Consider the following 288,358-nt stretch of genomic DNA (forward strand, 5'->3'; position numbering starts at 1 on the left):
CATCCTCTACTGATGACTCAAAGTTAAGTGAAGCTCCTTGGCTGGGTCTGAAAACCTCTGCCAGCAAACAGCACAATGATCCCCCATCTCACCTATCGTGGGGGAATGCTTCTCTTCCTGGATGGATAAATGCACATCCTTCACCTTCCTTGCAACCTACTCTCACTTTCACTCTCAGCATGAAGAACTTTCAGGCCCTCCTCTGGGATGCCTCCCGCAACCTTCTCCCACTTACCCACCCAGTGTTGAACCACAGATAGCAAAGTTGAGAACCATGTTATCAAACTCTGAGAAACCAAATGGGTAAAACCAAATCATCACTGAAAACCAAAGCAGACCCCAAGATATTAGTGTAATGTTTGTGTTATTTTTAGTATAATTATAAATGTTCGGCTACTGGTTCACTCAGACATGGCATACCAATCTAATACTCCCATTTATACAATAAAAGCTCACAATAAATGGCAAACAACTTACAAGAGAGGCAGTCAAAAATCCAAATGTATTTAAAAGAAGAAAGTTAATCCCGGAGAGGTTGTGAGTTAGGGTAGGGGAAGTTAGGCAAATAGGGGAATTGCATTCCATTCCCCTAGGATTGTGGAGTTCCATGCATGGATTTTTGGTGTTGGAGATTCTGTTTCCATAGTGTTTATTTTTTTTTGCTTTCCTGATTTCGTACAAATATGCCCTTTTCATTCTTGCCAAGGTTGTTTCTTTTGGTGGGGTAGGATTGGTCACTGTGCTAAGAGAGGCATCAGCTTCACCTCACTGATTATCCCCAAAAAGGGTGAAACACGTGTATGGGGTTGCTGGTGGTACTCTCGTTCAGATTGGAATTGCCATTGTATTTCGGTGCTGGACTGCCCCTGGGCAGGACAAAGACTGATATGCAAATGGATATTTCCCATCTGTGAAAGGCACAGTGGGTAAAAGCAGTGGCTGCGAACTCTCAAGTGGTTAATAACCACTGAACAGGTTATCATGTCTGTTCTTGCGAGAGAGGGGCGCCCGCTACCTTTGTTAAACTATTTTTTAAGGAACCTGGGATTGATAACCCTAGGTCTCCTGGGGGCAACCAGACGTGGTCTCCCTCTCACTGTGCTTAGAGAGGCATCAGCTTCACCTCACTGATGATCCCCAACAAGGGTGAAACACGTGTATGGGGTTGCTGGTGGTACTCTCGTTCAGATTGGAATTGCCATTGTATTTCGGTGCTGGACTGCCCCTGGGCAGGACAAAGACTGATATGCAAATGGATATTTCCCATCTGTGAAAGGCACAGTGGGTAAAAGCAGTGGCTGCGAACTCTCAAGTGGTTAATAACCACTGAACAGGTTATCATGTCTGTTCTTGCGAGAGAGGGGCGCCCGCTACCTTTGTTAAACAACATAATGTATACCACTAAATGTATCAGTGTGCTGAAATAATGTATGTATACTGTAGTACTATATACCAAATCTAATCTGAATGCAAAGAGTGATTATTACTGAATTATTTTCATTTTGGCGGTAAGAAAATACCGCTAGGCCCCAAATCTATACAAAATACCCTACAGTGATCAGCCCAGATGAGAGGGCGAGGCGGTATTGGGGACACTTTATTTGATGTGCAGAATAGTGTGTCTAGGGTGTGTCCTGCAATATTGGTTGAGTGGTAAATTAGTTGTGTTAGACCAAGAGCTTGCAGATTGTCGGTGAGGGAGAAGGTCATGGGGTTTTCAGGAACATCAAAGCCACTTGGCCTATACATAAGGAAGCTGTGGGTGATGGACGGGCTGAGGTGGAACTTAGCGACAATAGATTCACATTTAGTATTGCATGGTAGATTCTTGGTGGATATAATTAAAAGGTGTAATATGTGGAGGATGGCTCGACCCCCCCCCCGCTTAGCTGGGCTGTTGTGTACAAGCAGGGAGTAGCTGGGAGTGAAGGCCTCATGTGTGATGGGGATGAAATCATTGGTGAATCAGATTTGAGTTATGAATATGAAGTCTGGGTTTTCAGTGGTTATGAGGTCAAAGATGGTGAGTTCATTTTTGCCGACAGATCTGGCGTTGAATATGCAGGATAGTGTGAGAGAATTCTGCTGAATTGTCATCATCAGGAGTGGTATTGGGGTGGGCGTGGTGAGGAGGGCAGCAGGGATGTCTTAGTGCATGGAGGGAAGTTAAGAAGGAGGGAGATTTAGAGGGATATTGATCTGAGAAGGGTGTTTTGGAGGAGGTGAAATGGGCTGGGACAGGGGCACAAGAAAGTGGGAGAGGGTTGAGATGTTTGCTGACGGGGCTGTGTTGACCAGGACAGCTTGTGATGCACTGAGGGAGGGGGAGTGTGTGTTAGGTGTCCAAGGGGATGGGTCAGAGGGCAGTGAAGCAGTATCTGTGGGGCAGCACAACAGTACTATGGTTAGGGGTGAAGGTGAGTTCAGCAGGAGATGGTGTTTATAGTGTGAAATGTACACTGGGGTGTCAAGATAGGGTTTGAGGGGGTTGCATGCCAGCGAGCTGCCCGAGCTGCCTTATTCCTGTGTGGGTGAGGGGAGTGGGGGGAGCAGTCGGGAGTAGAGTTGGACAGGTGGGGTGAGTTGTGGGAGGTCTGGGCTGGTGAATATTGAAGGGGTTCTGGAGAGTGGCATGCCTGTGAGCTGCCTGAGTCTTCTATAGAATTGTGTAGTCTTAGCTGTGTGTGGGGTTGGGGGGCTGCTGAGAGAGAGGAGACATTTAGAGAAGGAGAGGGGAGTGGAGATGGGTGTGGTACATCTTGGGCTGGCATGGCATGTCGAGGAGATAAAGCTACAGTACTAGAATCAACTTTGCACAGCACTGGAGAGACTCTCGGATTTAACTTTGGCACAGCAAGGAAAAAATACCTAGTATACACTTTGGTAGAGCAAATGAAACCACTTGGGTTTAAGTTTGGCACAGTAATGGAACATGTTCTAGAATCAACTTAGGCACAGCAGTGTAACACACCTAAATGTAACTTTGCCACAGTGAGGGAAAACACTCAGATTCAACTATGTTGAAGCAGTTGAAAACCACCTAGATTTTACTTATAGTTGATCAATGTGAAAACACCCAAATTCAAATTAGGCAGCTATTTAGATTTGCCACAGCAATGGAATGACACTCAGATTCAACTGGGTAGAAGTAGTTCAAACCACCTAGATTTGACTTCGGCACTGCAAAAGAAACACCTAAATTGACCTTTGGTAGAGCTGGGGGAAATGCCTTGATCTAACTTTGGAAACAGCAAAGGAAAACACTCAGATTTGACTTTGCCACACGGGGCACACTCATTGGCACAGCAATGGACACACTAAGATTTCCCTTTGGCACTGCTATAGAAACACCTAGATTTAACTTTGGGAGGGCAAAGGGGAAATGTCCTGGATCTAACGTTGGCAAAAGCAAAGGACAACATTCAGATTTGACATTGGCTTAGCAATGGACACACTAAGATTTCCCTTTGGCACTGCTATAGAAACACCTAGATTTAACTTTGGTAGAGCAAAGGGGAAATTGCCTAGGTCTAACTTTGGAAACAACATAGGAGAACAGTCATATTTGACTTTGGCCCATCATTTGACACACTCAGATTTAACTTTGACACTGCAATGGACTTTGTCACTGTAATAGGAACTCTCAGATGTAATGGATATGGCTAACTTATACAAATAAGACTAAGGGCCTCATTACATGGATGGCGTTAGGGATTTACCGGTACTGGTAAAATACCGGTACCGGTAAATCCCTACCGCCTTACTACGAGGTCCCTTAGTGGGTTGGAGGATTTAACGCCTGCTTTTTGCAAAATTGCGGTGCCGTAATTAGCGCCTTCCCCATTCCCATAGAGCCCTATGGGGCAGAAATGGGAATGGGGAAGGGCAATGGCGGAAGGGGGATTTACCGCCCCTCCAACCTTAAATCCCCTTTCCGCCAAGGCAGTGCCGGTATTTTACCGGCATGAGCCATGGCGCTAGTAGCGCCATGGCTCACCGCCTTCCGTGTAATGAGGCTCTTTGTGGCTGCCTTGCACAGTTAGGCTAAATGTAAACGAATGCTTCTTCACACAATCATGCTAAACGCAAAGCACAGCCACCTTACACAATATGATGAATGCAAGATATGGTTGACTAATGCGGTTGGGCTGAAAGCAAGGTATGGCCAACTTACACAATCAGGCTGAACGTAAAATAAGACCACCCTACGTGATTGGCTGAGAACAAACTATAACTACCATATACAATTTAGGCTAACTGTATGTAGGTATACGATATAAGGGGTATGCAGTGATTTTAACAAAAGAAAATAACAAATGCAATGATAATGAAAACATTTAGAGAAAATATGTATATGCATATGGAGGTAAAGGGTAAAAAGATGTGGGGGGTTCAGGGTGGGGTTGGAAGCGTGGGCAAAGGTGGTTTTCGCGGGACAGGCGCTCCAATTAAAAAAAATTACATTTTAAAAAAGTTTTTCAAGATTCATCTTATCTACAAACTGTTCAAATATGGTGTCAATCAGATTATTTTTTCCAATGCACCAATTAATTTGAATGTTTTACATTTAAGGTAATTCTATGGTATGCAATTGCAGCAGTTTGTTTTGTTGTGATTTTTGGGTGATAGGATTCAGGGAAGGAAATATATATATATTTTTTATTTTGAAAGACATCTATACAATGGAAGAGGCACAAGAGGAAAGGGCAAACAGTCTTATTATGAGTTAGGCAGCAAGTGGTAGAATTGGCGGTAACTGAGCTTAAAAAAAAACCCATTGGGTGAAATGGACTCAAAAAGGGGAATTACACCATCACCACCACTTGTAATCAGGCAGAAAAACGCAGGATGAGAAATCTAATCAGATTGTGTTTCTCCATACACGCTAAAAAAATTGATTACGTGGCCAGAAGTATAACTTCAATAATGGGAATTGGCACCTGATCTTTGGTATACTGAAGGCCAAAAACAGTAAAAAGAATTTGCGCTGTTATCACACTTTTCTGTCTGACAACGTGGCTATTAATCCTATCTCTGAGGATATCTGGGGTAAGCACATTTCTAATGTATGTTGTGTTCAAACTTCGTTTGTCCCTATTAATGATGATAGAATATATGATCATTCTAGCCTTCTACATCACCTTGATAATGAAGATGTGAGGCTTGCTATTGCTCACTCTAAGGCTACACGGGCACCTGACCTGGATAGCATTCTTAATATTTATTAAAAAAAACAACTTGAAATTCTGGTTGCAGTTTCTATTTTGCCTGTTTATTTCAATCATATGCCATGGGGCCTCATTACAAGTAGGGCGGTAAGGGATAACGGGCGTCGGTAAGGAGACTGGTGCCGGTAATCCCTTACCGCCCTACTACAAGGTCCCTTAGCGGATCCCTTCCTTAACACCTGGTCTGACCAGGTGTTAAGAACATACGCCGGCCCGTTATTTGCACCCTCCCCATTCCCATTGAGCCCTATAGGGGCTCACATGGGAATGGGGAATGGTTTGGTAAATGGGGACTTACCGGTCCCTCCAAGGTCGGAATGGACCGGGAAGTCCCCATTGTACCAAACCGGAGTCGGTACTGGTATGGGAGGCAGTCATGGTGCAAATAGCGCCATGACTACCACTGTACTCGGAATGAGGCCCATGGTGTTATTCCTGCCAGTTGGAGAGATTTTATTTTAACACTGGTCTTTAAACGGAATTCTCGGACACGGACAGAGCCTACAAACTACAGATTATTGGTGATGATTGATTCCTCTTGGAAAAACATTTTTCCGATTTTGTTTGGCAAAGTTGTATCCTCGGCAGTGACAGTTAACATTGAAACCTCAACAAACCGGGGTCAGATAGGGCTCCAACTTGATATTTCATATATGGACTATGCAATATCTAATCGCATCTACCCTGTGCAACCTGGATAGTTTTTTTGTATTTGTGCTACACTGATTATTTCACTGGATTTGATTGTGTTTCACGTAGTTTTTGGGAGAAAGTTTGTAACTGGGGCATTGATCCAGCCTTTTTACATGTTTGTTATTTATGAACACTGACAGTACTCTCACTATAAGTCTGGAGCAAGATGGTTGTCTTACTAAACTTTTTAGCACCAATAGTGGCTTGAAGCAAGGGTGTGTTCTAGCACCCTTGCTTTATAACCTAAATGTGGCTGACACGGATAAATGGTGACCGAGTTAATTGTAGTCTGGCAGCATCCATCGATGCAAGGCATTAGCATGACAAACAGAAGAGTAGCAATATACCTTCCTCCCACATTCACAATGCTTACAGTGTGCATGCATTGCCCAAAAATAGGTCATGGTTAGGAAATAGGTTGCAGACCTGCCAGCTTGAGAATGTTAAAATGCAAATTCATGGAAAGGAAGAAACATTTGAAATCCTGGCAAATGTCTTGAGAAGGACCGCACACACTCTCAATACATCGGATTGCATGACGGTAGAAACAAATAACTTCTCTTATCTTCTTGCTTGGTATTTCAAGCACATTGACAGTTCAATTTGAATGTTTATTTGCTCAGATTCTGGGTAAGCCAAGTATTGTAAACATTCTTGTATAAGTAGCCTTTTTCATCTCAAAACAGAGTCAATCCTGTTGCCAGGATGGTCGGTTTTCATTTGGACGGACATTCTGACAGATCCTTTAGTTTTAGTTTGAGATAAGGAAACCCCTATCAGAGATAGGAATAGTGAGGGTTTCTTTTACATCGATAATTGTCTATAGCAACAAAACAAAAACATAATTAATGTCCAGTGATATGTTGTGTTGCCTTTTATTGCATATAAGCATTCATACCAACACAAGTTTGTCTGTTGTTGCTTCAGCAGTTTTGACACTTCTAAATTGCCCGACAACTAATGTCCCCTCGCTCAGTTGGGGATGTTCAGTTCCTGCAAACTTGCTGGTGTCAGTAACTCACAGAGTAATACATAGAGCCAAAGTACTGAAAAGAAGAGATGCCATAGGTTTAGTGTTAATGTTCACTTAATCAGTGCTCTTCTGTGACTCTTGAAGTGGACACTTCCCAGTGGGCCAGTACGGATTTCTTCAACTTGTGATTGTGTACATAGCATAATTGTTTGGCACAACACATTTCTGTCTCGCATGGTGGACTGAAATGTGGGGACATAATCATTGCCATGCCAATCATCTAATCTACCATTTGGCAGTGGGTGATATGAAACATCAACACACGGTTGATGATAGGGGCAAAGCAAGGGACAGGCATAGTCTGAGAAATCGATAAGGAGAAGTAATTAAAGAGATTGGCAACTAACACACAGCCAAATTCTCACCCAAGATGTCTGTCCACTACATCATCACTTGCTTCAGTTGATTACTGTGGTCAATTCCTCTATAGTGGATTCTATCAAATATTTTAAATGTTTCTGTGGGAAAATTTACTTAGTCTGGGCCTCCTATATTTTCTGGAAGATAAAGAAAATGGGAAAAAGTTCACTAATCAGTAGTTGCCCACTGGTTCACATGGCCATGTTAAAGAGGACTTTCCGCCATGTGTTCAGTCAGACTACTATTTTTTTTTAAGTGTTCCTACTGATTATTTTAGTTTTTGTGTTGCCAATCCTTTTACAAATGTGCTAGTCATGGAAAGTTGGAAGGTGTATTCCAGACTACATCAGAGACGGGGCCTCCAAGGGATGCCCTGTTGTAATTTCTAGAACCACAGTTTTTCTAAATTTAACATTGTACTTTTTGGATAAAAGTAGTAATTCATTTCAAGGTATAAAAATAAGCTCCAAGGTATCCATAAGGCCTGGTGGTGTTTTGGTTAACTTGAATAAAAAAGCTGTATGTGGTTTTGTGTAGGGTAATTCAGTTATGCATTGCCAAGCCCAATTGATGTCATTTTATTCAACTGGTTTTCTAGTGAACCTGCAACTGCCAAAGCTTTTGTGTACCTCTAAGTTTCACCTGCAACAAGCTGTGGAACCAGCCCTGGGTGCCTCTGTTGTTCTCTCCTAGAAGTGTTGCTAGGGGTGGCTGAGGGTGCTATAGCCCCAGGTCTTTTGGTTGTAGCCCCGGATAGAAGCTCAGGGGTTACAACCAAAAAGGTTAGCTAGCCCCTAGTCCTGACAGTCCCAAAATGAGTGTGGCCCCAGATATTTTCCAGACCTAGCAACACCCCTGTCTCCTGGGAAGGCTTGGCATCTTCCTTGGAGGATAGGACATTGCCAAAGGGGTAAATGTGTACCAGTGCTTCAAAGTGTGAACCAGTGCTTCAAAGGAGGTTCTGCCATCACAACAGGGAGGTGACACCAGGGAAATCATGACTCTAGTCTATTTGATCAGGCAGACAAGGGAAAGGGGAAGCATAGAGTAGTTTTGCCAAATGAAGTATTCCCACCATCTTAAAAATGAATGTATAGGCCATACTTTCCTTGCCCCCTCCCAATTCCATGCAGACAAGGTACTCTTGAAGGCAGCATCAGGAAACAAACACCTTCAAAACAAGTGGGAGCTAAACATAGAATGCACCTTTTAAGCTCATATTGTAAAAGCCATCATTCACAACGATATAGTATGGATGGTAATTATTGTCAATTTTTGTTAGTACTCTAGTGGAAAATAAATGCCACTTGATTCCAGTGGATTCATGAACACTTTTTATTAGTTAAAGCAGTAACCAAAACAAATGACAAGCTGCATCATCAGACTTCAGTGCAAGTGAACCCCCCCTCCCTTCTCAGTCCAGGTATCCTTTATTCCCTGGAATAAATGGGGGCCAATGGAAGGGGGTGATCTTAATCTTTGGAACGGTCACATATATGCATTTTATTGCTGACTGAGACAAAGCCCTTCTTGTACATTGTTTTGATGCCAGCTGCATTCAGCAGTGCATGTTAGTGTTATCAGTAAGCGTTTTTTTTTACATTGTGGGGGGTTTCAACCCTGAACTCCTGTGTTCCACCCAAAGCCCATGATGAAATAGAGTCAGACGCTGCCTTTGCATCCACCTGCACCCCCCACTTCAGACTCTACCACCGTCTCTGCTCTCAGCAGCCTCCAATTTGCCATCACCAATACCTTTGACATTCTTGCCCCAGTCAAAAGGATCCACCTGAAACCTGTTTCCAAATGTTACACCTGCAGGCCTGAAACAAAAGTGAAAGCGGCGGAACAGAAGTGGCAAACCTCAGGCTCACCCTCTGACAAACTGGCCTGGCTCCTGGTCCAAAGGCGTTACAGACTCTCCATCCGTGTCCAAAAAAGTGCCCACATTCAGGAATGGGTAGCTGGTGCTTCCAACAACATAATCTGCAGGGAACTAGCCAACCCATCCGCAGTCTCCTCCTCCCCTCTGCCTTCCCAGGCCCTCTGCAATGCACTAGCCACACACTTGACCACTAAATCTCAGGACATCCTGAACACCATTGCTATGCCCATGCCAAACCCATCCTTAACTACTGTGCCTCCCTTGGCCCCTCCATTAAGGTCTCTTGTCTGCTCCAATAAGGTCTCTTCCAAACAGGTTTTCCTTTGTTCCTTGAGAACCATCGAGGACAGCATTGGTTCTCTTGCACCCACACTCGCTGATTTCTGCAACCACTCTTTTGCCACTGGATCTTTCCCCCTCCCTAAAGCACTCCCTTGTGTGCCCCCTCCTGAAAAACCATTCATCAGACCCTACCTGTACAGCCAACTATTACCCTATTTCTACAAACCCCTTCCTGGGTTAACTGCTAGAGAAGCTGGCCTTTGCTCAATTTACTTCACACACTGAATTTGTTGGTATTCTCCACAACCATCAATCTGGATTCCGAACATCCAGAGGCACGGAAATTGCTCTCCTGAACACCCATGAAGAACTGCGTGCATCTCAGGACTGCATCTCGCCAGCTGTCCTCATCATACTTAATCCCTCCTCTGCCCTTGACATGGTCAACCATTCCATCCTCATAAAAAGGCTCCACGATACCCTTGGTATCTCCGATCGGGCACTGGACTGGCTGACCTCTTTCCTAACTGACCATTCATCCCAAGATCGTTGGCTCCTTCTCACCTACTTCCTTCTCCGCCTGCTGGGTCCCCCAGAGCTCTAACGTCTCCCCCTGGCTCTGCTGGCACACCTCATCTCGCCCTTATCCTCCAACTTCCAGTGTTACTCAGACAACTTGCAACTCGTCTTCAAACCTCTTGCTGACCCTCTAGCACCATTCATCATCCCTGACTGCCTATCTACCATCCTGTCCTGGTGAACTTCCAACAATCTCTGCCTCAATGCCAGCAAAACTGAGATCCTTCACTTTGGGACCCGTGCTCCCTCTTTCTTCCCCTCACTCTGGCCTTCCTCTATGGGCTCCCCCCCGCTCCTTCAACTGAAGCCAGAAACCTTGGAATCATCTTCGACTCCTCTCTCTGATTCCTCTCCCACACTCAGGATATTGTCAAGAAGTCCCACTTTCGCCTCTTTCTTCTCAAAGCCTCTTCTTGAATCTATCTTCCTCCACTATGCAACCCCACAAGCTAATCCAGAATAGGGCAGCAAGACTTATCCTTGGCCTTAAGCCTAGGGACTGCATCTCTCCTGCCCTAAAAAGTCTTCAGTGTCACCAAGTTGCTGCATGGATCACATTGAAATCACTCTGCATCATCCACAAGGATGTCTGAGGACAGGAACCACGCTATCTGCAACTCTCGCTTACTAAATACTCTCCTTCTATGCCTCTATGTTCCTCTGGCACCAACTCTTTGTCTGTAAAGTGTTTCACTAAACAGAGGACAGGGGCCTGATCTCTTTCCTCAGAAGGCTCCCTCTTATGGAATAGCCTCCCCCTTCCTCTACTTCTTGAGCATGACTTCCTCAAATTCCAGAAGCTCCTCAAGACTTTCCTCTTCACCTCCTCCTTCTCTTCTTCCCTCCTCTGCTAAATCTTACAGTTGCTGTGATTGATGGCCAGAGACCTTATGTATCCTTGGGTCCTGACTTCCCACACCTTCTGCCTCTGCCTGCACACAGCACTTGCCTTGGCACTTACCGGTCTTCACCACTGTAGGCCTGCACGTACCCATTTATGTATTTGTATTTTTTGCACATGATAGCTCCCTAGCCCTTCCTACTATGGGCACTTACTCCTGCGGCTCACTCACGAGAACAGGCACCCCAGCACTTACCCCCCTCTCCCTCTTCCCCTCTCCTCTCTCTGCACTCACACGCTGTGAATGCTCACAAGGCCTAGTAGGTTTTTCTTTATCTTCCAGTGTAGTAATTGTTTTCTATCCTATGTTCCCTCTATGTTGCCCTGTGGGCACTTTGAAGCACAATATATTTGTTGTATAAGTGCCTAATAAATTCCCAATAAATAAATAAAATCTTGTAAAGGTTGTGATGCCTTTGTTTAGAGATGCCATCTTACCAGGGTTTCCACATTTTCATCTTTGTCGCTTCCTACTTGACTTATCTCTCGGTTGGTTATTTCTTGGGGAACTCTGTAGTGGTGATATTAATACTGTTATAACAGGGTACTGGAAATTTTAAAGCCCTGAAGAAAGATTGAATGTCTAAATACTGAATACGAACTGCATATCTTGAGATCAAGCATTTATCTCTGGGTTTGAGCAATCATTGATCAAATATTACCTAACATCCTGATCATATTGTTTTCAAATTCTGTCTTCAAACTCTCCACTTGTATCACTGCAGGGCAAATGAAAACATTTAGTATATCACCACAGTTCCTATGTACAGGCCATACACAACAGATTCCACAGATCATTGTCTACGTTAATACATGCACAGTATCATTATTAAAACCAGTTGACTCAATACAATTCTAAAATGTTATATTATTGACAATATCAATTTAGCTCTTACATTCCGCAGAATGCCAGATATCCCTAGGTCTCCTTTGATATTTACCAATATACGTGCCATGTGTGTAGATGCTGGTTCAAAGCAGTCTCCCAGTTAGTGTGAAAATTGACCTATTAGCCAACATTTCCATTCTTGTAGGTGGAATCGGCCTGTGCTGCACTCGCTTATTATAGACGTTGGCCTGATTTACAAAACATTTTGCACAAAAGTGCAATTCATGTCGCCAAAAATACTAAGGTTGATTCACAGATTTTCCATAACGCTCGCTTCAGAATATGAGATAGGGAGGAACATGCAAAAGTTCTAATTAAAAATGGAAAATAGTGAATAACATGGCCGTGCTAGGGATGCACTGTGCAAACCTACACACATGCCCCGACATGTGGCAACCTAACCTTATTCACAGAATACATTGTGACTATGTGCTAACTTGAAACAGCCAAAATGTCACTGTAAGCAATGAACAGGTGGAAACTATGAATGCAACGTGTGATCATAATGAATATTACTATAACTGCACTAGGAAACCTCAAAGTAAAAACACATTAATGGCTGATCATGCATTGCTTGCACTTGTACTACGACAGAGGAGAAGGAGGATGAACTCCGGAATAATCTACAGCCACACCATCATTATTGGGATGCCTGATAAGGAGGTGTATCTCACATACCGGTCCCTCCCACTTGTCATCCGTGACCTGATCAGGGAATGGGTGAATGACCTGGCATCACCCACTATGTGCTCACAGGCAGCACCACCAAATGTCAGAGTGATATCTGCCCTTCACTTCCTAGTCAGTGGCCCATTCCAGTGCACCAAAGTCCTGTTTGGAGGCATTTCCCAGCCCACCCAATCACGGTGCCTCTACCAGGTGTTGTGCTGCATCGTTGTATGAATGCATAGGCACATAGACATGATTGCATTCCCGAAGCAGGGCACAGAGTGGCCAATGACTTCCATGCAGTTGCCCAATTCCCCAGGGTCCTTGGAGCCATTGACTGCACCCATATTGAGCTGCTATCCCCAGAGTGACAGAGCACATGTATCACAATCAGAAACATTGGCATTACATCAATGTCTATGTCATCTATGATGCCAAGGTACAAATAATGCATGTGAATTCCCATTTCCCTGGATATATGTATGACAGCTACATCTTTTGTCATTCCCGAATCCAGCAGGATCTGGAATCTGCAACTTTTGACCATGTGTGGCTCATTGGTGAGTTTCACCCTACACACAAAAACAAACACACACACAAGAGGTCATATGCTAGACATACACCTACCTAATGACATTAAATTGAAGCAATGTACAATTATTTTTTTTGCAGGGACAATGGGCCTCATTAGGAGTTCGGCGGTAGCTAACGCCGAACTAGCTACCGGCACCGGCACCCGCAAATGGGCCATAACCGGCCGATTATGAGTTGAATCGGTCTGTAGTTGCCCATTCACGGGTGCCGGTGCGGGCGGGTTCCCGATCCCCATTCTGCCCATATCAGCGGTGCCGGTGCATTCACAAGTTCTGCTCGCGGGTGCCGCTCTGCACGCCTGGTCTGACCAGGCATGCAGAGTGGCACCCACAAGCAGCACTCGTAATGTGGCGGTACGGTAACAATGGTGCCGGTAGCACTACCAACGCTGTTGTCACTGTACCACCACATTCGTAATGAGGCCCAATGCCTTCCTGTGGGATACCCTCATTACTGCGCAGTCACGCACTGCACAGCCAAATATGTTGCATTTATTAGGCCGCATTTTGCAACATATATGTGTGGGGGTGGGATAGTGTAATTATAAATGTGGGGGAGTGGGGCTGCTGGCGTCTCCCCCCACGTATACATGCAGGCAAGTGGGATCAATGAAAAATATAAGTCAGCATTTTCGGCTGCACAGTCTTTGAGTCCCAGTAATCACATAGATCCCCTATGCGCTATAACCATTCCTGTTGACACCCATCAGGAATCCTGCCAACCCAGGTGAAGCCCGCTACAGCGCAGCATACATTGCCACTTGGGGAATAGTGGAGCACACATTCTGCGAGCCCAAGTCACGCTTCTACTCCCTTGATGGCTCTGGTGGCATATTGCTATGTGCAGGAGTGGTTGTGCCCTAATTACAGGTACCACCTATACCCTTATCAGGACACAGGTTGCAGGGTCAGTATGGCAACAACTATGTTGTTCAAAACTACTGTACATAAATGACATATGTGTTGAACACGCATATTAAAACTACATCCTTGATGAACTTCAATGATGAAATCAGGAAAGTCCAGCTTGCCCAACACCCTGAGAATGCCATCCGGGAATGGCAAAGAGTGTGCGCTCCATAACATCGAATTAACAAAAGCATACACCAGCACACACATTACAACACTACACTGGCCTCAACACATCACCACCCAAAAACAACGCATGGAAAATATGTTGTGTAACTTTACCAAGCCCAGATGTGCTGAAAGTTAGCTCCTGCTTGGTGAAGATGATACAAACTCGGCAGTGTACACACAGCCTTACTTCTACTTCCTCGCTATTGCGCTGCTCAGTATCATGGAGTGGCTGATATTGTTATTGATATTTTATTTATATCACACTCGTACACATGTGTTTCAGAGCGCGACAAGGCAAGGGAGTACAAAAAAAACAAAAGAAACAAAGATCTTACTAGGCCAGTGACATTGAGCGCGCGCAAGTGCATGGGATGGGGGAAGGGGAAAGTGCCAGGGAGGAGGGGTTTAATCGTTCTGGTTAACTAGACGACCTGTGTGGAGGAGCTCACACCTTTGCCAAATGGCAATCCCCTACAGCCTCTTCCCTAGGGGACGACAACTCAGAAGAACCACATCAAAGAACCCTGCCTGTTTTTGCCTTGCCCTGAGCTGTCTTTTGTGTAGCAAACATTTCAGGACATGGGGCAGATATACTTACTTAAAAATGTGCACATTTAACACATACTTATTGACTTCATTGTTTGGGGACTGTCCAATTCCACCCCCGCCAAACAGAGTTCCTGTGACTGGCAGCATGCAACATGCACCTTGACTACTACCACCTGCAATCCCCCTGCTGGAAACCTACACCCATTATGAGGACTCCAACTTCCATCTACAGTGTCCCACCTCCCAGTATGAAGACCCCCATGCAGCCTTGCATCATCTCGCTAATGTACAAGTACCACAGACCCTTCAGAACATAGAGATGTGGTTGCGTGGCCCAGAGTGAATGTCATGTAGCCCAGGACCAAAAACCTGTTGGTGCTACTGGGAGTCATTAGTCAAGAATGTTAATATGAATGATCCTGCGTTATCTTCCCTGCCTTGTACTCCTGATGAACACCAGACAAATGGCCACTTTGCCTGGCCAGGAGTGGGCATGTTCCTGAAGGGCACAAGTATAAGCATGCCAATGAGTGCAACACATGAGCATGCCTGGGATAAGACTGAGTAATCCCCCTGCCTGCTAAACAAAATATTCAGAATAGCAGAAAATCAGTGACTGTGGACAAAGATTGACAGCAACACTTCATCTAAACCGAAGGTAGTAACCTCACAGACACATTAGCATGCAACTCATGGGAACTGAATGGAGTCCACACATTGCCCACCCTCTCACATGTCAACGTGCATACTCCTGTGTACTCACACAACAAATGTATGATGCTGCTCACAGGCAAAGTGAGTCTGAGAGCAAAGCAAGTGTGGGACATACTTTGACAATGTGAACAACTAACACAATGGAACCTGTTGACCATAGGCCACTGTTGAATTTGGAGGCTGGTTAAAATACCTTTGGTTTGGAAGGTCTACTCTCCTGTTCCCCTTGTTGACTGACTCCCCTCTAACACTAACAACCCTCACTGTTTTAAACTACACACACACACATAAACCATGCAATGCATGATGATCTATTAGTACAAAGACACACAGAGAACCATGAAAAAGATCATTACATCAACAATATTTAATCAAACATACAGAAACAGCCAAAACACCCACAATCCACGACACTATCCCTGTATCACCACTTCGTAAGGGCAAACACACCATATTTTGCAATGCAAAGTAAATAATAAAAACACATTTGCACACATTAACCATTTACACTGGACATGCGTGCATGAAAAACACTGGTATTGCAAAAGGCCCTGCCACTTTCCCAGTAACATCCACCCCTGTTTCCTCACAAATTATCATTTTGGGGGGCACATTATAATGCAAGAAAGGGCCCATACAAGATCGCTGACAATACTGTTAACAGAAGGCCATGTGCCATGCTGTGAGAGCAGTGTTAAGTCCACAAAAGAATGGTGTCCAGCAACTACATTGCCCATTCAAGGAAAGAGAACAGATCATAATCCATTGCATGTGGGCACATAACAACCTTAGTGCACAAATGGACACGACCAGATACTTGCTGACAAACTACATTTCTGCATGTTATGTGCAGGGCTATCTTCAAATGGTTCCAATCCAACACTCCTAACCTGCATCTGTCATTACAAATGGATTACAGCAGACCACAGACTGCATCTGTCACCTGTGCAGTCCTGGAAGGACACATTTTCGTTCTCATGACCAAAATGTTGACATGGAACTGCTTGGATCCCTCCTTCCTTCACACACTATCCACATCCAAAAATATTCATATGAAATGCACCTACACTTTAAGATATTGCTCGCTGAAGACTTCCACAGGCCCAAACTTTGGCTCACATTGATCCTATTGCAAATGCCAATTGCTTACCTGAAGCTGAACCCCTCCAAGATACAATTACAACAGCTGGCCAACATCACCAAACACCTTGACGTTCACTCCAGGCTCTCACTATGAAAATCGAGGGCTCCACTACCCAGCTGCTCACCTTTGCAAAATATATATCAAAAACCGAAAAACACAAACACTTAGGGCCTCATTACACGGAAGGCGGGAAGGGTTAACGGTCACCGGTAATGCTACCGGTGACCGTTAACCCTTACCGCCTTACTATGAGTTCCCTTTGCGGGACCCGACTTTAACGGCTGGTTTTACCAGCCGTTAAAGTAGGGTGCCGCAAAGGGACCTTGAAGCTAATTACGGTACCGCAATTTGCGGTACCGTAATTAGCGCCTTCCCCATTCCCATTATGCCCTATGGGGGCAAAAATGGGAATGGGGAAGTGCCTTGGTGAATGGGGAATTACCACCCCTGCTCACCTTGCAGTAGGGCGGTAATTCCACCATCCACCAAGGCGGACACGGTAAAATACGGGTGGCAACCATGGCACTAATAGCGCCATGGTTACCGCCTACCGTGTAATGAGGCCCTTACTCTGAATGGCATGTAGGGTCTTGATGATTTTGGACATTATCCATGTGATGTACACACAAACCATTAAGCCAAAAACGGTTGCCACTGAGTTAGTGAAAAAATGGACCCTGAGAAGTATTACCAATTGTAATATGCAGATTATGATTTACCTCTTTGTTTGCTTGTGTGAATTTAAATATATAGGAAAGAAGAAAAGTGCCGTAAATAGGTGGATCACCAAGCATAAGAACTATTTATAAAATTATTTACCAACTGCTTTTCTTGAAAAAACATTTTGCAGAAAAGAAACACATCCCAGAACATTTTAATTGGGGTGTTTTACCACACAAACAAGATTGCTGATTGGAAAAAGGGAGACAATTGTTGACTGGGGGGTGACATTGACAATCCTATTTAATGCAATATTAATTACTATTGACAGTCCTATTAAATGCAGTATTAATTACTAACTCCATCCCAGACATATGGAGTACTGCAATTATTATACCAATATTTGAAAAGGGCAACAGAGGTTGCCCTAAAACATACAGACCCATCTCCTTGTTAAATACCAGTTTCATGATATTTGGAAGGAGTCTTTTGAATTTCCTGTAAAACTAGGTTAAGGGCAGCTGCATGCTATTACCAATACAATTGGGTTTTTGCCCCTTTCTAGGAATGATGGGACAAGGACTACATCTGTACTTAGTGGCGACCCATTCCCTATTCATGAAGAAGGAACCAACATAGTGGAATTTATGGACCTAAGAAAGGTTTTTGATAGAGGCAAATTATGTCAAGTACTTAGGAGCTACAGCTACCCTAAATATTTGCTGCATGTACTGGTGGCAATTCACACTAAAAACGAGGCATGTGTTATTAGTGTGAAGTGGCAGAGAAGGGCATTGGACCCCACTGATTCCCTGTATACTCTGGAGTAAGATAAGGGTGAATATTTGTGCCAATGCTCTTCTCAATCTATATTAATGATCTCCATCACAAATTATTAGATTGTAAAGTTGCTGCTCCAAAGATAGGAAGAAAAGCAGTACCAGTCCTAGCATATGTGGACGATAAAGTGTTAATCGCCCGGACCTCTAATGCTGTCCGAATTTTAATCACAAGATACATTAAATTTATGGACGCCTTGGATCTAAATTTAAATACAGCTAAATCAGCAGTCCTGGTTTCCATGCAGTGTAAGAGGAAGCTAAACGTCCCAAAAATGTAGAGTAGAGGAAAACCAATTTTCCTCCAGTGTCACATCGTGAGAAGCATGACTGGAGCAATTGACAGGCGGAATTTTCCAATTCATGATGAAAAGTAAATCACTATTGCTTAATGTAATCAAGAAAATCTTCGTGGTACAAACTAAAGCAGCAAAAAAATATAGTGTTGCAGTGTGGAGTTGTCATAACTTTAAAGCAGTACAAATTGAAGAAAATAACTTCCTCAAATGATTCCTACCAAAATCGGCACCTAATTATGCAGTGCATTTTAGCTGGGCCTAAATTTGGTTCAAGATGTGTTAAATCGAGAACCCGTATTACACTGGTTGCGTATATGGGCGAATCCCCATGCCACACTAATGCAATTCTTAATTGGGAACATGTGCCAGAAAAAAGGGTTGGATACAATCCTGTGGCTAAAACATATAAAACGTATGCTCCATAAAATTAACACAGATTTGTATTATGATAATATGTTAGAGCTCACTATACAAGAGGCAAACACTTAGAACATCCAATTAAGTATTGTGTGTGCGATCAACGTGAGTCTGTGGACATCTGTAAACCACCTAATCAAAGATATATGATCATAGCATTCGTACAAAATACAGAAACATTTGCTCTGGAACAATTTGAAAGCACAAAGAACCCCCCCTGTAACAAGAGCCTGCTTTAATTGTCTATTATTGATTGAGGTACAGACAAATCGCTTGGTTCAGCACAAAAAGGTTGTCCAATGTGTGAAGCAGAAGTTGAAGACTTATCTAATGTCTTATTTTTTTGCCCTGCATATTCTCAGATCAGACAAAGCTAAATGGTGCCAGTGTTTAAAAACAAAAGATTTGAACAATATCATCCAGCCATCTACTATTTGTTATCAGTCGAGACCCCAATAATAATATTGGTACCTATATTGTTTATACGTAGAGTATAGAAAATGTGTGGCTGACACTTGGAAGAGCCTTGTCTATACCAACGGTCCTGCACAAGGATTTTTTTTTTCTCGCATTGCTGATAGAAGGTGAGCAGAGTCACGTTCTGGTTATCTAGTCTATTGTTTGGACTTCTAATATAAAAAAAAAATATTGGTGAGTGCCATACGTCGCTATGTTTTTCACGGTTTAGGAATAGTGAGCCCGTGTAACAGGGTCTATATTAGATGCATTTGAAAATGAGGATTTGTAGCAGGTATACAGAGGGAATAACTGTCCCTATAATTTATTTAGATGACATATTCCTTAATTACATGCAGGCGCTCACATCAAAAACAACGAAACACTACACACAATCACAATCACCATATGCAGGAGGCGAGACAAAGGAGAACACGAGAGTGAACGTGAAGAGAAACTAAATCCTGCCTCTGTCAAACAACTGTTTTTTTCCAAGCTTTTCTGAACTGGGCGAGTGACGGCAACTGCCTGATTGAGTGAGGAAGATCATTCCAGACCCTTGGCACCCACACATCAAAACTCAAGCCTCCAAAGCTCTTAAGTTTGAAGTGTGGCTGGGTCAAAAGATCCTTACTGTTTGACCATAACATTTGCCTGTGTGGCAGTTGCCTAATTCGCCAAAGAGATAACCTGGGGCCTCACCTGCAAGGCATTTATAAACTAAGCAAGATGCCTTAAAATGGATCCTCTGGTGAACGGGAAGGCAGCGTAGCTTCCTGGTTGAGTCAGAGACATGATCGCTGTGTCCAATACCGCAGACAGCTCTGACTGCCCCATTCTGAATGGTCTGCAGCCTTTTCACATTGACTTGTGAGGTGCCCACTAACAGCCCCTTTCAGTAGTCCAGCCTCGTGTTAATTGTGGCTGTGGCTATCGTGGTCCTGTTTCCGTCTGACAAGTAGGGTTGTATCTGCCATAACATTTGCGTCATAAAAGTACAGCTGGAACTGACAAGTGGCACATGTTTGTTAAAATTTTGGTTGGAATCAAAGACAACCCCCAGTGTTTTGACCTGCTTGGAGACCTGTATTCTGGTGCATCCAATTATGAATGCCTCATACTGGGGGTCTTTGTTCTTCAATTTTGCCACATTTTGCTTTTTAGACAAAAGCCCCCTCTCTTCCACAAAGGCCTCGTACTGAGTACAAGCGACCTTGTCTATAACTTTTAACAAGAAAGGGAATGTTGTTATGGGGTGGTAATTGAGGGGTTTATTGGAATGTAAACCCTCCTTCTTTAGCAGAGGGTTGATGCAAACTTCCTTAATATAATCAGGAACCATCCCCTCATGAAAAGATTGGTTGATGAACCATTTAATTGGTGACACAAGGATAGGAAAGTATTCCTTGAATAAAAAGGCTGGGAATGGGATTGTGGTTATGGCAACAAAACCAATTATTGAAAAATAAACAATAGAAATGGGAAAGACATCAGCCACTGTGGAAGACAGAGGGCCTCATTACGAGGTTGGCGGTCCCGTAATAACGGAGCCGGTAAGGCAATACTGGCCTCCAATACCGGTCCATTGTATTACGACCCTAGACGCCGGTCCAACTGGCATTGACAAGGACCCGCTATGGCCGTGCACCACTGTGCCAGCATGCGGGTGCGAGCGCGGTTGGCGTGCCCGTAATACCGGCATCCCGCAACAAAGAGGACACCACGAGTTGCACGGACATGAACATACCGGCATCGAGATGCCGGTAAGAAGGGCCACCATGATGCCGGCAATACCGCCCGTTAACAGTAAACTGCTGTGTAACCAAGTGCCACAGGTGCACACAATCAGCACAAGTGGAGGCAATGGATTCAGGGCCAGCACAAAAGGAGCACACCCACACACCATACCCCTTTCCAAACAAAAATGCTACCACTTGCACTTGCCATACTGGGGCTGGAGGACATGCCTGCACTGCTACTCCTTGAGCAGTCAGTACAACAGGCAACACAGAGGAGGTGCAGGAGGAGAAGGATGGTGGGACTGGCCCAGCAACTCCCACCAGTGCAGGTAGTTGTTCCCCGCAGACAGCCATCAATTCCACGTATAAGGGCCAATCCATTTGACTTAACCCCAGCACAGATCCACACCATGTACCGGCTGGACAGGGACACCATCACCAACATAGTGAAATTAATACAGGAAGACTTGGTCAGCCTCATTTACATCCGCACAGCCATCCCCCCTCTGCTGAAGGTGGCATCTGTGTTCCACTACCTGGCCACAGGCACTTACCAACACACAGTGGGCCCAATGCATGGCATGTCGCAATCATGCTTCTCTGTTGTGTTAAACCAAGTGCTGGATGCACTACTGGAGCACGCAAGTGCCTACATATCCCTACCACGGACAACACAGGACAACACAGGAGGCAAATGCCACCAAAACAGCATTCCATGCACTAGCAGGCATGCCCAATATAATTGGCGCCCTCGACTGCACCCACGTAGAGTTGGTATTCCCACATGCTGTAGAGGTGGTGTACCGCAATCAGAAACTATATCACTCCATCAATGTGCATATGGTGTGTGATGCCAGTCAGATAATAACACATTGCTGTGCCAGATACCCAGGATCCACACATGATGCCATGGTGCTGCGGAACTCCTCACTACCCTGCTACATGGAAGGAGATGTCGTACAGAGTGGATGGCTGTTGGGTGAGTCTGCCCCCTGGGCCATGGGAGGAGGGGGATGGGGGAGCTACATGCATATGCAAGGGGAATGCCCTCTGGGCCATGGGAGGAGGGGGATGGGGGCTACATGCATATGCAAGAGTGATGCCCTCTGTGCCATGGGAGAACGGGGATGGGGGCTACATGCATATGCAAGGGGAATGCCCTCTGGGCCATGGGAGGAGAGGGATGGGGAGGCTACATGCATATGCAAGGGGAATGCCCTCTGGGCCATGGGAGGAGAGGGATGAAAGTATCTTGAGTAACCCGCTGCCACACAGCCCTCACATGTGCGTACATAATTGCCCTAGTCAAAATGCATAGGGGGCCTGGTGTTTGAAATGTCTAGGACCCTAGGTCATGTATGTCACCTAAGGCTCGCACCATGGATTGGCATGCACTGTACAGGGCTGATAGTCATGTGGATGTGGCTGCCATTGACGGGATAGTGCATATGAACTGGATAGATGTATAGGCTGAGCACACATGGCAACTGAGCATTATACTTACACATACCTCTTTCTGCTCCCATGTAGGTGATGCTGGATATCCACTGAAGGCATGGCTACTCACCCCTGTCAGGAATCCGTGGAACAGGCACAAGGAGGACTTCAATTGTGCACATACACGCACGGGTGTGGTCATTGAGCAGATGTTTGGCCTTTTGAAGGCACGGTTCAGCTGCATCAGCAGGTCAGGAGGGGCACTCGTATATGAGCCTGAGAAGGTGGGCAAGATCATCATGGTATGTGCAATGCTGCATAACATGTGCATCCGCCGGAACGTACCCCTGCCACCTTACATGGAGCTGCCACCACCTGGTGAAGTAGGAGAGGATGGAGTAGATGTAGGACATAGGCCAGCACGTGATACACTTGAGGGTCGCGCAGTGCGGCAATTGGTCATAGACCAATCATTCTGATGTACTTGGATGCAGAGGGTGCCATGTATTGGGAACTGTGGGCACTGGGTGTGTGGGCATAAGGGCACAGTCACTATGAAGCAATAAATGGACAAACAACAAATTAGCAATGTCCACTCATGTTTTGTACACAACAGGTGTATTAGTGAGATTTTTCAACAACATGATTCAACAATCCCTTCCCCCAACACCCCTCCCCCTGCCCCCCATGCACCCGCACGCCACCCCTCACCCCCCAACATCCCCCAACACCCCCAGTACTACACCCACCACCCCCCTCCACCCTACCCCTAACACCCAAAGTCAACAATGGCACAGCATGTGTCTGCATGTATTCATAAAGAGATTCTGCAGGGTGGCCCTGCTACTGTGGAGCCCCCTTCGGAGGTGGGGGGTTGGATATCTGAGTGTCGTGCACTTCGCAGGGACCTGCGCATGGGGCTGGTCTGCCTCGAACTCGCTGGCGTGGTCGATGTGGATGAGCCAGATGGTTATGACCACAAAGCCGGCGTTTGCCGCTGCTCCATGCTGTCAGCAATCCTGTTGAGGATCTGTCCCAAGGCATTGAAGCCATTGCGCACTTGCTGTGCACTTGGGTTGATGGCCTGGATTACGGCCGCAGTGCTGTCATGGATGACACGGCATGCTTTCTCCCCTTCAGCAAGGTACTACTTCACATAGCCTTGCATCTCCTCCTGCCGGCCCTCCATCCTGGACAGACGTCCCTCAAGGTCCCGTGTCGCAGTGTGGATGGTGGTTGGTGGGTTATGTGGTGGTACTGCATGCAAAATGGGGCTGTGCAATGCCAGAGACCACTGACCATGGCTGCCCTGTTCGGATGAATCCCGGTGAGGTGTGTCCTGTGGGGTGGCCTGCGGGCTTGGTGTTAGACCTACAGGCTCTGAGTGGACTAGTCCTGCATTGCCGTCATTGTCTGGGTCAGCTTCATCGTCAATACTATGCTGTGCCAATGTAGCCATCTCACCAATTGTGCTTGCAGCAGAAGACTGTGTGCCATCATCCATGCCATATGTGTCCTCGGCCTGTGTCGATTGTGTGTCCAGTGGTGCAGGGGCAGGTGTCTGCTCGTCCTGTGTGGCTTGCAGTGTGGCTGGTAGGGCACTGGTTGCTGCCCGCTTGCCGCTTGGCCCATCCTTGGTCCACTTGATGTAGCTGGCCCGCTGCCATCACCTTGCCTCCTTGCCCTTTTGGCTGGTGTTTTGCATTGTGCACTTCCCTGTGCACTTCCCTGTGCTTCATCGCTGTCTGCATCCGTACCTGTGGGGGACAGAGAGTGGCAGGGCGTCTGTGATGGTGGTGCTTGCATCATGCATGCGTTTGTCTGTGTGCAGGTTGCGCCATGTGATCATTTGCATGCCTGGCTCTGTAGCGAACTGGGTACATGCAAGATTGGGGGGTGCTGTTTGTAATCGTGCAGGTGTTCACATGTACCCCATGGTGGCTACGGTTGGGCCTTGATGTGTTGGGAGTGACATGCTGTGTGACACATACAGGTAATTTGTGTGTCGGGTGTGTATTCCTGTATGGGGGCAGCATGCATTGGGATGTGATAGTGGTGGGCCCAGCATCTGTATATGGATATGTGTAGGTATGCATGATGGGCCATGTATTGGCTGGCGTTGCTGTCACATTTGGAGGTCAATGGTGATGATTAGTTGTTGTGTGTTTGTAGGGACGCTCATCTTCATCTGCCGATGTTGGCACGCCACACTCAGCTCCACCGATTCCTTCAATACACTCCACTTATATGACTGAGATGCAAGTCTGTTCCCATCTGGCCAATTTCACTGGTGAGTGAGGCCCTCCACCTGTTGCCAGCCTCTGGCTCCGATTGGCCAACAAGATGTTGCGTACTCTCAGCCTGATGTCATCCCATCTTTTTTTGCAATCGCGCACTGTGCTTGCGGTGGTGCCGACTGCACTTACTTTCCGGGCAACTTCTTCCCAGATGGCCTTCTTCTTCAGCTAGGCTGGACGCCTGAGGTTGCTGCAGAACACCACATCAGCATTCGCCACTAGGGTGTCAGCTAACATATTCAGCTCCTCATCCTTGAACCTTGGTTTACGCAGGCGGGCAGTGCCTTTCTGGGTAGACTTCAACATTTTGTCCATGGAATTCTGGTGATGAAGGTCTTGTATGTGGAGGATGGCAATGGATTGTGTTTTTCAAGATGGCCGCCTATGCATTTCCCATTCCGGCGCGATGACGTTACTTCCGGGTCCGGTAATTACGGGCCCGTCCTTAGCACTGTGTTAATACCGGTACCGCTATTTTGGGGTTGCAGAGGCCGGATCTGTTATGTGCGCATTCATTGATGCCGCTATATGGATGGTTGAGGTTCATTACCGGTACGCCGGTATGGCCGTTACCAGCATGCAGGGGTGTGCGTGCTCACACACTCTTATTCACCTGCTGTTAGCGGGTTCGGGCCAATACGGACATGTTATTAACGGCATGCCGTTAATGGCTGCTTTTTAGCGCCAAACTCGTAATGAGGCCCAGAATGTTTTAAAAGAATAAAACTTATCCCCTGATGAAAATCCAAGCATTGTGTGTGACAGAGGGACAGAAACAATCAGTAGTCTGTGACTTTTGATTTTGTGATTGTACATGCTTTTGTGCCTACTACTAAGTTTTCCCATTGGTCTTTAACTGTAGGATATTTTCTGTAGTGATGTATGATGTAATTTAGATTTATTTTGTGTATAAAGATTGGTCGTGCGTCTGTATTTTTTTTTAAATTAAATAATGAACTACATATGTTGATTATCATTTGTATTCTAAATAATGTGTTTGTATTGTTTTATAAGACATATTTTTCTTGTATGCTTGCATTTAAGGTTAATTTGTATCTAACGAGCTTTACTAATCAGGTTTGGACTTTAGGCACCATAGTGTGAACTGTAAATTAGTACATTTTGAGCTGTTTTTTTTTTACTACAGTTTTGTAACTGGTATTCCTTAATATAAATATGCAAAGTCACTTGATTTAATTATCGGCATACACCTTCAAACAGCACATATTATGAAGACACAAAATGCTTGTTATCAACTGTAGACCCTGCAGAAAATCAAACCCTTCAGTCCACAAAAGATCTAGCATCTGCTGTCCAAGCCATGGTCCCCTCCCACCTGGGCAGTGCCAATGCCTTTCTGTAAGCACATCTGATGGCTACCCTGCCGCCCCTCCAATGTGTTCTCAATGCAGCTGCAACAATCACCAAAGGACTCTGCAAATTAGACCACATCACCCTAACACTCATGGAGCTGCTCTGGCTCCCACTGCAAGCCTATATCATCTTGAAATCCTGCTGTATCATCCACAATGCTGTCTCCCTGAAGTCACCAAGCTACCCCACTTACAAACTGTGTAGCTCTTGAGGCCTACAACATACTAGATGTTAGGACATTAGCAGGCTTCTTCTCAGCCGTTGCACGAAGGAAAGGACCAGAAGAATCTGCCTAAAGCCAAACATTGAATTCTCCTCCTCATCATCATTAGACTCAACCCCACACTGTTACAGATCAGTCATGAGATGATGACCCTCCTCTTCAACACCTCCCCCCACTCACCACCCTACATGAGACTGTGTTAGCAGCTCCCCTTTTCACCTCCCCTGGTTGTCTGTGCATCACTTGATGAGACTAGGGCCCTCATTAGAAGGTTGCCAGTAGGCCACAGTAGTACCCGTGGCTACCGGCAATCTCGGCTTACTGTTCCCACTGCCCAATCTACCAGTAATACCGGGATACTTAGGGTGGTGGTGGAACAGTAATTTCCAATTCCCGTGGAGGCCTATAGGACTCCACAGGAATGGGATGATTGAAGCACCAGCACTGTTGTTAATGGTACCAGTTCTTCAATGATTTGTCTGCCGGTAGGGGCTAGAACTACTGGCAGGTCAGGCCTGCTGATAGTTCACAGCCCCTATTGGCAGACTCGGAGTGAGCCAGTCTAAAGAAGGTGCCCGTAGCATTGTTATCGCCACCTTATTTCCAGATAGGCTCATTTGTAATGAGGATCCAGATCTCTCCTTCCCTCCCTGTCAGCTCACTGCTTACGTATGTCTCTGCTACCCTCAATGTGCACACCGCTCTTTGGTTGCAAAGCACTCAATAGCTTTCCTGAAATGGGGTGGCCCCTCATGAAATATCCACACATCTCATCAATAATATGGAAGTCAAACCCAAAGTAATCTCCCTTGTTTCCATAAGAAGCCACACAGCTGCCACATTACACTGATCTACAGAAATACATATGGTTGCAGTGATGCTGGAAATACTTTTTGGAGGGACTGGGCCTCCTAGACCTTGTCCTACTGCTTTTCTGTGTGTGTTTTCTGTATGTTTTCTGCCACTGAGGTCCAGCCTGGACCTCTGGCAGTGCAGCTCTTCATTTTTCCTTTTAGTGAACAACACCCATGGGATACCCTTCTGACACCCACATACCCCTTATGTGTGTGTTTTGGGCATCTGTGTGTTGTCCCTAGAGAAGGGTATGGGCTGGTGGCAGCTACATGGCGACTTGGAAGTAGCTCTGACTGTCCTTCATTTTTGTGACACCCAGACCTTGCCATAGGGATCAATGGATCACTGAAGAAAGGCAAGATGGTCACTGTAGCCTCTTGGTTTCTATTGATTTTACATGTTGTTTCCCAAAGTCCTGGGAAGCCCTAACTCTGTTTCTTTCTTCCGGACTGGCTATTGGGTGGAAAGACCATATATGGTTCTGGGGCTGCCTCTTATCAGACTAACTGGAGCCTTCCCAGGTATTGTGTGTTGTGTGTACACCCTTGGGGTGAGACCTGTATGAATGGAATGTGAAGTCAAATCACATCCTGTGTTGTGGGTGTCTGGTTTTGATGTGTGTGACACAATCCCTGGGCCAGCCCCGACTGAAACTAGAGTGAATGAAGTGTAGTGGTCTGCAAGGCTGGGTGCTTACTCCAATCCACAGTTTGTTTTCTGGGTGTCTGATTTGAGTGAATGGCCAGAATGCCTGTGTGCCAGATTGGCTGCCTGCCTGCATGAATTCACCCATGAATGATTGGCTGCCTGAGTCTGGTTCAGCCTTGGTGAATGGGGAACAAATGTGTATAACTAGGGACTTCTCACTCACCAATTTGTTCAGTAGCTGAAGTGGAAACCAAAGCAAGAAGAAGCTGTTCCCTTGAAGCCCAGCTGGAGGAAGAGGTCTGCTGCTGCATTTTCTTCATGAAATCCAAAAGCTGATGTGTTCCACCAAGGACTGATCCGAAAAGAGAACCTGGATAGGAGACATCTTCCCGAGCTACGAGGGACTATCGTGCACCTGCCACTCTTCATCAGAAGTACTCTGGAAACTAGTTCTGTGTGCCTGTAATCCGGAGAAGGGGTCTTTGTGAGTCTAGAAGAGAAGTGCTTGGACATCTTTAGTGAAAGAAGTCCAGTTGTGTCACCCATGGTCCAGAAGAGTGTTTGTGACTGCTGGAAACCAGATAGCTGTCTACCGCCCAGAAGAGAGGGTACACTGGCATAGTGCTGCTTGACACCCAGAGCTGCGATTGTTCCACCTGATCAAAGAATCCAATTTCCCACTGACAGAGATGATATCATAACTTTGATACTGAAGACCAGTAATGATTGAGCACCTGGGGCGGACTGGTTGACAAACGCTATGCTAAAAAAATAGCCTGGTTCTAGGGTACTTTTCTTTGTGAATTATTTGGCTACATGAAAAAGGTTAGAAAATACTGTTTTCTTGGAAATCTGTCATAGTGGTGCCCATTTTCAAGAAGGGCGATAGGTCTGATCCTAAAAATGATAGGCCTATCGCTCTCCTTGACGCATCAGGAAAAATATTTACCACTTTGATTTTTAAAGAATTTTCCAAATGGGTTGTAGAATCCAGCCATTACGACCCATAAAATCAGGGTCTGCAAAAGATGTGGGCACAGTTCTCATTGTGTTCTTGATTAACATTCTAACATTCTGAAGACACATATGTTCAAAAATAAATCTAAGGTGTACCTGGCATTTATAGACCTGGCCAAAGCCTTTCACTCCCTTGAAAGGAACCATGTTTGTGATAAGCTAAAAAACTGGGTATGTCCAGTGGATCTTTTGGGGGCCATATGGACCCTACATATAGGGACAAAAAATAAGACTGAACATATGAGGGGTCAGTTCTCTGGTCCAATTAAAACAAGAAAAAGATTTTAAACAGGGCTGTCCATTAGCGCTGGCCTTGTTTGATCGGCTCATTTCAGTTGGAGGAAGGCCATGAGTTTTCCATCGAGTATTAACTGTAACATTTTAGATCACCTGCTGTATGCAGAGGATTTAGTCCTAATAGTTCAAGCACAAGGTGGGCTGCAGAATGACAGCCCTAGAGAAGCCATACTGCAAGCAAAAGTAAAAAATCTGGGAGCCTCAGGATGGGTTTTATTGAAAAAATATGGTGGATTTTTGCATTCCCCTGCATCTCCTTCTATCATATGAAGATCAACCCTATATTAACCTATGGTGCAGAGGCCTTTTTTGCTCCCCCTGGAAAACTATGACCGATTCTCGAGGGCACCTTTTGGAAAAGGAACCTCAATATCCCAAAGTGTGATCCAAATCAATTCTTAAGATTAGAGCTTGGCCTAATTTCATTGTATGGATGGTTGTATGGAAAAGTCTGGCTTTATATCGTAAAGATACATTGGCCAAACGAATGATAGGTTTTGATATGATAAAAGGGGTCATTCCAAAAGAGTACATTTTGGTTCAGTGTGAGAGAGTCTGCTGTGCAACTTTTGTAAAACTGAGCACTTCCGAAGAGATTTTATTCTTAAATTCAGAAGCTGTAAAACATAAATTATGGAGGCACGATTGGATAGATATATATTCACAGAGGCAACATTATAAGTGCATGCCCAATCCCATCCAGTTAGTATACAAAACAACACTCTTCCTTAAATATGTGTCTAGGTTTCCTAATAGTTATTATCATACTAAGTATATGACATTTTGTTTAAATCTCTATCCTTCTAGGGAAGTGTTACCAGAACGAAATTGCCGTGGCAATGTGATACCACTTGCAGACTCTATAAAATCAAATATGTTAAAGAAACTCTTTAACACCTCTTATTGTCCTGTTCCACACTGACATAATTAAGCTCAACATTTCTGGGGACTTTTTTTGCAAATCAAGTTCATTATCAGCAGATGAGTGGTGGTTCATTTTTATGTGTGGCGAGCGGCCGTCTTTAACTTTCTGAAGGAAGTGTTTGAACTGTTTGAATCTTTGGTTACATTTAAATGAATTGGGGAGGAGGGGAATCTTAAACAGTGTTTTTCTTCTCTTTTATGATCATTCGTATTTATTTATGTTGTATTTATGTTGTATTTGTTTTAAACTGTACTCATGGTGAAAGGTTTAATTTAAGCCATCCACCATTAAAAAGAATCCTTAAAAGAAATCCCAGATATGACATCTGACCGCTTTTTCCCGCCAAAGAAGACACCAGTTTGCTATGTGCAGAGAAAGTTCCGCCAGTGGTTCCCATATGCAAAAGATGTCCTGAGGGTACAGCCTTGATGATGGTCTGGTGTCCCATCCAGTGTTCAAGTCCAGGTCACCAGAAGCCATCTTCAGGTCCATTCTGCGGCTGCAGCACAGAAGATCCAAAAGTCGGTGAACTGTCAAATCCTGAAACCGACGCCTACTTCTGCCACTGAACCCGTCGTCAATGAAAGGCATCCAAGGTCCCCAAGGGTCTTAACTCCTTCAGATGACCTTTTCGGAGTCCACAGCAAGTTTCACCTTCATGGCACATCCACAGCCGGAGTAACAACCCGCCATCGGAGACTCCAGGAAGATGCTGCCTTTCCGACACTGTCTTTGACATCTGAGCGACTCCTTCTTGCAAAGGGGGTCCATCTTCAAGGGGTCCCGTCGAGTGACGCCAATAATCTCAACCACTCTCCCTGCCAAGAGACAAAAGGTACTGTGATGAGGAAGATCATCTTCCAACCTCAGGAAAAATCCAGGGGTCCCAGATTTGTCGTGGATCCTGCTCTCCCGTGGCATCAAAGGTATTTTGGCGTAGTGGAACCTATAAAAGAAAAGCAGAGAATTATTGAACGTATGTGTACTGGGCTGTAATAAACAAGGTTGCCTAGGTGCAGATATCCTCACACAGTATCACTATTTAAGTCTAACGATACTATACTGATTATGTTATGAAACTAACCTGCCTTTCTTCCTTGATCTATGCAGTTTCATCTGACTCAGTAATTCATATGCTTTTTAAAGACTTGTAGCAGTTGGTGCTTTTTGTATGAATCTATGTAGTGTGTGGTACCACATAGCGTTTATATCATATTGCCATTATCTGAATAGAACTGGCAAAGTACAAAGTGTCATTACTTATGTTTATACATTTTGCTGAACGTTATTTGATATAAAGAAGATGTGTTATCACCTAACAAAGTGTGTGGACATTCCTTTGTGGGGCTTGCAAACTCACTGTACTTAAGAACCAGCCTGCACCACCTCCTGAGAGCTCAAGCCTTGGTTGCTTGTCGAAGCTACCATATAGAGAACCTTGGTTTGGGTGCTATGTGCCTCTGTCCCAACCATATAGAGGGCAGAAGTGAAGATACCCACCCCCGATCTTTACAGTAGCCTTCTTCATCTACACATTCCCTGCAAAGGGCACCTGGATAGTGGTCAAAATCACATATTTTGCTGCATGCATCAGGCTGATTCCCTGGAATTGCTTCTGAGAAAAAGGGTATACAGTGCCTCCATGCCATGTAATTTATGAGGAAATTGCATACTAGCATAAACTCACTGAAGTGAACGTTATTCAACATCCACAGAATAATCTAGTATTACAACAACCTGCACCAACAACAGTACCTTAGCCACATCATGAGGAGACACAAAGAAAAAAACATGTTGCAAAAGTGTACACAAAAACATAAAGCCAATGAACATGGGAAACAGTACACACAATCACCTATAATGCTGTAGGACAACTCCTTTGATTGGTAACAGTGGCCATCCCGAGAATGAACATACCTAAAGCAGATATCCACACCCCTATGAGTACCAAATCAGTGCACTCTTTGTAACTTAATGTCAACTGCTAGGCAAAGGCATGACATTGGAAATCCTTCACTTTATGTACAGCTGGTGTTTTAGGAATCCTTCACCACCTCCACCAAACACTGCCCTTCCTGAATAATTCTAGGAGGTCTGCGTCCAACAGAGGGAATAGGGCGTAAGAGTGGACTGAGAGCACATAATTGTGTCTAACAAATAGAAAATCGAATACCGATTGTTGGTTAAACCCAGTGTTTACATAGATGCATGACCCTGTAGAAATCCAAATCACAATGTCAGTTTATGTCACTGAATGAAAAAATAAAAAAATTAAAAATCCCTAATGATACAACTGCACATTCCAACACCCATTTGCCCCACTGGGCTAGGGACCAACCCTGCTCACTCATTAAGTGAAAAGGTCAATCTTGGACAAAAATAATAAATGTAAATCCTGTAGATCTTGAAGATCATGAGGGTGAAAGAAGGGGACAATTCCATAAAATGAAACATCAAGGATGATATGCAGTGGATGGGTGGGCACAAGAAGGATGTGGCCAATGGCAGCAGTTTGATTTTCACTGTGATCACCCATCCTTTGGACTATCCTGAACTTGGTCACCCAGACCCCACATGGCCAATGCCTGGTACTCATTGGCCAGTGCCATTCAGGACATGGAGACAGGCATCATTGCCCCAAAAGCAGCCATGTACTGGTAGAAATAGTGTCATAGGGACAACATACCATTGTGCATGCTGTCCTTCAAAGCGAACATCTGCATGTTAACGGTTTCCCTCAAGTTGACCATTTCATGGCAGAAGTGTCCCTTGAGTCCAACATTTTCTCATGCAGAGATTGCCTCAAGGCTTGGACCACCCCTATAGGGCAACCATTAGGCCAGAATGAATTCACAGATGGCCGACCTCAATAGCTGCAGGTCAATTCTCTTCTCTCAAAAGTTGCATTTCAGTCGGAGCACAGAATTAGAGGAAATCACATCAGTGGCCATCTGATGGAAGTCCCAAGATGTCCCCTGCATGTTCTCAGTCTGCCTTATGTGTTCCTGCTGCACCTCATCCTCGCACTACATGTGTGTGGCAGGCAGACAGCCTAGATGGGTGCGCAGCCTACCCATGCAGGAGGTCCAAGGCCAGCCCTGTCTCAGCGAGCACACTTTAAGTGGGTGCCATCCCACACCTGACCCAATTGCATCACCCACTGTCATAGCATCCATGATGAGAGAAGGCAACAGTGCTGACAGGGAAGCTAGTAATGATGCAGAGGTCCCTGCTGACAAGTACAATGTCTTCTGGCTCTCCTACTGTGAATATTCAAACTCAAGGAACTGAAGTAGTGCCAGTTGATACAGGACACTGAGCGCAGGCCTAGCTACTAAGTCTGTGAGGAATCCCTCAACATCTGACTCACCACCATCACCAGATGAAGAGTCATCAGGACTGCTGATGATGGCCTAGAAGCAGGGCAAATTCTCAGCAGCTACTGCCTGTGCTGGTGGAGGGTCTAGGATCTTCCTCATCCACTGCCTCTACACCTGAAAGATGACTGACATTCAGATGCCTATACAGTCTTCCATGTATGAAACAAATTAAATTCATACACCCGCAATGGACCTGCTGCACATACATCTGAAGACCCTTCTGGACACTCCTAACTTTCCCATATGAGCATCTCGCCCCGTCTTGACACATTTTGAGTGAGATACATGTGGTTTGTTGATGATGTCCACCTTAGTGTAATTTCAGACGAAACCTTGCCCTCTCTCAGGGAGCACAAAGTCAGTGGGTGCCATCCCACACCTGGCCAATGGCATCACCCATGTATGCTCCAAGATGAGAGATGGCAACAGTACTTGCTGGGATGTAAGCAAGGATGCAGTGCTCCCAGCCAACAAGTACAACGTATCCTAGCTTTCTTCCTCTGAATATGTAGCCTCAAGGAACAGGAAGAGTTCCAGTTTATCCGGGATACTGAGCACAGGCCCAGCAAATATGTCCGTGAAGAATCCCTCGACATTGCAATAACTCAGGGGCAACGTGCTAGCTTTGGAAGCAAGACGACGCAGAGCAACACAGTTTGGATCTCTGGGTCCGAGCTTAGAAACCTCTGGGTAGGAAGTGCATTATAAATAGCCAATTACAATTACCACCATCATAAGATGAAGAGTCATCAAGACTGCTGATGATGATGGCCTGGAAGCAGAGCAGATCCTCAGCAGCTAATGCCTGTGCTGGCGGAGGGTCCAGGATCTTCCTCATGCCTCTACACCTGCAAGATGTCATTTTAGATATGTTACAGGTGCATAGGTGATGGTAATAGAAAGGCACAGAAGTATGACAAGAGAGAAGGTAGTAGAACAGCAGGACAGAAAGACTTAAAGTAACAGACGTAGACACAGTGAAAGACCAGGTGAATGCATAGTGGATGTGAGAAGTGCATCAGGCACAGGAAGATGTAGTAAAAGTACAAAATAAGGATCTGAGAGAACAAATAAAGCCCAAGAGGGAGGCTATAAGGACATGGAAGTGGTGGAGGAGGATCTGACAGTATACTTTGGGAGAGAAGCTGAGACGTAAAGCCACGGCAGGCAGAGACATAGAGGGGAGGTTCTCCTGATGGTATTCCTCACTTTTGCCAAATGTCAATTTGCCAATGTATTATCACCTTTTTTTCCTAAATCACTACCAAACATGCAGCATGTAATGTACCCTTATTGTGAAGATCATGCAAACCATGCATTTTTTCTTTTTGGCACAAAATATGAAATTCAAGGACACACACTGAATTCAAAAGCCAATGGGGGTCATTCCGAGGTTGGTGCTAAGGGAAAACACGATGCCGGTAAAGGAATACCGGCATCGATTACTGCTACGGGATATTCTGACCTACCAGACCGCTATTAACTGCATCGTAAAGTACAGAGCCGTTAATAACAGTCTGGGCGTGCGCACGCGACTGTAAGGATATTTGGCGTGTTACAGCACAGAGTATAGCACTACTGCACAGGTATTTTTTTTTGATGCAGCACCACCACATGGGTGTGGTGCATTGCTATATGTGTTGCCAGAGTAACATGGACATATAAGTAAAGACAGGCTATTCAGTCAAAAACGATTTTTACATATAATATGCAAATCTATTTTTACAGTTAAAAGCACACATGTGCACATTCAAAATGCACACTATTTTTCACCTGAAATGCCTATGTTGCAAGAGACACATTTGAAAATTAATAACTAACCTTATTAATAACTAACCTGACTAATAAAACTTCATTTAACATAACCCACTAATAAAAATGTGTCTCCACTGCAGAATTAGGCCTACTCTGAAAGTGAACTTTTAAACGCACATTCATTTTTTTCTCTGCTGCTCTGTCCACATAACTACAGGAAGCAAAGAGCTCGAAGGAACAGGAAATCGAGATCTTGCAGAGCTGGGAAAATGATCTGTTTCCTGGCTGAGGCATTCCTGCTGCAAAAGCTGAGAGTTCCAGGCAATAACCCCGGTTTGAGAACGGCAGACGCTTGTTCTCACTGGGGTTGATTTTCAAGGGAGCCAAATTCAGAAAGAGAATAGCCGAAGAAAACTTAGGCTGAACAGATAAGGTAATTATAGAAGCGAGTGGGAGCTGTGCGAAAGTGTGCGAAACTGTTCAGGCAGTGTATTCAAGGGAGTCTCAGTCTCTTATCCGCATATTTAATGTTACCAATTGAATATATTCTCGCAGCTCTCTGTTCATTTTATCACAAATAATGTTGTACCATTTCATTTATTTCTGTAAAAAAAGTTAAACTGTGTTTAAAAGAAATTTCTATAATACAAAAATATTTGAAAACAGATAGCTAGTGTGTATTATTTCTCTCTTTCATTTTGCATGGGAAAAAGTTTAAACGTGGGTAGATTTTTAAACAGTGCAATTGTCATTTTAAAACAGATGTGTGCATGATTCTATTCAGTATGGACAGTTGTGAGTGACTGTTTGTAGCATAGCCTGTTGGAGGTACATGAGTCAACGGGAAGAGAGACTCTCTGGACATAGTTCCCTACCGTATATAAGGTAGTGGAAATTACCACAAAAATACCACAATAGCCCATGGTGTCACACAACACTAACACTGAAAATGTGGTATCCCTAAAATGTAGGCCTGAGGTCTCTCTAGTGATCAAGAACAATCTAGATAAAAAACAAGGGATGTTGGATATTGGGGCCACAAATAAACCAACCACTATACCAGCCAACCACGCAAACTACCGCGCATACCATCTAAATAGGTCTGAATTCTGAAATAATGCAATGTATTATTGTCATGTGTGACCCAATATGAATACAGAGAGTGATTATTGCTAAAGGTATTTTGGCGGTAAGAAAATACTGCAAAGCCCCAAATATCCACAAAATACCTACCGTTAAATGCCCTGAGCAGTGTTCCAAACTGCCACAGGTGCACACAATCAACATAGGTGGAGGCAATGGAGTCTGGCCCAGTACAAAAGGAGCACACCCACACACCGCACCCCCTCCCACACCAAGATGATTCCAATAGTAGTAGCATTACTGGAGCTGGAGGACTTGCTTGCATTGCCACAACATCAACAACAACAACAACAGCCACCACCACAGAGGAGACGCAGGAGGAGAAGGAGGGTGAGACAGGCCCAGCATGCCCCACCAGTGCAGCCACCGTTACCATGCCGGCAGCCCCAATCCCTCGCATCAGAGCCAGTCCTTTCAACCTAACCCCAGAGCAGATCCACACCCTGTACCGTATGGACCGAGACACCCTCACCACCATAGTGGACCTGATACAAGACAACATAGTGAGCCTCATTGAAATACGCACCGCCATCCCCCCTCTACTGAAGGTAGTGTCTGTGCTCCACTTCCTTGCAACAGGCACCTACCAGCACACAGTGGGGCACATGCATGGCATATCTCAACCCTTTTTTCCCGGATACTGAATCAAGTGCTGGAGGCTCTCCCAAGCACACAAGGGACTACATATCCCTACCACAGACTCCCCAGGAGATATTTGATACAAAAGTTGCTTTGCATGCACTGACAGGCATGCCAAATTGTGTAGGTGCCCTCGACTGCACCCACATGGAGTTGGTGGTCCAGCATGCCATGGAGGTGGTGTACCGCAACCGCAAGCAATACCACTCCATCAATGTGAAGATGGTATGCGACGCCAGCAAGATCATCACACATTGTTGTGCCAGATATCTAGGATCGACTCAAGACTCTTTCGTCCTGCGGAACTCCACGCTACCACGCTTCATGGAGCGACAGGCTGGGCGACGTGCCTGGCTGCTTGGTAAGTAGCAGGACTGGTACATGGCATTGAAAAGGGGGGAGAGATGCACACACCACCATGCTGCCAATGTTGATGTGACTTCACGATGTGCACATCACCAAACATTGTGCCCGAAACCATCACAAACCGTACAAGACACACAAATCCCATATGAATGAAGTGAGGTCGACACCTATCACAACATGACTAACAGGAAACCACCCCACATCCCACAACACGTGCACCACCCATCAGCGACCCTCACCCTCTGTAACGACATCCTGCACCATGCAGTGCATATGCACCATGTTGCTGTCTCCAGCATATCACCACACAGGACAAGCATCCCTGGGAGTGCATCAAACTGAACCTAATAGGGAATCCACTGTCCGGCACAGGGCCGTCACACTCACAGGAGTGCTGCATGTCACCATGGGAATGACCATTGCTGATTGCCCAATATTGCAGACTACTGCCAACGCTCCCCCTAAGTAAATCTCACAGGACACAACACCTCACTAATTTGACACTAACACAGCTGTATGCCTACACGATGCATGTGCAACAAAACAGCAGTGCACACCATGTATCATCTTGAAGATGCAACCCACACCATTAGACCATGGCACAGGACACATGGAGGGACAGAAAATGGCGTCAATGCATCCAGGGACATGTGCATGTAGGCAACGATAAATTGCTGGCATGTGTGACTAGTACAGCTGTCCCTCATGATTCCCCTGATATTTACCTTCATTTTCACTCATGCAGGTGATAGTGGCTATCCCTTGAAGCCGTGTAAGTGACAAAAACCTCCACCACACTCACCCCCCTCTCCCTCCCCCACAACTCCCCCACACACCCTCCCCCCTCCCCCACAACTCTCCCACACACCCTCCCCCCTGCACCTACCCCCACAACTTCCCCACACACCCTCACCCACCTCCCCCTCCCCCCATAACTCCCCCACACAAATCCCATTGAGTCCCCGAAGCCTACATGAGGCTGCCATAACATTCACTCGGCACTCCCTGAGCCAGTGAGTGGCATGTCCCGTCAGCGCTGCGCATGGACCGACCTGCGGAGCGGGATCATTTGGGTGGAATTGCAGGATGACGGTGTGGCCTCATGCTGAGGTTGTGGGCGGGATGACCTGCCTCCAAGGCATCCACGATGCGCCATAGCACCTGCCTGAGAGCCGAGACCTCCTCGCAGAGATGGCTGGTGTTGTCCGTAATGGACCGGCCTAGTGCAGCTAACTCTGTACGCCACTCCTCTCTGGCCTGACGCTTGTCCTGTACAAACTCACAAATTAGTGCAGTGAGCAGTCCGCTGCAGTCCTGCGGGTGCCCCTGTGAATGTGCTGGGAACCTGGCTGTCATGCCCAGCCTGCTCATCCTCCCCAACGCTGAAAACTGGACTGGGATGTCCCTGGGTGTGGTCATGGCCGGAATTCTCTGGGGTGGTGGCGTTCCCGGTATCGATCGTTGACACTTGGGAGGATGCACTTTGGGTTGGGGTATGGACCACATCCATAATATCTTCCTCCATGGTGCCCCAGATGTCCTCCTGGCTGTCATTCACTGTCAGGGGTGCCGTGGCTGCCACCTCCCCAGCCACACTAGACTCCTCCGAATGGGGTGTCTCACAGGTGTCTCCAGGCAGGACAGTGGTGGGGGTGGTAGTGGTGCTGTGCCCTCCACGGCCTTGGTGGTACAGGTGCAATGTGTACCTGCGGTGGCTTGTTTGCTGGGACACAGCGCCCACTGGCTTGTCCCCTGGAGGTTGAGGACTGGTTGCTGTCCTCCAGGGACCTATTCCTGGGTGTGGCCTGCGCAGGGGTGGTGTCCTGCTCATCACTGTCATGGTCACTGCCTGTGGGGGTGGAAGAGAGGGACGGCATGAGTGATGTTTTGATAGACATCATACATACATTGGGACAATTGCTCATCCACACAATTGTGGGTAATAGGCATTTGTGTTGGGAAGGGCACGTCATTTCATACATGGGTGGTTAATGCAGGCATATGTCGGTGTCACTCATGTTGGGCAGAAAAAGTGCTGTCTGACATGCATACTATTTTGGTCATGCACGCTGTGTGCCTCGTGGAATTTCCTACTTTGTGTGGTATGTGTCATGTACGATATTGCCTTGCAGCAGGCATCAGCATGTGTCTCTGATGCTTCGGCCTACTTTCCAGGGAGTGTGTGTGTGTGTGTGGCCGACCATAGAGTGACTCTTTGTACTGACATTGGCGTTGACTTTCATCAGATTTGGCTAGCAGTGTTTACTTTGGACACTCACTTCCATAGCCAGATGTAGTGGCGCCACACTCCATCTCACCTACTCCTTTGATGGATTCCATCCCAATCATGCTTGCGCATGTGTCCTCCCACGGGGTGAGCTTTATGGGTGAACTAGGTCCTCCTCCAGTTTCCATGGCCTGGCTGTGATTGACGGATAATATGTTGCACACCCTTAGGCGCAGGTCGCCCCATCGCTTACAGCAGTCTTTCACTGTGCAGGGTGTGTTGCCCATTGCACTAACCTTCTGGGCAACAAGTGCCCAGATCTCTTTTTTACGTAGCACTGCCTCTCTCCCCATGTTGCTGGAGAAGACTGTGCCTGCATGCTTGTGCAAAGTGTCCACAAGCATCTGTAGATTGACCTGATTAAATCTTTCCTTTCTGGACCGGGCAGAGCCCTTCTTCAGGGCCTTCGGCATTCTTGTCTTGTAGGAGGAAGTTTTCTGACGATCAGCAGTGTCCAGATGTCCTGCTTGCTGAGGATGGCAATGGATTCTGTTTTTAAAGATGGCCACCGTGCTCCTTCCCATTCCTGTGCAATGATGCTATTTCTGGTTCCGCTTATTAGTGGTGACCGGAAATAGAGGTGTCCGCTATTTACAATCGCCACTAATGACGCATTGAACTATGTCGGTAGTGTGATCTGCGCTTAGCTTGATGCCGGTGAGGGCTTTTTGGGAGCATTTTGCGGCATGGCGCTAGGTACCTTACCGGCATGGCGCAAAGCTTGTGCCCCCGAAGTCGTAATAGTCCTCTATTAGTGGACTGGTGCCAGCACGGACACGCTATTTGCGCCATGCCGGTAAAGGACGTTACTTACCTCCAAACTTGGAATGAGGGCCAATGACTGCTCTCTGGTGCCTTCAACATTGCATTGCCTCATTGTCATTTTTGAACATAGTAATAGGTGTGTTGTACAGTGATCATTGTCCAGTCACGCCCATTACTGCAAGATCATACATGTCAACTCATGTGACATGGAACATGTGCCACACGTGCCCATGTCATACTATGAGCTACTTTGTTGCCAATTGAGAATGTGGATAGCATGGACCCTTTGAAAGGTGTATGCTGATTGCAGGAACAGCATATCACAGACTGTGTTTGGTTGAATAGCTGTGACTCATCAACATTAAATTAATGCTAATATTGTGACCTGTACATTGTGTATTCAATTATTTCAGATGTGGCTGAATGTACTGCCCATCCTCCGATACACAAACAAGTGAACCTTCCACATGTGGCAAACCCAGGAACAATGAACTGAGTATGTGGGCTCACTTGAGGGTCTGCATCAGGGCACTTATATGAGGTGTATCCTACTGTATATCGTGGCTGGGCTGCTCTAGCAGCCACCCCGATTATTAGCAGAGTACACTTGCACCCCTCAGAAACTCTCAGCCACAAGAACGGAAGACACAGCCATGAAAGAAAGTTATTGTTGTTTATTAGCAAATAAACATAACAAGGATCACACCAGAAAAAAAAAGGTTCACCTAGAACTCTCAGCTTCTAAACAGACCCTGGACCTTTCCATCCCAAACAACTACAGGCCTATCACCACGATGCCTTTCCTTCTTCAAATACTCGATAAGGTAGAGTACTTGCAAATTCAGTATTGCCTTGAGGCTAACCATCTCCTAGGCACCCACCAATCCAGCTTAGGCCACAACATGGCACGGAAATGGCACGTATCGATTTGAAAACCCAAATCGATGAGCTCATGGACAAAGGGAAAACTGCCATGCTACTTCTCAACTTATCGTCTGCCTTCGACCTGGTGGACCACGAATTTCTGTACAAACACCTGGCCTCAGCAGCTCACTTCTCAAGCAACACAATATCATGGGTCCAATCCTTCTTAAACAACAGAACGATCGGCATCTGCAGGCCCTATCCAGACCACATGTGGTGTTCCACAAGGATCTTGTGTATCGCCCACCATGTATAATATATTTACAAAGCCGCTGTTTGACAAATTGGACAGGCTGGGTGTCACCTACACTAACTATACAGATGACACCCAGATCCTGATCCCCCTTTCGGGCAATTACTGCAAGGACACGGCTTTGGTAAATAAACATCCTCATTCAGGTATGGATGGCATCCCATGGCATCTGGCTGAATGATGACAAAGCAAAGATCCTGATTCTTGGATCAGCTGCCAAATTGAAAAAACTAAATTCCAACTATTCTGCCTTTAGCATAGACAGGAATACAATGAAGGTAGTTAAAGAAGTGAAAACCTTAGGCCGTTACCTCGATTTCACATTAGCCTTAAGTAAACAGGTAAATACCATGGCATCATCTTCAGCATATATGTACAAGCTTATCAGGGCATGTAGGCCATTTCTATCCAAAAACAGCTGTATCATCCTAGCTAACGCTCTAATACTCTCAAACTTGGATTACTGTAATGCCCTCTACATAGGTGCCAACAATTATATCCTAGACAAAATCCTCATTTTACAGAATAATGCGTTAAGAACTGCCTTGAACATACCCTATATAGAACATGTTTCACAAATCAGAAGAGAACACCATTGGCTAAAGATAAATGACAGAATCTTGCTCAAAACAGTGTCCCTTACTTTTAAGTACCTAAACAACGCTGCACCCCCATACCTATGGGAGAGCATTGTTAGGAAAACTTCCACCCGCCGCACCAGAGCGGTTAATTCCTTTTGTCTAAATATTCTGAGTTTCAAGCTAAACAAATCTGGAGGAAACAGATTCCCAGTGAAAGCTGCCCAGTCCTGGAACGCACTACCTCTATCACTCAGAACTGACCAATCCTACCTCATCTTCAGACTTAATACCTTGAACTGGCTGCACTCAAATGACATGATCACTCTTGCAGCACTGAATATGTTGTTTATTTTTCCACTCTGCTTCATGCCACTTATGATATAATTTCTACTGTATTCCTGTTTGTATTATTCCTGAATGCCTATGTAACCTGTATTACTATATAACCTAAGCTTTAAGTATTCTTGTACTCTTCGTGCCCAGTTACCTAAGGATTCAGTGTGCTATACAAATCAATATACAAACAAACAAACAAACACACAAAGTGTGGTGTTCCGTGGTTGCTGGAGGAGCCTGATTGCTGCTATATTCTGCTGTGAGGTCTCAGACTATTTAACAGGCACATTGCGTGGTGCGGAAGTGTGGAAGTGCAGAAAGTATGGTTTGCTGTGGTTCGTCATGACCTATAGCAAAAAAGATCTTATATCATAGACGGGGCCTGACAGTATTTGGAGCTGGTAGTCTGCTAAGTAAAATCTTATTCCAATGACTCCTTGCTCAAAGAGGTTGGTCCATGGTATAATTAACCATGGCCTCTACCCGGGTAACCAAATATAACTTATGGAGTAAATTGAATGTCCCCCATAGTATGTATCCACCTGACATGCTAGGGAGAGTTTGGGCACCCTCCTACAGTACAAACCTCACCCAAGAAGAATTCTGGCCATGTGGTAGCTACAGAGTACACCAATAGTGGATCTTGGCCCATAAATGTGTTTCAGGCTGAAACATCAGTAAACAAAAAAAATCCCACTCCAGTTGAATAAGAGTTAGATTCGATCATTTACATGAATCCTTTGTGAGCATGTGTCTGGTGAACCAACAAGGCAACAAACAAATAAACAATGTGTTTCAAAGAAAACAAACACACATTTCAAAACTAATATGAACAAAAACAGATCTTCAAGGAAATTCTTCTGGGCTTCATCACTGACTAATGAAATCATTGACTTAAACACCCAATCACAACCGAAGGAGAGAGTTCAATCTTCCAAGGTTCCTATAAAAGCTACAAAAAACAAAGGTAAGGCCAACTCACAAAATAAATGCACACATTTCTGTCTCTGAGATAACCAAAGAAAGATGTCAGCGGGTTCACTGGAGGAACCTGCTTCTGTTTTTTCCAGGAAGAAATAGCTGTTTTGGCTGAGCCATAAGCTAATGTCTTATTTTCTGCTTTTAACAATCTAGAGTCAAAGAATGATTGCCCTTCCAAAACTATTGGTTTGACTAATTTTACGAGCAACTCGATTTGTATGCAGGACAAGTTCTGGAAAGCCATTCAGTTTGTACTTCAATGGACCTGTCATGTAGTGGGGGGTTGCTGGTATTACTGGCACCAGTAATACTGGCTTATTTTTGCCAGTGGGGTACCTGACTTACCTCCAGCTCTTGGCTGGAGGTAAATAAGGCCACCCCACTGGCAAACTTGTACTCTGACAGTACGTAAACATGCTGGTAAATGGAATTACTGGCATGTTAATTCTCGACCAGCAGGGTTATAATGAGTCCCTAACGTTTCTACAATAGTATTTGTTGGGAAAGATGAATTGACCCAATTACCAAAGAGTCAAGAACAGTCTTGGGGATCAAAATTTAGCTACAAAACTTTCCCAAATCTAGCTTGAAATGTCTAAAAGTGTTTTACTGGAACAGTTGTGGGTTTAATAGCATCATAAATCTTGGTAACCTTTCCTCATCGCCTTTTCTTAAAGGCTCTGATATTATATTTTTCAGGAGACAATGTTTCTGCATTCTTTCCACATAGAGGAGTACAATGTGTTGTCTAAATTAACACAGAGAAGCCCAAACAGTCAGCCAAGTGGAGGTCTTATGATTACTATTCATCTAAAACTACAATTGGCTCTCACACCTATTGATATGCCCAATGACGGCGTATTAGTAGCAAAGGCCAAGAGAGAAGACAAGATGATATGAATGACATTTTAATAATCAATATTTACTGTAATCCTGTTTGTTCCAACAGCAAATTAATGTTCAATGATCTAAGTGGAATTTTAAAGAATTGGTTTGGGGAAAGCCACCAGGATAACATTATTATAGTAGGAGACTTCAACTTCTTTTGTGCTTTTGACTATAACCCATGGAAGAGAGTGCCTACAGTTCTCATGAGAAATCCAGGCTTTCCACTCGGAGGATAGGAGGTTTATGGTTTGAATTTATGGTCTCATATGGTTTCAAGCTTCTTTTGCCACTTTATCAATGTACCGAGTGGAAGACCATAGGTTGGAGGAGAGGTAAAGCATCAGCATGGATTGACCATTTTGTTCTTTCTTCTACTATGCATAACAAGATTACCCATCAAGTCTGAAATGTACTAATTTTAGCAATCATGCCGTTCTCACTTTTCAGCTAGACTTTTATTCTCCGCCTCATTGGCAGAATTGAATTACTACAACAGGGGACAAAGGGAATTTTCTATTTCTGAAAAAAGTACAAAATAACTTCAAGACGCTATTGCCGCCGTGCCTTTTGCAAGGCAGGAACAATTGCTTAAAATAAATATTTTCAATGAGATGTTACTCCTGTTTGGTGAAGATATCTGGCAAAGTAGTCTGCTCAGTCTTCAAACACAAATACAACCCTTTGATTGTTGAGGCTAAAAGGGAACAAGGGGCTAACATTATGGGCCTCATTACACGGTAGGCGGTAAGGGTTTACCGGTACCAGTATTTACCAGTACCGGTAAATCCTTACGGCCTTACTACGAGGTCCCTTTGCGGGTTGGAGAATTTAACGCCTGCTTTTTGCAGGCGTTAAAAACCAACCCGCAAAGGGACCAGGGAGCTAATTACGGTACCGCAATTTACGCTGCCGTAATTAGCACCTTCCCCATTCCCATTATGCCCTATGGGGCAAAAATGGGAATGGGGAAGGGCATTGGGGGAAGGGGAAATTACCGCCCCACCAACCTTGGAAAAGGGCGGTAATTCCCCTTTCCACCAATGCGGTGCCGGTATTTTACCAGCATGGACCAAGGTGCTAATAGCACCTTGGTCTACCGCCGTCTGTGTAATGAGGCCCTATATGTCTTAATAGAATATCTACTCACACAATGTAGTTTTTATAAGCTTACTAAGAAACAAAGTTGCTAGACCTTTAGGAATTATTGAAAAAGCCTGAGAAATTAATTGTTCATTGGGGATGGAGAAAAGATCCTTTAATGTTTAAATGGGAAAGCGTGTCTTCTTCATGGGGCATTACAAACAGTACTATTTCCACACATGTGTACATAGACACACATTCCATTGATGAAGAGGTATGGGTAGCCCATTTTAATCGAATGTATGCCCTGCTAGAGTTTCATGTGTTGCTGGATAAAGTGTATAGACACAATCTTACTGGATGGGAAGGCAGCTTTTCTGAGGAAGATATATTGAACGACATTTTAAAAATATAGTCATCTTAAGAACTGGTCCCTGATCAGTTGATGCCTATTCCGTTACCATTGAATGCCAAATTGTCGTCTGGGATCCTGGAGAAACAATTCAATGATATTGTAGCAAGGTATATCATTCCTGATTCATGGCATCTCTCTTACACATTCCTGTTGTTCAACAAAGATGATATAAGCAATCCCGCCAACTATAACCTATAGCAATACTGGATGCTTCCAGCAAGGTATTTGCTGCTCTTGTCCTGAAAGAATTTGATTTGTGGGTAAATGAATTTTCCCTCATCCCGAAGTTTCAAATGGGTTTTTGCAGAAGATTGGCCACCTTGCTCAATGGCACTGTTCTAATGCATATTCAAGCATTGTCTCAAGCAAGTTTCCCTAAAAACATTTAGAAAGCAAGTATGGACATGACCAATGCGTTTGGCAGGATACATCGGGAAAGCCTTTGGTCAAAATGGAAACAAGGAGGTATTCCCAAGGGTTTGCTTAAGCTAATTATGTTGCTTTATGAAAATACTATAATGAAGGTGAGACTTAACAAAGAAGGGTTGTTAAATCGAGTCATAAAAACGCACTCTGGCCTTAGGCAAGGCTGGATCTTGGCTCTGATGCTTCTCAATTTGTACATTGCTGATATAGACAATTTCTGGGATGGTTTAAATTGTTTTCCAATTAAAGTAGGTACTACCCCTTTCACTGGCTTACTTTTTGGATGATTTATTGTTTTTTTTTTTACCTGACTGCACTTGGCATGTAAAGGAAACCCAATGCCTGTGCAATTAATGCAGATCAGATCAATGAAACCAAATCCAAAATATTAACTTTCTCAAGTAAGAGAGTTCCAAAACCCTTGTATTGGTCAGTTGGAGAACCAGGATAGAGTGTGGATACCCTTCTCCGCCTAATTTCAAAATGTTCAATTTCCCTTAACGCAAATTGATTGCACAGACACGGAGAGCAAAGCTTAGGCCTTCGATTGCTCAACTTCAGTGCTTATTTGCGAGATTATGCAATTACCTTCTTCTTGCTGTGTTAAAATATTATTCAACAAACATTTTTCCTGCTCTGATGTATGGTCTAGACATTTGTCTTGTTTGATCTAGTTCCACTTCTTAACTCATTAGAGGGCTCAGTTTGGTCATCATTTCCTAATTGTGCTATAAGACATGAACTTGGCTTGACATATCTCCAAACATAGGTCCATTGGAAGAAAAAAATGATCAATGTTTCCTAAACTCGTTAATCTAAAAAGAAAACTCATTTCTGGTGATCTAAATCAGGTGATGAATGACAAATTAGGGGCTGATTTTGCCCGCAAATCCCCATTTGGTAAACAGGGATTTGTGGGCAGAATGGCGCACAAATCCCTATTTTTCAGTGCACAAATTCCATGAATCAGCTCCTTAATGCCTTATTTAATGAATTTTCCAAAAGATCAGGAAAAGCTCTTATAGGAAATAGGTTTTGATGCCATGGAATTATCTGGTAGCCTGGCTCAGACAAAGAGGACCTCTATGAATAGGATTGGAGGCTCTATAGACTAGAGCAACTAAATTCATATTTCTTGTATTCGAAGTATGCTAATTATTTTAGGAAACGTGAGGCTACAACAAAATATTTAAAACTTGTTCGCTGTACTATGGCAACGAGAAGTCAATAAAGTGCCAACTCTGCAGTGCCTGGGGCCTAGGATGGGTTAAGCAAAAGAGAACACAAATGTGTACACTTTGTTGGCTTGATGCTATAAATGAATCACTGAAATATCTTGTCATTAACTGTCCAGGAATCTTAAATCTTAGACCAGCCTTTTTTAAGCGGTTTTCTGATTTTAATTTCATTCACGCGGGTCTACGATTATGGTCTAGATTTATGGGGGGTGAACACATCTCCTTGCTACTTGCGTTGGTCAGATTTTTAAAATGTATGTATGAGTTGATTGCGTTCTGAAAAGTTTTCTAGCAAATTTTGATATTAGATCTTAAACTGTATTTGTGGTCTCATGTGTTTAATGCAATGTACTGAATGCATAGCTTATTAATCTAAAATGTATCGATATATTTTAAGAAAAGAAACTGTGAATTGATTTGTGTAAATTTTAATTTTAAAACCAAATCACAATAAAGAAAACAAAAAAATGTGCACATTTTACCGCTACGCTGACACTGAGCTTCCGGACTGGGGAACTCACACCACAACCACCACATTGGGGTTCATTACAAGCATGCCAGTCTGTTTACAGACCGGCATACTACAGGTCAGCCTGCCAGAGCTGCCAGGCCCGACATGTCTGACCCTGCCAGGCACAGCGGCCAAGGTAGGCAGACAGTCACAGAAGCACCTGAACTGTTATTAACGGTGTTGGTGCTTTCGTGGTCCCAGGAAATCATTACGGGTCCGGTGCGGTTACTGCCAGACCCCTGTAATGAGGCCCATTGCCCTTGGAATGGAACACATGGGTTCACTGGTGCCCTTCTTCATGAATAAATAAATGTGTACAACCAATAGCAGCCATTCCCTTCTGCAGCTGTGTCCCACAACTGGCTGTGCCTCCAGCCAACTGCAACACAACCTGCACCTCCTTCATGGACTGAACAACCTCACAACTCTCCTGTGCTTCTTTCACATGATCTCCACCCTTTGCACTTACAGCTGAGTGGTGCACCCCTCCACCTCTGTAGACATGTATTATTTCTCGCAAAAGAATGTACTGGGCTTACAGTGACAGCTAGTCCGTTGGGCGACTCGTTCAGCATTAGTTGAAAGTGAAATATGGTAGTAACCAAATATTGGGTGGGGACTGGAATAACCCCTCTGTTTCTTGTCGGTATCAATATGTCGCTAGTCACTGGACCGACGGTGAGCCACAGGAAAACCCGTCAGAAATAAATAAACTAGTATTCCAAGGCATGCAAAGAGATCCAGGACAAAAGCGCCTTGATAGCAACATGAATTTTAATTCCAACTATGATGAGATAAATGCCCTCTAATTACACGTGTTTCGGCCCCTAACGGCCTTTTTCAAATTAGGGCTGGTGTGATCAAAACTGGTGCAAGATTAAATAAACAACACCAATGTATTACATCATACACATTCAAGGCAAAGATATAAAAGCAAAACAGTAAACACATTTTCAATATCATGGTATAAGTACAACAATATGATTGTGTAATTGCCAGATCACAAAAGTTCAATGTTCAGTTGCAAAAAGAAAACACAAAAAAAAAGATAATAATATTGGTTATGTGGGGAGAGGTAAAGTGGAGAGACATACAAACAAAACAAGAGACAAAAGAAAATTAATGCATAATTCTCGGTTGTCTTGTCCAAAAAGTGTACAATTAGAAACCACGGCTAATTCTTGTCAAAAACGTACCCACACCGGGGGTCATTGACTTCTCATTCAGGAATAGTATATTGGGTCATATCCCATCCATATCTATATAATTCCCGGAGAAAGATATAAAATTCTCTTTAGGATTCTAGTTATTAAACTTCAAGACATTGCACTCAATATTGTTACGCTCAAAAAATGACATGTCTTTGTGCCTGTTATATTATAATAGTAATGTAAACGCTGCATTGCTCCTCCATTTTGTAAGGTGCAATGTTGCATTCTGATTAGTTTCCTCGTAAAGAGTAGTGCGCTAAAAGGTACGTTTAACTACATGTGGTTTATGTTTGACAAAATGTGCTCTCAATATTGTTATTCTTAAATTTGCATTTCAATGCGCATGTCCATTATATAAGATCTAATGCTGAGCTCTTGTTAGTCTCCATAATCCATGCTGTAAGTAGCCATAGATTAAACTGGGCGAAATAATACCAACACGGTATTCTACCTTCAAAGCATGATATTTCAGTTTAATTCAGTCGCAATTATGCGTCTCATCCAAAACTAAACTCTCATTATCTAACATCTGCCCATTACATGTCCCCACATCTTTAAACACCCTATTGTGAGAACACTGGTATGCCTTGACAGTAAAAGCCACTTACTCAAAAGGAACAGAAATCTCTCGCGTCGGCTGCACTCATTCAGTCGAGCACCATCTTGGAACTTAATTTAAAGGTTCCCATGGCTACCCAATGCCAACGTTACTGCTTCGCCCTGTTGCTTGGCAACAGGCATGCGAGCAATCTAAACTGCATGTTCTGATTGCGGTTGCCTAAATTAACTCATTTAGTTACTCGTTTGATTGTTACCATATACCGCTTAGCCCCATTACTTAGCGTGTAAATATAAGTTAATTATTCTATTTATCTTGGTCTGAATTAACTCATTTAATCATTAGGGAAGTGAAATTACCGAATATGTCAATAATTACCTCCTCCAAACTGCTGTTGTGCTTCAAAATATAGGTGGTGCTATTTCATAGTTACTGTAAAATTACCTTAATCGTGTAGGTACACTGGATAGTGCATGGTAACACAGACATTATCCAATTAAAGAACGAGGTCTCAGAATCCTTATCTTCCCCAACTTTACCAATGATGATGATGCTGACTTAGCGGAAGCGTGGGAGGCTAATTTAAGTAATAGTTCTATGAAAATTATGGAATTATTAATAGAGCATTCATCAAGGGAACACAAGCGGGCGATAGAAGGGATTGAGACCATCAAGAAAGAAACAAAAGAGATGAAATCGAACGAAGAGACTAAATTAAAGAATTATGAAAAAATGTACGATATACAACAAATATATCAAGATGAAGTCAAAATCAGGAAACTAAGAAAAGCTATAGGGATGAACGTGATTATAAGGAAGACAGAGTTTACACCTTCCAACCTAAATATGATAATTCAATGAAATCATCATCAAGAAATTCCACACCCAATACATCATCTGCCAGTTCGGAAGCAGATTCAGAACCGGAAACAGCAGATACAGCAGCATCACAACAGGATAAAGGTTTTATGAATCAAATCAAAAGATACAAAAAGGGTAATAGAACCCAACCACAACAAAACATGGTCCGTTTTCAATTATCACCAAAGGTGAATACACCAATTTCATCACAAGGAGAAGAGGAAGGAGGAGGGGAAGCAAGTGGCGGAGGACAAGAGAATATAGCGGAAAACAAAAGGCTAACGAGGGCAACCTCGAAAGAATTCAACAAGCCCAAATAAGTAGAGATTTGGTATTGAATCTTTCTTCAAGACCGATCTCAGAAGATGAGAGGAAATTATTTAATAAAGGATTGTCTTTTGCACCGACACAAAAACTCAATGATATCAACATACATATTGACTTGTTCAAGTTTGTACGCAAACTAAGATTACATTTTTTTTGTTGCAACTAAGGTATCGGGAAATTATGTACCCAAAGAAATTAAAATGCGCAGGAGTGAGCTCACGATACAAGACATAGAGGATACCTTCATTTTAAAATCATTAACAGAAGATGAAAACTTTGAGATGCATAATCTACTTTATGAACTAAAAGTCAAACCAGATCTTTTGAGTATTAAGGAATTAAAAACTAAATCAAAATGTAATCCACAATTGTCATCGGATAGTGTGATAGATACCTTTTACAAAGTGGTCACACAAGATCTTTATGAACTATCTGCTCACAAGGATTACATTTCAAAACAACACTACAATGATAACCTCACCAAAGGAGAAGTTTAGCCCTTAGATCTCTGTCTGAAGACACCACAATTGTTATCAAAGAGGCCGACAATGGCGGAAACATCGTGATTAATGACAGGGAGGATTACCTGTGTATGGCCATGAACCATTTATCATCTCCTGGATGTTACAGAGAAATAAATGCATCAGATTGACAAACAATTCTTATACAAATTGAAGAAGCAATTACTAGTTGGTACAGAAAGGGTCTTATAACGGACGAGGAGTGCTCCTACTTTATAATACATAATCCTTTAACGCCAACAATGTACTATACTTAGTGGTATCGGGTGGGTTTCAGAGAACTTATCGGAATATTTGGATGAAATTCTGAAACCACGAGCGAGTCAAGTCAAATCTTACTTACGGGACTCTTCCAACCTAATTCAGCTACTTCAAACATTTGTTTGGCAGAAATCTTTCTTACTAACGACACTTGATGTTAAAGCATTGTATACGTCCATACAACACAAATGGGCAATAGCATCTATCGACTATACTTTCAAAAACGACTTCGCATCATACTATGGACAAATAGAAATGGTGAAAGAAATGCTTCAGATAACTTTGGACTCGAATGTATTCACTTTCAACAATTGCCTTTTTCAACAACGGAAGGGAGTAGCCATGGGGACCAAGTATGCCCCTTCATTAGCAAACATCTTTATGGGAATGTTGGAGGATCATATAGTATATCAAGACACAGCATTCAGAGATCATGTCAAACTTTGGACCCGCTATATTGATGATATCTTCCTAGTTTGGGATGGGTCTACAATAGCACTACAAGAATTCACAGAAAGACTTAATCACAATCGATTTGAGATTGAATTTACAGGAGAATCGAATGCTGATGCTATCAACTTTTTAGATCTCACCATCTATGTTAAGGAGGATCACCTGGAAACTAAAACATTTCACAAGCCCACGGAAGTGAATTCGGTGTTACATGCACACAGTTGTCATCAACGCACCACCATCCATAACATCCCCTATGGCGAATATATTCACGCAAGAAGGAACTGTCAAGGTGATCAAGGGTTCAAACAAGAATGGAATCTGTTGAGGAGTAGATTTAAGCATAAAGGTTACCCTAATAAGAATCTACAGAAGGCTTTTGAAAGAACTAAGAACTTGCGACAAGAGGATACACTGATTACCAGAAAAACCTACAGAAGATAAACAAACAAAACTTATGTTTGTAACTCAATATAATAAAGATCACCAACTAATCAGAAAAACCTTAAAAAAACACTGGTACTTATTACAATCAGAGGAACATTTGACCAAATGTATTGATGGGAGTCCGAACATTATTTTCAAGAAAGCAAAGACCCTTAAATCTACTATCTGCCTATCCATGTTACCAGATACAACAATAAATAAAGAAACAAACTGGCTGAACAAAATGGAACCATGCTTCAGGAAATGTGGCTTCTGCACAATGTGCAAATTTGCAGGAGACAAAATCAAAAGCCTGGAGGGCCATAATGGAAAAACATTTTTGATTAAACAAATGATTCATTGCAGATCATTGGCAAAAGAATTGCCAGTTGGACAATAAGGCGGACATACAGTTTGTTGGCTTAAAACATGTCACTTTGAACAAGAGGGGAGGAGATTGTGTATGCGCATTATGCCAAGCAGAAGCTAAAATTATTGGTTTCTTTAATGCAACGGTACTCGGGTTAAATCTCGACACAGAAATGGTGTCATTTTTATAATGACTTGAATGCACTTAACTTCATTTATGTGGTTGAAACTAGTTGGATATGTGATTTCAGATTTGTGGTGGTATAGGCATTGGCAGATATAATTTTTGGCATAGTTTGAATGGAACTTACTGTCTTAACCATTGCAACGGTACTCATTAATAATAACGGTATGCACTAATATGCTCTCTTTTTCCTAAAACATGTTTTCGTTACAGTTCTTTAATTGGATAATATTTACTAGATCCATTTTATATTAACCAGAAACACAATGTCTGTGTTACTACGCACTATCCAGTGTACCTACACGATTAAGGTAATTATACAGTAACTATGAAATAGCACCACCTATATTTAGAAGCAAAACAACAGTTTGGAGGAGGTAATTATTGACATATTCGGTAATTTCACTTCCCTAATGATTAAATTAGTTAATTCAGGCCAAGATAAACAGAATAATTAACGTATAGATACACGCTAATTAATGGGGCTAAGCGGTATATTGTAATGATCAAATGAGTAACTAAATGAGTTAATTTAGGCAACCGCAATCAGAACATGCAGTTTAGATTGCTCGCACGGCTGTTGCCAAGCAACAGGGCGAAGCGGTAACGTTGGCGTCGGGTAGCCATGGGAACCTTTAAATTAGGTTCCAAGATGGCGCTCGACTGAACGAGTGCAGCCGACGTGAGAGATTTCTGTTCCTTTTGAGTAAGTGGCTTTTACTGTCAAGGCATACCAGTGTTCTCACAATAGGGTGTTTAAAGATGTGGGGACATGTAATGGGCAGATGTTAGATAATGAGAGTTTCGTTTTGGATGAGACGCATAATTGCGACTGAATTAAACTGAAATATCATGTATGGAAGGTAGAATACCGCGTTGGTATTATTTCGCCCACTTTAGTCTATGGCTACTTACAGCCTGGATTATGGAGTCTAACAAGAGTGTACCATTAGATCTTATATAATGGACATGCGCATTGAAATGCAAATTTAAGAATAACAATATTGGGAGCACATGTTGTCAAACATAAACCACATGTAGTTAAACGTACCTTTTAGCGCACTACTCTTTATGAGGAAACTAATCAGAATGCAACATTGCACCTTACAAAATGGAGGAGCAATGCAGCGTTTGCATTACTATTATAATATAACAGGCACAAAGACACGTAATTTTTTGAGCGTAACAATATTGAGTGCAATCTCTTGAAGTTTAATAACTAGGATCCTAAAGAGAATTTTATTTCTTTCTCTCTGGAATTATATAGATACGGATGGGATTTGACCCAATTTACTATTCCTGAATGAGAAGTCAATGACCCCCGGTGTGGGTACGTTTTTGACAAGAATTAGCCATGGTTTCTAATTGTACACTATTTGGATAGGACAACCGAGACTAATGCATTAATTTTCTTTTGTCTCTTATTTTGTTTGTATGTCTCTCCACTTTACCTCTCCCCACATAACCAATATTATTATCTTTTTTTGTGTGTTTTCTTTTTGCAACTGAACAATGAACTTTTGTGATCTGGCAATTACACTATCATATTGTTGTACTTATACCATGATATTGAAAATGTGTTTACTGTTTTGCTTTTATATCTTTGCCTTGAGTGTGTATGATGTAATACATTTGTGTTGTTTATTTAATCTTCCACCAGTTTTGATCACACCAGCCCTAATTTGAAAAAGGGCGTTAGGGGCCGAAATACGTGTAATTAGAGGGCATTTATATCATCATCGTTGAAATTAAAATTCATGTTGCAATCAAGGCGCTTTTGTCCTGGATCTCTTTGCATGCCTTGGCATACTAGTTTTATGTATTATTTCTCTCTGTCCCCTCAGCCGCACTCCTTTTAGGTCACCCCAAATGGAGCACAGAGAGGAGTCAGTTCCACAGAGGGGTTGGAAGTCCAATTGGGCTGGGTCGAGGAGTCTATTTGCTTCTGTGAAGAGGCTGAGTTACTTATATGCTGCACAGTCAATTAGTTTAGCAATGAGGCAGGTGTTGGATATTAGGTGGTATCTTGATCGGGACAGAGGGTCGAGGCTAGGTTTTTTGAGAAGCTGTTTGACATGGGAGGTTTTGAAAGCCTCAAGGATGATGCCAGATGAGAGGGAATTATTTACGATGGAGCGTGCAATGCTGCCAGCACAAGTGGAGGTAAGGATCTTTTTTAGAAGGGGTGGTGGGAAAGAATCTCCAGGCGAGCCAGCGGGTCAGCTAAGTGCTAGTAGGTTGCACAAATTGGCTGGGGTAATAGGTGTGATCGATGTTGGGAGGGCAAGTAAGAGTTTAGGTTTGAGGGTGGTCCAGGTGTCGATGACGGGACCCAAGCTAGTTTTGTGGTGATGGTATGGTGTCTTTCAAGCACAATGTTATGAAAGTGGTTGAAAAGTGATTTGCAGAGAGCTTGTGAGTTCGGGGGGGGGGGGGGTTAGGCAACATGGCGAATTTCATTTAAATTTCATTTAAAAGTGGTGTCACAAATAATCCTTCGATTCACCCCAGACTATCTGCTCTATAAAAATATCAACCAAACAGGTGTTTCCTGTTCATCTAGAACTATAAAAGACAACATTGCCTCTCTTGCTCCCTCGTATGCTGAGGTATGCAACTATTTATTTTGCCACTGGCTCCTTTCCATCACCCCTCAAGCACTCCCTTGTGCACCCCCTCCTAAAAAAGACATCTGCATCCCCTACCTGCATGGCTAACTACTGCCCTTTCGCCGCTAACCCTTTCTTGGTCAAACTCTTGGAAAAGCTGATCATCTCCCAACTAATACATCACACTGAATCTGTTGTTTGTCTCCAAGACCACCAGTCTGGCTTTATCGCAGTCAGAGGCACAGACACTGCTCTTCTGAACACCCGTGATGACTTGCTCTCTAATCCATAATCCAACTCTCCCACTGTGCTCATCCTCCTTAATCTATCCTCTATTGTTAACACAGTCAATCACTCCACTCTCATAAATTGGCTTTGTGATACTCTAAGCATCACTGACCAGGCACTGGATTGGTTGACCTCCTTCCTCTTTAAACAGCCCTCACAAGTTCAATTGGGCCCGTTCCTCTCCTCTATTTTGCTCTCCACCTGTGGTGTCCACCAGGGATCTATCCTCTTGCCATGGCTCTTCAACATCTACCTTGGCCTTCTTGCTTATCTGATCTCCACCTTCTCCCCTCATTTTCAATGCTATGCTGATGAGACATAGCTCTCCTTTAAGCTCCCCTCCTCTTCATCCTCTCCTTACTCTCTCATTCCCGACTCTCTGACTGCTATTCGGGCATGGTGTGCCTCTAATGACCTCTGCCTTAATGCCAGTAAAACTGAGATCCTTCTCATTGGGACACATGCCCCTTCCATCCCTCCTACTCTCTGACTGCCTTCCTTGGGCCTCCTTCCCTCACCTTCTTGTGAGGCAAAAAAAACCTGAATATCTTATTTTACTCTTCTCATACCACATCAATGGTGGTTGTGTTGTGTGCCTATTTGGACCTGGCTGGGGAAGGGTGGGGTGGGGGCGTGTGCTGGGTGTGGTGGGCTCAATGGTGTTTGTGTTGTGTGCCTATGTGGACGTTGCTGAGGGGGTGGTGTGCTGGGTGTGCTGGGTGTGGTGGGCTCAATGGTGGTTGTGTTGTGTGCCTATGTGGACCTGGCTGGGGGGTGAGGGTGTGCTGGGTGTGGTGGGTTCAATGGTGGTTGTGTTGTGTGCCTATGTGGACCTGGCTGTGGGGGGCGGGGGGCTTGCTGGTCTTCCTTCATTCACTCTCGTGTCTTTGCACTCTGTGTACTTACCCGCATCGCCGGGTGTGTGTACACAAACCTCAGCTCCTCCAACACCCTCAATTCCTTTCAGGTCCATGATGCTGCTTCATCTCTCCTCCCATGTCCGCATTTTCAGTGGGGAATGTAGTCCCCCTCCTGTTGCATTGCAGTGCTGCATGTGTGCTACCAGCAGGTTCCTGACCCACAGTCAGAGATCGTCCCACCACTTGTGACAGTCCTTCACCATGCGCACTTTCACAACAACTGCTGTGCACTTCTGTGCAGCCTCTGAGCAGGTCGCCTTTCATGTATGCTGTGCGCTGCGCCTGTGATCTGCACTGAACAGCAGTGCCACATTGTCCATAATGTGCTCCACGAGCACTCTCAGTTCCGCCTCACTGAAGCGGGGTTTGCACTGGCGGGGTGGTTGGAATCCTTGATGTCATCTCAGTTGTTGTTAGTCAGCAGTCACCGGAGCTGTAGGTTTTGTGGTTACTGAGGATTGCAGTGGATTGTGCTTTAAGTAATGGCTGCCGGTCTCCTTCCGGTTTTCGCGATCACAGTGTTTCCGGCACCGTTATTTCCGTATCTGGTGGAACGTGGCGGAAACAGATATACTCCTACCATTGTACCCGGTGTATCCGTCTCCGTGGGTGTTTGCGTTACGGTGGTGACACCGTGTCCACAAACGTCTGGGCCGTGCGACCGACAAACTGTAATCACACCTTACTTCTGCATACTTGCGGTCACAGAAACGGTGTCACCACCTTCACAGTACAACTGTGTTCTGGACCCTCTAACTTGTAATGAGGGCCAATGTCCCCAGAGCCCCGGTTCTCTCTAGGTTTGATTACTGCAACAGCCTCTTTCGTATTCTGTCTCTTTCCGCCCTGTTCAACTAATTCAGAATAGGACTGCAAGACTTCCTTGGCCTCAAGCCCACAGACTGCATCTCTCCAGCCCTAAAATCTCTTCACTGGCTCCCGGTGGCTATACAGATCAATTTCAAGACCTCTGCATCATCCATAAGCCTTTAGGGGCTTGGGACCACACTACATACAACTCTCTCTCTCCCTAAGTACCTTCTTGCTAGAACTCTCTGGTCTTTTACCTCTAACTCTCTTGAAGTCAGACGCTTCACTAAGCAGAAAGTGGGGGGTAGATCTCTTTCTTCAGCAGGTACTTCCCTCTTGAATGATCTTCCTGCCCCTCTCTGTCTTGAGCCGGATCTCCTTAAATTCAGGAAGCTTCTCAAGACCTTCCTTTTCTTCTCTTCCTTCGCCCACCCCGTACCCCTCGCCTGCTAGTTCCACCTGTCTCTATGCATGGTTGCCTGTATTCCTCATGCGCCATATTGGGGCAGGCTTTCCTTTAACCAGCCCCCCCCCCCTTACACTTTCAGCACTTGCTCTCAGGTACCTTTCCAGACTAGTCTGGTCCACATCCCCTTCCTCACACTAGTTGACCCCTATTCCCTTCCTGAGCGCTTGCCCTTCTGGCCTAACTTAGCACTTCACCAGCCTCTGTCCACCTCCTCCCTTGCACTTCTTCCTCCTCCCCCTCTTTCCTACTTCCTTTCATTGCACTTGCACGTCTGAATGTCACAAAGCCTAGTAGGACTGTTCACTGTGTTTCTACCCTATATCCCCCCCTTTGTCTCTTGTCACCTTGAAACACTTTTTGATGTATAGGTTCATGCAAATGGTAAATACATAAATAAATAAATACATTACCCTTGGATGTTGTGGATTTCCCTGTATGTTTTTTGGAGCTGGAGTTTCTGTTTCTGTATATTTTATTTTGGGCATTTTTGATTGCGATAGTAACTCAGACAGTCCATCAGTGGGAATGTGTGCAGTTCTGTAACTTCATTAACAGAAAGGGGCTCAATTTTGGTCAGTGGCACAAAGTGATTGGAAGACATAAAAGCCTTGAGTGAGACTTTAATGCCTTTCGATCATGCTACACTTTTATGCATTTGTATGGCGGAGGGGGGCAGGAGGGTTGAATGCAACTTGAATTTCCACCACCACCCTTCCTCTCTGACCTACAAATAATCCAGCATTTTCACGGGCATGGACTTTCATGCCGGCGCAAATGCTGGAAATCCTTATGGGGTCTGCCAGATTTATTCACTGGCATAACAGAGGTGGACCCTAATAGGAATCCAATGACATGCTCCCTGCCATGTTCGCATGGCCGGCAGCATGTAGAATTACAATGAATCCCTGCTTGACATGCAAGCATATTGTGCAGGGTTTCATTGTAATTGCGAACACTGCTTAAAATGCTTGCATGGTAAGCAGAGTTCACAATTGAAATTAAACCCTGCCTGACATACAAGCATATTGGACATTGTTTAGGTAATTGCGAGATCTGCATGCCATTCGAGTATGGTAAGTTGCACTCACATTTAAAAGTAAACACATTGCGAGCATGCAGGCATTGTTTACTCATTTTGCACAGTGAAGTAGAAAAGTGCAGGGTAAAAGGTGGCATACATGTGTGCATGTTGGCTTTAGCCCTGCATTTTTGCACTCTGCCATGCAAATGATGAAAATGTGCTGGGGGGAGCCACCTGCGTGTATGTCAACTGTTTAAAATGATCTCTTAATTATGTGAGAATGTCCCACACCTTCTTCCTTGTGACTTCCATATCTATGTTTATTAAGTAACAATGCTACTAGGAAGGTTTTGAGGACTATTTTACACTCACACAACACGATTTATTGAACACTTATTGAACATAGTATGATTTAACACCCCATTCAACAGCATGGGTATCCTTGAGACAATGTGACATGATTTTGCAGTTGCATTGTAGAGTATTACACTCAACATATGTCCCACCACCTACATCATCCACAGATTAGTGAAAAAACAAGTGCACACTTCATTTAGTAGCTTCCAATTATTGGTTGTGAAGATGCACGCGTGGTGAATTTCCTCTCATGGCTCAATGTTTAAGATAATGCCATACCGGCAAGTTGCAGATTTCATCAATGTTCGACAGTGTTGCTCAGAACATAGACCTAAATGCACATTTGTGTATACACACCCTGTAGCCTTACTCTTCCAGAACCTCACACAATGGGCCTTATTACAAGGAGGGCGGTAAGGGGTTAACGGCGCTGGTAAAGGTGCCGGAGCCGTTAAACCCTTACCGCCCCATAACGAGGTCCGCTCGCTGGACCCGCTCAGGACGCATGGTTTTACAGACGTCCTTAGCGGGTCCCGCGAGCGGCCCAGCATGCTAACAACGGGCCCGTCATTAACGGGCCCATTGTTAGCATGCTCCCCATTCCCATTGAGCCCTATGTGGGCTCAATGGGAATGGGGATGGACCGGGTCTGGGTTTCCTGAATGGGGAATTACCGGGCCCTCCAAGATCGGAATGGCCCGGTATTTCCCCATTCAGGGAACCCGGACATGTAGTCCCTTCTCCCTTTCCATAGTGGCCATTGAGATAAGCTTTTAAAAAAGTAAACATACAAAATGGCCTCCAGGGAACGGGGAGAAGGGTCTGCATTATGGGCCTCTTTTGTGCAGAATTTGTTATTAAGAATCCAGTATGTTGTCCTCACTCTTAATAAATATAATTTGCCCTATTTTTTAATCCTTATATAAGGACAAATGTGCTTTAAAATTCACTACTTGAACCCATGTTTTATTGTACGAGAACCTCAGACCCTAGTTACATTGCTTCGATTGTTCAAATGATGTAATATAGGCCAATTTGAAAAACAATTCCAGAGCCATTTTTGGTTCCCAGACCACCTTGGAATAATGAACACAACAAACTGTCAATGGTTCGTCTCTCTTAAAAGAACAGCTGAGACCAGTATGCCTTGAACTATATTTGCAAATAACAGAGATGCCCCATATATTTGTTTAGTTGGGACAGCTTAGATGAAGATAGATACATGTATGTAATAGGATTCCATTGTTGGAGTTTCTTAATGTGGACTCCTTGTCGGAGATCCTCTTAAATGATTCCAATAGATTAAAACGTAATGTGCACCATGGCACATGCTCTTCCAGGCAACATGTGGTTTGTGTTGTGAACTCATATGTTGGATTTGCATCTGAAAATCAATCAATCTTTGATTTACTTTTGCAAATAGCTGATATGTTTATTATTATTAATACTATTATTATTATTATTACTATTATTATGAAAATGCTTTGTCCAAGCGCTGTACAATAATTAATTATATGGTAAAATATATGATTGGATAATGATTTAGAAAGAAGAAAAGGAGGTAGAACCAAGAGAACAAAATCAAGATGAAAACAAGAAAGGAAAACAAGCGTTCAGTGTGAATGAGCAGCACAGAAGAAAGTTAATAAATCTCTGCAGAGAACTAAAGGTCTGTGGTCCACACGTGCAGTACAACCGTAAGGGAGAGATAAACCGAGAGATGATAGCTGGTAAACTCTAAGGAACTCATTTTCATTTGAGCCATATCGTGAATGGTGATGAAAGAAACCTGAAGTAAGGCTTTAACGCCTTCCATTCATTCACCACATGGCTCATGTTTAAGCATTAGTTCGGTCGAGAGTGGGGGTGGAACGCAACTTGCTTTTCCGCAGCCTCCTTCATCTCCACAATTCAAATACTCCAGCATCTCCGCCGGCATGAAGCAGGCAGGTCCCATAGGGATCCATTGAATATGGTCACGAACATGCGAGCATGCCAGGCAGCATTTACTTACTTTGCACTGCAGAGTGCAAATGGGAAGGGCAAGGTGATGCAAACACTATTGTACACAGCCTTGTGCGCTTTACATTTTCACTGTGGAGTGCAAATGATCCAAAAGTGGCGGCAGGTAGCCACTTACGCTGTAGTGTTAACGTAAAGGTTCCTTGCAGTCAAACTAAATTTATATAGAAAATGAGCCTCCCCCCCACAGTGTGCATGCTGTGTAATGTTTCATGGCATGGGATGACTGATAAAAGTGCCTGGTGATATAGCAGCAGCCTATGGATCGGAGAGGTCAATAGGACAGTATTTAAAGGTGTCTTCGTTGGATAACCCCCTCTTTGAATTTCATCTTCTCTAACCAATACACTGTGAAGGATATTTCATCTTTTAAAGGGGTAGTCCAGCTAAAAATGTTATTTAAAAAATAGATAGGCAACATTAAAAAAAAAAAATACTAGCAATTTTTTTTTTAAAACTTCCTATGTAAAATTTTGAGCTATTCAAGCTCAAAATTCGCAAAAGCAAGCACATGGGCGCATCCATTTTGTGAAATGGATGCCCGCCTGTGCTGGCTTTTGCTTTTGCGGCACTAATGAAGGAAAAGCCAGCCAGCTGTAGTAAACAAAAGCTACCGCTGGGTGGCTTTTCCTTCATTGGTGCTGTATGCGGAGGACGGGGACCGGAGACCAGAGCAGGAAAGCTGCAGCTGAATCTCGGTAAGTGCTATTTATTTTTTTTTTAAAATAAGCACTAGCTGCATTTTTTTTCTAAGTTTTCCGGGCTGGAGGAGCCCAGAAAACTTAGAAATAAAAACGCAGCTTTAAAAACATTGTATTTATGTTTGCGGTCGCTTTTGAAGCTACCGCACACATAAATACAACGTTATTGTGTTTGAAAACGCTGTGGTTTTTCTTTCCAAGTTTCTCAGGCTCCTCCGGCTCGGAGGAGCCTGAGAAACTCGGAAAGAAAAACTTCAGCGTTTTCAAACACAACCGCGTTGTGTTTCTGCCTGCTGTGGCTATCACTTTGGGTCTCCGGTGCTCCCCCAGGGAGCCTATCTATTTTTTAAATAAAATTTTTAGCCGGACTACCCCTTTAAGCATACACATTGGTCTCTTTGTGCCTGATTTACAAAAGCATTTTATAATGGGAAAACACTTTGTGAATTGGGACCTATGTCTTTCTAGAATGTGTGGTCTTTCTTTTTTAAATAATTTCAAACTTTTTTGTCCAATGATTGGAATTTGGTTAAGGACGGAGACGGAGCAACCCAATCTCTGTGGTACAAAGCTGAGGAAATGGGCAGCCTAAGCAGGGGTCAAATTCTAAAAATAAAAGAGGGGACACTCATTCATATACCAATTGAATCTGGTGTCACCAGAAATTGGCATATCAAAGTGCCCTCTGAAAAAAGTGGGGGGCTCCATCTGCCCGCGTGTGACATGGGTGTGGCTTGAGCCCTGAGTAGTTTCAGCCATAGTTGCAGCGTTCAGTGTCCACTGTTCTTTGCACTGCCCCTTGTTGTCCCTGACACAGGTTCGCAGAGATGCTGCCTCTCAGTAGTGATAGAAACACTGATGGACGTGGACACATTTAAGGATTTCCCACATGAGAAAGTTAATTCCGATTTTATACCCACACCAGAGGCAAAAAACTCAACACCATATTTGGAATGCGTGTAGAAAGGTAGATTCCGTGTACATATATTTATATATGTTCCTCCCACATCAAACCCCATAAAAAATACAGGCATTTGAATTCACATTGCACTAGAAGCCAAAGTAAGCGCTGCAATAAAGTCAAACAAAAGAGGTGATGACTGGAAGGTTTACAATTAATCTTAACCTCTGGCATTGCTCTGGGAAAGCCTCCAGACCATCCGTCTTCGCCTGCCGAACCATTACAAAAGGTGAAAGACCATATGCAAATCAGGCTTGGTCCCACCCCATAAGACAAGTAAGGGAGCCTGAGTGTGGAAAATGTAGGTTTTGGTACATTATTTGTGTGTCAACTGCAAATTCTGACTAAGTCTGCCTGTCAATGTCTCCGCATTTGATGTGTGGGATGGATTGTCGGAATCTTTGTTCGAAAACATGTGCTTGGCTGTCTGAGGTGTGCGTATTTCTCTCCTGAATAACTCCCGTCTGTATTGTGACAGCTTTGCTGCAGTGCTTCGCCATATTCATTCCAGCATCCAGACAAACCTTGAAAGTGGCATTTTGAGGCTCTGCCTAGATAGGGAAACACTGTACTCTGCGAAATGGCACATATTAAATGTGCATGAGGTTGGCATTTCAGAATGAGACAACAAAATGTTACTGCAGTAGTAGGCTGGTGGATCAATCCTTTGAAACAAATAGAGACTATTAAAAAAAAGATAAGTTGAAATAATAATACATTGATATTCCAGGCATACCACTGCACCACAGTTTGTAGACTACAACGATGGGAATACGAGTTTTAGGCAATACCCAACCTGTAAAGAAAAAGCTTAAAACGAAGCATGAAAAGAAATATCAAATATGAACCATTCTGCTTGTTGAGTTTCTGAATCGATTTTATATGCAAGATGACACCATCAAAATATGAGGTTAATATTATGAATCCGCTTCCTAAGATATTCACGAGTTGTTAATAATATTACTATATTGGTGGACACCGAGATGAGTACCAATTGGACTTGAATTGTTCATGACTGAAGCTGGATATGTAAATACTAAAAGCAGGACAGAGACATTGAGCATATGGAAAAGCAGGCTTCAATTAATCGCGATTGTAGAGAAATTAACAGTACGTTTATGAACTGGAGTGCATGTATACAGTCGCAGAGTCCCTGCTCAGCAAACGAATGTTGCTGAATTTCTTTCAACTTGTTCGTCAACCTCTGATTAATATAGAAGTAAACGAAAGGTTTTTCTTTTTCACCTGTGTTGAGCAATTGTGCTGGGCCCTGGGATCCTAAACCTATACTGGGTTGTGGCTCTCCCAGGAGAGTGCTCGTGCTCCCTGTTGGAAGTGCACATTTTGCTCCAGCGATGTATGTGCCTGATTGGGGTTGCGACTCCCGTGTGACTGCTTGTGCACCCTGAAGTGTTGAAGTGTGGCTGCAGACAAGGCCATTTCATCTGGGGCATGGCATTGGGACATCTACCAGTTCTTCACATCCAGGCCTGCTCTTGTGTAACATTATGTCAAGTTATGAGGCGAGGACACTCCCCAGAGGCAGCCTGCCTCGACAGCAAGGGTTGTTGGCTCTCCTAACTGAGATTGTTGTGGATGGCTCCACCATGAGTTTGGCCCGAGGCAAAGTATCTGGCTTGAGTTCCTCGACATGTACTTTGGGGGAACTGGCAGATCGTGCTAAGAAATCCACACCCATTTATTTGGCTGGCCTCGCCATTCACAAGATCATTAAGACAGTATGACCAGCTGCCAACTCCGATGCAGCTGCGGTCACTGGGCTGAAACAGTATTTTGCCCTTATGGTGAATTCAGACTATGAGGAATTTGTCATGAGGTTGACCACGCAGAAGGCCAGTGAGAGTCTGGATGCTTTATATGGGTGCCTGCGCCAACCGCGTCCACGTGTGCATGGGCCAATGAAGATGAGGAGTTGAGGTAACAAATCATTCAGGGCTGCCTATCAGTCAAGATGAGGCAGCAGATCATCTATGAGTCTCGCATCACTTTGGCGCGCATTCTGGAGATTGGTCGCTCAAACAAACTGGTGGATGTGAGGGTGTCCAAGATGGAATCAGCCCTCAAGTCGAGAAAGCTGGTAGATGTGTGTGGTGGGCAAGCAGCCTGCCGGGAGAGCCGGTAGGAAACCAGGTTGGCATATGAAGGAGTCTTGGCCTGGTCTTAGTCTTGCATGCCCTCAGTGTGGCTATCACTGACATCATGCAAGCAAATGCCCAACCAAGGGACACACACATGGTCGGTGTGGCAATCATTTTGCATGTGTGTGCAGAGGGTCAGCACCTGCCACTCATTCGAGGGGAAACGATCGAGGGGTGCTGTTCCAGAAGTGGTTTTCCCAGGTGGTGACTGTCGAGCTGGAGGTGTGTGATGGTGAAACTCCTCTGTTTGAAGAGGACAAGGAAGATGTATTTTTCATATCAATTGTAACAACCAGTGGTGGTAAGACAAAGCACCAACCAAGGTGTATGGTGAAATTGCCACATGTTCATCCAGAAATGTGATGACTGAGACTCACTATAAGGCTCTGCATCAGCCTCTACTACTACAGGACACCATTGTGCACATTGGGGGCAAGTCCCTGCTGCCATTGGGCTTGTTATGTGGTGTCAGTCCAGCATGAGGAGGACTCGATCAGAGCATGTTTCTTTGTGTCAAAGGTCAGAGAACAAACCTTACTGGGATGTGTAGAGGTGGAGGCGCTCAAACTGGTCAAGTCAGAGGACGTTCAGTCACTGGTGGGAAGGTTTAAAGACATCTTCACTAGAATTGGACAAATGGCCTATATGGCTACACCTTGATGCACCCTGTGCACCCAGTGATGCAGAAGCAAGGGGTTGGGGTTCATCTGTGGGAGAGTGTCAGGCAGGAACCTCTGAATCTCCTCCCATTTGACATAATTGACCCTGTAGATGGCCCACCCTGTGGGTCTCTCTGTCATTGCCCGCAAACCTAAACAGCTTCAGTCAGTCTGGTTTTTGCGTTGATATGTGCCTCCTTAACAAAGTGATAAAAAGGGAGTGCTATATCACACCCACCATCAATGACATCCTGGCTGACCTGCAGGGTGCTACATTTTTCTCAAAATTGGTTCTGAAGGCTGGCTACCATCAGCTGGTCCTGCATCAGGATTCAAGATATGGAACAACATTTACAAAACACAAAGGATTCTACTGGTACAAGAGACTCAGTTTTGGGATATCTTCAGTTGCGGCACTATTACAGAATGCCATCCTTGGAGCACAGGTGGGCATCCAACGTGCGCTAAATATCAGCGATTACATTTTGGTGTTTGCCAGATCAGAGGCTGAGCACATCCAGCTTCTGAAAAGGTCCTGGTAAAAATGTGCTCACTTGGGTTGAAGCTCCATGAAGAAACATTTCAATTTCTGGAGGGGAGAATTGAGATTTCTGGTTTTATATTTCAAGACGGCAGCATATCAGTAGACCCGGCAAAGGTGTGAGACATCCGTGAGTCCAAGGCCCTTCATATTGTGTCTGAGGCCCAGAGTTTTCTGGGCATGGTCATTATAACCTTGAGACCATGTCAGAGTCCCTTAGAAATCTCACTAGAAAAGAGTTGCCGTGGTATTAGACACCTCTGGAACAGAGGGCCTTTGAGAACATAAAGGCGGCCCCAGTTTGGACAAAAAAATTATTGTGGATGTGAGACCTTTTGTTGTGGGGGTGGTTCCCATGCAGTCGAATCAGAAAGTGGAGGTTCAGCCAGTGGCGTATGTAAGCAGGGCTTTTTCCATGTTGGAACAACCATACTCCCAGATTGAGCAGGAGGCTTTGGCCATGCTGTGGGGCTTTCATCCTTATCGCTTGTACTTTTTCGGAAACCCTGTGGGTGGGTGTGTGTTAGGGAGTATTCTCAAGTATGGCTAATTTAGCTTTCCGAGTGAGTCCCTCAGCAGCTTTGCCAGATTTCTAGGATTAATACTTTTTGCCTGGTAAGAATGTGAGCCCCTTATTTCCCACTCTTACATGTGTTTTGCTGTGTGTGTTTAACATTTTTGTATTCATAGACTGTGGAGCCTCACCTACTCCACAGGCATCATCTTTTTACTTTGTGTTATACAGCACCCTCAGTGCAGTGACACTGGGTTGTCTTTTAGACTTCCCAACTCAGACTCCATTTCTGGGGCTGACTACCCCATCAGGTCCTGCACTCAGTCCTGGATTCATTGCGATAGAAAAGATGAGGCTTGAACTGGAATTCACACGTTTAAATGCTCAAACTGAACAAAAGCACCAAGAACTTAAGTTCAGAGAAATAATTGAATCATGAATTATAAATAAAAAGATTGTCTCTTGAAAAGGCTTCTCTCCCAGAGTCCTCAAGGTCTTCCAGTCCTAAGAGATCCCGTATGCCTAAAGAATTGTGGGTATGTATGAGGTTAAGCTTGATGTTTTGGATCGGTTGGCAATGTTTGAATATAACCATGGGATTCAAGGTCCCACAGGGAATGAGTTGCTTCCCTGGCTCTTCTCTAGGCTACCCCCTGTTGCATCTGATGTTGTGATGGAGTTGGGGAGGTGGATAGGATGGATTATGAGTGTGTGAAGCTAGCTTGCATTGCTAGATTTGGGAAAACCCCTTCCCAGTACCTTAAGAGGTTTAGGACCCTCAACAAGCATGATGGTACCCCTTGGTCTATCTGGGTATGTGAATGTTTGAAAAACTTAGATGGTTGGGTTAAGGGTTACAGAGTGAACACTTATGAAGGTATGAGAAATCTTGTTATGTTGGAGTCAATTTATGATGCCTGCTCTCCTGAGCTCAGACAGCGCTTGGCTGATTCTAAGGAAATAGATCCAAAGAAGTTAGCTAAGGCTGCTGACTTGTGGGTTGCCAACAGGGCTACTCACAAGGATTCTGGGGCAACTCAGAAGAATGATGAGGGAAAGCAGTCAAAGAAAGATGACACAGAGAATTCTAATACCTCCAATCCAAAAGAGGTCAACATAAGGGTAAACCTCAAGGGAGACCAAACCAGGATAATCCATCATCTGGACCCAAACCAGATGGGGGTCAGAACAAACCCCCATTCATCAAGAAATTAGAGAAATGTTATGCTTGTGGGTCAACTGACCATGTGAAAGGGGATCCCAGATGTAAGGCTAAACCTTCAGGGGCCCACACTGTATCCTTAGCCTTCTTCCCAGAGGAAGAAGTACCTATGGCCAGTGGAAACTTTCACCTACTGGCTGATGAACCCATGAGAGTCTCAGCTAGTGTTTCATTAGTGTCCCTGAGCTTGTGGGAACAACAGAACTTAGATGTCTATAATTCCATCCCAATAATACTAAAAAAAGTATTATAAAGATAGTGTTCTTGTGAATGTACAGGAGACCCCTGCCATCAGAGACACTGGAGCCAGCATAACTGTAGTGGATGAATAATTTTTCAAGGTCGAGGATGTTGCTAAGGCACCCAAACGCCTCACCAAGTTAGCTAGAGGCCATGTGCAAATGCTTCCCCAATTACCAGCTCTCATCCAGTTTAATGATATGACCGCCAAAATACCTGTTAATGTGCAGAGTGAAATGCCTGGAGAGCCTTCTTTGGGTAATTACCTGAAAACTGGAGTTGTGTCAAGCACCCCCAGGCCTACTAGTAAAAGGAGACAGGAGCTCACTAGGCCTGCAAGGGAGAGGACCTTGAGAGGCTCTCCAGAGGGGGTGATAGGGGAAACTATCACTCCCACTCCACAGGAGTTGTTCACTGCTATTTCAAAAAAGAATAAGTCAAAGGGGAAACCCAAGACCTTGTCCAAAGTCACACCTGTGACTCCTCCACTTGTGGAGGCAGAGTGTGAGGTGCAACCTTGTGTGGTTGAGTCAGTTTCTGAGGAATCAGATCTGGAAGAAGAAACTGTCTTAGTTGGAGATCTTGACCCTGTTGACCATCCTGAGCTGCAGGCTTTACTGGCAGAAGGTGTACCCAGCAGGGCGGACTTTAGCAGAGGACAGAGAGAGTGTCCTACTCTTGAAGGTCTTCAACAACAGGCTGCTAACCAACTTGATGGGCAAGAAGCTAGAAAGCACAGGTTAAGCTGGGAAGATGGCCTCTTATACAGTGAACCGACAGGGTCTTTCCCTGGGGACTGCAAAAGAATTGTAGTGCCCCTTGCTAACAGACTCCAGTTCCTACAGGTAGCCCATGAGATACCTCTGTCTGGTCACTTGAGCTTCAAGAAGACCAAGGAAAGGCTCTCCCTCTACTTCTACTGGCCTTAGATGGGTGCAGAAGTTGACAAATTCTGTAGGAGCTGTCACACTTGCCAAACCTCTGGCAAGAGTGGATCCAAGAATGTGGCACCTCTGGTGCCTCTCCCAGTGGTGGGAGTTCCTTTTGAGAGGGCGGGCATCAGCATTGTTGTTCCCCTTGACCCTCCCACAACTTCAGGGAACAGGTTTATCCTGGTTGCAGTAGACCATGCTACAAGATACCCAGAAGCTATACCTATGAGAACTGTTACGGCTCAGGCTGTGGCTAAGGTTCTACTTGGTATTTTTACCAGAGTAGGGTTTCCTAAGGAAGTGATATCTGTCCGGGGATCCAATTTTATGTCCCACGACATGCAACTCATGTGGAAAAACTGTGGTGTAACTTAAAAGTTCTCTACCACCTACCATCCACAGACAAATGGACTGGTAGAGAGGTTTAATCGTACAATGAAGAACATGATAGATACTTTAGAGGAACCCCTTAGAAGAAAGTGGGACCTTCTACTGCCATGCCTTCTCATTGCTTATAGAGAAGTCCCTCAGGAGGGAGTTGGTTACAGTCCCTTTGAACGTCTCTATGGCCATCCAGTCAGAGGTCCATTGACCCTGATTAAAGAGGGGTTGGTGAGTGCTCCTTCCACCAAATCAGTCAGAGTGACTGACTATGTGATAGGTCTCTGGAGGAGAATGTCACAAATGATGGCAGAACCTAGTGATAACTTGAAAGCAGGTCAGGCTCTGGTCAAACATTGGCATGACCAGAAGGCCAGCATGGTTGAGTTTACTCAAGACCAGCTTGTATTAGTTATGGTTCCAACAAGGCAGAGGGCCTTGCAGGACAAATGGATAGGATCCTTCAAGGTTGTGGGTAAACTTGGAGAGGTGAACTATTTGGTGGACTTAGGCAAACCTAAGGAGGCTTCCAGAGTCTTTCACACCAACCGTTTGAAGGCTTATGTATCAAGACCAGAAGTGGGAGCTTTGCTTCTAGCTTCATCTCAAGAGGAAGAGGAGAGCGTACCTCTACCTGACCTCCTCAGAGGCCAACCTTTGGATGAGAAAATAGAGGGAGTTAATTTTTTTTTATTTTTTTTTTTATTTGTATATAATCTTTATAGATGTTTTAACAAAAAAAAGAAGGAAAAACCGTTTCTAACTCTCGAAGTTCGCACTATTCTGTAGTTAGTTCAAAAAGAGCCGGTGGAGCTTTGCATTTAGTCTGTGTGGGAAGAAGCTCGTTAAAGATGTGTTTCATAATGTTTATGGTGGCCAACTGCCATCCCTGTTTGACAGCGTCCAGCAGTTTCTACCAGCACGTTTCTTCCTTTTGAAGAGTAAAGTTTGTAAAAATGTCTTTCAAGTATCTGTCGCCAATTTCTGTCATCGCCGGACAGTTTAAAAGTAAGTGGCGTATAGTTTCCTTGTCCATAGTGGACTTGCAGAAACGGCAGGAGCTGGACAAAGATTGTTGTCTAGTCGCCAATATTTCGTTGGTTTCTAGAAGATTTAGTCTGATTTTTAAGAAGTAATTTCGGGCTGCTCTGTTAGGAAATAATTTCAAAAATGGTTGAATGAAGTCAAGTTTCTTAGAGAAGGGAGGGAGGTGACTGATAAGTTTATAGTTGGAGGCAAGGTCATTGGGAGGGAGTTAATCTCTCTTCTCTACTGACTTTTGAACAACAGGAGGAATGCAAAGTTCTTTTGAATCAGTTTGCCTCCCTGTTTTCAATTTCACCAGGCTTGACCCCTTGGGGCCAGCATGATATTCTCACTGGTGACTGTCTCCCTGTGAAAAGCAGAGGGTAGAGAATGTCAGAACATGTGAGATGCCACATCAAAGGAGAGGTCAACAAGATGCTTGATCTTGAGGTTATAGAGCCCTCTACAAGTCAATGGTCTAGTCCAGTTGTTCTAGTACCAAAGGCAGGATCCAAGGAGTTGAGGTTCTGTGTAGACTATAGAGCTCTAAATGCAGTCACCAAGACTGATGCCCATCCTTTGCCAAGGACAGATGAGCTGGTGGATAGACTTGGTTCAGCCAAGTACCTCAGTACATTTGACCTAACTTCAGGCTATTGGCAAATAGCCCTGACAAACCATGCCAAGGAGTTTAAGGTTATGCCTTTTAGATTAAAGAATGCACCTGCTACATTCCAAAGGATGGTCAATCAAGTTCTGAATAGGATGGAGTGCTTCTGCATGGCATACTTGGATGGCATTGCAGTGTTCAGCCCTACATGGAAAGAACATAGTGATCACTTAGAATATGTTTTGCAGGCTCTTGAGCAGGCCCATCTGACCTTAAAGGCAAGTAAATGTCAAATTGGTCAGAGCAAAGTGATCTACCTTGGTCATGAGGTAGGAGGAGGTGAAATAAGGCCATTGCCTAGCAAAGTACAAGATGTACAAAACTGGGCCACCCCTACTACTCAAACCCAAGTGAGAGCTTTCCTAGGTCTCACTGGGTACTACAGGAATTTCATGGAGAACTATGGGACCATAGCTTCTCCGTTGAATGTGATCTCCTCTCCAAAATTCCCTAAAAAGGTTAGATGGAATGAGGAGTGCACTTAAGCCTTTGAAAACCTGAAGAAAGCCCTTTGTCAAGCTCCAGTCCTAAGAGCTCCGGATTATCACCAACACTTCATTGTGCAGACAGATGCATCCAATGCAGGTATAGGTGCAGTCCTTAGTCTACTGGATGAGAATGGGAGCACCTCATTTGCTTCATCAGTAGGAAACTGAAGGAACCAGAAGCAAGGTTGGCAACCATAGAGCGTGAGTGTTTTGCCATTGTGTGGTCTCTGAAGAAGTTTAGGCCATACTTGTATGGGTCTACTTTTGTGATTCAGACAGACCACCAAACCTTGAGATGGTTAATGCAAATGAAAGTGGAGAACCCAAAACTTCTAAGATGGTCAATCTGCCTGCAGGGGTTTGATTTCACCATTGAGCAGAGAGCAGGATGCCATAACCAAAATGCTGATGTTCTCTCTAGGATGTTTTAACTGACTAGAGGTAGAGAGGTAGAGATTCATCCAGGAGTGGATTAAATCCTCCTGTCCCTTAGTCTGGGAGAGCGGGGGTGGGGGGGGGGGGGCGAGTATTAGTGAGAATTCTCAAGTATGGCTAATTTCCCTTATCTAGTCAGTCCCTCAGCAGCTTTGCTGGATTTCTTGTGTTCATAGACTGTGGAGCCTCACCTACTCCACAGTTTTCATCAATTTACGGTGTGTTACACAGCACCCTCATTGCAGTGACCCTGGGTTGTCTTTTAGACGTACCAACTCAGACTCCATTTCTGGGGCTGAATACTGTCCCCCAGAACATCTAAAGTTGCCATTACCTTTACTAGTCTCTTTTAAATCCACAGACCCAGTGCAAACCATCTTACATGGAGTATTGAGAAGGGTTACTACTCATCCCTTTTTGTCTGTCTCTCTTGAAGCATTTTTTCTGCTCCCTTTCTATTAAGACTTGGCTGGTGGCAGTGGTAACTACCCAATTCTTCCTACCGCAGTTATCTTACATAACCATGGTATTGTTCTAGGCTATCCTGGTAGCCTTGAACTTAAACCTGCTTGACAATATTGTTTTTAATATTGTTCCGGCTGGGTTTAGTCACCATTTCTTTTTGGAAAAGTCTTTCTCGTGTTCGTCTCTACGCGCCAAACCAGGTTTGGTTCCTTTGTTCACCGTCTTTTTGTGGGCTTCAGCACAGAAGCCCTCCTTTAGGCACATGAAAGTCTGGGTAGGCAGGATGTGAGGGAGGGGTTTTAGGACCCTTGCCATGGGTTCCCTTGGTAACCCAAGTCGCACTCCTGTTTGATTGGCTGGGTGACTGTCCCTGCCAGGACAGCCACCCTGCTGTGTGATTGACAGCCAGGCTGATTGAATGGGAGAAGACTGCATAAAAAGCAGGTCTCTGTGTCTGGAAGAGCAGAGTTGCCACTGGAAGGAGAGAACCAAAGAGGAGCTGACAGAAGAGGACACCTACCACGACTGAACCGCATGGTGAAGCCCTGCTGCAGGTCTGAATCTTCAGACTCCAACGATAGAGATTATCTTCCAAGAATCTTCTTCCCTTGAGCTGGTGGGACTAACCATTTCACCCAAACTCCAATCCAGGACCCCCTCTTCTGGTCGAATTCGCTGTACAGAGCTACAGTGGGCCAGATAGCCAGGAAGGTCGGACCCTGCTTGGGTTTTAAGGAGCACACCTTTAATTTGTTGGTTTCCTCTACTGCTGGTTTCTTCCCTGGCAGTGCAGGACCCTCCAGTCTTCCTACTTCGTGTCAGTCCGACAGTCGCTTCAGGAACCATGAGCCTACTGGATCTTCCAGGAACGTCTGCCACAGCTACAGCTTCTTCTCCATTTAAGGTACTGTTCAAACATCCGGTTGTTGTCTTTTCCTCCCGTTTTTTAATTAACAGAATGCCATTTTGCCCCCACTTCATTCTGTGGGCTTGATTTGTCTGGAAACTATTGGGAGTGATGTGGTGTACTAAGAGTGTGATTTTTGAACTGCTTTACTTAAGTGAAATTTTATACGACTAAAGAGTAAATAAATGTATATTCTTTTACTTGAAAACTTTGAGTCAGTGTTTGTTTGAATTATAGTAACTGCTGTCCTTTGTGTAACTATTTGATACTGCTCACTTGCTCTTGAGATAAGTCTGGTTTCTCAGCCATTGCTACCACTTTACTGTGTAATACAGGCTTGTACCAAAGGCAAATTTGTGCTGCCACTTGTAGTCCTAATAGTTTGTATTTTTCCCAAAGGGTACTGCATATAATTCTGCCTAACAGTGTGGTGATGGACCAAATACCAATCTTTCCCATCATCATATGGGTGTTGACGAAACCCCCTGCCCGGATTGAAAAATGGCTCCTTGCCTTGCATGAAGAGAATGCGACTCTGGTGTATCGACCTGGAATAGGTAATGCTGCTGATTATCTGTCCAGGGACCCCGTGGGGAGTTCAACGACCATGAGTGGGGAGGAAAATAAAATGTAAAATGTTTTGTGGTTGGTGACTGCTGGGGTTGTTCTGGTGGAAGATGTGTTGAGGAATGAGTCAAAGGACAAATGCTTCAACCTCTTGCTGTGAACAGGGTTGAGTGGAGAAGTGTCCTGATGAACCTTGAGAGAAGAACACAAGAAACAAGGATGATGTTGGAGCAGTTGTAGTATGTAAAACATGAACTCACATTCACCAACAAGGTGATCCTGCTATAAGAATCATGAATGGTGGTTCCTGCCTCCCTGGTGCAGAAAGTCATTGCATCGGTTCACAGAGGACATCAAGGTATTGCCAAGACCAAGGCTAGTTTGAGCCTCATGGTTTGGTTTCCAGGGCAAGAGGAGAAGGTAGAAGAGTATGTGAAGGCATGTGTGTGATGCCAGGCGGCAAGGAGCCTAGAATTGAGTACATGGCTTAGAGTAAAAACAGCGTGGGAATGCATGCACACAGACTTTGGGTCTACTCACTGAGACTCTCACTTCATGATGCTTGTGGATTAGTGGTCCCATTATCCAGAGGTGGAGTTTGTTCCATCAACTGCCCTCCATGATGTGATAACGGCAATAAAGAATGTTTTCAACACACACTGTATCCCCTAAATCGGGTGTTCAGACAACGGCCATCCTTTCCAAAGTGCATGGTTCTAAGAGTTCCTACAGGAATGGTGAGTGTGCCATTGGAAGATCACCCCTGTGTGGCCTCGAGCAAATAGCAAGGAAGAATATACCAGGTCTTCTGATTGCACATTGCCAGGGGTGGTGCAATAGAACACTTTTTCAATACCACATAAAACCCCACTGGTGCCACGAGTGCAGCTCTGGCAGAGGCCCTGTTTCAAAGATATCCCCGGGTTTCATTATGAGGAGAGAGTGCCTGGGAGGATTGACAAGAATGAGGTGCGAGATTGATGAGAAAGCACCATTGCACACGAGAACCTCTGAAGAGGTATCCAGGACTACTAGTTGGCATTGGGAGATGAAGTGCTGGTACACTCAAGGTATCCTACCAGGAAGATTCTTCTTACCTACGGGCTAATGCCACTCCAGGTGGTTGACCTCAAGGGGTCCATGGTGACCGTGTCAGATGGACAGGGGATAATTACGTGCAATTCCAGTTTCTTTCAGAGACTCACAGGCTCTCCTGCTACTGGGGAAGGCAGGGTCCATGGAAGGGTGGATGGACAAATGTCAAGTTTGGAGATGCGAGACAGTGATGGGGAAGATGATGACCAGAGGTGGTTGATGCAGAACACCGGCTCTGAGAGACAGGAGAGAGCACCCCAAGAACCGGCGAGCCAGAGTAGGTATCCTGCTTGTGAGTCCAGGTGCTGGCAGGCATATCCGGAAGAATATGTTGTTCATGGCTGACTGTAGGGGGATATCTGTGTCAGAAAGGGAACTGTTTGTGTGTAATGTTCTATATGCATGTATGGTTATGTTAGGCTCTTTATGTATTTATTTGTTATAAAAAAGGAGGAGTGTGGTGTGATTTCTTTAAGGTGCGATGATGGGGTACAACATCACACCATGTTAATAAATAAGGCCCTGCCTTGGCAAGCAGGGCAGTGCACGAGCAGTGTCCAAAGACTGCACATGCTGTGTCTGTGTCTCTGTTTAGGGCGGCAAGGACATCTGTGTACCTAGGCCCGCTGGTCCCTTCGGGACACCACAAAACTGTCAGTGTTTGTCTTGTATATGTGTGCTTGACATCTGTCAGGTTCAAAAGAATCACTTTGCATTTACTCAGAGATGTTACCAAATATAACTGTAAACATTTACACACATATTTTTTGTGTGCCACTAGATCTCGTTTGAGTAAGATAACCAAACCTATATATTACAAACTGTGGGCTTCGAAACAAAGTAAGGCTGAAATTATGGGCTTGATTCACAAAATAACTATCTGACTTTCATCCACCATGTGTGGTGGCAACCAGAAAAACACCATTGAATCTTTCCATTTTTTGGGGCCAGATTAATATTATTGGAGTATACCATGTTTATTTCACACACAAATTGCATCTGCTTTATCAAAAAAGCCAACTGACAAAGACTTGAATGTAGTCTAAGCAGTGACTTAGCATAACATTTGGCCCTCCTTTGCAAGCCATGCTGAGGACCCCCCCGATTCCCATCTCAGCAACAAATCATGGGTTGTGCCACACTCTGGGCCAGTCTAGACTACATGCTTGTGCAATATACATGATCATGCTAATGAAGGGGCACACAAACACCAAACAGAATGGTAGGTGGATGCTGTCCACACTCATGTACCTCAACTTGTGCCCTGAAAGTCACAACAGGGCCAGAACCAAAGAACATAACCCCTCCAGTCTCCAACACTGTAACTTCCAAGGCCACATGCAGGGCAAATATTCATCACACAGTCGCCTCCTCATCCTTTCCGCTTTCTCCCCCATGTTTGTCTTTCAACAATAGTCTGTTTTATAAAGATAACTTGAAAAGTACAGAATCCTGGCTTTAATTGCATGCTATTTCCACCAGTTCATGGACAGTGACTTAGGTTTGTGGTCCTTAACCACAGAACCCACCTGCCCTTCGTTCCGACAATGGTCACCCTATTTGTACAAACTTTAAAGGATACCTTTCATGCTTGGAATTGAATGGAAGGGCTGCACACTATGACTCAGTATATAACTAACCTCTGCTTAGTGGAGTCAGTCTTCACATAGTATTTAGCTAAGAGAATGAAAGCATATTGAAATAGCTTTTCTTACTTCGCTGAATGGGAGGATCTGGGAGGATCTTCTTTTAGTGTTATTTAAACTAGGTTTAACAGTGAAGGCCAGGCAGCTAAAACATGCACTCTCCATGGACCCAGTCTTCTCCTGTAATGAATGATAATAAAAAAAAGCCACATTTCAATTTTGTTTTACTCGATGACTGAGAAATGCGACCCCATTTTGATCATTACTAAGATAACGGGTTTTGATTGTAAAAAAGGGATTAGTTTAGGGCTAAAAAAATGCATATTATTATTAAATTCTAACAAACCCTCTTTTTTGCCTAAGCTAATTATGTTTCCCCTAAACCAGTTAGACTTTCAATATCTATATCCATTAAATCCTGAATTTGTATTTCCTCCATCATCATGGTATTAATTGTACAACTACTCATGGGGAGGGGCTTCATACCTGTTACTACCCTAACACAGCTCTGAGAGATAAGGGAATAATATACAGGAATGCACTGAAGACAACAACAACAACAACAACAACAGAACATTAAGCCAAATAGCACTAATAATATAGACAGCAATTTCCATCACCAATACTTTAACACATTCCAAAATCTTTAGGACTTGCTGTTCTCCTGTCCAACCTCATAATGTACTGCTTCTCCTAGTACGTGTAATCGATCAATAGCATCAGAGATATCTCCAGATCTATCATGTGTGTAGGTACAGAAAGAGGAGCCAACTATTTTACAGACCCCTTCTTTTGCAGCCATTAAAATGTCCAACACCATTCTGTTTTGAAGTGCCACCACACTAATAACGTTCTCTTCAGTTGTTAAATTCACAAATATATCCGCAGTCTCATTAAACATACTTTCTACCACTTCACCGAGTCTATGAATTCTTCTGGAGTTAAGGGCAACCCCTAATAATGGTATTATTCACTTTCCAAAATATGCTGCTACCTGGGCATCAGTATCAATGTGGTCCGCTTCTCTTTTCCGTATCTGCAGTTTTGCACACTGATATATATATATTATCTGCGGAGGCTACATAAATCCCAGGAAATACATTAGCAAGGTAAAATATGCCTGTCCAATCTTTCTTCAACCACTTATATGCATTCCCATCCTCACAAACATAATACCAATTCCCATAAGGAAGAATGGAATTAGTATAATAGGTATAGTCAACAATTGTATCAAAGGATTGCATGTTATACTTATCTCTTCCTATAGCAAATGGCGGCTCTCTTATCCTATGAGTTTCCAGGAATAAAGGATATGTAACTTTCATATAAGAGTTATAGGATCTCCATGGATGGATAGTCAACACAGTAACGCTTGAACATTTGCTATTAAGGGTGTTATTACATATTTCAGAATAGTATTACATATTTCAGAATTTTTATTAGTAGTATTAAGCATTATCCTTCCAGGAGGGGCTTGTGCTCTATCCCAATCATTCATCAATCTGCTATGAGACAGAGAAAGTACAGCACATAATATTAATTGATTAAATGGGACTGCATAGTAGGGGATTCCTATGCCATCTCCACACTGCAGGATATGTGAACAAAGCCAACAATTTGTTATTTTAATAGCTTTTTGATCTTTGTACAAAACCTGTACATATGAATTATTTTGGTAACCATACCTTTGAAATGCATGCAAGGGTTGATGAGTATGGATTAAGACATGGGCAGGGGGTAAAAGGGAGCTTGATACTAGCTTCAGTGTCATTGCAAAAAAGTGTCTTAAAAAGATGTACAGAATCATGTTCAAGGAACCAAAAGAAAGCAGAAAGTCCTAACACTAAAATCGTACAAAAGTCAAAATTGCTATTCGATATTCCTTTGTCCATCATTTTTGTGAGCCAGAACATAGAGTCACTTCATTATTTTTCATTTGAATTTGAGCGCCAAGTAGATGCAACTCAATAATGCAGATTTTCTTCAATCCTTAGATATTCTGTTACCTCCTGGTGTGCACAGTGATCAGGACACGCTGATTACTCAGGGTCACAGACAGACATCAATACCAGATCTGCACATGTAGGTTTCCAGTGGCCAATCCTATTCCTTCCAGGGTCTCAGATTGTATCTAGTTGTTCCTGGTATAGTATGATCTTCAAACAAGGTTGGTGTCTGTATTGAAGACTTTATATCAGATTTTGACAGACTCACAGGGGTGCAAAAATCCTTCATTCCAGACGAAGGATGGTGATCACTATGAGAGGGTAAGGGCAAATGAATCAATTTGATGTGAGCAGCCGGGATCCAATTCCTTTCCCCCTCTACTTGAACTGCAATTTGGGTGGCCAACAACACATTGTATGGTCCTAGCCAACGTGGTTCCAGTGCATTGCTTCTTTAAAGGTCTTTGATCATCACCAGGTTGCCAGGATCCACCCGATGTCCTTCTTGGAAATCTTTGTCCAGAAAGCTATCCTTCACCTGCTGGTGGATACAACGCAATTATTCAGTCAATTGCTTGCAATAATCAACAAACAATGGGTGCTCAATGTCCTACAATGCTCCCCAAACATTAGCTGGTCTGCCCATAACGATTTCATAAGGGGATAACCCTGATTTGGATGCAAATGTATTGCTCATAGAGGGTAATGCTAAAGGCAGAGCATCCAACCATTTAAGTGCTGTGTGCACACACATCTTAGCTATTTTGTTTTTTAAGATTCCATTGTGGCGCTTAACTAAAACACGCACATTGATGATGGTTAGCTGTGTGAAAAGTATATTTAATCTGCAATCCATTACACACATTTCATATTACTTCTGCAATAAAGTGGGTGTCATTATCAGATCAGATTAACCAAGGTAATACAAACCTGGGGACAAATTCTTTCCACTTGACTTTTGCAGTGGATATGGCTGTATTATTGTTCAAGGAAAAAGCCTCTACCCATTTGCTAAAGGCACAGATTACTACTGGCACATATATTTCAAATTATTATAGCTTTCTAATTCAATAAAGTAAAAATGCAAAACTTGAAATAGGAAGGTGGGGGGTGTCAAAATGTCCTGCGGAGACCGTAGGCACTCGAGCTATATTATGTTCTAAGCATATCATGCAATTTCTAACCACATTCTCAGCTGTTGTAGTAAACAATTAATTACACCAAACATTCTTCAATTGTTTGCAAATACCTTTAGCGTGTATGTTGATGGGTCTGTGGGTCATACGCACAACCAAATGCACATAGGCATTAGGAAACATCCATCATTTTTTAGACCCTGTGACCCAAAACCCCTCTTCATCCTGTATAGCAAAGCTGCCTTCCCACCACCTTATTTCCTCTTCAGTGGCCATTGCTTGTATCTCTTTAATACTAACAGAGGGTTCCTCCATGCATCCTAAATCCTGAGCCCTTCTAATGTTCTCAGCATTATACATCCCCAAGGTACAATCTAACACTCTTTATTTAGATATGGAGTCAGCAAAATCATTTCCTTTATGAAATTCAGTCACTATTTTCTGATAGGCAGCACATTGAACTATAGCTATAGTTTCTTTGGTAGCTTTAGAGATGACAACAGTCACAATATTACGGAACCATGCTGTATCTTATTTCCATTTGAAGTAAAAAATGCCCATAGTTTTCTGAAATGGTGTACTACTCCAAAGGCATACTGACTGTCAGTACAAATATTTACAGAAAGGTTTTCCGATAAATCACAAGTACAAGTCAAAGCTAGGATCTCTGCTGCTTGTGCTGAATTAAGGGGTATTTGTTTAGTCTCAAATATAGTTTTTAAAGTAGTATCTGTGTAAGATGAGTTTGTAGTTCCATCAGGCATTTTAAAACATGATACGTCACAATATAATTCTGCTTCTCCCTGTGGAAGTGGGGTATCTTGCTAATCAATTTGGTCCTTGGTGTCCTTTTTCAGTTGTGAAGATACAATTATGTTTGGCTGCCTCATTGGCCCCATTACCGTGATATGGTATGGGAGATAACTCAGCAGGGTTGAGTATGTGAGTGTGTTGCAGTGTTTAAATTTGATATGTGGTGCAAACAATATCAATGAATGTCTGGTAAGTCGAGCTGTAGTCAAATATTGGGTCTGAGTCATATTTAAAAGGACATCGTCCAAGTGAGGTGCCATCACAGTTAAAGATTGACCTAAAACCATACCTTCACATTGTTTTTACTGACAAATCTGCAGCTGTTACTGCATGCAAACAATCAGGCAAAGCACATCCAACAGGGACATACATGGAGGAAAAATAGCTGCACAGTCTATTCCCCCCTCTATGTTCCTGTGTCAAAACAGCCAAAGCACATCCATCAACTCCATGCACAAATAAAACAAATTCCTTATTGTAATCCAACGTTCCTTAAAATGGAGCGGAACAAATCATTGTGTGCAACAAAACAAATGCCTCTTGATGTTCACCAGTCCATGCCACTGGATCCTGTACATTTTTAGTCATAATTTCTATCAATGTTTTGACAACAAGCGAGAAATTGGGTTTCCATGTGTCTACAATGAGAGGCATCACCTATAAGCGCTATAGCTTGTTTTTATGTCTTTGGCTGTTGCATTTTAGAAATCTATTGTATTCCATCAGGTGTTGGTTTCCTACCCTACCCTCCTTAGCCAGGCGATACCCAAGATATGCTACCTCCTGTCTACAATATTGACATTTCTTCAAAGGCGCTTTATGACCATGACAAGCTAGATATGACAATAACACTATAGTTGCTTGTTTACAGAGTTCCTCTGTGGAAGCTGCTTTAAGTAAAACGTCAATGCATTAAATCAAGGTAACATATATGGGCAATTTCAGGGAATCAACTGTTCCTTAAGTGCCTTACTGTATATACTTGCGCTCTCTGTATAGCCTTGCAGTATTCTAGTGAAAGTATACGCTCTCCTCCCGATGGAAAAAGCAAATAAAAATCTGCTTTCTGAATGTAATGGTATACTAAAAAATGATATTTTCAAGTGGATTACTGAAAAATAGTCTTCAAATTGTGGTATCACGATAAGAATGGTAGTAATGTCTGGAACTATTGGAAACTGAGGTAATAACATCTTATTGATCACTCTTAAATCAATTACAAGACTATATGGTAGATTTGTGTTCCCTTTTTTAAAAATATGGAAAATGGGGCTATTGCATTAATCCCTGTTATTTCTTCTGCAATTGCTTGTCTTTCTAAGTCTGAGACAATCATTTCAAGAGCTGAATAACCTTCAGGGATACTTTGTACTGAGGAATATGCAGATAGATTGCTCCCCTTCGTATTTGTATTTTTACTGGGGCAATACCCATAAGACCAACGTCATTATCTGATACTGCCCATAAGGCAAAAGGGACGTTATCAAACTCGGGTGGCAGAGGTTTTGCTAAAAACTGATTCATTTTTGAAAGGCATACTGTAACATGTCTTCTATCTGGCGTACAATAAATTGTAGCACACAACTTTTTCTACAAATGTAATCCCAACACATTTTCTCCACACTGTGTAGTTAATAAGAACAGTACTTCACTAGCTGCTGGTCTTAGAAGAACAGGCACTGCGACCGATACTTTACTAACTACAGGTGTTCCAGCAAACCCTACTGAAATATTTGTATGCCCACTCCAAGGAATATCTTGAAACTTAGCATGATCTATAGTGCTCTTTTGCACCCCTGTGTCTACTAGACATTGATGCTCTTGTCTCCCAACTCTTATGTGAACGTAGGGTCATGTCTGACCCACAGGGATTGGAATTGGTTAAATTTTCCATTTGAGGACGGTCCTATTTTGAGAAATCCCAAGAAAAATCCTCAATATTATATTGATTAGTAACACAAGACTTGCTGGGATTATCAAAAACATTGGAGTTAATTGGGACTGTAGTAGTTGCCGCAGGGCCAGCTGCAGACCTAGGTGGTACAGATTCACCCCTACCTCATACCTGTCCTCCCTGATGTCTTCTTCCACTTCTTTGATACATTCCACGTCCCCTATTCAACAAGGCTGGGTACTGTGCCCTCCGGTGGCCATCCTGTCTGCAATATGCACACTTATTAGGCCCTGGAAGTGCAAATGGTACACATGGACCACCACTTCTTCCTCTTGAGTCAATAAATGGCCCTCCCCTAGTTCCCTGTTGTACTTTCTGTATTAACACTCTTGTCTTAAGATCCACTCTCTTCTTTTCTGCATTCCCTTTCTCCACATTCACTCTAGTCTCATAATATTGAGCCATATGTAGGATATCTGATGGTGTTTTAGTCTGCCAAGAAGTCTCTGATTGCATTACAAGAATGCTCATTTCTGGTAACAATTGCTGTATTAATGTATCTGCAGAAAATTGGTTCCCTGCCGGTGTAGTCATTTTTTGTCCCTACAATTTTATTCTGAACACATGCAGCAAGCTTATTCCAGCTTTTTCTCGGGTACCACCCTTTTGAGTTGTGCAACTATCATAGTGGGAAGGTTAAGTACTGCAGGAGCAGGTCTTACATCAGCTGTCCTATTAGCGTCAAGCTGAACATGTGCATCCCATGTCCTCCCCAAAATTGCAGGGTCAGTGAGAGTTCTAATTGGTGTGCACATATCTGATGAGAATTGAGTTACCAAATCCCTACTGGTGATGACAGAGGTATTCAAAACGGCCTCTAATTCTTTACAAAACTCAGTATGATTTTTCCGAATATCTGGGATTGTCTGTTTTAATGCATTTCATTCTTGCCTGGAAAGGGCGTGAACAAATTGGGGATCATATTTAGCAGGCTGTATAATGGTTTTCCTTTGATTATCAAGGACAAGATCTCCTTGAATATCAAGCGTAGCATGCTGTAGTATATAAACAGGTGGCACATCCTGCATAGGAAGCTGGCAACTAGGTGATGTTCCTAATTTTAAAAGTGCTGTTAAATTGATGAATTGCTCTGGGATACTCATTAAGGATGGATTATCTATTATTAGTTTCAAGTTTCTCTAACTCGCTCCTCATTTTGCTGCATAATTGCATCCAACATTACTTTCATTGCATGCATCTGCATCTGGGGGGCATACTGACACCAAGTACTGCAAATGACCGAAAGAGGGGTCAAAGTGGTGGCCCATCTAAGAGCGGTATGTGTGATTAACTGCAATTCTTCATCTGACACATGATATTCTTTAAATGCTGTGATAATTACAGGCTGTTGGACATACTCAGAAGTATAAGTTTCAGTTTCTAAACCAAATTGAGCTTTATCTAGTCGTTTCATTTCAACAAATATCTCCCAAAGTCTTTTAACATGCGAAAAAGCATCCTTCTCCATATGACAAGAAAAGGCAGCTACATTTAAATCTTGCAATGCCCTATGAACTACCAAAGGCAATTTTTGTTCCCTCTGGATTTGAATCTCATCACCCAAAAACTCTAATAGAATGAATCGCTCAGGACCTTGGTTTTCAAGTACTTCCTCAACCACTTTCTGTCTAACTCCGTTCAATAAAAACCGAATGACCTGCTCTCTTAATTTCCTTCCTTGGGTAGATATTAAAGTGGCTTATTTATTTCTAATAAAAGGTGCTAATTTCCTTGTGTTTTCTTTAGTCAATGGGCAATGGGCCTCATTACGACCCAGGCGGTAAGTTACGGCCTGGGCCGTGACTTTACCACCATGGCGTAAACTATGTTTACGCCATGGTGGTTGGCGGACTTACCGCCCCATTCCGAGTTTGGCGGGGCGGTAAGTCCCCAATCCCCATTTACCCTTCCCCATTCCCATTTTTGCCCCACAGGGCATAATGGGAGTGGGGAAGGCGTTAATTACGCCACCGTAAATTACGGTGGCGTAATTAACTCCATGGTCCCTTAGCGCCATGGATTTTAACACCTGCTAAAAGCAGGTGTTAAGTCCGCCATGGCGCTAAGGGACCTCGTACTCAGGCGATAAGGGTCGGCGCTGTGTACGCCGCCGTAAAACCCTTACCGCATGAGTCGTAATGAGGCCCAATGTATATATTCACTGGTAGAATCAATGCTGACCTCTGATATGTCATCTTCTTCTAGTAGGAGGGAGGGTTTGGGAATCCGGAAGAGTGGGGGGGAATTTAGGGCCAGGATCCCTAATTCTAATGAGCTCTTTGATTGACCATAAGGAGAAGGAGTTGCAGAGGGAAGGAGATCTTGACGAGGGTTAGAATCTGCTCTATTACGGGATCTTGGGTAGTTGTAGTTATAACAGGGTAAATTCCTGTTCATTTTAGCTGACAATTTCTGCCTATCTCTCTATTATTTTGCTGATATTTTGGCTGATCATGAACCAAAGCTTTATCAGCCAGTGACATGGGTCGTCAAGTACATTTATGTTTGCGTTTGATCTTCTGCGTGGCTTCATTGCACCCAACGCTGATAACATAAATTAAGGATACATCAAAAGAGCCATTTTCTGGCCATCTTGAACTAGAGATATCTTTGGTATATTTGTGCAATAAACTGTTGAATACTATCGCCTCTAACCCGTATTTGACACACATTTTGAATACCGGGGTTCCTTCTGGGGATGCAGCTGACCAAATTCTAAGTCATTTACAGACTGAATTTCACAAAGTCCGGACCAATATTTACGAAGCTTACTGGCTCCAGGTATCATAAAATTGTTCAGATTTTTCCTGGCAAAAGAAGGTATTTGCAAATATCTTCGGTTTAATCCACCCAACTAAGTCATACTTGCCAAACGGCTATACTTACTGACAAAGTTCTGTCTCAGTTGCTCTGGGCGAAATATTGCATGCAGTTCGAAGGGCCCCAGCTTGGAGAGAGCGTCTATTGAGAGAAGACTGCCGTTTGAGGCGAGTGTCAGCTGCGAGCAATTAAAGCTATAGCAGGGATCCCCGAAACTAAAAGGCCCATTTGGAAGGTTCTTCTCTGTCACATGTAGTCAAGGTACCCTCGTCCTTGGTTGGGCCCCATGTCGATCACCATGTTGAGACTTCTAAGCACCATCATTTATACAAATAGAGCATTCTCAGGCAGAGTTTCAAAATTGCAAGGTAAGATTTAATTTGCGCATATCATACACTCGAGCAGACTTCAGGATCATCCACGACCAGTATTTCATGGAGAGTGGAGAAGTGAAGTGCCTGAACGGTTCAAAGTGTCCCTTCTCATACAGAAACAAAGCCTGCATCAACATAGGTCATTTGTTATTCATTTACAACAGATAATAACACAAATATGTTCAGACAACATATACAATGTTACACCTAATCCCAAGAGGGCCCGACAAATTGAATATTCAACAGATGTTATGTCAAGAGCCTCTAGTTTGCTTATGGCTTTAATTGCATGCTCTTTCCACCAGTTCATGGACAGTGACTTATGTGTGCGGTCCTTCAACACAGAACCTGCCTGTCCTTCATTCCAACAATAATCACCCTATTTGCACAACCTTTAAAAGATACCTTTTATGCTTAAAACAGAGTGGAACAGCTGAACACTATGACTCACTATGTAACTAGCCTCTGCTTAGTGCAGTCAGTCTTTAAATAGTATTTAGCTAAGAGAATGAAACCATATTGAAACAGCTTTTCTTACTTCGCTGAATGGGAGGATCTGCTCTTAGTGTAATTTAAACTAGGTTTATCAGTGAAAGCCAGGTGGCTAAAACATGCACTTTACATGGACCCAGTCTTTTCTTGTAATGACTGACAGAAAAAAAAACACAAACACATTTCCATTTTGTTTTAGTCGTTGACTGACAAATGCAACCTCATTTTGGACACTTCGAAGTGAACAGTGTTTTGATAGCAAAAAAGTGATTCGCTTAGGGCTTAGAAAATGCACATTATAATTAAATTCTCACACCCAATCAGGAAGCGTTCCCTGTTGCCCCCTTCTATTTTCCATTGTCTGTTTTGAATACCATTTAATATCACATTGCTTAGACTAAAATAAGTGTTTAAATATATTATCTCTGGAGATTATCTAAAAAAACACATTAGGAGCAATGCACAGCAATCTCCCCCCTCCCTCCCAAACGAAAAAAGAAGTCATAACAGAAAGGCCATGTTTTTAAAATGTTTACATCACACTTAGTTCTTATAGTGGTAACTGTGTTTGGTAACTGTAGTATGCACTCCCAGTATTTGCAAATACGTATGTAGACTGGTGGATAATCTAATGCGCTGAGGTTCACACAACTTTGGTTGTGTGTAATATCTGGTATTGTATCCCAGGTATTCCGTTTCTAAATTGAATATAACCTCAAACAACAATTTAGCACACAAATACATTGCCAGAGTAAGTCATTACCAACTCCATCACCCCCACACTCTCAATTAAATATATGCATATTTATTAAGTGAATTTGGTAAAATTGACTGGCATCTTGGAGACTCTACCCAACAGAAACTCCCCAACCTCAAATTTTGAAGTACTTAATTGTTTATTTGATCTTTTTGTGAAGATGCTATAAGAGGGCTACGTGACAATTCAGCATGTGTTGTGTACTCTATATATGGTCCTCAATGGTTCAATGCTGTAGTCCAACTACACTATTCAGTGGTGTCACTGTATGTATAGTGAATGCTTAACAACATTTCCTAGCTGCTCACAATTTTAGCTGCACAGTGAGATACAGGATGGGACCACCTAGTTAACATCATTTGGTGAGGGGGAAGTTGGGCTGTGAACCATCTTTCCTAGTTGCACACTTTGCAATTTGCCAGGAGATTACATCTCTTAGCGGGATATCATGGCACCTTTGAAAGTGTGTATGCTGCATGCAACTCAACACCGGCCTTAGCTGTGAAGTTGAATTGAGCCAAAGGGCAATGAAATAGGGCCATCATAACCTAAGTTACATTAAACTCCACAGTGAAGGGGGAGTGCAGGAAGCTATGCTGTGGAAAGTAGGACTTTTGAAAGTCCATGCACACTATTGAAACATACTATTTTACTACCTAATCATGTTTAAATAAAGACACCTTAGCATGTGGGCTAGTGAATGTGTTGCAATATAATTATTCACACAACTGCCTCACTATAAGAATGTTAATGTTAATAAAAACAGCCAATGAAGCTGTTCTATGCCAAATTAAATATTGAGGATGCTGGCAGGGCGGACCCTTGCTTTTAACATAGAGATTAATTGAAATACCATGTGTGCTGGCTTGAAGATGCTGCTTTCAGGGCAGGATGTGTATGTGGTCATTAGATAAGAGCATGGCATGCCCTGTGATTGCTCAGAAGTGTACATGCATTGTGCATGCTTCATGCAGAAATATCATTGGCACTCTTGAGCATTATGAAGTACTGAGAAAGCACTGCTCATATTTTCAATAACCTTTACTACATTTGCTGTTTAAAATGCAGGTCTGACTGTCAGACTCGCCTTCAATTAATAATATTTGGGGAATAAACATTAACATTTATTTCCAGCCATATATAAATACATCATGTTTAAAGGCAAATCGAGATGGCAGAAATTATGAGACTACACACGCACATCACCTGGGGGAGCATTGGTTCAAAAAAGGCCTTTCATCACGGAACATGACTCCTGCCAATATGAATTAAAGCAATCTGTTAATTCAAGGGAAAGTTCCCCCAAAATGTTCTCACTAGATTTAGCAATCAAGTCCAAGAGAATCACAAATCAAGCCAATTTAACTTAAATATATGGTCCATGGAAAGACTCACTCAACATTTTTCCCCTGTAGTGCTACCTGACATTTCAGCTCAATACATAATATTGACAGTTGGGGTTATGGCACTGGACCACCCCCTTCTAAGCAGCTTATTGAGCTATTCTTTCAATAATGTCGCCATCAATGTGTGCGCATAAATGTCACACCATGGAAGCCAAAACCAGATTGCAGAGTGGAGTACCTTTAGTGGTTGAGATCCAGCAAAGCACACGTCCATCTGCAATGCTGTTAAAGGTGATTGTTGTCACTCAGCGCATGAAGCACCGTTTTTAAGGCTGAGAGATCTAATTTGTGTGACTTTGAATAACTCAAAGTTCATGAAATATAGCATTTGATATGTTTTTGTACACAAGAGAACATCAAACAACATTGCTGACTGAGCTCTGCTCTTGCTCACACTACTGCACTCTTGCCTGCAAGAGTCGGGGGCGGTTGGACAGGCACCTTTGCCATTCGAACATTGTCACAAATCTGCCCAAGTGCCTCGGCTGCTCGGTGCGGGTGACTCATGTTCTTCCATGCTAGTGAAGAGGGTTATATCGCAGGACACGGTAAGAAACACGACTGAAATTGCATGTGCAATTCAACAACGTGCTCTTAATTTATGTGTGTACTTTTATCAGGTTTAAATAAAGACACTTTTGTATGTGGAGAGCGGAATGTGTCACACAATTAGCAAGCTTCTGTTCTCCTAACAGGTTTTTTTTTAGGAACACATTTTACAGTGTAACCCTGAATGTAGGAGGAGTCCACAATGATTCATGCACTCTCTCACAAACAGATATCTCTCTATCAAACCGTTTATATGAAAAAAGCAGCCCAAGAAACAGAAATCTGCCTATTTTAATCATGGAGGCCTGCAGCATAGAATGCCATCACTGGGTGAAGTGCAGCTGAAATTCCTCTCTGGTGTCTTTAACACTAGCTGCTGCAGAAGTAGGTCTGTGTATTAAGTGCTGGGCCTAGAATCAGGAGATATTTCACCTACATAGCATTGAATCTCGGCAACACTCACTCGGCATTCCAAGCTCATGAAATTAAAGACATTGGTGATTTTAAGTTAACAAAATAAGGAAACGGCATAAATATGTACCGCTAGCAACAGGATCTATAAAGTAAATCAGAGAGGATATCAAATGGCGCTGTCTTCAGCTGGTGCTCTGCTCATGCTGGTTTCCCCGTTCACATCACGGACATGCAGGCGATGGCCTGGGCCAGCAGGGAAAAGTTGCAACTTAACATTGTTGCAAGCAGCCCACCACGTGCAGCGTCTCACAGCAAAGTGACTCATGCTGTGGCAGAGTTCTAGGTTTTCAATCTTGGCATACTCAATCGAGACCCGGGTAGGAAAAGCCATACCGTGCTGGCCTGAGGGGCAATTGTCATTTTGCCCCACATCCAGTTCATCCCTTACAAGGAGCCCTTAGACTTCAAAAAGAAATAATGTTTTTTTTTTTTTGAAGTGACTCTGATTCATAAAGAAATTATTATGGAAATATTGTCTTTATGAAGCAGACTGTCCTAAAAATATATATATTTCTCACAGGGCATGTAGCGGTGGGGCCCCTCGCATCATTGGGGCTGCAAGGGCCCTCACACCACCAGTGAGGCTAAGAATATTATTTAGGATCTCAGATACCAATTAAAGAATATTATCCTCCAAACGAGAGACTTAATATGCATAACTAGCACACCAAGGAAAATTACCAAAACAAAAGAAATGTTTTGAGTAAACAAATTATTATTATTACTGGTGGAATAGTTCTACATCATTTTCTTATATAATGGAACAGTAGCCTGGCCAGGAGAGGAAGCCAATGTAGTTTGCATAGAATGGGGGTGATTCGGTCAAATTTCCATGCACCTGTAATAAGATGTGCCGCAGCATGATGGACTGCTTTTATTGGAGCCAAATGAGTGGTTGTGAGCCCTGTCAGGAGGGCATTTCCGCCATCGATGTGAGAGACCACAAGGGTCTGCTCTATGGTCTGGATGTCCTGTAGCGGGATGAAGGGTTAGATTTGGCAAACAATGGAGATTAGGAGGCAGGCTGCATGGGTATTCTTGGTGATGTGTTTCAGGAAGACAGGCAATTTAGCAGAATCCAAGAGTTCCTGTTTAAATCCTTCTAGGGGCATATCATTGAGCCATTGTTGGATACGTTGTTTAGCGGGGGACCGATGAAGACAAATTCGATCTTGCTTGGGTAAGTTTGAGGTAGGCAGACAGCATCCAGGACTAGGTGATGGCTAGGTAATCATGGAGACAACTGATATCCTGTGGACTTTTCATTCTCATATATAACTGAGTATTTTCAACATATTGGTGGATGGCTATATCGGACATCAGAACATGGCTTGAGCGGGGGCTGCTGTGGCTGTTTGACTCCGGGTAAGACCCACCTGGGCCTAGTATTTTTTGTGGGCATAATTGTTCTATGGGGCCCCTTCCCCTCTGCTCACTGCTCCCTCCTTTTTTTCCCCGTGTTTGTTCCTCCCGCCTACCGCCTTGCTTGCCCTAACACGCCCGTTCCCGATTGGCTCTCACTTCCTACTTACTGGCCTTCACTGGGCAGCACTTTGCCCAGCAGCCCCCATCGGCTAAGGGCCCCTAGGTGAAACCTGGCCATTGTCCTTCCCTAGTATTCCCCTCTCCCTTCCTCCTCTGTCCTCTCCCCTCCTACTCTATGGTGCTCTCTGTCTCTCCTATCTTTTGTAACTGCTTCTCCATTGACTATCCTGCCCTCCTCACGAAATCTGGTAGGAAGAAGTTTAAAAAGGATTTCCTAGTCTCCAACCCAGGCCACCCTATTGCTGAGACTCATACAAGTGCCTCCTCCAAGGAAACTCTCACCGACATCCTCTTTGTCATTCCCTCGCCAGACCTATGGACCCTACATATGGTCACTGTGCTCTCTCCTTTCTCTTCTCCCATTAATGGCGGCACCCAGTGGGATGCCCTCCTGTCCTCCTTCCATTCCTCTAAGGTCATCATTAATGTTTACTCAAATGGGACCGTCCTGGTCCAAGCCCCTCAGGCCAACCTGATAGACACTTCCCAAGCCTCGTCAATTTCCTTTCTGCTCCTGCTGTCCCCTCGGCCCCCTCCACGTCCTCCTCGCCCTCCTGCTGCCTCCTCGTCAGCTACCTTGCCCTCTCATTCCCTCTCTGCCCCCCTCAGGCTCCTTCCACGGCTCTGAAGAGTGTACCTCTGATCTGTATTCCTCCCCAGAAGTCCTTCAAGGATGGCATCCTTCTCCACATTGTCACTCTTAACTCTCGCTCAGCTGTCAAACACTCCTCCAACATTTGCCGCCTTCTGGAAGAACTTGACCTAGATGTCCTCGCCCTCATCGAGACATGGTTCACGGCCAGCTCTGTCACAACTTTTGACACGCTCCTCCCTGATGGCTACAAGATCCTCTCTGCACCCAGGTACATTTGCACCGTTGGAGGTGTAGCCTTGATCTTCCCCGAGTGGATACCTGCCTCTGTCATTCCTACGCAGGCCTACTCCTCTTTTGAATGCCTTGTCTGCAAGCTCTCTCTCTCCTCTAGCTATTCCCTTACTGTGGCTACTATCTATCGTCAAAGACAAAGTCTGGAGTGAACCACTATTATTAAACATTGGAAGTGTTTTTTACATTCCCATTATACAGAAATTGTATTTGTTTACCTGATTGCTTTCCTTTGATCACATTAATTGTTTTTCTTGAAAGTGTAATTTTTATCTAAACAATGGAACAGTTGTTGCATTTGCTTCACATTTCCATAAAAAAATGTAAATGTACTATTTTTAGAGTTGCATTAGTCAAATGAATGCATGAATGTCTGCTATATAGGATGTTTTTTTATAAAATGAACTAATTAAAGATTTTTTACAATTTATAACAAAATAAAATGAATATATGATGTAACACCCTTTGCCTTGTTCTTCAGTTGCTCTCATGTTTCCGGCACCACTACCTGTTTCATATGTATTGCTTTACCTCTAGGTGTCGGAGTTTGGAGGCTCCCACTATTGTTTGTTGGGTTACTATCTATCGTCCACCTGGTCAGATTTCGCCCTTCCTCTCTGAGTGGGGGGACCTCTCCTCCTCACTCCTGGCCTCGACCACTCAACTCCTCCTTCTTGGGGACATCAACATCCACCTGGATGCCTCCTGTCCTCCCTCTAGACTCTTTTGTGACCTCTGCGATTCTCTCCACTCACTATTCTCCCCTCGGGCCCGACTCACTCTGCAGGGCACACTCTGGATGTTCTGATCTTCTCCGACCTTCCCCTGTCTGTCCCTCTTGCGTGCTGTGCATGGGCTGCTGGGTGATGTAGTCTCCGGGCTGTTCTCCACCCCTGGCCTTGGGTCCTGCAAAAGGGGTGGAGAACATGTCTGGAGAACCTGGTTGGATGCCTCAAGGCCTCCCACCTCCCTCCAAAACCCATCACAGGGGTCACCACTCCTGCCACCACCCTTACACTTGCCTGAGGCCTGACAGGGTCCTTCCTCTCTGCTATCTTTTTCTCTGCCTGTGGTGTCCCCCAGGGGTCGAACCTCTGTCGCTGGCTGTTCAACCAATACCTGGCACTCCTGGCCCACCGCATTGCCGCTCTCTGCCACAACTTTAAGTGCTAGGCGGATGACAATCAGCTCATTTTCAGGCTACCTTCGGCCACCTCTTCTCCGTCCCTCATCTCTGACTATCTGTCTGCTATCCAGGATTGGTGTGCCTCTGCCTTAATGCCAGTAAGACTGAGATTCTCCTCATTGGCACACCCACTCCCTCCTTTCCCATTGCTCTCTGGCTGGCCTCTCTTGGCCCTCCTCCTGCCCCCACCTGCAAGGCCAAAACCTTGGGGTCATCTTTGACTCCACAGTCTCTTTCTCTCCTCACATCTCTGACGTCTCTAAAAAGTCACACTACCAGCTGTACCTCCTCAAAGGTATTCTTCCCTTCCTCTCCTTCCCCCAGATGCTCACTGTCTCCAGAGCTCTGGTTCTCTCCAGGCTGGACTATTGCAACAGTCTCTTTCTAAATCTTCCTGCTTCTACTCTATGCCCTATTCAACTCATCCAGAACAGGACTGCAAGACTTGTCCTTGGCTTCAAGCCCAGGGATTGTATCTCTCCAGCACTGACATCTCTGCACTGGCTCCCAGTGGCTGCGAGGATTAAGTTCAAAACCCTCTGCATCATCCCCAAGACCTTTCTGGTAGGCCCCAGTTTCTTAATTGCAAAAGATGCAGCAATGGACACTGGTACCACCAGTCATACATGATAAACCTTCATACCTTGTTTAGTCTCTATTTCATGATCTATCTCAAGAAGAAACTACTCTGAAATAATCATACTTCTGGAACTGTCAATTTAATAACTTTATGGAGTGGACTAGCTTTCTGTTTTTCGCTTGCTATTTTGCCCTTTATAGGATTTGTCTGCACCCTCTTTTGGCACTTGTCATAGCGACTCTGACTTTTGAACTTTTTTGTTATTACTCTGTCTTCCCTTCTCATATTTTTTGTGTTGAAATGTTTTGATCAGTATCATGTTACAAGTTCTTGTTCTGTAACACCTCATAATCAGTTGTTGCAATGTTGGATTTTTTTTTTGTATTCTTTTTCATTTTGCTACTATTTTGACTTTTTTGTGACAATTTTCGGTACTTTGCCTTAGTGTTGGCGTATGCTAACATCTGGACATGCATGACATATTTTGCCTGTAGACAGGTTTTAAGTATTTACTCTTTGGTAAAATCATTATATTTATCTCTTAATAGATAATGGCATTGAGGTGTATGACTTGGAATGTTAAAGGTCTTAAAAATCCAATTAAAAGACATAAGGTTTTAGATTTAAACCAACTAGTGCATGCTTACAAGAAACCCATTTATCATTACAAGTATCCATGAAATTACATGTTGTTTGGGTAGGTGAAGTATTGGCTAGTCAAGTTGATGGAAAACATAATGTTGCAGTAATTTTAATCAAAAAGGGCACTAGTTATCAAATCCTACATGAATACACTGATATTAATGGTGGATGTGTTTTAGCAAAGCTTTCAACTGATTCTCAAAACGTATCAATTCTTAATGTTTATGGGCCCACTAATCCAGACCCCAGCTTCTGGTGTGAGTTAAAGCAAATGATTTAGCAAATGGATCTTCCTAATCGGATGATTTGTGGGGACTTCAATAATATTAAAAATCCTTTTTTAGACAGAAGATTGCAAACTGAGTTTACAAGTTGTTTAGCAGAAATTTGAGTTGTTGATACTTGGAGGTTCTCGCACCCTACAGATCTGGACTTTACCTTTCACTCCATCTCACATAATGCGTTATCACATATTGATTACATTTTTGTTGCCACATCCTTGTTATGTGCAATAATTGACTCCACTATTCAATGTTCATTAATATCAGACCATTCCACTGTAATCAATAATATAGAATAGGGATGCGCTAGAAATAGTATAAGCAGATTGAGATTTAATAATGCACTACTTGAAGACATTAATTTTGAAAAATACTTTCTTGATTTTCATCATTTTTTCTTTCATACTAATAAAGATGATAACACCTCTCCTGCCAACAATTGGATACTTAAAAGACATCCCCAGGGACGTCATTTCACCAAAATGCCTGGGGGAGCGGAAGTGTTATCACACACCCTTAATTCCCTGATGACATCACAGGAAGTGATGTCATTTGACCCCACCCCGAAGTGATATCGCGGGAAGCGATCAAACACGACCGTTCACCCGTTGACAAGACAGGAAGTGGCATCACATAGCATTGTTCACTATGAAAAATATGGTTACAATATCACTATAATGTGATGTACATTTCATACAAGAATGGATCACCATATGTATTGTTAAGATTAGTGTGTATAGGCCATATTACCAAATTACTGTGAATGCAAGCAGGCGTCCATGACCAAATGGTAATGATGTGTTATTATATAGCACTTACGCTTAAGCGCTTTATATAGAAAAAATATAAACCCAGTATCACCCAGCCTGTGTTGGTATTCATTTATTGACCTCAGAAGGATGAAAGGCTGAGTGGAGGCGTTTAGAACAGACTAAATCAGTGACTCACACCCTGCTGTGTTCCTGAGATAAACCTTTAAAGAGTCTAGCAATTATTGTATAGAATTCCAGAAAGACACATTATTTGGTATTCCTATTCTTTCTTATTTAGGGTCAGTGCCGAAAGTGTTAGACTTGTGGCACTCCTGTTCTTATTTTTTCTTCTTTTTGTAAAGGGGCCAGAACAAGAAAGCCAGCCACTCCAGAAGTAAAGAGCCACATGGTGCTGGCCACAGCCCAGGAGCTTGCATTTTTTAGAGGTCACAAGGGAGACCTCAGAGGTTGCGACCTTTGGCGACCCCAAAATGACGTCCCTGGACATCCTTATGGGAACATATTATTTCTTGTATTGCTGAGAGAAAGAAACAGGCTAAGAAATACTTAGATGCATGTTAGGTAGGAATTGGTGCAGTCACACTGTGTGAGACTACACAACACTTATCTGCTTGGTATTAGGTAACCCACCTTTTGGTATAGATCTTTACTACACAAGTTGGTAGTGTGACTGAGCAGCCAGGTCTATCTCAAGAGGGGTAAATGTGAGCTGTAGAGCTGTACAAATGAAATCCGTAAATACAAGTAACCAAGTAACATACACTCAAGGCTTCAGTTATTATTAGTTGTCTATTTAATTAACACCCATTTTAAAATAAGCATTCTTTAAAAAGGCAATTTGTTTTAAATATGTAAATATATTTTAAAATGACTTTTTCAGAATCGAACCAAGTTGGTAGAAAATCTTTGAATATGCTTCTTACACAATTCCTAGACCCTGAGTTGACTTCAATCACAAGGACAGTATATCTCACTAGTATACTTTGCATATTCTGAGGTTGCAGAAAGGAAAGTTTAGTGAAGGAAAAAGGTTAGACTGTTTCTCAGTATATGTGAGGAAAACTAAATCTTTCAATGACATCTAGATAAGCCTTTCCCAACAGTAACAGTATACAAAAATCTACAACCAAAAGGGAAAAACGGTATAAAAGTCAATGGAATAAAAGAGTCTTCAGGGAACCAGGACAGCCAAAGTCATTTGGGACACAGGGCCTCATTACGAGTATGGAGGCAGTCATGCCCTTAATAAGGGCATGGCTGCCTCCATACCGAGTTCCAGGTCCGGGTTCCTTCAATGCGGAATTACCGGGCCATTCCAAGCTTGGAGGACCCAGTAATTCCTGATTGAAAAAACCCATCCCCATTCCCATTTGATCCCCCATAGGGCTCAATCGGAATGGGGACGGAGCTTATAATGGCCTGTTAATAACAGGCCCGTTATTAGCTCCCTGGTCCCCTTGCGGGACCTGCTAAGGACGTCTGATCTGACCAGACGTTCTGAGCGGGTCCCGCAAGGGAACTCGTAATAGGGCATCCCGTAATGAACGGTGCCGGTCCCGTACAGGCACCGTTCATTATGGGAGCGCCAGGGTCGTAATGAGGCCCACAGCCTATGGATCTGATGCACTTCTTAGATCAAAGTCTTGCACAAGATAGAGAGTTTGTTTAGAAAAATCACGTGTATGGTCACAAGCTGTTAAGCCTGTGAACCGAGAGATGGAATCAACTCTAAAAGGTAAGCCAATGCAATTCCCAACTAAGAAGAGTGATAAGGTAAGTACCCCAAGCTTAAACAGTACCTCTGGTATGACGAGTGATCCAGCTGGATTCTGTCTTGCTACAGCGGTGTATACCCTTGTTCCTGAGCCTCAGTCATGGGAACAAGAGGGAGGATGTCTAGAGGGCTCCTGCGGTGGTACTTGGGAGGTCGTCGGCAACTGCGGGCTCTTTTCGGTTCAGCTGCACTTCGCGGTTTCAGTGCTTAGCAAACAGCACCGTTGCAGATCTTGGACACCGGTTGGACTCTCTTTACTCCATCGGTCCTACACTCTGGTGAGGGGACTCTGGATCTGGAAATCTTGCTTCTGGAGTGTCCTTAGGAGACTCCTGGAGCTTCCATTTGGATTTGTTCTGCCGCAGATGTTGTAATTGTCTACAGACACTTGACCCCTGGCATTGGGCTTCCGTTGCACTGGAGAGGCACAGGGCTTCACCAGGCAATTCAAAGGTTCAGGAGGTTGCAGCAGGCATCATTCATGGTTTGTTTGTTGGGTGTTTCTCCCAGTGGCCGACTCTGCCCTAGTCCCAAAACCCTCACCTTTTAAGCAGGTTTCTTCCATTCATGCACAGCCTAGGCTGTGGATCACACTGCAGGGTGCAGCCAATCAGGACTAGCTGCATTCAGGCATTCCTAGAGACAAAGGACAGGGGAGTTTGTGGACCCTGCCTCACATCCTGTCCTTTCAACATACTGGAGCCAGAGACGTTTTTCATAGATGAAGCCCGCAAAAGGCAAGACAAACATGGGATCAAATCTGTCTCAATGCACAGAGGAAAACACAAGAAATACCTCACAAACAGAAAATGGTAAAAAAAGGAGACATGGGCCACTTTGACAAAAGGGTCACCCATGGGTGCTGTACTGCAGCTGAGGGTTCAGCCTGCTGTAGCAAAGCACAGTGGTAGGAAAAGTAAACCACTGCCACAGCCTTTTAAAGTAGTGAGGGTAACATACATTTTTTTTCTTCTCTGAAGAACCAGGTAGCTTCTGAAGCGGCCGGTTCTCTGCTCTGTGGACGTGAGCGTATGAACGTGGTGCAGCTTGACGCGTACTGACGAACTGACGAGCGACGATTGAAGCCGGATAAGGTCCCTTACTCTAATCGTGAGAGCTATGAGCGGGGCGAACAACGAACATTAGCGCCAGCCCTCAGTGCCGTGCATCTGTGTGCCCGGAGAGGACCCTGAGAGTAGAGGACCCTGAGAGAACCGTGGGGACACCGTGTGGACACCGAGGCATAACCAGCCACGCCTGGAGCATGAAGCCGCACACGGGCTGGGCTAGGCTGTGACGGCTGAGCGCCGAGTTGTATTGTGCTGAGGATGTGGGGGCGGTGAGCCAAGTCCTTTACCACCTGCACCTGCATTTCCATAAGGTACCATTAAAGGTATTGATTAGGTTTGCGGTCGGTGGGTCTTTGTGTAAGATTACGGGCAATTGACATCAGCACTTGGTTATTAGGACAGCCTTGAAGTTGGCTGGGAGATAAGGAGGTGCGCTCCCGCACCTATACGGCTCTTTTGCACCATCTTCGACCACGATCTGCCAGTCCCCTTATATCTGCCGATTGGGCAATTCCGTTTGGGCAAAACAGACCTAAGTTGGCAGTCTGAGGCCATAGTACTAACAACAACATCTTGACATGAACATCTTTAAGGGGTCTCAGTAATTAGTGGCCTATCAGGTGCAGAGCTAGAAAAACGCCCCACACATACACTTATTTCCATCTCCCTACCACTTCCCTGGGCTCCCATTAGGAGCAGTACTGTAAGGAAGAAGGCACAATGACATTATAAACTGGAAGGAAAAAGGTCCTGTTTACCACTGCATATCAGTAAGGGAAACTAGTTAGTCGCTGGCCTTTCTTGGAGACTGCGGGTAATACCTTTGATCCTGGTTTTATACATTGAGGCATTAACAGCTGTACTTATAAGTACTAGATTTTCCTTCTAGGCTGATTATAGACGGTGCCCCCCGATTTTGAATCGGGGCCTCAGGCGCACTTGATTCAGTGTATAGTCGCTACACAACAACTGAAACAGCGACAATATCCAACAGACTCCTACAATCAACACTGCCTGAGTATGGACTAAGGAGAAGGGCGTATTTAAACGTATTGATTGCCAGTCCCTAACTTATAACCACGTGGTATAGAATTGTGTGAGACCACTAATCTGAATAGTACCACTGGACTCGCCAGGCTTACAGTTAAGAAGTGTTCAGCGACGAGATATAATCTTCGCAATCAGAAGAGTGGAACTCCGACTCCAAAAATGAATGGATGCAAAGGATCCAAAGTAGCACCTGTGGAGAAAGGTGCAATTACTGACTTTTTCTTGCTCCCCGACACCGCAGATATATCAATGCCATCACTGCCTGCGGAAAAGTCGACGGGGGGCCAACGCATGAATAAAACCACAGATGCATTAGGTGAAAATGTAATAGATAACAACTCACTGTTGGACCTGTGTCTGTCTATGCAGAGATCTATGACTCCTCATCTAGGAAGTAACCCGGGCAATCAGAATGATAGCTATCAACATCTGCCTATCCACTCACAACGAGAAACATATAATAGACTATCTGCGTCTCCAAACTTGGATGTAAAATTGGAATCAGTAGAACCTGATTGTAGCAGAGATCAAGAGGAAAGTCAAACGACCCTGGGGGATTTACAATCCTCGGTTGCATCCCTACAATTTGTGTTAAATATCCTGCTGAAGATGTGTGGGAGGATATTGGAAATCACTCTTACCTTACCGGCAGGAAACATACTAAATAACAGTGATATGGAACCTGTGCAGAAGGGGGGGAATTCCATCTTGCCAGAATGCCCGGAAACAGAAGATAATTACTTAAACACTACAACTAATGAGGATGTTTTCTTCTCACACAAACAGCGACAAATGGTTCAAATAGCGATTGCGAGAAAAAAAGTGGCAACCAGAATACCTCTTGACACAGCAGAACAAGAAGAGGAAATCTCTAAACCTACTAAAGGCAGCACCCCCAAACAGGAAAGAGAAAAGTTAAACGGAAGGTGGCCCGAGTGAGCAAAGGCACTAACAGTAGAGAGGGTAAACTGACTAGTTGGCTCATTCTCGACAAGAGCATCATCGATAATCCTGCAGAAGAGATAGATCTGAATAAGAGCATCATCTTACATCCAGTGGATGAGGCGGACTCAGAGCCCTCACTACGTCCAAGTGAGTTGGAGGTGAATCCAGCATTGAGCACCGCAAATACTGAACCAATCAACCCACCTCAAACGGATACTGTATCTGTACCATTAACTTCACTACCAAGTGACGTCAAAGGTGACAATATACCACTCCAAGGCGGGAGGACCTGTATAATCAAGAACCTCTACCAAAATAGCGATCATGATTTGATCTCCAGATCAGCGCCGATGATAAGATTACACTCCATCCCACAGCTGAGAGTGCTGAGATCGGAAGACTTTGAATTTGTGGAACCATTGAAAGCAAAGAACTCCAATACATCAGCAATACATTGCAAATTTTTAGCAACAGCTAATTTGATTCGCAACTTTAAAGCCAGTCTGAGGGAAGTGGACATCGAAGTAGACGCTGATCCTAACATAATTGATCCACAATGGCCAACACTAACACTGAGCACTAAAGCTGCAGAAACTATGGCACCGCAGTTACCTAAAGGCAACTCAGTACAGCTAGCAGATGTTCAGAATGTTCTGAAATAGTTTGCTGAGTCTCTCCCGGCACTGTCTCTAACTCACTGAGATCAAAGCTTAGTCACGTGGAATTGTCGGGGATTTAGCCACCTATTATCCGCAGAAGGTTCATCCTCCATACTAGTAGGTAATACATGTATTTGTTTACAGGAGACATGGCTCACCTCCCGGGCCCTTGTTAATGGCTACTCAATCCACCAGGAATTAGCCAAAAAGGGACCCAGGGGAAGACCATATGGGGGTCCCCTGATTGGAATTCTACATCCACTAAAGTCAACTAGGATCCACCCGAACATAGATGAATTTGCACTAGCAGTTGAGATAGAACTCCCCGGTAAAGACAAAGTAGACAAGATGCTAGTGATTCATCTCTATAATCCACCTGAATCTTCTTACAGAGATCTCATTCAGGAAGCTTGTCACACTCTACTGATTGACTGGATGATTGATACAGAACGTAATCTAGTAACAATTGCAGGTGACTTTAATTGCCATATGGTGGGACCCTAGGGCAGAAGTAATAATCCCCTATTGAAGAGCACAGGAAGGATGTGTCATGTGTAGGCGAACTCTGAGGGATTAATATGGTTTAACTTCTTTAATTCCTGGGATTTTGAAATCCTCAATGGCAGAACCACAAGTGGCTATCCAGGACAACCTTTATGGAGAAATGCCAGATCCAGAAGCACATTAGATTATATCTTTGTAAGTCCCACAATGGCTAAACGGGCCGTAGATATGAAGGTCAACAACAATGATTGGAGCGATCATGCCTCTCTCTTGCTATCATTTAAATTCTTGCTACAACATACTCGACCTAGACCCATTGGCGAACTGAGAACGAACCACACTTCTTCAAATATTCTCTGGTCTGATAAAAACATCATAAAAGCAGTAGAAGCTACGAATAACATGATGAATATGGGCCACTATGCCCTCTTTGCTATGTCTTGTAACGAGATTGAAGAATGGATAACATCTTTTTCACACAGTTACGCCACCGTTAACATTAACATGCTAGCTCCAGATGCCAAACCAACCAATACATTTGACGTTGAAATCAGAGACGCTAAAAGAATCCTAAGAGCAGAACTTAAGACGCTACGCAAAAATTCCATCACATGGGAGTCCTACCTGATCTCTAGTAAGAAGTGTAAAAACGCCTATAGATCTTGGCTTAGACAAAAACGGTATGCATTCAAATTAGCAAAATGGCAAAAGACGGTTCAAATACTTTGCACAGGAAACTCCTGCTCTATATGGAGCTTGCTGAGACAGGCCAGGGGCGATACGAATAGCTCCCTCAACAATCTGATTGATAAGGAATTGGGAGGAATTTTTGAGAAGTCGCAATAATCATCATATGGGCCTGAACATGGAGACGATAACTGGGAATCGTCCCTCTCCTCCCTTCAAGGTGACTGTGGAATCACTGATTGCCATGATAAAAAATCTTAAATCATCGAGAGCGCCCAGGCCAAATGGCCTAGCGAATGTTTTACTAAAATGTTAACCGGAATGTTGGGCAGAGGTCCTGAAAATACTATTTGATAAGACTCTGGGCGATGGGCTTATACCGGAAGCATGGCGAACAGCAACCCTGGTCCCTATTTATAAGAGAGGTGACCGTACAGATCCTTCAAACTATCGCCTACTGTCCATGCTGGTCTCTACGGGCAAATTATTTGCAACATACTTACTTCATGAACTTCAATCATGGATGGAGAGAGAAAAGATTCTAGATCAATTTCAATGCGGCTTCAGGAGTGGATACTCTACTGTGCATAATTTGACCGTAATGGACATCCTTCGTAATAAGGCTAGATCGCCTGGCAGTCCACCATTATATATATTATTCATTGACTTTAAGGCGGCCTTCGATTTAGTGCCTAGAGATTTTCTGTGAACTAAATTGGAGACCTAGGGCTGCCCGAAGGGAATATCATACTATCTTAAACAGCTACATTGGAACACCACAGTCTCCCTAAAACTAGACGCCAAAGGTAATATGACCAACAAGATCGATCAAACACGTGGCGTAAAGCAAGGCTGCGTGACAGCACTGATATTATACAATCTCTTTGTGCCTGACATACCGAAAGCCTTATTAGAAGTTCATAATTGCCCTCCCAAGATAGGCCCCGCTCACTGTCCAGTTCTTGCTTATGCTGACGACTTAGTCGTCATGGACCATACAATCAGTGGCCTGCGAAATTCTGCAGAGGCATTATGGGCATATACCCAAAGAAACTGCCTTATTATCAATCTGGATAAAACCCAGATGATGGTCCTCAGCAGCAAGAAGGTAGCACAAGTGAGTGTTAAAATACAAGGCTCTACAATACTATATACACCCTTCTACAGATATCTGGGAATTGAGATCGAGCCCAAGGGCCAATACACTATGTGTAAGCAAGCTCGAATCATGCGAGCTGCGCAAATCAGTGCTCTGATATGTCGCTTTTCCGCCTCCCACTGCGGGTATACAGTCTGGGCTGCACGACATTATATCAACAGGTCTTAACCCCCATGACCATCTATGGACTGGAAGCCCTGCAGTTGGTAGACTTGGGATGGCTCCAGATACTAGACGGGACATTCTGGAAGAAAATTCTCAGACTCCCTAACTGTATACCAATGTCTATCCTCAGATTGGAACTGGGTCTCATTTCTTTCAAAGCGCAAGTACTCAGAAAAAGGGCCTAACTCTATCTAAAGATGACTCCACAAACAGAAAACCTGTTGAATGCTATGTACAATGAAATCAATAAATCCTCTACATTCCGTTTTATGAAAAAAACAGATGGTTGATTACCTGGAAAAGATCGGCTGGATTAATAGGTCCAATGGGATTCAAGCCACTACAATGCATGCTTTGTCTAAAAAATCTGAACTAGACGACTGGATCGACAATTTTGTTCATTTGGAAGAGTTGAAACGCTATAATTGTGTCCACCATATGAGATACACCTTTAAGAAACCTGCTCCTTATTTGTCCCTGTGCCCTTCACCACGATTAAGACGATTTATCCTACTATTGAGGATTGATCAATTACCGGTACTGGCTATTAGTGGGATTATGAGTAATATTACTAAGTCAGAACGTTCCTGCCGGCTCTGTATGAATAGATCTGTCACTGAATCTGGTAAACACGTACTAACTAGATGTCCTGCCATGCTAAAAACCTATGCAACATGCTACGGAGACTTTGTCCACCGAATGGACCATATCAGCAGTAATGACTTCTGGCTGAGGGCGCTTAATGCAACTGGAATGAAGCTTTATATTGCATTATACAACATTTGGTTGACAGTCGAGAAACTATTAGATATATCTATCTAGAGATTTCCAAGCGTCTGTACTAATAGTTGATATGCAAGTACTATACAGTTTCAATGTGAATCCTATAAACATGCATTGCATATGGGTGTACAAAGTACACTGTTAAGGGACTGTTGGTAGGTAACTGTGATGAAATTTTAAATTCACTTTTTATTCTTGACACCATTCTGGCATAAGGTGATCTACTTTACTAATTTAACACAGTTTGTTTTTTCTATCTTTCTTTTCTTTTTGGTCAATTTACTATATTTATTATACTTTATGTTGTTCTTTTATCATGAATATGTTTAATGAAATTTATAATAGCATTTTATATTTATAATTCTTATTGATTTCTAAAGCTTATGTTAAGCTATAACACATTAATAAATAATAATAAATAATAAAAAAATGATAGCTGATAATGTAGGATAGTAGCTAACCCCCAGCACTCCACATAAGATGGTGTGTGCTCGACCACTAATCTTGGGATCTGTAGTTCACACAAGAAAAGGTATTTAAACATTATGAAAAATGTAAAAGTATTTCTCTATGACGCTGCCCTGTAGGTGCTGTGTGTCACGATACAAAAAGCAGATGCCTGTGGAGTTTGTCAGACTCCTAAAACAGTGAAAACACAAATATCCAAATCAGGTAAAAACACTTTAGAGAGTGAGAAACAGGTCTCACTCACTGCCAGGTTAAAGTTAAAAACTAATTCCAAAAAAAGAGCTTGGGGTCTCTTAGGTTGGAGGAATTAAGCACTAAAATGAAAATTCTCACTAATACTGCACTTTGTGGTCAGTTATGAGCTTTAGAGAAAAATACAATGCTAAAGCAAATGATACTTTGCTTAGACACATTTCTATTCTCCGTTTCTCTATCAACAAATAACTAATGGAAACAAGCTTATGATGTAGCACTAAAATTTAAATCCAAAATATATCAATCGTCCAATGAAGCTAGTAAAGCTCTAGCCTCATATCTCAAAATCAAAAAATAGAGATCTAGAATATCTGTTGTTAAAAATGATTCAGGCAAAATAGTGTCTTCTCATGTGGATATTCTGGATGTCTTCACCAAATTCTATGAGAACTTTTATTCCTCTGATCACCTTCATTCTAATATGCAATTCAATGATTTTTTGACCGCCTGAAGCATAGACATCCTGTAAACATTGATTTAAAAAACCTAAATGGTCCTATCTAAACCAATGAAATCGTTAAGACCATAACAGATCTTAAGAAAGGCAAAGCTCCTAGACCCCATGGATTCTCTATGGATTTCTTTGCACTACCCTTTCACCAAAGATAGCATCTCTATATAAGTTTTTGTCCAAGATGGGTGAGTCATCAGGTTCCTTCACTGAAACACTTTTGATCCTCTTTCCAAAGCATAAGAAAGATAGTGAACTGCCCAACAAGTATAGGCCAATATTGTTAGATAACTCGGATTGTAAGATTTTTGCAAACATTTTAGCCAATAGAATCGAATCCTTTACGTGCAAATTAATTTAACCTGATTAGTTAGGATTTGTTAAAGATAGGATCATCTCTGCTAATTCTAGACTTTTTATAAATATCCGTCAATGTATAAATAGGAACAATCATCCAAGAAAACCCTACATGGCAGTAGCACTTGATGCCGAAAAAGCTGTTGAACGCATTGAATGGGATTTTATGTTTCAAGCCCTAAGCGGCATAGAATCGGTGATAGTTATATTAAATTAATTTAAGCTTCTATATTCAGATCCAAAAACATCAATTATTATCAGCAATCTGTTTTCTCCACTGTTCTCACTTCAGAGAGGTACAAGACAAGAATGCCCCCTTTTTTCCTATTTTATTTGCCTTGGCCTTTGAACTATTATTAGAACTAATACACATCAATACATATGTTGTAGGTATTAACTATGGTTATCCTGAATTTAAACTTACTGCATATGTAGATGACATATTAATTTCCCTTGATAATATGAGCACAGCACTTCCCTTCATGTCACCTACAGTAAGTATTATATGCTTCAGTCAAGTAGCCAGTGTGCGCCCCACAGAAAATGCCGTCCCTGCTTAGCCCTGAATAAAATATGATGCAGGACACAACTATGGATGCATACCTTCTGGCTCAGAGATACTTGCCCTGAGAGCACTGCCAGCATGATAAAGCATGCAGGCCTCGGCTCAAGAAAGGTTGCTAAGTAACCACACTCAACAAAAGGGAATGCAGAGTTGAAGAGGGACTAAATATATACATCAGGGGTGGCCATTTTAGAAAAGCAAAAACATAGTCCATAGTGATGGGGAAACCTCATATGGGGGCCACTGCTGTCGGACACGCACACTCACCCCATAGTATAGAGGGATAGAAAACAATATCAGAATGTATAACGGCGTGGTCTCTCCTCTTACTACAGAATGTATTTGCCTACTGGTAATGCCATACTGCTGTTCCCCACCCCGCAAGGGTGACATTGTCACTGCGTGAGCTCCCCTAAAGACGAGGTCTCTTCAAGACATGTGATCCCAAGGAGTGGACCACTGTGTTCCGTACATGTGTAGGTGCCTATCTGGATGAGTTACAAGGCCCATATCTCAATAAGCCTCTTGTTTGATCAAAACTGAGAGGGCAGGAAGACTGATTCCTATATGTTAGGGCAGTGTGTTAATAAAACAACCTGAATTCAACACGTACAATGTATATGGTGCAATGGGCTGAATCCATCCAGTGTTTTATCCAGTACTATAACATCTATGTTAATGTTGAAGGATAGTTGTACCTCGCACTATCACCACCGGAGTGGTCCCCTGGCACTCTGGAGGCTCTAAAAACATCACTAGTGCGCAGTGTCAATCCTGTCAGTCGATGACAGGTAAGGCTGTAAAAGAGTGAAATGCTAAACTGTCAGTGGGTAGGAATGTCCCAAAACCCCTGTACAGTCCTTTGAAATGTGGGTCTTCCCATGTGTCGAGAGATTCATCTACTCATATAAAAATGCCAAAAGACTGATCCCACTCCAGGAGCACACACTATTTGTCATCTCCTTCTTCTTTTTCCTCCTCTGATGAAAGAAGTGTAGTCTGCCCGACTAAATCCTTCTCCAAAGATTAGTGGGAACTCTTTAGAAAGAAAATGTGTAAAATATTCAAGGAACAGGCCCCAAAAGTGGCCATGCTACAGTCGATGACAAGCATGAGGCCAATACATAGACATATAGGTTCCACCATGGGGAAGAAGATTTTAATTTGCACTTGTTTGTAGTGTACAGGTATGGGTATCCATAACAGATATCCTGTGGAACATTCCTGGCATGATGATCCAAAAGTAAGAGAATTTGTGAGCAATTACTGGGTCGAATGTGCCATTATGATTTTTAATCACACAAAGTTTTTTATGAAAAAGAGAAAACCAATGCATAATCATAAAATTAGCAAAATACAAAAAGCAAAGAACAGAGTACACCAACATATCAACCACATACAGTCATTGACCTATGTGACACTATACAGGTTTCTGTGGAAAATGTTCTTCCATGTAGGTGTATACCAATTGACAAGGGGGGTCCTGCGAGTCATTAGTCCTGGTTACGAGAGACTTACCCAGAGTCTTTAGCTCACTATCTTTCACAGAGAAGAAATATCCCAAACATATCAGTCTTTGTCCTGCCCTGGAGCAGTCCAGCACCAAAATGCTAGGCAATTCTCCTCTGAACAAGAGTACCAACAGCATCCCCAGACACGTGTTTCGGTCTGGTTGGACCTCATCAGCATCCATTTATGTGTCATGTTTAAGATAATTTCAAGGCAATTTTGTTGAATTGTAATAGCAAGCTAAAATGTGTTTCTGGCTGCTCTGAAAATGCCCTGAATATAAGAAATGGCAAGCCAGAGGATAGTAGAATTCAGTGTTTGTATAGTAAATTGCAGGTTCCTAACTATTATGCGTTTTGTATAAACCGCTAAAAATTGCCACACGCCTGTGCAACATGGTAAGAGCCCGGCCTTCATTTTATTAAATTCCCCTTGATTAGCTGAAGCAGAATATATATATTACATGGACACGGTAGCGTCCATGTAGTTATGGTTATGTTGGTGTTTCCATAGGAAGAACATTTTTTGGGTGGCTTATAACTTCGCTCCCCCTGGACGAATCCTCACCAAACTTTTCAAAAAAAGTATATGGCCCTCTCTGAATGTTTGGAAAGTTTTGAGAGGTTTGGCCAAGGGGGGCAAAGTTATAGGGGGGGTCCCAAAACTTTTGTTTTTTCCCATAGACATAATGGGAAAAAACTTTGTGCACGCCTACAGCACAAACCGCTGGACAGATTTACAACAAATTTGCGGCAGGAGCGGGGGCTTTGTCCCGAATGCGTGCTTTTGCAAATTTGGTGTAAATCCGTCCAGTAGTTTTTTTTAAAATGACCAAAATGTAAGGCAAAATAATTAGTGATATCTCCATTCGCTCCGCAGACAGTGCCCTGATTGGCCGAGCGGCTTGCGCGATGTCCGCGGACATCCGACGTGTTCGCTGATTGGACAGCGTGGGGCGTGGAGCGCATCAGATTTTTGGTGGCGCCTGCCATCTTGCATTCACGGACGACCGCGGACAGCAAGGTGAAACTTGGTTTAAAAATTGTATTTAGTGGAGTGTGTTGGTGTGTAAGAGTGTTTGGGGAGGGTGGGGGAGTATGAGATAGGTGCAATGTTGTATTTTTTTATGTGCTAGACGCTTTTGTTGTGTTCGATTTGTCTGCGGACAACACGGCTGTTCTGAAATGTTCGTAATTAAACAGAATGGAATCGGTGTCAAGTTGAAAGTGTTCTAAGAAGACGCGTGGGGTCCTGGAATGTTTGCAGGGGGTGTCCTGAAGACTTTGTCTGTATTGTTTGTTGTCAAGCTGAAAGTGTTCTAAGAGCACTCGCAGTGTCCTGAAATGTTCATACATAAAGAAAATGGGGGTGTCCTGATGACGCTGTCCGCATCGTCCTCTGGCAAGTTGAATGTGTTCTAGGAACTTCCTTGTGTCCGCGGACATTAAAATGGTTCAAATGCTTGAATCTATGGGTGTGATATGCTGCGGTGGTTGTGGCCAGGGTATAGAATGTTGGGCTTATAACTTTGGGTCAAAAACAAATTTATAAGGAACAATGTTATAAGCCAGTATGGGTGTGATATGCTGCGATGGTTGTATTTATCATGTTATACTTTCTATTTGGTTTAGTAACGGGAGTCCATGTTTTTCTTGTTCATTTCTGTGATAAAAGAAAATAGCATGTTAGTATTAGTATTTTATAAAGACTTATTACATTGTACAATCACAATTTATTCTTTTTTTTTACCCTCATATTTAGTAGATGACAAACCAGAGTACTGTGCAATTTGCTCAGTTTATGTGTTTGTTGCTAAAATCATTGGGTCTGTGGGAGAAAAAAATCCATGTTGGATTAAAAAAAAACCTTTTTCTGTTATGCTAGTTTATTTGTTTGTTTGTTTTCAGTGTTTACTTGTTGTTTATAGTTAATGCTTTATACATTGGATTGTTCCAGTTTTTGGGAGCAGTAAGATATTAGGTGTTTGTTTGGATATTGTAAAATTTTGGAGCAGTTAGATACCAGTAGGCATATTCTAACTGTTTAATTTTTGCTAAAATTTTGTGGTATTGCTTTATCTATTTGGATATTTCTAAATTTTGGGACAGTTAGATACCAATTGGTGTATTCTAACTGTCTATTTTTGCTCTTATTTGGATATTTCTAAAGTTTGGGACAGTTAGATACCAATTGGCGTATTCTAACTGTCTATGTTTTGCTCTATTTGAGTGGTATTAATTTATCTTGATTAGTTGTTGTAGCATCTTTGGGCAGTTAGATAGCTTTTGGAATATTGTGACAGTTTATATTTTTGTACTACAAGTGTACTTAAGTTTTAAGTACAGTTTAGTTATCACATTTTGGTTTTAAGAACATTAAATAAGCGTTTGTAAGATTTGCTGGTAATCTCTGCTTTAGAGTAATGGTACTATCATTACATTCAAACCATCCACATTTCTTTTTTATATATGCAGTGTAGTGCCCTGAGTTGGTTGTGGCTCCTGCGTGGTAGATTATACCTATTGTTGTGAAGGTTTTCCTACCAAGTGATATTTGACCATGTGTGAATCCAGTCAGCTGGCAGTTCTTTTTGGTACCATCTGCATTGTAATGTAGAAGCATTAGTATTACGTATTTACTATGTGTTTGTATTACTAACGTGGAGCGATTATCTGAATTGCAGGTCGAACATAATCTACCGTGGTTTGCATTTTGTACAAGTTGCTGAAATGGAACAGATTCACAATTAGGTATTGATATATACACAAAGCGATCATTGGAGATTTGTTCTTGTGTCACATTGTTGCAGAGAGTGCATGTATGTTTCCACATGTATGAAATCTGGAAGATTTCATTTATAGGTATGTTTTTGTTTTCCAGTACTAATAGTAAGTACATTAGAAATTCTTGTGGATCTTCCTGTGAGTTTATAGTGAATTTCACCATTCCTGCACAGTAGTCCAATTGTTGTCTTATTCCATAAACACTATACGTGTTGTCAGGATTGTTTGCTGCATTTCTGTGAAGTACTAACATTTGCAAACACAATGGGTCTGTATTGTGTAAGTAAATGTTATCAACAATTGGTGATAATTGAAATTTGCATAGCAACTTACACCAACTATATTTGAGAGTGTAAATGGACCAGGTAGTTCTGTATCTGACGGCTTTTTTTGGAGTGTGTCTTCCTTCTTTGAAGAAGTACCTTGTTTACTTTCCCTAATTGATTCTTTTTTGCTTGTGGCACTTGATGAAGTATTACTTTCTTTTACTCTCTTTGGAGGATTTGCAGTGACATCCTGTTGCTTTTCTGTTTGATTTTTTTTTTTTATAATGTTTTACTTTTTGTGGAACAGAATATGTGTTTAGATGGGGAGTGTATAGTGAACGAAGTCTATTGTATTCTAAAATGCAAGGAATATCAGCGTTTATTTTACTTGCATCAAAGTTGATTAGAAATAGACCCTCAAGTGTACGTAAGCGTGATAGTGCTACGTAGCTCATGCCTTCTTTAAAGACTGTGTTACCAATGTCTATCATTGCTTTGTCTAGTGTAAGGCCTTGTGATTTATGAATGGTGACTGCATATGCAAGAGTTAGAGAAAATTGTTCTCTGCGTACATACATGTCTTTGAAGAGAAGGAATCGAGCTGTTGAGCGTCCTATTCTTTTTGCTTCTGAAAGTTTGTCAAAGAGAATATTGACAAACTGAATTTTGTTGTCACATGGGTATGTTTGAAAGCCAACAACTGTACCCAGTGCTCCATTAACTAGCCCTTGGTCCACGTCAAGGTTACGTTTCAGCATTACTCTGCAATTTAAGGATAATTTTAATATCTTTTCCAAGCCTGCTGTGTTTGAGATTGATTTTTCTAAACTGTCTTGTTGTGGCTTGGTCACACATGGGTAGTCTTATTCCATGTACATCTAGTTTGTCTGTGGCGCTAATTTCCATTATTGGTTGCATTTCTTTACTTAACATTATTTCATTGAATTTGAAACAGCTTGCAAGAGTTGGCATTAAGGCCATACAATTGACATTTTTGTGGGCTAATTGTTCCATAACATCTGTAGCACATGCATTATCACCATAAAGTGCGGGAATGTGCCGGGTTTTCAATATTTCTTCTGCTTCTTTAGAAATGATACCAACTCTGATACTTTTTAAGATGTTGGCATAAGTGAGATCTGCAGATTGGCGCATGTTTTCTGTTAATTCTCTATATTGGAAATGTTGCCAAAGGTTGACATTTCCAATGCTGCCAACAGTTTTACGGCAGAGTTTGTGTCCTAATGTTTTAAAAATAGGCTCACCTTTTACTGGTGTCAATTGAAGAAGATCTCCGAAAACAATAATGTGTTTTCCTGCAAAGAGCTCTTCATAGTTTGTTTTGAGTACTTCTTGTAATCTGAGGTGAATCAAAGCCAACATTAGGTTGGACACCATGCTCACTTCATCTATTAGTAGCATTTTCATTTGTTTCAATACTCTGCGTAGTTCCATTGCAGCTTCTGCAGAAAGTTTGTAATAATCTAGTTTGTTTTGGTGTTCTACTGGCAGGAGTAGTAATCGGTGTAAAGTGACACCACCTATGTTGTAGGCAGCTAAACCTGTGGGGGCAGTGACAACAACTGACAGTTTGTTGTTTGTCAATTGTTGAAGGAACTTACTGATGATTTTGATTAGGAATGTTTTGCCAGAACCAGCTTCACCACTGACATACAATAGTATCGGTTTGTAATTTTGACAGGTGCATTCTTTGTTTTCATGTTGTACACCATGTGCAATTTCTTTTGTTACTTCTTGAAAAATGCTACGTTGCTCATTGTTTAGCTTTGATTGTAGTATAGTTAAGTCTTCTTTTTCTTCATACTGACACATGGGGGCCGATTCATGCAACAAACATGCGCCGAAAATCTTGGCGCAAGCAGGCGCAAGCAGGCGCAAGCGCGAAAAAACAGGCGCACGCGCACACGTGCGATCCATGGAAGTCCCTGCACGTGTTTTCCTCGGGATGTGCGCCAAACCCGTGCATGGCGCACACGTCACTGCAACATCCCGAACGGCGTGCGCGACGCGCACAGTGAAAGCGCACAACCTCAGCGCATACACCAGAAAGTGGGCAGAACACGGGCCGTAACGTGCGGAATGGAGAAAAACGCGTGAAAATAAGGGCGTAACTGGGGATGTACTGCAGGGAAGCAGACGGAACGCCCACATGCACTCGAACCACACGTATTCATGGAATCGAATAGGGCAAAGCCGCGCACAGCCAAAGACATGCACAAGCCGAAACACGTCCGCCACACGAAGGCATGCAGTAGCGTCCCTGCGCATTACAAAAGTGGCAATATACAACAATGATGAATGTCCCATACTGCGATTGGGCCTGTACGAGCGGGGTACGTGTATTTCGGGGGTGCGCGGGAAGTTTCACACGCGATTGAGCGGGGTACGTGTATTTCGGGGGTGCGCGGGAAGTTTCACACGCGATTGAGCGGGGTACGTGTATTTCGGGGGTGCACGGGAAGTTTCACACGCGATTGAGCGGGGTATGTGTATTTGGGGGGTGCGCAGGAAGTTTCACGCGCGATTGAGTGGGGTACGTTTATTTCGGGGGTGCGTGGGAAGTTTCACAGACGATTGAGCAGGGTACGTGTATTTCGGGGATGCACAGGAAGTTTCACACGCGATGGGCCTTGGGCGAGCGGGGTCCCACTCACCGTCTGTGTGTAGAAGAATGCGTAGCCAACACCCACCCGCTGTGAAGTAATAGCGTGGGAACCCCAACGCCTGGAAAACACATGCACCGCACCCCACGGAAAGCACGTACAGAGCAATGGAAATCCACGTGGGATCTTCAAGCCCTGCCAGGGCAAAGCCTGTGCGCGATACGTCACAGACGCGCTTACGAGCTAAGGGCCTTTGGTCCAATGAAATTGCACATGCGTGCAGACACGCTTACGCGCTAAGGGCCTTTCCTCGAATTACATGCTGACGTGCAATTTTTTCACGTGCCAAATCACTCCGTATCAAGCTGGCCACGCGAAAACAAACAGAAGACCACGCTCCTGCCCAAAAGGCGGAAATACTGCCCCCCAGAGCCCTGAGCACGCTCCCACCTGCAATCTGCTGCTGCCTGACTGCCTGCTGCCCTCGTGCCCTGCCATTTGGTGCCTGCACATCAGCCATCTGCATGGGTCCAGTTGCGGTGCCCACCCCTGCTGGAACAGAAGTCTCCCGACTGGGATACCATCGCTCCACAGCCCAGCCCCAGGTCCCAGTTGCCCACCCACGCCTGCCTCGGGGGTCGCCATGTCGGAGCAAACACCATCTGAGACCACTGGCGACCCCCAGCCAGAGGGGCAGAGGGCCACCAGCTTCAGTCAGAAGGAAGTTGGTGTCCTGGTGGAGCTTGTCCTGGGGCATTATGATGCCCTCTTCGAATCATCACGCGCCGACAAGGAAGGACGGGACAGGATGTGGGACGACTTTGTGGTTGCCATCAACGCGAAGGGGGTGGCAACCCTCAACATCAAGCAAGTCAAGAAGCGCTGGGAGGACTTGAGGTCCACGACCCTCATAAAGGCCCGGCGCCTCGTGGCAGGGGGCCGGGGCAGCACGAGTACCATCCAGATGAGGGTCCTGGAAAGCGTACACCCAGCACTCCATGCCCAGATCCTTGAGAGGCAGACCCGTCTGGAGTCGAGCGGTAAGTGGCCAAGCATTTCTGTGTGAGACAGGACATGTTGCAGTGTGCTGGTTGTCTGATACTTACCTGTATGTGTGACATAGGCCATGTACGCAAGTGTGTGTGCAGGGACATCATGGTCATGCATGTGAGACCAGTAATGTGTGAACCACACGGTTGGTGCATGTGTTTAAATGCAACATGGGGAGCCCTATGCCGAATGGACACATGAGAGCATGCCAGTCCCTGTTCCTGGACATGGGTGGGGGTGAGGGATGGGTGCTGATGCCATGTACATGTATGGTGTCCATGTCTATGTGTCTGACCTGCGTGTTTGTGACTTGTGAATGCCATGGATGCATGACACATGTCTGTGACAATGTTCAGATTCACTGATGCAGCCTAGTTATCCTTGCATCCACTGTGTCTAGGGTGTACTAGGCCAGATGGATGCAAGGGGACATGAGTGGGGGACTGCTGGCAGGTGCCCCGCACTGCTGGGAGGTGGGTGTGCAGGGGGACATGAGTGGGACATGAGTGGGGGCCTGCTGGCAGGTGCCCCCCACTGCTGGGGGAGTGGGGATGCAAGGGGACATGAGTGGGACATGAGTGGGGGCCTGCTGGCAGGTGCCCTGCACTGCTGGGGGGTGAGGGTACAAGGGGACATGAGTTGGTGATCAGTAGTGCAAGGAGACATGTGCCTTTGCTGGGGGGCATGCCCATGTTGGGTGGGCTGCCTGCGGGACATGACCAGGGGTGCAGGGTAGTCCCCTGTGGTGTGGGCTGCCTGCAGGGGCTGTGGAGGGTGTACAAGGAACACCTGGGAGGACCCACACTGCCAAATCACGTGTAGGACTCCCAGGCACCCCCGAAATACACGTACCCTGCTGGAATCGCGTGTGAAACTTCCCGCGCACCCCTGAAATACACATACCCTGCTGGAATCGCGTGTGAAACTTCCCGCGCACCCCTGAAATACACGTACCATGCTGAAATCGCGTGTGAAACTTCCCGCGCACCCCTGAAATACACGTACCCCGCTCGCACAGGGTCAATCGCGTGTGAAACTTCCCGCGAACCCTGGGAATACACGTACCCCGCTTGCCGTGCTGGTACAGGCTTAGCGCAGCCCTTTGCGCTGGATTGGGGATTTTGATGGCTTCTCCCTGCGAGAGGGGCGTTATTGGGGGCGTAACTGGCGCTGCTGCAGGGTCGCTGCGCCACTGTGCGCCACAGCTGGTTTTGGTAGTTGAAATCCATGAATACGCTGTGCGCGGAAATGGATTTTAGCGCACGCGGCTGGCGCAGAGATTTACACGCGCACACTGTGTGCCAGCTGCGTGCGCCACTTGTGTGCTAAATTCTATGAATTACCCCCATGGTGTTTTCTACTTCTATCATAGCTATTTCTGCCTCATTTGTTATTAGTGGATCTCCCAGTGGTTCTTGGCTTCCTGTGATAGAAGGTTGACTACTGTCAGGAGTGTCCTTATCTAGTTGGGCCTGGAGTTCTTCTTCGTGTTGCTGTTCACTGTGCAACATTGTTTTGTGCTGTGCAAAGTTTACATCAGTTATACTGCTTTCATTTGCATTGAAAGCGTCTTCATATGAGTCATAGTTATCTAGTATTTCTTCTTCTTTTCTCCATGGTTTAAAGAGTTGTAGCAGGGACATGTAATATACTTCTTTATGTTGAAGAGTCTTTAATGACAATTTGATATGATTAATTAAATTTGGTTTGGTGAGTTTTACTAAGCTGCCTTCACAGTTTGTGACTTTGTATTTATGGTTTTGTTCATCAGGTTTTATATTATTTTTGTATGTGTAGTTTTGGGCTATGTGGTATAGGCTCATGGTTTCCAAAGTGGTACTCCTGTTTGGGTAGTATGTGTCCAATAAATTGTTTTTTAAAATGTCTTGGCTGTTGGGATCTTGTTTGGCTATTGTTTCTATATCTTCGTATGATTTTAGAACTATTTTTCTAGATTTAGCTGGACCAAGACTTAGCCATACTATATTTGGAGATTTACCATACAATGCAGTACCAGTTAATCGATCAGCTGCTTCATAGGATCCCATTCTCTATGGGACAGCATTTTTATGCCCAAGCTGTATAATTTCGGAGACACTGTTTTATCTGATGACAGGTCATTCTAGAGGTCTTGGAGCTCTGTCTTTTCTGATTTGGTTAAGTATGCTGTGACATATCGTGCAACTGCAGTAGAATTGTCTGCAATGTACTGCACATCTATGTTTGCATTCCATAAGTAGGCAATGATTGCATTGTAATCATTGATATATTGTTCTTCTTCTTTTCTTTGTATGCAATATGTATTTTTAGGTGACTTACCTTTAACACTATGTCTAACTGAAGACATGAGGTTTTTCACTTGACCTGTATTTGTAACTGGTCTAGGGAAACCAAATCGGCATTTGGTGCAGTATTTCCCTTTGTTTTTGTATTTGCGATGACAATATTGCCACATTTGTGTCTTTGGAATTGTAACATTTTTGCATGAAGATCACTATTTGCGGATTCTGATGGAATTTCACAAGTGACATATTTTTCAATAAACTGTGAAACAGTGGCATCACTGTCTTGACCAAATTTAGGAGCATCTTTAATCCATAAAAGCATGTGGACATGTGGTGCTCCTCTGGCTTGAAGCGATGGTGAAAATATCTTAAAACGTTAACAGGATCCTGTGAACAAAGTTCTCCAGGTGTTAGTATATCTATGTTTGTTTTGTTTTGGTTTGATATGCGTAGGAAAGCATGTAAATCTTCCCATGCATATTCTGCACAACTTAATGTAACAAACCAAGTGGGTGGGCCAAGGTTTCTGATCATTCAACGTACATCTCCATGACGTTGAAACCAGTACTCTTTAGTACCACGCATAGTTGCTAATAGATTTGTAAGATTTGCTTGTAAAACCTCATCTTTTTGTTGAACTTTTTGTAATAATTGTGTAGCTGTCATATTTTGAAAGTATGATCCTGATTTTAATATGTGTGCAACTCCGTAACATAAAGTTGCTAGTTCACTTTCAAAGAGTAGGTGGAATATGTATTCCACTTTTTGTCGAAATCTGGGATCTTCAGAATACATTGTAATGAGCGATATTCTGATGCTGATATTTGAGTAGGTCTATCATTGTATCTTCCTCCTTTGCCAGTAGGAAAGAGTAGAGGAAAAGCACGTGCTTCTATACTTTTTTCCCATATGCTGATTGGTGATCCTTTTGTTTGACGCATTTGGTACGTTTCCAGTGCATCTTCTATGATGTCATTAGAGTGCAATGGATGAATTGTATAATGGTCTAAAGTGTTTGATATTGTTGCAGGATCTAGGAGCTCAAATTGACCAGCTTCTTGTGTCTCTTGAATTATTTCAGTTGTATCTTTCAAGTTTTCTTCAATATTAATTTCTTTGTAATATTCATTATTCTCTTTAAGATATGGCAGGGCTTCTCTAACTTTATGTAAATCTACCAGTTGTTGCCAATTTTTTTTGTTTTTTGTAGGTACTCCATTTACCAAGATAATTAAAGATTGCTGCATTGGACGTTGCACTCCTAGAGTGTGCACGTTGTCTTTTAGATCTAATGGTAAATACACTACTTTTTCACGAATACCTTTTACTAATTCAGAGGGAGGTAATTTTGCAGTTTTTGGTTGAAGGCGTATTATTGCTTGAAATGGGTGCACTGTTTGAATTATGATGCTCTCATATAAATTAAGTTGTTGAAGGGGTTTTGGTAGTGGATATAATTCCAAGTTATTTGTGATAGCACGTGAAGGAGTTTGGTTGTTGTCAAGTTTTGTAGTGCAGTAACTGCAAAGTATTATGGGGTCAGTTATTTCATATTTGTTTTCTGCTATAAGGTAGAAAGCCAATTCAAACCATTTAGAATCTTCATTGTCTTCTATTTTGTATGATAGGTCTAGAGTGTTTGTGTTACTTTTATAAAAAGTTCTGCGGCAACATACACACACGTGGTTTGGTACTTCAGCTGAAGTACTTTCAAATTTTAGTATTTCTTTTTTGTATGTGTGTAGTGAAAGGTTGCCATGTGCAGATTTGTTTCAAAGTTGGTTTACAGCTAATTCATCTTGTAAGTGTGTTTCACTTCCAAAATATTTTGTCTGGATATAGTCAATTTCTTCTAGTAGGTCTTTTGCTGTACCATGTAGAAGAATGTTATTTAAATTGGCTAGTGCTAAAGCAGGACTTTTAGCATAGTACAGTTTATAAACTAGATTTCTTATACTTGCATGATGTGTTGATATCCTTTTGATATCATGGAAGGGTGCTTTGCAAGTAGGTCCTGTAATGCAGGCCAATGAATGTCCTTGTAGTCCTGTGTACTTGCATACTGGACAAGCATCCATATTTTGTAGTAGTTTAATTTTGATTTTGTCTTAGCTTTTCACATATTGATTGAGGAATTGGCGTAAAGGCTTGAACATTTTTTTGGGAATGTTACACATTGAAGTGCATGGCCATTTTTACACTAGATGTTCTGATTCAGCTGAATGGAGGGGTAAATCTACATTTTCAGGGCATATTTTTGTAAGGAGTACTTCTTGTTCCATTATGGTATTATTAACTTTTTCATAACCTCGACAACTGCTATGTATGGCAATTGTATTTGTTTGCTTTTGTTTGTAGGCTTCTTCATTAAAGCATGGTTCTGTGCTTGTAGTGTGACTCCAATCACCTCCACAGATATTTAAGAATTATTTCTGTTGACATTTCGTTTATTGAGAAGTCTTTTTTGTAATTTAGTTATTAGTTTTGTTAGTGGTTTCATTCTGTTTAACACTAAAATAAATAACTTTCTTTTGAGAAGAAGTGCACTGACTAACAACGCTTCTAAGATTACTTTCCTACGATAGGTTTGAAGTGTTGAACCTGGTTTATCTCCTGTTTTTATAAGATTTTGAAGGACTTTGTGACGGAACATTTTGGCTGAAATACTTTTCTTGGTATGCTTACTTTGTACTATATCAAGATTTATAGAAGACGTTTTATTTGTAGTGATAGTTGATTTTCTGTTAATTGTTTTGTGGGTTGTTTTACTTTTTGATAGAGGAGGCAAAGTATTTGCACTAGAAACTTCTTCTGTTTCACTACATGACTGTATTAGCTGTTGTGTTTCAACTTTTTTTTACAAATTCTGCTGTAGATGGATGTTTATGTTGGAGACTTTTCTTTTCATTTGCTCTACTTCTGCGTTCCTTTCTACAGAGTTGCTTTTTGGTAGGTATGCTTTAGGGTCTGTTGAAAAAAATACAGAAGGTATGGGTTGGGGTGTTCTGCAATGCATGTGTGTTGTGTGCATGAGTGTTTGAGTGAGATGATAAAGATGTATTTAATGGGGTGTGATTGTGCATTGGGAAGTACAACTACTAGGGATGGGTATTCTTGAATTAATGTGTTAATAAACTGGGGTCCAGATGACAGAAAAAAGTGAGCCAGTGGTGTGGAGAAGTATACATAGTATATTTAAAGCTATACAATTAAAACAGTTGTTTCTTCTACAACACCTAAATTCTAGTGGCTGAGTTGGGTAATTTGTGTGGCGAAAAGTAGGAATTTGTGGGCCATTCTGCCAGTAAATCACTGTTTAAGACGGGAGGATTTTTGGTCAGAATGATACAGAATCTCTATTTTTAGGCACAGAAGTAACATGCATTAACATTAGAGTGTGTTTGAGTAATAATTCAAATATTATGGTAACAATCTACTTACTTTTTTTCTAAAATGAGCAGTTTGCTTCTTAGTTGTTCTTTGTAATTCAAATTCGGCTGCTTATTTTCAGGAGAATGGTCTTCACTGCAATTGTCAAAGAAAGAAATTAGTAATTCGGTTTGTATATAGCACTGTTTTTAATTTAGACATAGATTTGTTAAATTGAAATGCTCAGCGCCTTCCTCAAAACCATTAAAACTATCTTATGACTAACTGTAGGAAAGAAAATATCTTTACTATGCCTTGTCAAAATCATAATGTACCACTGTATACCACTATTCCTGTAACTAAGCTTTTCCACGTAATAGTGAGTCCATGTGATAGCCTGCTTGTCCTATATAAATGTAAGTAATTATATAAACTAAAAAAATTAAAACCAAGTATGTGTTTGTACAAATATTATTCTTTGAGATGTGATGATAGAGTGTGCATGTAATTTTGTTTGATCATATGTAGTCTATATATTTTATTTAAAAAATGTTAGTGTGTGTGTGTGTACGAAGAAATTAAACGGTATAAAGGTTTGTAAGTCACAGTTCATTTTAGGAGAATGAAAAAATGATCGTAGATTCATTTTACAGATTATACAAGGTAAAAGTCGGTTAGAAAATGTGTTCATTTACTGTATAGAAAATATGCATACCTGTAGTTTGTGTTCATGCATATGGATATGGACGAAGCTGCAAGTCGAATTCTTGGAGACTTGTCTAGTATTTCTCGTAGATCGTGCTTGCCAATGGTATGAGACTTGTAGTCTGAGAGATTCACTGTACATTTGCAGTGCTGATCTATGATGACGCAGTTACATGTAGAGGTCTTGGATTTGATTGGTGGATGGTCATGTGATTTCTTAGCTACATCCAATGAGGGAATGGCACTCAGAGTAAAGTGGAAATGGTAGAAGGGCTTTCCATGTTACAATATTTTCGAGGACATGGCGGTAGTTCTAGGACACTGCGTATTACATCCGGGGAATTTTGGGTGGGGAGGCATGCAAATGAGATTGAATGTAGCAAGGGATTGGTCAGTAAAGTTTAGTGAGTGTGTTGTGCTAGGATCTTGTGCTAGATCTTGGATACCCACATGTGGAAGTGCACTGGCATGGAGTCCGTGGAATGAAGTGGCTGGACTTGCTACCTCTCTGTGCAACTTTGAAGATAGAGGAACATCCAGACATAATTGTAATTCATTGTGGAGGGAACGGTTTAGGACATGTGTCTGGAATTTCTTTGCAATTTGCAATGAAAGAAGGACTTCAGAAGATCATGGACATGTATCCAAACTCCAAAGTAATTTTTTCACGGATTGCGCAGAGACAAATCTGACTTCGTTCTTTCTCATGTGGTCCACAAATGGAGAAAGCAAGGCGTAATGTCAATAAGGCTGTTTGTGCCTTCCTAAGAGATTTTGGCATGTCCTCTTTTCACAATGAAAATATTATGTTTCGTAGTACATACATTTTTCGCAGAGATGGTGTCCATCTTACCTGTGCTGGCAATCAGATTTTTCTGAGAAATGTACAAAATGCATTGCGACCTTTTTTAGAAATGCAGCATGCATTTCGAAGTAGGTGTTAAGTATTTATAATTTTTGACATACAAACACCTCCCAAAGGCTCTTTTCAGAGCAACCACTTCCTCCCAGAGAAAAATGCAATGGTTACAGTAGGGTAGCATCCCAATTTTTTTTATGTTCGCGAACTGTCCGCGGACTTTCAAGAAATAGAAAGGGCTCTGCGTTATTTATCTTTACTTCTGTTTTTTAACTGTGAAAGGAGCCTTCTTTTTTTTTTATTTTTGTTATTTTGTATTTTTTGGGTTTTTTTTACACACGACACATTAGGAGAGGAGAGGAAAGGAGGGTAAAGGGTCGACACCAACCACAGGGATAAGAAAGGGCGAGCTGAGAGAGGAAGATGTAGAGTGGGTTTTATTTTGGTAGTGAGCAGGTCTTCTCGTGCTCTGAGACGATAGTCTCAAAAGCACTGCGAAGTTGCTCCCCCCTGCAGAGTACTGTGTCACAGTACATACATACAACTGTGACCCTCGAAAGGTAAGGGTCATCAGAATTCTGTATGGCCTGTGAGGCAGCTTGAGAAAGACGCTGTCCCAGAGAGGTGTTCCTTGTGGTGACAGGAACAGAAACGGAGGATGACGTAGAAGCAATCAACCTACTACGCTCTTCGCAAGGTACGACCTTGCGAATGGCCCCAGTGTGGAATGAGTTCAGGTGTCGCTTCATGGTCGTAGTCCCAAAGCTATACGAACCATGCCTCCTGCGACTGAGTACCATTTTGCACTCATTGCAGGTGACATAGTTCGCACAAACCTTAGGACCATTCCCATGAATGGTAAACAACCGCCACACCCAAGAATCACGCCGAAGGCAGATAGTAGGGTTTTCCTCTACCTCATTCTCATCATCCTCTTCTTCCTCCTCTGTATCCTCACTCCTGTTCCCCTCTTCAGGCCCTTGGGAAGGTGGTGGTGGTGGAGGGGGTAGGGGTGGTGCTGAGGCAGTTACAGCACCAGGTGGCATAAGTGGAGCCACAGAAGCCATCAGGTTGAAGATGGAAATCTGCAGGTTGCAACAAAAATCTCTGTGCTCAGTAGAATAGCCAGAAACACAATGAGAATGAGCTCTAGGGCGTGGTCTTTTATAGGGGTGCTTGTGCGCGGTTCGCGGACATGAGCGCCGTCCGCAAGACAGATCGAACACCAAAAAAGGTTCAAAAAGTCACAACAAATATGTGGAAACTTAGGATTAGTATGTGGGATTTGTGGTATGTTGAGTTTTTAATGAGAAATTTTGTGGATGTACTTTTAAAGTGTTCGGGGACACGAACAGTGTCCGCATTCAGAACACGCGATCAGCGTGGGCGCGGTCACATGATTGTTTCATGAGAATGTACGCTAAGGTGGACACCCAATGTACGGACATTGTTTTGCGCATGCGTGTTGATGGTCTACGGACAGTGTTCGGGTCCTGAACTAATTAAAAGTGCGTCACACGTAAAACGAACAGTTACGGACAGCCATTTGTTCTCAGCACAGTTTAATTTACTTGTGCACAATACGGACAGACATAGCGTCTCAAGCACACCTTCATTTTCGTTTCTTTACGAACAATTCAGGACACCACGAGTGTTCTTAGAACAGTTTCACACTTGCTAGTGAACACTACGAACAGGCATAGTGTTCTTAAGGATACCTCCATTTTCGTTTATTTACGAACATTTCAGGACACTACGAGTGTTCTTAGAACAATTTCAACTTGCATGAGAACATTACGGACAGATATGGAGGCCGATTCATGGAATAATTAGCGCGGCGCAAGTGGGCAAAAACGTGCGAATCGCAGTGGAATAGCGAAAATCGCAGTGCAATTGCGAAAATCGCACGAAAAGCAGCGCACGTCGATTCATGGAAGGCCGTGCGCGAGAAAACCAGCGGATGTGCGATAAAAAAGTGCGCGGCGCACGTTGGCGCACAGGCCATCTAACAGCGTGCGCCAGGTCACAGCGAAAATCGCACAGGCCACAGCGAAATTCGCACATAGCGCGGCGCACGCAACAAAAGTAGGCGGAACACGGGCGTAACACTCGGAATGGGGAACAACTTGCCAAAACGTGGGCGTCACGGGGGAAGTACAGGGCACAAGTGCGCGGAACGCCCACACGCTCGCCTACAACACGTATTCATGGAATAGAATAGGGCAAAAAAGCGCACGCTCAAACCAGCGCACAGGCACAAACACGACCGCCACAAGAAAGCAGGCGGTCGCGTCTCTGCGGCTGTAAGAAATGTGCGCCAAAAGGTGCGCCAACAAATCGCACCTATATACTGCCATGATGAATGTCCCATACTGTGGCCCTCCAGGAAAAATGACGTGCAAAGGGGAACCCACAAACACGGACACCCGCTGACAAAAAATACGTGTGCGTGTATACCGGGGTGCGCGGGAAGTCTAACACGCGATTGCAGCAGGGTACGTGCATCACAGGGGTTCGCGTGAAGTTCCTCACGCGATCGGGCCTGGGGGAGCGGGCTATGTGTATTACAGGGGTGCGCGGGAAGATCCAGGGGTGCGCGGGAAGTTCCACACGCGAATAGCCTGGGGGCGCGTGTATTCCAGGGGTGCGCGTGAAGTTGCACACGCGAATAGCCTGGGCGAGTGTATTACAGGGGTGCGCGAGAAGTTCCACACGCGAATAGCCTGTGCGCGTGTATTTCAGGGGTGCGCGGGAAGTTGCACACGCGAATAGCCTGGGCGCGTGTATTTCAGGGGTGCGCGGGAAGTTCCACACGCGAATAGCCTGGGCGCGTGTATTTCAGGGGTGCGCGGGAAGTTCCACACGCGAATAGCCTGGGCGCGTGTATTTCAGGGGTGCGCGGGAAGTTCCACACGCGAATAGCCTGGGTGCGTGTATTTCAGGGGTGCGCGGAAAGTTCCACACGCGAACAGCCTGGGCGCGTGTATTTCAGGGGTGCGCGGGAAGTTCCACACGCGAACAGCCTGGGCGCGTGTATTTCAGGGGTGCGCGGGAAGTTCCACACGCGAACAGCCTGGGCGCGTGTATTTCAGGGGTGCGCGGGAAGTTCCACACGCGAACAGCCTAGGCGCGTGTATTTCAGGGGTGCGGGGGAAGTTCCACACGCGAATAGCCTGGGGGCGCGTGTATTTCAGGGGTGCGCGGGAAGTTCCACACGCGAATAGCCTGGGCGCGTGTATTTCAGGGGTGCGCGGGAAGTTCCACACGCGAATAGCCTGGGCGCGTGTATTTCAGGGGTGCGCGGGAAGTTCCACACGCGAATAGCCTGGGCGCGTGTATTTCAGGGGTGCGCGGGAAGTTCCACACGCGAATAGCCTAGGCGCGTGTATTTCAGGGGTGCGGGGGAAGTTCCACACGCGAATAGGCTGGGGGCGCGTGTATTTCAGGGGTGCGCGGGAAGTTCCACACGCGAATAGCCTGGGCGCGTGTATTTCAGGGGTGCGCGGGAAGTTCCACACGCGAATAGCCTGGGCGCGTGTATTCCAGGGGTGCGCGGGAAGTTCCACACGCGAATAGCCTGGGCGCGTGAATATCAGGGGTGCGCGGGAAGTTCCACATGTGATTTGACAGTGTGGGTCCTCCCAGGTGTACCCTGTACACCCTCCACGGCCCCTGCAGGCAGCCCACACCACAGGGGACTACCCTGCATCCCTGGTCATGTCCCGCAGGCAGCCCACCCACCATGGGCATGCCCCCCAGCAAAGGCACATGTCTCCTTGAACTAATGAACACCAACTCATGTCCCCTTGCACCCCCACCCGCCAGCACTGTGGGGCACCTGCCAGCAGGCCCCCACCCATGTCCAACTCATGTCCCCCACCACCCCCACCCCCCAGCACTGTGGGGCACCTGCCAGCAGGCCCCCACCCATGTCCAACTCATGTCTCCCACCACCCCCACCCCCCAGCCACCAGGGGCACCCTCCACCAGGCCCCCACTCATGTCACCCACCACCCCCACCTCCCAGCCACCAGGGGCACCCTCCACCAGGCCCCCACTCATGTCTCCCACCACCCCCACCCCCCAGCACTGTGGGGCACCTGCCAGCAGGCCCCCACCCATGTCCAACTCATGTCCCCCACCACCCCCACCCCCCAGCACTGTGGGGCACCTGCCAGCAGGCCCCCACCCATGTCCAACTCATGTCTCCCACCACCCCCACCCCCCAGCCACCAGGGGCACCCTCCACCAGGCCCCCACTCATGTCTACCACCAGGCCCCCACTCATGTCTACCACCACCCCCACCCCCCAGCCACCAGGGTCAGCCTCCACCAGGCCCCCACTCATGTCACCCACCACCCCCACACCCCAGCAGTGCAGGGTCACCCTCCACCAGGCCCCCACTCATGTCACCCACCACCCCCACACCCCAGCAGTGCAGGGTCACCCTCCACCAGGCCCCCACTCATGTCACCCACCACCCCCACACCCCAGCAGTGCAGGGTCACCCTCCACCAGGCCCCCACTCATGTCTACCACCACCCCCACCCCCCAGCCACCAGGGGCACCCTCCACCATGCCCCCACTCATGTCACCCACCACCCCCACACCCCAGCAGTGCAGGGTCACCCTCCACCAGGCCCCCACTCATGTCACCCACCACCCCCACACCCCAGCAGTGCAGGGTCACCCTCCACCAGGCCCCCACTCATGTCTACCACCACCCCCACCCCCCAGCCACCAGGGGCACCCTCCACCAGGCCCCCACTCATGTCACCCACCACCCCCACACCCCAGCAGCGCAGGGTCACCCTCCACCAGGCCCCCACTTATGTCACCCACCACCCCCACACCCCAGCAGTGCAGGGTCACCCTCCACCAGGCCCCCACTCATGTCTACCACCACCCCCACCCCCCAGCCACCAGGGTCAGCCTCCACCAGGCCCCCACTCATGTCACCCACCACCCCCACACCCCAGCAGTGCAGGGTCACCCTCCACCAGTCCCCCACTCATGTCACCCACCACCCCCACACCCCAGCAGTGCAGGGTCACCCTCCACCAGGCCCCCACTCATGTCACCCACCACCCCCACACCCCAGCAGTGCAGGGTCACCCTCCACCAGGCCCCCACTCATGTCACCCACCACCCCCACACCCCAGCAGTGCAGGGTCACCCTCCACCAGGCCCCCACTCATGTCACCCACCACCCCCACACCCCAGCAGTGCAGGGTCATCCTCCACCAGGCCCCCACTCATGTCACCCACCACCCCCACACCCCAGCAGTGCAGGGTCACCCTCCACCAGGCCCCCACTCATGTCACCCACCACCCCCACACCCCAGCAGTGCAGGGTCACCCTCCACCAGGCCCCCACTCATGTCTACCACCACCCCCACCCCCCCAGCACTGTGGGGCACCTGCCAGCAGGCCCCCACCCATGTCCAATCCATGCCCCCCTGCACCTGGGTCCCAACATTCCCCAATCATGTCAGTAATGCCCATCCTCCCCTGCCAAAAGGCCCAACCAACTATCACACCCACCCACATATCAAAGGCAATTACATGTTACACCCCCAATTTAAATAATGCAATTTACCACATGTCTGTCACACACAATGGCTGCAAGTGAATGACAAAACACCCAACATGACATGACTGAAAGCAATGAGATGATACGACACATTGAAGATTAAAAAAATAATATGTATTTAACAGCAAGTAGAATGGAAATGAAATAAGAAAAAACACAAAGCAAATCAAACTAAACAAGATGAATGTCCAAGAAAATAATCTGAAAAAATAAAATAAGCCAATGAAGAAGATCATCCTGGGTCCATGAGCCCTACCAAATTAAACCTAACTGACTACTAACTAAAAAGTGAACTATATACAAAAAAGTGGTGCATTGTCCAATCGCAACCAAAAAAAATTCAAAAAAACAAAGGAAACCTAACCCTAACTATACAACTATATACAAAGGCAGCGGGCTATTCGGACGGCTCACTGGTTGTTGTCATGGGCCAGGGCATCATCGAACTCCTGGTCAATGGCTTGGAGGCGGCATGTTCCCTGGCCCCGAGGTCCCGCAGGGATAACGCAGTGTCAAGCTCAAACTCCCTGCGAAGACCCTCGAGGCACTCAGCCCGCCTCAGCGCCCTCCGCATGGAGTCCTCCGCCCTGACCATCGTGAGCCGTTCCTCCTCTGCCCGCTGCTGCTCCGCACCTATCCGCTAGCACAACCTCTCCCACACGGAAGCCACTCCCATTCCAGGGTTCTCCTGCCCTCCGGCCGATGTCTGCACCCCTGATGTTGATGGCCCCGAGCCATGATGCCTCCCACGTTGAGCCTGCTGCTGCCTCCGACGCAACTGCCTGTGCCAGCACGACGGCATCCAGGCTGATGGAAACCACCGACGCCGTCGTGCACGTGCCCTGCCCGATGATGCCGTCACATCCTCCATCTGCTGGGGTCCAGTTGCTCTGGTGTCCACCCCTGCTGGATCTCTGACTCCCGACTGTGGCAGGGATGGGATCCCCACCGAGCTGGCTGCATTGGTCGGGGCAGGTCCACAGGGGGCCCTGGTGGCATCTGGGCTGGAAGACGGCAAGGAGAACGACTGGTGGATAGCCTGCACAGAGGAGGAGAGGGCCGCCACATTGGCCAACACATGCAGGAAACCCCCGAACATGGCCCATCCCAATTGGGCCACGTCGGCACGGTGCACTTCATGATGACGTGCGTGCTCCTCCCGGGAAGCACGCACGGCATCACGAATCACAGCCGTGCGCATCGCGACCCCAATCAGGACCTTCTCCGCACGGCCAGGGGTTCCCACGTCCGCAGGTGGAGGGGAGTCAGGTGACATGGACATCCCCTCTACCTGCGGACAGGCCTGGGACGGGGCATCCCTGCTGGTGCATGGTGGTGCACTCACAGGGTCAGGGACAGCGACATGCACAGGCCCCTCCACGGTGACCTGTGCTGCCTCCTGCCCCTGGCCCTGGACTGCACCACTTGCACCAGCAGGGATGCCCCCACCAGGCCCCATGTGTGCCCCAGTGGCGGCCTCCTCCTCCTCTGTGCAAACCACCAACCTGGATGGCTCCTCACCGTCTCCCACCGTAGCAGGCCCCTGTGGGGGCTCACCCACCCCTTCCGCTGCAGCCGTGGGGGCATCCCCGCCGCCTTGCTCCACAGCGCCGTCCCCGCCCTCTTCTTCACTAGCCGCTGCGTAGAGGGAGACAAAGAACACAAGCATCAGGGCACTGTACAATGGTCCCCTAGACAGGAAGCAATAGCAGATGAGCACCACTGTCAAAGTACACTTCCATCATGTCCCTCCACAACACATGGGTCAGTCCAGGCAAAACACACACAGTAACAGGCATGGTGCATGCCATGGACATTTCCATGCATGTCCAATGGACTCTTGAAACATTCAATGATATGTAACTCACATGCATCATGGCTCATGCCCATCACATGCACACACTTCACCTCAGTCACATCCATCTGGCCCCAAACACACCAAACACAGCGGATACAAGGGTAATTTGGCTGCTTTACTGAATCTCTGCATTGTCACACACATGTGTCATGCATCCATGGCATGCACAAGTCACAGACACGCAGGTCAGGCACACAGACATGGCTACCATATATGTACCTGGCATCAGCACCCATCCCTCACCCCCACCCATGTCCAGGTACAGAGACTGGCATGCTCTCATGTTCAAAATCTGAATAGGGCTCCCCATGCGGCATTTCAACACATGCAACAACCATGTGCATCACACATCACTGGTCGCACATGCATTACCATGATGTCCCTGCACACATACATGCATACATGGCCTATGGCACACATACAGTATCATAGAACCAGCACACCGCAACATGCCCTGTCTCACACAGTAATGCATGGACACTTACCGCTCAACTCCAGACGGGCCTCCCTCTCAAGGATCTGGGCGTGGAGCGCTGGGCGTACGCGTTCCAGGACCCTCATCTGGATGGAACTCATGCGGCCCCGGCCCCCCTCCACGAGGCGCCGGGCCTTCACAAGGGTCCTGGACCTCAAGTCCTCCCAGCGCTTCTTGATCTTCAGGACGTCGCGGGTTGCCACCCCCTCCGCGTTGATGGCAACCACACAGTCGGCCCAGATCCTCTGCCGTCCTTCCTTGCTGGCGCGGGACGATCCAAAGAGGGCATCATACTGCCCCAGGACATGCTCCACCAGGACACCAACTTCGGTGACAGTGAAGCTGGTGCCCCTCTGCCCCTCTGGCCTGGGGTTGCCACTGGTGCCAGATGTGGAAGTGCCCGACATGGCAACCCCAGAGGCAGGTGTGGGTGGGCAACTGGGTCCTGGGGCTGGGCTGTGGAGCGATGTAATCCCAGTCGGGAGTCTTCAGTTCCAGCAGGGGTGGACACAGCAACTGGACCCCTGCAGATGGCTGATGTGCAGGCACCAAATGGCAGGGCACGGTGGCAGCAGGCAGGCAGGCAGGCAGCAGCAGATGGCACGTGGGAGGCTGCTCGGGGCACTGGGGGGCAGTAACTCGGCCTTCTGGGCAGGAGCGTGGGCTTCTGTGTGTTTTCGCGTGGCCAGCTTGATACGGAGTGATTTGGCACGTGAATATCCTGCACGTCAGCGTGAAATCCGAGGAAAGGCCCTTAGCGCGTAAGCGCGTCAGCACGCATACGCGATTCTATTGGACCAGAGTCCCTCAGCGCGTAAGCGCGTCTGTGACGTGACCCGCACGGGTGTTCCCCACTCAGCACGTGATGACGGGGCACACGTGGAGATACTGCACGTCAGAGTGTCATCGCGTGTAATTGGACAAAAGTGCGCGTACACGCGATTGGCCTATGTACGTGTATTTAATGGGTGCGCGGCCACTTACACACGCAAGTACGTCAGCGAACCTGTATCCTGTGGTGCGTGTGAATTTCCACACGCTATTGGACTGGGAACTGGATTCCAGGGGTGCGCGGGTCACACGCTGTATCCCGTGGTGCGTGTGAATTTCCACACGCTATTGGACTGGGAACTGGATTCCAGGGGTGCGCGGGTCACACGCTCGCCTAGAACACGCGCAAAGCATAAAATTGCGGACTTTAACAACAACAAGCTCAGACGCCAGGATGAACATACCGTTCCTAGCAGCAGTGGCAGTGGGCTACCAAAGGAGGAGGAGGAGGATAGTCAGGGCCAGAATATTCACACCCAGAACCAGCCTTTTCGGGATGCCTGATGACCAGGTGTATGGGAGGTACAGGTTTCCACCACACATCATACTGGACCTGGTGACTGAGTGGGAGGATGACCTCACATCACCCACCCTGTGCTCCCAAGCACTCAGCCCCCTGGAGAAGGTCCTCAATGTACTGCACTTCTTAGCCACTGGATCATTTCAGCGGACAAGTGCCATAGTGGGTGGGGTGTCACAGGCCACCCAGTCACGCTGCCTACACCAGGTCTTGAACATCATGACTGCACGCCCATCAGTCTGCAGGCACATATACCTGCCCAGAACACCTGCAGAAAGGCATGCTGCCGGCCTGGATTTTTACGCAGTGGCACGATTCCCCAAAGTGCTAGGTGCCATCGACTGCACCCATGTGGCTCTACGTCCCCCCAGGGCATCTGAGCACATCTATAGGAACCGCAAGCACTGGCATTCCATCAACGTGCAGGTAGCATGTAATGCCAAGGGAATCATCACCTCAGTATATGCCAACTATCCCGGCTCCACCCACGACAGCTTCATTTACCGAATGTCCACCCTAAGCCGGGACCTAGAAGCTGGGCGGCATGGCGATACATGGCTGCTTGGTGAGTATGTATGCCACTGCACATGCATGCATGTTGGATACTGAGCAAGGTCACAACCTCACCAATGATACCAATCCCCACCTCCACAGGGGACAGTGCCTACCCTCTCAGCCCCCACATGATGACGCCAATTCGGAACCCCACCACGCCACCCCAGGTAAGATATAACACAGCCCACATTACAACCAGGGGCATAGTGGAGCGCACATTCGGAGTGCTAAAGTCACGCTTTCTCTCCCTTGACCGTTCTGGCGGGCAGCTGTTATACGCTCCCCCAGTAGTGTGCAGGATCATAGTGGCAGCATGTGTCCTGCACAACGTTGCAACACGCCGGGGCCTGGCCGTGGACATGGTGGTGGCCCCACATCCCCAACCACATGCACAGCCGCTGCGCATGGGAGGGGAAAGGGCACGGGGGGAGGCAGCCCGTACACAGCTAGTGGCTAATTACTTCACATAGAAATCACACCCCTGTGGAGTGCACACTGCCCTGGCACATTCCATCTGACAATCAATGATGACTCAACCTGACACTCATCCTGAATGTCTGGAGAATGAACCGGGAATACCATGTCAGCCTGAGATTGTTCACCTGGAAGTGTCACAATGTGTGCATCCCTACCCACACAGACACCACCAATGAAGTTTTGTGAAGTTACACATTGAAGCAGCTAAAATGAATACCCACTTGCAAAATGCAACAAGAGGACAGTGCCATGTCAGCCAACCCAACCCCAGCACTGCCACACGACACACCGTGCCATGTCATGCTAATTGCAGGTAAACAAAGTAATCCCCACAACATGACATCACTCTCACTATGTACAGTGGCACTATTAGAAACCTGCAACACCTGAAATGCTCACAGCAATGCCGGACCAACAACATACTTGAGCACGTAGTACCATTAACATGACATCACAAATGTTACATATTAGTAGTCTCACCACCTGGAAATGCCTGCACTCCCACCACTACCAACTGTGCAGTGTTGTCGCCATGTAGAGTTGTAGGTGCACTGCTGCCAACATGGTCCCCATCTCCAGACTAGAGGTCCTTGTGTGGACTTGAGGAAGGGACCTGCAAATTGGGAGGTAGACACAGAAGAAGAGTTACACATCAATGCAACATGCAGTGTACAACACAACAGCAATATGCACTATGAATGTATACACAGTATTGACTACAGACTGGCCACACAGCTCATGGGAGTCCAACGTCACTGTGTAATTCACTGTCACTTGGGCACACCCTTTGCAAGCCCATGGAAACGGGAAGCAGGAGGGGTGTGTGTGACTCAAACCCAAGCATCTGAACCAAATACATTACAAGCCTGCATGTGCCCAGCCACAATGCAGCGTATGCCCACAGGAACCACGGAAGCCAACAGATCGAAGCCAACAGATCGAAGCCAACAGATCGAAGCCAACAGATCGTCCCAAAAAAATTGGGAATAAAAGAAATCAAAATAAAAATAAAAATAAGAAACAATCAAAAATGGCCATTGATGGGCCCGGGGGGGTTGGGGAGGCCACCCAGGAGGTCCGAGGACAGGATGCACACCAGAACCCACCTGCGTGGATCCTGGGAAGATAAAACACCTCCATGGGCTCATGGCCCACACGGCTACCCTATTGTGGGAGTATCACTGCTGTCGCTATTATCACCCTGTGCAGCTGCATCCGGAGGTGGTTGCACTATGGGAGGCAGCCCACGCAAGGCCCTAGTCTGCTCCTCCATGGCTGCAAGCATGCGGGTGTGGTAGGTCTGGTTCTGGAGGATGAGTGTGCGGAGGTCCCCATGCAACAACTCACGGGATGCCTGGACCTCCGCCCTCGTTGCCTGCATCTCAGCTGAGAGCGTACGGGTGAGACGCTCCAGCTGCTGTTCTGTCCTTTGGTGTGTTGAAGCCTCAAGCTCAACAAGAGTCGTCCTGAGGTGTAGGAGCTCCTGCCTCAGGGCTTCCCTGTGGCCCTGGGACTCAATGGAGATGGCCTCCTGCAGAGTCGCCAGTGCCGCCCGCCTGTCCCTGTTGGACCCCAACATGTCCTCCCTGTGTGACTGGCAGATGGAGTCGGTTGCCTGCTCTAGTCGCTCCATCAGCCTTTCTGGGGGGACAATGGAAGTGGCCACCCTATCCATGGCCTGAGCCATCATCTCGGATGATGCAGCCTGTTGGGTAGCCATACCGTAAATGGATTGCTCCCATGCGGTATTGCCGGGTGGCGTACGGCCACCACGTCGGCGGGCACCACACCTGTCTGGGGCAAGGCGAACTGCGCCTTGCTGTGCCGGCACTGCCTGAGGCTGCAGGACTGCATTCCCCCTCTGATCTGCTGGCCCAGGAACAGGATCAGATGTCGCGGAGTGTGACCCTGCATCCGTAACCACCGAAGGCGTAGCTGCCAACACTGACATCCCCATGGAGGGTACTGACCCTGGTGCAGGTGGGTGAGACAGAACAGAATCCCTCCCTGGAACACTCACCTGCGACGGCACGTAGGTCTCATCTGAATCAACACCTGAGTACAGCTCGGGGGAGGTGCAGCCAGAGACACCCCTTGAGAGCACGACCTGCAGCACTTGTGGGTTCTCCCCCACCACCACACCACGTCCCTCACTGGTGGTTGGTCGGCCCTGGGACACCTCCTGGGTCTGCGCCATCTCCACAACCCCAGCAGTATCAGGTGCGTCTTCCCCTGCAAAGACATGTAAACAAAGAAATGGAAACAGGCATTAGCACCATGGCACACATTGAGGGCTGAGAAGCAAGAGAACCAGTACTTGATTGACACATGTCCCACATGACTAAAACCCTCCCATGCATGCACCCTCACTGCGTATGAAGTGCAGGCAAATGGCACACACTGATGACACCAAGATGGAAGATGAACACATTTTCTGCATGCTGCCTGGCAGTGGCATCACACATTGGCCTGTGATTGGCAGGTGAAACACACATGCCATCACACAGATGGCATGTACCATTGCTATTGAGTGAAGATGGAGAGGAGGGCAGCACCTATTCATTCAGTCCAGTTCCCGCATGTAATAGCTTTTCTAATTCTAACAGGTCAGATTTTTCACCTGGAGCTGCCAGTCTGAAATGGTCAAATTGCACAGGGACATGTGTGTACAAATGATATCCAGGTAACAAAGTCACTCCACTTTACCATAGCCATGTCAGACATGTGACTAGTGGACAGCGACATGCCTAGTGAAAGTGGTGGAATGCAAACAAACTGACTGAATGAACAGTGAAAAAGAAGCAAATATGTTGGGTCAAGGTGACACTTCAAGGGCAACTGGCGTGCAGTTGTGCTAGATGTCTACTGTTGGCAGAAGGATACTGCTATGGCCAAATGCAGCTGCACAGGAAGGATTGCATGAAGCACATGGCTGACCCATACGACTCAGGCACACACACTCTCACCTGGCACCCGAACAGAAGCCCTCACACACACACCATGCACATGGATGACACACACATGCATGTGCACTCACCGGACAATGCCTCGTAATCAGCCAGATCTCCCACGCCTTGGATCTGTTCCTCCGTGACGTAGGTCCCAGCGACTGACTCATGTTGAGTGAGTTCCATGTCTACTACTGGAGACCCACCTCCAGTCACTAGAGTTGCGGCATGACTTGAGGCCAGCTTACTCTTTGCCCTGCGCTTTAGGTCATTCCAGCGCTTATAGCAATCATTGGCTGTGCGCCTCACGATTCCAAGGGCACTTACGATGTCCGCAACGGTCTGCCAGTGTGCCTGGCGTTGTGCAGGTGTGGTCTTGGATCCTGCAGCAATGACCATCTCGTTGTCATGTCCGGACACATACTCGACAAGTGCATTCAGTTCGTCATCCGTGAAGCTGGGCTTCCTGGACGGGCCGGACTGTGTAGCCGTGTCTGGGGCATCAGCCTGTGCCGGACGAGCACTCTTCCTCTTCCGCTTGGAAGGTGGTGGTGATCCTGAGTGTCCTGCGCCGCTCTGGACACTAGGGGCAGGAGCCCTGGTGGACTCTGTATCAGGAGTGTGGGATTGCACACTCAGCATGGGAGTTGGTGCAGGCATTGGCTCTAGTGTGATGGTGTCAGGGGGAATGTCAGCAGCATGGACTAGGACCGACACTGTCCTGGCTGGGTGTGTGAGGGCTGGGGTGGATGGAGCCGCAGCTGCCCCTGCAGCCTCTCCGCCCTGCCTCCTTGGTGCAGCAGATGACCTTGCTGCCCCAGATCCACGTGGCATGATGGCATCAACGTGCACCAGCGCACGTGTCGTAGCCCTGCTGACCTGGAAGTCAGCCATGGAGTCAGCCAGGTCTGGTGCCACAATGGGCTGGTCCAACAAGGGCTGAGCATGGATGGTGTCAGCCACTTCAGCCTCAACGGGAGGGGGGGAGGGGGGTAGGGAGGGGGGATGATGGGTGCCCTTGACTGGTCCTCCACACATGGGGGGACAGGCTCACCCTGCAAGTTACGACCACGTCCCCTACCGGATCCACCACGGCCACCACTTGTGGCTCTTCCACCTTTGCCACCCTTACGGAATCCTCGCCTACCAGCCATGGCACTGATATTAATGTGCGTATGGGAGTGGCTGTAGACAATTGTCCTGGGCAATTGGGGGTCAAAGGGGTTGGGTACCAGATGGTAATTGTACCCTAGTGCTCTAGCACGGCTGATTGTAACCCCTGGGGAAAGATGACGGGTCACGCAACGCACAGGAGGCCCAAAAAAGGGAGATGACGTGCACGCAACCCCTCCTAGACCACGTGTGCAGAAAGAAAAACCTGCACTACGCTGTGGCACCCAGTAACACAAGAATGAACGTATGCGTGTCACACGCAGCCTAGAATGACCTCTGAAGGGGTAGGCTACACACGGGGCAAGCACAGAAGTTGGATACGTGCGTGACTCACCGTCTGCCAGGTAAAAGAGCGTGAAAAATGAGCGCGTTTGGCTGGCTAAACCCCCGCCAAAAGAAGATGTGTACGCTGTCTGAGAAGACAGGACAACAGTAGAAGGGGACACTGTTTGAGGGAACAGGCCCAGGTAAACCAGTAAAAGAGAAAAAAGAGAAAAAGCTGTCAGAGGTAACAGGGAATACGAACTGGAAACGCCGTGAAGTAAATCGCGTGTGAAACGACAAGAAGTACAGAATTCACCCACTCGCTCTCCACGAAAAGCACGTACAAGGAAATGGTGTTCTACATGTACCTTATATACTGGCCCACACGTACAGCGTCACTTACGCGGTGTGTACGTTCACCAATCACACGCTTTGTCACTCCTGCGTGTAGATCCATTTTCACCAATCACACGCTTTGTCACTTCTGCGTGTAGATCCATTTTCACCAATCACACGCTTTGTCACTTCTGCGTGTAGATCCATTTTCACCAATCACACGCTTTGACACTGGGACGTGTCACGCAACAATTTCCTGCACGTGCAGGTGACTATAGGCGCGCATATGCTGTTGACGGGTTTACGCGCTAAGGGCCTTTGCTGACGTGTGGGATTTCACTCCCTATCAGGCTGTCCACGCGTTCACACACGAGAGACCACGCTCCTGGCCAGGAGGCCAAATTACTGCCCCCCAGAGCCCTGAGCACGCTCCCACCTGCTGCTGCCTGACTGCCTGCTGGCCACGTGCCCCACAGTGCTGGTGGGTGGGGGTGTTGGGAGACATGGGTGGGGGCCTGGTGGAGGGTGCCCCTGGTGGCGGGGGGGTGGGGGTGGTGGGAGACATGGGTGGGGGCCTGGTGGAGGCTGCCCCTGGTGGCGGGAGGGTGGGGGTGGTGGGAGACATGGGTGGGGGCCTGGTGGAGGCTGCCCCTGGTGGCGGGAGGGTGGGGGTGGTGGGAGACATGGGTGGGGGCCTGGTGGAGGCTGCCCCTGCACTGCTGGGGGTTGGGGGTGGTGGGAGACATGGGTGGGGGCCTGGTGGAGGGTGCCCCTGGTGGCGGGGGGGTGGGGGTGGTGGGAGACATGGGTGGGGGCCTGGTGGAGGCTGCCCCTGCACTGCTGGGGGGTGGGGGTGCAGGGGGACATGAGCAGGTGTGCAGGGTAGTCCCCTGTTTTGTAGGCTGCCTGCAGGGGCCGTGGAGGGTGTACAGGGAACACCTGTGAGGACCCACCCAGCCTAATCGCGTGTGACTTCCCACGCACCCCTGTAATACACGTACCCAGCCAAATCGCGTGTGATGATTCCCACGCACCGCTGTAATACACGTACCCAGCCAAATCGCGTGTGATAATTCCTGCGCACCCCTGTAATACACGTACCTGGCCAAATCGCATCCCTGTAATACACGTACCCAGCCGAATCGCGTGTAAAACTTCCCGTGTACCCCTGTAATACACGTACACAGCCAAATCGCATGTGATAATTCCCGCGTACCCCTGTGATACACGTGCCCTGGCTAATCGCGTGTGAAACTTCCCGCCTACCCCTGTAATACACGTACCCTGGGCAATCTCGTGTGCAACTTCCCGCGTACCCCTGTAATACACGTACCCTGGCTAATCGCATGTAAGACTTCCCGCATACCCCTGTAATACACGTACCCTGGCCAATTGCGTGTTAAACTTCCCGCATACCCCTGTAATACACGTACCCTGGCCAATCGCGTGTTAAACTTCCCGCGTACCCCTGTAATACACGTACCCTGGCTAATCGCGTGTTAAACTTCCCGCGTACCCCTGTAATACACGTACCCTGGCTAATCGCATGTTAAACTTCCCGCATACCCCTGTAATACACGTACCCTGGCCAATCGCGTGTTAAACTTCCCGCGTACCCCTGTAATACACGTACCCTGGCTAATCGCGTGTATAACTTCACGCGTACCCCTGATATGCACGTTACCCGCTTTGCGTTCCTTGTTTGGCAGCCCTGTAAACTGGTCCAGGGTTAGCGCAGCCCTTTGCGATGATTTAGCGATTTTGATGGCTTTTCCTTGCGCGAGGGCGTTCTTGGGGGCGTTACTGGCGCTGCTGCAGGGTCGCTGCGATACTCTGCACCACGGCTGGTTTGGGACCCTAAAATCCATGAATACGCTGTGCACGGAAATCGGTTTTAGCGCACGTGCCTGGCGCAGTCAATCGCACGCGGACACTCTGCGCCAGCCGCTTGCGACACTTTTCTGCGAAATTCTATGAATTACCCTGATAGTGTCCTCAGGACACTTACATTTTCGTTTATTTACGAACATTTCCGAACAACTGCGCTGTCCGTGGACACCTAAATTGGTTTTACCACAAAGAACTGAAAGCAATTACAACACAATATAAAAAAGTTACTTTATTTAACATATATAAACAATTTATGACTGAGAAGGTGGGGCAGAAACGGAAACAAAACAGGAGAATTAGGGTTTTCAATATAAGTGGGATCAGGTGAAGAAGGGATGGAAATCTCATCAAAACTTTGTGGTCCATGAAGAGAGTTTGGGGTTAAATGAATGGGATATGGTGAGATGGGACAAGTACAGGTGGGACAATGGTATGTTGGTGGTGGTTTTAGGTGATCTTCCACAAAGTTCTTTAAATCCGTAAAATTTGCCATAAGTTGGTCCATTTTGTGGGTAATGTGTTCAAGAGTGTTATCCACCGCTTCTTTTTCTTTGGAAGTTACAATTTTTGTAGGTTCTGTAAAAAAAAATGTATATGTTGAATGTATACAAAATAATGTTTATTCATTGGTTTATATAGTAACGTGTGTACCATTAGGTGGTCTATCTTCTAACATTTCGTCTTGTGGGAAATGGTCCTCTAGCCAGTCCAGAGTACTACGCATTTCTGTGAGAAAACAAAGAAGTAATATGTTTTTTTTTCTAATATAGAAAGTTTATAAATATATGAGTAAAATTAAGTGCACTTACTATTTCTGTTAAGATATGTAATCAGTAGTCTATACGTCTGGTCTTGCTGTTAGTTGTGGAGTGTCTGTGAGGTAATTATGTTGGAAGCTACTTTATCTTCTTTTGGTATATTCCATTTTAGAACATATTGTATTTAAATGAATGGTTAGTGTGTTACATATACTTTGTATGTGTGCTGCTTTGTGAATTTGTTAAATGTTCCTATGTTATGATATAACAATTACACATACCCCCTAACCCCCCCAGAGTTTTTAGGTGCTGGTACCGTTGTCCGAACAAGTTATTATTGTTAAATTGTGCTACTAAAAAACTATGAAATTCAGTAAAAAAACTTTGTTAAAGGGACGTTATGGTTAAGTTGCGCTACTAAAAACCTATGAAATTCAGTAAAAAAAACTTTGTTAAAGGGACATTATGGTTAAGTTGCGCTACTAAAAACCTATGAAATTCAGTGAAAAAACTTTGTTAAAAGGGACATTATGGTTCAAAGCAAAACCGAAAAGCCCCTGAAATTCGGCAGTTATGGTAAGATAAGCAACCATAACTCGCGCCACCGTGCACTGCTAACACTAACACCCAGGACATCAAAGATGACATCACAAATGTCATTGATGACATCACTGATGACATCACATGGCTGGCTCTCCCTTTTTTTCCTTTACTGACATATCTAAGCCACATAGTTTTCTTCAGTAACAGTCAGGAAGTAAAAATTGAAAAGGTACTATATTTGTAGACTTAGGGTCAAGTCATATCATATGAAACATATATATAGCGGAAGACACAGGCTTGAAAGAGAGCAATCCTTTCTGTGCATGAAGATAATCATTAGAGTTATCAGCACTTTCTCATAGTTTTATTTTTATTACTATACCTTCCCTGTATATGCTCATATTTGTATACATTGTACTCACACTCCTTTCCTTAGGGTTCACTGACATCATTTGATACACATACATACAGAAAGTAGCACCTTTGAAACCGAGGAATCATTTCTCTGCATAAAGATAATCAGTTAGGTTATGAAGTATTTCTGCTACTACTTCTGCTTTTTTGCTTACTTCTCTGTCCCTGTATATACTCATATTTGTATGTGTTGTTGTCTCTTTGTGTTTTGTCTGTATTAAGTGTAATTATGTATTAAGTGGGTCTTATTAGCTACTTATTACATGTTAGATTATGAATATTGCACCTTCATCATGTATACTGCACACACTGCCTAAGTTTCTGCATGAGTTGCTTAGTATACTGGATAGAGCTTCATAATAGAATGCTATTTATATCAATGAATTGCTTAATGCACTAATTAGCTCATGATATTTATTCAAATGATTCTTCACACTTTTTGGTCAACATTATAAGAATCCCTCCTACAGAGTTTTCATGAAAAATAAATGCACATGTGATGTCATCAGTGATGTCATCAATGACATTTGTGATGTCATCTTTGATGTCCTGGGTGTTAGTGTTAGCAGTGCACGGTGGCGCTAGTTATGGTTGCTTATCTTACCATAACTGTCGAATTTCAGGGGTTTTTCGGTTTTACTTGGAACCATAACGTCCCTTTAACAACGTTTTTTTACTGAATTTGATAGGTTTTTAGTAGCGCAACTTAACCATAACGCCCCTACAACAATGTTTTTTTTTCACTGAATATATATATATATATATATATATATATATATATATATATATATATATATATATATATATTCAGTGAAAAAACTTTGTTAAAGGGATGTTATGGTTAAGTTGCGCTACTAGAAACCTATGAAATTCAATGAAAACATTTTGTTAAAGGGACGTTATGGTTCCAAGTAAAACCGAAAACCCCTGAAATTCGCCAGTTAGGTAACCTAAGCAAACATAACTCACTCCACCAGCGTGCACTGCTAAGACTAACACCCAGGACATCAAAGATAACATCACAAATAAAATATATAAAAAAAATATATATATATATATAAAACAACAAAAAACAAAAAAAGGCTCTTTTCAGAGCCGCCTTTCACAGTTTAAAAACACAGCACAGATTAGTTATTAAATTTCGGTTTTAAGAAGATTAAATAAGCGTTTGTAAGATTTGCTGGTAATCTCTGCTATGAGTAATTGGTCTATCGTTACATTCGAACCATCCATAGATTGTGTTTTGTTTTTAAAAAAAAAGAAAAGTTTCATCTGCGCTCGTAGCGCGTTGTTGTGCCTGCTCTCCCCCTCCACTCCCACTTCCTGGTTCTCCTCTCCCTCCCGCCTCCCTGCCCGCCCACCACCCCTCTGATTGGCTTCTGCCTGCCTCCCTTCTGGGCTACTCGACGTCCGCTCCCCCTGCTCGCTTCTTTGTGTAGCTGAGCATGGGAGAGCGGTCGCCGGTGGCCCCGAGGGAACTGCAGGCCTGGAAGCCCTGCCTCGGCATCCCTAGCGGGCATCCGTGAGTAGATTGTGTTTTGTTTTTAAAAAAAAAAGAAAAGTTTCATCTGCGCTCGTAGCGCGTTGTTGTGCCTGCTCTCCCCCTCCCACTTCCTGGTTCTCCTCTCCCTCCCGCCTCCCTGCCCGCCCACACCCCCCCTCCCCTTCCTCTCCTCCCTCTTCCTATAACTACACCCTTTGGGGCAGCCCTCTGCCCGGCAGCCCCCTGCTGCTAAGGGCCCCAAGGCCAAGGGCGACTCCTTCAGTTGCGGCTCCCTGTTTGTCTGCAGGTGTCCGCACGGGACGCAAGGCACCTGTACTTTGCCATTTCCACCTTGCGCGGCCCACCCCACCTACACCTGGTCACTTCCTTTGCATGGTGTCTTCACCTCACTGTGTTCCACAGTTGAGGTAAACTTGGGTTTTTTCTCCCCTCGCAGGATTCTCTAACTTAGGTGGCCTCTGTACCTAATACTCATTTACTGTTCTGAAATGTGGTAAACTTGGGTTTTTTCTCCCCTCGCAGGTTTCTCTAACTTAGGTGGCCTCTGTACCTAATACTCATTTACTGTTCTGAAATGTGGTAAACTTGGGTTTTTTCTCCCCTCGCCGGATTCTCTAACTTAGGTGGCCTCTGTACCTAATACTCATTCACTGTTCTGAAATGTGGTAAATTTGGGCTTGCCGCTCACGTCCTGCCTGCGTGGTTCTCGTATCGTCTGTCTTCCCGCCCCCACACTCCCTCCTACTCCATGGTGCTCTCTATCTCGCCTATCTTCTCTAACTGCTTCTCTATTGACTATCCTGCTCTCCTCACTAAATCTGGTAGGAAAAAGTTTAAAAAGGACATCCTGGTCTCCAACCCAGGCCTCCCTATCGCTGACACCTACACTAGTGCCTGCTCTAAGGAAACTCTCACTGACATCCTCTTTTTCGTGCCTTCACCTGACCTATGGACCCTTCATATGGTCTCTGTGCTCTCTCCTTTTTCCTCTTCTCCCATTAATGGTGGAACCCGTTGGGATGTCCTCTTGGCCCCCTTCCGCTCCTCTAAGGCCATCATTAATGTCTACGCTAATGGGACCGTCTTGGTCCAAGGCCCTCAGGCCAACCTTCACCTCTTTGATAGACGCTTCCCTCGCCTCATCAACTTCCTTTCCTCCCCTGCTGTCCCCCCTCTGTCTTCGGCTACCTTGCCTCAAGCCTCCCACCCTGCCCCCTCTCGCACTCCCTCTTCACCTCCTTCTTCTACACCTCCGCAGGGCGTACCTCTGATCTGTACCCCTCCCCGGAAGTCCTTCAAGGATGGCAACCTTCTCCACCTTGCCACTCTTAACTCTCGCTCTGCCATCAAGCATTCCTCCGATATCTGTCGCCTTCTTGAGGAACTGGACCTTGACGTCCTCGGTCTCACTGAGACATGGTTCACAGCCAGCTCTGTCACGAGCTTTGACACACTCCTACCTGAAGGTTACAAGATCCTCTCTGTGCCCAGGCCCAACCGTGCAGGGGGGGGTGTTGCCCTTATCTTCCCTGAGTAGATTCCTGCCACTGTCACTCCTACGCAGACCTACTCCTCTTTTGAATGTCTTTTCTGCCGACTCTCTCTCTCTCCTAGCCATTCCCTTACCGTGGCTACTATCTATCGGCCACCTGGTCAAATTTCCTCCTTCCTCTCCGAGTGGGCTGACCTCTCCTCCTCACTCCTGTCCTCTACCACTCAACTCCTCTTTCTTGGTGACTTCAACATCCACCTAGATCCCTCCTGTCCCCCCACTGGACTCTTTCGTGACCTCTGCGACTCTCTCTCACTCTCTATTCTCCCGTCTGGGCCTACTCATTCTGCAGGGCACACTCTTGATGCTCTGATCTCTTCTGACCTTCCCCTCTCTGTCCCTCTCTCCACTCCTCTCTCCTGGAGTGATCACTTTCTCCTATCCTCCCACCTAACCCTCCCTACGCCACAGGCAAAGCCACCCTCATCATTGCCACCCACCTTCTCGGACATCCGACCCATGAAGCGCGAGTCAGTTGCGGCTTTCGCTGCCACCTTCTCGCCCCCCCCTCCCCCTTCGGCTGACTTCCACCCTGACACAGCCCTCTCCTTGCTCCACTCTGCTATATCTGATACTCTTGATATCCTTGCCCCTGTCATGAAAATCCGCCTGAAGCCCAAAGCCAAATGTAACTCCTGGTATGATTCGGATCTCGTCACCCTAAAACGCAAGTGCAGGGTGGCAGAGAGGAAATGGCGTGCTTCATGTTCATCCTCTGACAAAATGGCCTGCCGCCTGCTCCAAAGGCAATACCGTCCCTCTGTTCTCACCAAGAAGAGAGCCCTTATCCAAGCCCGCATCTCTGCGGCATATAACAACTCAGCTGAACGCTTTAAAATCTGCAAGGAGCTTGCCAACCCTGCTGCAGTCTCTACCTCTCCTGTCCCCTCCCAGGCCCTCTGCACTGCACTGGCCTCCCACTTCATCTCTAAAACTCAGGACATCCTGTCCTCACTCTCCTCCTATCACCTCCCCCCCTCTCTTCCCTGCTCTTCCTCTGGCCCTTCTGCAGCCGCCCCTCCTCCCTCCTTCTCTGTGTTTCCCTTTTTTTCTGCTGATGAGGTTTCCAGACAATTCCGATCTATGAAAGTCTTGTCTAAACAGATTCACCCCTGTTCCTCCAAAACTATCAAGGACCACATTGGCTCCCTGGCTCCTGCCCTGGCTGACTTTTGTAACCACTCCTTCGCCTCTGGAGTCTTCCCATCCCCCCTCAAGCACTCCCTTGTGCACCCTCTCCTTAAGAAACCCTCTGCCGACCCCTCCTGTCCGGCTAACTATCGCCCAATCTCCATCACTGCCTTCCTGGGCAAGCTCCTGGAGAAACTGGCCATCTCCCAGCTTAACCTCCATGCTGAAGCTGTTGATAGTCTCCATGACCATCAATCTGGCTTCAGAGTGGCCAGAAGCACGGAAACTGCTCTCCTGAACATCCGTGAGGACCTGCTCTTGAACCTCGACTCCAACACTCCGTGTGTTCTCATTCTGCTCGATCTCTCTTCTGCCTTTGACACTGTCAACCATGCCATCCTGCTCAACCGTCTCTGTGATAACCTGGGTATCACTGGTCAGGCTCTGGCGTGGCTGACCTCTTTCCTTTCCAATCGACCCTCCCAGGTCCAATTTGGGTCCTTCCTCTCTGACATCTTTTTCTCCACCTGTGGCGTTCCCCAGGGATCTAATCTCTCTCCCTGGCTGTTCAACCAGTATCTGGCACGCCTTGCCCACCGCATCGCCGCCCTCTGCCCCAACTTTCAGTGCCATGCGGACGATACCCAGCTCATTTTCAGGCTACCCTCGGCCTCCATCTCTCCCTCCCTCATCTCTGACTGTCTGTCTGCTATCCAGGAATGGTGTGCTGCCAATGACCTCTGCCTTAATGCTAGTAAGACTGAGATCCTACTCATCGGCACACCCACTCCCTCCTTTCCTGCAGCTCTCTGGCCGGCCTCTCTTGGCCCTCTTCCTGCTCCTACCTGCAAGGCAAAAAACCTCGGGGTCATCTTCGACTCCACACTCTCCTTCTCTCCTCATATATCTGATGTCTCTAAGAAGTCACATTACCAGCTGCACCTCCTCAGAGATATTCTTCCCTTCCTCTCCTTCCCCCAGAAGCTCACTGTCTCCCGAGCCCTGGTTCTCTCGAAGCTGGACTACTGTAACAGCCTCTATCTTAATCTGCCTGCCTCCACTCTCCGCCCTCTGCAACTCATCCAGAACAGAACTGCGAGACTTGTCCTTGGCCTCAAGCACAGGGACCGTATCTCTCCAGGACTGAAATCTCTACACTGGCTCCCAGTGGCTGCGAGGATTAAGTTCAAAACCCTCTGCATTGTCCACAAGGCCTTCTGGGGCCTGGGGCCTAAATACCTTCAACTCTCTCTTCCTAAATATCTTCCTTCCCGAGCCCTACGCTCATCCGTCTCCAACTCCCTCAGGGTCAGCCGCTTCTCGAAGCAACGAGCTGGGGGTAGATCTCTCTCCGCGGCAGGGGCCTCCCTCTGGAACAGCCTTCCTGCCTCCCGGAAACTTGAGGAGAACCATCTCCGGTTCCGGAAGCACCTCAAAGCCTTCCTCTTCACTTCTGCTTTCTCTCTCCCTCTCCCCTGCTAAATTCTTCACCAAAACTGCACTGATTCTGCCACTGGGCCACTCTCACCGACCTCGGTCCTGGGCCCAGTCACTCTTCACTTGCACTGCCTCCCTGGCAACCCCTGCACTGCGGGACTGTCTCTGTATCACTACAGCCCCCCCCAGCACTTGTCTGCACTTACCTTGCACTTGCCACCAGCTGGCCCTATTTATTTATTATTTTGTTTCTATTCTACTTATTTGTACTGCACTCCCCCCCCCTTCCCCTTGCACTTTTTCCTTTCCCCCTACCCCTGCACTTTCGCGGTCTAAATGACACCTGGCCTAGTAGGATCGTTGTCTGTCTTCCCCTTGTTCCCCCCTCCCTGCCTCGTCGCGCCTTGAAACACTTGTGTATAGGCACGTTACAAATGCCATATCATATCATATCATATCCACATTTCTTTTTTATATATAAAGTGTGGTTGTGGCTCCTGCATGGTAGATTATACTTATTGTTTTTAGTTTTGCTACAGTCTATTTGTTTGTTTCCTTTCAGTGTTTACTTTTGTTTTTGGTTAATGTTCAATTTGTTGGATTGTTGCAGATTTCTGAAACAGTTACATACCTGATGGCGTATTGTAACTGTCTATTTTTAGTTGTTATACAATCTTGGGCTAGTTAGATACCTATTGGCGTATCCTAACAGTTTATAGTTTTTTCATTTAACTTTTTTTTAATGTTGAAGTACAGATTAGTTATTTTTGTTGCAGATTTCTGAAGCAGTTAGATACCTGATGGTGTATTCTAACTTTAATTAATATTTTTTTATTTTTTATTTAGTGGTATTGATTTATCTGTTTGGTTGTTATAGAATATTGGGGTATTGGAATACCTGTTGGTATATTGTAATAGTTTATAGTTTTCTAATTGAAGTTTTGTTAAGTACAGATTAGTTATTAAATTTCGGTTTTAAGAAGATTAAATAAGCGTTTGTAAGATTTGCTAGTAATCTCTGCTTTAGAGTAATGGTACTATCATTACATTCTAACCATCCACATTTCATTTTTATATATGCAGTGTAGTGACCTGCATTTGTTGTGGCTCCTGTGTGGTAGATTATACCTATTGTTGTGAAGGTTTTTCTACCAAGTGATACTTGACCATGTGTGAATCCAGTCAGCTTGCAGTTGATTTTGGTACCATCTGCATTGTAACGTAGAAGCATTATTATTACGCAATTACTATGTGTTTGTATTAGTAAGGAGGAGCGATTATCTGAATTGCAGTTAGTACATAATCTGCCATGGTTTGCATGTTGTACAAGTTGCTGAAATGGAATGGATTCACAATTTGGTATGGATACATACACAAAGCGCTCGTTCGGGATTTCTTCTTCTGTAACATTGTTATAGAAAGTGCAGGTATGTTTCCACATGTATGAAATCTGGAAGATTTCATTTATAGGTATGTTTGTTGTTTTCCAATACTTGTAGTAAGTACATTAGACATTTTTGTGGATCTTCTTATGAGTTTGTAGTGAATTTTACCATTGCAGCACAGCAGACCACTTTTGTCTTATTCCATGAACACTATACGTGTTGTCAGGATTGTTTTTTGCGTTTCTATGAAGGACTAACATTTGCAAACACAGTTGGTCTATACTGTGGGCCTCATTACGACCCAGGCGGTAAGGGGTTAATGGCGCCATAAAAGGTGTCAGCGCCGTTAACCCCTTACCGCCTAATTCCGAGATCCCTTTGCGGGTCCCGACCATAACAGCTGGTCTTTACCAGCCGTTAAGGATTGGACCCGCAAAGGGACCTTGGAGACATTTACAGTACCGCAATTTGCAGTACTGTAACTACCGCGTTCCCCATTTCCATTTTGCCCAATGGGGGCAAAAATGGGAATGGGGAAGGGCCAATGGTGAATGGGGAATTACCGCCCCGCCAACCTTGGAATGGGGCGGTAATTCCGCAATTCACCATGGCGCAATCTGTAAAATACCGGCGGCAACCATGGCGCTACTAGCGCCATGGTTACCGCCTGGGTCGTAATGACCCCCTGTGTAAGTAAATGTTGTCAACAATTGGTGGCAATTGAAATAGAATATTAATTGCTACATTTGCGTAACAACTTACACCAGATACATTTGAAAATTTGAATAGACCAGGGAGTTCTGTGTCCAAGTCATTTTTTCAGAGTTCATGTTGCCTTTCTGAAGAAGTACCTAAGTTACTTTCACTAATAGGTTCTTCTTTACTTATTGTGAATGATGAAGTATTAGCTTCTTTAACCATCTTTGGAGGATTTGCAGTCAGATTCTGTTGCATCTCTGTTTGAATTAGTTTTCTTTTACGTTTTATTTTTTGTGGAACAGGATATACTTTTAGATTGGGGGTGTATAGTGAACTTAGTCTATTGTATTCTAGAATGCAAGGAATATCAGCGTTGACTTTACTTGCATCAAAGTTGATTAGAAATAGAGCTTCAAGTGTATGTAAGCGTAATAGTGCTACGTAGCTCATGCCTTCTTTAAACTTTTAACTGCCATGGGTTTTCCCCCCAGTGCCAAGGCCTTTTTCGGTGATTTTGGTATTTCACCATTCAATGCCTTCTATCATTTTCTCCTTCATTAACCCCTTAAGTGCCAAGGATGAGCTATCTCGTCCTTGGCAATAGGGAGGTAATCCGAAGGACAAGATACCACATCCTTGGCACTTAAGGGGTAAAGACTGTGTTACCAATATCTATTAATGCTTTGTCTAGGGTAAGACCTTGGGATTTATGAATAGTGACTGCTTATGCTAGAGTTAGAGAACATAGTTCTCTACGTACATACATGTCTTTGAAGAGAAGGAATCAAGCTGTTGAGCACCCTATCCTTTTTACTTCTGAAAGTGTGTCAACGAGTATATTGACAAACTGAATGTTGTTGTCACTTAGGTATGTTTGAAAGCTAACAACCGTACCCAGTGCTCCATTAACTAGTCCTTGCTCCAAGTATAGGTTACGTTTAAGCATTACTCTACAGTTTAAGGATAATTTTAATATTTTTTCCAAGTCAGCTGTGTTTGAGATTGAATTTTCTAAGGTAATGAATCTTGTTGTGGCTTGTTGACACATAGGTATTGTAATACCATGTACGTCCAGTTTGTCTGTGGAGCAAATTTCAATTATTGGTTGCATTTCTTTTTTTAACATTGTTTCATTGAAGTTGGAACAGCTTGCAAGAGCTGGCATTAACGCCATACAATTGACATATTTTTGTGCTAATTGTTCCATAACATCAGTACCACATGAGTTATCGCCACAAAGTGCGTGGATGTGCCAGGTTTTTAATATTGTTTGTGCTTTCTTGAGATAGTACACCAACTCTAATACTTTTAAAATGTTGGCACAGGTGAGGTCTGTAGATTGGCACATGTTCTCTGTTAATTCTCTGTATTGGAAATGTTGCCAAAGGTTGACATTTCCTATGCTGCCAATAGTTTTACGGCAGAGTTTGTGTCCAAAGGTTTTAAAAATAGGATCACCTTGCACTGGTGTCAATTGAAGATGATCTCCAAAAACAATAATGTGTTTCCTCCAAAGAGTTCTTCGTAGTTTGTTTTAAGTAGTTCTTGCAATCTGAGATGAATCAAAGCCTACATGCTCACTTCATCTATTAGTAGCATTTTCATTTGTTTCAAAACGCTGCATAGTTCCATTGCAGCTTCTGTAGAAAGTTTGTAATAATCTAATTTGTATTGGTGTTCTACTGGAAGGAGTAGTAATCGGTGTAAAGTGACACCACCTATGTTGTGGGCAGCTAAACCTGTGGGGGCAGTTACAAAAGCTGACAGTTTGTTGTTTGTCAATTGTTGAAGGAACTTGCTGATGGTTTTGATTAAGAATGTTTTACCTGAACCAGCTTCACCCCTGACGTATAGTAGTATAGATATATAATTTCGGCAGATACGTTCTTTATTTTCATGTTTTACACCATGTGCAATTTGTTGTGTTACTTCTTTGAAAATGGTGCACTGATCTTTGTTTAGATTTGATTGTAGTGCAGTTAAATCTTCTGTATCTTCTTCAAAGTGAAACATGGTGTTTTCTACTTCTGTCATAGCTAATTCTGCCTCATTTGCTATTAGTGGCTGTCGCACTGGTTCTTGGCTTCCTGTTATAGAAGGTTGACTACTGTCGAGAGTGTCCTTATCTAGTTGGGCCTGGTGTTCATTTTGCAACATTGTTTTGTACTACATAAAGTTCAGATTGGTCATATTGCTTTCATTTGCTTTGAAAGCATCTTTGTAGCAGTCATAGTTATCTAGTAACTCTTCTTCTTTTCTCCATGGTTTAAAAAGTTGTAGGAAGGACATGTAATATAGTTCTTTCTGTTGAGGAGTTTTTAATGACAATTTGATATGATTAATTAAACTTGGATTAGTAAGTTTTACTAAGCTGCATTCACAATCTGTCACTGTATATCTACCATTGCTTTCATCAGGTTTTATATTATTTTTGTATGCAAAGTTGTGGGCTATGTAGTATAGACACATGTTTTCTAAAGTGGCACTCCTGTTCGGGTAGTATGTGTCTGTTTTTCAAATGTCTTGGCTGTTTGGATCATTTTTGGCTATTGTTTTCTATGTTGTCATATGATTTGAGAACTCTTTTTTCTAGATTTAGCAGGACCAAGACTTAGCCATACTATATTTTCAGATTTTCCATACAAAGCAGTACCTGTTAAACGATCTGCAGCTTCGTAGGCGTCACATTCTCTATGAGAGAGCATTTTTATTCCTAAGCTGTACAATTTCTGAGAGTGTTTTGTCTGATAATAAGTCATTCCGGAGGTCTTGTAGCTCTGTTTTTTCTGCTTTTGTTAAGTATGCTGTAACATATCGTGCAACTGCAGTGGAATTGTCTGCAATGTACTGGACATCTATGTTTGCATTCCATAAGTGGGAAATGATTGCATTGTAATCATTGATATATTTTGATTCTTGTTTTCTTTTTATGTAATATGTGTTCTTAGGTGATTTACCTTTAACATTATGTCTAACTGAAGACATGAAGTTGTTTACTTCACCTGTTTCTGTAACTGGTCTAGGGAAACCAAACCGGCATTTGGTGTAGTATTTCTCTTTCTTTTTGTATTTGCAACGACAATATTGGCCACATTTGCGTCTTTGAAATTGTACAATTTGTGCATGAAGGTCACTATTTGTTGTTTGCGAAGGGATTTCACAAGTGACATATTTTTGGATGAACTGAAAAACAGTGGCATCACTGTCTTGACCACATTTAGGAGCATCTTTAATCCATAAAAGCATGTGGATATGTGGTGCTCCTCTGGCTTGATATTCTTTTCTCCAAAAGAAGTACTGCACTTCTCCAAGTGGAGGAACAGTTTTATTACAAATAAAGTGTAGCATAGCAATGAAATGATGATGGAAATATCTTGAAACATTAACAGGATCTAGAGAGCAAAGTTCTCCAGGTGTTAGTATATCTATGTTTGTTTTGTTTTTGTTTGATATGCGTAGGAAATCATGTAAATCTTCCCATGCATATTCTGCACAACTTAATGTAATAATCCAAGTTGGTGGTCCGAGGTTTCTGATCATACAATGTACATCTCCGTGACGTTGGAACCAGTATTCTTTCGTACCATGCATATTTGCAAACAGATTTGTTATACTTGATTGTAAAACCTTATCTTTTTCTTGCACTTTTTGTATTAATTGTGCAGCCAACGTATTTTGAAACTGTGTTCCTGATTTCAATATGTGTGCAACTCCGTAACATAGAGTTGCTAGTTCAGTTCCTAAGAGTAGGTGGAATATGTATTCCACATTTTTGTCTAAATCTGGGATCTTCAGAATACATTCGTAATGAGCGGTATTCTGATGCTGTTATTTGAGTGGGTCTGTCATCGTATCTTCCTCCTTTGCTAGTAGGAAATAGTAGAGGAAAAGCATGTGCTTCTATACTTTTTTCCCATATGTTCATTGGTGATCCTTTGGTTTGTCACATTTGGAACGTTTCTAGGGCATCATCTATGCTGTCTTTAGAGTGCAATGGATGAATTGTATAATGGTCTAAAATATTGGATACTGCATTGGTATGCAGAAGTTCAAATTGACCAGTTTCTCGTGACTCTTGAATTATTTCAGTTGTTCCACTTAAGTTTTCTTCAAAATCTATTTCTTTGTAGTACTCATGATTGTCTTTTAAATATTGCAAGGCTTCTCTAACTTTATGTAAGTCGACAAGTTGTTGCCAAATTTTTTTGTCTTTTGTTGGATACACCATTTACTAAGATAATTAAAGATTGTTCTATTTGACGTTGCACTAATAGAGTGTGTACATTTTCTGTCATATTTAATGGTAAATAAACTACTTTGCCACGAATACCTTTTACTAATGCTGAGGGAGGCAATTTTGTGTTTTTGGTTGAAGACGTATGAAATTGGTGTACTGTTTGAATTACGATGCTCTCATATAAATTGAGTTGTTGCAGGGATTTTGGTAGAGGAAATAATTCCAAATTATTTGTGATAGCACGTCAAGGAGTATGGTTGTTGTCAAGTTTTGTAGTGCAGTAACTGAAAAGTATTAAAGGGTCAGTTATTTCATATTTGTTTTCTGCTATAAGATAGAGATTTAATTCAAACCATTTAGAATTTTCATTGTCGTCTATTTTGTATGTTATGTCTATAGTTTTTGTGTTAGTTTTATAAAAAAGTTCTGCAGCAACACACACACATGGTTTGGTATTTCAGCAGATGTACTTTTACATTTTTGTATTTCTTTTTTGTATGTGTGTAGTAGAAGGTTGCCATGTGTACAATTGTTGCTAGTTTGTTGTAAAGGTATTGCGTTTTGTAAGTCGCTTTCACTTCCAAAATATATTTCCTGGATATGGTCAATTTCTACAAGTAGTTCTTTGGCTGTACCATGTAGAAGATTGTTATTTAAATTGGCTAGTGCTAATGCAGGACTTTTGACACAGTACAGTCTATAGACTAGATTTCTTATAGTTGATATCATTTTGATATGATGGAAGGTGCTTTTGCAAATTGGTCCTGAAATGCAGGCTAATGAATGTCCTTGTAGCCCTGTGTATTTACGTACTGGACATGTATCCATATTATGCAGCAGTTTCATTTTGATTTTGTCTTTGCCTTTCACATATTGATTGAGAAATTGGCATAAATATTTGAAATATTTTTTGGGAATGTTACACATTGACATGCATGACCTTTTGTATACTGGATGTTTTCGTCCAGTCGAATGGAGAGGTAATTCTGAGTTTTCCGGGGTTATTTTTCTAAGCACTATTTCTTGTTCTATTATGGTATTATCCATTTTTTCATAACCTCGTCCACTGCTATGTATAGCAATCATATTTGTTTGCTTTTGTTTGTATGCTTCATTAAAATATTGTTCTGTGTTTGTGGTGGGAATCCATTCACCTCCACAGATATTTAAGAAGTTATTTTTGTTGACATTCCGTTTATTGAGAAGTCTTTTTTGTAATTTACTAATTAGTTTTGTTAGTGGCTTCATTCTTTTTAACACTAAAATAAATAATTTTCTAGGATTGCACTGTCTATCAAGGCTTCTAATATTAATTTTCTATGATAGGTTTTAAGGATTGTGTATGATTTATCTCCTGTTTTTATAAGGTTTTGAAGGACTCTGGGGGAAACATTTTTGCTAAAATATTTTTTGGGGTATTTTTACTTGCCATTATATCAAGATTTATAGGAGTAGTTTTAGCAGTAGTGGTAGCTGAATTCTTGAAAAAGAAATTCTGTTTCCTTTTACATTTTGATAGAGGAGGCAAAGTTTCTGTACTGGAAACATGTTTAGTTTTGCTAAATGACTGTATTAGCTGTTTTGTTTGAACTTTTTGTACAGATTCTGCTAGAGATGGATGCTTATTTTGGATACTTTTTTCATTTGCTCTAATTCTACGTTGTTTTCTACAGACTTGCTTATTGGTAGGCATTCTTTGGGGTCTGTTGAAAAAAATAAAGAAGGTATGGGTTGGGTTGTTCTGCAATGCTTGTGTGCTGTGTGCGTGAGTGGCTGAGTATGATGGTAGAGATGTATGAAATAGTGTGTTGAGGCTATTCTTCTATTTGTGTGTTACTATACTTGGGTTCAGATGACAATAGAAAGTAAGCTAGTGGTGGGGGAAGCACAAATTCTAAATCTAACGGTACAGGATTAAAACAGTACTTTTGTTCTGCAATAATAACATTCTAGAGGCTGAGTTATGTCATTTGTGTGCCGATAAAATGGGGATTTGTGCAGAATTCTGTCTGCAAATTCCTGTTTAACAAATGGGTATTTGTGGACGGAATGGTGTTCTTATCTTTTTTTTATGCACAAATACCATGAATCAACCGCACAGTGTGTTTGAGTAACAGTAAGAATATTATGGCAGTATTGAGTATTGTACTTACTTTTTTGTGTGGAAAGATTAGGTTTCTTCTGAGTTGTTTGTACTTCGGATTCTGCTGCTTTTCAGGAAAGTGCTCTTCACTGTAATTGTAAAGAAAAGAAGTTAGTAATTATGTGTGTATAGTATGTAGTTTCCTTTGACGATGTGCAGCTTTCATATTTTATTTACATTATGTTAGTTCAACATGCTATGCAAATAAGTAGAATATAAAGTGTATGAAACACGCTTGGTTTCTTAAGGCTGTGTTATTGGATGATAGGAGACAGAAGAAATAATGATATACTTATTTTGCAATTTTTATAAGGTAAATGGCAGATACTTTATAGAAAAGCATGGAATGTATGCATTGTGAAGGTGTGGGTAATACATCAGAAAGATGTAATGTACAGGTAGTGGTGTTATTGCAATTGGGAATGTTTCAATGTTAGTGTTTATCTGTGTGAGTGTTTGAAGGTGCTTGACCTTATCCTGGCCATGTGTAATTGTTTAGATAGCTGTATGTGTAAAAATGTGTTTAGATAGCAGACAGGTGTGAAGTGACAGTTGATTATAATAGATGGGGAAAATGACAGTAAGTTTATTTTGTAGGTTATACAGATTAAGTGACAGTTACTCTGTTTATATGCATTCATAAGATTTGTATTTGTACTGGGCAGAAAAAATGCATAGCTGTTGTTTGTATTCAGGCATGTGGATATGCATACAGCTGCAAGTAGAAATATTGGAGACTTATGTAGTAGTTTTTGTAGTAGGTGGTTTCCAATGATATGAAACTTGTACTCAAAGTAATCTACAGTACATTTGAAGTGCTGAACTCTGGTGATGCAGTTAGATGTAGAGGTCTTGAATGTGATTGGTGGATGGCTGTGTGACTGTTTACCTGTATCCAATGAGGGAATGGCACAGAGAGTGAAGTGAAAATGGTAGCAGGACTGTCTAGGTTACAATATGTCAGCGAACATAACGGAAGTCTGCGGACACCACGAATTACATGCAGGGATTTTGGGGTGGCGGGGCATGCAAATGAGAATGAGCAGAGGAATTGATTGGTCAGTAAAGTTTGGTGGGTGTGTTGTGTAAGAAGAGACTTTGTCAGAAGGTCTTTTTCTTGAGAGAAGAACAGTTAGCTATGGCTGTGTGTTTCAGAAAACAGATTGTCTGGATTATGGGAGACTCATGGATACATTGGTTGGAGGTACATGCACAACGCTGTGGAGTAGCTGCAGATCTTGGATTCCCTCATATGGAAGTGCACTGGCATGGAGTATGCGGAATGAAGTGGCTAGACTTGCTACCTCTCTATGCTAGTTTGCAGACAGAGCATCATCCAGACATAATTATAATTCATTTTGGAGGGAACAGTTTGGGACATGTGTCAGGAATTTCTTTGCAATTTGCGATGAAAGAAGGACTTGGGAAGGTGATGGATATGTTTCCAAATTCCCAAGTGATTTTTTCTCGTATTGCGCAATGACTAATGTGGCTGCGTTCTTCTTCATTTGGTCCACAAATGGAGAAAGCGAGGCGTAATGTCAATAAGGCTGTTTGTGCCTTTCTAAGAGATGTTGGCATGTCCTCTTTTCACAATGAAAATATTATGTTTCGTAGAACAAACATTTTTGGTAGAGATGGAGTACATCTTATACTGGTAATCAGATTTTTCTGAGAAATGTACAAGATGCATTGCGTCCTTTTGTGAAATTACAGCCAGCTGTTTTGCAGTAGGTGTTGATTTTTTAAAGTTTTGTAAATACAAAAAATACCACAAAAGGCTGTTTTCAGAGCCACCACTTCCTCCCAAATAAAAGTGCAATAATTTTGAAAGGGGAATACTCAAATTTTTTTAATGTTCGCGAACTGTCCGCGGACTTCTAAAAAAAAAAAACAGTAGCCTGCTCAGTTTATTTCCCACTTTGATTTTTTGACTGTGAAAGGCGGCTCTGAAAAGAGCCTTTTTTGATTTTGTGTTGTTTTGTATTTTTTCGTTTTTTACACACGACACACTAGGAGAGTAGAGGAAAGCAGGGTAAGGAGGGGACACCAACCACAGGGATAAGAAAGGGCGGATGGGGAGAGGAAGATGTAGGGTGGGCCTGATTTAGGTAGGGAGCAAGTCTTCTTGTGCTCTGAGACCAGAGTCTCAAAAGCACTTCGAAGTCTCTCTCCGCTGCAGAGTATTGCATCACAGTACATACACAAAACTGTGAACCTCGAAAGGTAAGCATTGTGAATGGCATGTGAGGCAGCTGGAGGGATGGGCTCTCCCACAGGAGTGTCTCTTGTGGTAAGAGGAGCAGAAACAGAGGATGAAGTAGAGGAACTCAATCTACTACGCTCGTTGCAAGGTACAACCTTACGAACGGCCCTACCCTGGAATGACTTTAGGTGACGCTTCATAGTAGTCGTACCAAAGCTGTACGAACCAGGCCTCCCGCGACTCAGTACCATTTTGCACTTGTTGCAGGTGACTTGGTTTGCATGCGCCCTCGGTACGTTACCATGAATGGACATCATTCATGGTAACAAATGGACATCATTTGTGATGTCATCTTTGATGTCCTGGGTGGTAGTCTTAGCAGTGCACCGTGGTGGCGCAATTTATGGTTGCTTAGTTTACCATAACTGGCGAATTTCAGGGGTTTTTCGGTTTTACTTGGAACCATAACGTCCCTTTAACAAAGTTTTTTCACTGAATTTCATAGGTTTTTAGTAGCGCAACTTGACCATAATGTCCCTTTAACAAAGTTTTTTTACTGAATTTTATAGGTTTTTAGTAGCGCAACCTAACCATAATGTCCCTTTAACAAAGTTCTTTTTTACTGAATATATACATATATATATTCAGTGAAAAAACTTTGTTAAAGGGACGTTATGGTTCCAAGTAAAACCAAAAAACCCTTGAAATTCGCCAGTTATGATAAGCTAAGCAACCATAACTCGCGCCACCACCGTGCACTGCTAAGACTAACACCCAGGACATCAAAGATGACATCACAAATGGCATTGATGACATCAGAGCCAACCTTCCCAAGTCCTTCTTTCATAGCAAATTGCAAAAAAATTCCAGTCACATGTCCTAAACTGTTCCCTCCACAATGAATTACAATTATGTCTGGATGTTGCTCTGTCTCCAAAGTAGCACAGAGAGGTAGCAAGTCCAACCACTTAATTCCACGTACTCCATGCCAGTGTACTTCCACATGTGGGAATCCAAGATCTACAGCTACTCCACAGCTTTCTGCATGCACCTTCAACCAATGTATCCACGAATCTCCCAAAATCCAAACAATCTGTTTTCTGAAACACACAGCCATAGCTATCCTTTGTTCTCTCAGCAAAAAGAGTATCTGAGAAACTCTCTCCTGGCACAACACACCCACTAAACTTTCCTGACCAATCCCTTTCAGTGCTTATTCTCATTTGCATGACTTCTGAACCCAAAAATCCCCGGATGTAACTCCCGATGTCCGCGAACTACCGCCATGTCCGCGGACATATCGTAACATGAACAGCCCTTCTACCATTTCCACTTGACTCTCTCTGCCATTCCCTCATTGGATGTAGCTAAAAAATCACATGACCATGCACCAATCACATTCAATACCTCTAGATCTAACTGCATCATCATAGATCAGCACTGCAAATGTACTGTGAATCTCTCTGAGTACAAGTGTCATATCATTGGCAAGCACCATCTACCAGAAATACTGTACAAGTCTCCAAGATTTCTACTTGCAGCTCCATGCATATCCACATGCATGAACACAAACTTCAGGTATGCATATTTTCTGTACAGTAGATGAACACATTTTCAAACAGACTTTTACCTTGTGTAATCTGTAAAATGAATTTACTGTATTTTCTTCAATTTCCTAAAATCAACTATCACTTATAAACCTTTATACTATTTACTTTCTTTATACACACACACTCAAATCATATTAAACTAACATTTTTTAAATGAAATATATATATATATTCAAACAAAATTGCATGCAAGCACAATCTATGTTTAAATCTTTAAAAAAATACTTATGCAACTTCATATTTTTTTGTTTTTATTTATTTATTTACTTAATTAATTTAGACATGACATAGAGGCGCTATTACCTAGAACAGCTTACTTAAAGAAATAGTGGTATTCACTGGTATATTATACATTTCACAAGACATAGTAAAGATATTTATTTTTGCTACAGTTAGTCATTCAATACAATGTGTTCATTAAGAACATATCATATGTACTGAACTGATGCAATGTATCTTATATAAATAAATTAGTTTAATGGTTTTAAAGAAGGCACTGAGGATTTCAATTAAAAAAAACAATGTCTAAATTAAAAACAGCGCTATATACAAACAAAGTTACTAATTTGAAGCTTTTACAATTGCAGTGAAGACCAGTCTCCTTAAAAGAAGCAACCGAAGTTGAAGAACTAAGAAGTTACCAGTTAATTTAAGAAAAAAGTAAGTAGAATATCACCATAATATTTGTATTATTAATCAAACATACTATATCGTTAATACAAGCTATTTTGGTGCCTAAAAATAGAGATTGTGTACCATTTTGTCCAAAAATCTCCATGTCTAAAGCGATTTACAGCAAGAATGGCCCACAAATTCCTATTTTTGGACACACAAATTACCCAACTGACCTGCTACAATTTTCATATTATAGAACAAACAACTGTTTTAATTGTATACATTAGATTTACTATTTGTACTTTTCCACACCACTAACTTATTTTTTTTTGTCATCTGAACCCCAGTTTAGTAACACATAAATTCAAGAATACCTATCCCTACTAGTTGTAGTTACCAATGCACAATCACACACCATTACATACATCTTTATCATCTTACTCAAACACTCATGCACACAGCACACATACATTCCAGAACACCCCAACCCATATCTTCTTTATTTTTTTCAACAGACCCTAAAGAATGCCTACCAAAAGTCAAGTCCATAGAAAGCAACGCAAAAGTAGAGCAAATGAAAATAAAAGTGTCCAACATAAGCATCCATCTCTAGCAGAATTTGTAAAAAAAAGTTGAAACAAAACAGCTAATACAGTCATTTAGTGAAACACAAGAAGTTTCAAGTACAAAAACTTTGCCTCTTCTATCAAAATGTAAAACCAACCAAAAAACAATTAACAGAAAATCAGCTATCACTACAGATAAAACTACTTCTTCAAATTTTAATATAGTGCAAAGTAAGCATACCAAGAAAAGTATTTTAGCCAAAATGTACCGTCACAAAGTCCTTCAAAATCTTATAAAAACAGTAGAGAAATCAGGTTCAATGTTTAAAACCTATCGTAGGAAATTAATTTTAGAAGCGTTGATGGACAGTGCAATTCTTCTGAAAAGAAAGTTATTTATTTTACTGTTAAACAAAATGAAACCACTAACAAAACTAATAACTAAATTACAAAAAAGACTTCTCAATAAACGAAATGTCAACAGAAAGAACTTCTTAAGTATCTGCGGAGGTGAATGGAATCACACTACGAGCACAGAACCATATTTTAATGAAGAAGCGTACAAACAAAAGCAAACAAATACAATTGCCATACATAGCAGTGGTCGAGGTTATGAAAAAGTGAATAATACCATAATGGAACAAGAAGTACTCCTTACAAAAATATGCCCTGAAAACTTAGAATTACCCCTCCATTCAACTGAATCAGAACGTCTAGTGTACATATGGCCATGCACGTCAATGTGTAACATTCCCAAACAATGTTTAAAATCTTTACGCCAATTCCTCAATAAATATGTAAAAAGCAAAGACAAAATCAAAATTAAATTACTGCAACATATGGATACCTGTCCAGTGTGCAAGTACACAGGACTACAAGAACATTCATTGGCCTGCATTAAAGGACCTACTTGTAAAACCACTTTCCATGATATCAAAAGGATATCAACACATCATTCAACTATAAGAAATCTAGTCTATAAACTGTGCTATGCTAAAAGTCCTGCTATAGCACTAGCAAAGTTAAATAACATCCTTCTACATGGTACAGCAAAAGACCTACTTGAAGAAATTCACTATATCCAGAAAAAATATTTTGGAAGTGAAAGCCATTTACAGAATGAAATAGCTTTAAACCAATTAAGCAACAATTCTACATATGGCAACCTTTTGCTAAAAACATACAAAAAAGAATTTAAAAGTACATCAGCTGAAGTACCAAACCATGTATGTGTATGTTGCCGTAGAACTTTTTATAAAAGTTACTCAAAAACTGTAGACCTATCATACAAAATAGAAGACAATGAAGATTCTAAATGGTTTGAATTAGCTCTCTACCTTGTAGCAGAAAACAAATACGAAATAACTGAGCAGTTAATACTTTGCTGTTACTTCACTACAAAACTTGACAACAACCAAACTCCTTCACGTGCTATCACAAATAATTTGGAATTATACCCAGTACCAAAACCCCTTCAACAACTTCATTTATATGAGAGCATCATAATTGAAACAGTACACCCATTTCTAGCAATAATATGCCTTCAACCAAAAACAGCAAAATTACCTCCCTCTGAATTGGTAAAAGGCATTCGTGGAAAAGTAGTTTATTTACCATTAGATCTAAAAGAAAATGTGCATACTCTAGGAGTGCAACGTCCAATGCAGCAATCTTTAATTATATTAGTAAATGGAGTACCTACAAAAGACAAAAAAATATGGCAACAGCTGGTAGATTTATATAAAGTTAGACAAGCCTTCCAATATCTTAAAGAGAATAATGAATATTACAAAGAAATTAATATTTAAGAAAACTTGAAAGATACAACTGAAATAATTCAAGAAACACAAGAAGCTGGTCAATTTCAGCTACTAGATCCTGCTACAATAGCAAATACTTTAGACCATTATACAATTCATCCTTTGCACTGTAATGACACCGTAGAAGATGTACTGGAAACTTACCAAATGCGTCAAATAAAAGGATCGCCAATCAGCATATGGGAAAAAAAGTATAGAAGCACGTGCTTTTCCTCTACTCTTTCCTACTGGCAAAGGAGGAAGGTATGATGATAGAACTATTCAAATATCAGCTTCAGAATACCGCTCATTACGGATGTATTCTGAAGATCCCAGATTTAGACTAAATGTGGAATACATATTCCACCTACTCTTTGAAAGTGAACTAGCAACTTTATGTTACGGAGTTGCACACATATTAAAATCAGGATCACACTTTCAAAATATGACAGCTACACAATTATTAGAAAAAGAGGTTTTACAATCAAATATTACAAATCTATTAGCAAATATGTGTGGTACTAAAGAGTACTGGTTTCGACGTCATGGAGATGTACGTTGTATGATCAGAAATCTTGGCCCACCCACTTGGTTTGTTACATTAAGTTGTGCAGAATATGCATGGGAAGATCTACATGATTTCCTACGCATATCAAATAAAAACAAAAGAAACATAGATATACTAACACCTGGAGAACTTTGTTCTTTGGATCCTGTTAATGTTTCAAGATATTTTCACCATCGCTTCATTGCTATGCTGCATTTTATTTGTAATAAAACTGTTCCTCCCCTTGGAGAAGTGCAACACTTCTTTTGGAGAAAAGAATACCAAGCCAGACGAGCACCACATATCCACATGCTTTTATGGATTAAAGATGCTCCTAAATTTGGTCAAGACAGTGATGCCACTGTTTTACAGTTTATTGAAAAATATGTCACTTGTGAAATTCCATCAGAAGCCACAAATAGTGATCTTCATGCACAAATTTTACAATTTCAAAGACACAAATGTGGAAAATATTGTCGTCGCAAATACAAAAACAAAGGGAAATAATACATCAAATGCCGATTTGGTTTCCCTAGACCAGTTACAAATACAGGTCAAGTGAACAACCTCATGTCTTCAGTTAGACATAGTGTTAAAGGTAAGTCACCTAAAAATACATATTACATAAACAGAAAAGAAGAAGAAAAATATATCAATGATTATAATGCAATCATTGCCCACTTATGGAATGCAAACATAGATGTGCAGTACATTGCAGACAATTCTACTGCAGTTGCACGATATGTCACAGCATACTTAACTAAAGCAGAAAAGACAGAGCTCCAAGACCTCTGGAATGACCTGTCATCAGATAAAACAGTATCTCAGAAATTATACAGCTTGGGCATGAAAATGCTCACCCATAGAGAATGTGGATCATATGAAGCAGCTGATCGTTTAACTGGAACTGCATTGTATGGTAAATCTGAAAATATAGTATGGCTAAGTCTTGGTCCAGCTAAATCTAGAAAGAGAGTTCTAAAATCTTATGAAGATATAGAAACAATAGCCAAACATGATCCCAACAGCCAAGACATTTTAAAAAACAATTTATTGGACACATACTACCCAAACAGAAGTAATACTTTGGAAAACATGCATCTATACCACATAGCTCAAAACTACACATACAAAATTTAATATGAAACCTGATGAAAAAAAAGGTAAATATAGAGTGACAAACTGTGAAGGCAGCTTAGTTAAACTCACTAGACCAAATTTAATTAATCATATCAAATTGTCACTAAAGACTCTTCAACATAAAGAAGTATATTACATGTCCCTGCTACAACTCTTCAAACCATGGAGAAAAGAAGAACAATTACTAGATAACTGTGACTCATATGAGGATGCTTTCAAAGCAAATGGAAGCACTATAACTGATGTAAACTTTACACAGTACAAAAAAATGTTGCACAATGAACAGCAACACAAAGAAGAACTCCAAGCCCAACTAGATAAGGACACTCCTGACAGTAGTCAACCTTCTGTAACAGGAAGCCAAGAACCACTAATAATAAATGAGGCAGAATTATCTATGATAGAAGTAGAAAACACCATGTGTCAGTATGAAGATAAGGAAGACTTAACTATACTACAATCAAAACTAAACAATGAGCAAAGTAGCATTTTTCAAGAAGTAACAAAATAAATTGCACATGGTGTAAAACATGAAAATAAAGAATGTTCCTGCTATAATTATAAAGCTATACTACTGTTCGTCAGTGGGGAAGCTGGTTCTGGCAAAACATTCCTAATCAAAATCATTAGTAAGTTCCTTCAACAATTGACAAACAACAAACTGTCAGCTGTTGTCACTGCCCCCACAGGTTTAGCTGCCTACAACATAGGTGGTGTTACATTACACCGAATACTACTATTACCAGTAGAACACCAGTACAAATTTGACTATTACAAACTTTCTGCAGAAGCTGCAATGGAATTACGCAGAGTATTGAAACAAATGAAAATGCTACTAATAGATGAAGTGAGCATGGTCTCCAACCTGATGTTAGCTTTGATTCACCTCAGATTACAAGAAGTACTCAAAACAGACTATGAAGAGCTCTTTGCAGGAAAACACATTATTGTTTTTGGAGATCTGCTTCAATTAACACCAGTAAAAGGTGAGCCTATTTTAAAAACATTAGGACACAAACTCTGCCATAAAACTGTTGTCAGCATTGGAAATGTCATCCTTCGGCAACATTTCCAATACAGAGAATGAACAGAAAACATGCGGCAATCTGCAGATCTCACTTATTTGGTATAGTTTCTAAAGAAGCAGAAGCAATATTGAAAACCCGGCACATTAATGCACTTTATGGCGATAATGCATGTGCTACAGATGTTATGGAACAATTAGCCCACAAAAATGTCAATTGTATGGCCTTAATGCCAACTATTGCAAGCTGTTTCAAATTCAATGAAATCATGCTAAGTAAAGAAAACCAATCATGGAAATTAGCGCCACGGACAAACTAGATGTACATGGTATGACACTACCCATGTGTGACCAAGCCACAACAAGACAAAATAGTTTAGAAAACTCAATCTCAAACATAGCAGGCTTAGAAAAGATATTAAAATTATCCTTAAATTGCAGAGTAATGCTTAAACGTAACCTTGAGGTGGACCAAGGACTAGTTAATGGAGCAATGGGTACAGTTGTTGGCTTTCAAACATGCCCACGCGACAGCGAAATTCAGTTTGTCAATATACTCTTTGACAAACCTTCAGAAGTAAAAAGGATAGGACGCTCAACAGCTAGATTCCTTCTCTTCAAAGATATGTATGTACGCAGAGAACAATTTTCTCTAACTCTTGCATACGCAGTCACGATTCATAAATCACAAGGTCTTACCCTAGACAAAGCAATGATAGATATTGGTAACACAGTCTTTAAAGAAGGCATGATCTATGTAGCACTATCACGCTTACGTACACTTGACGGTCTATTTCTAATCAACTTTGATGCAAGTTAAATAAACACTGATATTCATTGCATTTTAGAATACAATAGACTTCGCTCACTATACACCCCCCACCTAAACACATATTCTGTTCCACAAAAAGTAAAACGTTATAAAAGAAAAATAAATCAAACAGAAATGCAACAGGATGTCACTGCAAATCCTCCAAAGAGAGTAAAAGAAACCAATACTTCATCAAGTACCACAAGCAAAAAAGAATCAATTAGGGAAAGTAAACCAAGTACTTCTTTAAAGAAAGAAGACAAACTCCAAAAAAAGCAGTTAGATACAGAACTACCTGGACCATTTAAATTCTCAAATATAGTTGGTGTAAGTTGCTACGCAAATGTAGCAATGAATATTCTATTTCAATTACCACCAATTGTTGACAACATTTACTTACACAGTACAGACCCATTGTGTTTGCAAATGTTAGTACTTCACAGAAATGCAGCAAACAATCCTGACAACACGTATAGTGTTTTTGGAATAAGACAACAATTGGACTACTGTGCTGAAATGGTGAAATTCACTATACATTCACAGGAAGATCCACAAGAATTTCTAATGTACTTACTACAAGTACTGGAAAACAAAAACATACCTATAAATGAAATCTTCCAGATTTCATACTTGTAGAAACATACATGCACTCTCTGCAACAATGTGACACAAGAAGAAATTCCCAATGAACGCTTCATATATATATCAGTACCAAATTGTGAATCCATTCCATTTCAGTGACTTGTACAAAATGCAAACCATGGTAGATTATGCTCTACCTGCAATTAAGGTAATCGCTCCACGTTAGTAATACAAACACATAGTAAATACATAATACTAATGCTTCTACGTTACAATGCAGATGGTACCAAAAACAACTGCAAGTTGACTGGATTCACACATGGTCAAATATCACTTGGTAAGAAAACCTTCACAACAATAGGTATAATCTACCACGCAGGAGCCACAACCAATTCAGGGCACTACACTGCATATATAAAAAAGAAATGTGGATGGTTTGAATGTAATGATAGTAACATTACTCTAAAGCAGAGATTACCAGGAAATCTTACAAATGCTTATTTGATGTTCTTAAAACCAAACTTTGATAACTAAACTGTATTTAAACCCTAAGTAAACTTGTGTTAAAAAAATATGAACTGTTAGAATACTCCAAAAGCTATCTAACTGCTCAAAGATTGTACAACAACTAATCAGATACATGAATACCACTAAATTAGACCAAAAAACACACAGTTAGAATACGCCATTTGGTATCTAAGTGTCCCAAAATTTAACAATATCAAAATAGATAAATCAATACACTAAAATATATCAAAAAAATATACAGTTAGAATACGCCAATTGGTATCTAACTGCTCCAAAATGTTATAATATCAAAACAATAAATAATATGTTACTGCTCCAAAAAAATACAACAAGCCAAAGTATAAAGCAATAGCCAGAAACAACAAGTGAACACTGAAAACAAACAAACAAATAAAGTGTAGCATAACAGAAAAAGGTTTTTTTTTTTAATCCAACATGGATTTTCTTTTCTCCCACAGACACAATGATTTTAGCAACAAATACAGAAACTGAGCAAATTGCACAGTACTCTGATTTGTAATCTACTAAATATGAGGGTCCAAAAAAAAAAAGTATATTGATTATACAATGTAATAAGTCATTACAAAATACTAATACTAACATGCTATTTTCTTTTAACACAGAAATGAACAAGAAAAACATGGACTCTCGTTACTAGACCAAACAGTAAGTATACAATAATAAGGAGAACCATAGCAGCATATCACATCCATAGTATCTAATACCTTTGTTCCTTATACATTTGTTTTTCCCCCAAAGTTATAAGCAAATATGAATGTGATATGCTGCGGCAGTTGTTGCCAGGGCATACAGTCTTGGGTGCACGGCCAAATGGCCATGCACCCAAGACTGTATGCCCTGGCAACAACCACCGCAGCATATCACATCCATAGAGTCAAACATTTCAACTATGGTCTATGGAAACTTTTAATGTCTGCAGACATTATGAGTGTTCTTAGAACACTTTCAACTTGCTAGCGAACAATACAGACAGCGTTTTCAGGACACCCCCTACGAACATTTCAGAACAACGCGATAGTTCTTAGAACACTTTCAACTTGACAACGAACAATACGGACTACACCTTCAGGACACCCCCTACGAACATTGCAGGACACCGCGAGTGTTCTTAGAAACGTCTTCAGAACACCCCCATTTTGTTTATTTGCGAACATTTCAGGACACCCCGAGTGTTCTTAGAACACATTCAACTTGACAATGAACAATACGGATAGTGTCCTCAGAACACCCCCATTTCGTTTATTTGCGCACATTTCAGGACACCATGAGTGTTCTAAGAACACATTCAACTTGACAGAGAACAATACGGACAGCGTCCTCAGGACACCCCGATTTTGTTTATTTGCGAACATTTCAGGACACCGCGGGTGTTCTTAGAACACATTCAACTTGCCAGCAAACAATACGGACTACGCCTTCAGGACACCCCCTACGAACATTCCAGGACACCGGGAGTGTTCTTAGAAACGTCTTCAGAACACCTCCATTGTGTTTATTTGCGAACATTTGAGGACAACGTGAGTATTCTTAGAACACATTCAACTTGACAACAAACAATACGGACAGTGTACTCAGAACACCCCCATTTCGTTTATTTGTGAACATTTCAGGACACCATGAGTGTTCTAAGAACACATTCAACTTGACAGAGAACAATACGGACAGTGTCCTCAGGACACCCCCATCTTGTTTATTTGCGAACATTTCAGGACACTGCGAGTGTTCTTAGAACACATTCAACTTGCCAGCGAACAATACGGACTACTCCTTCAGGACACCCCCTATGAACATTCCAGGACACCGGGAGTGTTCTTAGAAACGTCTTCAGAACACCCCCATTTTGTTTATCTGTGAACATTTCAGGACACCGCGAGTGTTCTTAGAACACATTCAACTTGACAGAGAACAATACGGACAGCGTCTTCAGGACACCACCTACGAACATTCCCCGGACACCGCGAGTGTTCTTAGAACCGTCTTCCGAACACCACCATCTTGTTTATTTGCGAACATTTCAGGACACCGCAAGTGTTCTTAGAACACATTCAACTTGACAGAGAACAATACGGACAGCGTCCTCAGGACACCCCCATTTTGTTTATTTGCGAACATTTCAGAACACCGCGAGTGTTCTTAGAACACATTCAACTTGTCAGCCACAACCCCCATTCATATTTGCGAACATTTCAGGACACAGCGAGTGTTCGACAGCGTCTTCAGAACACCCCCATTTTGTGTATTTGTGAACAATTCTGGACACCGCGAGTGTTCTTAGAACATATTCAACTTGACAACGAACAATACCGACAGCATCCTCAGGACACCCCCATTTTGTTTATTTGCGAACATTTCAGGACACTGCGAGTGTTCTTAGAACAGTTTCAGTTTGCTTGCGAACAAAATTGACACATATTGAGTCCTCTGAACACCCCCCATTCAGTTTATTTAGCACATTTCAGAACACCTTTGATGTCCGCAGACAAATCGAACACAAAAAGAACGTCTAACACATAAAAAAACACAACTTTCATCCTATCTCATACACTCCCACCCTCCCCAAACACTCCTACACACCAACACACTTTACTAAATACAAATTTTGAACAAAGTGTTACCGCGCTGTCCGCGAATCCAAGATGACGGGCGCTACCGAAAATCTGATGTGCTTCACGCTCCACGCCGTCCAATCAGCGAATACGTTGCATGTCCGCGAACATCACGCAAGCCGATTGGCCAATCAGGACACTGTCCACGGAGCGAACAGGTAAGTGTGTCCGCGGACTGAGCACAGATATCACTAATTTTTTTTTACCTACTTTTTGGTCATTGTAAAAAAAACTACTGGACGGATGTTCACCAAATTTGCAAAAGCACGCTTTCGGGACCAAGCCGCTGCTCCTGGTCCAAATTTGGTGAAAATTCGTCCAGCGGTTTGGGCTGTAGACACGAGCAAAATTATTTTCCCAATCAGTCTATGGGGAAAAAACAAGTTATGGGACCCCCCCTATAACTTTGCCCCCCCTGGACGAATCCTCACCAAACTTTGCAAAAAAATTCAGGTTGACCCAAATACATTTTTTCAAAGTTTGGTGAGGATCCGTCCAGGGAGAGAGAAGTTATAAGCCGCCCAAAAAGTGCTCTTCCTATGGAAACAGCAACTTAACCATAACTACATGGCCACTACCGTGGCCATGTAATATATATATATTTATATATGTATATATATATAGGCAGTTACTAGTAAATTACAAAGTGTTGCCATGTTGCTACGTTCTGGCTAAAGTTGACTTAAGAAAAAAAGGAATTTCAAATGGGATTTGCAATATTTCTGTTCTAGACTTCTGAACCAATTCATTAGACACGGGATGGACTTGGGGTGGAGAGAAATGTGAAGGACCAATGAAAGGTATGAGTATTCTTGCAGGGCACAGCACAATATTGAAATTTTGATTGTGTCATCACTGGTACATAACGTGGATGCAATTGTGAGAGAAGAGGAGAGCTGCTAACAATTACCAATTGGAGAGCAGCTAAAAATATTACCAAGGGACCGCTGCCCAAAATTACCAAAGGAGATTTGTCGAAGTATCATCTGGGTGGAAATATTGCTGGGGAGATTAGAAAAGCAGAGACTGTGATTCTTCATGGAGCCAGAGAGAGAGAATTGTTGTGGGATCCAATTGACTGAACTGCTTGCTAAAATCATGTTGTCCCTATAAGCAAAGCTGCTCAGCCCCTCGGTGCAAAGCCCAGAGATTTCCACAATTAAGTAGACTGTCCAACAAAATGTCAGCGGGCGATCTATTTAATGAACCCATTCCCTTTCATTGGTGGGTTCTTTTCCATTAGTGGGTGGGGGGCAAACTGAACATACATGTAATTAATTCCCTTTCCCATTTAGCAAAACACCCCAGAGTGATTTTTGTTAACGTTGAAAATGAACAGAGCTCATTCCCACTGTACACTGAAAACTATAGCCTGTAATGTAATTGGGTAATCCTATTGACCCTGACTTCTTTAAGAAAGAAGGGTGTCTTTGTCCCTAAACAAAAAACATCCCTAGACCGCTAACCTACCCAACACAGGCCTTTAAGAGGATGGGGGTATGGCAATGCCAAATTCCTAAATCACCCCATTTTACTGTTCAATATCCCCATCACAGGCTTTTAGGTGGAGGGGTGTCTGAAAACCCAAAATGTCTAAATCAGCCCCTTTTTGCTGGCCAAAATTCCTAATCATTGCCCTTTTTTCTGTTAATCCTACCCAACACAGGCCTTTAAGTGCAGGGTAGTCTGAAAAACAAACTTCTAAACTGCCCCCACTCCCAAGACCTGGCCTTTGAATAGAAGGGTGCTGCCTGTAAATGATGTTTGGGTTTTTGGCGCTGGGGGATAAGTATTTGCAAAAGTGAGACCTCATGTATGGAACACTGTTAAACAAACTGCTATTTTAAATTTTTTAGCACACATGGACATTGCAATTGCACAGCACTGCATATGTATATTGATTATTCCTTGGATTGAAATCTGTATGAAGTAAAGTATTGTGATGTGTCTTTTCCAAACCAACTTGTGTGATCTAGATATGTAAAAAGAAGTTTAATTGTGAGCCACAGAGAAGGTGGCGTGTGTAATTTTAGCGTGATCGGCATTAGAAATAATTCAAATACATATAAACATATTTCCTGTACACCTGCCTGGTTCTTGGCTCAATGGTGGCACAGGGGGAGAGATCCAAGGGGCATGCTATGAGTCTGAAATAGGGCTAAACAAAGAATCCATTAAACAGTTTTGTTGTGTGACCCCTTGATTCGGGACGGAAGGAAATCCATATGTTGAGGGTGGGCCTCAATAAACAATTACAGCAAGGAAAAGAAGTACCTGGGTGTTGGAACAGAGGACAGTCACAAATAAAGGGACACATACTTATGACAGAAGGATGGGGAGAGATTGCTAGTTTGCAAAGCATTAACACTCCTAAAGCAGCCTGAAGAAGTTGTGAAAAATGCAATTAGATATACCTCGAGCAATGGCCCAATTATACTAAATTGCTTACCTGGGTAGAAGATGAAATAGTACCCGTACCCATAATACCCTTGAAAAATGCCACCTTGTGCTTCCGAAATGATGGAACAGTGTGTATTGGACTGAACCCAGAGCATAAGCATATTTTTGATGTACCAGGCAAGAAAGAATTAATAAGCCGTGAAAATAATGGAACACTATTGGGCTTGCGGTTCCAAATCATTCATGCAACTTCCCCCAAAATGGGGAGGTCTGTACTCCCTGGTGATTTTTAGTGCACCCGCCCATATAGTCCCCGAAAGTGAGCTGCAGATTGGTGACTTTCCCAAAATGAGTACAGACATTCGAGAGCCCTCACACTTGTATGAATGAAAAGGGGCAATTATGACTCAAAGAAGATGGAATAGGCATATGATGCCATAGCACATGATTAAACATTGTTTGGCACAACTGAGATGCTCTTTTCATCTCTCTTTACTTCTGGGTTGCAAGCCAACAGGAATGCAACATCACTACACTGAGAGTTAAAGGATTTAACGCCGTAAGAGAAGAGCTGAGGGCAATTAGTCTGATGACCCTGCAGAACAGTTATGTTCTCACTTTGATAACAGCCATGGAGTGGGGCGTGTGCCTATAAATTGGGCCTCTCGCTGCACATACAAACCCACCCACGATTAGGAGGGTGGGACCCTCACAGAGGCCACATCCACCCAAAAAGAAAAGCATACAAGAATGGTGGTGGATGTCGACTATATTGCTGATGATGACTGGTTCAGTTACCTTTTCTCATGGATAGCCTCCTGGTTGGCTAATGCATTGAACATACTTATGGCCATGTTAGTACTAGTACTATTTGTGTTCTGTGTTCTATGAATTGCAATAAGCCAATGTAAAAATACAGCCAAAAAGGCAGTAGGAATGAAAATAATAATACATTTGGATACTCACATACACGAATATACCCAAACAGATGACCTCACTCATGCCCAGGCAATTGAGAGCCCTATTGTTCTTCCAGGATAAACAATGTATTTTTCCTCAGGGCACTGACAATTACACCAAGTACTGGGTATATTGTGATTCCAATGGGGAATGTTGCTATATGACCTGGAGTGTAGACAAACATAAGACATACAGGCACCTAGTTGTACCAAAAGCATGGCTAACTAAAGAGCCCTATGTGGAGGAGTGCAGAAGGGAGAGTGTGGTTGAGGACTCAACCAGAGGAGGCAATGTTGAGAGGCAGATGAATACATCATTCATAGTTTCACCCCACCCCCATTTCCATATTGTACAGGTGAGAAACATTACTCCATAAGACAATCATACCACCCTTATCCCAGGCAGGTACAACAGGAGATGAACGCAATCTAAAGATGAAGATGGCGAGAATAAACAAACTAATAATGAAACAACACATGTGCATGCATTAGAAATGAAGCATATGTGCTCTCAACATGAATAACGCAAACACTAGGCAACACATGCATTTATACATTAGGAAAATTAATGTGGCATCCATAAGACATGAGGAAAACTAACATAAGCAATGTAGAAGCTGAACGCAACCTGAACGACATTCAAATACAGCTCTCTAACATAGAAATTTAACAGTAATGGGCAGTCATGCTTTCCAAAATTGAATTCACAACACGCTTCTAAGAAAATTAAAGGCCTCAAGACTTCAGAAGTACTCAAAATGATGAAATAACAAAATTCAAATTTGTGCAGACCACAGACAGTAGCTATCAGCCCAAGTCAAGATTACCATACATTAAAGGAGGATCCGAACATTGCAGTGAATGCATGAGATAGCAATTCCCAGGATGCACGAAGAATTTGCGCATGATATGTTATGTAATGTATATTATAGCAATACGCAATGCAATGTACTGTCTATGCATGCAACACTTTATGTATGCTCTATGTAACTAAGTCGCTTTCTCCATGCAACAGCGCCTCGATGCCCAAATGCAAATGCAAAAATAAATTCTCCCAGATTAATTAAGGTTTTATAAAATTACAACTAGCCTTTGTAAGCCTTTGTAAGCCAGGTGCAGGACAACCATAAGCCAAAAGACCCCATAAAGAATAACTCCCAAGTGTCCCAATGATAAATAAAAAACATAACCTTCGGATTATTGTTAGCTGAAATCTCCATAAATGCAGGGTGAAATAATTCCAAACATGGTCCCATCACACATGAGTCTCATAGTGTTCTGCCTGTTTTTCGTGTTAAAAAGTATACAGCGTAAGGTCATTACCCTGTTAATTTGACCTCTGGCCCCCCTTTCTAGGTTAATTCCAATCAGACATGAACCATAATTTAAGAACACTGTCTATTCATTAGCAACACACATAGATAGGACACATACATCACTCCTCACACATATCAAAGTCAAAAGATGCCACACAAGGCCAAATATAAAGAGACTATCCTGGCTCGTGGCCCAGAAATAAGGGATGGTACCTTCTTTATTTTATTTATTTTGTTTATTGTGCATTTCTAAGGAGCTTATATATCAAGTAAATTGTGTTCCAAAGCACCTAGAGGGCAACAGGGAGGGGACATGGGAAAGAAAAGCAAATATAACACTGAAAGGTAGAGGTGGGTCAACTAGGCCCTGTGAGTATTCGGAGTGTGCAAGTGCAGAGAGAGGGAAGGGAAGAAGGAGTGGGGGTAGGTCCTAGGTGTACAAAGAGGAAAGTACTAGGCAGTGAACAGCTGTTAAGTGACTAGGTGAGAGTGTTCAGCTGCCAATTAATATTTAAGTGCAGGCCTGTGGTGGCATAGGCTAGTGGGTGCCAAGGCAAGTGCTGGGAGTGAGCGGAGGCTGGAAGTGATTGGGTGTGGGAGGCCATGACTCAGAGGACAAATAAGGGCCCTTGTCAACAATCTCAGCAACTGTGGGGGTATCAGATGAGGGAGGAACAGAAAGGAGGATGTGAAAAGAAAGGTCTTGAGGAGCTTCTGGAATTTGAGGAGATCTGGCTCAAGACAAAGAGGACGTGGGAGGGAGCCTGCTGAGGAAAGAGATCGGCCACCAGCTCACTGTTTAGCAGAGGGATTAACACACACAGAGCTGGTGCAGGAGGAGTATTTAGTGAGAGCCAGTTGTAGATAGAATGGTCTCTGGCCCCAGACAGCCTTATGGATAATGCAGAGGGTTTGAATTTGATCCTTGAGGCAACCATGAACCAGTGGAGGGATTTTAGGGCTGGCGAGATTCAGTCCCTGGGCTTGAGGCCAGGGATAGGTCTTTCAACCCTATTCTGGATTAAGTGTAGGGGTCGTAGAGAGGAAGAGGGTAGATTAATGAAAAGACTTTTGCAGTAGTTTAGCCTAGTGAGAACCAAAGCTCTAGAGATATTGAGCTTCTGGGGGAAAGTGAGGAAAGGAAGAATTCCTTTGAGGAGGTAGAGTTGAAAGTGGGCCTTCGTGGCAAGGTCCTGAACGTGAGGCAGGAAAGAGAGGAGTCGAAGATGACTCCAAGGTTTCTGGCTTTAGATTAATGAGTAGGGGGTGAGCCCATACGAGATGGCAAGAATGAGGGGAAGAAGGAGGGAGTAGGAGTACCTCTAGGAAGGATCTCAGTCTTGCTGGTGTTGAGGCAGAGATCATTGGAAGTACACCAGGACTGGATGGCAGATAGGCTGTCAGGAATGATGGAGGAAGAAAGGAGAGGATCAGAGGAAAGTTGGGGGAGAAGGTGGAAATGAGGTGTGCAAACAGAGCAAGTTAGGTGTTAAAGAGCCAGGGAAAAAGGTTGGAGCCCTGGGGAATGCTGTAGGTGGAGAAAGAGGTGGGGGAGGAGAAAGAGCCCAGAATAACCTGGGACAAACAGTCATTGAGGAAGGAGGTCAGCCAGTCCAGTCCCCGCCCCGAGATACCTTTGGTATTGCGGTGCCGTTTCATGAGGATGGAGTGTTAGACTATATCAAATGCAGAGGAGAGATCAACTAGACTGAAAATGAAAATGAAAGGAAAGCACCAAGGTTGGTCGGTAGAGAGCCAATCAATCCAAAATGCTGATGTTAGGCCAATAGCTTATTGTAGAAATGATGTTCTTTTACTCTTATCAATTTAGAGGTTGTCTCAGGAGGAGCCATCAGATTGTCATAACCCAATGAAATATTTGCAGAGTCTATATGTAACAAATCCCCTTAACCAATCACTACTCCCAATAGGTTTTGTATTGAGAGATTACAGTATGATGTCAGTTATGTTGAATATTGATTTTAAAACCTGTTGTTTTTGATAAGCATATTGAGAGTGTCAGCGATTGTTCTGGTTGCATGTTGCCCTTACTTTATTTGGGTTTTGCCTTTCACTTTGTCTGTTTCCCTTATTGAGTCCAGTTTGATCTGGCTCCCGAACATCTGTTCACATTTGGGGACTTGCCAGGCCATATTAACAGAATTACCAACCCTGGGGTGAGGGCAGTAGTGTTCTAATTCTTCCCTGGGCCTATTGGTATCACAAAACCCCATGCCCTGTTCTCATGAATTAGTCCTTTAAAGAGTGCATCCCTACCTGCCCTCCCTACAACTAACATTCCGTTCCAGCCACGTTTGGATCTGGAAGCTGGATACAAGTAGCATGTGTCTGTGCACCACATGAGTTTCTCTGGTCTCAGCATCTCTCCTGAGGAACTGAAAAGGGATTTGTTTTGGGACTGAGCCACAGCTCCACAACAATGCCTTCATTCGATTCTGTTCTTTTTGTATTATGCATCAAAACACAATATGGCGGCACTTCTGTCATGTTAACATGATAGCACAATTAACACAAGCGGCCCACTATGTAAGTAAACCATGTTTGCCCTGACTTATCATGTTCTAACACACAAGAAGGCACAACACATTTGTACAAAAGTACTAAGCAACAGACTTCTCAATCGGACCATGGTCGTGGGAGAGACTAAAAGTACTTCCATTGGACAAAACACAAGGATAGAGGGATTTTCTATCTAGAGCTTACTTTTGGATGACTAATACTAGGAAACACTAAAGTACCACTTATCTAAAAGTAGATAGAAAAAGAAAGAAAATACCTCAACAATTTATCAACTAAGTACCTGTAATCTCACTTTAGGGGTGAGAGATTACCAACAATCCCCTCTTGGGCCACACTCTTCATTTTTGTTTTAAAAAGAGAACACATATGGCGTTATGTCAGCAGTCTATTTGTAGGTACAATGCAATTTATTAACCTATAGAATTACTGAATGTTTCCTAAGTTCTCTACAGTTAAAAAGTAGTGTTTTACTACAACAATAGCATCACTTTGCTATGATGAAGACAGTAACTCTCTGCTCGCTACGGATGATTGCTGTTAATCACCAAGGAGCTGAGGGTAAAGGCTGTTTCGGCTGAGTCCGAATATTACTGCCTCCTAAATGCAGCAACTACGGTCTACCAGTTTCATTGGTATAATAGGATTGGGACCACTTTCTTCAGGACAGTCTAGAATGGAAACAGTGATACATTCGCTGAAAACTGAGAGAGGTGATGGATGTGAGATGCATTACCACACCACCCTCTCTAGCCATATGTGAGAAGCTCAAATCGGATACCTGCAAAAAAACACACAAAATATTGCAGGTTTATGGCTCGGTTGAAGTCCTAAACGAATTATTAAAGGAACATGCACCTAATATTAGCATTTCCCAAAAGCACAAGGTGTTCGAATACACACAATAGAAAATGCACGCCATCCAGTAGCTATTCAGCTGCTTTTGTCATTCTCTATTTACAAAGGTCATACTTTTATGTCAATTCAAGCATTATACGCTGACCTGAGTCAATTCTGATTGTGGGGCTGTGCGTCTGATGTAAGAATGGTTTGTAGCTAAGTTGCTGCACCCACGATGGGTCATCTATCCTTCGTGTTGCCTGGATAACAAAAAACAGCGGGAGGGAAACAAACCGCGTTTATCTATATTTGATTCAAGCACCGTGACTGGTGCTTCATCAGAGGCTATTAGTATCTTGCCTCCATACTGTATCAGCTGTGTATGCAGTTCAATCACAGTGGCATACGTCCCCAATCACAGGGGCATACATATTGATAAGTGATTTGTCCATTTTGCTCATGAAACCTACTTGATATAGAATCATTCCTTAGTTTAGATGTACGGTCGCTGGCGTGTTCGCACTCTGCCTGTAAAATCCGAATGGAAGGAAAGCCATTTAGCCACAAGGAAGGAGAAACACATTCCACCTCAACCATGCCATAGGAGCACATGCAGTGATGAGGCCCATAGTATAGATAAGTAGTATTCAACTTTCCACTGGCGTTCCTGAACAGGTTCCCTCAGCAACAAAGAATCCAAAAGAACAATGAGCCACTACCGGCACATAATGCCACATTCCACTTCTCTAAAATGTCCATCCTAGAGGTAGAAAAAATCATCATATCTTTAAAACCCTCAAACTGTAAAGGGGATATCTGCCCTGCACAGCTAATAAAAGACGCTGCTAGAGATCTCTCCCCATTTATAACCAAACTGATAAATGCCTCTTTTGCTACAGGTACTATACCCGCCAACCTCAAGCAATCCTGGGTGCTGCCACTCCTCAAGAAACAGACACTTGATCCCCTCATTCCTACTAACTATCGACCTATTACCACGGTCCCATTTTTACTAAAAATACTGGATAAAGCCGCCTACACTCAAATACAGAAGCACTTAGAATTGCACAAACTCCTGGGCAACAGACAATCCGGCTTCCGTCCAATGCACGGAACTGAGACTGCCTTAATCGACCTTAAGTCCCAGATAGACGAACTGAGAGACAAAGGAAGGACGGTACTCCTGCTCCTACTCGACCTTTCCGCTGCTTTCGACCTGGTCAACCACAAGGTCTTATGTCGGCACCTTGACTCTGCAGCTCACTTCTCCACGGACGCTATCAAGTGGATCGAGTCCTTCCTGAGTGAGAGGACCATGAGAGTCTTCTCCTCCTCAGCATCCGCCGAGCCTACACCCATCCTATGCGGCGTTCCGCAAGGATCCTGCGTCTCGCCCACCCTATATAACATCTTCACTAAGCCATTGTTCGACGATCTGGACCAGCTGGGTGTCACCTACACTAACTATGCAGATGATACTCAGATTCTCCTACCACTTTCTGGGGATTACAGTGCGGACACGGGCCTAGTGAACAAAATTTACCTCATCATCCAAGCATGGATGGCCACTCACGGCCTATGCTTGAACGACGATAAGACTGAACTAATAATTTTGGGTTCGCAGGCTAATATTAAAAAACTAGGTCAAGATTACTCATCCTTCAACATTGACGGCAACATCATTAAAGTCTCCAAGGAAGTAAAAACCCTGGGATTCTACTTGGACTCCACACTATCCTTTGACAAACAGGTCAAATCCCTTACCTCGTCTACGGCTTACACATGCAAACTTCTTAGAGCTAGTAAACCATTCCTCTCTGACTATAGCTGCCTGATCCTGGCTAGAGCTCTTATACTCTCTAGAATCGACTATTGCAATGCCCTTTACATTGGGGCTAACAAATCCATCACTAATAAACTCCAAACCCTACAGAATAATGCCTTAAGAGCAGCCCTTGGCATAAATAAGAAAACCCACATCTCTGCCTTGAGACTTCAACACAAATGGCTCTCCACTTCCAATAAAATACTTCTAAAAACACTCTCACTGACACACAAAGCTTTGAACAACGCAGCCCCCAGTTACCTCATAGACAAACTTCAGAGAAGAACTCCTCTCAGACCCACTAGAATAGGGAACACTAACTGCCTAAATATCCCCAAATACAAACTGACTACCATCGGGGGCAACAGCTTCACTGTTAAGGCAGCCAGAAACTGGAACTCACTGCCCCAGGAGTTAAGAGCTGACCAACCATATCCACTCTTCAGGAAAAACCTAATAAAGCATATCACTGCCACCAATCCTTAGTTACCCATCACCCTTCCCTGAGGACACTATCCTGCAATCAAGAAACATTATATCTTGCTATACTCTCTCGTTATGTAAATACTGCTGCCCATGCATGTGTACTCATATAAGTTTTATATCCTAGTGCACGCACCTTTGATCCAGCCCTATTGCTCATATTGTATATATCCTGTAATCATATAATACTGCCTCCCTTTTGTTCATAGTGTATATATCCCGCATTCTTGCAAACTAGCCACAGCCCTATTGTTCATATTGTATATATCCTGTCTGTAACCTGTGTAATCATGTAAGCCTTGCATTTCCTTGTTATTGCGCCCTTTTACTTACGAGTCTGGTGCGCTTAACAAATGAATAAACAAACAAACAAACAAACAAACAGCTTTGGGTTATGATACCTGTTATGAAGTGACTTGCAGGCTTTCTTGGTTACATCTTAGGTTTATTACAGGAACTTAGATTACAGTTACACTTAGACAAATACGTGAGAGTATGGACTATATCAGCACTGGCCCCATCACCCAGGCAGGGGAGCTCTAACTGCCTCAGTATGGAACCCTCAGATAAACATTCCACCATCCACACAGTGACATTCCATGTGACATCACAGGCTCACAGCAAGGCAGCATTACACAGACAGCCACTACATAACACATCTCCTTCCCTTACCAGACACACACACATACAGAAGGTCACTACACAACACATCTCCTTCCCTTACCAGACACACACACATACAGAAGGTCACTGCACAACACATCTCCTTCCCTTACCAGACACACACACATACAGAAGGTCACTGCACAACACATCTCCTTCCCTTACCAGACACACACACATACAGAAGGTCACTACACAACACATCTCCTTCCCTTACCAGACACACACAGAAGCAAAACAATAAAGAGTTCCAAACAGACACAGCCTATCAGGTGAAACCAGATTCGTCAATACGATAAAATACCACAGATCACCATGAGACACTGGCCAGACATCCCAAGTCCATCTGCGTACCAGGCATTTGACTACTAATGACCTAAAACAGCATTACAAGAGTACTATGCCAAACAGACTGTCTGGAGAAAACGCAGTCTTAGGCACAGCAAAATATAGGAAAAACATTAAAAAAAAAACGAAGGCGCTACCTCCTATAAATATTTGTGGAAACAATCCAACGCGACACTAATCTACTATGTTACCAGCCCTAATTCCTACTGGCAGAGGCGCTACCTCTCGCACAACAGAATGTTCCACACGCTGGAGGCGCTACCTCCCTCGCGTACACTAGGGTCCATGCACACCAGAGGCGCTACCTCTCTCCAGTACAATTCTTCGCATACGAACCGGAGGCGCTACCTCCATCAAACACCCTAGTGACACACACTTCAGAGGCGCTACCTCACTTCAGTACTTATTTTGCCACATTAACCGGAGGAGCTACTTCCCTCAAATACCAATTGAGCCACACTCACCAGAGGCGCTACCTCTCTCACTCGTGACCCACATACCAGAGGCGCTACCTCTAAGTACTACTACAATGTCACTCAAACCAGAGGCGCTACCTCATGTTAATACCAATCGTGACACAGACACAACAGAGGCTCTACCTCTCATTATAACCACATCGGAGGCGCTACCTCCCTCAAATACCAACTGAGCCACACTCACCAGAGGCGCTACCTCTCTCACTCGTGACCCACATACCAGAGGCGCTACCTCTAAGTATTACTACAATGTCACTCACACCGGAGGCGCTACCTCCCTCAAATACCACTTGATCCACACTCACCAGAGGCGCTACCTCTCTCAATCGTGACACAAACACAATAGAGGCGCTACCTCTCAATATAACCACAGCGTCACTCACACCAAAGGCGCTAACTCTGAGTGACAACCTGCATCCCTTTCTTTGTGCATCCATTACACAGTCGACCTTAACTCAGGCTTAAAACATTTTGCATTACACAGCTTTTAAATGTATTGTTATGACTGTAGTATAATGTAAATGCAAATCAAAACTTTAGAACAACATACGTTTCAACATCTCTGTCCTAAAAGTCCATGGCCAGGTTATGACCCTACACTGAATTGTGTAGTCCTACAAGTCCATGGCCCTATTATGACCCTAAGTAGGACCACAACATACCTAAAAGTCCATACTGGTCTCTAACCACACCTAAAATGCCTCAAAAACGTTAGTGCTAGTGCATATTTTCATAATGACCTTAGTACACATCCTGTTAAACACCCAAAGCACATGTAATAAGATCTATAACCCATGTTGTCATTTGCAACGCATCCTAAAATGCCTCAAAATGATTACATCTAGCACTCTCATCCAGCACTCCAATCCTCAACATTGGACATCTCCTTTTTACTCTTTAACGCAAACAACTTCAAAACTATATCGTCCATGAAAAAACAACATGTCCATCCTGAAAATCCACAACAAAAATTACTCTATACATCCCATAAAACTTACTTTCACACATCGATGACCCTGAATCTTAAATATATTATCCATGTCACCTAAAGTTCTATATGACTTCATCCGCACACTATCTACACCCGCAGTCATTCTTCACATCTTAACAGTGATAACTGCGCCGCAGTGCATTTCAGATGGACATTGTAGCTAGCAAAACAAAATTCACAAAAGGATATATTAATTTTCAGGGACTCAGGTCTTCCTTCTACGCTCTCGTGCACGAACGAGACGCATACCACCCTTGTTCAGGGACGTGACGTATTCCTAATTGTCTCTCCGTCCATGTGGGAAACAATCTCTGTGCGACGAGATAGTTCTGCAGCAACATGAATTCAGCCACAGGACTGAGTAAATCACACTCCTGTTCGAGTTCTCCACTGACGTAACCAACCTGCCATGCAATGGATAATATCTGCCTTCCATACAGATACTCTCTTCCACTGATCCACTTCCATTTGGACATCTGCGCCATCTCATTATGTCCTTCTTCCGGCTACCGGCGCCACCTTCCCCACGACAAGGGAATGCATAGATTTCCACGGGCCACTTTCACACAAACGGCCTCGCAATCCGCAGATATGGACGTCATCACGTCTTGAACCACGTTCATCAGGTTCTTTACTCGAAAATTCACCACAGTGCTTTTCATACCTACGGGGAGCGTCGTAACTTGATACGGACATTTCCCCAGTTCCAATTCCCTCAGCATTCGCGTCGCAACACTGCATGACACGCTTTTGTCCACCAACTCCTGCCGCGTACCCTGTGACGTCATCAGTCACACCGCTACAATGGAGCAGTACGGACCTCCTCCAGCCAACCGTCACCCAGCCGGGACATTCGCTGTGGACGGCCAACTCAGATCCCTGAGACAATCGAGGTAACTTTAAAACTTCCGGCTCACACTGGCGCTCCTGGTATGAGTAATCACCATTTCCCCACAATAAGATACCCTTCTATGGGGCTCACCTGCAAGCCTCAGACTGCTGTGTTAGCTTTACTCTTCATTTTCACGATAGAAAATAAGCAGCTTTCATTTGCAGGTGGTAATATCTTCCGATACATTGTGACAATACCCTTGTCTCCACATTCATTGCTAGGGGCTTCACATATTAGATAGAGCACCTGCAGTGGGACTTCCTTGCTCCTCCCCTCCTTGGCCCTGGGTGATTGGTCTCTTACTTGTATGTGGGGGCAGTGCTGACCACCACTTTGTCCTCCTCTCTCCTGCACCCCCCGCAGCAGGCTCTTTCAGACTTCAACTTCTTCTTATGTGGGCAGGTTCTTCTTGAAAGACATCCTCGTCGCCATTGTTATGAAATGACTTGCAGGCTTTCTTGGTTACATCTTAGGTTTATTACAGGAACTTAGATTACAGTTACACTTAGACAAATACGTGAGAGTATGGACTATATCAGCACTGGCCCCATCACCCAGGCAGGGGAGCTCTAACTGCCTCAGTATGGAACCCTCAGATAAACATTCCACCATCCACACAGTGACATTCCATGTGACATCACAGGCTCAAAGCAAGGCAGCATTACACAGACAGCCACTACATAACAATACCCACTTCGAACGGTTTTTTAATTGATTTAACCACATTAGAGTATGTTTGAGCTATTGCATGACACCCAGAGCTTTCCTTGACACTCACTGTCTTTTAAAACTAATTTGAGCCACTGCAACAATGACTCTACAATCGCCTGACTGTGTTCAAGCTTTCTTCAAGAAGAATGCTTTTTTAAATTCTGGATTGATTCACCTGGGCCCCGTTGATATGACTTGACCAGTTCATGCCACTGACTCAATCATTGCCCGCTTGTTCTTCATCCGATTTGAACCAGGACCGCATCGCATCACTGAACTGCATCGGACCAATGTGAACGTCTTGATGCTGACTTGATCCATTGAGATAACCTACCTTTCAATCCATTGGAAAGCCCTACAAAGCCTAGATAAATGCCATTAAGCCACTTCCCAAAAAGAAGATTAATGTATTCACAGTGGTTCTCCACAGTGATTCTATCCCTCTGGTCTGGTTTGAGGACCCTATGGACATTTAAGACCTCACACCATAGCTTTTTAAAGATTATACTTGAACTTGAACATTGCTACGGAAACTATTGCTTTTCTACTCAAGTCTTCAGACAGAGAATGTTATCCAGAACTATTAATTTACTGTGCCTTCTTTTATAGGGATGGGATTTTTATTAATGTGTTTTGTATTTTAAATTTAACAACTTCTATTTTTAATAGGCAATTAATTGGCCATGTCCTTTATTTTTGCATCAGAGCAGTATTTTTGCTAGATTACTTCTTTGGGAGAACACATCTCTCCTGAAGATTATAGCCTGGATTCTGCCCATGTTACCACAAGAGAGAAGGATGTATACATGTTTTCTTGTGTTTGTTTTACCTTTATGATTGAGATCACAGCTAATTTAGTATTAGTGTAAGGCTGTGTATGGATTTGGAGCAGTAGTCATTTCGTCACAAGGTCATAGAGAAGGAAATAATATATGTGCGTTTTAAAGCATGTAAGTTTCATAAAGGAACATTTGAGTTCACAAAGAAAAGAGTTTACCCCTGTAAGTGCCAACACCATATATATTGTGTTCAGTCAAATAAGGATCTATGATTAAAGGGAAGTACCGGGAGACGGTTCCAGAATTGTGCCATTAAAATGTTCTGGAACACGTTGATAACAACATAATGAATCGCAAAGTATTTCCAACCTGCTTTACTTTACTGATTTTCTATACTCTGGCCTGGTGGACAGATGTACAGAAGGCCAACCTATATTGTTACAAGGACAATTCTGGGGAGCTGTAGCCAAACTAGTTCAGGTAGCAGTGACATGCGGTCTGGGCTAAGTTCTTCAGAGGTGGTGAGCTTGTAAAGGGTCCACAATGAGGTCACACAAAGGGAATCACAATTTACACTTAGACAGGATGTATACAAATACAATTATTATTTATTGGCCAAAACACACTATAGAAAAATGACTACTGGCAAGTAGAGTTATCACACAACAATAGTAAAATAGATACATATATACATTCACTTATCAGAGTGCATAATATACATAACAAACTTCTGCAACAGTAAGGTAAGGTTATATTTGTGCACTTTTTGGGGTATATCTCCAGGTATCGACGCAGGCTCTCTGAGCTCAAAAGCCTGATGCAAGTTTCCAGGTTACAGGGTAAGTTAAACTGCGCACTTTTTGCTATACGCAAGAGATAGTAGTTAATGGTTAGAATTTAGATGACATGACAGCTTCTTGAATGAGCCGGAAGTGTTGACAACAATATCTGATAGCAGTCAAACACAATACGGATGTTAATATCTTTGTAAGAATGGAGCTGCTTTAGCCCGTTAGACAATGTGATAAATGTGACCGGACGAAATATAGGAAACATATTTGTGTGAATCAGGTATTTTACCTAGATGCCACAATTGGGTGCCACTTAAATTAGAGAGAGAGAGATTAAGCTTAATTTCATCATTGACTGAGATGAGATTAATCAGTGATTTGATCTAAAAAAAAAAATGAAAAAAGGTTTATTTTGTACAGAGCTCAAACTGCATGGTTTGTTTGTGCCAACAGATCGTAGTCTACTTTGAAGATGCACCTATTGAGCCGTTGGAAGTGCAATTGTTTAATGCCACCACAGTGAGCCAACTGTAGGAGATTCCGTAGCTCCTTTAAGTGCAGGCTTGTTGAAGGAGTAACAGCATTACTAATGGCTGTTTTTCGTGCTGTTTCCCTTAGGGTCAGAGAAGAACACTACTGTGAGAAGTGTGTAAAAGAGAGAGAAGACCAAGTTGTCGAAACTTCCCCTGAAGAAGTTCTCACATCTGTGTTATTTATTGTTACAGAACGAAACATGTTGGGTGTTTGGGTGGTGTATATTAGGACAGCACTCTTCAATGAATTATTTAGTTAATAGAATCTTGCGCATGTAGACACAAGGATTTGCCTAACAAGAACATTAGTTTTGTAAAGTGAGCAGCCTGCAAGGTGGGAGCTCTCTTAATTGAGTATTCGATAAATGTGATTGTTATAAGCGTGGGTTGAATGATGTTTTAGTCAGTCAGTGGTTGAATGGAATTTTGACTGTGTGTTTGCACTTTTGCACTTGCGTGTCAGACAAAACAGAAACAATTTTCTTAAAGTAGGAATTAATCTGTTTAGTACTGTTTTTATCTATTTGTATATATCAATTTAATAAAGTAGTATAATCAACTGATTTAGTCTTGATAAGTGATTGGTGTAGTTTTTTGTGGGTACATACACGGTAGTGTTCACTTCTCCTTTAAAGGGACACAGCATGGAGGCAACGAGATTCTCTAGTTTGGAAGATTTCGCATGTTGTCAATAGGGGACGAATCTCGTGGCCATTAAAACTTTCCCCATTGTGTTTCTAGTGTATTTGTGATTTCTCCAGGTATACCAGAGGGTGTCTAGGGGTCCGCCTGACTCAAAAGGGCCCAACACCCTTCCCCAGAATAAACAGAGGACTCAGTCAATGGCAAGTTAGAACTGCGGCTTATTATAAAAACCCAACAGGGATCATACAAGACAATCAAGATTCTCCAGTACTTCTCAGTATTCAATGGTGTGCATTCTGTTTTTGTGAGCAAATTTCATCATCTCTGGGCCCTTCCCCAAAAAACCTATCACCACAGAGGAGTGTGTATGGCAAGAAGTAATACCTATGTAAGTACCCTATAGAGGTTATTCTACTGGTCCTCACATTTTAGGTGGCTGGTCTGTCCCGTCCCCAAGAAACTATTCATTGCATTGTTGCAGAGTAATGGGCTTACCATTGGTTCTTGCCTTTTGCCATCCACTGCATGTGTTCTATGCTGTGATTGGTGAGAGCTGATCTCCCAAGGCCTGGGACTCGTTTCGGTTCTCAGCCCTCTGTGCACCTCTTCAAGGTAATGTGAAATGATTATGGGCCTCATTACACGTTAGGCGGTAAGGGTTTACCGGTACTGGTAAGGGCACCGTCACCGGTAAACTCTTACCGCCTTACTACGAGTTCCCTTTGCGGGACCAGACTTTAACGGCTGGTTTTACCAGCCGTTAAAGTAGGGTGCGCAAAGGGACCTTGAAGCTAATTACGGTACTGCAATTTGCGGTACCGTAATTAGCGCCTTCCCCATTCCCATTATGCCCTATGGGGGCAAAAATGGGAATGGGGAACTGCCTTGGTGAATGGGGAATTACCGCCCCCGCTCACCTTGGAGTAATAGCGCCATGGTTACCGCCTACCGTGTAATGAGGCCCTATGTGTCTTGTATTGTAACTAGTAATATACCACCTTTGCCTATGGGAGTGTGCACCTACATTGCAACACTTGTTGCCTTCTTCATCTGGCTTGCTGCGATCGGCTCTGATTTCCCACCACAGGTGAATGCCCATTGTCTGGCTCAGCTGCATCATGTGCTTGGAGACCACACAATCAAGCTCTTGAGCTTGCATTTATGAGGATGTATTCTATTTCTCAGAAGCTGGTCCTTGTCATCTAAAGTTTGGAATGTGACCGTGTATCTATGACCTTGACCGTGAGCCTGTTTTATGTAGCCTGAATCAGCTCTTCTCGTCTCATGCTCTGTTACTTGAGACCTGCTGTCATTTTCCTTAGACCTATAATATGATGTCTACGTGTCTGTGTTATTCTAAGCAAACTATAAATTAGTCACACATGTTATGATATGATATGATATGATATTGTATTTATAGCGCGCCTATACACAAGTGTTTGCCTTGTCCACGACAAGGCAAGGGAGGGGAACAAGGAAGGTCAAGACAAAAATCTTACTAGGCCAGGTGACATTGAGATTGTGCCAGTGCAGGGAAGAGGGAAGGAGAAAAGTGCCAGAGGAACGGGAGGAGAAGTGTGAGACATAGGATCAATACTCAGAAAAAAGGGTGCAGCCGACTGGTGGCAGTGCAGGGTTTAAATGCTGAGAACAGGTGTTAGATAAGTCCAAGTAGGTGGACTGTAGGGTTGCAGATACTGCCCCACGTGCAGGGATGCCAGGAGGGAGTGAACATGTCCAACTGGGAGGCAGTTAACCAGTGCAGTATCAGACAGGAGATTAGCAGGGAAGTGGAAGATAGAAGGCAGAAGCAAAGAGGAAAATCTTGAGCTGCTTCCAGAATCAGAGATGGTTCTGCTCAAGTTTCAGAGAGGTGTGGAGGCTGTTCCAGAGGGAGGCACTGGCTGAATAGAGAGAACGGTCCCTATCTCGTTGCTTAGAAAAGCGACTGACACTCAGGGAGTTGAAGGTGGAGCAGCAAAGATCGCGAGAAGGAAGATACTTCTGAAGAGAAAGCTAGAGGTATTTTGGTCCCATGACCCAGAATGCCTTGTGGACAATGCAAAGGGTCTTGAATTTGATCCCTGCAGCCATTGGGAGCCAATGGAGAGATGTCAGTGCTGGAGAGATACGATGCTTGGGCTTGAGGCCAAGGACACTTCTCGCAGTCCTGTTCTGGATGAGTGGAAAGGACGGAGAGTAGAGGTGGGTAGATTTAAAATGAGGCTGTTACAGTAGTCGAGACTAGAGAGAACCAGAGCTCTGGAGACAGGGAGCTTCTGGGGAAAAGAGAGGAAATGAAGAATACCTCTGAGGAGGTGCAGTTGGCAGTTTGACTTCTTAGAGAAATCGGAATTGTGAGGAGAGAAGTAGAGTGTGGAGTCGAAGATAACCCTGAGGTTCTTAGCCTGACAGGTGGGAGCAGGAAAAGGGCCAAGGGTGGCTGGCTAGAGAGTGGCGGGAAACAGGGGTGCTGGTTTGCTGATGAGGTGGATCTCTGTCTTACTGACATTCAGGCAGAGATCATTGGTGGCGCACCGCTCCTGGATTGCAGACAGATTGTCAGGGATGAGGGAAGAATAAGTGGTGGCAGAGGGGAGCCAGAAGGTGAGCTGGGTGCCATCCGCATAGCACTGGAAGTTGCAGCAGAGAGCATCAATGCAGTGGGCGAGAGGTGCCAGGTACTGGTTGAACAATCAGGGAGAAAGGTTAGACGCATTTGGAACACCACGGGTGGATAGAAATATAGAGGAGAGGAAGAACCCAAGTTGGACCTGGGAGGGTCGGTCAGAGAGGAAAGAAACCAGGCAAGAGCCTGATCAGTGATACCCAGATTATCACGGAGCCGGTTGCATAGGTTGGCATGGTTCACTGTGTCGAAGGCAGAAGAGAGATCCAGTAGCATGAGGTCAGAAGGGAGGTTAGAATCAAAGTTAGAGAACAGGTCTTCACGGATGTTCAGGGGAGTAGTTTATGTGCTTCTGGCTGCTTTGAGGCCAGACTGATGGTCATGGAGACAACCAACAGATTCGGTGTGAAGATTAAGCTGGGAGATGGCCAGCTTTTCCAGGGATTTGCCCAGGAAAGGAGTGATAGAGATCAGGTGATAATTAGCTGGAGGGGAGGGGTCAGCAGAGGGTTTGTTGAGGAGAGAGTCACAAGAGAGTGCTTAATGGGGGAGGCGAAGGTTCCAGAGTCAAAATAGTGGTTGCAGGAGACAGCCAAGGTTGGCACAAGGGTGTCAATGTGGTCCGTGATGGTTTTGGAAGAACAGGGAAGAACTTGCTTAGCTGGGGTTTTCATAGATCAGACCTGCCTAGAAACCTCACCATGGGAGAAGAGAGGAAAGGTTGAGAAGGGAGAGGGGTGGCCGCAACGGGGCCAGAGGAAGAGGAATGATTGTAGGGGAAAGCAATAGAGGCAGACAGGGTGTTCCTACCAATCTTATATATACTCATGTAGTTCCATAGAATTATTTGCTTTAAGAGTCTTCAATCTTGCTCTGGATCTCTTGCTGTTTTGGATTTCTGAATTACTGCATTTGGCCTATGAGAAAAATAATAAAAGCTTTGATAGTATGTTCATGAATCCATCCTCTAGCTATATTCCTCCCTCTGGAATAGCCTCCCTGCCACCCTCCATCTGGAGCCTGATCTCCTTAAGTTCCGGAAACTCCTCAAGATTTTCCTCTTCTCCTCTTTTTTCTCTCTCCCTCTACCCTGCTGACCTATCTCTCTGTTCTATCCCTCTCGCTCTCCTTTTCCATGAAGCTTGCTGACTGGCCGCCTGGTGTAACTCAGAGTCTCACAGATCCCTGGCACCCCCACTAGTCCTCTTGCCTCCGTGCTCTGCACTCACCACATCAGCACTGCACTTGTTCAATGACTCAAGAGAGTGGCATCTCTCTGCACTTACCGTAGCCTCCACCGACTGGTTGCCCTTGGACCCCCCCAGGACTTGTCCCCCCTCTAACTCCTCCTCCCCTGTAACCGTCTGTGCACTTGCGCAATCCGAATGCACCATGCCTTAAGATCATCTGTCAATTCCACCTTGTCTTCACTCCCTGCATGGTTGTGCCTTAATGCACTTGGAAAAACTGCAGAATCGTTGTCAGACCTATTTGCTGTTATCTCCACTGTTAATTGTATTATATGAGCTTACTCTGCCTGTGCAGACTAGTATTGTTTCAGAATTTCAAGGGCTCTGAATGACTGTTGTTTTTACCCTGGTTCCCTCCCTCCATGAGCGCTTTGAAACACTGCCTGGTATAGGCGCTTTACACATAAACATTTGCATACCATAGAACTGTGTAAGCATGTTTTTCAAGTATGCAGATGTGTGTTCATGTAATGCAGTGCAGGACTGTGAGTGTGCTTCACGTCTAACGCTGCTAGGTTGTGGTGTCTTTAGTGACGTCAGCTCCATGGCTTCTTGGTGCTTAATTGATACTATACATCAACATACTCAGGACACTCTCTTCACACTCAAGATCCACAGAAAGTGATAACTACCTAAATATTTCCTGGCCTAAGTTGTCTGCGGCCTTTTGCCCATTAGTTCATGTAAAGTTCCAAAGAATCTTTGAGACAGGAAAAAATGCAGATATTGACTCTAGAGTCCATGGAAGGGTTCTAGTTGTCAGAGTATAAGTTGATATACCTAACAGAAGTAAACCCATTTTTCAAAAGTCTTGCACAAGCAATGAATGGCAAAGCCAATGGTGTTAGAATAAAGTTTATTATAAGCCCATTGATTTATAATGGGAGTATAGGGGTAGGTAAGAATCACTGTAACTTACCCCCCGTTCTCTGATTCTTCCCCAGACTTGGCAGGAAAAAGGAAGAGCGTCCAAAGTTGCTTTTCTCGCTGAAAGTTGCAGTCCACGATTTGCAGGGATTGTAGGTCCTAGCTGAACTCCGGATGGTGTGTTTCACTGTTGCAAGGACTCTCAAAAGCAGAATGCAGCAAAACTCGATGCAGGACCCCTCTCAGGACTGGACTCGTGTCAGGTAAGTGATTTTGGATGGTGGTGACCATAGCACAGCGATGCAAATTGACTCCACTGGTACAGTCAGACTTTTCCTCCTATCTCGGGTTCCCTTGAATCTAGGATTCCTACATTTCACAGAGGTGAGTCTTGTAGGGCCAGATGAGAATCCCCAGCCACAGGACGGTCCTGGGACACTTCTGAAGGCTCTCCTTTGCAAGGTACCGAGCAGACATCAGTAATCGATGTTCCATCCTCTCCCACGGCCGCAGCTCCTTCGCAGGACTGCCAAAGATCTTCAGCAAGATAGGACTGCTCCATGAAACAGCAGCAGAAGCTGGTAGCTAGGCCTCCTTCCAACGGGTCTCTGGTTTCTTTGCAGGTCTCACAGCTGGATAGAAGTCTTGGCTCCTTCAGGTTTCTCCAGGAGTGTTAGGCATAATTATATGCAGTACCCTTTGGGAACACCACACACAATTAGGACTACAAGTGACAGTACAAATTCACCTGTGGTACAAGCCTGTACTACACAGTAAAGTGGTAGCGATGGCTGAGCATACAGACTTATCTCAAGAGTAAAGTGAGCAGTATCAATAGTTACACAAAGGACAGCAATTACTATGATTCAAACACACACTGATTCAAGGTTCAAGGTTTCACTTTTCACTATCAGTTGGAAAATCACATTTCTAATACACTACACCACACCAAATAGATTTTGGACAAGTTAGGCTCAAATGAGCAAGATGACACTCCAGTAATTTAAAAGGGAGGGAAAGACAAAGAAGGAGGAAGACTGGAGGGTCCTGCACTGCCCAAGGAAGAAACCAGCAGCGGAGCAAAGCGACAAAACAAAGGTGCACACCTTTAAATGCACGCAGGGTCCGTTCCTCCTGACTATCCAGTTCACTGTAGCTGTGCACAGCAAATTCGACCAGAGGAGGGAGGCCTGGCTAGCAGTTTGGTGAACTGGCTGTTCCCACCAGCTCCAGGGGAGAAGATTTGTTGCAGATCTTCCCTGTCGTCGAAGTTTGGAGATTCAGAACCGCAGCAGGGCTTTACCAGGAGGTTCAGTCGTAGTAGAGGTCCTCTTCTGTCAGCTTCTCTTCGGTTCTCTCGATCCAGTGGCGACACTGCCTTCTCAGTCCCAGAGACCTGCTTTTTATGCAGTTTTCCCTCATTCACCCAACCTGGCGGTCAATCACACAGCCGGGTGGCTGGCCCGCCGGGACAGTCACCACAGCCAATCATACCAGAGTGCGACATGGGTCTCCAAGGAGACCCTGTGCAGGGAGTCTCAAACCCCTCCCTCACATCCTGTCCCCCTCAGACATTCAGGCGCCTAAGTAGGCTTTCTGTGCAGAAGCCCGCGAAAGGTTGGTGAACAAAGGAACCAAACCTGGTTTGGCACGCAACTTTTACAAAAAGAAATGGCGAATAGACCCAGCCTGAACCGTATAAAAGTAAATATGGTCCAGTGGGTTTAAGTTTGAGGCTACCAAGATAGCCTAAAACAATACCAAGGCTATTTAAAATAACCGCTGTAGGAAAAATTGGGTAGTTACCACTGCCACCAGCCAAATCTTAATGAAAAGGGAAAGAAACAATGTTCCATGAGAAACAGACAAAAAGGGATACATATTAACCCTTTCCAGAACTCTATGTAAGTTTGCACTGGGTCTGTGAGTTTAAAAAGACTAATAAAGTCCATGGCAACTTTACATGTTCTGAGAGACAGTAGTCAGTCCCAGAAAATTGAGTCTTATTTGCGAAGTCTAAAAAGACAACCCTGTGTTACTGCACTGAAGGTGCTGTGTAACACACAGAAACAGATGATACCTATAGAGTAGGTGAGGCTCCACAGTCTATGAACACAAACATGTTAAACACACACAGCAAAACACATGTAAGAGTGGGAAAAAAGGCTCACATTCTTACCAGGTGAAAAAAATAAATCCCAGAAATCCAGCAAAGCTGCTGAGGGACTCAGTAGGTAAGGGAAATTAGCCATTTTGGAGAATTCTCCCTAACAAGGATCTCAGAAGAGTTGGTGCAGAGGTCCCTTTCTTATCCTAAAATCAGGGTAAGAGTAGCTGCCCTCACCAATCAGGACACTGGCGGTACACTCATGCACATGACTCAAACACACTGAAACAAGTTCATGTATTTGGACCAGACAGTCCCAGCCCACATCCTGCCAGCAAACACACACATCCCTCAAGTAGCCTGCCAAATGCTTCTGCTTTCCTAGGCACTGGAAGTACTTAATAATAAGGATTTCATGGCCTCACAGGCCAGGAAGAAGACAAAAGAACAATATGGAAAAGGACAAGCAAGAAACCCTGTGGCACGGCCATGATTGACCAGTTGCCACAGTTAGCAGCCAAACGCGGTAAACATGGTAAGGCTAAAATGAAAAGTCTCAAAAAGTGGGAAAAAGTCACTGCTGTCACCAGCTTATCCTTTTAGCACACCTAGAGTAACCAACAATCCTCTGATTGTTAATCTAGGGCAAAACAAAAATTGTACCCCATTGTACTGCAGTGTAAACTGTTTTGTACAATGATACAAGTTACCACAAGGGATACAAAGGGCCTCATTACATGGATGGCGGAGAACCATGGCGCTGTTAGCGCCATGGTTCATGCCGGTAAAATACTGGCACCGCCTTGGCGGAAAGGGGAATTACCGCCCCATTCCAAGGTTGGCGGGGCGGTAATTCCCCCTTCCACCATTGCCCTTCCCCATTCCCATTTTTGGCCCATAGGGCTCAATGGGAATGGGGAAGGTGCTAATTACGGTACTGGAAATTGCGGTACCGTAATTAGCTCCCTGGGTCCCTTTGCGGGTTGGTTTTTAACGCCTGCAAAAAGCAGGCGTTAAATCCCCCAACCCGCAAAGGGACCTCGTAGTAAGGCGGTAAGGATTTACCGGTATCAGTATTTTACTGGTACCGGTAAATCCTTACCACCATCCGTGTAATGAGGCCCAAAGTAACCACATGTAGTAATACAGTAACCTAACAATGGGAAACAATGTTTCCCAGTACTGACAGCCTGAAGGAAATGTCAATTTCCCCATAACATATGAGCAAAAATCTTCACTGCACTGCAAAAAGAGCAGGTCAGCATCATTAATAAAGCCAACAAGTTTGGGGGTTCCATAAAGATGGAAGGAAAGGTGCAGTAAAGAGAAATCTTTCCTAACACACATCCCCCCACCAACTAAAGGACAGGGGGAACTAATCCACCCCTGTTGGATAGCCGATCAGTATTGCTAAATTTGGGATCTGGCTTAGGCTCTATAGTAAAGTTGAAGACCTGCGGACTCACAAACCACTTGAGCCACTTTGGATTCTCTCCCTTAATATCTATCAACCACATCAAAGATTTAGAATGAGTATACAAAGTGATGTGAGTCCTATGCAGGTAGGACCTCAACATCCTAAGGCACCATATGGTGGAAAAGTATATTTTCTCCACCTGGGACCATCTGAGTTCTCCACACCTAAACTGGTAGCTGATGTGACATATAGGTTGTTCCTCGCCTTTATCATCAAGCTGTGCAAGTTTCCCAACTCTCCCAGTGTCATAAGCATCTGTCTGTCAAAAGAACAGTCTCTTCCAATCAGATACCCTTAATCCAGGGTCCTGACCCAAGGATTCTTCAGGCCACTGAAGGCCTTCTCATACTCAAGGGTCCATAAGAATTCTTTAGGTCCCCAATGAGTAGTGAGGACAGTCAGAGCGACAGCTATATTGCTATAGGCTGCCATTTTGCTACTGTGTTTCCCAGTGAGTCCCAGGGAAGTCCTTACTTGGCCTTGGGTAGTGAGAGTTGCCCAGTTCTTTACATGAAGTACTTTGCTGAAAAAGAGGTTGCATCTTGTCTCCACATACACCAATGCCATGCTTGAGGAAAGCCAATGGATCCTGTTCAGTTTGACTCTTGGTTGTCTCCCTAAAAAAGTTGGCCTGATGTAGGTCCTCACACTGAGCCTCTTGAGTCATACCCAGCTCCTTCCAAGTGGGGATTGAATCTGCCATGTAATCTAGACATGTATTGCTGAGATTCATTTTCCAATACAGAACAGGGGCTAAGCTCATTTGACGGGTGTCAGTTGCAGCCACCAATCCAGAGGTCCATACACTGAAGTAAAGATCTGAAAAGGCTGAAACTGCTGTGCTATCCTCAGCCTAGACTGCAAGGGATATGTCACTATACCCTGCAGAGAGATCATAACAGCAACTGTACTTTTCAGTACAGAGCTGATCCACTAAGCTGTTACCTCTTAGTGAAGAGTGTGCCTCTGTCTTGGGGACAGCATACCGAGCTCTAGTGTCCATACGGAATCCCAAACTGGGTTTATATGTATGTCCCTCAACATCCTCAGAACTGGCCTCTTGACATCTAGAGAGCTCAGACACTCCTTGTTCCAACACAGGGTGGCTCTCACACCAACTGTCAGAACGTCTTCTTTGTTCTAAGTAAACACAATACCCAAACTTGGCGGGGTCACGCACTCCCAGAATTCAGTCTGGTTTACACTATTCTGTGATAAGTGGTGTCAGTGACAACAAGGGGGAAGTTGCCTCAGCAACATCTCCAGCACACCCTGCTGATCTGTTGTCAATTGAGGAGACACTAGGTCACCCTCACTGAAGCCATTAGAAGGGCTGCTTTGGCACAGAGCAGGGAGACAAGCAGCTCTATCTGGCCCCCACTCTATCACCATAAGCAGGGCTCCAATGCTATCGCTCAAGATAAAATCCTCCACACTATTCCTAGGAAACTGCATGGCAACCCGTCCAGGTCCACCAAAGCCTTTTGGAATAACTTACCTTGCCAGGCTGTGAAACATTGTAATGCCCAGACCACCGACATGTGTTCTGGGATTTACAGATCAATTTTGACAGGAGAAGGTCCCACATCCTTTTCTGGGGCTCACTTAAGGCTCCAATCAAACATAGGAGAGAAATGACAACTCTCTCTCTCTCTCTCAGACCATCCTCCTATGGATGATAGCTCAGTGACACTTTACAGCTCACTTGACCATCCCTCCACTGCACCTGACCACTACTCAGCACAGCAGACGAGCTACCTCTGGGACTGTCATGAAGTAGGTTGTCAATGATCCCTGTGGGGTGGCACACTGGCATATGGGATTGTGATCAGAAATCATCAATTGTACCCAATTGTCTGAGGTCTCCAGAGCCAAAGGGCTAATCAAATTAGGCCTTGTCTCTGGTACCAATGAGTTTACCCCTAAAAGTGTACTCGGGACTAAGTGAACTCTTGTGTCACCCCTGTCAATCTAGTGACAGAGATTGAGACTAGTACATTGGTTTTCTTCTGGGACCCCCATCATCAGCCAGCAATAATGTGTGTTAGACCACACTGGTGATATCACCGGGGGAATGTCACACACCAACTGAGAGAGGAAAGGCCTCACAACATGAATAACCTCCAACCTCTCAAGGCTTTCTATGGTGGTCTCTATGGGCTTACTTTGCAGTAACCCAATTTCATTTTGAATCCTTTGCTTTCTCCATAGGCCTAACCATGATGGTTTTCTTTTCTGTTGGCCCATACCCTCCTCTTTCTCCTGGGACTCTCCTCTACCTGTATAATAGGCTTCTGAGGAGGCCCATAAGAATAAAGGTTTACTGGGGGTCCTGATATTTCTCAGGATAAAATCCTCCACACTATTCCTAGGAAACTGCATTGCAACCCGTCCATGTCCACCAAAGCCTTTGGAATAATTTACCTTGCCAGACTGTGAAACATGGTAAGTAACCCACATTCCTTTCGACTCCTTTGCTTCTCTGGCGAGAATCCTCCCATTGGAAACAGGCATTTCTCAATAGGCCTAACATGGTGTTTTTCTTTTCTGTTGGCCAATACTCCTCTCTCTCCTGGGACTCTCCTGTACCTGTATACTAGGCAGCTGAGGAGGTCCATAAGATGCAAGGTTTACTGGGGGGCCCTTCTTCCAAACTTGCAATAGGGAATCTTCCAAGCACCTCAACAGAGGTTGTAGGTAAAACAGGGGGGATATTATCTTTCCCTCTGCCTCTGTTTCTGACTCCTCTGGCCATGGGTCTCTCCTTATGCCTTAGGCTTTCTCTTAGTTTTGACTAAGGCAGCCTGATTCTGAGACGAAAGGTCTGGGGAGGGTGTATCAGGGCTTAAGTCTTGAAGACTTAGCTCATTGTCTATCTTCAGACCCTCCCTTTGTTGGGAAGCAGTCTAAAGGGAAGGACAGCCCTGCCATCTTTTCTTCCTCATACTGAGAGAAGGCCAGACTGGCAGAGTGGACCCCCAAGAACCTACCCTTAAATTTGGGGTCCCCCTTCCTACGGTCACTTGCCCCATAAATGTAACAAGTGCCACTGGAACTTGATACATAGGGAGGCTTAGAGAAACCACATGCATTCTTGAGAGGGTTAGTCCCACTACCCTGACATGACCCTGATGATTTCCCCTTCATAAACATTGTGTGGGCCTTCTTGGACATACGTTTATCAATATCCCAGCCCTCTTTCTCGTTCTGCTTCTTTCCCACCTTGTCTGAAGCAGGCCTGTCCTTATTGGAGACTCTATGTGACACTTGCAAGTCAGCAGCAATGGCTAGCCTCTTAGGATTTAACTCTCATTTGAGTCAGCTAAATGTTGCTTAAGCTCTGGGGAGCAAGAGGCAGAAATATGTTCAAGCATAACCAAATTGATCATATCCTCAAAGGTGGTTATGTGATAGCCCTCTACCCAGCCACACAAGTGTTTCAAAGAATCTGCAACAAAAGTCACATATGCCATACATTATTTTCTTTTATACTCTGTAAACCTCCTCAGGTATTGGGCAGGATTCCTCCCAAACCTGAGGGCAAGAGTTTGCTTAAGTTTCACAAAGTCTAATCTATCAGCCTTAGACATTTGCATAATGTGACTGCAGTCCGAATGGGGGTGTCTGCTGATCAACTATGAAATTCTATCAGCATCACTCACTCCTTGTACCTCACATGCATACTCAAAAGTTACAAGTCAATCGATTATATCATTCTTATCTTCATACATACTTAGAAGATCTTTTGGAAATCTAGGATGTGAACAGGACCCAGAACCATCTACAGTTTCTCTGGAAGAAGTTGTGAAGCCTGAATCTTGGCAAGCTCCAGCTGGTGATACCTGTCTTTCTGTCTTTCAACTCTGTAAAATTCTAATTTGGCCACATTAAACTCAAGCTCTTTTTCCTTAAGCCTGAGTTTCTCCTTGTTCAAATAAAACAATGCCTCTGAGGTGGTTACAGACAGAACTCCAGAGTATGCACTTTCTCCTCTGCATCCTCAACATTAGCCACTGCAGTGGCAGTAATTCCATTACTGGTGCTGGCTGCAGCCCCAGCTCTACTATCAGGACCATTTGCTAGGATAGGCACAACCTTATTCTTGGCAAAATCCAGAAGTTTTACAATTAACTCTGCTTTAGTGCCAGAGACAGTCAAGCCCCTGTCTACACATAACTTTTTCAAGTGATCCAATTTGGAGGAGCTTAAAGTGGTGAAAGTGACTGCTTTCATGATATAAATTACAGTAGGTGTATATTACTACAAGGCAATCACAAATGATAGTGTTCTGTTTAAGTAGTATGTGGACACACACACTACCAGTGCTCTACACTATGGTACAGAATACAGATCATTTTCACAAAACACCCAGATGTTATGTGGAGAGGGTCATCCCACCGTTGTACACCAATTTGTTACAACTGATTTCTATACTCTGGCCTGGTGGACAAATGTATAGAAGGCCAACCTATATTATGACAGGGACGACTCTGGGGAGCTGTAGCCAAACCAGTGCAGGTAGCAGTGACAGACAGTCTAGGCTAAGCTCTTCAGAGGTGGTGAGCTTGTAAAGGGCCACAATGAGGTCACACCATGGGAATCACAAATCACACTTAGACAGGATGTATAAAAATACAATTATTATTAATGGGCCAAAACACCCTGTAGAAAAATAACTACTGGCAAGTGGAGTTATCACACAACACTAGTAAAATAGATACATATAAACATTCACTTATCATAGGGCATAATATACATAACACATTCCTGCAAATGAAAGGTATGTTTATATTTATTCACTCAAGGTCAACAGAGAATGATCCCTAACTAAAGATGTCCAGCCCTAAGTTGTCTGTGGACGTTTGCCCAATAGCTCAGGTAAAGTTCCACAGAATCTTTGAGGCAGGAGAACATGAAAGTACAGTAATGGCAAAGCCAATAGTGTTGAAATAAAATGTGTTATAAGCCCATTGACTTATTTAGGGAGTATAGGGGTAGGTAAGAATCACTGTAATTTACCACCCGTACTCCGATTCCTTCCCAGAATTGGCAGGACAAAGTAAGAGGGTCGAAGGTTGCTTTTCCTGCTGAAAGTCATAGCCCTTGATTCACACATAGAATACTGCCAGATCTCCAGTTGGTGTATTTCACTGTTGCAAGAACTCTTGAATGAAGAATGCAGAATAACTCGATGCAGGACCCCTTGCAGAATTGGACTTGGGTCAGGTAAGCAATTTTGGATAGCGGTCACTGCAGCACAGCGATGCAGAGGGACTCAACTGGCACGGTCAGACTTTTCCTCCTATCTCAGGTCCCCTTGAAGCTAGGACGCTGACATTTTGCAGAGAGGAGTCTTGTAGAGTCAGCTGAGGACCCCCAAAGGACCTTCGTTGCAAGGTACCGAGCAGAAATCAAGAATGGATGTTCCCTCCACTACCAGGGTCGCATCTCCTTCGCAGGACTGCTAAAGATCTTCAGCAAGACAGGGCTTCTCCAGGACAGCAGCAGAAGTTGGTAGCCAGGCCTCCTTCCGACGGGTCTCTGATTTTTTTGCAGGTGTCACAGCTGGATGGAAGTCGTGGCAACTTCAGGTTTCTCCAGAATCTCTGAAGAGTTGGTGCAGGGGTCCCCTTCTTATCCTAAAAACCACGTAAGAGCAGCTGCCCTTATTAGCAAGTGACAGAAGTAGCCCACACACACACCATTCCAACGGTTCAATCAGTACCACTGGCGGGAACACTCATGCATATGACTCAAACACACTGAAACCAGTTTGTGGAATGGGGCCAGGCAGTCCCAGCTCACATACTGCCAGCAAACACACACAGCCTCTCTTCTGCTTTCTGAGGTAGTGGAAGTCCTCACAGGCCAAGAAGGCAAAAGAAAAAGATTGCAAAAAGACAATGAAAAAATCTTGTGACACGGCTATGATTGACCAGTAGCCACAGTTAGTAGCCAAACACGGTAAATGTAGTTAGGCTAAAGTGAAAAGTCCCCAAAAGAAGAAGTCACTGCTGCCACCAGCTTATTCTTTTAGGACACATAGAGTAACCAAAAATCCTCTGACTGTTAGTCTAGGGCAAAACAAAAGTGTACCACATTGCACTGCAGTGTAAGCTGATTTGTACAAATAAAAAAAAAAGCTACCACAAGTGAAACAAAGTAACCAAAAGTAGAAACACAGTAACACGACTAAGGGAAACCATGTTTCCCAGTACTGATAGCTGATGGACATGTCAATTTCCCCATAACACATGAGCAAAACCCAGTGTAGGGAAACCTAAGGCTTCATTGCACTGCAAAAAGAGCAGGTCAGCATCAAAAATAAAAGCAAACAGTTTGGGGTTCCATAAAGATGGAATGAAAGCTGTAGTAAAGAGAAATCTTTCCTAACACTTTGCCGTCTATGAACCCAGACCATGCTTATGTCCCAGTACCAAGTCTCCATGAAAAGTATCCCTGGGCGGACTTATGTTCTTATTGCTTTTTAAAACGTGTTGAAACGCTAATGAAATGAACTGGAAGGATAGTGTGAATTCATTGTTCATTTATTACAAGATAGTTTTAGCACACTACATTGTGGTTTCTTTAATTGGATGCCGCTGCTAATCTTAATTGGAACATGAATAATTTGAACAACCATATGTGCAATCAATGTCATTCAGTTCACTTCAATAGTCCATTACAAGTTTTAAATGGGTCTTCAATTTAGGTATCACCTTTGCTGTGTACTTTTCATTAATTTGAGATAGTCTTCAGGGCTGCATGGAATATATGAAAATCCTTTTTTTTATGTGAGTTGTGTTTTTCAACTGAAAGTGCATTTCTGGAAATTATTCAGAGAGATGGGCAATTTATAACAGCTTCAGCAAGCAGGTTAGGTAATATGACAAATTAAAAAGTAATACGAGGATCAGGCTGTGTGTAATGAAAAGGTATGCTAGTAACGACTGGCAGAACGAACCATGATTGAAGGCTCCATATTTTGCATAGTTTGCTGATTCGAATTTATTTCAACCTTCTTTGTGCTGCAAACTATAAATTTCATTTATTTGTTTATGTTGTTGTGTTTCTTACATCATGTATTAAGATGCGTGGTCACTATTTAAATGTCTAGGAAATACATCGTTCCACCAAACAATTGCGAATGGCAGCCTACAAACAGCATCTGCTTGTTAAAAATATTCCCAGCAGGCAGAATCCATGCCTTCATAGGGGCCACCAAAATGGCCTGTAGGTGTCTTGGATGTTGGGCAATGGCAGGAGTTAACACTTCTCTCCAACACTACTCAGTAGATAATCCTAATTTTAAAACTATTCTTCGACAGGCCCAATTATGACAACTTTCAATAAGGACATCTCCTATATGTTGCTATGTTACCAAAGCAAGATTTTGAAAGGGCTACTTTCATTTGAAGACCCCCAAGGACGTTAATATATACACAGAGGTTAACGGCATGAAACTGGAACTCTGAAGCGCTTGTCGGGTCTCTGACCTGGTTATGAGGGAATCAAATATCTGTTTACATAGGAATCTAGGTTACAAATTAGTGTAACTGCTGCGGGTAAGTGTGTTCGACTGGATCCTCTGCCCAAGGAATCCAAACGAGATTTGAAATTCGAGAAGTTACACAACCACACTGTGCAATTACAGTTTGTGAAATTATGCTCAAATTTGATATAGTTGAATACAGTCCACACGTTTTTCGACCACAGGTCTTCCTCTAGGCTGTGAATGTTACTTCTAAGAGCCACCCACTTTTGGGGGTTGCAACCTCATTTGTATCAATTATGCAGAACAAAGCTCTAATTGGTATAATGATGCCGCCAGTGCGGAACGACAATCTCCGGCCTGTTGCTGGTAGCCCACACAGAACAACACCTTCAACTATATTATGCGAGTCAAGGAAGGCGCTGCGCTACTTTCCCACTGGTTGGGTGCCAAATCCGTGCATGTCGCACACTGGCGCACACGTCTCCAAACAGCGTGCGCTAAACGCACAGCGAAAGTGCACCTAGCGCGGCGCAAACAACAAAAATAGGCGGAACAGGGGGCGTAACATGCGGAATGGGGAATAATGCGTGAAAAAGAAGGCGTAACTGGGGAAGTACTGCAGGGAACTACACGGAACGCCCACGCGAACAACCCCTATTCATGGATTCGAATAAGGGAAACCCGCGCATGGCAAAAGACGCGCACAGGCATCAACGCGTTCGCCACACGAAGGCAGGCAGAAGCATCCCCGCACACAGTATAAAAGTGCGCGCAAACAACAAACACGTACATACAGCTATGATGAATGCCCCATTTGTCGCAGCACTGATCGTGGGACACCGCAGGAGGAGGAGAATAGCCAGGACACGCTTTCTTTCACCACGGACAAGCCTTTTTGGGATGCCTGACCACCAGGTCTATGGCAGTTATAGATTTCCACCCTGTATCATCCTAGACCTTGTCAGGGAGTGGGAAAATGACCTAACATCCCCCACCCTCTGCTCCCAAGCATTGAGCCCCTTGGAGAAGGTGCTCAATGTCCTGAATTTTTTGGCCACTGGGTCTTTTCAGCGGACTACTGCCATAGTGGGGGGGGGTCTCACAGGCCACGCAGTCATGCTGCCTACACCAGGTCTTGGCAATCATGACTGCACGCCCCTCAGTCCGCAGGCACATATACATGCCCAGAACACCCACAGAAAGGCAGGCCATTGTCCAGGACTTTTACAGGGTGGCACACTTCCCCAAAGTGTTTGGTGCCATAGATTGCACCCATGTGGCCCTACGTCCACCTAGGGCCACTGAGCACATCTACCGAAACCGCAAGCACTGGCATTCCATCAATGTACAGGTGGTATGCGATGCAAAGGAAATCGTCACCTCTGTCTATGAAAACTACCCTGGCTCCACCCATGACAGTTTCATATACAGAATGTTCGCCCTGAGCCGGGCCCTGGAAGCTGGCCAGCATGGCGACACATGGCTCCTAGGTGAGTACAAATGCCCGTGCACATGCATGCATGTCACACACACACAAATACACAAACCCCAATAATCACAACCATTATAACCTCTACAGGGGACAGTGCCTACCCTCTGAGCAACCACATGATGACGCCAATCCGGAACCCCACCACACCACCCCAGGTAAGATACAACGCAGCCAATATTGCAACCAGGGCCATAGTGGAGCGCACATTTGGAGTGCTAAAGTCACGCTTCCACTCCCTTGACCGCTCTGGCGGGCAGCTACTCTATGCACCCCCAGTAGTGTGCAGGATCATTGTGGCAGCATGTGTCCTGCACAATGTTGCAACACGGCAGGGCGTACCGCTGTACATGGTGGTAAAACCAGCCGTTAAGGTTGGGTCCCGCAAAGGGACCTCGTAATCAGGCGTTAAGGGTTTAACGGCGCTGACACCTTTTACGGCGCCGTTAAACCCTTAACGCCAGGGTCGTAATGACCCCCTTTCACTGGTATGTCACTCAAACCCTCCAAAACCACAACATGACATGACAAGCAATAGCCATACACCAACACAGTAACAATAAGGCACACATTGCCATGTGAAAAATGTAAATTGGCATCAGACAATGATGCCTGACATGGAATCAGATGAAATGACTGACCAACAACCTCCCACCCAAAATAAGTCATACCTAAATGCATTCCAAAAGTTGTAGTTGAAACATAACAATGAATGCCTGTCTACATGCACAATGTGCATTGCAAAATCAACACTGCAGCTACTGTGTGCCGTGTCCACCTCCTGCAACACACTGCTCAGCGCACAGCACAGTGAACAGCCATTGTGTGTGATGCACACCCTGAGCATGACATCTAAGCGACAAACTACATAAAAAACCAAATTAGGCATGTACAGGATCCACAAATGGTCAGAGAACATGTGCTGCAGGGACACAGTGGGCACAGGAAGGCAAAGAGAGTGTACACGTGGACATGGAAGGGTGGTTGTACATGTAGTGGATCATAGTGCGAGCGTGTGGGTCAGTAGGGACATGCACTCAACATATGCATGTGAAATCAAGTGACCATCAGTGTTGTCTACACATCACATGTGAACATTCAGCATGTGTATACCCCAGCATGTCAAACCACAACTATCCCCTCACACCTGAAAGGTAAACACAACACATGAACAGGCATTGATCAGCAGAATACATCATTTACATAGTAAAGCACAATTACAATTTCAGGGTGCCCATCACACTGCAGGGCAAGGCAACTATCAACAACAAAACACCCCTCCTCCCTCACAAATCACCACGACCCACTGAACAACTGCATCAGGGTCATTCATTGTACATCCTTGAATTCCACCTGGCCACAGGATCAACCTTCCGCTTTGTCACCATCTCCCACCTTGTGTGTAAAAAGTTGCCAGCACCCTCAGAGTCCACCTAGATTTGCAAAAGCACAAACTTCAAGAGAACTCAAAGCAGGACAACACAGAAGCCAAGCAAATACCCTGCAGGCAGTAAAACAAACCAGAACAGCCTCCAGTAGATGACTTCAAGTAGCAGTACGTCACAAAGGCCAAGTACGACCACAATGATGTCAACAACCAAGGTAGCACAGTAAAACAATAAGAAGAGAAATGAGTGGGCACCACTTGGCAATAGATCAGCGAGTATCAATTTTCAAAAATCGTAAACCAAATGGTCGATTAGTTCAAATATTTCTTATCCTATTTTTCAAAAAGGGGCTGGCTGTGATGAATTCGGAGACACCCAAATCCAAAATACATGTGCAGCAGAAGAAGACCAAGTGAGATACGAGGTCACACAGCCGCTCTCACAGGAACCCAATCCGGGTTTATAAGTAGACGAAAATAATTTCAAGTTCAATTAGTTAGTAAAAATTATATATTGTTGATTGAAGAATGGCAATGTTCAGGTTCAGTTGTGTTTCCACATCATTTTATCAAAGAAAGGAATCTCTTATGCGAGAAGTCACTAATACACTCTTAGTGAGGAAGAAATTGCCACATCAAGTTTTTCAATCAGACCAAAAAATTGCCAATGCATTTCGGAATAACATTTCCTTCATCAGGGCAGGTCTATAAATAATGTATACCAAATCATCAAATAAAGTTAACCATCATCATGTGACAAAACACATTAACACATGTTAGTGTCATATATATATATGAGAATGTAAAGAACATACCATTTGGTTGAAGTAACAGTAGTAGATGGTAAAGATGAGGAAGCACATTTGAGAAAAAGAAAATAGAAAATGATGAGACTCAATAAGATATGAGTTAAGGACAGTGAGATAAAGAAAGAAAAGAAAATGTTTTACCTGAAGTTGCAAAATGCGTGTGCTGTGTGTGGCGTTGTCAGCTATTTAGAATTCAAAACTGCCTGATGTAAAATCAGCGCAGAAGAACATCCTTCAGCAGTATGTCTGTAATCAGAAAGCATATGTGTTGGTAAACGGGTGATATCCGTGTATCGGAAACAAAATGTAAGCGTTAAGACAAGCTTACCGTGCTGGACACGGGGAACTGTGGTGCTCCCTTTGCCTGCTCGTGAAACACTGCGGCTGTAGCATTGAGGCGTCGCTAGGGCAACGCTTCCTTTAAAAGACACGTGACAGCAAGACAGCCCAAATTGGTGCGCGGTCGAAAATGTGAGGCTGCATTCAAACCAATGGGTTTGTTTAGGACAAATATTAATATTTGTCTGGCCTCATGGCTATTAATGAAGAATTGTGGAGTGTTAAAAATGGAAAACCAAAATTGAAATGATAGAAATAAAAGAAATACTATGCTAAAGTCATAAATGTAAATGTCAGTCTGGCTGTGCCAAGGGCTGAAGACCCCTGGTAAGTGGTGTGCAGTAAAAACATTAGTGACATATAAAGGGCAACTCTTGAGTTCACACATAAGCATATATATACTGTGTTATCGGTGGGGCAGTCCAACGGGGACCCCTTTTGGTCCAAACATGATACAGTGACATTTGTCGTACATAGAAGAAAACCTGATCACATGGTTATATATTGTAACGCTTTCAATTTACATATCTAGACCCCTGCTACGGTTGGCGTCGTCAAAGGCGACACCTTGGGTCCCAGACAATTTGTCCAGGACATGCAGCAGGGTAACTTATAGGTCCACATTCATAGGGTACAAAGAACATATCAATCAAAACAGATAAAATTACGGATCATAAGAAGCAGTGGTAATTGATTTCTTCATTAATTCCATTTGGGGCCAGACTACCAAGTTTGTCGATCCAAAACGTCTCTCTGCGGTTCAACCGCTGGTTCAAGTCCTCGTGTGGATTGATCCTCGCGATTGCTTCCAAAATCACAAATCTTATTTGGGTCAGATTGTGTCCATTTTCAATCCAATGTCGTGCTACAGCTGAGTTCATGTTTGCATTCCGGATGCAAGACCGGTGTTCGTTCCATCTCGTTTTAGCCATTCTTGTGGATTGGCCCACATAGAACTTTCCGCATGGGCATTTGATGCCGTAAATAATGTTTGTGCTGTCACAGGTTCCATAGGTTTTTAGGAGAATCTTTCTTCCTGTTCTTGGGTGGTTGATAACATTCCCCTTGATTATTGAGTTACAGTTACTACAATGAAGACAAGGGAATGTACCAGTTCTCTGAGTTATGGGTTTTTTGAGAGGCGGTCTGGTGTGTACCAGTTCGACCCTGAGATTCTTGCTGCGCTGGTATGCAAACACCGGTAATTCACTGAATAAATTCTGTACACTGGTGTCGTTTTTCAAAATCCCCCAGTGTTTGCTGATGGTTTTCTTAATCTTATTGCTTTGGATTGAGAATTTGGAAACATACACAGGTGACTTAAGTTCTCTTTTGGTTTTAGGATTTTGGGTTGATACCAGAGTTTCGCGTGCCATCGCACTCACCCTGGCAGACGCCAAGTCGAGTTCCTTCTGTTTATAACCACGTGCCAAAAACTTTTCTTTCATCACAAGCTGTTGAGCTGTGCAGTCCTCTGGGTCACTTACAATTTTCTTTACCCGTAACAGTTGGATATATGGAAGATTTCTGAGCAGACTAGGCTGATGAAAACTGAAACGATGTAGAAGATTATTGCGGTCAGTTGGTTTGGGGAACAGAGAGGTGCTGTAGCCGGTGGTTTGCTTTTTGATGAGGACGTCCAGAAAAGTAATAGTGTCATGTGAGATTTCCCTTGTGAACTGTATATGTTGATCGATGTTATTAAGGTATTAAAAAAAAGAGTCAAAATCAGCCCTCGTGCCTCTCCACCGGCACAGTAAAACAATGTCACTACAGGATCTGAACCATGTGTGGTACATAACATAGAATGATGCAACACAAACGGATGTCTACTGTCACAGCTCCCGTGTACAGGTGCGGGAGTGGCACAAAACAACCACCCCCACCGTGGTCTGGGTGCCTGCAAGGTTTAACTCACACAGGCCTCTGAGACCCTGGAGGGGAAGGAGGGTCAGGGATATGCAGTCGGCACAGGCATTGGCATACTGGAAAACGGGAATGAGGGGCAGGAGAGGGGAGTAGGATTGACACGGGAAAGTAAGGAATGCACCAAAATGTAGTACACACATTAACACATACACAAATCTACATAATTTGTTCACATGCACATAGCAGCAAATTACTCAAATGGAAGTCAAAGAGAAACTTATCTCTGGGGTGAGTGCTGGCCTCCTGCCTGCACACTCTCTGGTCCGGTAACAGGAGCAGTTCAATGCTGCAAAGAGAGCCACAGTTAGTAATCTGTGCGTGCCAAAACACACAAACACACTAGCAAATATGCCCCAAAGTAACAAAATACACTACAAACAGACAAACTTTTGTGGATGCTTCATACCCATACATAACATTAACCCTCTGATGGTTCATACACAGTCAATGCAGTAAGTCAGGCACCGGTGGGTGCGTGGCAAATGGAACACCAATGTGTCACAATTCACACAACATGCAAAGTTCCCTGTGTAAGCAGACAGACGCATATAGCAAGGTCTGACTTCAGAACAAGTCCTGTACCACCATGACCAAAATAAAGTAGCTAGGGCATGTATCAATTTCTACTTGGAAATTAAATACACAGCACCCGAGTCTGTCCCTTGCTGTCTGTCCCTGTGAGCTGCTTCATTCCATGTCTCGGAATGCTACATGGCTAATACAAGTGCCTCAATGGACAATGGTGGACCGAAGGGTATGTGCCACTGCCCCTGCAGGTGCCCCAGACAACTTTCACATCAACTAGCCATCAATCCATTAACACATCTGAGCTGTATTGTGCGCTTCTACACCAATATTTGTCCAAGTTCACCGTCAGTGCTGCTACTAAGCAGGCATGTTCAACTGGGCAGGGGGAAGGTTTGCTGTGTGGTGACCCCCCTTTGCTACTCACCTTGCCTGGAGTCCCTTTAAACACGTCATCGATTTCGGATGTATGATCACAATCCCTGTGCCTCTGCCTGCGCACACATGCGCATGTCGGCAGCACCAAACTTGTCCTGATTCCAGACGTCCAATGACCCATGTCTGCTGGCAAAGGTGGTTTTGAGGCTCATCCCCCTGCAGAAAGTGCATGAAACACATGATTAATGCTTAATATTCATCTGTGTGTGTCTCTTCAGGCATTACATGACTGGACCATGTCAGAGACGTACATCAGAAATCACACCATCAGTCCGTCTTTCACAGCAACAGTGTGGAACACACTATCTACGGCATGATTTGCAGCAAACACATGTTCATTAAAGATAAGAAACATACTCCAAAATGCATAGCAATGAATGTACACATGAATCATTAAACACCCCATCTAGCAAAAGAAGAACAGTGGACAATTACACCCCAATCATCCCCACTAGGGGTGTTAACACAAGTTCCACAGCAGCAGACATGCCACAGATATGACAGTCCATTGCCCTTGTGTATTAGGCTGTTACACCAAACCATCCTTGCGAGCCCATGGATAAGGGAAGCAGGAGTGGCATATGTGAGTCAAGGACCCCAAGCAGCAAACACATACACAAGACAAGCTTGAAGGGCCCAGTGGATGCTTTCAAAAGCCACAAAGCACCACACCGTCACATGAAAGCACAAAAGACTATCAATTTTGAACTATATTAACTAATTACACTAACTATGAAAAACCTACTTTACCTATTTAAACTAACTATCAAACAGAAACTTAACTAACTAAACTAAAAGAAAAATAAAAAATGGCCTCATACGACCCGGGGGGGAGGAGGGGCACCCAGGAGGGGAGAGGTACAGGGTGATGCTCAACACCCACATGCGATGATGCTAAGGAAAAAAAAAACCTCCATGGGCTCAACGCCTGCACAGCCTATGTGGGAGATAGATAGTCGTCTGAGTCTGGCTCTTCCTGGAAAGGAGGATGTGGCACAGGAGCATGACCACGCCTAGCCGCAGCTTGCCCCTCGTCGGCAGCAGGTCTGCCGGACGGGTGAGCCTGGTTCTGTGTGGTGATGACATGTAGGTAGGTCTGAGGCCGCCATGCCCAGCCTGAGTGAGCGGGCCGTGGACCGTGCCGCCTGCTGCTGGAGAAGCACCTTCCTAGCAGAGGGGAGCACAGATTGGGCCACACACTCCGTGCTCTCAGCAATGTTCTCCATTGCTGGCCCCTGCTGTTCAGAATTGGCAGTCATGTCTTGCTCCAACTCAGTATACTGTGGTTGCGCGCAGCGACCACGTTGCTGGGCTTGACCCCTGCAGGGCCCAAGGATCGGGTGTCCTCGTTGTGTTGGCACCGCCCACGGCTGCACGACTACATGCCCCTGTCGACGTGATGTCCCAGGCACATCAGTGACTGGTGTGGAGGGTGACCCTGCGTCCCGATCAACCACGGGCGGAGGTTCCAAGACTGTCTGACCCCTCAGTGCAGGTGTCGTGGACAGAGGAGTGTCCACATCAGAATCACTCACCCCTGACATATGGACCTGATGCTCATCCAATACGACATGGTCGTCAGAGTGCTCTTCAGGGCTGGACTCATAGGCAGCCCGAGACAAGATGGACTGTAGCACTTGGGGGCTTTTCGTGGCCTACCACCCCACGACCCCCACTTGTGCCGGGTTGTTGTAGTGAGAACAACCCTGTGCCTGGCATGACAAAGCCATCCTCTGGCTCCATTGCGTCATTATCTGAAAAATAGAGAGAAAAAAGGTCACTACACATGTTAGAAGCACACAACACACACACACACCGACAACAAACACATCAGGCAGACATGTGACACACAAAATAGAACCTGGCATGCATGCTGGGTCAACTTGAATTTGCTTCTGTGATTAGACCTGTTGAAAGGTGGCAGTTTTCACTGAAGTGGGTCTATGCAGTGCAGCGAATATGTATGTTACTCACTACCTACATGTACAAGGACTCCATGGTGCATGTCAGAAAATGTGAAGGCAGTGCAAGGTCAACTTCAGGCATCACATGCAATGTGCATTCAATGGGTAGCATATCTACAAGCAAAGCACCCCTCCACCCAAGTGCAAAAGCAGGGATGCCTAGCATAGTCTCAAAAGGCTGAGCATAGACCTGTGTATTGACAGACAGTGTTGAATAGCATCAACAGCTTCATGTGAGTCAAGTGACAACACTGCAAATGATGATGGGGCAGTAAGCAGGACACATGATGAAACCTCCGGAATCCACCCAAGTGTGAAGAAGACACTACACCAGTTGGACAGAGTCATTGGCCTTTAAACAGGCTGAGGCCTGTAACCCTCACAGATTGCCAGACCCTAAACATGTGTGCAACGCAGTACTGAGCCGCAGTTGACATGGGAAGGCAGATGAAATGCCATGCAATTTAGGTCATCCTGGAGTTGTATTACAGTCATCATCCAGTCATGGACACATATGGGCATGAGTGGAATGCACATGGAGCATGAATGGGCACTCATGTCCCTGCGGGGCATCTGACCTCTGCACAGTCCAAGTGAGACACCCTGCATCAAGTACTAAGGATGTACCACAATGGATATGTCTGACAGATTGGCCGCTCGATGTTAGCATGTACACAGGAGGCATGAACAGGGAAGTATCCAACAGCAATATTGTAGCAGACCAGTGCTAACGTGGAATTGGGGTGCAGAGCAGGGGGTTGAGGGGCAAGGGAGCATGCCTACATTGGGTACCCCTTTGCAGGCACAGTACACATGCACATCAGTCATGCTATGCATAGTTCCTTGGCTGAGAGGAAGTTCACCCCACACTACATGCAGAAGTGCCAGTGAGCTGGAACATGGACCAGAGGGGCAAACTGGTAACCAGCATGTGAGTGGGATGCAAAAGTGGTGATGTGGACAGTCCCCGTCTGCTTCACATGTCCACCATCCAGCAGAGTAGACATGCATGAGGGAAGCATTGCATTACTCACACATCATAACCATGTACACATGACATGTAGTGGCAGTCATGCGCATCACATCACACAAGTAAAACACACACGTCCTCCACAAACACGCTCCAACACTCACTGGACTGTGCATCAAAGTCCGGCATCTCTCCCACTCCTTCGACCGATTCTGATGGTATGAACTCCGCAACCAGTGACTCATGCGGAGTGAGGTCTTCCTCCTCCGGTGCAGGCCCACCGCCAGTCACCAGAGTCAAGTTGTAATTTGAGGCATGCTTAGCCTTAGCGCTGCGTTTGAGGTCATTCCAACGCTTTTTGCACTCTTGCGCCGTGCACACCTCATGGCCGAATGCACTCTCATGTTCCGCAACTTGCTTCCAGTGGGTCTCACGGTGGGCAGCCGTAGTCTGACAATTGGCACCCACTAGCATGTCACGGCTGTGGTCCCGCAGGTAGTCCACGAGGTAGTCCAGTTCCTGGTTGCGGAAAGACTTCTTCCTCGACGTGCAGGAGGTCGTGGCTGTGTGTGGGGTCCCAGCCTGTGCTGCAGGTGCAACCTTCCTCCTCTTGGATTGTGGCGCAGACCCTGGCTGTCTGATGCTGCCCTGATCAGCATGGCCAGAGGGACCGCTGGATTGAGCCAAGGGAGTGGTAGGTGGAGGGACGACCAAAGGCCTGATTTGCGTCAGTGGCAGCTGGGTGCCCTCTAATGGACCCTGTGCAGCAATGTCCGCTGTGGCAGGGTCATTGACTGCGATTGTCCTGGTTGGCAGACTCACAACCGGGGTGTTGTTGGGTGCATCTGCCCCTGCACTTGCCAACACCTGGCTGTTCGGGGCAGCAGATGACATTACTGCCCCAGGGACACATGTCTTGGTCAGGGCAGCCCTGCATGTCCCTACGGTTTCCCTCTGGGCCTGTTGTAAATCTTCCAAGGGCTCTTACATTGCCAACGCAGCCTGCGCTGGCAGACACTGAGTCTGGGTGGTGGTGTCCACAGCTGCACCTGCAGCTATCACTACCCTTGGGCCCGTGGCAGTCGATGAAACAGACTGCCGGGTCACACGGGCGCCAGTGCCAGATGCAGAAGCTGCATCTTCCAGAACCACAGGGGGTGGTGGCATGACTGCACCCACACATGGCACTACATCGTGCTCAAGTGGCGCACCCCTGCCTCTTCCCCCTTTGTGGCCACCCTGGACACCCTGGAGTCCCCCTACTCCCTGGTCTCCCCGGCCACGTCCCTGACCACGCCCACCACTAGGAGTACGCCCAGCTGATGCGCCCCTCACCTTTGGTGGCCTCCCAACCATGGCACAGATGGAGTAGTGCCGGCACAGATGGAGTAGTGCCAATGGGTGGTGTACACCACAATTGACCTGGGCAATTGGGGTGAAGGAGGTGGGATGCAAGATGTTAACAGCCCCCCTGCACCTGCAAGGTTGTATGTGACCCCGGTGAAGTAGTGACGGGTCACGCTACGCTCAGGCACCTCAAAACTGCAGTAAAACCGTGCACGCAACCCTGCAGCCTACGTGCGTGGAATCAACCTCCCGCAGTACGCGGTGGTACCCAGTAACACGAAAAATGCGTATGCGTGGGACACGCAGGCTACTATGACCTCGAAAACGGGTGCGATACACAGGGCGCCCGCAGTGGGAAAAATAACATGCGCGACTCACCGTCTGACTAGCTCGATGCAGAAAAACACACGTAGCCAATACCCCCACCAAAAGAAGAGATACGTCCTCGATCGCTGTGAAGATGTGAGGCGCGCGAAACAACACGAAGCAGCTACACACGTCGGTCTCCACGAAAGGTACGTACAGTGAACTGCTGGCCCCGCTCACCTTTAACCCGTGTTGAGGCAAACGCCTGCGCGTTTCACATCACTTACGTGCATAGGCCCTTTCCTCGGATTACACCCATTCACACGTGGACGTGCAGTTTTTTCATGCGCGCTGAACCACTATGCCCACGTCACGAGGGAAACGCCCGTGCGCGTACGCGTTTTCACTCTAAGGGCCTTTGGTCCAAAGAAAACGCGTACGTGTGCTGACGCGCTTATGCGCTAAAGGCTTTTCCTCCAATTACACGCTGACGTACAATTTTTTCACGTGCCAAATCACTCCGTATCAAGCTGGCCACGCGAAAACACACGGAAGACCACGCTCCTGCCCAGAAGGCCAAATTACTGCCCCCCAGAGCCCCGTGCATGCTCCCACCTGCAATCTGCTGCTGCCTGACTGCCTGCTGCCCACGTGCCCTGCCATTTGCTGCCTGCACGTCAGCCAAGGGTTCAGTTGCTGTGACCACCCCTGCTGGAACTGAAGATTCCCGAATGGGATACCATCGCTCCACAGCCCAGCCCCAGGACCCAGTTGCCAATCCCACTCCTGCCTCTGGGGTTGCAATGTCCAGCAGAACATCATCAGGCAGCACTGGCAACCACCAGCCAGAGAGGGCCACCAGCTTCAGTGCCAGGGAAGTTGGTGTCCTGGTGGAGCAAGTCCTGGGGCAGTATGATGCCCTCTTTGGAGGTTTGTGCGACGAGAATGACCAGGATCTGGATGGACATCGTGACTGCCATCAACGCGGAGTGGGTGGCCGTCCGCGACTTACATCATGTCAAGAAGCACTGGAAGGACTTCAAGTCCAGGACCCTCAACAAGGCCCGGCGCCTAGCAAAGGCAGCGGATGCCGAGGGGCGCCGGGGCCAGCTGTGGAACCACCAAATGAGGGTACTGGAACGCATAGGCCCAGCGCTCTACGTCCAGATCCTTGAGAGGCAGACCCATCTGGAGTTGAGCGGTAAGTGCACATGCAGAGTGATTGGACGCTGTGCGTGTCATGGTGTGCAAGTAGTGTGCAGGTTGCACATGTGTTTTTGTAGGGCCATGTAGGGATGTGTATGAACATGGGCATGAGGCTGCCACATGTGTGTCCTCTCATGTGTGAGACACATTGATGGTGTATGTGTTGGTAAGCATGCTGGACAAATGCAGGTGTGGGAGCACACATGTTTGAATTTCTGTGTATCTACATTGGCATGGTTGTGGCATGGGTGGTGGTTCCTAATGCATGTATCTGCACTGTGTACATGTGCATGTGTGTGTACTTGACAAGTGTGCAACTGTGATGCAACATGGATGCATGTGACACTGATATGTAGAAGGCTGAATGGCAGATCTGACATGTATGGCAATCTTATCACTGCAAAAGTTGGAGGAGATGTAGACATGCATGTAAGTGTGGTGGCGTGTGTGCATGTCTACTGCACTCCCTGTATTTCATGTGATGTCTGGCTCACCTTTGGATGCTCATGCTGTTGTATGTGTATGGATGGTGCTGGCTGTTGTGATATAGCTGTGGAATTGCTCATGTGTGTGATTTGAAATGACAAGTGTGTTGGGGATTGTGATGCCATGTCTGAAGTTTGACACTGCCACTCATGTGCAACTGTCATGTGTGTATCAGTCCATTGTACAGTGCCCTGATGCCTGTGTCCTATCTCTCCCTGTCTGCAGCGTCAACTAATGAACAGGGAGGAGAGGGTGCTGTGGAGCACAGTGGCAGGGATCGCACCGCCAGCCATAGACACAAGGCTCGGCTCCCCTCCCAGGTTGTCATCTCGTCAGGGAGTGCAGAGTCTGGTGCCGCATCCCAGGCCGCAGCTGCCGATGGTAGGTCCAAGAGGCGGAGTTTGGAGTTGGACTCCTCGGCAGCAGAAGGGGCAGCTAAGACCCCACAGGGTCCGACGGAGGAAGATGGCACGGAGTCATCCAGGTTGGTGGGGGGTTTGATGGAGGAGGAGGCCATGCAATGGACAGACACAGGGTCTGGAGGTGGGGATTCCACTGGTGCTAGTGGTGCAGTGCAGGGGCAGGGACAGGAGGAAACACAAGCCACCACGGAGGTGCCTGTGTGTAATCCTGTCCCCGATCCTGTGACTGCATCATCCTGCACCAGCAGGGATGCCTACGTCCAGACCCGTTTTCAGGGAGGGGATCCGCTTATAACAACTGGTCTTTCTCTCCCTGCAGACGTGGCTATCCGGGACCAGGTTGAGCCTGTCCTGAGTGGGATGGCATTGCGTCAAAGGGGCATGCAAAGTGACCTGCAGTGTTTTTGTGAGGACACTTCACGTCATCTGGAATGCCTCGTTGACCGCATAGACCTACTGGGACAGCTCACCAGTGCCGGATTCCTCAATTTGCTGGACTTTGTTCCGACCCCCTCCTCACCTGAACCCCCTATGCGCCAGTCGTCCTCCATGCCATCTTCCCACCCATGTATCACCTGGGTACCCTGTGGAGCTGCCTCTGACCCTGCGGCCAAGCTGGTGGAGGACACATCCCTGCCACAGTCGGGAGTCGGACGTCCAGCAGGGGTGGCCACATCAACAACTGCACCCCAGCCGGAGGAAGATGTGCAGGCAGAGGCACAGCAGCAGCAGCAACAAGGTGGGAGCCATGATGGCTCGGGCCTTCAACATCGGAGGGGCAGGCATCGGACAGAGGGCAGGAGGACCCAGGACTGGAAGTGTCTTCCGTGTGGCAGCGGTTAGGCCATGCTATAGATGCGGAGAGGCAGCGGGCAGAAGAGGCACGTCTCACAATGGTCAGGGCGGAGAACTCCATGCGTAGGGCTCTGAGGCGGGCCGAGTGCCCCGAGGCAATTCGCAGGGACCTGGAGGTCCAGATGTCATCGTCCCTGTGAACCCTCAGGGCCATGGAAGAGGATCGCCTCCGGGACATCGAGCAGGAGTTTGATGATGCCCTGGCCCGGGACATCCAAAAGTGAGCTGTCAGACTAGCCCTCTGCCCTTGTTAATAGTTTTTAGAGTTAGGTTTCCTTTTCGTTTTCCTTTTATTTGTGGTCAATGGACAATGCCACACAAATTTGTATATAGTTATATTTTTATGTAGTTTGTTAGGTAGGTTTCATTTGTTTGGTTGGGATAATCGACCCTTTACATCCTTGGACAATGGATTGTATATAGTTTCATCATGTATTCATTTTTTTTTTTTTTTTGCATTATGGACATGGAGCAATGGATTTATTTTTTCCGGACAATGGATTGTAAATAGTCGGACTATGGATTGATTTCTCTTTTTTTTTATTATGAACATGAAGCAATGGAGATTTTTTTACATTTCCTTTGGATTTGCGTTGTTGGAGGGTGACTTTGGGCTGTTTTTCTTTCTAATTTGCAATCATCTTTTTCACATGCTTTTCATTTCATGTTTCATATTTTGGTATGCTTTCATTTCATTTTTGATTTTATGTACATAATAGATTTTCATTTTTTAGTTCCATGTGTGGGATTCACTCATTGGGTTGATGCATGTGAAAATGTGCGTTTACACAAGCAATGCCAACCAGTGTATGTGTGTGACGGACATGTGTTGATGTACATAGTTGACTTTTGGTTTGTGTCATGAGATCGGCATTTCACTGCTGAGGGGTGGGGGTGCAGGGGGACATGAGTGGGACATGAGTGGGGGCCTGCTGGCAGGTGCCCCTCAGTGCTGGGGGGTGCGGGTGCAGGGGGACATGAGTGGGACATGAGTGGGGGCCTGCTGGCAGGTGCCCCTCAGTGCTGGGGGGTGGGGGTACAGGGGGACATGAGTGGGACATGATTGGCGGCCTGCTGGCAGGTGCCCCACAGTGCTGGGGGTGGGGGTGCAAGGGGACATGAGTGGGGGCCTGCTGGCAGGTGCCCCGCAGTGCTGGGGGGTGGGGGTGCAGGGGGACATGAGTGGGGGCCTGCTGGCATGTGCACATGTCCCACTCATGTCCCCTTGCACTCCCACCCCCCAGCAGTGCAGGGCATCTGCCAGCGGGTCCCCACTCATGTCCCACTCATGTCCCCTTGCACCCCCACCCCCAGCAGTGCAGGGCACCTGCCAGCAGGCACCCACTCATGTCCCACTCATGTTCCCCTGCCCCCAGGTCATGACGATCCTCAATCGTGGCCCTTATGGCCAGCGTCTCCAGCCCAAAGACCCAACCAAGTATTGCATCCACCCACATAGAAAAGGCAATTATGATACAACCCCAATGGCAAGTATGTAAATGAACACATGTCCGTCACACACACACAATGGGTGCAAGTGAATGTGAAAACCCATATCATGACATGCATGAAACCAATGAGATAATACCACACATATAAGTATGAAGAATAAAATGTATTAAACACAACATGAATGTAATCTAAATCTAACACATAACAATGGGAATAATAAAAGAAAAGCTGCATGTCCGTAAAAGAATACAAAACAAGAAATCAAAATCCAAAGAAATCCAAAAGAAATGGTGTCCAAAGTCACAGTCCAAAAAAGCAAATCCAAGGGAAAAAAGAAAGTGAAAACCATTGCTCCATGGTGTAAATAAAAAAAAAAAAGAGAACAATCCAATGGTAAACTATGTACAGATGAACAATCCAGGGTCCATGAGCCCAACTGATGAAATGAAACCTATCAAAAATACTACCTAATAAAAAACTATATACAAAAATGTGGTGCATTGTCCAAGCGCAACCAAAATAAAGAAAAAACAAAAGGAAACCTAACACTATCTAACTATATACAGTGGCGGTGGGCAAGTCCAGCGGCTCACTCTGTGGTGTCCTGGGCTAGGGCATCATCTAACTCCATGTCTATTTGCCGGAGCGGGCCTCTGTCCAGGCCCCGAGGTCTCGCAGGGAGGCACTCATAGCCTTTTCCAACTCCCTGCGAGTTGCCTCGAGGCACTCTGCCCACCTCAAAGCCCGACGCATGGAGAACTCCGCCCTGACCATGGTGAGCCACGCCTCTTCCGCCCGCCGCCGCTCCGCACCTATCTGCTGGCCCAACCGGTGCCACACGGAAGACACTCCCATTCCTGGGTCCTCCTGCCCTCTGGCCGATGCCTGCCCCTCCGATGTTGATGGCCCGAGCCATCATTGCTCCCACCTAGAGCCTGCTCCTGCTGTCCATGTGCCGTGTCTGATGGTGCCTGCACATCCTCCATAAGCTGGTCTCCAGTTGTGGTGTCCATCCCTGCTGGGCTGCTGACTCCCGACTGTGGCAGGGATGTGAGCTTCACCAAGCTGGCTGTGTTGGTCGGGCCAGGTCCACAGGGGGCCCTGGTGGAATCTGGGCCGGAAGACGGTGTGGAGAACGACTGGCGCATAGTCTCCACAGAGGAGGAGAGGTCCGCCAGAGTACGCGACACATGTAGGAACCACCAACCAGGATGGAGCCCATAAGTTCGTGGGATCCCTCGTCCACAGGTAGTGGAGAGGCAGATGACATGGCACTCTCCCCTACCTGCGGACGGGCCTGGGACGGGGCCTCCCTGCTGGTGCATGGTGGTGCAGTCACAGTGTCAGGGACAGCGACATACACAGGCCCCTCCGCGGTGAGCTGTGCTACCTCCTGACCCTGGCCCTGGACTGCACCACTTGCACCAGTGATACTACCCCCACCAGGCCCCATGTGCGGCTCAGTAGCGGGCTCCTCCTCCTCTGTGGAGACCACCAACCTGGATGTCTCCACACCGTCTTCCGCCATTGGAAGCCCCTGTGGGGGCTCACCCGGCCCTTCCGCCACAGCCATTGTGGCAGACGCAGCACCAGCCCCCTCGGTCCCGGATGATGGTAATTCCCGGGAGGGTGGCTGGGCCTTGAGTCACCGTCCAGTGGAGGTATCCCCGCCGCTTGGCTCCACAGTGCCGTCTCCGCCCTCTTCTTCATTTGACGGAGACATAGAACACAAGCATTAGGGTACAGTACAAAATACCCTAGACAGGAAGCAATAACACATGAGTGGCACTGGCAAATGTTACTTCCATCCTGTCATTCCACAACACATGGGTGAATGCACACAACACACATGCAGAAACAGTCCTGGTGCCTGCAATCAACATCAACATCCATGTAGAAGGGCCCCTGTAAACCAAAATGTTGCCTTCAAAGTGACATGCATCCATGGCGTTTGAAAGTCACACACACACTTCTCAGGCACACACACACACACATTTGCACCATACATGTACATGACATCAGCACCCATTCCTCAGCCCCCCTTCATGTCCAGGAACAGAGACAGCATGCTTTCATGTGTTCATTCCGCATAGAGCTCCCCATGTTGCATTAAAACACATGCACCAACCATGTGGTTCACACATAACTGGTCTCACATGCATGACCATGATGTCCCTGCACACACACATCCATACATGGCCTATGTCACATATACAGGCAAGCATCAGACTACCAGTACACTTTAACATGAACTGTCTCACACAGCAATGCTTGGCCACTTACCGCTCAACTCCAGACGGGTCTGCCTCTGAAGGATCTGGGCGTGGAGGGCTGGGCCTACACGTTCCAGGACCCTCATCTGGATGTAACTCATGCGTGCCCGGCCCCCCTCCGCGAGGCACCGGGCCTTGTGAAGGGTCCTGGACCTGAAGTCCTCCCAGCGCTTCTTGACGTGCTTGATGTCGCGCGTTGCCACCCCCTCTGCGTTGATGGCAACCACTACGTCGTCCCAGATCCTCTCCCGTCCTTCCTTGTTTCTCACGTGATGTTCCGAAGAGGGCATCATAATGCCCCAGGACATGCTCCAGTGGCAGTGAAGCTGGTGACCCACTGCCTCTCTGGCTGGGAGTTGCCAGTGGTGCCAGATGGAGATGTGCCCGACATGGCAACCCCAGAGGCAGGAGTGGGTGGGCAACTGGGTCCTGGGGCTGGGCTGTGGAGCGATGGTATCCCAGTCGGGAGTCTTCTGTTCCAGCAGGGGTGGACACAGCAACTGGACCCCTGCAGATGGCTGATGTGCAGGCAACAAATAGCATGGCACGTGGGCAGCAGACAGTCAGGCAGCAGCACATGGCAGGTGGGAGCGTGCTCGGGGCTCTGGGGGGCAGGAAAATGGCCTTCAGGGCAGAAGCGTGGTCTTCCATGTGTGTATGCGTGGCCAGCTTGATACGGAGTGATTTGTCACATGAAAAAATTGCACGTCAGCGTGTAATTCGAGGAAAGGCCCTTAGCGCGTAAGCGGGTCAGCACAAGTACGCGATTTCATTGGACCAAAAGCCCTTAGCGCGTAAGCGCATCTGTGACGTATCGTGCACAGGCTTTACCTTTTCGCGTGTAAAACTTCACGCGAACCCCAGGAATACACGTACCCCACTCGCACAGGGCCCTTTCGCGTGTAAAACTTCCCGTGAACCCCAGGAATACATGCACCCCACTCGCACAGGCCCTTTCCCGTGTGAAACTTCCCGCACACCCCCGTAACACACATACCCTGCTGAAATCGCGTGTGAGACTTCCTGCGAACCCCAGTTATACACTTACCCCACTCGCACACGCCCTTTCGCGTGTGTCACTTCCTGCGAACCCTGTAATACACGCACCCTGCTCCAATCACGTGTGAAACTTCCTGCGAACCCTAGCAATACACGTACCCCGCTCGCACAGGGCCTATCGCGTGTGAAACTTCCAGCGAACCCCAGTTATACACATACCCCACTCGCACATAAAGGCCCTTTCTCGTGTGAAACTTCCCGCGAACCCCATAATACACGTACCCTGCTCCAATCGCGTGTGAGACTTCCCGCGAACCCCCGTAATACATGTACCCTGCTCCAATCGTGTGTGAAACTTCCCGTGAACCCCAGTTATACACATACCCCACTCGCACAGGCCCTTTTGCGTGTGAAACTTCCCGCAAACCCCAGTTATACACGTACCCCACTCGCACAGGCCCTTTCGCGTGTGAAACTTCCCGTGCACCCCTGAAATACACGTACCCTGCTCATATCACATGTGAGACTTCACGCGAACCCCAGTAATACACGTACCCCACTCACACAGGCCCTTTCATGTGTGAAACTTCCCGCGACCCCCAGTAATACATGTACCCCACTCGCACAGGGCCAATCGTGTGTGAAACTTCCTGCAAACCCCAGTAATACACGTACCCCAATCGCACAGGGCCAATCGCGTGTGAAACTTCCTGCGAACCCCAGTAATACACGTACCCCACTCGCACAGGGCCAATCGCGTGTGAAACTTCCCTCAAACCCCAGTAATACATGTTCCCCGCTTTCCGTGCTGGTACAGGGTTAGCGTAGCCCTTTGCGCTGGATTGGGGATTTTGATGGCTTTTCCCTGCGCAAGAGGCGTTCTTGGGGGCGTAACAGGCGCTGCTGCAGGGTCGCTGCGCCACTGTGCGCCACGGCTGGTTTTGGTAGCTAAAATCCATGAATACGCTGTGCGCAGAAATGGATTTTAGCGCACACGGCTGGCACAGAGATTTGCACGCGCTCACTGTGCGCCAGCTGCGTGCGCCACTTGTGCGCTAAATTCTATGAATTACCCCCTTATTGTCAATCAGATTCAGTGGGAGTAAGTGTTTAAAACGTCTTTCGTGTATTAATTGGAGGTAGTTCCCAATATAAATATTTGACAGACACAATATATGTTATTATGTTCACCATGTGGCTTGTTTGGCGTTTGTGAAAAGTTGATCTGATATCCGACCCCACTTGCATGCATTGCATGGATTGCTCTATTTTACAGGCCTACTGGGGTTTCACAGCAGGTGCCATGCTTGAGCAGAATTTACTTTTTACAGATGCTGCATGTTTGGAAGTGATGACTGATTTGGATATTGTCTTTCAGGTCAGGCCAATATGTGCTAATATTGTTAATTGATGTAATTATGTGAGTGGGTTGAATAAGAAGATAGTTTGAAAATCCTAATCACATGTTGCACATGTGTGCTTTGGCTCTTTTTAATGCCTTATGCTGCACCCTCTTCATAATGTTCTTTTTCAATCTCACCAATGTGTAGTATTCTTTTTCCTCATCAATGTATTTTATATTGTGTGTAAAGTATAAACCGTTCAAATGCACAATAAGAATGCAGTATTTTCTCATGATAATAATTACAAATTATAAAGAAATGTGGGTGCTGGGGAGGTAATACAGCCATGACACATAGGTTGAGAGAACAGCAACGTATGCATGGTATCCTTTTTTTAGGATACCATTCATACTTTTTAATGCTAATTTTAGCAGTTCTCCATAGTAATATGTTAGTTCATTTTCTGGGGTCCACATTTTGTACTGGTGATTGCTTAATGTTCATACAATTTCCTGTATAAACAAACCAAATTTCACACATAGAATAATGCCAGATCAATGAAACACGGATTCACATGCTCTGTTGCATTTTCAGAATTATTGTTGGGCTATAAGTGTTTGCCATATTCTTTTGTTCCATAAGGCTGACCTCTATATATCTACACCAGCAAGTAATACATTGGTTGGTAGTTACATTTGTATAGTTCGATTAATACGGCTATGAATGGTGATATATCCCAGGGATTGCCTCCAAACAATTAAGAAGCATGTTTTATATAGCGAGTCGGATGCCTGTATCAAATGGAAATAGTGCATCTGCCAATACCAAATTAGAACCATATCAGAATGTCTGAGAAACAAAGTGAGTGCATATTCAGAGATCACTGAGCAGTAGACGTTTTTAGATCACATAACCAACTTTTGGATCCACAAATGTCAAGCTATAATTAAGGAAAATTAAAAAGGGAATTCACCAACTGTAATCAATTGGCTCTATGGAATATTTGATGAGTTCCATTGTTAGTTCTTTATTGTGCGGAGATGCCAACACCCTGATACCCCTCACCATAATATGGGACAAGAAACAGGCTGTTACAAACTGTGTTTTTATGAAAAATAATGCATTAAGAAATTGCAGGTAGTCCACTAACTTTCCATGATGGGGAAATAGACCTTAACACGTTGAAAATTATATTAGAGCACCACATGTCTCTGATAGCAATACGTGTTAATGTTTTCAGCTAACATGAAGCCAATTGTATTGTGTCCAACTTTATTTTGAGAACTGCTTCATCTTTTGATTTCAGGGGCACGTGGGTTTCAGCTAGAAGTAATGTCATACTATATTCCATTATAATGACTATTAAAAGAAATAGATACAAATTCTTCAAAATGTAGATGCACAAATTGACATAGGTTGATTTAACCTTTTAAAATATAGTATAACGTTATTTCTAGCTGAAACCCACCTGCCCCTAAAATCAAAAGATGAAGCAGTTCTCAAAATAAAGTTGGACACAATACAATTGGCTTAGTTTTATCTGATAACATTAACAAGTATTGCCATCAGAGACATGTGGTGCTCTAATATAGTTCACCGATTTTGGGACCGAGCTAAATCTACAATGTTGGACACTATTTATGGCAAACATGTGGTTTCTATCTTGGGTATTAATACTATGTGACATATGTTCCAAAGTTTGTTTGGTTGCAAATGATTGTAAAGGCCTGGGTTTATCAGCATGTCTTTTTCCTTTAGACTACTGAGACAGCAGAGCCTATGTCGCTCACAATTGTTGAATACATTTCAATTGCTATATTAACTATGGAAGACACCAATCAAAAGACACATCATTCCATATTTCAATGTGCGATATCTAAAGCCACCATGGATCTTAAACTACAAGAGAAATCCCTATTGTGATGATGATAATGATGATGATACCTATGGTTTAAGGTTGAGTTATTAAAAACAAAGCTCATACACATTGCACTATATTCTCACTTTCAGTGACACAACACTTGAACAATGTTACCCAAACTACTTTTAAAGGCAGCCTGAGATTTCCTAAATAATCCAGTTCTCACATTGTGTTTGTCTTTAAAAGGCACATGCCAGGTAGGTAAAACCACAGGCCTCAAGGTGCTCTTCTGATTAGGCTATTCCTTTCAGTCTATTCACCTGTTCCCTCTCAGTTGATCTGGTCCTGTCTTGGGTAAAGCGTCTGTATTCAGTCCAATATTGGAAAATACCCTTTATGGAGAATTGCCCATCAGTTTCATCCAGTTGTTTACCAGATATGGTACTATCATGTCAAGTGGCCCTCTTGCTGCTCTCTTTTCTCAAAAACTCTCTCTTCTAATGTGTTTGAGTTTAATTGAGCAGAAAACTCCACCCATGCAGCATCATTTGACACTCCATTTTGGATTGGACAGCCAACAGTGCCCTATTTCTTGTTTCTGTTGGCACAGTGAATTGTGATGTGTCATAAGGGAAATTAATATAGATCTGGAATGTTCAATTTTCCAATAGTCCTAGTCATGAGCATCTGTCATTAATATAAATGATATACTCAGATTTGCAAAAAATTCTGAATCTGGTAATATCTTTTAGATTGCTGCCCCTTTATTCATAATGAGTTATTAAAACATGTGAACTACTCTATTATTATGTAGTTAATAAGCCATGTTTATATGTATATGACCCGTTTTTATGCTGGATTCAGATCTGTATCTGTTTTTTTTATATCAGATATATGGCTCAGTAGTTAACATTCTAAATATATTTCCAATGGTGACTTTGAATGCCATCTTTTGTGAAACACAGCCACATTGTGTGTGTGTGTGACCTGCCCATTACCTACAGAAAGCCTCTGCTGTGAGAGACAGGCAGTGAAACAAATGGTCACTTTAATAGGCAGTTTAATGGAACATACCCACTTTCTTCGTGAAGCATAGGTTAAAATTTGATAATCAGCATAGGCACCTGCTTCTAAAATTGCACCTAATGGTTGTACAATTTTAGAATATAAGGATGAACCCCCAGGAACATGTTTCCAGCTCTGTGTGACCATAAGTAATTAATCAAACATGATTTTGAGAAGACCCATATGACACAGCAATAATTTCTTCAACCAATAATGTATTACAGAACCATTTGTATTGCATACATCAACCACCTCCAAGCCAGTAATCACCCCACTCTACTTCTGAGGAAAATGTGGGCAAGGCATCCAGCAGATAACACTGGACTGAATAACAAACAGGCATTTTGATATTACATTGCAAATACTAAGGAGGAGTGGTGGAGAAAGTATTCTACAAGATAGTACATCACAATAAACACTGCAACCAAATGTTGATCAGAGTATGTTATGTTGCGTTATGTCACTGCGATTATATTGTGCTCTGCTACCACTCACATAATCTCCAGAAACTCTGGCAAATCTTAGAGTGGGCTGGGTTAATAGGAAGAGGGACACTTCAAGATAGCCTTTCTGTTATGTTCATGTTTAGGCAGAAAGTACTCCAAGGTCTTTTTTTTAAATGTTTTTTTTTTTGCATTTGGTTTACAAAAATTAAACCTTTTAGCTTCATACAACCATACTCTGAGTTCAACATGCTGGTCTGTTTGTAGGTGTTTTATTTTTAGATAATAGATCTATTTCTATCTACAGGGGTGCCTTGTGCGCCCATGGTACTACGATGCATTGTGTTGTTTGCCGTCTTTTGGGAGTGATACTCAATGTCCATGTGTGGGTGGCATTATTTGTATATGTTTTGTGTTTTGGAACAGTCAGTAGCTGCTTTGATGCACAATTAATTGAGAGGTAGAGACAATCGTGGAGCAACATTAAACAAGTCATACAGTGACATAACAAGCCATTAAAGGTTCTGGAATACATAGCAATGCAGTAGAAGTTATAGCAACGCATGAACATGGCCTGGCAAGAGGAATCATGCTTGTCTCTTCACCTTATTCATACAACTGGCCTATGTAAACATCTACAGTGTTCAGACGCAGCACATTCTTGGTATGTTTATATACCTGCACTTAGTTAACAGCTCCAAATAGACTAAGAATATATATTCAACATGTACTTTTATTTTCACTTTTTATGAATCCTTCTTTAAAATGATTACATTATTCAGAAATATTCCATCCCTTGTTTGAGCGCAAACAAATTAAATCAACACTAACTCATGTTCATTCTAGACAGCCACATATGTTCTTGAACATTTATTGCAACCCTATGACAAATAACAATATCAATAGTTTTTACCATGGGAGGACACAATTCATAAACCCTGGAATGCAATCACTCATATTCATGACAAAAGTCAGAGAACGTAACTTAAGTTTTCGAAGCACATATCAAAAATGATATGCACAGGTTTATTGACAAATGCAGAACAAACGAACATGTCTTTGCATTGGATGTGATAATATGTAAGTATATTTCTAAAGGAGAGTACACCATGATTCCCGAAACTGCATGGAAGGTATATTTTATATTTAATAAATATTAAATATATGTCTATGTATATAATTTGGTGTTAGATGCTAGTAAAAGTGAATGCAACATCTACCAGTTAATGATGTGCTTCATCAATCTTTTTTTTTCAGTATATCAGTTTCAGAATTCTAGTGGTGCACATTTTTCCTCATTTTCGCATTTCCAGTAATACACCTTTTTTTCGGTCCGATCGTACAAAACGACCGGAATATGCTACCACCAAATGTTCGAACACCAAAAGTTCGAACCTTTGGTGGTAGCATTGCAGGTAATTAAACAAAAAAAGACTGCGGTGGCTGCGGGAGTGCCCCTGCAACACCCTGCTCACTATACTGTGTGGCATAGTGAGCAGGGTGTTGCAGGGGACACCCCCGCAGCACACCCACAAAAAAATAAATAATAAAATTAAAAATGGGGGCTGCAGGGGTGTCTCCCGCAACACCCCGCTCACTATACTTTACAGTATAGTGAGCGGGGGTTGCAGGGAAATCCCTGCAGCCCCCGTAGTATGTAAGTGTGTTTACATGAGAAAGGTGCAAACTTTCGGTAGTTCGCACCTTTCTTATGTGAATATTCCAGCTGCGGCAAAATCAGCCGCGGTCGGATCACTTAGAATCTTGCAAAACATGTTTTATTGAGGATTTTAGCTGCTTTTATCATAAGTTTCAAATGCTCACTTGATGTTTATATACATTAAATGCATTCAGATGACCTGCCTTAAAACATGTTTCTTGAGATGACCGATTCATACCAACATAAACACACAGAAGGGTATTTCTCATGCTGTTTATGTTTCAACCCCAGATTATCAAAAGTGAAGTTACTTTTCTTGATAGTAAGGGCTTTCAAAGTGTTCTACATATTCAAATAACATGGATCTTTATAGGTAGGAATTACGTTGAGTTGATAAAAAAGAAAATGTTTTGACTGGTCTTACATGCAGTGGCAATTATATGATTAATTAAAAAAAAACTTGTTTTACGAGGTGAAGTCCTAAACACATTTTATATAAGTACGTAATGTAATCAAAAGAAATTACATGTGTATCAAACCTGTTCTTATATACTAAATCATATAAGCACATTTAAGCACATGTTGGCCATATTCTTTATCCAATATTGACATCTAAAATTCTCAAATTAAACATTTACAGTTAATTATTCAAGACGTGACAAAATCTCTAATTGCATTAATCATTAAATATTCTAACATGGCAAACAAATGCCATGACATGGGATCAATAACATTTGTCATTGAGCAACAAAAGCAGTGTACAAATGCCAACATGGCCATGTGTTGTCCTCTGGGCTTTCTCATAGCAATGTATTTATTCCCAAACTGTATATATTCCCATCATTAAGCACGTTAGTTCACAATGTTGAACAGTGTTTCAATCCTTCTAAACGTCATGCAATTGTTATTGTGATAGAAGAGGTGATCAGGCCTGCTAAAGAAAGAAGAAGGGGGATATAACATATACGAAATATTGATTAGTAATTGTTGCCTCTCTTTTACTGTACTACATATTACATGGCCACGGTAGTGGCCATGTAGTTATGGTTAAGTTGCTGTTTCCATAGGAAGAGCACTTTTTGGGTGGCTTATAACTTTGCTCTCCCTGGACGGATCCTGCCCAAACTTTACAAGAAAAGTAGTTGGGTCACTCTGAATTGTTTTGCAAAGTTTGGTGAGAATTCGTCCAGGGGGGGGCAAAGTTATAGGGGGGGTCCCAAAACTTTTTTTCCCCATAGACTGAATGGGAAAAAACTTTGCGCACGGCTACAGCCCGAACCGCTGGATGGATATACACCAAATTTGCGGCAGGAGCGGCCCCAAAAGCCTGCTATTGTAAATTTGGTGTAAATCTGTCCAGTAATTTTTTAAAAAATGACCAAAATGTAAGGCAAATAAATTAGTGATATCTGCGTTCGCTTCGCGGACGGACTTCCCTGTTCGCTCCGCGGACAGCACCCCGATTGGCCCATGGGCTTCCGTCATGTCCGCGGACATGCGACGTGTTCACTGATTGGACGCCGAGGGGCGTGGAGCGCGTCAGATTTTCTGTGGCGCCCGGCATCTTGTATTTGCAGTCGACCGCGTACAGCGCAGTGAAACGTGGATAAAAAATTGTATTTAGTGCCGTGTGTTGGTGTGTAAGAGTGTTTGGGGAGGGTTGGGGAGTATGAGATAGGTTCAATGCTTTGTTTTTTTATGTGCTAGACCTTTTTGTTGCGTTCGATTTGTCCGCGGAGAACACGGCTGTTCTGACATTTTGTAAATAAACTAAATGGTCGGGTGTTTAACTGAGTATGTGTCATTTTTGTTCGCAAGGAAGGTAAAAATGAGCTATGAACACTCGCGGTGTACTTAATTGTTCGTAAATACACAAACTGGGGCTGTCCTCAGGACGCTGTCCGTATTGTAATCTGTCTAGTTGAATGTGTTCTAAGAACACTCGCAGTGTCCCGAAATGGTTGCAATTACACAAAATGGGGGTGTTCTGAGAACGTTGTTTGTATTGTTCATTGTCAGGGTGAAAGTGTTTTAAGAGCACTCCTTTTGTTCGCTAATAGTACAATTTCCTAGGGGCGTCAACCGACTTTTTGTCCACTAAAGAAACGATAAATCCGGCTGGTGTGCTTCGACATTATGTGATAATCCTATGACTGGCGCTATTGACCTGGCTGACTTGCTTTTGCGACACTAAATCATATCTCCCGCCCCTAAGCCTGATATTATCAAAGCATTCATATTCCCCGCCTTTCTCCGTGACGTTACAGGGTGCGTAATGAAACGCGCCCAGTCGTCTCCAGTACTACGCGACTTTACACAGAACCCGGAAGACAACACACATTATGTCACAACACAGCGCGCCACAATTCAGAATATGAAACTGTGATTTAAAAGCAAAGAGCAAGATTGTAAATGTTGTAAAGTACATTTATTTGACATCAAATGTTTAGAGAATATTCAGCAATTTGCATTTGTCTTTGTTGTCGATCCGCAAAAGTTCATGTTGAGACACGCGATGTTCCTTTGCGGTACAGAGAGTGTTAGATCAGGTTACAACTCAGTGCGCCACAATTCGGAATATGAAACTGTGGTTTAAAAGTAAACAGCAGGATTGTTCATTTGGTAAAGTACATTTATTTCACATGAAATGTTTAGTGAATATTCAGCGATTTGCTATTGTCTCTGCTGTCGATCAGCAAAAGTTTATTTGGAGCCACGCGTTGTTCCTTTGCGGTAGATAGGCTGTTGGTTTATGATAAAAGCAGTAAATGGTCTCTCTGATAATCGGAAGGTTGCTCCAACAACGAGCCATTAGACCACCGTATTGGTTGGTATGTTGTTTGTAGCCGCTAGTACTGCGTAAGGGCATATTGGTCCTTGGCGATTGTCCCATAAAATGGTGAGGGTCATGAAGTTGCATATTTGAACTTGCACCTGGCAGTTGAAGACCCCATCCGCTGGAGTCTGTAAATCGTGACATAGACAAAATGGGGCCACGTACCTGTTTTAAAAAACATAAATTAGTCTCACCAGCCGATATTCATTAAAAATCATCATTTTATTTATTAGGGCGTGAAACTATTTGCTATCGAAGATAGTGCAACAGAGTATGTTAATAATAAAATAATAATATTTTCCCATTCATATAGCTCTAAGAACTGTGAGGTATGTAAGCAGTGCTTATTATTAACCACAGTGTGTGGTGCTCATTTATCGACCACGGAAGGATGAAAGGCTGAGTTTCGCCTTGCCGGGATTTGAACTTGCGTTAGCAAGCTGTGCACGGATGTCAAAGCGAGCGCTGTACTCGCTGTGCCACTTGACAAGCTACAGTGAAGTGGCACAGTGAGTAGAGCGCTTGACCGCCTATAGACCGGTAAATTATTTATATTAACCCACTCTGTGTCGTCTGCCTTTTTCAGAGCCCTCTAAACGACAGGGGATCAATTCGGCGGTGATAGTGCGCGGTAGAAAACATTATGCCACTTTCAACAAACAAATTCAACTTCAGGGGTCTTTAATGCAACGCTATTGTAATTATATTTGGTATAAAGTAATCTAAAGGGTTACTTACAGTACAATTGCAATTTCCATTGTCTACGAGTGGTGCAGTCCCAAAATACGACTCCGCGTGTGCCAATGATCTTTCGCATAGTGATATAATACGTAAAAGTGGTTTCGTTTCAGAAATTTCATCTTTATCTTCTCTTACGTTTTAGCAACACTCCTTCAAGAGAAGTCTTTCATCACAATCTCTGTCTGTCAAGGTCAAAACACAATACAACATTATAGTCTGCTTCGTGAGCCTCTCAGGGGCCCGAGAAAAAAATGGAAGCAGCTGACCGTCACTGTGAACGGGCATAAATTCTTACTTTGCAACATTCTGTGTAAAGCCATCTGTAGAAGTTGGTTTTTGCACGCCATGTTTGTATATTGTTTGCGTGATATTAAAAAAAGTTTGTTTAAAGGACGTTATGGTTCTAAGTACAGCCGAAATACCCCTGAAAATAGCAAGTTATGGTAAGCTATGAAAAATAACTCGCGCCAACACCATGCACTGCTAAGACTAACACCCAGGACATCAAAGATGACATCGCAAATGTCATTGATGAAATCACTGATGACATCACATGTGTATGTACTTTTCATGGAATTTGTGTACTAGGGATTTTTATTATAATGTTCCGAAAAAAGTGTCAAGGATATTGCAATCAATATCATACCGTTATTAGTGCTTTGAACGATGCATTTATATCAATAAATAGCAGTGTATTATGGGATTCTATGTAGTATACTGAGCTACTAATGGAGAAAGATAGCATTGTGTGCAGAGTAGAAGATAAAAGTATAATATTTGTAATGTTAATATGTAGAATAATGAAATGATAATTGTCCTGAAATGTTCGAAAATTCACAAAATGGGGGTGTTCTGAGGACGTTATTCGTATTGTGTGATTGCTTAGCTGTATGCAATGAGGGAATGGTACAGCGAGTAAAGTGGACGCCGTCCGCGGACACCGTGCCTGTTCGTGGACAGGGCGTGGTAAATCCGGGTTTTTCCAGGAAATCCAACATGGAAAGAAGACTGTACGGATCAGCCAATCAGATGTCGAGGTTGTGGATTTGTGTTGAAAGAGACTGTGTGTGGTGAAGATGGCAGAAGTGGAGAAAGTCAGGGTGTTGGTGCTCGGTGATATGTTTGTGCATGGTTTACAGCAGTACGCTGAATGCAGGCATGTTGCAAAGAACTTTGATGTAAAAGGAGTGGAGGTGGTGTGGAGCACTGTGCCTGATTGCAATGTACAGGGAATTGTACAGGTTTGTGCGGATATGGCCACGATGAACAGTCCGCATGTGGTAGTTTTGCACTATGGTGCATTCCATTTGGGCAACGTCAGTGCCCCTACTTTGTTGGCTGATTTGGAACGCTTGGTTCAAGCCGTAGTGAAGATCCTTCCAAATGCGAAAGTATTTTTTTCTGGATTACTACGTAGGGCAATATGGGACAATAGTTCAGTTTTTTGTCCTCAGCAAAACATTGCTAGGTGTGTCATCAACCGAGGCATGTGTGCATTCATGCTTAGAGCTGGTATGTTCTTCTGTAACAATGAGAATATTGATGCCAGTAATGCTGTTAATTTTAAAGAAGATGGCATTTGTTTATCTTTTACCGGAAATGCCTTTTTATTTTGGAATGTAAGTGTTGCTTTGGAGAAGGTTATGTGAAGATTTTAGGAGTAAAGTAAGATAAAAAAAACAAGACAAAAATATAAAATAACAGGTGTCTGTCAAGCATCTGTAAAAAAAAAAAACGTCTCTTTTCAGAGCCAACTTCAAAGGGAAATGGGGCACACTATTTAAATTTACATTCACCACGCTCAGATTTTCGATGTGTCCGCGGACATGACGGTAGTCCGCGGACATGAAAATCACTACGAGGGGGTTAGTATGTTCTATGTTATATGTCAGGGATATTATGGTTAAGTTGTGCTACTAAAAACCTATGAAATTCAGTGAAAAAACTTTGTTAAAGGGACGTTATGGTTCCAAGTAAAACCGAAAACCCTTGAAATTCGCCAGTTATGGTAACATAAGCAACCATAACTCGCGCCACCGTGCACTGCTAACACTAACACCCAGGACATCAAAGATGACATCACAAATGTCATTGATGACATAACTGATGACATCACATGGCTGGCTCTCCCTTTTTATCCTTTACTGACATATCGAAGCCACATAGTTTTCTACAGTAACAGTCAGGAAGTAAAAATTGAAAAGGTACTATATTTGTAGACTTGGGGTCCTGTCATATCATATATGAAACATGTACATAGCGGAAGATACAGGCTTGAAAGAGAGCAATCCTTTCTGTGCATGAAGATAATCATTATGGTTATCAGCACTTTGTCATAGTTTTATTTTTTATTACTCTACCTTCCCTCTATATGCTCATATTTGTATACATTATACTCACTCTCCATAGAGTGAATGGGAAAAATGTTTTGCTCGTGTCTACAGCCCAAACCGCTGGACGGATTTCCACCAAATTTGGACCAGAAGCAGCGGCTTGGTCCCGAAAGCGTGCTTTTGCAAATTTGGTGAAAATTCGTCCAGTAGTTTTTTTTTAAAATGACCAAAAAGTAGGTAAAAAAAAATTGGTGATATCTGTGTTCAGTTTGTGGATACACTTCCCTGTTCGCTCCGCGGAAAGTGTCCTGATTGGCCAATCGTCTTGCATGATGTTCGCGGACATGCAAAGTGTTCGCTGATTGGACGGCGTGGAGCGTGAAGCGCGTCAGATTTTTCGGTAACGCCCGCCATATTGGATTCGCGGACGTCCCCGGACAGCGCGGTGAAACTTTGTTCAAAATGTGTATTTTGTAGAGTGTGTTGGTGTGTAGGAGTGTTTGGAGAGGGTGGGAGTGTTTGAGATAGGATGAAAGTTGTGTTTTTTATGTGTTAGACGTTCTTTTTGTGTTCGATTTGTTTGCGGACATCACGGGTGTCCTGATATTTTCTAAATAAACTGACTAGGGGGTGTTCTAAGGAGTCAATATGTGTCCGTTTTGTTGCAAGCAAAGTGAAACTGTTTTAAGAACACTCACGGTGTCTGCGGTGTGTTCGTATTTGGTGTCCTGAGGACGCTGTCTGTATTGTTCTCTGTCAAGTTGAATGTGTTCTAAGAACACGCGCAGTGTCCTGAAATGTTTGCAAATAAACAAAATGGGGGTGTTCTGAAGACGCTTCTAAGAATACTCACGGTGTCCGGGGAGTGTTCGTAGGGGGTGTCCTGAGGACGCTGTCCGTATTGTTCTCTGTCAAGTTGAGCCTGTCCTAAGAACACTCGCGGTGTCCTGAAATGTTCGCAAATAAACAAAATGGGGGTGTTCTGAAGACGCTTCTAAGAACACTCGCGGTGTGCGGGGAGTGTTCGTAGGGGGTGTCCTGAGGACGCTGTCCGTATTGTTCTTTGTCAAGTTGAATGTGTCCTAAGAACACTCGCGGTGTCCTGAAATGTTCACAAATAAACAAGATGGTGGTGTACTGAAGACGCTTCTAAGAACACTCCCGGTGTCCGGGGAGTGTTCGTAGGGGGTGTACTGAGGACGCTGTCCGTATTGTTCTTTGTCAAGTTGAATGTGTCCTAAGAACACTTGCGGTGTCCTGAAATGTTTGCAAATAAACAAGATGGGGGTGTTCTGAAGACGTTTTTGAGAACACTCCCGGTGTCCTGGAATGTTCGTAGGGGGTGTCCTGAGGACGCTGTCCGTATTGTTCTCTGTCAAGTTGAATGTGTCCTAAGAACACTCGCGGTGTCCTGAAATGTTCGCAAATAAACAAGATGGGGGTGTTCTGAAGATGTTTTTGAGAACACTCCCGGTGTCCTGGAATGTTCGTAGGGGGTGTCCTAAGGACACTGTCCGTATTGTTCATTGTTAAGTTGAAAGTGTTCTAAGAACTATCGCGTTGTTCTGAAATGTTTATAGGGGGTGTCCTGAAAACAGTGTCCGTATTGTTCGCTGGCAAGTTCAAAGTGTTCTAAGAACACTCACATTGTTCGCGGACATTAAAAGTTTCCCATAGATCATAGTTGAAATGTTTGACTCTATGGATGTGATATGCTGCGGTCGTTGTTGCCAGGACATAGAGTCTTGGGTGCATGGCCATTTGGCCATGCACCCAAGACTCTATGCCCTGGCAACAACCACCGCAGCATATCACATTCATATTTGTTTATAACTTTGGGTGAAAAACAAATGTATAAGGAACAAAGGTATTAGATACTATGGATGTGATGTGCTGCTATGGTTGTCGTTATTATTGTATACTTACTGTTTGGTCTAGTAATGGGAGTCCATGTTTTTCTTCTTCATTTCTGTGATAAAAGAAAATAGCATGTTAGTATTAGTATTTGGTAATGACTTATTACATTGTATAAGCAATTTACTTTTATTTTTTTTCGACCCTCATATTTAGTAGAGTACAAATCAGAGTACTGTGCAATTTGCTCAGTTTCTGTATTTGTTGCTAAAATCATTGGGTCTGTGGGAGGAAAAAAAATCCATGTTGGATTTAAAAAAAAACCTTTTTCTGTTATGCTACAGTTTATTTGATTGTTTGTTTTCAGTGTTCACTTGTTGTTTCTGGCTAATGCTTTATACTTTGCTTTGTTGTATTTTTTTGGAACAGTAACAGATTCTTCATTTGTTTTGATATTATAAAATTTTGGAGCAGTTAGATCCCAATTGGCGTATTCTAACTGTCTATTATTTTAATATATTTTAGTGGTTTTCATTTACCTATTTGGATATTGTTAAATTTTGCGACAGTTAGATACCAATTGGCGTATTCTAACTGTGTATTTTTTGGCCTAATTTAGTGGTATTCATTTATCTGATTAGTTGTTGTAGAATCTTTGAGCAGTTAGATAGCTTTTGGAGTATTCTAACAGTTTATATTTTTGTAACACAAATTTACTTAAAGGTTTAAATACAGTTTTTTTATCAAATTTTGGTTTTAAGAACATCAAATAAGCGTTTGTAAGATTTGCCGGTAATCTCTGCTTTAGAGTAATGGTACTATATGACATTCAAACCATCCACATTTCTTTTTTATGTATGCAGTGTAGTGCCCTGAATTGGTTGTGGCTCCTGCGTGGTAGATTATACCTATTGTTGTGAAGGTTTTCTTACCAAGTGTTATTTGACCATGTGTGAATCCAGTCAGCTTGCAGTTGTTTTTGGTACCATCTGCATTGTAACGTAGAAGCATTAGTATTACGTATTTACTATGTGTTTGTATTACTAACGTGGAGCGATTATCTGAATTGCAGGTAGAGCATAATCTACCATGGTTTGCATTTTGTACAAGTTGCTGAAATGGAATGGATTCACAATTTGGTATTGATATATATATGAAGCGTTCATTGGGGATTTCTTCTTGTGTCACATTGTTGCAGAGAGTGCATGTATGTTTCCACATGTATGAAATCTGAAAGATTTCATTTATAGGTATGTTTTTGTTTTCCAGTACTTTTAGTAAGTACATTAGAAATTCTTGTGGATCTTACTGTGAGTTTATAATAAATGTCACCATTCCAGCACAGTAGTCCAATTGTCGTCTTATTCCCAAAACACTATATGTGTTGTCAGGATTGTTTGCTGCATTTCTGTGAAGTACTAACATTTGCAAACACAATGGGTCTGTACTGTGTGAGTAAATGTTGTCAACAATTGGTGGTAATTGAAATAGAATATTCATTGCTACATTTGCATAGCAACTTACACCAACTATATTTGAGAGTTTAAATGGTCCAGGTAGTTCTGTATCTAACTGCTTTTTTTGGAGTTTGTCTTCCTTCTTTAAAGAAGTACCTGTTTTACTTTCTCTAATTGATTCTTTTTTGTTTGTGGTACTTGATGAAGTATTAGTTTCTTTTACTCTCTTTGGAGGAATTGCAGTGATGTCCTGTTGCATTTCAGTTTGATTTAGTTTTCTTTTACAACGTTTTAGTTTTTGCGGAACAGAATATGTGTTTAGATGGGGAGTGTATAGTGAAAGTCTATTATATTCTAAAATGCAAGGAATATCAGCGTTTACTTTACTTGTATCAAAGTTGATTAGAAATAGACCGTCAAGTGTACGTAAGCGTGATAGTGCTACGTAGCTCATGCCTTCTTTAAAGACTGTGTTACCAATATCTATCATTGCTTTGTCTAGGGTAAGACCTTGTGATTTATGAATTGTGACTGCGTATGCAAGAGTTAGAGAAAATTGTTCTCTGCGTACATACATATCTTTGAAGAGAAGGAATCTAGCTGTTGAGCGTCCTATCCGTTTTACTTATGAAAGTTTGTCAAAGAGTATATTGACAAACTGAATTTGGTTGTCACGTGGGTATGTTTGAAAGCCAACAACTGTACCCAGTGCTCCATTAACTAGTCCTTGGTCCACGTCAAGGTTACGTTTAAGCATTACTCTGCAATTAAAGGATAATTTTACCATCTTTTCTAAGCCTGCTATGTTTGAGATTGATTTTTCTAAATTATTTAGTCTTGTTGTGGCTTGGTCACACATGGGTAGTGTCATACCATGTACATCTAGTTTGTCTGTGGCGCTAATTTCCATTATTGGTTGCATTTCTTTACTTAGCATGATTTCATTGAATTTGAAACAGCTTGCAAGAGTTGGCATTAAGGCCATACAATTGACATTTTTGTGGGCTAATTGTTCCATAACATCTGTAGCACATGCTTTATCGCCATAAAGTGCATTAATGTGCCGGGTTTTCAATGTTGCTTCTGCTTCTTTAGAAAGTATACCAACTCTCAAACTTTTTAAAATGTTGGCATAAGTTAGATCTGTAGATTGGCGCATGTTTTCTGTTAATTCTCTGTATTGGAAATGTTGCCAAAGGTTGACATTTCCAATGCTGCCAACAGTTTTACGGCAGAGTTTGTGCCCTAATGTTTTAAAAATAGGTTCACGTTTTACTGGTGTTAATTGAAGCAGATCTCCAAAAACAATAATGTGTTTTCCTGCAGAGAGCTCTTCATAGTCTGTTTTGAGTACTTCTTGTAATCTGAGGTGAATCAAAGCTAACATCAGGTTGGAGACCATGCTCAACTCATCTATTAGTAGCATTTTCATTTGTTTCAATACGCTGCGTAATTCCATTGCAGCTTCTGCAGAAAGTTTGTAATAGTCTAATTTGTTCTGGTGTTCTACTGGTAATAGTAGTAATCGGTGTAATGTAACACCACCTATGTTGTAGGCAGCTAAACCTGTGGGGGCAGTGACAACAGCTGACAGTTTGTTGTTTGTCAATTGTTGAAGGAACTTACTAATGATTTTGATTAGGAATGTTTTGCCAGAACCAGCTTCACCACTGACGTACAGTAGTATAGGTTTATAATTATGGCAGGAACATTCTTTATTTTCATGTTTTACACCATGTGCAATTTGTTTTGTTACTTCTTGAAAAATGCTACTTTGCTCATTGTTTAGTTTTGATTGTAATATAGTTAAGTCTTCCTTATCTTCATACTGATACATGGTGTTTTTTTACTTCTATCATAGCTAATTCTGCCTCATTTGTTATTAGTGGTTCTCCCAGTGGTTCTTGGCTTCCTGTTACAGAAGGTTGACTACTGTCAGGAGTATCCTTATCTAGTTGGGCTTGGAGTTCTTCTTCATGTTGCTGTTCAGTGTGCAACATTATTTTGTACTGTGTAAAGTTTACATCAGTTATAGTGCTTTCATTTGCTTTGAAAGCATCCTCATATGAGTCATAGTTATCTAGTAATTGTTCTTCTTTTCTCCATGGTTTGAAGAGTTGTAGCAGGGACATGTAATATACTTATTTATGTTGAGGAGTCTTCAATGACAATTTGATATGATTAATTAAATTTGGTTTAGTGAGTTTAACTAAGCTGCCTTCACAGTCTGTCACTCTATATTTACCTTTTTTTTCATCAGGTTTCATATTATTTTTGTATGTGTAGTTTTGGGCTATTTGGTATAGACACATGTTTTCCAAAGTATTACGTCTGTTTGGGTAGTATGTGTCCAATAAATTACTTTTTAAAATGTCTTGGCTGTTGGGATCATGTTTGGCTATTGTTTCTATATCTTCATATGATTTTAGAACTCTTTTTCTAGATTTAGCTGGACCAAGACTTAGCCATACTATATTTTCAGATTTACCATACAATGAAGTACCAGTTAAACGATCAGCTGCTTTATAAGATCCACATTCTCTATGGGTGAGCATTTTTATGCCCAAGCTGTATAATTTCTGAGATACTGTTTTATCTGATGACAGGTCATTCCAGAGGTCTTGGAGCTCTGTCTTTTCTGCTTTAGTTAAGTATGCTGTGACATATCGTGCAACTGCAGTAGAATTGTCTGCAATGTACTGCACATCTATGTTTGCATTCCATAAGTGGGCAATGATTGCATTATAATCATTGATATATTTTTCTTCTTCTTTTCTTTTTATGTAATATGTATTTTTAGGTGACTTACCTTTAACACTATGTCTAACTGAAGACATGAGGTTGTTTACTTGACCTGTATTTGTAACTGGTCTAGGGAAACCAAATCGGCATTTGGTGTAGTAGTTGCCTTTGTTTTTGTATTTGCGACGAGAATATTTTCCACATTTGTGTCTTTGAAATTGTAAAATTTGTGCATGAAGATCACTATTTGTGGCTTCTGATGGAATTTCACAAGTGACATCTTTTTCAATAAACTGTAAAACAGTGGCATCACTGTCTTGACCAAATTTAGGAGCATTTTTAATCCATAAAAGCATGTGGATATGTGGTGCTCCTCTGGCTTGGTATTCTTTTCTCCAAAAGAAGTGTTGCACTTCTCCAAGGGGAGGAACAGTTTTATTACAAATAAAATGTAGCATAGGAATGAAGCGATGGTGAAAATATCTTGAAACATTAACAGGATCCAAAGAACAAAGTTCTCCAGGTGTTAGAATATCTATGTTTGTTTTGTTTTTATTTGATATGCGTAGGAAATCATGTAAATCTTCCCATGCATATTCTGCACAACTTAATGTAACAAACCAAGTGGGTGGGCCAAGGTTTCTGATCATACAACGTACATCTCCATGACGTCGAAACCAGTACTCTTTAGTACCACGCATATTTGCAAATAGATTTGTAATATTTGATTGTAAAACCTCATCCTTTTGTTGCACTTTCTCTAATAATTGTGTAGCTGTCATATTTTGAAAGTGTGATCCTGATTTTAATATGTGTGCAACTCCGTAACATAAAGTTGCTCGTTCACTTTCAAAGAGTAGGTGGAATATGTATTCCACATTTTGTCTAAATCTGGGATCTTCAGAATACATCCGTAATGAGCGGTATTCTGAAGCTGATATTTGAATAGGTCTATCATCATACCTTCCTCCTTTGCCAGTAGGAAAGAAATTGACCAGCTTCTTGTGTTTCTTGAATTATTTCAGTTGTATCTTTCAAGTTTTCTTCAATATTAATTTCTTTGTAATATTCATTATTCTCTTTAAGATATTGGAAGGCTTGTCTAACTTTATATAAATCTACCAGCTGTTGCCATATTTTTTTGTCTTTTGTAGGTACTTCATTTACTAATATAATTAAAGATTGCTGCATTGGACGTTGCACTCCTAGAGTATGCACATTTTCTTTTAGATTTAATGGTAAATAAACTACTTTTCCACAAATGCCTTTTACCAATTCAGAGGGAGGTAATTTTGCTGTTTTTGGTTGAAGGCGTATTATTGCTTGAAATGGGTGTACTGTTTGAATTATGATGCTCTCATATAAATTAAGTTGTTGTAGAGGTTTTGGTACTGGGTATAATTCCAAATTATTTGTGATAGAACGTGAAGGAGTTTGGTTGTTGTCAAGTTTTGTAGTGCAATAACTGCAAAGTATTAAGGGCTCAGTTATTTCATATTTGTTTTCTGCTACAAGGTAGAGAGCTAATTCAAACCATTTAGAATCTTCATTGTTTTCTATTTTGTATGATAGGTCCACAGTTTTTGTGTTACTTTTATAAAAAAATTCTACGGCAACATACACATACATGGTTTGGTACTTCAGCTGATGTACATTTTAATTTTAGTATTTCTTTTTTATATGTGTTTAGCAAAAGGTTGCCATGTGTAGAATTGTTGCTTAATTGGTTTAAAGCTATTTCATTCTGTAAATGGCTTTCACTTCCAAAATATTTTTTCTGGATATAGTGCATTTCTTCAAGTAGGTCTTTTGCTGTACCATGTAGAAGGATGTTATTTAACTTTGCTAGTGTTAAAGCAGGACTTTTAGCATAGTACAGTTTATAGACTAGATTTCTTATAGTTGAATGATGTGTTGATATCCTTTTGATATCATGGAAAGTGGTTTTACAAGTAGGTCCTGTAATGCAGGCCAATCAATGTCCTTGTAGTCCTGTGTACTTGCGCACTGGACAGTTATCTATATTTTGCAGTAATTTAATTTTGATTTTGTCTTTGCTTTTTACATATTTATTGAGGAATTGGTGTAAAGATCTGAAACATTGTTTGGGAATGTTACACATTGACGTGCATGGCCATTTGTACACTAGACGTTCTGATTCAGTTGAATGGAGGGGTAATTCTAAGTTTTCAGGGCATATTTTTGTAAGGAGTACTTCTTGTTCCATTATGGTATTATTCACTTTTTCATAACCTCGACCACTGCTATGTATGGCAATTGTATTTGTTTGCTTTTGTTTGTACGCTTCTTCATTAAAATATGGTTCTGTGCTCGTAGTGTGATTCCATTCACCTCTGCAGATACTTAAGAAGTTCTTTCTGTTGACATTTCGCTTATTGAGAAGTCTTTTTTGTAATTTACTTATTAGTTTTGTTAGTGGTTTCATTTTGTTTAACAGTAAAATAAATACATTTCATTTGAGAAGAATTGCACTGTCCATCAATGCTTCTAAGATTAATTTCCTACGATAGGTTTTAAGCTTTGAACCTGATTTCTCTCCTGTTTTTATAAGATTTTGAAGGACTTTGTGACGGTATATTTTGGCTAAAATACTTTTCTTGGTATGCTTACTTTGCACTATATTAAAATTTGAAGAAGTAGTTTTATCTGTACTGATAGCTGATTTTCTGTTAATTGTTTTTTGGTTTGTTTTACATTTTGATAGAGGAAGCAAAGTTGTTGTACTTGAAACGTCTTGTGTTTCACTAAATGATTGTATTAGCTGTTTTGTTTAAACTTTTTTTACAAATTCTGCTAGAGATGGATGCTTATGTTGGACACCTTTATTTTCATTTGCTCTACTTTTGCGTTGCTTTCTACGGACTTGACTTTTGGTAGGCATTCTATAGGCTCTGTTGAAAAAAATAAAGGAGATATGGGTTGGGGTGTTCTGGAATGTATGTGTGCTGTGTGCATTCGTGTTTGAGTAAGATGATAAAGATGTATGTAATGGTGTGTGATTGTGCATTGGGAACTACAACTAGTAGGGATAGGTATTCTTGAATTCATGTGTTACTAAACTGGTGTTCAGATGACAAAAAAAAGTAAGCTAGTGGTGTGGAAAAGTACAAATAGTAAATCTAATGTATACAATTAAAACAGTTGTTTGTTCTATAATATGAAAATTGTAGTGGTTCAGTTGGGTAATTTGTGTGTCCAAAAATAGAAATTTGTGGGCCATTCTGGCTGTAAATCGCTGTTTAAGACATGGACATTTTTGGACAAAATGGTACAGAATCTCTATTTTTAGAAACCAAAATAGCTCGTATTAATGTTATAGTATATTTGATTAATAATACAAATATTATGGTGATATTTTACTTACTTTTTTTAAATTAACAGGTAACTTCTTAGTTTTTCTTTCTTCTTCGAATTTGGCTGCTTCTTTTCAGGAAACTGGTCTTCACTGCAATTGTAAAAGCTTCAAATTAGTAACTTTGTTTGTAAATAGCACTGTTTTTAATTTGGATATTGATTTTTTTAATTGAAATCCTCAGTGCCTTCTGTAAAACCATTAAACTAATTTATTTATATAAGATACATTGCATCAGTTCAGTACATATGATATGTTCTTAATGAACAAATTGTATTGAATGACTAACTGTAGCAAAAAAAAAAATATCTTTACTATGTCTTGTGAAATTTATAATATATTAGTGAATACCACTATTTCTGTAAGTAAACTGTTCTAGGTGTCATGTCTAATTTAAAGTAATTAAGTAAATAAATAAATAAAAACTAAAAATATGAAATTGTATAAGTATTTTTATAAAGGTTTAAACATAGATTGTGTTTGCATGCAATTTTGTTTGAATATATGTAGTCTATATATTTCATTTAAAAAATGTTAGTTTAACAAGATTTGAGTGTGTGTGTATAAAGAAAGTAAATAGTATAAAGGTTTATAAGTGATAGTTGATTTTAGGAAATTGAAAAAAGTACAGTAAATTCATTTTACAGATTTTACAAGGTAAAAGTCTGTTTGAAAATGTGTTCATCTACTATAGAGAAAGTATGCATACCTGAAGTTTGTGTTCATGCATATGGATATGCATGGAGCTGCAAGTAGAAATCTTGAAGACTTGTACAGTATTTCTGGTAGATGGTGCTTGCCAATGATATGACACTTGTACTCAGAGAGATTCAGAGTACATTTGCAGTGCTGATCTATGATGATGCAGTTAGATGTAGAGGTCTTGAATGTGATTGGTGCATGGTCATGTGATTTTTGAGGTACATCCAATGAGGGAATGGCAGAGAGAGTGTAGTGGAAATGGTAGAAGGGCTGTTCATGTTACGATATGTCCGCGGACATGGCGGTAGTTCGCGGACATCGGGAGTTACATCCGGGGATTTTTGGGTTCAGAAGTCATGCAAATGAGAATAAGCACTGAAAGGGATTGGTCAGGAAAGTTTGGTGGGTGTGTTGTGCCAGGAGAGATTTTCTCAGATACTCTTTTTGCTGAGAGAACAAAAGATAGCTATGGCTGTGTGTTTCAGAAAACAGATTGTTTGGATTTTAGGAGATTCGTGGATACATTGGTTGAAGGTGCATGCAGAAAGCTGTGGAGTAGCTGTAGATCTTGGATTCCCACATGTGGAAGTACACTGGCATGGAGTACGTGGAATGAAGTGGTTGGACTTGCTACCTCTCTGTGCTACTTTGGAGACAGAGCAACATCCAGACATAATTGTAATTCATTGTGGAGGGAACAGTTTACGACATGTGACTGGAATTTTTTCTGCAATTTGCTATGAAAGAAGGACTTAGGAAGGTTATCAACATGTTTCCTAATTCTCAAGTGATATTTTCACGGATTGCGCAGAGAAAAATGTGGCTTCGTTCTTCTTCATTTGGTCCACAAATGGAAAAAGCAAGGCGCAATGTTAATAAGGCTGTGTGTGTCTTTCTAAGAGATTTTGGCATGTCTTCTTTTCACAATGAAAATATTATGTTTTGTAGTACATACATTTTTCGCAGAGATGGAGTCCATCTTACTTATGCTGGCAATCAGATTTTTCTGAGAAATGTACAAAATGCATTGCGACCTTTTTTGGAATTACAACAACGATTTTGAAGTAGATGTTAAGCATTTACAATTTTTGACTTACAAACACCACCCAAAGACTCTTTTAAGAGCCACCACTTCTTTCCAGAGAAAATTACAATGTTTGTGATGGAGTAGCAACCCAATTTATTTAATGTTCGCGAACTGTCCGCGGACTTCTAAAAAATACAAAGAGCCCTGCTTCATTTATTTTCACTTCTATTTTTTAACTGGGAAAGGCGGCTCTGAAAAGAGCCTTATTTTTTTTTTATTTTTGTAATTTTGTATTTTTTTTGGTTTTTCAGACACGACACACTAGGAGAGGAGGGTAAAGGTGGGTAAAGGGGGGGACACCAACCACAGGGATAAGAAAGGGTGAGCTGAGAGAGGAAGATGTAGAGTGGGTTTTATTTGGGTAGTGAGCAGGTCTTCTCTTGCTCTGAGACAATAGTCTCAAAAGCACTCCGAATTCGCTCCCCCCTGCAGAGTACTGTGTCACAATACATACATACAACTGTGACCCTCGAAAGGTAAGGGTCATCAGCATTCTGTATGGCCTGTGAGGCAGCTTGAGGAAGACGCTGTACCACAGAGGTGGTCCTTGTGGTGACAGGATCGGAAACAGAGGATGAAGTAGAGGAAGTTAACCTGCTACGTTCTTCGCAAGGTACAACCCTGCGAATAGCCCCAGAATGAAATGACCTCAGGTGTCGCTTCATAGTAGTGGTCCCAAAGCTGTACTTATCGTGCTTCCCGTGACTGAGTATCATTTTGCACTCATTGCAGGTAACACGAGCCTTGGGAACATTACCATGAATGGTAAATAACCGCCACACCCAAGACTCACGCCTAGTGCGGGTAGTAGGGTTTTCCTCTACCTCATTCTCATCATCCTCTTCTTCCTCCTCTGCATCCTCACTCCTGTTCCCCTCTTCAGGCCCTTGGGGAGGTGGTGGTGGTGGAGGGGATGGGGGTGGTGCTGAAGCAGGTGCAGCACCAAGTGACAGTTCAGCAGCCAAGGATGCCATCTCGATGATGGTGTAGTCTGCAGGTGGCAGCAAAAATCACTGTGTTCTGAAGAATAGCCAGAAACACAATGGAAATAAGCTCTTGGGCGTGGTCTTTTATATTGGTGCTTGTGCGCGGTTCGCGGACATGTGCACTGTCCGCGGACAGATCGAACACAAAAAAAGGATCGGAAAGTTTCAAAAGGTATATAGAAACTCAAGATTGCTATGTGGGACTTGTGCCATGGTGAGATATTATTGAAAAATATTATGGATTAACTGAAAATGTACTTTTAAATTGTTCGGGGACACAAACAGTGTCCGCATTTCAGGACACACGATGAGCGTGGGCGCGGTCATATGATCCATTCGCGAACTAGTCCGCGAAGGAAGCGCCTGTCCGCAGGACACCAAGTGCACGGAGATTGGTTAGCGCATGCGCATTGATGTCCTACGGACACTGTTCGGGTTCTGAAGTAATTAAAAGTGCGTCACACGTGAAATGAACATTTCAGGACAACGCGTGTGTTGTTAGAACAGTTTAAACTTGGTAGCGAACAGTAAGGACAGATATAGTGTTCTTCAGGACACGTGTAATTTAGTTTATGTGCGAACATTTCAGGACACCAATTGTGTTCTTAGAAAAGTTTCAATTGCGTAGCGAACACTACGAACATGTATAGTGTTCTTCAGGACACCTCCATTTTCGTTTACGTACGAACATTTCAGGACACCAATAGCGTTCTTAGAACAGTTTGAACTTGCTAGCGAACAGTACCGGACAGACATAGTGTTCTTTAGGACACTTTAATTTTTGTTTGTTTACGAACAATTCGGGACACCTCGTGTGTTCTTAGTACAGTTTCATGTTGCTAGCGAACACTACGAACAGTTGTACTGTTGTTCAGGACACATCATTTTCATTTATTTACGAACAAAAGAAAAAATAGTGACCCAGACATGTGATGTCATCAGTGATGTCATCAATGACATTTGTGATGTCATCTTTGATGTCCTGGGTGTTAGTCTTAGTAGTGCACGGTGGTGGCGCGAGCTATGGTTGCTTAGCTTACCATAACTGGCGAATTTCAAGGGTTTTTCGGTTTTACTTGGAACCATAACGTTCCTTTAACAAAGTTTTTTCACTGAATTTCATAGGTATTTAGCAGCGCAACTTAACCATAATGTGCCTTTAACAAAGTTTTTTTCACTGAATATATATATATATATATATATATATATATATATATATATATATATATATATATATATATATATATATATTTTCCTCGAGGCATCTGTTAACAGGGCCCAACAGAATATGTAAATAGGCACTAGCTTTTATGCATTGTAGTGTCTGCCATTCATCCAGTGTTCATGAATTGATGCTATTTATGTATTTATTTATTTATGAACTCATGTCTAGGGAATACCAATGCCACAGTGTTCAAGAAAGTATGCTATTTATATATTAATTCAGGTCCAGGATATATATGCCACCAATCCAGAATCTATCAATTGCTGCTATGTATTTATTGCTATGTATGTATGTATTTATTAACTCTTGTCTAGGGGCTACAACTGCCATTCATCCAGTGTTCATGAATTGATGCTTTTTATTGATTTATTCACTTATTTATTAACTGATGTCTCAGGGATACAACTGCCAGTCATCCTTTGTTCATGAATGATGCTATTTGTGTATTTATTTATTAACTCATGTCTAAGCAATACCAATGCTACAGTGTTCAAGAAATGATACAATGGGCCTATGCCATGACTGCCTCCAATAACGGTACCGGGTACGGTTCAATGGGGACTTACCAGAAGGTGGTCATTCCCCAAAATACAAAACCCAAACTCAGAATAAAAGGACACCCCCCAGTAGGGAATGAGACCAGGACAAAGATTGTAAAGTAAACAATACAGAATCAAGATATCTTTATACACACATTTGGTCATCAGTGAAGAATAGTATAAGGGATGAGTAGTACAAGCCCATTGGTGCATTGCAACAATACTGTATAGTCCATAAGGGATTGGTGCAACTTGATTGGTTGGTGTGGAGTTTTTGCTTCTCGCAGCACGTTGGTCAGTTGGGCTCATCTGGGTGGGGTGGAGGTCAGGCTGGTTCCGCAATGGGCGATTGTTCTAACTAATCTAAACTACACAATAATCTTTGACATGCTATATCTAATGTAACACATAAAACTTATAATAGAATGCAGGGTTGCCTATAAATTGTGAGCAAACCTATACACATTCTTCACATGGGCCTTCGTGGGGTAGGGGTGTGGTGGTCCTTTTTGCCATGTGGCTTATTCGAGGGTTTCAGTCTCAGAGTTATTCACCCTGGTGCCTCATGGTTCAAACAAATATATTGATAGGTGTTAGTCCATGAGGAATGTATGATCACACAGAATTAGTTATAAGGGGGCAATCAAAGGAGGCCGGTGGGGACAGGTCTAACCAACTGCTACATGAAAGGAGAATAGAGGGGTGAAAGGTTGTACAGACAATAATTTCTAAAGATGAGGGCTAAGGAGCAGGAGCAGGTTTGTGTAGATGGACGAATACACAAGTCAGGATTTGCCCTGGTCACACACAGGGCATGAGCTCAGAGGAAGAGAAAGGTTACAGTTTTTAGTTTGCAGCAATTTGCGCTTGGGCTTCCGAGAGAACTGGGCTGGTGTGGTGCAGACAGGGGAGGAGGTGGTGTGGGCTGGCGGAGCTGGCTGTGCACAGTGCTGGGTGAGGGGAGAGGAGGCCTTTTAGAGATCATTGTGCAGCCTAATACAAAAATGGAGTCTGATGTGGCACAAAATGGCGTCTTCGTGTATCGTCCCATGGCTTCTTCCCACTGTTGCCAGTGAAAGACAAGGGGGATGTCTCCCCATAATGGAATGAGCAAATAGACGTATTTCATGCAGCATGTTTAGGGGGAGCATACAGACTCCTCCTCCCTAATATTCCCCCCTTTTGTTACTCCTAAAGTAATGAATAACCTTGGTTGTTAGTGCACCTACATTCTTTGCCTCCATCACCGCTTCATTCCAAGCTGGTGTTCCCTTTATTGGGATCTTCGCTCTGCACACTGATCTCAGACTTTTACCCATTCGTGCATATTCATCAGGGGTACAGGTCTTATAAATATACCCACCCTCTACAGCTAAATACACCCACACCTCCTTATTCCTTTCTAGTTCAGTGGTGTGCCCCAAATTATCCACTCAGTCCCCTATGTTGTACACTCCTGTCATGCGGTATTTAGGCTCATGGTTGTCCCCTGTTTGAACTTGTGCGTCTTTACACCATGAGGCACTTTTGTTGGGCTGCCCATTGTCACCATCATCATTGCACTACTAGGCATGGACTTTGCACAGCATCAAACCCCTACCTGGCACACACAAAAAATTTGCAGCAAAAATACGATGACGGGTACCAGTAGCTTCATTGCAGTACCCAACCAGGATGATACCCAGTCAAAAACCGCGTCGAACCAATCACTTGGCTGCACACCACCTTCTTTCTTCATCCTTTCTCCGAAGTTGTGTACTGCAGTTATCACATGTGATAGTGTCCCGTTGTCAGTGTCGGCAGAAGGCACAAATGTGCAACATGCACTCCCAATTTCTTGGCAAACGCTGCTTTCCATTGCTGTAAGGAGGTGAAGCACATAACAATTTTGCATAGTTATCAACTGCAGGGCTTTTAATTCCACCTTGATGACATTGAACCCTTCTTCAGTGTCATTGGCTAGCTGGATAAGCTCCCAGTGCACAATCTGCAACCACTTGGCTTTTGCACGTGCCTGGATGCTTGGTATGAGTGATGAAAAAAAAGTCTTTGCCGAATTGAAGAGTTTAAACTGGTCCAGTATCTGTGCCAAAAGTTCAGAAGCGTCTTTAGAAATGTAGTTTGATGCCCTTCTTTTGATGACACTCTGTCTTGCAGCGTATCCTCCGACAGCACATCATATGTGGGGAGTTCTTTGGTTGTTGACTGGGGTGCTGGAGACATTCTGGTGGGCACCCTCTCCCCCTGAACATGGCTCTCTGGGATTACCATCAGGGCTGAATGCAGCGTGGCCAGGGCACAAGTACCTATCCATGACAGTAGGAGGTACAAGTATGCCTGTTGGCCGCATACCCAGTAATTGTCCATTAAAGCAGCTGTTTATTTCTTTATGTCATGGAGGATAATGGTTTTGTTGCAATGTTTGTTTGCCCAGGTAGGCACCTTATCCTCTCTGTGGAAACAAAGTTCACATAGCACTTCAGGTTGGATCTTGATCAGCTTTTCAAGAGCTGTTACCCATGTTAGCTTGGCAATGTGCTCAGACCAGACCTGAGTGCATGTTTTCATGACCTATTGGAATTTTTCTTCTGACAGTCCCCGGTATCTGGACTTTCCATCGAAAATGAATTCATCAAATTTATTTCCATTGAATTTTATTAATTGAAAATACTTTCCATCAAAATGCATTTTCATTGAATACATTTGTTGAATTCCAATGGATGTTAGGCTTAGTGTTAAGGTTAGGGCAAGGGTTAGACATAGGGTTAATTTTAGGGCAAGGGTTAGGGCAAGGGTTAGGTTTAGGGTTGGGTTAGGGTTAGGGTTAGGGTTCAGTTTAGGGTGTGTGCCCTAGGGGGTTGGGGGATTGGAGGGGAACACATCATTAAATAATAAATACTAAAACGGTACATGAAGCTGGCTAGTGCCGAAACACTTTGAAGTTTTCAGCACTGGACAGCTGCATGTAACGTTTAAACGTGTAAAATAAATGCATGGAAATGCTATCTTGTACATATGCTATCTTGTACATATCCATCCATCGAAGCCGAAGGCCATAGGCCGTAGGCCATGCACCCAGGACTCGAGGCCCTGGCCACAACCACCGCAGCATATTACACCCATAGATCACACCCATAGAATCAAACATGGGTGTGATCTATGGGTGTGATATGCTGCGGTGGTTGTGGCAAGGCCTAGAGTCTTTGGTGCATGTGGTGGTTGTGGTCAGGGCCTAGAGTTTTGTGTGCATGTGGCGTTTGTGGTCAGGGCGTAGAGTCTTGGGTGCACCCAAGACCAAAGTTCAAGACCAAAGTTATAAGTACCGACGTTATAGTCCGCAATGAAATGAAAATGGAGGTGTCCTAAGGACACTATACCTGTCCGTACTGTTTGCAGGCAAGTTGAAACTGTTCTAAGAACACACATGTTATCCGTGGACATAAAAATTGCCCATATGACATAGTTAAAATGTTTGATTCTATGGGTGTGATCTATGGGTGTGATGTGCTGTGGTGGTTGTGGCCAGGGCCTAGAGTCTTGGGTGCATGTGGCGGTTGTGGTGAGGGCATAGTGACTTGGGTGTATGGCCGAAGGTCATGCACCCAACACCAAAGTTCAAGACTAAAGTTATAAGTACTGAAGTTATATGCTAGCATGGGCGTGATATTTTGCGGTGGTTGTGGCCAGGGCCTACCCAAACCAAAGTTATAAGCTACCATGGGTGTGATATGCTGTGGTGGTTGTGGCTAGCTCCTAGAGTCTTGGGTGCAAGGGCCATGCACCCAAGACCAAAATTATATGCACTGTTTGCTTCAATGGATGTGTTATTTAGCAGTATTTATGAGTTGTACTTATTGTAATATACTTACTGTTTGGTTTGGTAACTGGAGTACATATATTCTTTGTCAATTTCTGTGATAAAAGAAACGATCATGTTAGTATTGGTAGTTTGTACGTGTTGTTTCTGGCTAATGTTCTATCTGTTGGCTTTTTGCATATTTTTGGAGCAGTTAGATACCAGTTGGCGTATTCTAACTGTCTATTTTCTGTTATAATTTAGTGGTATTGGTTTATCTGTTTGGTTGTTGCAAAATCTTGGGGAAGTTAGATACCTGTTGGCGTATTCTAACTGTTTATTTATTGTCATAATTTAGTGGTATTCATTTACCTGTTTGGTTGTTGTAGAATCTTGCGGCAGTTAGGTACTTGTTGGTGTATTGAAATAGTTTATAGTTTTTTAATGGAAGTTTTGTTAATGTTTAAATACAGATTAGTTATTACATTTTGGTTTTAAAAAGATTAAATAAACATTAGTACGATTTGCGGATAATCTCTGCTTTAGAGTAATGATACTATCATTACATTTGAGCCATCCACATTTCTTTTTAATATATGAAGTGTAATTACATGTATTGGTTGTGGCTCCTGCGTGGTAGATAGAAAACCTTTTTTTGTTATGCTACAGTCTATTTGTTTGTGTGTTTTTAGTGTTCACTTGTTGTTTTTGACTAATGTTCTATCTGTTGGCTTGTTGTTCATTTTTGGAGCAGTTAGATACCTGTTGGTGTATTCTAACTGTCTGTTATTTGTTATAATTTAGTGGTATTCATTTATCTGTTTGGTTGTTGCAAAATATTGGGGCAGTTAGATACCTGTTGGTGTTTTCTAACTGTTTATTTCTTGTTATAATTTAGTGGTATTCATTTATCTGTTTGGTTGTTGTAGAATGTTGGGCAGTTAGATACCTGTTGGCGTATTGAAACAGTTTATAGTTTTTTAATTGAAGTTTTGTTAATGTTTAAATACAGATTAGTCATTACATTTTGGTTTTAAGAAGATTAAATAAGTGTTTGTAAGATTTGCTGGTAATCTCTGCTTTAGAGTAATGGTACTATCATTACATTCGAACCATCGACATTTCTTTTTAATATATGCAGTGTAGTGACCTGCATTGGTTGTGGCTCCTGCGTGGTAGATTATAACTATTGTTGTGAAGGTTTTCCTACCAAGTGATACTTGACCATGTGTGAATCCAGTCAGCTTGTAGTTGTTTTTGGTACCATCTGCATTGTAACGTAGAAGCATTAGTATTATGTATTTACTATGTGTTTGTATTAGTAAGGTGGAGCAATTATCTGAATTGCAGGTAGTACATAATCTACCATGGTTTGCATTTTGTACAAGTTGCTGAAATGGAACGGATTCACAATTAGGTATGGATACATACACAAAGCACTCATTAGGGATTTGTTCCTGTGTCACATTGTTGCAGAGAGTGCATGTATGTTTCCACATGTATGAAATCTGGAAAATGTCATTAATAGGTATGTTTTTGTATTCAAGTACTTGTAGTGAGTACATTACAAATTCTTGTGGATCTTCTTGTGAGTTTATAGTGAATTTCGCCATTCCAGCACAGTAGTCCAATTCTTGTCTTATTCCATGACCAGAACACTATACGTGTTGTCAGGATTGTTTGTTGCGTTTCTAAGAAGTACTAACATTTGCAAACACAATTGGTCTGTACTGTGTAAGTAAATGTTGTCAACAATTGGTGGTAATTGAAATAGAATATTCATTTCTATATTTGCATAGCAACTTACACCAGTTATATTTGAAAATTTGAATGGACCATATAGGTCTGTGTCCAAGTCATTTTTTCAGAGTGTTTGTTGCTTCTTTGAAGAAGTACCTGAGTTACTTCGAGTAATAGGTTCGTCTTTGGTTGTGGTCATTGATGAAGTATTACCTTCTTTTTGTCTCTTTGGAGGATTTGCAGTGAGATCCTGTTGAATTTCTGTTTGAATTATTTTTCTTTGACAGCGTATTCTTTTTTGTGGAACAGGGTATGTTGTTAGATGGGGGTGTATAGTGAATGTAGTCTATTGTATTATAAAATGCAAGGAATATCAGCGTTTACTTTACTTGCATCAAAGTTGGTTAGAAATAGACCGTTAAGTGTACGTAAGCGTGATAGTGCTACGTAGCTCATGCCTTCTTTAAAGACTATGGTGTCGATTCAATGAATTAATGTGCGCCGAAAATTCCCGCGCAGAGGTGCCAAAACGTGCGATTCGCAGTAAAAGTGCGAAAATCGCAGTGCAAGTGCGAAAATCGCAGGGAAACCAGCGCACATCGATTCATGGAAGGCCGTGCGCAAGAAAAATATCGGCTGTGCGCTGAAAAAGTGCGCGGCGCACGCCGGCGCACAGGATATCTAACGGCGTGTGCCACGGCCTCAGCAAAATCGCACATAGCGCGGCGCACACAACAAAAGTAGGCGTAACACGGGGCGTAACAATCGGAATGGGGAACAACTCGTCAAAATGTGGGCGTCACGGGGGAAGTACAGGAGGCAAGTGCGCGGAACGCCCACACGCTTGCTTACAACACGTATTCATGGAATCCAATAGTGCAAACCAGTGCACCGTCAAACAAGCGCACAGGCCCAAACACAACTGCCACAAGAAAGCAGGCGGTAGTGTCCCTGCCCCTGAAATAAATGTGCGCCAAAATGTGTGCCAATAAAAAGCACCTATATACAGCTATGATGAATGTCACATACTGTGGCCCTCTAAGACAAATGACGTGCAAAGGGGTACGCGACAAACACGGACACCCTCTGTGTGAAAAATAGCGTGTGTGTGCATTCTGTGCTGCAAGGAAAGTCCCACACGCGAATAGCCTGGGTCCGTGTATTCCGGGGTGCGTGGGAAGTCCCACACAAATTGGTTGGGTCTGTGTATTCCGGAGTGCACGGGAAGTCCCACATGCGATTGGCCTGGGTACGTGTATTCCGAGGTGCGCGGGAAGTTCCACACGCTAATTCTGCAGGGTACATGTATTCCGGGGTGCGTGTGAAGTTCCACACGCGATTGGCCTGGGTACATGTATTCCGGGGTGCGCGGGAAGTTCAACATGCTAATCCTGCAGGGTACGTGTATTCCGGGGTGCATGTGAAGTTCCACACGCTAATTCTGCAGGGTACGTGAATTCCGGGGTGCGCAGGAAGTTCCACACGCTATTCCTGCAGGGTACGTGTATTCCGGGGTGCGCGTGAAGTTCCACACGCTAATTCTGCAGAGTACGTGGATTGCGGGGTGCGCGGGAAGTTCCACATGCTAATCCTGCAGGGTACGTGTATTCTGGGTGCGTGGGAAGTTCCACACGCGATTTCAGCAGGGTACGTGTATTTCGGGGGTGCCGGGTAGTACTACACGTGAATTGACCATGTGGGTCCTCCCAGGTGTTCCCTCTACGCCCTCCACGGCCCCTGCAGCCAGCCCACACCACAGGGGACTACCCTGCACCCCTGCTCATGTCCCGCAGGCAGCCCATCCACCATGGCCATGCCCCCCAGCCAACCCACATGTCACCTTGCACTACTGATCACCAACGCATGTCTCCCTGCACCCCCACCCCCCAGCATCCAGGGGCACCCTCCACCAGGCCCCCACACATGTCTCCCATCACCCCCACCCCCCAGCAGTGCAGGGCACCATCCACCAGGCACCCACTCATGTCCCCCTGCATCCCCACCCCCAGCAGTCAGGGGCACCCTCCACCAGGCCCCCACTCATTTCTCCTATCGCCCCCAACCCCCAGCAGTGCAGGGCACCCTCCACCAGGCCCCCACTCATGTCCCCCTGCACCCCCACCCCCCAGCATCCAGGGGCACCCTCCACCAGGCCCCCACTCATGTCCAACTCATGTCTACCATCACCCCCACCCCTCAGCAGTGCAGGGCACCCTCCACCATGCCCCCACTCATGTCCAACTCATGTCTCCCAGCACCCCCACCCCCCAGCAGTGCAGGGCCCCCTCCACCAGGCCCCTACACATGTCTCCCATCACTCACCCCCCCCAGCCGTGCGATTTGCCCGGGTACGTGTATTCCTGGGGTGCGCGGGTAGTCTCACATGTGATACCAGCAGGCTACGTGTATTACGGGGTTCTCAGGAAGTTCCACACGCGATTGCCCTGGGTACGTGTATTTCGGGGTGCGTGTGAAGTTTCACACGCAAATTTGCAGGGTACGTGTATTTCGGTGTGCGCATGAAGTTCCACACGCGACTGGGTCTGTGAGAGTGGGGTACGTGTATTCCAGGGGTGGGGGGGAATATTTACTCGTGACTGGGCCTGGGAGAGCGTGTTACGTGTATTCCTGGGGTGGGCGGGAAGATTCACACGGTCGCCTACAACGCGCCAAAAAATAAATGGTCCAATCCTGAAACACGTACGCCAGCATGAAGCAGGCGTACATCGACCCGCACAGCATAAAAGTGCGCGCAAACAACAAACAAGCTCAGACGCCAAGATGAATATACCGTTCCTAGCAGCAGTGGCCGTGGGTTACCAAAGGAGGAGGAGGAGGATAGTGAGGGCCCAAATTTTCACTCCCAGAACCAGCCTTTTTGGGATGCCTGATGACCAGGTGTATAGGAGGTACAGGTTTCCACCACACATAATACTGGACCTGGTCAGTGAGTGGGAGGATGACCTCACATCACCCACCCTGTGCTCCCAAGCACTCAGCCCCCTGGAGAAGGTCCTTAATGTACTGCACTTCTTGGCCACTGGATCATTTCAGCGGACAAGTGCCATAGTGGGTGGTGTGTCACAGGCCACGCAGTCACGCTGCCTACACCAGGTCTTGAACATCATGACTGCACGCCCATCAGTCCGCAGGCACATATACCTGCCCAGGACACCTGCAGAAAGGCAAGCTGCCGCCCTGGATTTCTACGGTGTCACACAATTCCCCAAAGTGCTAGGTGCCATTGACTGCACCCATGTGGCACTACGTCCCCCCAGGGCATCTGAGCTCATCCTTAGGAACCGCAAGCACTGGCATTCCATCAACGTGCAGGTAGTATGTAATGCCAAGGGAATCATCACCTCAGTATATGGCAACTATCCAGGGTCCACACACGACAGCTTCATTTACCGAATGTCTACCCTAAACCGGGACCTAGAAGCTGGGGGGCATGCCGATACATGGCTGCTTGATGAGTATGAATGCCACTGCACATGCATGCATATCAGATGCAGAGTTATGTCACTAACCCACTAATGATACCCATCACCTCCTCACCAGGGGACAGTGCCTATCCTCTGAGCACCCACATGGCGACGCCAATTTGGAACCCCATCACGCCTCCCGAGGTAAGATACAACACAGCTCATATTGCAACCCGGGGCATAGTGGAGCGCACATTCGGAGTGCTCAAGTCACTTGTTCGCTCCCTTGACCATTCTGGCGGGCAGCTGTTATATGCGCCCCCAGTAGTGTGCAGGATCATAGTGGCAGCATGTGTCCTGCACAATGTTGCAACACGCCGTGGCCTGGCTGTGGACATGGTGGTGCCCCCACATCCCCAACCACATGCACGCCTGCTGCTCATGGGAGGGGAAAGGGCACGGGGTGAGGCAGCCCGTACGCAGCTGGTGGCTAATTACTTCACATACAAATCACACCCCTGTGGAGTGCACACAGCCCTGGCACATACCATCTGATAAGCAATGATGACTCAACCTGACAATTATGACGAACAAAGGGACAGTCAACTGTCAGAACCATCGCAGCCTGAGATTGTTCATGTGGAAGTGTCAGAATGTGTGCATCCCTCCCTAAACAAACACCACCAATGCAGTGTCATCAAAAGACACACTTCCATGCAGCAGAAATGAATACCCACTTGCAAAATACTACATGAGAACAGTGCCATGTCACCCAACCCCTCCCCGGCACGGCCACACAACACACCATGGCATGTCATGCAATGTGAGAGCAAACAAATTTATCCCTACAACATGCCCCAAGTGTCACCAACTACAGTGTCCCTAAAGGAAACTGGCCACACATGAAATGTTCACAGTAATACAGGACCTACAACACATTATCAAATAGTTACCAAGAATACCAATCACCTACACAACCTCCAACCTACCTCAAACATGACATTACAGACTTAAAAAATTGGTAGCCTCACTACCTGATAATGCCAGCACTTCGAACACTTCCAAGTGTACAGTGTTAGCGCCACGCAAGAGTGTAGGTGCACTGCTTACAACATGGACTCCAGTTCCAAGGTAGACCGCCTTGTGAAGACATGAGAAATGGACCTGCAAATTAGGAGGATGAGATGGATGCAGAGGCACATATCAATACACCATGCAGTGTACAATACAACAACAATATGCACTATGAATGTATACACAGTATTGAATACAGACTGCCCACACATCAAATGGGAGTCCAACGTCACCATGTACGTAACATGTAATGTCACTTGGACACACCCTTTGCAAGCCCATGGAAACGGGAAGCAGGAGGGGTGTGTGTCACACAAACCCAAGCATCTGACCCAAATTCATGACAAGCCTGCATGTGCCCAGCCGCAATACAGCGTATGCCCACAGGAGCCACACAAGGCAACACACTGTCCAAAAAAAAAAAAATTAAAAAAAAAAAGAAAAAAATCAAAAATGGCCATTAATGGGCCCGGGGGGGGGGGGGTGTGGGAGGCCAACCAGGAAGTCTGAGGACAGGGTGCACACCAAAACCCACCTGTGTGGATCTTGCGAAAAAAAACACCTCCATGGGCTCATGGCCTGCACGGCTACCCTATTGTGAGAGAATCACTGCTGTCGCTCTCCTCACCCTCTGCAGCTGCATCAGGAGGTGGTGGCACTATGGGAGGCAGCCCACGCAAATCCCTAGTCTGGTCCTCCATGGCAGCAAGCATGCGGGTGTGGAAGGTCTCGTTCTGGAGGATAATTGTGAGTAGGTCCCCATGCAACAACTCACGGGATGCCCGGACCTGTGCCCTAGTTGCCTGCATCTCAGATGAGAGCGTACGTGTGAGACGCTCCAGCTGCTGTTCTGTCCTTCTGTTTGTTGAAGCCTCAAGCTCAACAAAAGTCATCCTGAGGTGAAGGAGTTCCACCCTCAGGGCTTCCCTGTGGCCCTGGGACTCTATGGAAATGGCTTCCCGCAGTGTCGCCAGTGCCACCCGCCTGTCCCTGTCAGAGGCCAACATGTCCTCCCTGTGTGACTGGCAGATGGAGTCTGTTGCCTGCTGTAGTCGCTCCATCAGCCTTTCGGGGGGGCCAATGGAAGTGGCCACCCTATCCATGGCCTGAGCCATCATCTCTGATGATGCTGCCTGTTGGGTTGCCATACCGTATATGGGTTGCTCCCATGCGGTATTGCCAGGTGGCGTACGGCCACCACGTCAGCGGGCACCACACCTGTCTGGGGCAAGGCGAACTGCGCCTTGCTGTGCCGGCACTGCCTGAGGCAGCAGGACTGCATTCCCCCTCTGATCTGCTGCCCCAGGAACAGGATCAGATGTTGCGGAGTGTGACCCTGCATCCGTAACCACCAAAGGCGTACCTGCCAACACTGACATCCCCATTGAGGGTTCTAACCCTGATGCAGGTGGGACGGACAGAACAGAATCCCTCCCAGGAACACTCACCTGCGACGGCACATAGGTCTCATCATCCAAATCGACACCTGAATACAGCTCGGGGGAGGTGCAGCCAGAGACACCCCTTGAGAGCACGACCTGCAGCAGTTGTGGTTTCTCCCCCACCACCACACCACGTCCCTCACTGGTGGTCGGTCGGGCCTGAGACCCCTCCTGGGTCTGAACCATCTCCACAACCCCAGCAGTATCAAGTGCATCATCCCTTGCAAAGACATAAAAGAAAACAAATGGAAACAGGCATTAGCACTATGGCACACAATTAGGGCTGAGAAGCTACAGAAACAGTACTTGATTGACACATGTCCCACATGACTAAACCCTCCCATGCATGCACCGTCACTGCGTGTGAAGGGGAGGCAGATGGCACACATTGATGACACCAAGATGGAAGATGAACACATTTGCTGCATGCTGCCTAGCAGTGGCATCACACATTGGCGTGTGATTGGCAGGACAAATACACATGCCATCACACAGATGGCATGTACCCTAGCCATAAAGTGAAGAGGGAGAGGAGGGCACCAATTGTTCATTCAGTCTAGATTGCTCATGAAATTGATTATTTTCATTGAAATGGTTCAAATGTTTAACCTGAAGCTGCCAGTCCAAAATGGTCCTATAGCACAGGGACATGTCTAGACAAATCATATCCAGGAAACAAAGCCAGTCCACTGTACCATAGCCATGTCAGACATGTGACAATAGGACTGAGAAATGCCTAGTAAAAGTGGTGGTATGCAAACAATCTGCCTGAATAAACAGAGGAAAATAAGCAACAATGTTGTGGCAAGATGACACTTCAAGGGCAACTGGCGTGGTGTTGGGCTAGATGTCTAATGTTGGCAGAAGGGATACTGCTATACCCAAATGCTGGTGCACAGAATGTATTGGATGAGGCACATGGGTGACCCAAACCACTCAGGCACACACACCCTCACCTGGCACCCAAACAGAAGCCCTCACACACACACCATGCACATGGATGACACACACATGCATGTGCACTCACCGGCCAATGCCTCGTAATCTGCCAGTTCTCCCTCGCCTTGGATCTGTTCCTCCGTGACGTAGGTCCGAGCAACATGCTCATGTGGAGTGAGTTCTACGTCCTCTGCTGGAGACCCACCTCCAGTCACTAGAGTAGCGGCATGACTTGAGGCCAGTTTATTCATTGCCCTGCGCTTCAGGTCATTCCAGCGCTTGTAGCATTCAGTAGCTGTGCGTCTCACGATTCCAAGGGCACTTATGATGTCTGCAATGGTCTGCCAGTGTGCCAGACATTGTGCAAGTGTGGTCTTGGATCCTGCAACAATCACCATTTTGTGGTCATGTGCGGACACATACTCTACAAGTGCATTCAGTTCGGCCTCATTGAAGCTGGGCTTCCTTGACGGGCCGGACTATGTAGCCGTGTCTGGGGCATCAGCCTCTACTGGACGAGCACTCTTCCTCTTCTGCTTGGAAGGTGGTGAGGATTCTGAGTGTCCTACGCCGCTCTGGACACTAGGGGCAGGAGCCCCGGTGGACTCTGTACTAGGAGTGTGGGATTGCACACTCAGCATGGGAGTTGGTGCAGGCATTAGCTCAAGTGTGATGGTGTCAGGGGGAATGTCAGCAGGATGGACTTGGACCGACACTGTCCTGGCTGGGTGTGTGAGAGGTGGGGTGGATGGAGCCGCAGCTGCCCCTGCAGCCTCCCTACGCGGGACAGCAGATGATCTAGCTGCCCCTGATCCACGTGGCCTGATGACACCAACGTGCACCGGCGCACGTGGCCTAGACCTGCTGACCTGGAAGTCAGCCATGGAGTCACCCTGTGCCAGGTCTGGTTCCACAGTGGGCTGGTCCAACAAGGGCTGAGCATGGATGGTGTCAGCTACGTTACCCTCAACCAGGGGGGGCATGGGTGTCCATGACTGGTCCTCCACACATGGGGGGCTAGGGGCACCCTGCAAGTCAGGGCCACGTCCCCTACCGGATCCACCACGGCCACCACTTGGGGCTCAGCCACCTTTGCCACCTTTACAGCTTGTTCGCCTCCCAGACATGGCACTGATTTTATTGTGCGTATGGGAGTCGCTGTGAACTATTGTCCTGGGCAATTGGGGGTCAAAGGGGTTGGGTACCAGATGGTAATCGTACCCTAGTGCTCTAGCAAGGCTGTATGTCACCCCTGGGGAAAGATGACGGGTCACGCAACGCACAGGCACCCCAAAAAAGGGAAGTAAGGTGCACACAACCCCTCCTAGACCATGTGTGTGGAAAAATAAACCTGCACTACGCTGTGGCACCCAGAAACACAAGAATGAACGTATGCATGTCACACACAGCCTAGAATGACCTCTGAAGGGGTATGCGACACACGGGGCAAGCACAGATGTTAAATACGTGCGTGACTCACCGTCTGCCAGGAACAAAAGCATGAAAAATATGCACGTGTGTGAGTTGGCAACACCCCCGCCAAAAGAAGAATTGTACGCTGTCTGAGGAGACAGGACAACAGTAGAAGGGAACGCTGTTTGAGGAAACAGGCCCAGGAAAAAGAGGAAAAGAGAAAAAGCTGTCAGAGGTAACAGGGAGTACGAACTTGAAATGCCGTGAAGTATATAGCGTGTGAACCGACAAGAAGTACAGATTTCACCCACTCGCTCTCCACGAAAAGCACGTACAAGGAAATGGCATTCTACACGTACCTTTTATACACACGTCACAAGCGCGCATGAGGCCATTTCCACCAATTACACGCTTTGACACTCGGACGTGTATCTTTTTTTTACACACGCCATTCTCTACGCCCATGCGCGTGACGTCATAGATGCGCATTGGGGCCTTTGGGCCAATGAATTAACGTACGTGTGCTGACGCGCTTACGCGCTAAGAGCCTTTCCTCGAATCACACGCAGACGTGCAGGATTTTCACGTTCCAAATCACTCCATATGAAGCTGGCCACGCGTAAGCACACGGAAGACCACACTCCTGCCCAGAAAGTCAAATTACTGCCCCCCAGAGCCCCGAGCACCCTCCCACCTGCCATCTGCTGCTGCCTGACTGCCTGCTGACCATGTGCCCTGCCATTTGCTGCCTGCACATCAGCCACGGGTGCTGTTGCTGTGACCACCCCTGCTGGAACCGAAGACTCCCGACTGGGATGCCATCGCTCCACAGCCCAGGCCCAGGACCAAGTTGCCCACCCACTCCTGCCTCTGGGGTTGTCATGTCGGGCACTGCAACATCTGGCAACACTAACAACCCCCGGCCAGAGAGGCAGAGGGGCACCAGCTTCAATGCCACCGAAGTTGGTGTCCTGGTGGAGCAAGTCCTGGGGCAGTATGATGCCCTCTTCAGAAATTCCCGCGCCGACAAGGAAGGACGGACTCGGATCTGGACAGACATTGTGACTGCCATCAACTCGGAGGGGGTGGCAGTCCGCGACCTCCAACATGTCAAGAAGCGCTGGGAGGACTTCAGGTCCAGGACCCTCAACAAGGCCCGGCACCTCTTGAAGGCAGCGGATGCTAAGGGGCACCGGGGCCACTTGTCGGAAGATCAGACGAGGGTCCTGGAACGCATATCCCCAGCACTCCACGTCCAGGTCCTTGAGAGGCAGACGCGTCTGGAGTGGAGCGGTAAGTGTACATGCATCATGATTGTAAGATGTGCGTGTGGTGATGTGCCAGTAGTGTGCAGGTTGCACGTCTGTTTGTATGGAGCCGAGTATGGGTGGGGGTGTACAGGGCCATGAGGCTAACACATCCAAGGGCTGTCATGTGTGAGACATGGATGGTGCTTGTGTGTGTAGGCTTGCATGCCAAATGCAGTTGTGTGGGCACACATGTTTGGATGAATTTATGTAAGTAGGCATGTTCGTGATGTCACGCATGTATGTTGTTTTCAGCTGCATGTATCAGCACTGTGTACATGTGCATGTGTGTGTATTTGACAAGGGTGCAACAGTGATGCAACATGGATGCATGTGACAGCGGGATGTGGAAGCCTGATTGGCAGATGTGACATGGATGCCCATCTGAACACTGTGACAGTTGGCAGAGGTGTACACATGCATGCAAGTGTGGTGGTGTGCGTGCATGTGTAGTGCACTCCCTGTGTTGCATGTGATGTCTGTCTCACCTTTGCCTGCTCATGCTGTTGTATGTGTATGGATGGTGCTGGCAGTTGCGATATGGCTGTGGTATGGCTCATGTGTGCAAGTTGAAATGACATGTGTGTTGGCGGTTGTGATGCCATGTCTGAGGTTTGCCAATGCCACTCATGTACAACTGTCATGTGTGTATGTGTCCATTGTACAGTGCCCTGATGCCTGTGTTTTATTTCTCCCTGTCTGCAGCATCAACTGATGAAGAGGGCGGTGAAGGTGCTGTGGAGCACAGCGGCGGGGATCGCACCGCCAGCCGGAGACGCAAGGCCCGGCTCCCCTCCCAGGTTGTGATGTTGTTGGGGATTGAGGAGTCCGGTGCCGCGTCCCAGGCTGCAGCTGCTGGGGGGAGGTCCAAGAGGCAGAGGTCATAGTTGGACTCCTCAGCAGCAGAAGGGGCAGCTGGGACCCCAAAGGGCCCAACGGGGGAACATGGCACGGAGTCATCCAGGTTGGTGGGGGGTTTGGTGGAGGAGGAGGCCGTGCAAGCAACAGAGACGGGGTCTGGAGGTGGGGATTCCACTGTTGCTAGTGGTGCAGTGCAGGACCAGGGACAGGAGGCAGCACAGGTCGCCGCGGAGGTGCCTGTGTGCAATCCTGTCCCTGATCCTGTCACTGCATCATCCTGCACCAGCAGGGATGCCTACGTCCAGACCCGTTTTCAGGCAGGGGATGAGCTCACGACAACTGGCCTTCCTCTGCCTGCGGACGTGGCTATCCGGGTCCGGGTTGAGCCTGTCCTGACTGGTGTGGCGTTGCGTCAATGGGCCATGCGAGGTGACCTGCAGTCTTTTCATGAGGAGACTGCACGTCATCTCGAATGGCTCGTTGACCATGTCGGCCTACTGGGACAGGTCACCCAGGCCGGATTCCTCCGTTTGATGGGGCTTGCTCCGACCCCCTCCTCAACTGAACCCCCTATGCGTCAGTCGTCCTCCGTGCCATCTTCCCACCCATTAGTCACCTGGGTGCCCTGTGGAGCTGCCTCTGACGGTGCGGCCAGGCTGGTAGAGGAGGCATCCCTGCCACAGTCGGGAGTCTGACATCTAGCAGGGGTGGACACATCAACGACTGCACCCCAGCCAGCGGAGGATGTGCAGGCAGCAGGAGGCAGTGCACGGGCAGAGGCACAGCAGCAGCAGCAACGTGGTGGGAGCCATGATGGCTCGGGGCCTTCGACATCGGAGGGGCAGGCATCGGCCGGGGGGCAGGAGGACCCAGGACGGGAAGTGTCTTCCGTGTGGCAGCGGTTGGGCCCCCCATAGATGCAGAGCGGCAGCGGGCGGAAGAGGCACGGCTCACGATGGTCAGGGCGGAGAACTCCATGCGGAGGGCCCTGAGGTGGGCCGAGTGCCTCGAGGCAATCCGCAGGGAGTTGGAGGTGAACATGTCGACGGCCCTGCGGACCCTCGGGGCCATAGAGGAGGACCGCCTCCGGGACATTGAGCAGGAGTTTGATGATGCCCTGGCCTGGAACATCCCGAAGTGAGCCGTCGGACTAGCCCGCTGCCCTTGTAAATAGTTCTGTAGTTAGTGTTAGGTTTCCTTTGGTTTTGCATTTTTTTTGGACCTTTTGAGCAATGGGCCACATTTTTGTATATAGTTTTTTTTATTAGGTAGTGTTATTAGATAGGTTTCATTTCTTCTGTTGGGATCATGGACCCTGGATTGTTTATCTGTATATACTTGACTGTTGGATTTTCATTTCTTTTTATGATTTACCCATGGAGCAATGGTTTTCGATTTTAATTTTCCATTGGATTTGCTTTTGTGGACTGTGACTTTGGACACCTTTCCTTTGGATTATGATTTGTGGTTTTGCATTATTTCACGGACATGCTGTTTTTTTTTTTAAATTCCCATTTTTGTTTGTTTATTTTTGATTCAATTTATTTTGCTTTTAATACATGTTTTTTCTTCAAACTTCAATGTGTAGTATCATCTCATTGGTTTCATGCATATCATGATACAGGTTTTGACATTCACTGACACCCATTGGGTGTATGTGAGGGACATGTGTTCATTTCCAAACTTGCAATTGGGGTTCTATCATGTTATTGCCATTTCTAAGTGCGTGGATGCAATACTCGGGTGGGTGTTTGGCATTTGGATGCTGACCATAAGGGCCGGGATCTAGATTGTGATCACATGTTGGCTGGGGGACATGTGTGGGGGCCTGGTGGAGGGTGCCCCACAGTGCTGGGGGTGGGGGTGCTGGTAGACATGAGTGGGGGCCTGGTGGAGGGTGCCCCTGGATGCTGGGGGTGGGGGTGCTGGGAGACATGTGGGGGCCTGGTGGAGGGTGCCCTGCACTGCTGGGGGTGGGGGTGCTGGGAGACATGAGTTGGACATGAGTGGGGGCCTGGTGGAGGGTGCCCCTGGATGCTGGGGGGTTGGGGTGCAGGGGGACATGAGTGGGACATGAGTGGGGGCCTGCTGGCAGGTGCCCCACAGTGCTGGGGGGTGGGTGTGCAGGGGGACAAGAGTGGGGTCCTGGTGGAGGGTGCCCCTGGATGCTGGGGGGTGGGGGTGCAGGGGGACATGAGTCGGGGCCTGGTGGAGGGTGCCCCTGGATGCTGGGAGGTGGGGTGCAGGGGGACATGAGTGGGGGCCTGGTGGAGGGTGCCCCACAGTGCTGGGGGTTGGGGGTGCAGGGGGACATGAGTGGGGGCCTGGTGGAGGGTGCCCCTGGATGCTGGGGTGTGGGGGTGCAGGGGGACATGAGTGGGGGCCTGGTGGAGGGTGCCCCTGGATGCTGGGTGGTGGGGGTGCAGAGGGACAAGAGTGGGACATGAGTGGGGGCCTGCTGGCAGGTGCACCACAGCGCTGGGGGGTGGGGGTGCTGGGAGACATGAGTTGGACATGAGTGGGGGCCTGGTGGAGGGTGCCCCTGGATGCTGGGGGGTGGGGGTGCAGGGGGACATGAGTGGGGGGCTGCTGGCAGGTGCCCCACAGTGCTGGGGGGTGGGGGTGCAGGGGGACATGAGTGGGGTCCTGGTGGAGGGTGCCCCTGGATGCTGGGGGGTGGGGGTGCAGGGGGACATGAGTCGGGGCCTGGTGGAGGGTGCCCCTGGATGTTGGGAGGTGGGGTGCAGGGGGACATGAGTGGGGGCCTGGTGGAGGGTGCCCCACAGTGCTGGGGGTTGGGGGTGCAGGGGGACATGAGTGGGGGCCTGGTGGAGGGTGCCCCTGGATGCTGGGGTGTGGGGGTGCAGGGGGACATGAGTGGGGACCTGGTGGAGGGTGCCCCTGGATGCTGGGTGGTGGGGGTGCAGAGGGACAAGAGTGGGACATGAGTGGGGGCCTGCTGGCAGGTGCACCACCGTGCTGGGGGGTGGGGGTGCTGGGAGACATGAGTGGGGGCCTGGTGGAGGGTGCCCCTGGATGCTGGGGGTGGGGGTGATGGGAGACATGAGTGGGGGCCTGGTGAAGGGTGCCCCTGGATGCTGGGGGCTGGGGGTGCTGGGAGACATGTGTGGGGTCCTGGTGGAGGGTGCCCTGCACTGCTGGGGGTGGGGGTGCTGGGAGACATGAGTGGGGTCCTGGTGGAGGGTGCCCCTGACTGCTGGGGGGTGGGGCGGTGGGAAACATGAGTTACACATGAGTGGGGGTCTGGTGGAGGGTGCCCTGCACTGCTGGGGGGTGGAGGTGCTGGGAGACATGTGTGGGGGCCTGGTGGAGGGTGCCCTGCACTGCTGGGGGGTGGGGGTGCAGGGAGACATGTGTGGGGGCCTGGTGGAGGGTGCCCCTGACTGCTGGGGGGTGGGGGTGCAGGGGGACATGAGTGGGGGCCTGGTGGAGGGTGCCCCTGGCTGCTGGGGGGTGGGGGTGCAGGGGGACATGTGTGGGGGCCTGGTGGAGGGTGCCCCTGACTGCTGGGGGGTGGGGGTGTAGGGGGACATGAGTTGGACATGAGTGGGGGCCTGGTGGAGGGTGCCCCTGACTGCTGGGGGCTGGGGGTGGTGGGAGACATGAGTTACACATGAGTGGGGGCCTAGTGGAGGGTGTCCTGCACTGCTGGGTGCTGGGGGTGCTGGGAGACATGTGTGGGGGCTGTTGGAGGTTGCCCTGCACTGCTGGGGGGTGTTGGTGCAGGGAGACATGTGTGGGGGTCTGGATTAGGGTGCCCCTGACTGCTGGGGGGTGGGGTGCAGGGGGACATGAGTGGGGGTCTGGTGGAAGGTTCCCCCAGACTGCTGGGGGGTGGGGGTGCAGGGGGACATGAGTGGGGGCCTGGTGGAGGGTGCCCCTGGATGATGGGGGGTGGGGGTGCTGGGAGACATGTGTGGGGGCCTGGAGGAGGGTGCCCTGCACTGCTGGGGGTGGGGGTGCTGGGAGACATGAGTTGGACATGAGTGGGGGCCTGGTGGAGGGTGCCCCTGGATGCTGGTGGGTGGGGGTGGTGGGAGACATGAGTTGGACATGAGTGGGGGCCTGGTGGAGGGTGCCCTGCACTGCTGGGGGGTGGGGGTGCTGGGAGACATGAGTTGGGGCCTGGTGGAGGGTGTCCCTGGATGCTGGGGGGTGGGGGTGGGGGTGCAGGGGGACATGAGTGGGGGCCTGGAGGAGGGTGCCCTGCACTGCCGGGGGGTGGGGGTGATGGGAGACATGAGTGGGGGCCTGGTGGAGGGTGCCCCTGACTGCTGGGGGGTGGGGGTCATGGGAGACACGTGTGGGGGCCTGGTGGAGGGTGCCCTGCACTGCTGGGGGGTGGGGGTGCTGGGAGACATGAGTTGGACATGAGTGGGGGCCTGGTGGAGGGTGCCCTTGGATGCTGGTGGGTGGGGGTGCAGTGGGACATGAGTGGGCCTGGTGGAGGGTGCCCCTGGATGCTCGGGGTTGGGGGTGGTGGGAGACATGAGTTGGACATGAGTGGGGGCCTGGTGGAGGGTGCCCTGCACTGCTGTGGGGTGGGGGTGCTGGGAGACATGAGTTGAGGCCTGGTGGAGGGTGCCCCTGACTGCTGGTGGGTGGGTGTGCAGGGGGACATGAGTGGGGGCCTGGTGGAGGGTGCCCCTGGATGCTGGGGGGTGGGGGTGGTGGGAGACATGAGTTGGACATGAGTGGGGGCCTGGTGGAGGGTGCCCTGCACTACTGTGGGGTGGGGGTGCTGGGAGACATGAGTTGGGGCCTGGTGGAGGGTGCCCCTGGATGCAGGGGGGGTGGGGGTGCTAGGAGACATGAGTGGGGGCCTGGTGGAGGTGGGTGGGGGTGCTGGGAGACATGAGTTGGACATGAGTGGGGGCCTGGTGGAGGGTGCCCCTGACTGCTGGGGGTGGGGGTGTAGGGGGACATGAGTGGGTGCCTGGTGGTGGGTGCCCCTGGATGCTGGGAGGTGGGGATGCAGGGGGACATGAGTGGGGGCCTGGTGGAGGGTTCCCCACATCGCTGGGGGATGGGGGTGCAGGGGGAAATGATTGGGGGCCTGGTGGAGGGTGCCCTTGGATGCTGGGGGGTGGGGGTGCAGGGGGACATGAGTGGGGGCCTGGTGGAGGGTGCCCCTGGATGCTGGGTCGTGGGGGTGCAGAGGGACATGAGTGGGACATGAGTGGGGGCCTGCTGGCAGGTGCCCCACAGTGCTGGGGGGTGGGGGTGCTGGGAGACATGAGTGGGGGCCTGGTGGAGGGTGCCCCTGGATGCTGGGGGGTGGGGGTGATGGGAGACATGAGTGGTGGCCTGGTGGAGGGTGCCCCTGGATGCTGGGGGGTGGGGGTGCTGGGAGACATGTGTGGGGGCCTGGGGGGGGCCCTGCACTGCTGGGGGTGGGGTGCTGGGAGACATGAGTTGGACATGAGTGGGGGCCTGGTGGAGGGCGCCCCTGGATGCTGGTGGGTGGGGGTGCAGGGGGCATGTGTGTTGGCCTGGTGGAGGGTGACCCTGACTGCTGGGGGGTGAGGGTGCAGGGGGACATGAGTTGGACATGACTGGGGCCTGGTGGAGGGTGCCCCTGACTGCTGGGGGGTGGGGATGGTGGGAGACATGAGTTGGACATGAGTGGGGGCCTGGTGGAGGGTGCCATACACTGCTGGGGGGTGGGGGTGCTGGGAGACATGTGTGGGGGCCTGGTGGAGGGTGCCCTGCACTGCTGGGGGGTGCGGGTGCAGGGAGACATGTGTGGGGGCCTGGTGGAGGGTACCCCTGGCTGCTGGGGGGTGGGGGTGCAGGGGACATGAGTGGGGGCCTGGTGGAGGGTGCCCCTGACTGCTGGGGGGTGGGGGTGCAGGGGGACATGAGTGGGGGCCTGGTGGAGGGTGCCCCTGGATGCTGGGGGGTGGGGGTGCTGGGAGACATGTTTGGGGGCCTGGTGGAGGGTGCCCTGCACTGCTGGGGGTGGGGGTGCTGGGAGACATGAGTTGGACATGAGTGGGGGCCTGGTGGAGGGTGCCCCTGGATACTGGGGGGTGGGGGTGGTGGGAGACATGAGTTGGACATGAGTGGGGGCCTGGTGGAAGGTGCCCTGCACTGCTGGGGGGTAGGGGTGCTCGGAGACATGAGTGGGGGCCTGGTGGAGGGTGCCCATGGATGCTGGGGGGTGGGGGTGATGGGAGACATGAGTGGGGACCTGGTGGAGGGTGCCCCTGACTGCTGCGGGGTGGGGGTGATGGGAGACATGTGTGGGGGCCTGGTGGAGGGTGCCCTGCACTGCTGGGGGGTGGGGGTGCTGGGAGACATGAGTTGCACATGAGTGGGGGCCTGGTGGAGGGTGCCCCTGGATGCTGGTGGGTGGGGGTGCAGGGGGACATGAGTGGGGGCCTGGTGGAGGGTGCCCCTGACTGCTGGGGGGTGGGGATGGTGGGAGACATGTGTGGGGGCCTGGTGGAGTGTGCCCCTGACTGCTGGGGGGTGGGGGTGCAGGGGGACATGAGTGGGGGCCTGCTGGAGGATGCGATGCACTGATGGGGGGTGAGGGTGCAGGGGGACATGAGTGGGGGCCTGGTGGAGGGTGCCCCTGGATGCTGGTGGGTGGGGGTGCAGGGGGACATGAGCGGGGCCCTGGTGGAGGGTGCCCCTGGATGCTGGTGGGTGGGGTTGCTGGGAGACATGTGTGGGGGTCTGGTGGAGGGTGCCCTGCACTGCTGGGGGTGGGTGTGCTGGGAGACATGAGTTGGACATGAGTGGGGGCCTGGTGGAGGGTGCCCCTGGATGCTGGTGGGTGGGGTGCAGGGGTACATGTGTGGGGGCCTGGTGGAGGGTGCCCCTGACTGCTGGGGGGTGGGGGTGCAGGGGGTCATGAGTTGGACATGAGTGGGGGCCTGGTGGAGGGTGTCCCTGACTGGGGGGTGGGGGTGGTGGGAGACATGAGTTGGACATGAGTGGGGGCCTGGTGGAGGGTGCCCTGCACTGCTGGGGGTTGGAGGTGCTGGGAGACATGTGTGGGAGCCTGGTGGAGGGTGCCCTGCACTGCTGGGGGGTGGGGGTGCAGGGAGACATGTGTGGGGGCCTGGTGGAGGGTGCCCCTGACTGCTAGGGGTGGGGGTGCAGGGGGACATGAGTGGGGGCCTGGTGGAGGGTGCCCCTGACTGCTGGGGGGTGGGGGTTCAGGGGGACATGAGTGGGGGCCTGGTGGAGGGTGCCCCTGGATGCTGGGGAGTGGTGGTGCTGGGAGACATGTGTGGGGGCCTGGTGGAGGGTGCCCTGCACTGCTGGGGCTGGGGGTGCTGGGAGACATGAGTTGGACATGAGTGGGGGCCTGGTGGAGGGTGCCCCTGGATGCTGGGGGGTGGGGGTGGTGGGAGACATGAGTTGGACATGAGTGGGGGCCTGGTGGAGTGTGCCCTGCACTGCTGGGCGGTGGGGGTGCTCGGAGACATGAGTTGGACATGAGTGGGGGCCTGGTGGAGGGTGCCCCTGGATGCTGGTGGGTGGGGGTGCAGGGGGACATGTGTGGGGGCCTGGTGGAGGGTGCCCTGCACTGCTGGGGGTGGGGGTGCTGGGGGACATGTGTGGGGGCCTGGTGGAGGGTGCCCCTGGATGCTGGTGGGTGGGGGTGCAGGGGGACATGTGTGGGGGCCTGGTGGAGGGTGCCCCTGACTGCTGGGGGGTGGGGGTGCAGGGGGACATGAGTTGGACATGAGTGGGGGCTTGGTGGAGGGTGCCCCTGACTGCTGGGGGGTGGGGGTGGTGGGAGACATGAGTTGGACATGAGTGGGGGCCTGGTGGAGGGTGCCCTGCACTGCTGGGGGTAGGGGTGCTGGGAGACATGTGTGAGGCCTGCTGGAGGGTGCCCTGCACTGCTGGGGGGTGGGGGTGCAGAAAGACATGTGTGGGGGCCTGGTGGAGGGTGCCCCTGACTGCTGGGCGGTGGGGTTGCAGGGGGACATGAGTGGGGACCTGGTGGAGGGTGCCCCTGACTGCTGGGGGGTGGGGGTTCACGGGGACATGAGTGGGGGCCTGGTGGAGGGTGCCCCTGACTGCTGGGGGCTGGGGGTGCAGGGGGACATGAGTGGGTGCCTGGTGGAGGGTGCCCTGCACTGCTGGGGGGTGGGGGTGCAGGGGGACATGAGTGGGTGCCTGGTGGAGGGTGCCCCTGCACTGTTGGGGTGTGGGGGTGCTGGGAGACATGAGTTGGATATGAGTGGGGGCGCACACCCCTGGAATACACGTACCCTGCTGCTTTTGCGTGTGATACTTCCCGCGCACCCCTGGAATACACGTACCCTGATGGAATTGCGTGTGATACTTCCCGCGCACCCCTGAAATGCACGTACCCTGCTGTTTTTGCGTGTGATACTTCCCGCGCACCCCTGGAATACATGTGCCCTGATGGAATCGCGTGTGTTACTTCCCACTCACCCCTGATGTACACGTACCCAGGACAATCGTGTTTGAAACTTCCCGAGAACCACTGAAATACATGTTCCCCGCTTGGCGTTTGCTGTTTGGCAGCCCTGTGAACTGGTCCAGGTTTAGCGCAGCCCTTTGCGATGATTTGGGAATTTTAAAGGCTTTTCCTTGCGTGAGGGCGTTCTTGGGGGCGTAACTGGCGCTGCAGCAGGGTCGCTGCGCCACTCTGCCCCACGGCTGGTTTCGGAGGCTAAAATCCATGAATTCGCTGTGCGATGAAAAGGATTTTTTTGCACGTGGCTGGCGCAGTGTATCGCACGGGGACACTGTGCGCCAGCCGCGTGCGCCACTTTTGTGCAAATTTCTATGAATTACCCTCAATGTTACCAATATCTATCAATGCTTTGTCTAGGGTAAGACCTTGTGATTTATGAATGGTGACTGCGTATGCAAGAGTTAGAGAAAATTGTTCTCTGCGTACATACATGTTTTTGAAAACAAGAAATCAAGCTGTTGAGCATCCTATCCTTTGTATTTCTGAAAGTTTGTCAAAGAGAATATTGACAAACTGAATGTTGTTGTCACGTGGGTATGTTTGAAAGCCAACAACTGTACCCAGTGCTCCATTAACTAGTCCTTGCTCCACGTCAAGGTTATGTTTAAGCATTACTCTACAGTTTAAGGATAATTTTAATATTTTTTTTCAATCCAGCTGTGTTGGAGATAGAATTTAGATATTTAGTCATGTTGTGGCTTGTTGACACATGGGTAGTGTCACACCTTGTACGTCCAGTTTGTCTGTTGCAGAATTTTCAATTATTGTTTGCATTTCTTTTTTCAACATTGTTTCATTGAATTTGGAACTGCTTGGAAGAGTTGGCATTAAGGACGTACAATTGACATTTGTGTGCGTTAATTGTTGCATAACATCAGTAGCACATGAGTCATGGCCATAAAGTGCATTGCTGAGCCAGGTTTTTAATATTGCTTGTTCCTCTTGAGTTAGTACACCAACTCTAATACTTTTTAAAAGGTTGGCGTAGGTGAGGTCTGCAGACTGGCACATATTTTCTATTAATTCTCTATATTGGAAATGTTGCCAAAGGTTGACATTTCCTATGCTGCCAACAGTTTTCCAGCAGAGTTTGTGTCCTAAGGTTTTAAAAATTGGTTCACCTTTCACTGGTGTCAATTGAAGAAGATCGCCGAAAACAATAATGTGTTTTCCTCCAAAGAGGTCTACATAGCTTGTTTTAAGTACTTCTTGTAATCTGAGGTGAATCAAAGCCAACATTAGGTTGGAGACCATGCTCACTTCATCTATTAGTAGCATTTTCATTTGTTTTAACACTCTGCGTAGTTCCATTGCAGCTTCTGTAGAAAGTTAGTAATATTCTAATTTGTTTTGGTGTTCAACTGGCAGGAGTAGTAATCGGTGTAAAGTGACACCGCCTATGTTGTAGGCAGCTAAACCTGTGGGGGCAGTTACAAGAGCTGACAGTTTGTTGTTTGTCAATTGTTGAAGGAACTTGCTGATGATTTTGATTAAGAATGTTTTGCCTGAAGCAGCTTCAAGACTGATGTATAATAGTATAGGTTTGTAATTTTGGCAGGTACATTCTTTATTTTCATGTGGTACACCATGTGCAATTTCTTTTGTAACTTCTTGAAAAATGCTGCGCCGCTCATTGTTTAGTTTTGATTGTAGTGTACTTAAGTCTTCTGTATTTTCATACTGACACATGGTGTTTTCTATTAGTGGCTGTCCCAGTGGTTCTTGACTTCCTGTTACAGAAGGTTGACTATTGTCAGGAGTGTCCTTATCTAGTTGGGCCTGGAGTTCTTCTTCGTGTTGCTGTTCATTGTGCAACAGTGTTTTGTACTGTGCAAAGTTGACATTGGTGATAGTGCTTTCATTTTCTTTGAAAGCGTCTTCATAGGAGTCATAGTTATCTAGTATTTCTTCTTCTTTTCCCCATGGTTTAAAGAGTTGTAGCAGGGGCATGTAATAGAGTACTTTATGTTGAGGAGTTTTTAATGACAATTTGATACGATTAATTAAACTTGGTTTGGTAAGTTTTACTAAGCTGCCTTGACAATTTGTCACTCTCTATCTACCTTTTTTTTCATCGGGTTTTATATTATTTTTGTATGTGAGGTTTTGGGCTATGTGGTATAGACACATGGTTTCCAAAGTGGTACTTTTGTTTGGGTAGTATGTGTCTAGTAAATTGTTTTTCAAAATGTTTTGGCTGTTGGGATCATTTTTGGCTATTGTTTCTATGTCGTTGTATGATTTTAGAACTATTTTTCTAGATTTAGCAGGACCAAGACTTAGCCATACTATATTTTCAGATTGCCCATACACACCAGTACCAGTTAAACGATCCGCAGCTTCATAGCAGCCACATTCTCTATGGGAGAGCACTTTTATGGCCAAGCTGTACAATTTCTGAGACAGTGTTTTGTCTAATGACAGGTCATTCCAGAGGTCTTAAAGCTTGTTTTTTCTGCTTTGGTTAAGTAGGCTGTAACATATCATGCAACTGCAGTGGAATTGTCTGCAATGTACTGCACATCTATGTTTGCATTCCACAATATAGCAATTATTGCATTGTAATCATTGATATATTTAGCTTCTTCTGTTCTTTCTATGTAATGTGTATTTTTAGGTGATTTACCTTTAACACTATTTCTAACTGAAGACATGAAGTAGTTCACTTCACCTGTTTCTGTAACCGGTCTAGGGAAACCAAAACAGCATTTGGTGTAGTATTTCCCTTTCTTTTGGTATTTGCGACGACTATATTTGCCACATTTGTGTCTTTGAAATTGTAGAATTTGTGCATGAAGATCACTATTTGTTGCTTCTGATGGAGCATCTTTAATCCCTAGAAGCATGTGGATATGTGGTGCTCCTCTGGCTTGATATTCTTTTCTCCAAAAGAAGTGCTGCACTTCTACGATGGGAGGAACAGTTTTATTACAAATAAAGTGTAGCATAGCAATATAGCGATGATGAAAATATCTTGAAATATTAACAGGATCTAGAGAGCAAAGTTCTGCAAGTGTTAGTATATCCATGTTTGTTTTGTTTGTGTTTGATATGCGTAGGAAATCATGTAGATCTTCCCAGGCATATTTTGCACAACTTAATGTAACAAACCAAGTGGGTAGGCCAAGGTTTCTTATCATACAACGTACATCTCCGTGACGTCAGAACCAGTACTCGTTCGTACCACGCATGTTTGCTAACAGATTTGTAATGCTTGATTGTAAAACTTCATCTTTTTCTTGCACTTTTTGTAGTAATTGCATAGATTAAATATTTTGAAAGTGGGTTCCTGATTTCAATGTGTGTGCAACTCCGTAACATAAAGTTGCTAGTACACTTTCAAAGAGTAGGTGGATTATGTATTCCACATTTTGTCTAAATCTGGGATCTTCAGAATACATTTGTAATGAGCGGTATTCTGATGCGGTTATCTGAGTGGGTCTATCATCATACCTTCCTAATTTGCCAGTAGGAAAGAGTAGAATAAAAGCATGTGCTTCTATACTTTTTCCCATATGCTCATTGGTGATCCTTTCGTTTGTCGCATTTGGTACGTTTCTAGTGCTTCTTCTATGGTGTCATTAGAGTGTATTGGATGAATTGCATAATGTTCTAAAATATTGGATACTGTAGCAGGATCTAGAAGTTCAAATTGACCAGTTTCTGGTGACTCTTGAATTATTTCAGTTGTTTCCCATAAGTTTTCTTCAATATTTATTTCTTTGTAGTATCCATTATTGGGCCTCATTACAACTCAGGCGGTAAGGGTTTTACGGCGGCGTAAACAACGCCGACCCTTACCGCCTGAGTACGAGGTCCCTTAGCGCCATGGTGGACTTAACACCTGCTTTTAGCAGGTGTTAAAATCCATGGCGCTAAGGGACCATGGAGTTAATTACGCCACCGTAATTTACGGTGGCGTAATTAACGCCTTCCCCACTCCCATTATGCCCTATGGGGCAAAATGGGAATGGGGAAGGGAAAATGGGAAAATGGGGATTTACCGCCCCGCCAAGGTTGGAATGGGGCGGTAAGTCCGCCTACCACCATGGCGTAAACGTAGTTTACGCCATGGTGGTAAAGTCACGGCCCAGGCGGTAACTTACCGCCTGGGTCATAATGAGGCCCATTGTCTTTTAGATATTGCAAGGCTTGTCTAACTTTATGTAAGTCTACCAGTTGTTGCCAAATTCTTTTGTCTTTTGTAGGTACACCATTTACTAAGACAATTAAAGATTGTTCTATTGGACGTTGCACTCCCAGAGTGTGCACACGTTCTTTTAGATCTCATGGTAAATAAAACACTTTGCCGCGAATGCCTTTCACCAATTCAGAGGGAGGTAATGTTGCTGTCTTTGGTTGAAGACGTATTATTGCTTGAAATGGGTGCACTGTTTGAATTATGAGGCTCTCATATAAATTGAGTTGTTGCAGGGGTTTTGGTAGAGGGAATACATCCAAATTATTTATGATAGCACATGAAGGAGTTTGATTGTGGTCAAGTTTTGTAGTGCAGTAAATGCAAAGTGTTAAGGGGTCAGTTATTTCATATTTGTTTTCTGCTATAAGGTAGAAAGCTAATTCAATCCATTTGGAATCTTCATTGTCTTCTATTTTGTATGTTATGTCTATGCTTTTGTGTTACTTTTATAAAAACTTCTGCAGCAACACACACACACATGGTTTGGTACTTCAGCGGATGTACTTTTGAATTTTAGTATTTCTTTTTTGTATGTGTGTAGTAGAAGGTTGCCATGTGCAGAATTGTTGCTAGTCTGTTGTAAAGCTTGTAAGTGGTTTTCACTTCCAAAATATTTACTCTGGATATGGTTGATTTCTTCGAGTAGGTTTTTGGCTGTACCATGTAGAAGAGTGTTATTTAAATTGGCTTGTGCTAAAGCAGGACTTTTTGCATAGTACAGTTTATAGACTAGATTTCTTATAGTTGAATGATGTGTTGATATCATTTTGATATGATGGAAGCTGCTTTTGCAAATAGGTCCTGAAATGCAGGCCAATTAATGTCCCTGAAGTCCTGTGTATTTGAGCACTGGACAGGTATCCATATTTTGCAGCAGTTTTATTTTGATTTTGTCTTTGCCTTTCACATATTGATTGAGGAACTGGCATAAAGATTTGAAAGATTTTTTGGCAATGTTACACACTGACGTGCATGACCATTTGTATACTGGACGTTGTGGTTCAGTGAATGGAGAGTTTTCTTGGGATATTTTTGTAAGCAGTACTTCTTGTTCCATTATGGTATTATTAAGTTTTTCATAACCTCATCCACTGCTATGGATGGCAATTGTGTTTGTTTGATTTTGTTTGTATGCTTCTTCATTGAAATATGGTTCTGTGCTTGTGGTGTGACTCCGTTCACCTCCACAGATATTTAGAAGTTATTTTTGTTGACATTCCGTTTATTGAGAAGCCTTTTTTGTAATTTAGTACTTAGTTTTGTTAGTGGTTTCATTCTATTTAACACTAAAATAAAGAACTTTCTTTTGAGTAGGATTGCTCTATTTATCAAACACTTCTAAGATTAATTTTCTACGGTAGTTTTAAAGGGATGTTAACGATTTGTCTCCTGTTTGTATTAGATTCTGAAGGACTCTGTGGTGGAACATTTATGCTAATATACTTTTTTGGTATGGTTACTTCCTACTATATCAAGATTTATAGGATCAATTTTAGCAGTAGTGGTAGCTGCATTTTTGTTAATCATCTTCTGTTTTCTTTTACATTTTGATAGAGGAGGCAAAGTTTCTGTACTGGAAGATTGTTTAGTTTTGCTAAATGACTGTATTAGTGTTTTTGTTTGAACTTTTTGTACAAACTCTGCTAGAGATGGATGCTTATTTTGGACATTTTTATTTTCATTTGCTCTATTTCTGCGTTGTTTTCTAGGGACTTGGTTTCTGGTAGGCATTCTGTGGGGTCTGTTGAAACAAAAATATTGAAGGTATGGGTTGGGCTGTTGTGCAATGCATGTGCGCTGTGTCCATGAGTGTCTGAGTGTGATGGAAAAGATGTATGTGGTGGTGTGTGATTGTGCATTGGGCAGCTACAATTAGCTACAATTAGTTGGGAAGGCTATTCTTCTATTTGTGTGTTACTGTACTGCGACAGTAGAAAGTGAGCTAGTGGTGAGGATAAGCACTAATATTAAATCAAATGGTATAAAATTAAAGCAATTTTTTGTTTTGTAATACTAATATTCTAGTGGCTGAGTTATGTTATTTGTGCTCTGAAAAACTGGGATTTGTGTGCCATTCTGCGTGTTAATCCCTGTTTAATAAATGATGATTTGTGGGTAGAATGGTACAAAAATCTTGTTTTTTTTGGTGCACAAATTGCATGAATCACCCGCACAGTGTGTTTGAGTAATATATTTTAATAACAAGATGATAAATCTAAAAATTAACGTTATAACAGTAGCAGTGGAAGCAATATAAAATTGAGAATTAGACCAAGAAAACAGTAAGTAGACCAATTTAACTGAAGGGGAGAAGGAGAGTAGTGCAGTATAAGTGAGAGAGAGGGAAGGGTGGGGAAGAGGAGGAGGAGGGAAACGGACGGGGTTACAGGTGAGAATGGGGGAGAGGGAAGGGGCGGAGATGATTAAGGAGATAAGGCAAGGGAGGAGGGGGCAAGAAGGTGGGAGGGCTTTCATGTTGGGGAATGGAAAAGGAGAGATTTGAGGAAAGTGTAGAATGAGGAAAAGGTAGAAATAGAGCGGAGTGAGAGAGGAAAGGAGTTCCAGTGCAGGGGGGATAGGAGATGGAAGGAGCATAAACAGGATGTGGCACAAGGGGAAGAAGTAATAGTGAGAGGAAAGTGATAAGCAGAGTGAAGGGAGTGGGAGGGAGTGTAGAAAGAATGGAGAGAGGAGAGATAAGGGGGAGCAAGATTGTGGGGAGATTTAAAGACTAGGTAGAGAAACTAAGGTAGTATTGTACTTACTCTTTTTTTGTGGAATGAGCAGGCTTCTTTGAAGTTGGTGTTTGTAGTTCAGATGTTGCTGTTTTCCAGGAGAGTGGTCTTCACTGCAATTGAAAAAGAAAGAAGTCAGTCATTTTGTGTGTTTATAGAAGTGATGTTAATTGAGAGATTAATTTGTATGTCTTTGTAGTAGTATTCTTATTTGATTTCTGAACATAGTGTATGCATGCAGTTTCATTTGACTATGTGCAGCTTTTATATTTTGTTTATATTATTTTAGTTCAATATGCTTTGTAAATGAGTAGAATATTAAGTGTATGAAATTCGCTTGGTTTTTTAAAACTGTGTTATAGAATGGTAAGAGAAAGAAGAAATAATGTTATATTTATCTTGCAATTTTTATTAGGTAAATGGTAGAAACTGTATAGAAAAGCATGGAATATATGCATTTGTGAAGCTGTGGGTAATAAAGTAGAGGGATGTGAGTACAGGTAGTGGTGTTATTACAGCTGGGAGCATTTCAATGATAATGTCTAGGTGTGTGAGTGTATGAAGATGCATGACATTTTACGGGCTGTGTGTAATTTTATTTCTTCCATCTTCTAATATTATAATTTTTAAGATAGGTGTGTGTGTAAAAAAAAAATAGATAACAGACAGGTTTGGAAGTGATAGTTAATTTTGAGGAAAAAGCTGATTTTAGCAGATGGTGTCAATAACTTCATTTTATAGGCTACACAGATGAAGTGGCAGTTAGTCTGTTTATATTAATTTATAAGAGTTGTACATGTACTCTGCAGAAAATATGCATCCCTGTAGTTTGTATTCATGCATGTGGATATGCATGCAGCTGCAAGTAGAAATCTTGAAGACTTGTACAGTAGTTTTTGTAGTAGGTGCTTTCCAATGATATGAGACTTGTACTCAGAGTGATCTACAGTACAATTGAAGTGCTGCACTCTGATGATGGAGTTAGATGTAGAGGTCTTGGATGTGCTTGGTGGATGATTGTGTGACTGGTTAGCTGTATCCAATGAGTGAATGGCACTGAGAGTGAAGTGGAAATGGTAGAAGGACTGTCCAAGTTACAATATGTCCGCGAACATGGCGGTTGTCTGCGGACATCGCATATTACACAGAGGGATTTTGGGGTGGAGTGGTATGTAAATGAGAATGAGCAGAGCAATTGATTGGTCAGTAAAGTTTAGTGGGTGTGTTGTGTAAGAATAGAGTTTGTCAGAAAGTCTTTTTCCTGAGAGAAGAACAGTTAGCTATGGCTGTGTGTTTCAGAAAACAGATTGTCTGGATTTTGGGAGACTCATGGATACATTGGTTGGAGGTGCATGCACAACGCTGTGGAGTAGCTGCAGATCTTGTATTCGTTCATGTGGAAGTGCACTGGCGTGGAGTGCGTGGAATGAAGTGGCTGGACTTGGTACCTCTCTGTGCTAGTTTGGAGACAGAGCTTCATCCAAACATAATTATAATTCATTGTGGAGGGAACAGTTTAGGACATGTATCAGGAATTTCTTAGCAATTTGCGATGAAAGAGGGACTTGGGAAGGTCATGGACATGTTTCCAAATTCCCAAGTAATATTTACAAGTATTGCGCAGAGACAAATGTGGCTGCGTTCCTTTTCATTTGGTTCACAAATGGAGAAAGCAAGGCGGAATGTTAATAAAGCTGTTTGTGTCTTTCTAGGAAATGTTGGCATGTCCTCTTTTCACAATGAAAATATTATGTTTCGTAGCATATATATTTTTCACAGAGATAGAGTACATCTTACTAATGCTGGTAATCAGATTTTTCTGAGAAATATACAAAATGCATTGCGTCCTTTTGTGGAATTACAGCCATCCATTTTGCAGTAGGTGTTGACTATTTCAAGTTTTTCAAACACAAAAAAACACCACCAAAAGGTTCTTTTCAGAGCCACCACTTCCTCCCAGAGAAAAGTGAAATGATTTTGATTGGGCAGCACCCGAAAATGTATGATGTTCACGAACTGTCAGCAGACTTTTAAAAAAAAAATGCACTTGGCCCTGCTCCATTTATTTGTCACTTCTATTTTTAGACTGTGAAAGGCAGATCTGAAAACAGCCTTTTTTTGGGGGGATTTTTGTTGTTTTATAAATTTTTTTTTTTTACACACGACACACTAGGAGAGGAGGGGAAAGGAGGGTAAGGTGGGGCACCAACCACGGGGATAAGAAAGGGCGGGAGGAGAGAGGAAGATGTAGAGTGGGCCTTACTTAGGTAGTGGGCAGGTCTTCTCATGGTCCGAGGCCGTAGTCTCGAAAGCACTTTGAAGTCTCTCCCCCTGCAGAGTACTGCGTCACTGTACATACACAAAACTGCGAACCTCAAAAGGTAAGGGTCATCAGCATTGTGAATGGCCTGTGAGGCAGCTGGAGGGATGTGGTCTCCCACAGGAGTGTCTCTTGTGGTGAGGATAGCGGAAACGGAAGGTCAAGTAGAAGAACTCGACCTACTACGCTCCTCACAAGGTACAACCTTGCAAACGGCCACACCGTGGAACATTAGGTGTTGCTTTATAGTTGTCATACCAAAGCTGAACGAACCAAGCCTCCCATGACTCAGCACCATATTGCACTGGTTGCAGGTGACCTTGTTCGGCGCCTTGGGTACGTTACCATGAATGGTAAATAACCGCCACACCCAAGACTCACGGCGAGTGATGGTAGTAGGGACTTCCACTACCTCATCCTCGTCATCCTCTTCATCCTCCTTGTCTACATCCTCACGCCTGTTCCCCTCTTCAGTCCCTTGGGGAACTGGTGATGGTGGAGGAGGCGGGGTTGGTGCTGAGACAGATGTAGCACCAGCTGTAGCAGCAAGCATTGATGCCATCAGGTCTGATGGACAGCAGCAGCAAGAGCAGCAAAATGGTGTCCAGTTAAAATGTCGAATGAATAATTTCGAATGCATTAATTTTGAGGAAAAGGCTGATTTTAGCAGATGGTGTCAATAACTTCATTTTATAGGCTACACAGATGAAGTGGCAGTTAGTCTGTTTATATTAATTTATAAGAGTTGTACATGTACTCTGCAGAAAATATGCATCCCTGTAGTTTGTATTCATGCATGTGGATATGCATGCAGCTGCAAGTAGAAATCTTGAAGACTTGTACAGTAGTTTTTGTAGTAGGTGCTTTCCAATGATATGAGACTTGTACTCAGAGTGATCTACAGTACAATTGAAGTGCTGCACTCTGATGATGGAGTTAGATGTAGAGGTCTTGGATGTGCTTGGTGGATGATTGTGTGACTGGTTAGCTGTATCCAATGAGTGAATGGCACTGAGAGTGAAGTGGAAATGGTAGAAGGTTTGTCCAAGTTACAATATGTCCGCGAACATGGCGGTTGTCTGCGGACATCGCATATTACACAGAGGGATTTTGGGGTGGAGTGGTATGTAAATGAGAATGAGCAGAGCAATTGATTGGTCAGTAAAGTTTAGTGGGTGTGTTGTGTAAGAAGAGAGTTTGTCAGAAAGTATTTTTCCTGAGAGAAGAACAGTTAGCTATGGCTGTGTGTTTCAGAAAACAGATTGTCTGGATTTTGGGAGACTCATGGATACATTGGTTGGAGGTGCATGCACAACGCTGTGGAGTAGCTGCAGATCTTGTATTCGTTCATGTGGAAGTGCACTGGCATGGAGTGCGTGGAATGAAGTGGCGGGACTTGGTACCTCTCTGTGCTAGTTTGGAGACAGAGCTTCATCCAAACATAATTATAATTCATTGTGGAGGGAACAGTTTAGGACATGTATCAGGAATTTCTTAGCAATTTGCGATGAAAGAAGGACTTGGGAAGGTCATGGACATGTTTCCAAATTCCCAAGTAATATTTACAAGTATTGCGCAGAGACAAATGTGGCTGCGTTCCTTTTCATTTGGTTCACAAATGGAGAAAGCAAGGCAGAATGTTAATAAAGCTGTTTGTGCCTTTCTAGGAAATGTTGGCATGTCCTCTTTTCACAATGAAAATATTACGTTTCGTAGCATATATATTTTTCACAGAGATAGAGTACATCTTACTAATGCTGGTAATCAGATTTTTCTGAGAAATATACAAAATGCATTGCGTCCTTTTGTGGAATTACAGCCATCCATTTTGCAGTAGGTGTTGACTATTTCAAGTTTTTCAAACACAAAAAAAACACCACCAAAAGGTTCTTTTCAGAGCCACCACTTCCTCCCAGAGAAAAGTGAAATGATTTTGATTGGGCAGCACCCGAAAATGTATGATGTTCACGAACTGTCAGCAGACTTTTAAATAAAAAATGCACTTGGCCCTGCTCCATTTATTTGTCACTTCTATTTTTAGACTGTGAAAGGCAGATCTGAAAAGAGCCTTTTTTTGGGGGGATTTTTGTTGTTTTATAAAAAAAAATTTTTTTACACACGACACACTAGGAGAGGAGGGGAAAGGAGGGTAAGGTGGGGCACCAACCACGGGGATAAGAAAGGGCGGGAGGAGAGAGGAAGATGTAGAGTGGGCCTTACTTAGGTAGTGGGCAGGTCTTCTCATGGTCCGAGGCCGTAGTCTTGAAAGCACTTTGAAGTTTCTCCCCCTGCAGAGTACTGCGTCACTGTACATACACAAAACTGCGAACCTCAAAAGGTAAGGGTCATCAGCATTGTGAATGGCCTGTGAGGCAGCTGGAGGGATGTGGTCTCCCACAGGAGTGTCTCTTGTGGTGAGAGTAGCGGAAACGGAAGGTCAAGTAGAGGAACTCGACCTACTACGCTCCTCACAAGGTACAACCTTGCAAACGGCCACACCGTGGAACGACCTTAGGTGTTGCTTTATAGTTTTCATACCAAAGCTGAACGAACCAAGCCTCCCATGACTCAGCACCATATTGCACTGGTTGCAGGTGACCTTGTTCGGCGCCTTATGTACGTTACCATGAATGGTAAATAACCGCCACACCCAAGACTCACGGCGAGTGATGGTAGTAGGGACTTCCACTACCTCATCCTCGTCATCCTCTTCATCCTCCTTGTCTACATCCTCACGCCTGTTCCCCTCTTCAGTCCCTTGGGGAACTGGTGATGGTGGAGGAGGCGGGGTTGGTGCTGAGACAGATGTAGCACCAGCTGTAGCAGCAAGCATTGATGCCATCAGGTCTGATGGACAGCAGCAGCAAGAGCAGCAAAATGGTGTCCAGTTAAAATGTCGAATGAATAATTTCGAATGCATTAATTTTGAGGAAAAAAATGTTGAAATTGTTTATTTTAATACTTTTTTAAAAATGTTATTATTTTATATGTTTGTTGGGGGTATGGCTAGTAAAAAAGGGTTATTTAAAAAAATGGGGTTGGGGGAAACCCCCCATAAAAAAAAATATTTTTAAAAAATCACACTTTTTTTCAACATTTTTGATTCGAAATTAATGCATTCAAAATTATTAAATTCAAAAATGTCACTATAAACCCAGCAAAATACCAGCCAAAGTAGACAATGCTTTGTCAAATAGCCAAAAGCACAATGAGGATGAGCTCTGGGGTGTGGCCTTTTATAGGGGTGTGTGTGCGCGCTATTCAGACACATGCGCTGTCCGCGGACAGATCGAACACCCAAAAAAGGCTCAAAAAGTTTCAAAAAGTATGTAGAAAGTCAGGGTCATTGTCTGGGACATGTGCTATGGTGAATTTTTAGTATAAAATACTGTGGATTGCATGAAAAGATACTTTTCAAATGTTCAGAGACCCAGACAGTGTCCGCAATTCAGGACACATGCTGCGCGTGGGTGCGGTCACATGATGGTGCCGCGAACATGTCCGCAAAGGGAACGGGTGTCCGCCGGACACCAAATCAACGGGAACGGTTTTGCGCATGCATGCGGGTGTTCTACGGACAGTGTTCGGGTCCTGAAACTAATTAAAAGTGCAACACAAGTGAGACGAACAGTTATGGACAGGCACGATGTTCAGAGAATTTACGGGTGTGGTGCGCATGTGCGTAGATATTCTTTACACAGTACGGACAGTACTGGAGGTAAATGCTTGCAACGCCCACACGCGCGCCTACAACACGTATTCATGGAAATGAACAGGGGAAACGTGTGCGCCAAAAAAGACACGCTAATCTGGAAACACGTACTCCAGCAGGAAGCAGCGGTACGCGGCCCCGCACAGCATGAAAGTGCGCGCAAACAACAAACAAGCTCAGACGCTACAATGAATATACCGTTCCGCGCAGCAGTGGTCGTGGGACACCGCAGGAGGAGGAGGATAGCCAGGCCCCACATTTTTACACCCAGGACCAGCCTTTTTGGGATGCCTGATTACCAGGTGTATGGGAGGTACAGGTTTCCACCACACATAATACTCGACCTGGTGAGTAAGTGGGAGGATGACCTCACATCACCCACCCTGTGCTCCCAAGCACTGAGCCCCTTGGAAAAGGTGCTCAATGTACTGCACTTCTTGGCCACTGGTTCATTTCAGCGGACAAGTGCCATAGTGGGGTGGGGGAGTCACAGGCCACGCATTCACGCTGCCTACACCAGGTGTTGGCCATCATGACTGCATGCTCCTCAGTCCGCAGGCACATATACATGCTCAGAACACCTGCAGAAAGGCAGGCTGCCGTCTAGGACTTTTACGGGGTGGCACACTTCCACAAAGTGCTAGGTGCCATTGATTTCACCCATGTGGCTCTACGTCCACCCAGGGAACGTCTACAGAAACCGCAAGCACTGGCATTCCATCAACGTGCAGGTAGTATGTGATGCCAAGGGAATCATCACCTCAGTATATGCCAACTATCCAGGGTCCACCCATGATAGTTTCATTTTCAGCATGTCACCCCTAAACAGGGACCTAGAAGCTGGGCGGCATGGCAATACATGGCTGCTTGGTGAGTATAAATGCCTCTGCACATGCATGCATGTTAGATACTGAGTAATGTCACAACCCCACTAATGATACCCATCACATCCCCTCCCCAGGGGACAGCACCTATCCTCTGAGCACCCACATGATGACGCCAATTCGGAAACCCACCACACCACCTGAGGTAAGATACAACACAGCCCATATTGCAACCCGAGGCATAGTGGAGCGCACATTCAGAGTGCTCAAGTCACGCTTTCGCTCCCTTGACTGCTCTGGTGGGCAGCTGCTATACGCGCCCCCAGTAGTGTGCAGGATCATAGTGGCAGCATGTGTCCTGCACAATGTTGCAACCCGCCGGGGCCTGCGGGTGGACATAGTGGTGCCCCCACATCCCCATCCACATGCACGGCCGCTGCGCATGGGAGGTGAAAGGGCACATGCTGAGGCAGCCCGTACACAGCTGGTGGCTAATTACTTCACCTAAAATCCTACCCCTGCGGAGTGCACACAGCCCTGGCACATACCAGCTGACAATCAATGATGATGACATAAGGGACAGTCAACTGTCACAACCATACCAGCCTGAGATTGGTAACCTGGAAGTGTTACATTTTGTGCATCCCTACCTACTTAAAGACAACCAATGCTTTGTGACAAAAAGACACACATTCATGCTGCATGAATGACTACCCCTTTGAAAAATACAACATGAAAATAGTGGCATGTCACCGAACCCCTCCCCATCTCAGCTACCCAACACACCATGGCATGTCATGCAATGTGAAAGCAACAAAATGAATGCACAACACATGACACAAGTGTCACAAAGTGAACTGTCCCAAATGTAAACAGGCCACAGACAATATGCTCCCAGTAATCAATAAGAAACAGCACACATGACCAAATACTTGCCAGCAACACAGAACAGCAACACAGGATGAAACAGTGTCAAAATACGACAGTACAAAATCAAAGTAGTGCAAGTCTCACAACCTGACTAAGCCATCACATCGACTCTTCCAACTGCAGAGTGTTGCTGTCAGGCAAATGTGTCAGTGTACTGCATACAACATGAACTGCATCTGCAAAGGAGATGGCCTTGTGAAGACATGAAGAAGGTACATGTGAATAAGGAGAAAGACATGGATGCACAAGCACATATCAATACACCATGCAGTGTTCAATCCAACAACAATCCCCACTAGGGATGTACACACAGTTTTGACTACAGACTGCCCACACAGGTCATGGGAGCCCAATGTCACAGTGTAAGTTACTGTCACTTGGTCACACCCTTTGCAAGCCCATGGAAAGGGGAAGCAGGAGGGGTGTGTGTGTCAGGAACACAAGCATCTAACCCAAAGACAGGACAAGCCTGCATGTGCCCAGCTGGAATACACAGTGGACTTTTTTTTTTTTAAATGGCCATGTGTGGACCAGGGGGGGATGGGCACCCAAGAGGTTCGAGGGCAGGGTGCACCCCAACACCCACCTGCGTGGATGTTGAGAAAAAAAAATACCTCCATGGGCTCATGGCCTGCACGGCTACGCTAATGTGGGAGAACTGCTGTCGCTCTCTTCACCCTCTGCTGTTGCATCAGCAGGTGGCCGTGCTATGGGAGGCAGCCCACGCAAAGCCCTGGTATGGTCCTCCATGGCAGCAAGCATGCGGGCGTGGAAGGTTTCATTCTGGAGAATGATGGTGCGGAGATCCCCATGCAGCACCTCACGGGTAGCCTGCATTTCTACCTGCATGGCCAGGCGTGATGTCCGGATCTCCACACGGGTTGCCTGGAACTCTGCTGAGAGTGAACGTGTGAGCTGCTCCAGCTGCTGTCCTGACCTAAAATTTCGGGAAGCCTCAAGTTCACCCAGAGTCTCCCTGAGGAAATGGTGTTCTAACCTCAGGGCTTCCCTGTGGCCCAGTGACTCTACAGATATGACTTCGCGCAGAGTCTCCAGTGCCACCTGTCAGTCCCTGTTGGACGCCAACATGTCCTCCTTGTGTGATTGGAAAATAGAGTCTGTTGCCTGCTGTTGGAGCTCCATCTGCCTTTCAGGGGGGAGAATGGAAGTGGCCACCCTATCCATTGCCTGAGCCATCATTTCACACGATGCTCCCTGTTGTGCTGCTATACCGTACATGGAGTTTTCCATACAGTATTGCCTATTGGCGCACAGCAACCGCGTCAGCAGGCACCACACCTGTTTGGGGCAAGGCCATCTGCACCTTGCTGTTCTGGCACTGCCTGAGGCTGCAAGACTGCATTCACCCTCTGATCTGCTGGCCCAGGAACAGGATCAGATGTTGTGGAGTGTGGCCCTGCATCCGTAACCGCCAAAGGCGGAGTTACCAACACTGACATCCCCATAGAGGCGCCTACCCCCGGTGCAGGTGGGTTGGACAGAACAGCATCCCTCGTAGAAATACTCACCTGTGACGGCACATATGTCTCACTGTCTGATTCAGCACCTGAATCATAGAGGTCTGCAGAGGTGTACCCAAAACACCCGTGGACAGTATGGTCTGCAGG

Source organism: Ambystoma mexicanum, chromosome 1q, assembly GCF_040938575.1.
Source record: "Ambystoma mexicanum isolate Mex_15411 chromosome 1q, UKY_AmexF1_1, whole genome shotgun sequence".
NCBI lineage: Eukaryota > Metazoa > Chordata > Amphibia > Caudata > Ambystomatidae > Ambystoma > Ambystoma mexicanum.